This window comes from Aedes aegypti, chromosome 3, assembly GCF_002204515.2.
Source record: "Aedes aegypti strain LVP_AGWG chromosome 3, AaegL5.0 Primary Assembly, whole genome shotgun sequence".
NCBI classification, from domain to species: Eukaryota; Metazoa; Arthropoda; class Insecta; order Diptera; family Culicidae; genus Aedes; species Aedes aegypti.
Window position 1 is genome coordinate 6,279,995 of NC_035109.1, and position 288,358 is coordinate 6,568,352.

The window sequence follows — 288,358 nt, forward strand, 5'->3', positions numbered from 1 at the left end:
ACTATATACTACTTCCCGCATAATTTTGAACCAAATTAGAACGGTTCCCCGTAGTGTTCACAACCATTTGATACCATATCCGAATAATTTCGTATAACATGTAAAATAACCATAAACCACCCGTACGGTGAATGGTTTCTACAGTTCGATAAACGGTAAATGAGTAAATTACAATGTGGGGAATGGGCGGTTAAGTTATGTTACAATTTGAAAATGACGATTTTCTCGAACAAATTTTTTAGTGAACGGTTCACCTAATGGTAGCTAAACTATCCATTTTTTGCCAAGATAAATGTAATAGAAACAGTTTCGAAACAGTTAAACCATATTTATTTTCAAACAGCGAATACAGTATGTGTAATTATTCGCTTACGGTGATGCATTGTATTTTGACCGTATACTGTTCTGTTCTGTTACATTCAAACAATAAAACAAAATGTGATGAAATTAAGAAAAAATGAAGAAACAGTGAAACAAGTAGATACGTGTAAAAACCTCATTTCAATCAAAATTAAAATCTCAACTTCATTTCAATCGAAAGAAAAAAAAACATAATATTTCTGTTTTTGTTTGAAGCGAGTTTGAACGACACGTACCACTGGTTTCACTATTATTTTGAAATAACAAGTACAATTTTTATTTCCATTATTATTGTTCATCACTCAATCACTTTTTTAACACAGTTTATGCATTTTCTTCGCTTTTTTTTCTGGTGATAAACACTAATATAACACATGGGCCGATGTTTTCTGCTGATGGAACCACCCAAGCTGTTTTAAGTCGGCAGCTTCGCGACGCCTTTTGCCTTTGTCCCTTCATGGCCAGTCTGATACCAGTGGAACAAGTGAAACGAGTTACGGTTCTCTTATCTGGAATGATGACGACGAACTGCCAAGATGCAGCTTCCTGTTTGGTTCCGGTTTTCCCGTGTTCTATTCGTTTCGTTTTAGCAAAGACGGAGGCCATTTCAGCTGATTGCGAGGAAGCTTCTTGCTCCTTTGAATCGCATATCTGTTGAGACTGATAAAACACAATGCTGACTAACGGAATCACATCGGGATCAGATTACTTACCAGTTGTTCCAGACGACCGGGTGTTTTAATCAACAGCTAAGACTAGTGAAATTTTCGAACTCGCGACTTTTTTTTTATTTTTCTACTATCACCAGACAGAGCCACAACAAACACGCATAAAAAATTCAACGCGTTTAATTTGTAAATTTTATGCGATGACCATATTTTTTTGTATTTTCACATGTTCATCTAAAACAATATAGATAGTTTCAGAAATTAAGCATTACTTAACTAATTGTATTAATTTGTGAAGAAGGGCATGATATTTCTACCGCTTTGTGGATTTAAAACCACCGATACTTTCATTACAGTGTTAATTTTCTAGCGTGTTTTATATTTAAATTTTCGCCTACACATACCAATTTATTGAAATGTTTGGCGTATTGTTAGATTAAAGTAGTAAATGGTGAAAGGCACAATTCTAAATGTATTGCAAGAATAATGAGAAAAACAGTTTTACGAAAGGTGATTTTATGTTGTGACTGTAACTCGCAAGTTTGCCTTATATATTGTTAAACAATGTAAGCACAATTTAATATTCTGTCACTATTTGCAATAGGTGACTCAAAACGTTTTTAGTTGTTGAAAGTTTTGGGATATATACTGTACAACATAAACACAACTGTTTATGGTACATTAACCGTTTCAGTTAGTTGCAACTTACTGTTTCAAGAATTAAATTATCATAGGTGGCGAATTTGGTGAAAGCAGCCTGAATTGTGTCTGAAAGTGGCGTTTTATTTGTTTCTTTGTAAGTTTTTTTCAAGTATCTTTTAACGAGTCCAAATACCACTTCGATTGGGTTATAAAATGGACAATAGGCTAGCAAGAAAACGGGTAATATACCCAAGGATCGTAAATATTGAATTATGTTGGAGTCGCAGTGAATTTTGGCGCCATCCAAATTGAGTACCTTCCCGGATAAGACCGAACGTTACCGTTTGAAAGGGCCATTTTCCTGCAACATTCAAAGAATTTTTGCCGGGTGAATGTTCCATCGGTTTCAAAACACTCGACAAGCCCTTTTTGCCCTAGAAAACATAGACAAGAAACCCTTGGTTTCCGACAAAACTCCCCTCTAAAACAAGCCTTTGTCCTCTGATTCCATAACCCCGATTTCTCGTTAGCTCACGATTGGCAAACGCAACTTCATCTAAAAAAATCAGTTGATGAAGATCCCATGAAAAACTTTTCAGCTCTTCAACATATCGTTCAATGTCGGATTGACGTATCTGCATGGCCCTTCTTTCCAAAGATTTCCAGGAGAAGCCATGCGCATGGAGAATTTTACAGATGGAGGAAGCACTGATTGAAGTTCCGAAGTGGATGGCAAACTGCTGTCGGGCCTCTTCAAGGTACAAAATAGGATGCTTCAGGTACAGTTCCACTAACCAGTTCCGTTTTTCTTGATTGAATTTCCGGAAAACAACCTGCCACTTGCTGGAATTCAGGGCTCCGTCTCGCTCATAATCAATAATCCACGAACTTATCGTTGATTTGCATTTCTGATAGAGCGTTGACAACTGCGTCCGTGATAATCCGAGAAAGTAATACCCATATAAACAATGGTATTTCGTATTGCTGCTGGCTCGCCGGTGCCGAACATTTTGAATTATTGGATTTTCTTCCAAGCAGTTCATTTTGGCTATATTTTTTATAAAAAATAAACAGTTAAAAGTAGAACTTCAGAAATCGTATCGCGTTACCTTCGAAGAGGAACTTTGTTTTGAAAATATCGGAGATAAGCTGTTTGTGTGAGTCGGTCTACTTGACAGATTGAGGTGTCAAAAATGGCAAGGGCTATTCCTACGACTATTCGAAACACGACTGTTACGAACGGTCGTGTTTGATTAGGAAATCAACTTACAATAAAGGTAAAAGTGATATTTTGGGACACCCTGGTGGGTAACACTGCGGGAGGCTGTCTTTCGAACACGAAACGATCTTTTAGTTCAGTGTCAGCCCTTGACATCTGAACTGAACACTGACGGGAGCTGTCAGTAGAGGGAGCGGATTGATGTTGTGTACGTGATTCGGTGAGGTTAGTTGAAAAGTGGAAATCGCACTTTAGGAGCATTGTGAACAATGGCAAACGGAATATGTCCAACTTTGGCACGTAAGTATCGCTTTGAAGTTATATTTTACTTTGTCGATATGTAACCGACGATGTAGAATAATTTTGATATGAAAATTTGATGTAATACATCGTCAAATGATGAAAATTCTCGATTCCAAAACCGCCTCGAGTTGACGTCATTGTGTTTTTTTTTCTGCATCGGAAAACCGAATGTTTATGATTTCTCAATTCCATGTTTCTGCTTTTAGTTCGCTCCTCAACCGGAGTTGAAGTATGGAAACCGGAAGGATTCAAAGCGCCGTACGTTCCGGACTCCGGATTTGCTCGAGATGAGAGCAAACTGTGTCGTGCTATTGTTTATAGCCCTAATGGTCGATTTCTGGCGTGGGCAAACGGAACTACGGTACAAATCTGTACGGTTCCGGACTGGAAAATTGTGCACAAACTTCCGCGGCCAAAAGCATTCTACCTCAAGTTTTCGCCCGGTAGCACGTATCTGATGACGTGGGAAATCTACACGGAGAACCCGAAGGACGAGGTTAAGGAAAAGCCCAATTTGTTCCTGTATGATGTGGCCAGCGGGAAGGAAGTGTTTTCAATCATCCAGAAGCGCCATGCCGACTGGGAGATGCATTGGGCCGCTGACGAGAGCCTGGCTGCCCTGATGGTTGGCGGAGAGGTCCTCTTCTACGAGGTGAAGCCAAACGAAGCCTTCCCGTCGAAGCCAACAAAACGCCTGGGTGGGGCGAGAAATGGTGGCGTCTCGGTGTCTCCTGGCCAAAGTCCACCCTACGTAGCGTTCTATGTGCCAGGTACCAAAGGAGCTCCGTCAATGTGTCGCCTTTTCCGCTACCCGAACCTGGAGGCTAACCAACCGATTGCATCCAAGAGCTTTTTCCAGGTAAGTTTGGTTTGGAAATGGTGCAGGAAGCTACCTACATACAGTCTCCGCCAAAATAAAGTGGCTACTTGCTTGTAATAACGAAACGTGTGTCGAAACGAGGAATTCTTTCATTAAAATGTTCGTACTTTATAATTAACACAGAGGAATAGGAGGGGTAGTATGGACCACCTCAGATAGGTAGGTCTCTGACCTCGGATTTGAGCTTGAAAAACAGATGTTGACCTCGATAACCTTATGACCTCATAAAGGATGCTTCAACTAGTCAACCTTGCAAGAGTTTGATTCAATACCTTATACATTCTCTAAAATATAAAAAAATGTTAAAAGATTTGTATAATTTTTTTTTGCGTTGTGTTGAGATTTGTTTCACAGCAGTTTGGCATTTGTGCACGAAATTGTATAAATTCTAAAATACATTTTCATTCAAAACAAAACTTAAAAGGTACCGCGGGGCAAGTGGGTAAATGGGGTAAGTGAAAATAATTGATATATTATACTGAATATGTGAATTAACGTTTTAAACTCATGCGTAAACCTTTGAGGCCATTGGCCATTGAGAACATCACGATGGATAGGAGATTTCTCAGCCATTATTGCATAATAGAGTGAAATATTGTTAACCTGTCAACTATCACTTTGTAACAAGTTGGCGGCGCGCAATCTTATTTTAATATTTTCAGTGGATAAAAGTTGCGGAAAATAATTTTCTGTACCACTTCTACGTTGTTCCCTCTGACAGTTTTAAACTGCAATAAAAAAAGTTTTAGAATTAATTTGACATACCGTGATGAATCAAAATCCGGACGGTACCAATACCCGGCCACTCTGATAAAATTGATTGAATGAAGAAAAAGTTATATGTTAAAGCTAAGTATGCTGTTTCGCTCAAGAAAAGTAAAGAAATTCCTTGACTGAAAGGGTCAAGAAATTTCCTACAGAGAGCCCCCTTTGAAGTGACATTTCTTCTCAACTGCGTACTGCGATCAGAAAAAAGTGATTTTCTCGACCATTTCTTGGGAGAAATTTTCCACGCATCGTGATAGGCGATTCCTTTTCTTGTCAGTAGCAAACCGGCCTTAATATGTTAAATTTTGTGCTTTACTTTTACCTTTCGCATTGTTTATAATTTTCATGAAACTTGTGATCTAGTAATCATTGCCAAACAATTGATAAAAATAAAAACATAAAAGTTGTTCCAGTCAGACACTTTTTTTTCGCAGTGCACGTTCTTCTCGGTTAACCCTCTCTTTCCCATGGTAGCACAGGTGATCCACCGATTTTCAACGAACGCGGGGTAAACCGTATTGGTACGAGTAGCTCATAAAAAATTGGAATAAATTTATACGCTCATTTGTCTTATCAAACATCGACATAAATTACCTAAGGGTCAAACTTAGCTTAGCTTAGCTTAGACTGACTACACATATCAATGGTTGTTATTCCGTGATTGACCGAAGTCAGTGAAAATGCACAAAGAATCAACTAGAAGTTCAGCTGGGATTGGCCATAATCTTCTTCAGTGTGCATAATTCAGTGTCTCTATTTATACAAGGTCAATAACGGCGCCGGCCACGTCCTTGCAGTCAGGTGGGATTGAGGGAAGGAATGTTAGTGTGTAACCTTTGCTTTTTGGAGACCGTGTTTGCCTCTGCATCTCCACAAAGGTTACTGGGAGGGATGTTTGTTAATGGGGAGGATCGTTGGGTCAAAGGATTCACTTTGATAAGCGATTAGACCATGATAAACAATGATTTGTGAGATATATACATGCTTATACGTAAATATAATTGTTCATATAATTTCTATGTAGAGGAAAATTATGCCGACACTTGAGGTGACGAACCATTCAAAGTTTGTTGAACAAATACCTAAATGTAACATTCCTACAGCTGTCAGGACGAAAGCATGTGTTATTATATTTTACTCATTTGAAAAGAAACAAAAGACTCAATTGGTTGGGACATCATAGAACACTCTTATTCTTATGCCGTCACTTACAGTGGCGAACCATCCAAAGTTTGTTGAATAAAGTGAACCTTTCGCAAGTCTACACTTGTAGTGTCGAACCATTCAAAGTTTTTTTTAATTACAAAAATAAAGGTATATAAGGGGTGTTCTGAAAAAAAAAATGTTAAACATAAATAAATCATGAATCAGAGTTTGTGTCGATACTCACAGTGACGAACCATCCATAGTTTGTTGAAACATCATATTTACATCCCACCATTGTAACGATTAAATGTGCAGTCATACATATTTTATAGATTAGAAATAGTAGCATGAAACGAGCTCACCAATTGATCCGTTATCCTTGACTGAGAACCACAATCCACTTTCAGCTTCACTCGTTTGCTCGGCTAGCACTCAGAAAAAAAAAAAATCTCGCATAACTTCTGATCTCGCCCTAAAAGCCATTGGCAACCATGTGTGCAGCTCGTTGTTTCTGAGCAGTTGAATGGATTTTCATGTTATTTAACAACACTATGTAGAAGAAAGGATCATTATCTACCTGTCCGTGATGTTGGTTTGGATGCTTATTCTTTCATTTGCTCAGAAACAACGAGCCACACACGTGGCCACCAATGGCTTTTAGGGCGTTATCTCAGAGTATGCGAGAAATAGGCGCGCGACCCGAAAAAAAAAACACGGACGACAGCTCGGGCTTTCTTGACGCACTGCCCAGGAGCAAGCGTCAAGGTCGTCGAAAGATCAAAAAGAACGAACCGATCGCGGCACTTTTTAACTTACTCCAACCGAACTCCCCGCTCACGCCACTTTTTCACTTACGAGCGACATGTTTGATCCTGCCCTCGTCGCTCGCTCCGGCAAAAGCAAGCGTCAAGGTCGAAAGATCAAACAGAACTCTAAATTACCTAAGGGCCAAACTATTGAAAAACAATCAACTAACTATTGAAAAACAATCATAAAATTTTATTGTGGTTTTGAATAATATAGCTTATTTGGAACAACTTTTATTCAAGCACTTTTTAGAAACGCCATTTTGATAGTTAAATTGTCGAACGAAGCTGTGGGAAAGAAAGGGTTAAGCGTCGATGGAAGCTCCATCAAGTTCGGATTGATAATATTGTGATTAATTTCAATTATTTCAAGGGAGTTTTTAGTATAAGTGCAAACGGGACTATACATTAACAATACTGTGATACAAAAAATGGATAAATATGGTGAAAATACTACTTTCTATGTGTTGGAATAGACTGTCTTGGATTGAAGACCAGTGGCTCGAAATCCGGACGACATTAAGTATTCCTCAATTTGCATTTGTTAAAGGACATTTTTAAAGTAACATGAAGAGAAAACTTGAAGCTAATTTAATAAAAGTGGTATGTGATCATTCACTTCGTTTAAATTTAAAATAAAATGTGCGATTCATGTATTGCTGCAGTTTAAAGACACAAGCGTCTAACCGGATATCTATGACTTCGATTGATGTAATGAAAACACTAATTTACATACATTTCACATTTTTTAGCAACGTAGAATAAATGAGTGCATCAAAAGCGTAACAATGAAGAGTTGAATTGGATTAAGGTAAGCCAGTGGCGCAACCAAGGGGGGGTTTTGGGGGTCAAACACTCCTCCTCCTGGCGCAGTTGGTCGTACAGCGTGCGACCGCACTGAGAGCTCAACGCATACTGAATTTCGTGCCGGCAAGCATTCAGCTTATAGGTATGCGGCTGTAGAGCGTAAGAACTCAGTATCCATAAACAATTCGCTCTCACTTGCGATCGGGAGATACAAACGTGAGCGTGTTGGGGGTTTGGCATCTAAGTCCGAAAGAGACATGGATTTGCGAAAAGAGATGTGTTTATAGTTAGTACTCCGATTCAGTTTGGCTTTCTATTCCGCAGAATCATAAGGTGTTCTGTAGCTTAGTTGGTTAAAGCGCCGGTCTAGCGTACACGGAGTCGTGAGTTCGAGTCTCACTAGAACGCGTATTTTTTCGCAAATTCATGTCTCAATTTGTCAAACAAACACACTGTGTCTTCTGATTGCAAGTTTCCAAATACCAAGTTGGTCGTTTTATCAAAACAAAATGGTCGAGTTTGGAGGATTGGATCTCGGCTTCTAGTACTTGGATTGACTTAACATTTACATCCTTATTTGGAAATACATAGGTTAGCCGGAAATTCGCAGCTTTAAAAAATCAATCTTTTAGTAATAATAAATTTCCAAATTTGACAAAAACACAAAAATAAAACTGTTCCTTCCACTATTTTGCGAAATTGATCAATAATTCAAACTTGCTTTTAGAACTATATTATTTTGTAAAAATTTTGAATTCAAATAAAATCAAAGTGAAAGTTAAGACATTTTTCACACGATGAGAAACATACGATGACAAAAAAGTTTGTGTTCGAAATATCATGAATTTTCTGCAGAGTGAAATTATGTGAAGTGAGTGAAAGCTTATTTATGAATTTCAGTGCAAATTACAAAAAGCCCACTAGAAGCCAAGACCCAGGTCTCCAAGTTTGATCTTTTAATATGAAAAGCGACCCGTGGGCAATTTATTCTGTTCAGTGCTGTAAGGCTATAATATTGTTTTGCCTTTTCTGAAAACTTAACTGAAGCATTTGTGTCAGAAGTTGGTCATCCATTCAAATATATCGAGAAAAAGGTCCCATCCGCAGCATAAATAATCTTTCAATTTTCTCATTACATTGTAAACTTTTCCGACCTTCAGAGCATATGAATTTCCGGAGAATCGTTTCTTCAGTTTTAAAAAATTACGCAGAAAACGGTTGTCTCCTTCTGCATATCGAATACTGTAACATGGGACGACAACGAATGCTATGGTAAATATTCAACGAACACAGATAAGTAAATGCTGATTGAGCATTATCACGCGTTATGTATTATAATCTTGTTTAATGAGTTTAATCAAGTATGCATATTCAAAACAAAATATAATAAAACTCTACAACCCATTTTTTTTTGTTGAAATATAGGGTGCAGAACCATTAGGGCACTTCCCTGATTCATTTAGGCATGGGGGTTTTTTCTCGGTAGAATTGTCTGAAACTTTGGTGTAAGAAGCGCATCAGTACGATGCATATTGTGGCCAAATATGAGCGCTCTAACTTTTAAAAAACCCCACTGCCGAAGTGAGCCCAGAATGGGGTCTGGCTTCCTACTTTCCCAAAAATTATTACCTTCCAGATATCAAATATTACGATAATTATATGTTTACTTTGGACAGCCGATTAAAAGAAAGATGTTGATTGAAAAGTTCCAATATAAGAGGACGCACGGAAAACTTGTAGAATGTTTATGTAAAGCTAGTTCAAAACATATAAATGGGGTAGGGGCAATGGGGGCAATATAAACATACGGGGCAATATGAGCCACCCCAGTTTTGCGTTAGCGTTAGCGTTAGCGTTAGCGTTAGCGTTAGCGTAGTTACGGTAATATGAGCCACCCCAGTTTTGCCCTCAAAAACAGTGTTTTAATGTCTAGTGTCATTATAATCTGCTAAAGGATGCCTCAAATAGCCACCACAATAAAAACCGTAAGAATATTCGTTTGAACACTCAAGATATTTACAAAAATGTACAAATTTGTCCTTCGTCATGAAAAGCTTGTAATTTTGGCAGTTTTTAATTAAGCCTATAAGACAATTATATTTATAATTCTGGTAAATTTTGCCAATCCATTGAAACTTCTGATCATAATGAACAGTTCGTGAGCGAAATTAGATTTCTTCGTAAACAAAATTATTGAAAAACAATATATCATTTTTTTTGGCCTGCTGGTTTAAAAAGTCCGCCAAATTTAAATTAGCCTCATGTGATTCCGCCTTTCGCGTTTCCGCCTTTCGTGTTTCTGCCTAACGTAGGACAACCGTGGAAGTATTACTGCTCAGGTATTCAATATAAGTTTTCTGGTTCACAGTTTAGTTATTACACCAACTGAATTGTGAACCAGAAAACTTATATTGAATACCTGAGCAGTAATACCTCGACACTGTTGCATTATGAGGGCTTATCTGACTTCAACTAAAAAGTATCATACAAATCTCAGTGATGGGCCAGTCTTAGTTTCATAGACCTCATCGATTCCTCACAGAAAAGTGAATAAGTTTTCTGTTATAATGCAAAGATAGCAACGGTAAAGAAATCGATCATCGCAAGTACGCCCAGATGAAAAATCAGGCCCAAATGAAAAAAAAAACCTTCAGAAAAATGTCTCACCGGACCCTCTGAAAATCCATATGTAAACTGTTATTTCTTATTTTTTCTCTTTTTCAGGCATGAGGTCCTGAGAATTAATAACAGTACTGGTAACGAGTCACTTTTAAGTGATTTGGTTACTATTTTTGATCTGGTCACTGGAAAGTGACTTTAAAGTCATTGACGTTACTTTTTCCTTTAAAAAATGATAATGAAAGTCTTTATTTTTGACATCTGATAACAAATAATAATCTGTATTTGTCTCTTAAAATTAAACTACACTACAGTACTTTTTTGTATTAAAGATTTTTAATATTCTAGAGAGGGGGTTTCCAAGGAAACGTTTTTTTTTTTTTCATCTTTATCGTTATTCTTGCAGATATACATGTAAGGTGACTGAAGATTTTGTTCTCTTCGTCATTGGTTGTCTAAAACTTTATTTGGTTAAAAATAGATTTGCATCAATGTTTTTAGTACATAAGCACATCTTACTTGCCGAATTTCAGAAGATTTGGTCAACTCATCACGAAGAAAACAAAACAGTCGTAGATACGTACGTTAATTTCCCGTAGAAAAAAAAAACAGATTATTTGGGCGGAAATTTGCAGCTATTCTATGTACTAACAAATTCTGCAATGTATTGGATAAGTGGATGAATATAATGGATAGGAATGCTCCAGAAAATCATTCGTGGATTTATTTCTTATTATTTGTTTAAAATATTCCAGATATTATCAGGAAAACTTCTTCAAGGATTCAATTGAAAATTCTTTTAAAAATTTCGCTAGAAATGAATGCGAACAATCTTACTTAGATTTTTTTCCTCGAATACGAATACTTGCTAAAATGTGTAAAAACATTTTTAGGCGAAAAAGCTTTGAGAAACCATACACCTATGAGAGATCGTAGAGTTCTCTGCATCTTTCTTCAGTAGGTGTTGAATGAACCATTCCTTCTCATTCATCAGCATTCTCAATTGCAGAGTTGCTTAATATCAATCATATCAGCTGATGGCTGATGGTCTAAAACTATCAATATCACTTGCGAGCTATCAATATCACTTTGATTTGACAACCAACAGTAGTGATGCGACATCGCACTCTAGATCATAATCACTGCGGAATGAGTGATCACGTGTTAATTATCCATGCTGTTAATGTTTTTCAGTGACCAACAAATGGTTTCAATCTATCTGTAACACTGTCCAAAATATCGTACTGATAAATTGCCATTTTATCTGCTTAATTTAAGGCAAAACTTAACCCATCAGTGATATTTATAGTCTATCGCCATCAATGCACTAGTGATGGAGTAGACAGCATGATGTTGATGTGATATAGATTGATCCGAATTGTATCGCAGTCGGCCTGTACAAATCAGCAAATTTTAAGCGTTGATTGTGACAGCGAGCAACTCTGCTCAATTGTTGGAGTATGCGTCAATCTTGTCTATGTGTCAAGGGTTAGTCCCAAATCTTTGACTTTGGTAACGGACAGGGAGGAGGCAACCCTCATACTTCGGTTTAGAACTGTACCACCTACGAATTTGTGCGGATTGCTTCACAATTATTCCTTTCGTACTTCCACGCTTCATTAAAAAAGCTCCATATATTATGACAACAGTTTCTTTTCTAACATATTATATGTCATACCAACTAACGAAACGAAACGATACTCCTTTGTGAATCCTTCCTATTTTAGCGTTACGTAATTAATGGATGCTGTCATTCAAAACCAATTGAAAACTGTCCAAAACCACTACAGTCGAATTTCGTTCGTTGCACTATCGTTAAGTGGGCTACGTTTTAATTGGGCTCCCGTTAGTTGGGCTATAATGCACCTAAAATGAAGGCAAACGTCATTTTCTGACATAAGACGCAATTTATCCATATTGGTAGCTCTGGTTTTCTTCTGTTCTATGTTATTTGACAGCTCGAAACTCAGCCCGATTAACGTTCAACGCTCCGTCATCGTAATCATTGTCATCGTCGAAACTTCAAAAGCAGTTTTTCTGTTCAAAACTTAAAATGATTCGTTGAAAATGTGTTCATTGTGTTTCGGTTGGAGAATAGAATACAGTGAACACATTTTCCTGTAAATTTTCTTGGTTTTGAACGAAAAAACTGCTTTTGAAAATTCCGAAATCAATGACGGATCCTGCCCCCTTAAGGCCGGAGCACAATGGATCCGGTTGACAATTCGTTTTTTTTGACAGCTATTTTAAATGAACGGGATGATATGCGCCAACGCACAATGCATCCGGATTGACTTTGCGGTTTGGTACTAAACTGTACTAAACGCAAAATCAACCGCATAGTCATCCGGCAGAATATAAGATTTTCAAATCTTGCGCTTGAGTTTACGGAAAGCTTGTTTGTTTTGACCGGTTTCTACAGTGTACGGTTGCTAAGTTTAGTGATTTTTGTGCATAATTAGTTAAATTTTTACGAAATAGAATACAACCGGATCTGTGGAGCTGGTGAGATAAGCATTTTCGTTAGTGGGCAATGCACAACCTCGGCTGCAACAGAAGCGGTGTAACATGACAGTGAAATTTGACCGTGAAATTCGAAGTGAAATTTGTTGGTGATGTTGCGGATAGTTATGGTCTTCTCATCTATTTCTGTTCTATTCATCGTTGATCGATGAAGGAAACGACCATGTAGCGAAGTGCAACGAGGGTCATGCTTTGTCATTAACGATAATATTGGTTTCGTAAATCCTCCAGGAGATACTTCAGGAATTTTTCTATGATTTCCTCCTAAAATTATTTCATGAGTTTCTTCTGGGATTTTTACAGGAGGTGCTACAGGATTTTTCTAAGTTCCTCCAAGAATTGTGTGTGGAATCTTTGTTTGAGTTTTCTCTGGAAATTTTCCAGTAGATTCTTCTGAAATTCCTATAGGGATAACATTTGGATTTCCTCCAGCAGTTGCTTATGTTATTTTTTCTGAAGTGTATTCTATAACTCTACAAGGGCTTGTTTCTGGAATTCCTCTAGGAGTTCCTTTTACAATAACTCCAGAAATTGCTTCTAGATTTTCTTCTGGAGTTCCTCTAGGAGTTTTTTTTCTAGAGTTCTTTTTGTAATTACTTTCAATAAAATCTTTTTGATTTCTTTTAATAATTCCTTTTGCATTTTTTCTAGAGGTTCCTTCTGGAATGCCTCTTTATTCGAAAGCTGCTCCTGAATTTCATCAAGAAGGTGCTTCTCTCATTTCTCCAGAAGTTCCTTTTGTCGTTACAACTGAATTAATATAGAGAAGTTGACTCTGAAATTGCTAGTAAATTTCTCCAGGAGTTCCTTCTGTGATTTCTTTTGTATATTTTTCAAAAAAATGTGAATGAGTTTTCCTTCTTCTTCTTTCTAGCGTTACGTCCCCACTGGGACAGAGCCTGCTTCTCAGCTTAGTGTACTTTTGAGCACTTCCACAGTTATTAACTGAGAGCTTACTATGCCAATGACCATTTTTGCATGCGTATATCGTGTGGCAGGTACGAAGATACTCTATGCCCTGGGATGTCCAACCCGAAAAGATCCTCGACTGGTGGGATTCGAACCCACGACCCTCAGCTTGGTTTTGCTGAATAGCTGCGCGTTTACCGCTACGGCTATCTGGGCCCCATAATGGAATGAGTTTTCCTATGAGTTGTTTTAAAAATTCATCAATAAACAACTTCTGATTTTATTTCAGAAGATCCTCCAGGGTCTCCTAGAATTTCTCTTATTTGTAATAGAAATCTTCCAGAAGTTTCTACTAGAATTCTTTCTGTGGCTGCTTCAGAAAATGCTTCAAGTATTTCTTCTAAAAAGCTTCTAAGGAGTTTTTTTTTTTGAATTCAACAATGATTTTTTCTTTAAATTTTCGCCAGAATTATCTTCTGTAATTCCAGTAATTTCTCTGGCAGTTGCCTTTGAAATTTCTTGGATGCTTGTTGAATTCCTCAAAGAATTAGATCCGAAAATTTCATCAAGAAATGCTCTGAAATTATTACAAGAGTTGCTACAGAAATTCTCCAAAGAGTTAATCCTGGGTGTCCTTCATGAGAACCTCTGAAATTCTTCCACGAGTCGCTTTTAGATTATTTCAAAAATCTGCTACTGTAATTCTTGCTTCTAGAATCTCTCCTAGTATTTTCCGGAAATTACTTGCTGAAAGAGTTGCTTTTGAAATTCCTTCATTAATTTCTTCGGAAATAAATTCTTGGGTTGCTTCTGAAATACTTCCTAGTTCCTAGTGGAGTTTCTCCAAGAGTTACTTCTGGAATTCATCATAGAATTGTTTCTGGGATTTCTAAAGGAGTGGCGTCTGGGAATTCTCACATAAACGCTATCGAAATTCCTTCAAAAGTTGCTTCGGGAGATGATTTTTCAATTCCTTCCAGGGTTCAACCTGGACTCCCCTTTAACTCCCCTTTAATCACTTTAAGAAACCAACCTGGAATTTATCCGAGAGTTGCTTCTGTAATTTCTCATAGAGTTTATTCCTACTTGATTTCTGCCGAAAGTTGCTCTAAGTATTTCTTTGATTATGGATTTCCTCCGATAGTAGCGGCGGTTAGTGTTACCATGCATTTAGCCGCATTGAGTAAGGAATGTGGGTTCGATTCCCGCTTTATGCAGCCCACAGACGCTCAGACGGTTTGACCAACATTGACTCCGCCCCCAAGTTAGTAATCGTTTGACCGACTAGTAAGGAAAAGCAGAACTTTCGAAATAGAGGTACTGGAACAAATGGACACTGATGAGGAATTCCAGTTAAAATTCGCACGAAGTATTCCGGCAACACTCCAAAATTATAAGGGATCACTGTTGAGGGTTATTCTGAATAGTCATCCATATGAGAATGGCTTTGAGAATTTCTTTAAACATTTTTTTTCGTAATCTTTCAATGGTTATAGTTATTTTAGGTTGAAGTTTTTCCAGGAATCCATGGGCTATACTAGGAATTCCACCAGAAATTCTTCCTGGAAGTGTACAAGGTTTGAGGTGAGGTTTGAATACCACCGCAAAACCAAAGTTCACAATATGACCTGTTAGGAAATGTAATAATATTGAATATAAGCATTATATAAAAACTAAAAAACAAGCTCAAGTTATTCAGAATATAAAAATTAATAGGATTTGGCTAATACCTTTCATGAACAACCCAAACTTAAGCATTATAAATCCCACATATACGTGTTATTTACTGAATCAAATTGGTTCCATCTAATCTCCAACATAAATATTACTTGGTGGAGGTGCAATATTTTTTATGTCGCTCTCACACATAATTTTTATTGGTAAAATCAAATGAATCATTGAAGGTAGTTTTTGCAAGTGCCCACCGCATCAAAACAAAGGCGCCACTGTATATGGAATTTAACATTGTGACAGCATTGCTGTTCTGTCAAACACACAAGACTATGGTGGCGCTATCTATGCTTTCCATAGCGGCCGTTTTGGTTATTTTAATGATCCATTGCAAAAATCTATGTAGTTTCACACATAAAAGGAATACGGAAAATCGCTTCAGTGTAGAGGAGTTCCAGGTAAAATCCCTTAAGGAACTTCTGATGGAATACCTGGAGGAATTCCAGATGGAATCCCTGAAGAAACTCCTGTTGGAATCCCTCGAAGGACTGCTAATAACATCCCCAGAAAAACTCTTGATGGAATCCCTAGAGAAATTTACGATGGAATTCTTAGAGGAACTTCCGGTTTAATCCCTAGAGGAACTTCCAATGAAACCCCTACAGGGTCTCCTTATGAAATCCTTCGTCGAATTCATGGTAGAATTATGAGAAGTACTCCTGATGGAATTCTTGGACGAACTCGTGTTTAAATACCCACAAAATCTCCTGACCACTAAAAGAACTACTGATGGAATCTCAGTAGGTACTCCTGATAAAGTCCCAGGAGGAAATTTTAATGTAGTTCCTGATGGAATCCCGTGAAGAATTCCATGTGAACTTTCGGAAGTAATTTCTAAAAGGAATCCTTACAGGAATTCTTAATTAAATCACTGGTAACCATGATTGAACACTTGGTGGAATCACGAAGGAATTACCAATGAAATTCATAAAGAAATTTTGGTAGAATTCCTAAAGAAATTCTTGCAGTGTTACCTGGAGGAATTACTGGTGAAATACCTTGCAGGAATTCATGTTACAATCCATGGAGGAATTCCTTATTGAACTTATGATGGAATCACATGTAGAACTGCTGGGTAATTTGGTAAATAAATAAGTTAAAGATTGTGGGAAAACGCTAGTGGAATACAGTATTGGACAAAACATTTGCAACTTTTTCGATTTTCCATACAAAATGACCAACTTTGGTAAGCTATATCACAGTTATTTATGGACCGATTTGAATGAAATTTTGGCAAAACATCAGACATAACTTGAATTTTAACATATATTTTTGAATGATTTTTTCAATCACATGTTTAAAAGCAGTAACGGATTAACTAAAGTGAAATTTTTGACGATTTTTTATAAATGACATAACTAAACATATTGAAGGAATAGCTTCATGGTATCTTCAGCAAAGTTATATATTTCAACAAGATGTACAAGTTTGCTGAACACAGTTTTTGTGTAAGGCTATCAGATTTTGAGATAGATCGTTTTGAATTTTTCGTCAAAAATTACGCTTTAGTTAAACCGTTATTCAGGGCTGGTAGCAAGTCACTTTTTAGTGACTTGGTCACTTTTTTCGACCTGGTCACTAAAAAGTCACTATTTTCAATAAAAAGTCACTAAAGTCACTTTTTTCTGGAAAATGGTCACTAAAGTCACTTTTTAGTGATCTGATGATTATGAAATTAAAGGCAGGTTAGCTTTTCAAACATAAACTGACAGAAAGAAATATTTTTTATTATGAAAGCAACTGTAGTGTAAATTTGAAATCAATGTGTCAAGATTCTTGACTAAAGAAAAATAGAAATTCCCGGCTAACTTTCTGGAAGAATTCTGGTGAATATTCCGTAGACATTTCCAATGGAAAATGTAAAATTTTTCTAATGAAAAATTCTGTCCAAAATTTAGAAAGCGACTTAGGGATGAATTTTTTGTCAGAAATATTTTGATAATTTTGGCAAAAACCAGGACCATTATCTGACAGACTTGTTGGATAAATTACCAGTGATCTTTCTGCAATAATCTACGGCTATGGAAAGAATCCTGAACTTGCCTTAAGGAAGAACATCATCAAAACTCATCCGAGAATAAGCCAGAGACGGTTAGAAATAACATCCACAAAATTCAAAGAGTTTGTCAGAAATTCGTACATAACCTAAAGCGAGTACTAATTTTGCTTGAAATCATTTCAGAAATTATATTAGAAATGCCAACAAATAAACTATACATTTATCCATTAATTAACCCTCTCTTTCCCATGGTAGCACAGGTGATCCACCGATTTTCAACGAAAGCTAGCTAAACCGAATTGGTACGAGTAGCTCAATAATGATTGGAATAAATTTATACGCTCATTTGTCTTATCAAACATCGAAATAAGTGACCTAAGGGTCTGACTATTGAAAAAAACAATCAAATTTTTTTATTGTGATTTTGAATAATATATCTTACTTGCAACAGATTTTGTTCAAGCACTTTTTTAGAAACGCCATTTTGATAGTTAAATTGTCGAACAAAGCTGTGGGAAAGAAAGGGTTAATTCTTGGCACTGTTTTTTATACGACTTTGGTTAACTTTTTCTATACATAAAACATGTTTCTATAGTGAATGCATGAACATTGTAGGGAAATAATAATTGATTACAAGTGATATCAGTGGCTATTTCCTAGCATCAAATCCACCTATTCATGCAGTAATAAATAAGCGATTTCTATCGTTTACTGTTCGCTTTATAATCTAAGTATGCAAAATTAGTCATTTTCAGGACCGTAGATCAGATAAAACATGTGGATACGAGTCGCCACTGAGTGATATGATTGTTTTCAAAACCTAATTCATTTATTGAAACGATCAGTTGGAATATTTCAATTATGCATAGAATCATTTTCTAATGCTTTGTGCACGACATTCATCTAATTCGGTTAATCAGTTGTGTTTTGGAGTTATTGTTGTTTATTTACAGGGTGGCCACCGAACCGGGAAAAACGGGAAAAGCGGGAAAAAGACGGGAATTTGAATCAACCGGGAAAAAGACGGGAAAAACCGGGAATTTGAGATGGTCACCGGGAAAATCATTCTGAACGAATATCTTCAAGCTCCTAATATACAAACCACCAAAAATAAGTTGATATGGTTGATAGTATTGCCATTAGGCATCTGAAATCTTGAACAAATAGTATTTAAACATTAATGATTTGATTTCTTGTTCAAATAGTCTATTTTGCTACACTAAACTTCTTGTAAGATGTAAAAATTGGGCATATTTATATAAATTAAAATGGAATGGTGTTGGTATGTCGCTAGTTAGCTTGAGAGCAGGTAATTTTTTTTCTCAAGGGCTCCAACGTGTTTATGTGGAATAAGATATTTGAAAATCCTCCGAGAAAGTTGAGAAAATGGGTAACGGGAATAGAAGCAAAGAAGTGTATGTGGCAGAAACCTAGTTTTGAGATAATCGACTTTGAAGTTTTTTTTTTCATTTCATACTAATTGTACAAGAACCAAAAAAACAAGCCAATCTCCTATAAACTAATATTTTCAGGTAATCTTTCCTTTTTAACAGAAAAATTACCTGAAAACTCCGTCGAAAAGCTTGAATAAGAATTTTTAGTATATTCGATATAAAAACCGACCAAATTGTCCCCATTTTGCGTTTGGGCCCCTGATGAAAAACCGGGAAAATTTTGAAAATTATACCGGGAAAACCGGAAAAAAGCGGGAATTTCAAAATGGATATTTGGTGGCCACCCTGATTTAGAAAAATAGTTTTTTTTTTTCAGAAATTCTGCCACCAATTTAGCGTTTAAACTTTGAATTCATTCAGGATTTTTTTCAGAATTTTCTGAAATTCATTCACGATTGTCGTAACTTAAAATTTTCCCTCGAATTGTTCCACAGATTTGATAAGAAATGCTTCAAGTAATTCGTTTTGCATTACTATTTTAAAATTTTCAATGGACTTTTGCCAGTAAGTTTCTCATCAACATGAGTTTGTTTACCGTAATTCCATGTATTTGAAATCAGAAATTTAGAGTAATAACCTATATCAAGCTAATGTTCATCTCGTAAAAATAATCTACAATGCGCCATCTTTTTGTCTCATCCCGAACAGATAATTGTTAAGATTTGAAATTACTGCGGTTGAGCTTGAGCTTGAGCTTGAGCTTGATTGGCCGCCCGTGGATGCACTCCAGTATCGCCAGATCAGCTGCACTTACACAAGGAACCAACCGAATGACTGCTTGGGACTAACAGGCATCCTCAGTGTATAAGTGCTGGTGATCTTCTATTTTTAGGCAACAATGGCACCTGCCACGTCAGAATGCAGACCAATGAGGGGAAGGGGGAGGAATTGATGATGCATTGAACTGACTCCCATGTAGACCGTATATTCCACTGCATCCACGTCAGTTCATGCGGGAGTGTATGGATTGGGGGAAAGGCATGGCAGAGAAGTTTGCTTTTGTGGTTAGCAGACTGCCTATGTATCAGGCGTAAGAAAGGCGTGCGCGTGGAAGTAGGAAGCGTTAGGGAAACGGTTTCTTGTCCGTCTCTGGTTCTAGCGTTTGCTATGAACGAATAGTTTGAGTGTGATATATTTAGAATGGAAGATAGAAGCAAGTGAGAGATATACAACTACAAAGTACGAGGAAAGGGACGGGCCTGGGATTGAACCCATGACCTTCTGCATATGAAGCAGAAGCGGTAGCCATCAGACCACCAACCCCGTTAATTGTTAGGATTTGAAATTACTGCGGTTCTCTACATTCTAAATTTACTTAATATGTAAACTTTCGATAACTGCATGTGTGTAACATTCGACAAAAGTAGGCATTGAGTAAATGGAATACCAAGTGTGTATTTTATGGCAGTATGAAAAAAAAAACTAAAACTTCTTAAAATTACCAGAGACTCAAAAGTGCTTATTGGAGGATGAAATTTTGTGCAGCTCATACCCAATATTAGGTGAATAGTCACAAAAAAAAAATGTTGATGGGAGTTTCATTTCTACTACATTACGAGGCTCATGTATAATCTTATTGTGACTGTTATGCGGTTACTTGTAGCAATGTAACAAACTTGTTTTTTTATTTTCTAGAACAATCTTACAGATATCAGTAAGTTGATCGAAAGTGTTTATCATTTGATGACTCTCCACGGTACCAACTCTAAATTGGTTTGTTTAGGGGTATCCAGTTTCTTACATATTCTGAATCTACGTTAAAAATTGAACTAGACTCCAAAGATTCACAATTTTTCGTGGCCTGGAACTATTTTCAAAACACGTTTGAAATTAGCATGGAATATTTTGAATCACCCCTGGTGTTCGGTTTTCGCGTTTTGCTGGACAGTGCGAATCAGAAGCCCAAGCATGCAGATTTGTTTTTATTTTCGCATTAAATTTTTCATTCACGCGTTTTGCTGAACTACGTTTTGCTACGGCAACCCAAGCTATCAGGATCGTTTACACCACCCCGAGTAAAGAAAATTTGTTTTTGCGATGGTCGATTGAACGTTGAATTGAAGAGAGGTTTCAAATGCAGAATTTGGTGAGCTTGTTCCAATATGAACCAATGCCAAAATATTATTCATAGGTGCCAGAACGTCTGCCAAACGTATCCAATGGTCGTCCACATCCCATTAACATTCCACAATATCCCATAACACCTATGAGAGGTCATAGAGTTCTCTGCATCTTTCTCAAGTAGGTGTTCAATTAATCATTCCTTCCCATTCCTCAGCATTCGCAAGGACGTGGCCAGGACAGCTCTCAACTGTTGGAGGATGCGTCAATCTTGTCTAAGAGTCAAGAGTTAGTCCCAAATCTTTGACTTTGGTAACGGACGGGGAGGAGGCAACCCTCATACAACGGTTTAGGACTGTACCACCTACGAATTTGTGCGAATTGCTTATTGCTAATGCTAATGCTTAAATTCACTTTTGAATCACTCCTCGGCATATTTTACTTCGAGGCGAGCTGTCATGTAAATTGAAATGCCATTGAGTCGACGGATTGAAATCTTCTTTAATCATTTCTGATATCAACATTAAGATATTGAAAAGCAATTGAATCGTGTCATACTTAGAAAAATGTGTTCTTTCGATCAAGCTACAAAAAACTGTGAATTTTTCTTCACTAAACCAATTTAAAAAATTGTCGAATGTGTCAAATATGCAGTTATGGACAGTAGAATGGTTTATATACAAATAGAAAGTATTTTCATTTCTAGCCATTTTTATGACCAATACTTGTAGTTTTGAAGTCACTTTTAGGTCACATTTTGGTCACTATTTGGTCACTTTTTGGTCACTATTTTGATCAATTTGGTCACTAAAGTCACTATTATTTTGCTGTCTAACTGCTACCAGCCCTGCGTTATTACTCATAAACTCGTGATTGGAAAAATTATTCAAAAATATATGTTAAAATTCAAGTTATATCTGAGGTTCTGTGAAAATTTCATTCGAATCGGTCCATAAATAACTGAGATCTAGCTTACCAAAATTGGTCATTTTGTATGGAAAATCGAAAAAGTTGCAAATGTTTTGTCCAATACTGTATATAGAAACAACTCAAGAGCGCACATTTGCTAGATCACCATGGCTCGACGCTACGTAAATTCATCTGCATCGCCACTTCATGGAACGCCGAAGCTTCAATTTGACAAATAGTGGCCCAAAGTCACCCCGAGTGGGTCAATATCACCCCGAAAGATGGTATCTAACCTGTTGGCCAAGTACCTGTTTACGGATCGGCTCTAGAAATCTTTCGTCCTCCAGAATTTCGTCTATGTTTTTTTGCGCATTGTTTCAGAGATCCAAGAAATATTGAGGAGTTATCAAATAATCCCACCTAACACCTTCCAAGGCATCAATCAAAACTGTACTGTGATTTCTCTTGAACCTTGATGATGGTGTTTAATTCCCTAAAAAAATCTTAATTCGACTCGGTTCAGCATCTACTTGATGCAAATCTTTAAAATATGAAAAAAAAAAGAGATGGATCTCAACTGGTTAACTGCAACCAAACGTATTGATTGTGCGTTGATTATCCGTTTTGCCTACGTTTTCCAGTTTAGTACAAACCGGATCAAACGGATTGATAAACGCAAACTCAAACGCAAAACGCAACGTATCCATTGTGCTCCGGCCAAAAAGTCTTTCACTAAGTGGGCTACAGGTTTAGTGCAACGAACGAAAGTTGACTGTAGCTAAAATATTATGGTTTGAACAAAACATATTGATCAATTAAAAGTTAAATGTTTCTAAGTGAGAAATCGCCAAAAGGAAAGTTAATTCTGGGTACATTTGTTACATCTTTATGAAAATGCAAATTTCATTGCAAAAAAGGAACGTTTTGCTATAATCACAAAGAACATGAAGTACAAACATTTTAATTGAAAAACAAAATCCCGTTTCGACACACGGTTTCCATCAATTTGCGTAATCACAAGTAAGTAAGGTACCGTGGGGCAAGTGGGTAATGGTTTTCGCATAGTTGGGATTCTTCGAAGCCTAGAGACTTTAAATTGAAACAAATGAGGTCGTGTATATTTTTTAACTTGACTCCTACCAAATATAAGCTGTATGCTAAAATTTATTTTTATGTAAAATTCAAGAAAAAAGTACAGAAAAAGTTTTTGAAAAAACGTGTTCTTACTTTTCACTTGCCCCACAAGTGGGGTAAGTGAAAAGTTTATCGTTTTGAACAATAAATTCAAAAACTAACAGTTATATTCACGATTTCTATTACCTTTAACATTTGTTAAGGCGTTCCCATGAACAATAACATAAGTAACATGTAAACAAAGAAAATTGTATTCTTGTTACTTGAATTTTCTTCTGTTCAGTTATGTTTGTTGAAATGATTCGACAACATTATAACTGCAACATTCCCAATGTTAGTTCTTACATCATGGGACAGTAACTGCATTTCTGCTCTGTATAATTTACATCGCTCGTTATTTGTTACGAAAATCGGATAATAACTAACGGAATCCTTCAATAAAGTATTTAGAAACTTTTTTATGTGGATACACCTATACCCCATTTTTGTATGTTTTGAACTAGCTTTACATAGACATTCCACGAGATTTCCATGCGTAATCTTATATTGGAACTTTTCAATCAACGTCTTCCTTTTAATCGGCTGTCTGAAGTAAACATATTAATATCGTAATATTTGGCAACCTTTTTTTAGAGAAATTCCATGATTTGGCCATGATAATAGCATTTAATGCTTTGAGTATAGTGTTTCTTCTGATAATTCAGCACGTTCTGTTGTTCTATGATGATTGCGAACCTTGTACACTTATAGCTACCTAAAAAGAAAATACAAATTCAATCTCTAATGAGAAACTTTTCACTTGCCCCACGTGAGTAGAAAATTGACGATGTTTCAATTTAGTTATTTTTAGGTCTATGTCGAATTAATTTTAAAACATTTTTAATGCAGGTTAAAATTGTCAGAAGGGACAACTTAGAAGTGGTACAGAAAATTATTTTCCGCAACTTTTTTTCCGCTGAAAATATTAAAATAAGATTGCACACCGCCATCTTGTTACGAAGTGATAGTTGACAGGTTAACAATCTTTGGCTCTATTATGCAATAATGGTTGAAAAATCTTAGAAATCTCTTGCCTAACGTAATGTTCTCAATGGCCTCAAAGGTTTACGCAGGAGCTTAAAACGTTTATTCACATATTCAGTTAAATATACCAATTATTTTCACTTACCCCATTTACCTACTTGCCCCGCGGTACCTTAATCATTTTATTTTGGCGATGACTGTAACTTATCCGTATGTATGCGATAGACTAACGCTGGTATCTCTTTCAGGCCGACAAAGTCGAAATGCTGTGGAACAAGAAGGGAACCGGCGTGCTGCTTCTGACCAGCACAGATGTCGATCAAACCGGTCAGTCCTACTACGGAAAGCAGGCCCTTCACTTCATGACCGTGAAGGGTGACTCGTTTGCCGTTCAGCTCAACACTGAAGGATCGCTACATGCCGTTGCCTGGAGCCCACGTTCAACTGAATTCTGCGTTGTATATGGATTTATGCCGGCCAAAGCAACGTTGTACAACTTGAAGTGCGACGTTGTCTTCGAGTTCGGAACCGGAAACAGAAATTCCATCTATTACAACGAATTCGGTAATTTGCTTATCTTTGGTGGCTTCGGAAACTTGCCTGGTTATGTCGAAGTCTGGGACCTGAACCGAAAGAAGCAGATTACCGAACTTAGAGCTCCGGATACCACACTCCTTGAATGGAGCCCAGTTGGGGATGTCTTCTTGACGGCAACTACTGCCCCTAGGCTGAGAATGTCGAACGGTTTCAAAATATGGCATCACACTGGAGCCTTGTTGCACGAGACTCATTGGCCTGAAAAGCAGGAATTGCTGGAAGTTATTTGGCAAAAGTATGCCCCGGGAGTTTTGAAGGAAAATACGATAACCAATGAAAAAGTCGAAGGAATTGCATCGAAAACACCGCAAGAAAGTAAGCAAAAGTATGTTCCTCCTGGAATGAGGAACAGCATAAGCGGTGGTAGTGGAGAAACAGCCAACCATGCTGCTTCGGCTAGAGCTCCGATTCCGGGTCTTCCGCCTGGTTATCGTTCATCTGTCCAGCAGGCCAAGGACAAGAAACAAAAGAACAAAAACAAGCCCAAAGCAAGCGAAGGCCAAGGTAACCAGAACAACAAACCCACCAATGGAACGCCAAATAATCGTGCCACATCCGCTGGAGCCGGAAATTCCGCCGGAGGAAATCAGGAGAAAAAGTCCCGCCCAAAAACGGCTCCCAATCCGAATCCGTTAGCTCAGGAAGAGAACGCAACTCCACCAGCTGCACCGAAACCCACTCAAAAAGGAAGTGGCGATCCGGAGAAAGACAAAAAGATCAAAAACATTAACAAAAAACTGAAGGATATCAAGCTGCTGAAGGAGAAGAACGAGCGCGGGGAAAAACTTGAACAGACTCAAATCATCAAGATGAATTCCGAAGCAGAACTTATTAAGGAACTGAAAGCTTTGAAAACGTCGTAAATTTTAGATTTCTTTTCTTGCAATGCTAGCTCACTGCTCTTCAAAACAAAAATGATGACTCTTTTACGTTCAGTTCTTCATTAGATGTTTGAATATGCACAGACCAAGACATATTTTGACAAACATCCGCTATTTCTGTCTCAGGTTTGAATGATGGAATCCGTAACCAAACTACTTAGTTGCATTTTGTAAAAACATAAGGAAATGAGTCTCTGTTCAACCGATATTTTCGAGCATCATACTTCGAGTTGGTAATTTAGCATGAGAAGTGCTGTGTGTACTACTACCGAACAGCTACAATTGTAAACGAAAGACTTACTCAGATAAAGCGTACAGCGACAAAATTACAAAAATAGCAAAAAATATATTATGTAGTATCATCAGCAAGATAATCGGAAATTTTACCAATAAAATTATTTCAGCGCGACAAAATAGTTTTTGGATGGTCTTATGAAATTTTGAGTATGTATTTCCTTGTAGAGTCTCTTTTCCACATTCGTAGGTATGAGGATCGATATTCACATCTTTGAATTCTTGAAACACACCCCTTGTTTCTATCTACATTTGCGACCGTCAGTGGCAATCCTCATCTAATCGCACCCTCGAGCGCAGTATCGAACAGTAGGTATCTATATTAGTTAATGTCGCTTCACTAAGGCCTTATAATTCCGTTTCGACATTTGCTCCAATTTTACTTGAATTGTCGGTTGCCTCGCAAAATAGAAGGTAGGCCTGTATTTCGGATGAATGAATATCTGCTTCGTTGTAGACCTGTACGCCACCGATTTTGTATTCTCACTTATACAGGACTGGTAACGAGTCTATTTTTAGTGACTTGATGGCTACAGTCAACTCTCCATAACTCGACATTGAAGGGACCATCGAGTTAGGAAGGTATCGAGTCATAGAACACAAAACGAATGCAAATGCGATCGAAGTAACCAGCTTACAAAGCAAAGCCATGCTGAAGGTGTCTGGCTTCGATTCCCGGTCGGTCCAGGATCTTTTCGTAATGGAAATTTCCTTGACTTTCCCGTGGCATAAAGTACAGGGTGTCTACTACCTGGAAAAACCTGGAATTATCAGGGAATTTTATTCAACCTGGAAAAAACCTGGAATTCTCAGGGAATTTTGACTACACTCAGGGAAAATATTTCGAACTTATAATGCATGGTAGAATATGTCCTTTTTGTAACACAAAATCTCTTCAATCAACAACATTTTCAGCTGCGCCGCTAATACAACGCTACTTGAGTTATTCAGTTATTCAATTTTTAGTTATTTCTATTTATTTCGTATAAAACTTGCCTAAACAAGAAAGCAGGACTTCGGATTGCCAAAATGGTAAAGGCAAGTACGACTTCCAGTTCCAGCTGTGTATCTTTCATGAGCAAATGAAATAATTAATTTTGTAGAAGATTAAATATAGCAACAGGTAGGAGGTCGCAGGTCTCTTTTTAAAGGCTTGGTTACATTTTGATACATGTCTCTAAATAGTGTATATTTTTGGGTCTAGTCTCTATCGAAATTTTAATCAATATGGTCTCTAGAGTCACTTTTTGGCTTAACCCTCTCTTTCCCATGGAAGCTCCAGAACTCCATTAATATTCAACGAACTTGAAACAAACCGAACCAGATAAATACTAAATTTGATTCTATAATCATCAGATTAATTCAAAAGTCAACTAACTGTTCGAATAGTAAAGCTATTGATGAACAATCGATTTACTATTATAAAGCAACCAAAAAAAATCAATTCATTAAAACATAAATAAACTGTTTGAAACATTGTTCGTTCAATTACTTTTTATAAAAACGCTTTTTCATTTCAGTCGATCAAAGTCGTTGGAAAGAGAGGGTTAATCTGCTTGCAGTGAATTTTGGTGCAACATTCTAGAGGCTCCAGAAAAACTTTCTGAGACTATTACGTAATTTTTTCTCCAAAGATTTCTTCTGGAATACTTTCAAGAACTCCATCAGGAATGCAACCAGTGATTTTTCAATGATGCTTAGAGGAAATTCTTCAGAATTTGATCCAGAAAATTTTAGAGCACTCCTTCTTCAGAGTAAAAAATAACTAGAATAGTAATAGATTCTAGTTATTTTCACAAAGATTACTCTGAAGAAAAAATCTCAGTATTTCCTCCAGATGTTTTTCTAATGATTCTTTCACCGATTTCTCCAAGTGTTACATCTACAACAACTCTCCGGAACTACTCTAGACTTCCTTAAATCATTATACGATGAAATCTATTAAAAACTTTTCCAAGAATTCCTTGATAAACTGCAACTGAGATTCCTCATTTGATTCCTCTAGAAATTTATCCACCATTTCATCAAAATACTGTTGCTGCGGTTCAAACACTTCACTTATATTTTTTCAAATACAATTTCTAAATCTCCATGGATTCTTGAAAACTTCAAGGTTCCATACCAGTTATAACTACAGCAATTATTACAGTTATTACTGTATTCATTTCGAATTTCTTCAAAAAGCCTTGTAGGATATTATTCAGAGCTTCGATTTATTTTTCCATTATCTTAGCAATTTATCAAGAAAATCTTAGAAAAAAAAAACATCAAGAATCCAGGAGTTCTTTCAGAGACCCTCATAAGAATTCATCATTATAACTTACACAAATTTTATCAGAAATTACACTAGGATTTTCTTTAGAAATTCCTCACGGATTTTTTGAAATTTTACATAAAAAATCTGAAATTTGTTGTTGTCGTTTCCCTGAAGACTTTGAATTCTTTCCTGGGATCCAAAAAAAGGGTAGGTCCTAGGGAAATCAATGAAACAAGCAAAAATAAATTTTCGTAGAACTTGGGACTTTCTTCAATAAATCTCGAAAACTTATTTATATAGACTCAAGTCAAAATAGAATACAAACTTACTTTATCGTTCCTACGTGTTTCGCAGACGAAATTCTTCACGTTTCGCTTTGAACCAACTCGATTTTTCACTTTTAGAACGTTTAATTTTCGGATTTACAAAACGACGAAAGTAAGATTTTCAACTTTCGCAACCTAACCACTACTTTCGCCGCCCCGTTGTATGGAGAGACAAAGTGACTTAAGGCCCAAGTAAAAATGGTGCAAATGTCAAAACTGGAAAAGCAGTTTTCTCTTGTTAAATAGACAAATCGAAGAAAATAAAAACACACAGCTCTTTTATTTGCCAAATAAAAGGGCTGTGTGTTTTTATTTTCATTAATTTGTTGAATTAAAAAGAGAAAACTGCTTTTTCAGTTCTGACTTTTGTGCCATTTTTTCTTGTGCCTTAACCACGAATCAAAACAAAATACTACTTGAGTCGATTTTACACTAGTAGAAAAACGTCGCAAGTAACTGAATAAAACGGCTTGTCATTTTGTCATAAAATTCTTGTGTGAAATAATAGGTACTCTATAGTTTTTGAACGCGAGCTCATTGTATGCAAAATTTAAGCAATGTATACGAAAAATATTATAAAGGTTATTCATTTTAAAACAGTTTTAGAAGACAGGTTGTGATTCTTCTGAATTAATTTTCTCAAAACCGTATGGAAGTTACTTACGTCGATTTGAAAAAGTAATCGAGAAATGTCGGAAACAATCTTTGGAGAAATTCCTGATAGAATCATCGATGAAATTAATTGCTTCGCCATGATAAAGAACCAACCATTTTGATGATCTTTTGAGTTAAAATCATTACTCGTATAAAGAAAACTGTAGAAAACCATGCGTAGTAGATGTAGGGGTATAGTGTTTATGAAATAGCATGGTTTTCTTAGAAAAAAATCGGTTTATATTTTTTTTTTGTTATTTAAACGATTCCTCGAAGTATTACATAAAAAGTTCGTGAAAATCACAAAACAAACTCCTGAAGAGCTCGTCGGAATAATATGTGAAAGAAATTCACATTAAAACGAGTAGTAATACTTGTTATAATTTCACGTCGAAGTCTTAGAAATATTCTTGAATGTCTGTTCAAATTAGGAATCAAAATCTCATGTCGTGGTTCATGTTAGGTTTATTTTTATATTCATAATTCATAGATGCTTTATTTTTGGTTCATGTTTGTTTTATGTTTCAGGCTAGAGTTCTCTTAAGTTCTACAGTTAACTCTCCCTTACTCGATATTCCGTAACTCGATATCGAGTTAGAGAACCATAGTAAAATTTGGTTTTCATGGCTAACTCGATGGTCCCTTGGATTGCAGATGCACTGATTTTGTGTTCTGTAAGTCGATACCTCCCTAACTCGATGGTCCCTTCAATATCGAGTAAGGGAGAGATGACTGTATTTCTAAGACTATAAGTCGCTATCAGCCCTGATTTCCCCATGATCGTCTTGGAAAAATACATAACGGCCTTCAGAGAAATAGTTTGTGTGCGTCGCTGAATATTTCTAAATAGTAATCCAATTTTAAGGAAAAGGTTATTTTTTCTTCAAGATCAAATAGATTTTTCTTTCATTTCTGATTTTGATGATTAAATACACTTTCAGATCATTTTATAATCATTTTTGGTTTTCGTGGAAATTGAATAATTGCATAAACCAAATTTCTCTAAATTTTTCGTATGTTGTTTACGCATTTAAAACAAACAGATTTATAGATTATGTATTGATGTAAAAACTACTTTGAAATTTATCTTTAGTTTTTTTTTGTTTGAGTGTTTTGAAGCCAAACCACCTATTTTTGAAAACAAATTTTTAGTTATCTATATTTAATCATTCGTCAATCATTTATGTATTCTGCAGAATTTCGCACAACTGGAATTATTTTTAAAATCTGGAAAAACCTGGAAATATCAGGGATTTCAAGATTTTTCAAGAGATGATTCCTTGCTATCTTTTTGGAGCTTTTCGGTGGATATTTCGTAGCTATTTCTGAAGAAAAGTCTTATTTTTTGTCGTCTGATAGAGATTTTTTGTACAAAAATCAGACGAAGCTTAGCAAGTAAAATCGTTTTTGAATTTTCTGACCTAGAAATTTGAGTAAAGTTTGGAAAAACCACGATAAATAACTGAAGGACCTGCTGAATGAATAACTATTATTTTTTCTACAGTAATCTTCGGTTGTAGAAGAAAGCCCAACAGAACTCCTTCGGAAGATAAGCCAGAAATTCTCAGGAATCCCAAAAAGAAATTATTCAAAGAGTTCATCAGAAACTCGTCCAAGACTTACTCCTATTTTTTAGAGTTCAGTAAGATTACGTTCAGTATTTTCTCCATACCTACATAATTTCCGAAATTACTAAAAAAAAATCCAACAAATGGATCAGAGTCAGGTTTCACTTTTAATTTAGCCTTAACCCTGCCTTTCTCGTGACTTTGATCGACTAATGGCTATACTAAAAATACGTTTCTTTAACAAATATTTGAAAAACAAACTATGAACTGCTATTCAAAAGTGATATAATTTTTATATTCTATAAATCAAATATTGAAACGTTCTTTTGAAATCTAGATTTTCCAATACGCATGGAATGGTTTTCTAATGACTAATACCCAATCAGTAAACTTCATCTGATTTGGTTTGTCATGAGTTCATCACCACCAAAAATTTCTATTCTATTATTTGTAATTTTAAAGTCACTATTTGAATACTATTTTATTATTTTTTGCCACTAAACCTACTATTATTCTGCTGTCTTTTCGCTACCAGCCCAGCTTGTAGGCGTGCAAAATACAAAATATTTATTATCGCTAATAACTTTGCCTGGGCGATTGTTTTCGACAAATTATACCTGTTTTAGTATGAATTTTTTATCTGCATATTCTTCATACTGCATTGGAAAATCTAACGATAATCGAATGAATTTTGCGTAACAATCCAAAGAGACAATCGCTGAAGCGAAATTGATCTCTGCAGATATTTTCGCGCTAAGTGGTAACGCTTTTAGAATTAATTGTGCACTTCATGGGGTGTTAATGTAAATCATTGACTATGAATAATTGAAGACGGAAACATACTATATGTGAATCCGACTCAGTACGAGCCATTTAAAAAAATGATGTCCAGCACAATTGGGTTGTTTAGAGACAAAAAATTCACAGTTTATTGTAGCCTAATCGAAAGAGCACATTTTTTTTTAGCATTACACGATTTTATTGCACTTCTATATCTTATGTTGATATTATCAATGATTAAAATAGATTTCAATCCGTCGACCCAATGACGTTTCAATTTACATAATGATAGCTCGTCGCGAAGTAAAATTTGCCGAGGGGAGATTCAAAAGTGATTTCCATACTAATTTCAAACGTGTTTTAAAAATAGTTCCAGGTCACGGAAAATTGTGAAACTTTGGATTCTAGTTCAATTTTTAACGTAGGTTCAGAATATGTAAGAAACTGGGTACCCCTAAACAAGCCAATTGTGCTGCTTCGTCCCGAAAGGGTTATGACATTCAATGCTCAAGAATTATTTCATTTAAAAAAATTGAAAACACATTAACAAAAAAAAAAATGATCTAAAAAATTTTCTGTCTGTTACCATAGATTGGCTTTTTTCAGGGGTTCTTAAATGAATATGCCTAAGTATTCAGTCAGGTTCTTCGCACATATTCCTGGTGGAATCCCTGGAACATTATTTGAATGAATTCTTAGAAGTTTTCAATCCTTTATTTGTTGGGTAGGTTAAGGCGAAGTAGGCCGTCATTGAAATTTGTACTGGGAATCGATGATTGTGGCTAATTCGTCTCACGATTGCGAATTAAAGAAAGTCACTTGGGTTTACACTGACATAGCTGAAAAAGTATCAGGATACTTTATACATGTAAGCACAAGTGGTGATACTTTTCTTAATTAATATTACTTATGTTGACTGTTTATCACTTTGAAATTGCGAACTGCAAAATCAACATGGCTGCCAAAACGAATAACGGGCTACTTAGCCTTAAGGTCTGCGTTCATTGGCTTGAACTTTTGAACTCAATCCAATGGATGATTTTTTTTTTTGTTGAGACGTTAAGAGTAAAATAATCATAATCGTTTTACAGATTTTCAAAGTTTTTTTTTTGCTCAAAATTGAAGCAATGATCAAGAGAATCTATCATTGCACTTTCTATCTGAAATACGATGATACGATTTTCATAAGGATTGATTGAAATTTGAACAAAAAAACTGGTTTTCAAGTTTTAATGATTGCTGATGATTGCATGATGGATTTTTGAGCCTTAAGCTTCTCAACAAAAAAGTGATTAAACATTTCCAAGAATTCAATCAAATAATATTCTAGTGATTCCACCATTAATTTCCCCAAAGATTTCTCTATAAGCTCATCTAAGGATTTTTTCCAAAAAATCCTCTAAAAATTAAGAATTAACACAGGGATTTCTTCACTAATTCCTCAAGGGATTCCTCGATAAATTCCATCAAAAATGTCTACAGCGATTCGACCATGATTAGTTTTTGTCGTGCTTTTTTTTATTCGTTCACGTATTTGTGGAGGAATTTCATATTTTGAAAATATTCTGTTGAAGGATTTCCCGGGATACTTCAGAGATTTCCCAAGAGGTTTTTCATGAGTAACATCACTTCTTTGGGCGTTTTTGGGAATTCCTTGAGGAAATTTCTCCGGAATTTCTTAAGTATACCACTATGAATTGTAGTAATGTCTTCTAGTATTCCTTCAAACTTTCTTCAGGATTCCTGCTGGAGTTTGTTCAAAGGAAACAATCCTTTAAATATTTCTAGAATATCTCTATAAATTACTCCATATAATTCATGCAGATTTTTTTTCAAAAGCCTCTGGAGTTTCATTAATGAAACCTGCAAGAACTTATTGTTCCACGAATTTCTCCAAACATTCTTCAATGAGTTGAACCTGTCAAAAAACAGAGAGTTCTTCTTCTGTCATCGCAGGCTATTGTCTAAAATCTATACCAGCTCTGTAGCTCTTTTTTGTTCAAGCCTAGGTTGGTTACATTCACTCATAGCTCTATCACGGAGGAAAATCAAGTTAGTTATTTGAAGTAACTTATGGTTCAGTGGCTTCAAGTTAGACTGGAAATAGAAAATTACACGGTTCAAATCCAATGAGTTCTATTGACATTTCTCTGCCGTCATAAAGCTCTAAAGACAGCTCGAAAACCATTTTTACAAACTGGGACCATTTTAGTTATCTAAGTCAGAAATTCTCATATATCGTTAAACGCCTATAGGTATGCCACGCCCTATAAATGTTCCGTAATTCATTCAATTTTGTTCGATTTATACTCCATTATCAAAGTTACCCCAAAACAGAAAACCGACTTTCGATATTATGAAAAATAATATATTCATTCAGAATAAATCTTTTGTCAATCTATCAACTGCAATCGATAGCTGGGATGTCAGTACTTGTTTTAAAAATATAAATTGTAATTATTTGAAACAGCACGCATAAATATCGAAGTTTTCTTCGAAAAAAACTATTAAAAGTTACCCCGTTTTACGGTATTTGAAATCGGAAATGTGTCAAACTTACTGCCCAATAATATGATAGGTGAATGTTTTAAATCATGCAAGAGTACTGAATTTATTCTGCTTAAATGCATAGAGTCATGCCTTCAAAATTTGTACGGATAATTGGATACCCTGTACAAGCTTCATAGTTATTTCATTACTTCAAGAGATTCCTCTACAAATTCCCACAGAATTTCTTCTATCCTTTAGAATTTCACTATTACTACCTCCGGTATTTCCTTTAGATATATTTCCACTAATCCTTCAACCGAATTCTCCAGTTGATACTCTAGAAGATCTTCCAGCGGTTTCTGAAGAATATCTCCCGAGAAAATCCACAAAGGTCTAATCTAGAGTGAAAAAAAAATAGGATTCCTTCAAGAATTTATCCACGTTTCCTTCTAAAAATCCAAAATTTCTCGAGGGATTATTGGAGAAATTTTTACAGCATTTCATCCAAGTATTACTCCTGCAGTTTTTCCAAGCATTTCTTGAGAAGTTTCCAATAAATCCCATTGAATCTTCAAAGGTTATTTAGATTTTAAAACCAGTTGTTTTTTCAATAATTCCGGTAATTTCTCCAATAATTCCTCCGATCATTCCCACGCACATTCTGTTCAATGCTTTTCTAGAAATTCCTTTAGAAAATCTTGAGGAAAATTACCCCGATATTCGATTGTTCTTTTTTCTATTATCTTAGCAATTCAAATATATAGGAAATCTTCTAATACTTCCTCAAGAGTCCAGGAGTTCTTTCAGAGACTAACAAGAGTCTTAGAACTTACCCAAGTTTTATCAGAGGTTACTTTAGGATTTTCTTAGAAATATTTCACTTTTTTCAGCAATTTCTCTTATTTTACAATTTTTTTCACATTTTTCAGGAGAATGTTTGGAAAAAATCTTTGAAGACCTACTTGAGAAAATCTCATTAATTACTGGAGAAATTTCTGAAGAAATCTTAGAAGCAATTGCTGATAAGAGAAATCCGTAATTGAAATCTTATATACATTCTGAAAGACAATTTTGAAGGAAATCCCTCGAAATCACTGAAGGCATTTGTGGAGAAGTTATTAGTTAAATTTTAGAAGATGTTCTGGCCGGGAATCTTCTGGATGTCCTAGGGAAATCTATGGATAAAATCATAAAAGACTTGAAAAATTTCTGTGGGAATTTTTGGAGAAATTTTGATGAGTTCTGAAAGATTTTTTTAAGTCGAATCTACTACACGATACTGAAGACGACCTTGCAGTTGAGGTCGAAATACGCAACAGAAACTCTAGTGGAATTAAATGGTATAGTACTCAATTCGGTTATTCATTCATTTATAGGTATTCCCCTAAACAGCTCGAAAAAATAACTTTTTTTATAAATTCATTTTCTGTTATTATCTTTGGGAAAATCCAGGTTGAGTTTTAGAGGTATTTAAAACAAAATTCCTTGAGAAATTCCCTAGGAAAATTCATGGAGAAATTCCATGGGAAATAATAACTGAATGAACTCTTTGAAGTTTCTCGAACAATATCTGAATATTTGGGCAAATACCTGAATTAACTCGGTATTCATGGACCATCTACTTATACAAGGAACCAACAAAAAAAAAATCCTAAAATCAAAAGTTACACATATCTGTATTTCCAAAATTTGTATGATCACTTCTGTGAGAAAACGATATCTTTTTATTTGTAGTATTTTAAAAACTTATTTGAAAACATTTTACAAAATATCATGTTATTTTTACTGACAATACAAATGTTTGTTTTTATGTATTTCAACCTTTTATATAACTTGCAAGTACTATTTCTCCTCCAAATAAGAAGTAGTCCAAGTATCCCCGAATTAGAAAGATTTTTAGTACCGTCAAACGGGGTGACTTGCAACGGCGGGGTGACTTGCAACACATTGTAATTTACAATCAATTTGCACTATAAAATACAAATATCAAAAGAAAATTTCTTATAAATCGGTGGTACAATAAATATGACTCACAATTCAAGTAGTGCCCACAATTAAAGCAATTATTAGAAATATTTTTGCACATTAAACATAATTATTTTAAATGTCTTAAAAACTGATACTAGATGGAGGTTGAAAATCGTGGTCTGAAAACATGAGGTAGAATTAATTTACATAATTAATAATTTACATGGTGTTTCTATAACTAATTAGTGATAATACGACGCATTTTATTTAACAAAATTGTAGCAACAACTTTTCAACAAAAGTACTTTTTATAAACATGTACCTATGCGGGGTGACTTGCAACAATTGATTCTCAAGCAATTTAGAGTTAAATAAAAGTGGAAAACTTTTGTGTTAGGTCTACTTCACTATCAAAAGAGTAATAATTGATCAATCAACTGCAAACACTCGTTTAAAATGTGGTTCAGTTGAAATATTGGATCTTGATGATTTAACGCCTCATTTTCTCATACAAAAATATCTCATTTATTTTCTTACAAATAGGTAATCAAAATGCTATTGTACTGGTTCGAATGCTTTAAATACACGAGTAACAATACTCAACGAGTGCGACTAATAAAAAATATAAACATTTCGTTGACAAAAACTTAATTAGCATTGAGTGTTGCAAGTCACCCCGCACAAGGACTTTTAAAAAATTTCACATTTTTTATAATGTTTAATATGATAAAATATTTCAATACAATTTTCTGTCATCTCATTCTGTAGGAGGGTCGGGCATTAAAAGTTCAAAAAGGAATTTAGATTTTTAGATGACGTTTAAATCATGGTTTCGCCTGGTTGAAGTTGAAAAGTGTTGCAAGTCACCCCGTTTGACGGTAGATATCGAGTAATGGAGAGGAGCTTACCTCACACGTAACATCGACTTGTGTAGATATCGGCTGATGGAGAGCACGGTGTATGGAAATTTGAAGGTCTCTTCTGGGCGTTTTTTATGAATCACTTCGGGGAATTTCTCAAGCATATATGCACACACTGATGTTATTTTTAGCACTAGAAATGTCTTCTAGCATTCCTTCAAAGTTTTTTTTCAGGTTTCCTGCAGGAGTTACCCCAGAGGAAACAATCCAGTAATTAATCCTGGTGTATCTCCAGCGATTTCTCCACTGGATCAACAACCTGTTGAAACTAAAAATGCAGAAAGGCTTCTTTTTTTTCATCGCAAGCTACTGACACTAAAAATTCAGCACCTAGAAATTTTTCAATAAACTTTTGTACAAATTTCTTCTAGGGCTTCTTTTGAATTGTTATCAGAATTCCTAGCAACATTTTTAAGAGAGCTTTTTCACCTTCCAAATCCATTAGAATAATATCGTTGGTAAGAACAGCTCTGGAAGATTCGCCAAAAGCATCCTCAAGTCTTACTGCAAGAATTCTTACAATTTCTTTAGCAAAGCTGCCTGCGAAGTTTCTCAGTTGACAACTTCAATAATAATGAACCCCACCAATGACACGGCATACTATAAGATTTACAAAACTACCCAATTTCCTTTTCTTCAACAGAAAATGCAGTTTTGTTTGCAACATCAACTCAATAGCTCATCAGGCAAACATATTAATGAAATGAAAAACTGGCAGACCAACAACTGTTTAACATACATTGCTGATTTTTTATGTAATTGAGTTTAAACTTTTTGTTGGTTGCTCCCTTCTAAGGCGAGTATTTCAGTTTTCACTGGACTCAACGGATCGTATCCGTCACTACGGCTGGCTGCAGCTCCCTTTTAAGGCGAGCATTTTATTCGTTTTCGTTCGAAACTGTCGCTGCGGCAGCTCCCTTCTAAGGCGAGCATTTCAATGTTGACCGGACATCAATCCGATTGCTTGAACCATTCCAAATGAAATTTCGCTAAATGTCCTAAAACAAATTCAGATAATAGTTTTGTTGATTTTTTCATTTTATTCGTATTATAAATATAATAAAAATTATATACACAGATTAATATTTCCAACGAGTTTGTAGTTCGTTTGGTAGAAGCAAAACTCCAAACATTTTAAATTGTTTGCGGAGAATTGCACAGTTCATGTTTAGGAAGTTCACCGCAGGATATCAAACTGGAACTAGCAGATCCTTCCGTCAGTCTACTCCCATTTGGACTTTCTTTTGACAAACACCTCTTTGCCGTCTTCCTGAATTGCCGAATAGTATCCAAGTCCTTCGTATTTGGAACGCATGTACGCAATGTATCCGAAAGTTATGCCAATCGCCACCAGTCCGATTCCCATTACTATAGCATTCTGGAATCATAAGAGTATCCGGTATTATTTAAGCTTAAGTCAACAGAGAAAAGTTGTGTTTGAATGTTCGCTTCAAATGGCTCACCGGTTTGGCGTAGAGTTCGAAGTTGATGGCCCGGAAAACGTTCGTGGATCGCATCGAGCGGATACCATCGCCAGGGGCAGACGATGATACCGTTGGCTTCGGAGGAGGTTTCTGAGACGGTTCACTCATTCCGACTGACAAGATAGAGGAAGAAATATTATACATAATGGATTCTACACCAATAACATTACGAATACAATGGGATTCTACTTATAGGAAAGATTATGGCTTACATCTTAGGAATGAAACTCAAATCGGAACACCACTCTTCTCTGTTATGAAACTGTTCGATCTCTGAAACGCAGAAATTAGACATGAGGGTTGTATCGTGAAGTTGTTGGTATATGTTCTCTGAGGGCAATGTTTACCGCTTTCTTTGTAGGTGTAGCTCTACACCGATACAACTATGAGAACTCTCAGTGCAAACTGTACTCTCACTATAGAGCTTAGTGACATTTGAACACACGTAGACTAGCATACGCTCGTCATACACAGTTTGTTTTTGTTTTCCTCAAAGAAACTTGAACACGCTTTCCAGACACATCAAAATGCATATGGAAATATTACCTAATTTGCAAAAATTATACCCGGATTCTGGGTGTTTTTCGAGACAGAGTGCATATTGTTTTCCTCTACACGCAAACAAATTTTGTTGTATAATCTACCGAATCCATGGTAGAATTAAGAACTGCACCAACGATTTTCAACCGACTACAAAAATCTGTTAAGTTTACTATAATCTGGTGAAAATCACTGAGCAGTGCAGTAAATTTGACTATGTCCATAGTAGCATCCACTACAAAGCATTGTATTTCAATCCGTGACACCCACCATACAACACAGTGTGGTCAAAAGTATGATGCTAAACTTCTCAAATCAAGAATGTTTCTAGTCAAAAATACTACAACTCTGGTTAAATCAACAGAAGAAATTTTCTTTTGTATTGATGTTGACTATGTTTTGGTAGAGTTAACAGATTAATGTAGTCGGTTGAAAATCGTTGGTGCAGTTCTTAATTTTACCATGGATTCAGTAGTTTCTACAATAAAATTTATTTCAGTGTAAGGTTCACAACTACATCTACACTAGGGCACCCATACCATTGAGAGTGATAACCACTATTACAAGTTAACTTACACTCTAAAACTAGCTTAACGAGATATTTTTGCATTACAATTTGTATAAATATTGTGAAAATCGTTACTAGGTCAGTCAATGATTTTACTAACAAATTCAAATTTAAAAATTTCTACAGGAATCTATATAAGGATTAATTCATTAATATCTCCAGAAGGACTTGCAGAAATTCTAACCAAAATTTACATCTAGTATCATTTGTCCAAGAACTTTTCTAGTCCTAAGTATATTTTTAAGAAATTTCATAAGTATATGATAATTATATTTTTAATTATATTTTTAAGAAAAGTCCTAAGTATATTTTTAAGAAAATTCTGTTCTACTTATTTTTCCAAATATTTCTTCACAGCTTAAATTAATGAATATTTATCGAGGTGAACAAGCCACGGGTTGAAAGCATCGTTAATAAAGACAATAATAGTAATCAATATTTAGTGTTTCCCTTTTTTATTAAACTGCTGTATGTTTTTCGCAAGATTCATTTCTGCATAAATTTTTGATCATGGGTTGGGGAGTTTGAAATAATTTTAAGGCGAAGTAGGCCGTCATTGAAATTTGTACCCAACATTGATGATTGCAGCCGATTCACCTCACGATTACGAATTGAAGGAAATCTGTTGGTCTTGTACTGAAATAACTGAAAAAGTATCAGCATTAGACTGATGCAAATTTTGAAGTTTTTGCTCCCCTATGCTTAAATGATGCCAATTATGATGAAAATGATCCTCCCAAAATTTGAAGTGATTCGGAAGAAATTTGGTTGTGCACACGCTATTTGAAGTTTATATGGAAATTACTATGGAAAAGGCAAACCTTTTGTGTTCAGTCCCCTGACTGCTCGTCAAAATAATTTATGGAAAAGTGAACACACTCATCTCATGTGAAAACTTCCCAGCTACAACTTTGCCGAAGACCACATTTCGATGGGACGTAAGGATAATTTGTTATCATTGATAACAAAGTCTTAATCATGCTGAGATGATCATTCAATTACTTTCAGAGCAACACTGCTTTTTTGCTGTAGAACATAGTAGCCTGGATTACTTTGATCTATTCTTCCCGCCAGGAGCACCACTGTTGCCTGCCGAACAGTTGGTGGAGCATGCTACATGCAAACCATCTTTATGATGATGAATAACAATTTATCCTGAGGTCCAATCAAAAATTGGTCTTCGGCAAAGTTGTAGCTGGGAGGATTTCACATTAGAAGAATTTGTTCACTTTTCCATAAAATATTATGACGAAGAGATAGAGGGCTTAACACAAAAGATTGGCGTTTTCCATAGTAATCTCCATATAAACTTCAAATGGCGTGTGCACAGTCAAATTTCTTCCGAATCACTTCAAACTTTGGGAGGATGCTATTTACCATAATTAAAATCGTTTAAGCATAGGGGAGCAAACATTTCAAAATTTGCATCACTCTAATCAGCATACTTTCTGCATGTAGGCGTATGTAGCAATACTTTTCCGAATCAATATTTAATCAGAATGGTGGTAAAAGTTCCAAAAATTGGTTGAAAAACAACAAAGTTATGAAGACTTAACTGAAGGTCATATGTTATAATTTGAAAATCAAAAATTTAACTTCAGTCATTTTTTTTATTCAAACCGTTATTACTGTTTTTATTCGTGAATGGAAAAATCGTTCTAATGCGACTCAAAGGTAAATGGAGCTCCCTATAGTCTATATGGTCTAGTCCAAGGATGAAAGTCTAGTGATCATGACAAAATAAATGATGCATCGCGGTTGTTCTTTATCGTGCGAGCATAGCAACAACGATAAACCGAATTTAGTACAGAGCGTTAATGATTAACGGGTCGCAATGATTAATTAAATGATTAATGATTAAATTCAATTTTATCTTGATTAATGATTAAAATTTTTGATGTCATGATTAATGATTGTGATTGATGATTAAGCCAAAGTATGATTAATGAATATGATTAATGATGAAATTAAAATTTTAGAGCCCGCACTATATAACACTCGTCCAGCACGTGTGTGGTCTTTCTATACCTAATAACTAACGTGCTCTCGGCTACTAGGCATTCAACAATAGAAAGCGTTGTGTTTGGATAAGCATCTCATTTTTTCGAAAGAGGGTCACTTCGCGAAAGATGACCACGTGATTATCTAGTTGGAATCGAATTCAGGTTAATCAGTCCATGAGTCCTTTCTGTCGGAGTAATAATAGTGTCACACCCCTTACATTGTAGTACACTGAAAAAGTATTGAGGTACCCCTTGAATCAGCTTGTTGGCGCGTTTTGTTTTTGGTTGTCATTGACTACTGTAGTTGGAAATATCGCAGAATAAAGACGTTTTTTATGTTACACTTATCCGCAATACTAGTGTGTTTGATTGATCTTCTCAATACGCGAAATTCCCAATAGTAACCTGGTCGAGGTTCCAACAGGTTATGTGCCCAGTATAGAGAAGAGATAGTGTTGTTTTCAAGTGGATTCAGCTGCATATTGATAGTGAGAACGGAACATTTTGTGCTGTCGAAAATGGCTGAGACAAAGGTAACCATGGAGCGATTGAATGATGTGAATTGGGCGAGTTGGAAATTCCGGATGGAGCTGCTGCTAGTTAAGGAAGGTTTGTGGACGGTAGTGAATGAACCGGAACCGGAAAATGTCACAGCATCTTGGACAACGAAAGATGCCTCTGCTCGTGCTACAATCGGATTAGCTCTGGATGACAGCCAACTATCGCACGTCATGGGTGCTTCATCAGCAAATGATATGTGGATGAAGTTGAAGGGTCATCATGAACGTGGATCTCTGACAAACAAGATCCATGTTTTGAGAAAATTGTGTTCTGTGCGTTTGTCTGAAGGTGGCAATATGTCCAACCATTTGGCGGAGATATCCGGTTTGGTGCATAGGCTTCATGGTATGGGAGAGAAGTTGGCAGAACATTGGATCGTTGCCATTCTGCTCTCGAGTTTGCCGACTTCATATAATCCGTTGATCACGGCTTTGGAAGGTCACCCGGAAGCGGATTTAAAGACGGAGTATGTAAAGGGGAAATTGCTGGATGAATGGCGCCGCAGATGTGAGAATGAAGAGGATAACGAGGAGAGAGCGCTTAAAACGGCTATGCGGCAGACGACGATTAGCAGCAACGATGGAAGGTATGCCAAATTTGAATGTTATTACTGTCACGAGGAAGGACACTTCCGTCGGGATTGTCCGCGATTAATCAAAGTCAGGGAGATCGAGGATGTCAAACGCAGGCAGAATTCCGGACGCTGGAGGGAGGATAACGGATCGTCGAGTGGTGGAAATGTGTGCTTCGTTACCGCTACAAGGAACAAATATGGTTCGGAAGGCTGGTTGATTGATAGCGGATGTACGAAACACATGACGAACGATATCGGAAACTTGAATAATGCAATGCGTCGTAGAGAGGATATCGGTTTGGCTGATGGCCGGAAAATACTCGTGAAAGCGTCGGGTACAGGAGAGCTTATCGGATGTGGAAGGAATGGTGAAAAGATTGGCGTCGAACTGAAAAATGTTTTGTATGTACCGGATTTGAAAGCGAACGTAATCTCTGTAAATCGTATGGTGGAAGAAGGATATAATGTTTGCTTTGGACCTGATGGTTGCCAAATTTCTAAAGATCGAAAGGTAGTACTGATTGGTGAAAAATGTGGTGATCTTTTCTATTTGAGTCAGCCAGGAAAGTGAATACAGAAAGAAGTTAGATGACAGGAGGAGTTTATAAGCGTTTCAATCCAGGAGGAGTGTGGGGGAGTGGTGTAGACACTAAGGAGGAGTGTCGGAGTAATAATAGTGTCACACCCCTTACATTGTAGTACACTGAAAAAGTATTGAGGTACCCCTTGAATCAGCTTGTTGGCGCGTTTTGTTTTTGGTTGTCATTGACTACTGTAGTTGGAAATATCGCAGAATAAAGACGTTTTTTATGTTACACTTATCCGCAATACTAGTGTGTTTGATTGATCTTCTCAATACGCGAAATTCCCAATAGTAACCTGGTCGAGGTTCCAACACTTTCGTGGTGTATCTAGTGAACAGGGAGTCGTGAGTTCGATTCTCATCGAGAAGAAATGTAACTTTATTGCAAATTTCACATCAATTTTCCCATTTAATCCAATTGCGAAATATATGTAATGCTTAGTTTTACGACAGTTGTTCAAAATTATGTTTTTCAGTCGTCTTCTAACGGAATTCCGTAAATAACAGTCTTGCTGTTTGTCTTCAGAACTGCGGATATCGATTCGAAAATTACGATGGTTGCAAATTCAATTGTTTATTGTTTTATAATTGTTTTGCAGACCGAGTCTAAAGAAGAATGGTTTTCAAGAACATTGCAACGTTGCATATTTGAAGGTGTCTAGGGTATCTCATATCATTTAATTATTGTTTTTTTATTACTCTTTGATTAATCATTCATTAACTATGTGGCGAATGCATTGGCTTTGTGAAGCGTAGCTTGCGACACATCGTTTTAAACGGATGTTCCAAGCGTTATTGATAAACTTGAACATATGCCGGTATGTAAGATTTGTCGATTTCCCGGGGAAAGTATTAAAAATATTGGTAGCTAGTTGGATTTCAATATTTCATTTTATAAAAAAAGAACAGTGTAGAAATAGTAAGGCGAGCAAACCCCGGTTAACTCCAATATGTTGCTTACCTTGTGATAATATGTTTATTGTACATATAAAAGATTAATGGCATTTGCTTGCCTTTCTATTGATTTTCTGTATATTCTTTGAAACATGTTGGGCGAAATCAGTTTAAACATTTGGTAGAAATTGTCTAACGAGATATTTATAAAAAAAACTGGAAAAATATTTTTCCAAACAATGTTTTAAAGAAATTTCCGCCTTTCCTTGATTTAAATCTAGATATCAGTGAAAACGGTTTGATATAAAAAAAATGGCTGTAACGAAGCTCAAACGATTCCTATATCAGATAAATTGTTTTCTGTCATTTAATAATTGGCCTTTAAATAATTAGCCATTAATCATGATTACCCAGACAACCAGAAGTCGCATCAAAGTTCACGTAACAAATAGTTAATTCATACAAATTACATCAAACCCGTAAAACACTGTGGATAAAATCGTCAGATTGATGAGTTTCCTCGCCTAAAACGCTTTTTTCTGAGTTCATTTGTACATTTTGTTTCGTCTCGTACACTCGTACAAAATAAATCGAATCAATCCGTAGCAGCTGTCAAATCAACATTTGTTATACGTTAAGTCGCATAAGATAACAGGTTGGTTTGGTAGAAAATGTATACACTCCCATTGTATGCTATTATTAATCACATAATATATGCACGTATATCGCCTCCACTTTTGTACGTAGAAGGCCTTTTCTCGTCATCTTATAAGTGAAATTTTGCACATACAAAGCCTCCAGGTGATCTCGTTATACGTACATTTTGGTTGTCTGGGTATTAATCAAAATAATGATTAAGCGGCATCTCCCTAAGGCACCGTCCACAAATCACGTAATTCTCGAAGGAGGAGGGGGTAGCCTCATGCGGTACGATTCAAACAAAATTTTGAAAATTTTCATACACAAAGCATTACAGATAAAAGAGGGCTTTTCCCGGGGTTCAAAAATTTAAATTTCTAACGCCTAGACGTACACAACGAATGAGCAATAGACATAAAAAAGAATGGATTTATTCATTATTTAGGTTCATTATAGGTATTCTAACAAACTCCCCGCATAGAAAAATACAGTTTGCCTTGTTTTCCAAACAATAAGATTCTTCTAACCGGTAGGGTTAATGTATCGCAAACAGTTGCTTCTTTGTTAAACAATATCAGTGCTAGAGCATTGAACCATTTCAAATTATTTGTGTAACGAACAACAAACAGTGACAATCTTGGAAAGTGTCCAGAAATTGTAGAACTATACGGGAATGAAAAATTGTGGGAAACAGTAAAAATATAAAATTACCGTTTGTCGAACGGTTCATGCTTTTACTTGAACAACACACTAATACATATGAGGATTTCACCATATGTTACCTCAACCTAACAGTTCGGCAAACAGTTAAAACATTATATACACTCCTGAAAACTTCTTTCGACAGCTTTGCAAATCTTTGCAGTGATCAGTTTTATTTCTTATTTAATTTTTTCTGGTTACGTAACTTGACATAAAAAATAAAATGTTTTTGAACGATTTGTGTGAAAACAGGGATCCAAAACATAAAATTATTTTTTTATTTATGTGGAACCAAAAAAGTAGCTGTATGTTTTTTTAGCGTGTTTGTTTTCGCAATGTCTATCGAAAAAAACATAAAAGAAAAAATTCTTTGCTTGTTTTTCTTTAGTTTGAATAGAAAATCGTAAAAAATATCTAGTGCTGGTAAGTAAATAATCCAATCTAAGTATTACAAATGGATTAATTTATTTCATTTTCTTAAAAAATATAGGACAAGATGCAGATACAATCGATGTTGGACAGTGAATCCATTTCAACGGTCGTAATTCCGAGTATGGCCAGACGTTTTCTGCTGCGCAACCGATCAAATTCCCCATTATCAGCAATATGACCGGGACTAAGTTGTTTAACAAACCCAGATCAGCCAAACCAGCAGGATTATTACCGGTGGGAAAATTTTCGGGAGCTGATACTTCCGGAAGTTGCCAAACGTTACAACCTGGGAAAACATTTAATCAACGACTGCGGGCGAAAAAAGTAAAGATGTTATATAGTTGGTAAGGAAAAGTAGTGAATAATAAAACTGAAAATTGAACCTATTTTATAGAGAGAAATAATGAGACAAAATATATGCAGTCTTAATTTACTTCAAATACAAGCAATAACGACTTCTGTTTTAAAAGTACAATTTTTTTTGACTCGGCAAAGTGCTTGTAAATGTATCAATTGAAGTAAATTTTGTACTATTGTGTACTTGTTTCATTATTTCTTATTGAAAGTCTTCATCATTTCCTAGCTTATTCTTTTCCTTTACGGTATAAACACAAAATAACAATACCATATAGGGTGAAAATAAATATAAAGCACCATAAACTAACAATAACCCACACATTATTCGGTTTTTCTCAAATGTATGGTTTGAATGTTTCTCAACTGTTTCCCTTATAATGGATTTGGCAAAAAATGGATAGTATGCGTACTTTTTGGCAAATTGTGCACGAAAAATTTTGTTCGAGAAAATCTTCATTTTGATATGGTTACATAACTTAACCGCCTATTACCCACATTGTTATTTTTCCATTTACCGTTCCCCAAACTGTCAATATCGTTTGCGGTAAGGTTGGTTTATTGTTATTCTGCATATTACGACAAATTATTCAGATGTGGTTGCAAATGGTTGCAGACACTACGGGAAACAGTACTCGTACGGTTCTAATTTATGCGGGTCCGCTCCTCGAAAAATGAATCGCTCAGCATGTGTGCTAACAATCAATTGTTCGCAAACCAAAGTTATTACTTTTGGAGGATTTTTTAGCTTTTATTCCACGATCTGCCTTCTAGTATGCCATTTCTGACCCGAAAGTCAATCGGGCATGGTTTGGGCGAAAAATTATGCCGTGAAGGCCTTCTGATTCATGTTGATCGCGACATGTTACAACATCCGCCAAACGATTTGTCCCGCGACAAACATTCATTTCAATCATTTGTAAAAATCTTCTATAGACTCCCTTTACCTTAGAGTCCAATGACCGCAAAAATAATTTAAAAACAATCACGGTCGATACCTTCTCCTGTGTTCTAAATATATGTTAAAATTCATGTTACATTCATGTTTACAAATAGCTGAAATGTAAGCCTCCAAAGTTCATCAATTTGTATGGAGTTTTAATTCAAATGTTTTGTATTCCAAAAAAATCTAAGAACTCACAATGCTTTTCAGCTTCCAAATTGATGTAGTAACGTGTATTATAAAACAATGTTTCAGCAGTGAATAAAACATTTCAAAAACTTTACAATGTGGCTTTAAAAAACAAAGTGACCTAACTTGCCCCTTTTCCAGTGTCGATTGTATGTAATGAATAGCTCAAGAAACTTAGCGATTTTAAGCGTACGAAACAATAAAATCAGTACGTAGCCCTCTAGTAGCTCTACGTTTGTCATCTAATAATTGTAATTATTCATGTCACCTAAAGCGAATAAGTTACGCTTCAAAATGATAGGCCAGCATCTTGTTCCCAGACCCGTCTTGCCCATTCTTACCCTACATTCAATTTAACAGAATTCCCGAATAATTACATTCATAATTCTTTTAGAAAGTTTTGTTACAGTCAACTCTCCGTAACTCGATGTTGAAGGGACCAACGAGTGCGTTTTAAGGGATAATCATGATTCTAAAACTAGGTATCGAGATATAGAATAACGAGTCGAAGAGAATTAGCTATAGTTTGTACCGTGTTTACTACTATTACTGAACATTCTTAACAAATTAGCAAAATCTTAGGCCACCTCCAGTAGATTACAAACCATATGATGAGTTACAAAAATTATGTAACTCGCCATACAATGCGTAACTCTGCTGAAGATTCCCTGCAAATTAACATGTATATCTTTTTCAATAAATAAATAATATCAGCATGTATTTTGCTGATGGAAGTTTGCTAGAATTTTTGAAGAAAATGTCCAAACATAAAAAACGGAACGTGCACCTTCATTCATCCAAAATTACAGAATAAAATTTGATCTTTTGGAAAATTTTGCCATTTCTTTCAAGAAAATAAAGCCTGACTGCTAGTGCTAATGATTTGTAAACTAATTTAAAAAGTAGTGGATGTTTTATGCCTTTTGAGTTTAGAAGAAACTTCATGTCCAGTCTTTAAGCTGGTAAAAATAGCAAATAAAAATACAAATAAAATATATGAATTGACCAGTATATGTCTAATTGATATTATAGTGCCAGCATTGCTACAACTTGTTGGATTTGAAAGATCATGGCTTATTTCATGCATACATGTTTTAATGCTATTATTTCAAATACTTACCCATACCAGAGCAGTGGTCGTACCTTGGGCATAGTAGGCTTTGCGCAGATCGCTCTCTCACTCTTTTCTCATTGATTATATGCGTGAGAGAAAACGATCTAAATGTATCTGGGTAGCTGAGAGTCGGTATCTGCCTATCTTTATACCAAATTTTCATGAATATTTGTATTTCATATCAATGGACTTGTCAGATATACAGTATCAGACAGTAAAATGCATCAAAATCGTATCTACACACCAATTTTAGGTTGATTTGTATTGCTTCATATATAGGTCGCCTAACAATAACATGAGATGAGTATATTCGCAAAAAAATGGTGAGATTCTAGTTTGCGATTGGAGCTTGATTGATTGGTTTCACTTCAGTACATTGTCCTCAAAATTATTTCATCTTTTACGGTGTTACAGTTACAGGAAGAATTCACTTTTCTAAGTATGAAATAATTTTATTACGATTCAATATCCTAATTTTCATATGTATTATAAATGATAGAATAAGATTTCTATCTATATTAACAATAACATTTCGAGTCATACAATGTCAGCTCATTCCGAAGTAGAATTTGATTTCCATATCACCTTGAATTTTCGTTTATTTTTAAAGTAGATCCAGAATTTGCGGAAAAGTTGATTCCTGAAACAGCCCAATTCATTCAATAAAAACTTATGTTGTTTGTTTTGTATGTTATTTCACAAAATTTTTGAAATAATATCCATCCTGAACTAGATTCAAATATAGCCCACTTAAACAGTTACATATTCCATGCTGAGTACAGCTGCTTACGCACGTGGTTGTGGTGCATTTTGGTTGTTCGACACTGTAGTTCTGACATCAGATATATAAAACGATATCGTGCTAAAAATGTCGACTGGTGGAAATATTTAAAAATAGATACAATCTATGTCAACAAATAAAAAGAAGCGTTCTGAAAGGTAATTCAAAATTCCTTAGTAGATTTGCGAAATCTATCCTCGCGTTAGTGCGTCAAAATTCACGTTGCATCGAGTGGAAAACAATTTACATAATTATTTCTTTCAGATATTCCTGAAACGCAAAAATGGAGGAAGGTTATCAGCACGATCATCACGTTCACTTCGACGCGGCTGTGATAAATGACGGTCTCCACGATAACTCCATTATCTATAAGGTGGCTGCCAAAGGCAGTTCCATCATGATACATCTAGGTTTCCTACAGACCAAACATAGATATCGAATTGAATTGAAAATGCCAATGCTTCCATTACTGAATGCAGGTTTGAAAATTGGCGCTAATTCGGAATTCGTAGTGGAAGAGACCAAGTTGCCAAACCATAACTGCAAGCTGCTCGAATTTCCCACCAAAGCCGTTCCGGATGGCGAAGGCAAGGATAATCTAACGGCCACAGTGGAATTCTTTGCCCACAAGGAGAAACTTGTGAAGGAGCATTTGCATGTTTGCGGAAAGGAAGATCATAGCGTTAAACTTGATTTGGTGCTGATTGCACGTGTTTTGGGGCGAGGAAAGGGAACACCTATGTTGCGGGATGGCATCCACTTAATGGCCGTCGAGGACGAAGAAGAGTCAGAGCTATCGGATTGGCAGGGATTTCCCAAGAAGGAGTAGAGAATTCGGAATTTTGTTGAAATTAGTTTTGACGTCATATTTCTCATCTTCATCTTAAACTATAAGTTAACAATTACTGGTATGCATTACAGGTAAAACAAACTACCTCTTAATTTTCAATGTAGTGAATATAGGTCATCACATTACAATCACTGTTTCTTGCCATTTTTGGTTCTGATCAAATTTTGCTGTACCTTATATACTGATGAATTATTTAAGGATTAGATTACGACAATATATTACTTCGTGCAGTTAAGATGGTTAAAAAAGCGATAACCTAAACCAGTTGATAGATATTTCCACGCTAAAAAAGCTGCAGAGGCGTTTTCGAGACCGGAGGCTATGCTAAATTCGACCTAGTTAAGTAAGACTAGCATTTGTACCGTAAGCTTATAGAATTGTATATTTCTTAAATTGACTATCTTGATAAAAATAAAATTAGAAACACACATTTTAGAAATTTTTCATAGTCTGTTTGTACCGCTATTAGCATATTTTGAAAATGTCCGTGCCTTACTGTTATGTAGTTATTTTGTGCCTCTACGATGCTATCCAGAAGATCAAGTAGGAGATTTTCTCATATTATCTGGTATTATCCCGAAATGAATTTTCTATAACTCATTTATATGCATCAATTAGGGCTTCAAAAAATAAGATAAGGAAGATATTGAATATATGTTGGGTGGGATGAACTTAAATTACATGTTTCTCATCTCCAAGCTTCTGACCTTTCTGCTTGATCTTCCCTGCCTTTTGTTTTGCTTATCCACTTCGTCTCCATATTTGAATCTCGTTTTTATTTTTGTATCGATACCCAAAACATACATATAGCTATAGCAGAAGCAAATATAATTTTTAAAACAAATCAAATCAATTCGGCTCTGTTTTGCCTAATGCTGCATGAGCCCATTAAGTAAACGATAAAATAAACAAGCAAGAACAATCAAAATGGGACGAACTTGCATTAGGACGTGTCAAAATTCACAAAATTTATACTATGGATTAATACACGATTTCACTAATTTGGCGTTTGAGCGGAGCCGTTTTATTTATATGGCCATGGTAACGAGTGACGTTTCAGCGGTGCCGTGTTATTTATGTGACCATGGAAACTAGTGAATAGGCCAGGAGAAGTGGATGAACTTGTCATTCATTTTTCTGTCAATTCTCATACAAAATCTACTTTTTCTTTGACATAAATTCACTCTAGATGAACCACTTCCCCTGGCCTATTCGGCACCGCTCGAACGTGAAATTAGTGAACTCGTGCATTGGTTCATTAGCGTTCATTGAATCGAAAAGTAATATCACTTTCGAATAATATGACGTTCAAACATCTCTTCTTTTGGCATCCGTAAGTAAATGAATAGTTCTTATTTATATCGAAACAGTTTTTATATGAAACAACAAACAAAAAAGCGTCACCGTAGACCGTAGACACGCTAGACAGAATAGCGATGCTATCACAAGGCAACGACCGCTTATATGAAGTTATGCTGAAGTTGTCTGACTTAGATTTTTAGTGGATACAAAAACTTTTGTTAAAGAAAGTTTCTTGTCTTCCCTGTTCCCAGTGCAGTTAGCTCTATCCCAGTGGGGATGTAATGCTAAGAAGAAGAAGTAGTAGAAGATCTAGCGACTGAATCACGAGTTGTATCAAGCAATGAGTTTGATATTGTTCAGCTTACAAAACACGGTAGGCTACGTTGGGCTAGTCAGAATGCCAATAAGAAGAAGAAGTATACAGAAGTGATAGTTTAATCAAAGACAAATTAAAGATCTCCATGTCCCTTGCAGTTGCCCAAAATTTTATGGCTCATAAGGTAATCTAGAATGCCGTGAAAAGTGTACTGCGATCTGTCAAACTTGGGTACCTTTTGTACTACCGAGGGACCAAATGCAGTACTAGAAGTGGTACCCAATCTGAGCCCGAGTGGGACGGACCTGGTTTAATGCTTTTTAGTAAATTTAAGCATCAACATAAACTAACTGGACCACATCTAATTGAAACCATCAAGATATGACGACTTCAAATTCAAGGTTCCTACCTAGGTACGTGGAATCTATCTGATATGTGTATGCAGGCGTTGCAGAATTCGCTCTCATTTGAGAATGAAGCACGATCAAAGCAAGCAAAGAAAAACATCCCATCTGTTGCGGTCCACGATCGTCATTGTATCGCAAGGTGTAACAAGTCTGATAAATGGAAGCAGCGAGCGAGAGCCCCAAGGAGAGAGCGATGATAAAATCCATTTTTCTCGCTTGTTTACCGTTGGGGATAGGTGTTTTTCTTTACTGGCACGATAAACAATCCACGAACTTCCAATAACAACAGTGTCCCCCAGGCTTGGAGCATGTTTAGAGGGGTTTTATCATGCACTACTATCCCCCCAATCTGATCAAACTTGTAGCAGTATACGATAAACAGTCTCTCATAATGTGCAGCATGTTATGATAGTTACAGAGAGCGATACGTGAGAGATTCTCTCAATTTTCTCAGGATTCAATCCCTGTGTGTATGCGATCTGTTATCTCCGACATGGCTAATTAGGTTTATCATGTCCGCACGAGTCGAGTTCACGTCCATCATTGAGAAAACATTTTTTTGCATATTTTTTATTTTATTTTTGTTTATTATTTTTATTAGTATCATTCCAAACATTTCTTATATCTAGGTGTTCTGTGTTATTAGACAAAAATATTATCCTAATTTGGTAAAATAATTTTAAGATTTTATTAACATTTTGTTAACAACAAATCACATTTCATTTGCCATAACAGCTCAGATTTTTTACAGGTGAGTTGATATCACCTGCTTAAAAGAGAAAAAAAACATGTTTTCAGTTTACTTAACCTAACTTAAAATATATATTCTTTATTCTTTATTTGGAGCAGGGAAAAGCCCGTTTGAGTTGAGCACCTCAGCTCTATCTCAAATGGGCGCAAAACCTCCTCATCTTTGAGTACCAACAGAAAAACATACAATCCAAATGATACAATTTAACTTAATACTATACACTTATTTTCTTAATAGTAACATAAAAACGATTTAATTTGCTAGCCTTAAAAAGAGTTCAACGAGAATTTTTATGAGACTCTGAAATAATCTGAGAGAATTTCGTTCGGAGCGTAGTACGGGGGATATGAAAATCGAATTCATGTGAGCAACGATTGAAGGAACGACACATAGCGGAAAACGGTTCGTTATATCCGTAATTAGTACGAGCACCATGCAGAAATATGAAAGTACTAGAACGAATAGGACGATGAGGTACGTTGAAATTGAGAAGCGACAGCAAATGTGGACAATCAATTTTCAATTTTCAATCTGATACAAACAAAGATTTTGAAATTTCACGGCGGACGCTTAACAACTCCAAACCAATCAGTTTACAACGGTCTTCGTAAATGGGTAAGTTAGTTGGGTTGTTTCATGGCGCAGATGGCGCAAGGCAAAGCGTACAAATCTGCGCTGAATTGCCTCTATGCGAGAAATACTGTTTTGATAATAGGCCTATTCACATGACGTCTCAAATCAGCTGATCGGGAAGCACTATGACAGTTCTTCTATGAAAATGACAGGCCCGTGTTAGCACCGGTCCTCCACCGATGTAAACAAATGCATAGACGGATCTGTCACATGAAAAGGCCTATAGGGCGCCCAGACTACTGACGAGTATTCTAATATTGACCTCACTAGCGAAAAAAACAAAGACTTTAAACATTGAATGTTTTTAAACTGCTTTGCAACACGAAATATGAAACCGAGTGTTTTAGATGCTTTGAAGGCTACGAAAGCAATGTGTTCTTTGAAGGACAACTTAGAGTCCAATAACACACCCAGATCTTTAACCACCGATTCTCTCCTAAGGACAGTACTTCCAATCTTGTAGTCAAAATTAAACGTAGAGCGTTTGCGGGAAAATGATATTACTGAGCATTTGTCTGCATTTAGCTCCATGCGGTTCGTTTTACACCAAACTGTAAACGCGTCAAGCTGGGATTGAAGGAAACAAGCGTTGTTGACATCGTCGACGATACAATGCAGCTTAAAATCATCGGCAAATGAAAGCTTGAACGACTTAAGCAGCGAATGCACATCATTGAGGTACACTAAAAAAATCAATGGCCCTAAATGACTGCCTTGTGGCACTCCAGAGGTAACAAGAAAGTATGGCGGAGTGCAATCTCCAATTTTGATGGCCATTTTCCTACCACTCAAGTAGGATTTCAGCCAATCAATAAAAGATCCGGAGAAACCGAGACGACTAAACTTGGCAACAATTATCTGATGATTGATTTTATCAAAAGCTGCTGAGAAATCCGTATAGATGGAATCTACTTGATGACCTTTTTGAAGCTCTTTTGCAATGAATGATGTATACGCTACTAAGTTGGTATTCGTTGAACGCTTCGGCATGAAACCATGTTGTTCCGATATGAAATGAAGGCAATTGTTTTTTTTTTTTTTTTTTTTTTTTTTTTTTTTTTTTTTTTTTTTTTTTTTTTTTTTATGGTATTCAGTTGGAGCTGCCTGACAGCTTAACTTGTCAAGGCTGAACCCTCGGTCTGGCTTTTGCCAAGTTTCCCCTCTACCAGGATCAATACTCAGACGGACTAGGCAATGGCGCCCACATGAACACTGTTTTTTTATTAGTATTGTGACGTGGTAGTTTTTGAAAAGTACCCATATTCCCTTGCTTCTGAGAAAAGGAAGCATTGTGAAAATCAGCAGCTCCATCAGAATTTGTTTGAAATAGTTGTGTAGTAGTGTCATTACTAATACTGTCTAGTCGAAATGGTTTTGAATAATTTGTCATTCAAGTGCTATTCTGATTACTCCTGTCTTTTACGTAAGATTAGAGTCTTAAATGTCAATTGTCGTCAAGTTTTAACAAAATTAGGCTGTTTAGTAGTAGTTCTAGTTAATTTTATTTTTTGTTGTTAAAAGTGTTTATTGGTCATTACGTTCATATATGCTTAAAGAAAAAAGTCGCTTTTTCGAAACTAGCAAGTGTACCCTAATGATCGATCTCAGCGTCTTATTTTCCATAGTCATTTTATAGTAAATATTGAAGAGTAAAGTTATCTTAGGCTTCTATTACAGTCTCTTACATGATTCACTTTTCGGTGGCAAATGCAATGCTTCACAACGCCTACTTTCTACTTGTAAATTTTGCGAAAATGAAGCTGGAATTAGATTATTTGTACCGCTGTTACAAAAGAGGTATTTCTTATTATGGCAATGTAAAAACCATATTAAAATAAGATTGTCGCCACTTATTTCTACTCAGTGAATCTACTAGTCATTTTCCTAAGAGTTCCTATGTATTCCCTACGTCGTATATGATAACGATGTATCTAACTAGCTAATAGTAAGAGTGGCTACGGATCATTCTGGTTAGCAAAAGGCAAACTGAACGTCACCAATAGTATTAATGTCCACTTCGAATAGATTAATTATTTGAAATGGGCATCAATTCTATCAATGACGCAGAATGTCCGTTGGATCACATCCGAGATATTATTGCGTCTATGCCACATGAATTATGACGCGGCTTTAAGCAAAAAGTGCCAAAATGTGATACCACCACTACAGGTTACGCCTTTGGTTTCCATCATATGGGCTAATGGATTATGCCCTCCCATCGCGGCAAGGTCGCATAACCAAGGGGAGGGATATGAAATGAAGGCAATTGTGCAACAAAAAGTTGTGAACCACTTTTTCGAACAACTTAGACACAGCGCAAAGAGCAGATATACCGCGATAATTTTTGACATCATGTTTGTTGCCTTTTTTGAACACCGGAAAGACGAACGATTTTTTCCAACATTCCGGGAATGATCCTGCTTGTAGAGATAGGTTGAACAGTTGTGATAGGGGCACGGATAGAATGCTTGAGAAATTCTTCAAAACTATTGCAGGAATACCATCCGAACCACAGCTAGTTGACGCCTTCAAAGCAGAGCAATTCTTGTAGACAAATTCTGAATTAACGAATGGGTGATCACCAACTGGAGGATAAACGGGAACATTGTTCGCTGCTAAGAAAACCTGTTGTTCGTCCAGATACTCCGATGTAAAGACGCTCGAAAACTGATTAAGAATGATATTGCAGATGCCTTCTGTAGACGATTCCTCAACGCTGTCTTTGAACATGGCCGTTGGGAGACCAAATTCCTTCCGCTGTTCGTTGACGTGGTTCCAAAATGCCTTGGGATTATGACGCAGTTTCTGTTGAATTTTCCGTTGATGCGAAAGATACAGTTTCTCATTTAGTCGTTTGTAGCGAACATTGGCGGCATGATACTCTAGCTTACAGCTCAGGGTTTTAAACTTCGAATACTTGCGTAAGGTAGACCGTTTCAACCTTTTCAACTGCTTCAAACGGTAATAGGGTTCTAAAATGTTTATTGAAATCTCGCGTAACATTACTAAAGGACCTATCTAACATTGAGAGGCTCTCTTTGTTTACTTTCTCTTTCATTAATAACTGAGTCACAATAATCTCTTCTGTTGCTTTTTTTTGTATGAAACGCTAATCAAGGAAATTGACTTTCGATCTATAATGAAAAACTCCCCAAAATCTTTAGTATTCCACTGTTATAATCAAAAGAGAACGAGAGAGGAGAGAATCTCTCATTTGTACATAGGTCCTTTAGTAATGTTACGCGAGAAATCTTGTTTTTATTCAATAACACGAAAGAGAATGTTACTGCAACTACCTTAGCAATTTTTCCCGCTCAAATAACGGCTATATCATATTTAAACTTTTATTTAAAAATTGGATCCATAAATGAACCTTGACACTTGAGATCATGTTTGACGTTCGCTTAGTTGACCAAAACACCACAGGGCTTTTAGTTTTAACACTGGGGTTGTTCCTATCTGACATTTCGGAAGGGACACGGAAAACAAAATACACCCAAAATTTGAGTTTAAGCCAAAGGGTGTGACAAAATCTGAAATAAACATAAAAAATGTTTTTTGGACTTAAAACTACCGGAAAACATTAAAAAATTGAGTAAATTTGTGTTCTTGGCCTAAACTTAAGGTGATTATAGAACGAAGCCACATCTCAAATTTTCAAAAGCACAAGACATGAGAACCAAGCAGCGCTCTGCGTTAAAAATCTATCCCGTTGGTCACCACCAGCAAACAAGCAATTTGATTGGTTTTCAACGCAAACTGTTGTCAGAAACTCTCGTCTTGTGCATTTGAAAATTCAAAGTTTGGCTTCGTTTTATAATCACCTTAAGCGTTTGGCACTAAAATTGGGTCATGGCTTTAGGACCCTATTACTCCAAGGTGGATTTATAGGAGGTCTATGGATACGCTTAGGAACAAATTGGTCTATAGCATAAAGAACTATGTTGGAGAATGTGGCGACTGATAATTCGAGATCCTGATTAATAACATCCAGCCAGTTAATATTGGAGAAAAAGGTGTTCATACCAGAATAATCACCATGTTTAAAATCGTTGTAAAGCGATTCGACTGGTTCTACGAAAACACAGGGCGTTGCACCTATTACTTCGATCAGCAGGGACGGGTGATGGTTTAACAAGGCAAGAAGGGGCCTCGACCAATGAGAAACGCACGTCTCCATCAATGCTCCCAAAGCATAAATCCAGTATTCGGTTGTTGTGGTTTACAACGTAATTCAACTGAGAAACCCGTGCCACGTTTAAACTATCAATGAGCGTAGCATCTGATGATCTAATTGAAGAGCTAGTAACATCCGGATAGAGATAATTCGATGTGCTGAATTTCCAACGAATGCAATATAACGCATTAATCGTGGCAATAGAAGATTGTAACGATTTTAGAATTTTTTTTTTTTTGACATTTGTTCCAATTTTTCAACATTGGATATTCTGTGTAACTCATTGGTACTATGCCAGGGAGGAAGCTTCAGAATCATTTTCAAAATATTATTTTGAATTCTCTGCAGAGCTTTCTTCCTGGTATTACAAAAGCTAGTCCATATTGGTACAGCATTCAACATGGCTGGCCTGAAAATTTGTTTGAATATCAAAAGCTTGTTCTTAAGGCAAAGTTTTGATTTTCTATTAATAAGGGGATTAAGGGGACCTGCCCGCTTTCAGTTATAAACTGATGCCTCAAAACGAAATTCGAGATGAATGGCAACGATACAAGCGGAATTTCGAATACCTAGCCTTGTCAAATGGAATGACGAATAAAACACGTCTTAAGAACATAGTCCTTGCCCGTGCAGGCCCCGACGTCCAAGATGTGTTCAAAACACTTCCTGGTGCTGATGTGGAAGAGCGGATGGGCATTGATCCGTTCAAGATCAAATTGGACGAATATTTTGCTCCGAAACAACACGAAGCATACCAGCGATTTTTGTTCTGTTCGATGACCCGCAATGATGAAGATGAGCCGATGGATAAATTCATTTTGCGAGCCACAGATGCCGCAGGCAAGTGCAATTTCGGACAGAGTAAGAAAGAAGCGCAAGAAATAAGCGGTATTGATAAGATCATTCAGTTGGCACCTCCTGATCTACGGGAGAAACTTTTGCAAAGGGAAAATCTGGTTTTGGACGAGGTTATCAAATTAGTTAACTCCCATGAAGCCATCAAGTTCCAAGCAAATCAGATGACTTCTTCGAATGTTTTATTTTTGCTATTGGTGAAGCAGATGAATATTTGTGGATTGCTATTGGTGGGGTACTTGTTCAGATCTTGATCGATTCAGGAAGTCAGAAAAACATTCTCGACTATGTGACCTGGGAAAAAATGAAGGCTCAAAGAGTGAATATTGAGAACTTACGGTCAAACTCTGACCAAACGTTCAAAGCATATGGGAGAAGTGCAAAGCCTCTAGTAGTTCGACACGTGTTTGAAAGTACCATTGAAATTCTCGGAGGAAACCAGCGTATTTGTAAAGATGCAACTTTTTACGTGATAGAAGGAGGATCGCAACCACTCCTGGGAAAAGTAACAGCTTTGGAACTAGGCGTTTTGTCATTGGGTTTGCCTAGTACCCAATCTGATGAAGTTTACCGTTTGCATACTGAACGGAAAAGACCTTTTTCCTAAAATGAAAGGTATAAAACTGAATATTCCAATAGACCAATTTACTGAACAAACTTTCCTAAGGAACCGATATGTTTTGGAGCCTTTAACTATTAGAAAACAATGAAAAACTTGCGGCACGTTAGTTCACCCCTCGGTCCCCTACAATTTGTTTCACCTCGAAAAAAAGCAGACCCCTTATCCCCTATGGTTTTGCCACCACGTTGTGGTGAATTTACGATCAGCTGGCATGACCAGATGATTTTTGTTTATGTTTTTATTCATCATAATGGGCTCCGTTGCGGTTTCGCTCCCTCCTTCCTTCACGGCTCCTGAAGTCTCCGTAATCCATGGCGGAATCCGAACTGTTCATTGGCAAAAATTGAATCTTCATTCTGTTCAAAAAAACCTTTTCAAAAAGTTTACTGATGGAGGAAAGCAAACTGATTAGGCGATAGCTAGAAGCTTCTGCAGGATTTTTGTCTGGTTTTAAAATTGGTACAAACTTAGCATTTTTCCATTTGTCAGGAAAATATGCTAATTGAAAACATTTGTTAAATATATCAACTAAGAATGATAAACTACTTTCTGGAAGTTTCTTGATGAGGATATGGAAAATTCCATCATTTCAAGGAGCTTTCATATTTTTGATTTTTTTTCCAAATCAGTCTCTCAGGAATTTTCGAAAACGTTCTCTTGATTTTCTATTGGGCTAGTAAGTCCTAAACCATAAAGGCTTATAGCTAGGGTCCAATTGAGAAATTTTATTTTCAAAATTTTTGTTTCTCAATTGTGAAAAACGTTTCTTAATTTCTTTCTGCAAATCCTGCCATATAATTTTCGTAGCAGGATCGCAAGTGCGTTGGATTTGCCTTCTCCTCACGTTTTTAAGACGGATCAAGAGTTTAAGATCATCGTCTATAATCACAGATTCAAATTTTACTTCACATTTTGGAACTGCATAGCTCCTGGCTTCAACAATGGAATTTTTTCGAGAGCATTGTCAATATTAAGTTTTGTTTGTAAAGAAATATTAACATCAAGATTAGAGTCAATATATGTTTCATATATATTCCAATCGGCTCGAAAATAATTTAAAGTGGAGCTGATAGGATTGAGAATCGCTTCATGGGACATTTGAAATGTAACAGGGACATGATCTGAATCAAAATCAGCATAAGTAACTAATAGGCTACAAATTCGAAAGAGCACAGGAATTTTTGGGCTTAATAACATAAACATGAAAACAAGCTGATAACATATTGTAACATAATGTAAAACAATTATTGTTTAACGATAAGGCTTTTTGCTAAATGTTGATATTGTTCTGTACTTTTTCTATGGTGTTTGTGGAATGAAATTAAAATTAAATTTAAATTTTTCCTTTCAAAATTCTGAAGAACATTCGATTCTTCGTTCGTTTTTCTAAGCGTGCGTTACTCTGTTTTTCCAGACCGTCAGTATCGTTTCAACTCGTATCACTACACCCTCAACGTTTTCAACTCAAGAGCGTGAGTAAAATTTTCTCCAGAAATCTGTCCCTTGCGTTCTTCGACTCGATTTCAATTTAAAAAGGGATAACTTATTGGCTATAAGTTGACTCAGTTTTCATGAAAAATCAGCAGTAGAACAAAAGACAACGATTCTAAAGTGAATTCAACACATGCTCCGAATAGAAAGATTTTTGCGTTGATGCGTTACGCGTTACGTGTTTTGTAAACAAATCCACAAAATTTTATGTGTGCGTGACCAAACCGATCAGCTGTTCGCCGATTGAATCGGTGTGCGTGTGTGTTTCCGCATAAAAACTGCATCACTGGCGTAACATTACTGTAAATGTCATCCAGCATCAAGCTCTCGTCAGTCAGACGAGTCAGTGGAAGGATTGATTTTCATTCGCTTGAAGAAATACAATCGTAAAAAGTCGCGAAAACTCGTCGTTTTGAGCGTATTTTTATAGTTAATATGTAATTTATTGACCCGGAGTGCACTAAATAGCTTGTAGATGGATTAAACTTCGAAGGAATGTCGAACTAGAGTGGTTTCAAATTGGGTAAAGTTAGGAAGAGACAGTGTCAAGTTGGTCAGCCATATTTGTTTGCGTCAGTAAAAGTAGACAAAAAGGCGATAATTTTCCCTGCTGGAAATAAAGTGAATTGGTTTAATTCGTATTTAAAACTTCGTGCAAGTGTTTCATTGTGGAAAAAGTTCATATTTGTGAACGAAAGTGAAGGAAGCAACTGGATTACCTGGATGAGTTCTGAGTTCTAGCCCTTTCTTCGTCAACAGGATTCTGTGGTTGAGAACCGGCAGAATCCAACACTGGTAAGCGTTCAATTGTTTCACGAAATGAAAGGATTGTGGATATAAGGCCGGAACAAATCTTAAATTTATCTTTTGTTACTTTCCATCAGAATGTGTCGCGGGGGGACAATAGAAAATAAAATGGAAATTGGGGTAAATTGACCATTTCAGGGCTTGTAGCAGGTCTCTTTCTAGAGACTTTTGGTCTCTGTTTAAATGTAAGTCAATTCTTGGCATTACATCCTCACTAGGACAGAGCCTGCTTCTCAGCATAGTGTTCTTATGAGCACTTCCACAGTTATTAACTAAGAGCTTTCTATGCCAAAGTTGCCATTTTTGCATTCGTATATCGTGTGGCAGGTACGATGATACTATACTATATACCCAAGTCAATCGAGGAAATTTCCATTACGAAAAGATCCTGGACCGACCGGGATTCGAACCCAGACGCCTTCAGCATGGCTTCGCTTTGTAGCCGCGGATTCTAACCACTCGGCTAATGAAGGCCCTTATGGAAGGTCTCTAAAGCCTCTTTTTAACCAAAATGGTCTTCAAAGTCACTATTTCTATTTTCTTTGCATGTGTAAATTCTAATTCGAAATACCCAACCAGAAAGTACCACATCGATTACTTTGGAAATTTCTTAATATGCTTTTCAGATTTTTTCTGCTTATTTTAATTTTACACCGATTTTCCCTGTATCGTGTACACCTTTGCGCATTTGGCTAAAGAAGTAAACATTGTTTACGACTCTTGTATGTTCTTGCATATAATTAAAATCGAATGTAAAATAAATTTATCTAAGATTAATTTCTGAAGTGTGTGAATGTAGGCGTGCAAAATGTGGTGCATACTTATAAGTAATCTAACAGATCTTTCAAAGTTTTCAACAGGACGACTTCTAACAAAATCCCCAAGGGTTAGTGTGAAAAAAAGATCATTAGAAATTATCGAGCTCCTTGTACAGCTTGTGTAAATCAGAAATCTAATGAAATATTAATAAAAAAAGTTAAAGAAATTCGCAACGAACGGAATCGCTAATGATTACTTCTATGAACAACCTTATAACACTGAACTTTCCGAAGCGAGAACCGTCCGAAGGAGTGCTCAAAGTGGAAAAGCTAGCACCCCAGAGATACACTTGGAACAGACTATGAGCTTGGCTATTGAACAAAACACAGTTTGCGGCGTGTTCAGAACATGGGCAGTGAGTTGAAAAAAAAAACCCGATATCAGTGGTACCTACTTGCTGCACTCAACGAAGAATTTGAAGTACCCAGCATATATGTGGTTGAAGATGAGAATTTCTAAAAGCAAGGTTTGAGTAGATTTGATCGACTTCAATAAAACGATTCGTTTCAAAATTATAATTGTGAACAAACACAGGAAAAAAATGACAATTTCGAAATAACACTATATTACGATTTGAATAACTAGGTCGAGCTTCTTCGTAAACGAAATACTGTTTGAAAGTTGCGAAGCGATTACCACTCCCCGTTAACTTCCCATATAATATATCGATTTTTTATTTAAAAAAACGCACTTTTTGCGCACTTCTAGAGCAATTCGGAATGTCACATAAATACATGTACGTCCTTGCAAATGACAAAAGCTGTCAATCTTACCAGGAATGGTCATTCAATCCATAAGGCAGCGGCTACATGTAATATTCCTGAAAGTATCCTTTGTTTGAAGCTGACTGTAACTTGGATAATCAATAGCGCAAAGCTTGGCTTCCCAGTTGATGGATGATTCAAGTTCCAGATGTCTAGCAAAAAAGCCCGTGCAATTATGAAATATCTGGTACGTATGGCAGCAAATCCATTAAAAAATAATGAATCGCGTTAGATCGACGATACATCTTCCGAACTAATTGATGCTTTCCATGGATTCGATGTACCTTTTTTTTTTTAAAAAAAAAAAAAAAAGACACTACGCGTTAATGCTTCCAGTGGGCTGTTTGCCCTTTGAAGGAAGCACCAGTGAATAAATTGTCACCCAACACGCAGCAACAAAGACATTGTCACCTCCTATTCTTGTTGCAACAATTTTATTCCGCAACATGAGTTTGTCATCACCTGAACAGAATATGACAAAGATCGATCACCACGTGCGCGGCGATTTTCTGGGCTTCGCATTGCAATTTTTGAGAACTTTCTCCGTGTTGGTAAACATTGACACATTATCAAACAGCATCCATAAAACAAATTTGGTTTTGTGTTTAAAATTACTGATTAATCGCGAGTTAAAAAGGTTGCAACAATATTGCGCTCTGTGATTGTCATGACAATTCTGCTTTTAATTGTGTCCTTATCCGAAACAGTTGTGACAAACGGTTGTGAGCGAGCTTGCTTTGTTGTTTGTTTTTCGTCTATTTTGATGATAATTTGATTCACTGGGAAGCACCACACTAGACAACGGACTAGCATGCAACGCCCAGTGGCACAGTCGGAAAACATTCCTCTCGAAAAGTTTTTGGCCTGAAGCGGGAATCGAACCCACACTCCTTAGCACGATGTGGCTAAATGCCTCGGTGACACTAACCGCACGGCTACGCAGCCCATTGGAAAGTAAGGGTCTATCCATTAAGGGACAGCCCTAAGCAATATGCAGCTTGAAATATTAATGGACAGTACTGTTGTACCAGATAGAGTATCGGTAATAATAGCTAATTAATAAGATAAGATAATAAATCGTCCATTTCTATTATTTTCTGCTCGTCTTCTTTGCTTCTCCAAAATTGTCTGCTTTAAATTATCCGTCAGTACTCTTCAAGATTCGTTGTACGACTGAATTCAGGTGAAACATTCGATTCTTCAAAGTATCCTTGATTGATTCCTATTTTCTCAGACTTCTTTGTTTTGTATGAAGTTCAAAATAATTGTATCTTTTCATTAAGTTTATTTTATTTCTATTTTCTTTTTCATCTATATATATTAGATTTATTATTCTGAATATCTTTTTAATTAACTATTATTACCGGTACTCTATCTGGTACAACATTGCTTCCCATTTCCACTCTTACTCGAAAATGGTATATAAATGCATATCTTTAAATCTATTTGGATAGCTCGCCGGAGCTTCAGTTGAAGCACATCACTGCTAAAGCCTTGTCAAGTTCATCTGAAAATCCTCCACTTCCAGCTGACGACATGAACAGAGAAGATTTTCTTTAAAAAGCTTCCAAAATGTGCGAAATCGAATCGTTCACGATCATCAGCAGTGGATACGAGCGTCAATTTTCGATAGTTATTCAAAGAAATGGAACAAAATAAGAAAAACGAGAAACATAAACAACAAGAAAATAAAAAAGTTAAAGAATTAAAAAAAAATGTAAAGCAACGTACGAAAACAAATAAACATAAGCTACGGCTATCAACTATATTGCATAAGATTGTAATCTTTTGAATATATTATAAAAAATGAAGAACAGAGTAAATTCGTGGCCACCCTATGTTTGGGTTGGTTGACCAAATTAAATTGAAATGCACGGAAAAATTCCTGATGAAACTCATATTAGTTGTACCCTTTTTATTTATCACAAAACTAGTGAAAAAGTAAAATTTTCTAGAGCAAACGAGCATTTTAAGGCATGCGCAAAGTTCGGCACATCATGCGCAAAGTTGGGAACAATTAAAATTTTGTGCGCAATGTTAGGCACAAAATATTGCATCACCCTTTGCGTTTTTTTTTTTAATTTTTATGAATTATTTTTAATCGTTTTAAGGCATGTGTTCTACTGAAGGGTTAAAGGCCTATCGTTGGCAGAAGTTTGAATAAAAAAAATATATACATATTTTAGTCTTATTTGAAGCAAAAATAGGATGATAATTTATAAACTGCGCAAAATTTGGTGTCTACACGGTACAAAGAATTCAAAAAGTACAAAATGCTCTAAGTTTTGGAAAGTGGGTGCAAGGAGTATGCAGCAGTATCTTAGATTATTATGTTATTTGCTAATCAAACATTTTAAAATTTTACTTCCTGAAGTCCTAAAGTCTTACATCGATGCTGTAAAAATTAGCAATCTAAGATAATGTAAGCACTTTATGTGGAGCATGTTCTTCGTGACAACTTTGCGTAAAAATCAGCCAATTTTTCTTTCAAATCGAACTCTTCCACATAATAAGCCATAGGAGGTCGATGCTGATGTACTAAATTTCAATTTGAGTCTAAAATTCGTGTTATCACTATCACCATCAACACCATTGAATATTTGAATTATTGGGTACATCCCTTAGCCGGTCTATTAGAAGATCAAATTGTGATTTGAATTAACCCCTCTACCGGCAGCTTCATTTTTTACCGCAGGAAAAAAAAATCAAATCGCGATAACTTTTTTGTTTCTCGGTATTTTTGCACCATTTTTTCACAAGTTCTCAAAAAACTCTTCTAGTTTGAGTATCCGTGTCGATATTGATCATTGGTCATCTGGATCCAGATATATTCCGAAATTCCTTGGGGGACCGACGCTTAATCATAACCCACGTATATATCTTAGGCTACAGATTTTTTAACGTATTCAGATGTTCACTCTTTGGAACAATACATTAATGAGAGTATGTTGTGAAAATATGAAGCAATTTGGAGCAGCCGTCTTTGAGTAATGAGCATTTATGTTGCTGGTACCAAGCTGACCAAATAAAGATCTTGAAAACTTCAAAAAACCTCATATCGTAATTTTCAGATATCTCTAAGAATTCTCAACCAATTTGTATGATTTTTTCAGAGTAGCTCCTTATTGCATAGCATTGTATAGCCCACATTTTACTTTTTCGATAAGTTGACGTAAAACAAAATGGCCGTCTAAGATATTTTGTATGGAAAATGTCGGTCCCCCAAGGAACATTGGAATATCTTTAAAACTAGATCACCAATCATCAATATCGACACGGATCCTCAAACTAGAAGAGTTTTTTGAAAACTTGTGAAAAAATGGTGCAAAAATACCGAGAAACAAAAAAGTTATCGCGATTTGAATTTTTTTCTTGCGGTAAAAAAAGAAGCTGCCGGTAGAGGGGTTAACTATCAAATTGAAGGACTTGAACTGACTGCTGAATACATTTAGAACTAATTAAGTGTCATCGAATTATCTATTCAGCCAACATTGAATAATAAGGCTCAGAGAAATATCAGATGAAAACCAAGTAACAATACAGTGATACCTCCATGAGTCGATGTTCCATGACTCGATATCGACTCGTGGAACCATACTAAAAACAAAATTTCATGGTTACTATGATGGTCCCTAGCAGCAGCTTTCCAAAAGATTGCTATTCCATGACTCGATATTTCCATGAGTCGATGGTCCCTTCAGTATCGACTCATGGAGGTTTCACTGTATTCTGTTAGTTATTGGTCTATTCTTGGTTCGCAAAGACGCTTTGAGCAAAACGATTTTAAATTACTACAGTTTGGTCAAAAGTTTTTAAAGATGTTTTAGGAATACCTAAAGCAGATCAAGAAATATCTACCCCGTTTGTTTAGTTATTTCGCCAGCCATTTTTATATGAAATCCTTTGTGAATTCATCTACAGTTTAGTCTAGGAATTGCTCGTCTAAAGATTCCTGGAATTCTGTTAAGAACTCTTCAGGCAATTCCTCAATAAATTCGACCAGTTATTCATCATTTCACTTTTTTCCAACTCTTCATCCACCAAGTACTCCTGCAGTTCTTCCAACAGGTATGAAAAATAGTACATTTCTCAGGAAAACCCTATTTTAATGAAAATGGTCACTAAAACCTCTTTTTTGCCAGGATCTACTCTGCCGCGAATCGCAAGTCAGTCGTCCCATCTGTAAAAAGTAGGCATTGTGAATATGGTCTGTTGAGTTTACAAAATCATTTTTAAACAAAAAAAACAGGAGATTTAAGCATGTTCGAATCTTCATGAAACACTCCGATACATTTCCGTGAAAAAATTAAAGATGACCAAAATACGATTCATTTTTGAGTTACGCGGTGCGGAAATATGCATTGGCGTAAATAGGGAGGATCCAGGCGTCTGGCCACTCTGAATCATGGGCTTGCCCCCCCCCCCCCCCCTATCAGCTGATGCCGACAAGTGACCAGGCCCATCTTGATGAGTTCTGCTCATGTACCATCTTTTACAACGGTCTTGTTATTCTTGAACTGTTGAACGGCATCCTTCCCTCAAAGTGAAAGTTGGTTGATTGCTGTTGTCCAACATTCCAACGTAGTCATTTTCACCGCTGTCTTGGAACTCCGTACCTGTGCCCTCATCACCATTCAATTGTACGTCATAGTGTTGCTTCCACCTTTCAATCGCCATGTCTTCGTCCGAAGAAATGGTCCCATCTTTATACTTGCATATTTCGGCTCGGCTTTTTTTATTAATTTTTTTTTAATTTTTCTTACGCTACATTTTTTGGCGTCTTACGTAGGTTATATGGACATTACATCATTTTTTTGTCTTTGTTAACGAGATTTTTAACTCTGGGATAGTTCATCTCGAGACCAGCAGCTTTACTTCCCTTCCAAATGAAGTCGCCACTATACTTTTTTCAGTCATAAGTAACTATCTCCGGAATGGGATTCGATCCCAGGTCCTCAGCGTGTGTTCTAACCACTACACCAGGCCCGTCCTACATCAATTCGGCTCAGAAATGCTTTTTCGTTTTAAATATATATGCATTGATGTTGAATTTCTGTAATTAGAAGACGTTGCGTTATTTGTAAGAAAAATTGATAAAACTTGTTTCAAGATTAATGACGATATATCGACGATGTTTTTATTGCAAGTTTGAACAAATCGAGAAAGCATGCAATCAATTTTTTGTAAGTCACACTAACATTAGAATTTTATGCATTTAAAATCACAAAACATTCTTAATTTCTCATGGCTCAGATTCCTTATTTTACCAAGTCCAATTAAACAGCCGTTTGTTAGGCGACCTTTACCATTCAATCTATGTCAATCTACTGTATAAAAACTGATAGCTTTTCAATCATGAGCTAATATATTTTTCAGTAAATATGTTTTTCTCAGTCGTAAATTTATATTTTAAGACCAGCTGGATTTATTTTTCGATTTTTAGTAGCCCAAAATTGAACATCACTAGGGAGAGTGGGGCAAAAGTTCGCGTGGGAAAAGATTTTTATTTTTGTAAATGCCATAGTGTTCAAGTAAGAGACTTTAACTACAAATATCATAAGAATCGATTGAGATTTGGAAAAATTATAGCTCTTTGTTGTTTTTTTGACTTAAAAATTAAAATTTTTGGTCAAACTCATTGTACCCTGGGCTTGGAATTATATTTTCCAGGGAGCGATGAATTTTGATAATTGATCGCTGTTGTTAGTAGTTTTGATTAGATGTTGGGTGAATTTCGAAGCAATGGCAACCTCTTTATTACAAAATTTAGATTTTATCTTCTGACCTAAAGATTCTGGTTAAACTACTGTACTATGCAGTTGGGCTGCACTACGCTATCACTCATCAAAATTACTTTCACTTCGGGAAAATATAATTTCAAACTGGCGAGAAGATTACAGACTGAGGGTGGGTTGGGAGCACAATCAAACCCTTGAATGTGCAATGTGGGGTAGTAATTGGGAATGCCATTGACGGTTTGTAATCTTCTACGAGGTTTTCGAAAACCAACAGGGCGCGTGCACCGGGTTGCGGATAGGAGCAAAGGGAGATCAATAGCATCTACCTAAAATAATAGAGCAAAAAGCCGTTCCTTGATTAGGTAATGTTTAGCGATCTTCTATGGTGTTCTAGTACTATAAAATTCTTCACTCACTGGGAATTCTGGCCTTGACAATATCAATAGTGATAAAAGCATAAAATAATACCTAATACTTAATAAGTACAATGTAGCTTCAATGTAGTAATAAATGAAATAAAATCAATTTTCTATACTTGACAAGGTTTTGAAGACAATCAATGAGTGAAAGAACTACCTATTAGAAAAGCCACATCAGCTAAGGCTATACATATACAAATGTTGGTCATAGGGTCATGGCGAGCATTCGGTATGTATGTCTATGACTGATTCTTATCTAGTAGGGGCACTAGAAGACCACGCGGACAATTTCGAAACAAATTATTTTTATACATCGGTCTTACGATCCGAAAGGCTCAGCTATGCTGCAAAGTTTTTGTAAGCTATTCATTACTACTGTTTAATTGTTTATAATTCTAACAAAACTACATAATTAACTCATTACTAATCACTGTTCCTATATTCTCTTTTTCTCTCTTTCTTATCTGTTGCATGATTATGAGCATCACTAATAGGGGAAGGCGGGGCAGTATGGTCATACGGGGTAAAATGGGCCACCTTTTATTTGAGATTTTGATCTCAATAACCTTAAGACCTTATAAAGTATGCTTCAATTAGTCACCACCGTGAAAACTAGGCAAAAAACTGATTTGGAACTTCATATATCGATACAAATCTGTAATGTTGATGCTACTACGAAAATCTTATAAGATTTTGGATGTAAAAATAAGCTTTGCATAAAGCCTGTTTTGGAGCGTCTTGCTGGATAGTGCTTCGTGAAGCCCAAGCAGGACAGTTTTTACATTCAGAAATGGAATAGTGAAAAGTTAAAAATGAAAAAGTGATTTGTTTGATTTGTGTCCTCAGTACTGTTGGTTTTAGGCTGCCCTAAGTTCACCGAACCATCCGGAAATGACAGGCAGCACATAAATTTAGAGAATCAATCCAGTGAGTTTGTTCCAGTATGATACTTTTTCTTTTATGAGCCTTCCGGATCGTTTTTGTCCGCGTCGTGGAACTTCTGATCGTTTCTTGAACGGAAAATGTTATTTTCGGAGTTTGATAATTATGTTCAGATTGCGCATTCTGTCCGGGCGGGTGTTACGCAACTAATAATCGGTTGTGGATGATTTTTAACCGTTCGATGACCCTGGAGGGATCGATTCTGCTTTTCGTATAATTTTGAGCAGAAAAACCGACTGTGTTATCCTAGGGTGTTTAGTTCGAACGCGCTTCCTTTCGTTTTTCGATTATCTAAAAATACAGTACCACCCAGTACAGTTTTTCAATGGGCACAGTACAGTTTTTCAATAGGCGTGATTTTTTTTTTACGCATATCGTTATTTTATACAATCCGATGACCCTGGAGGGATCGGTTTTGCTTTTTACTGGTTATTGAGCAAAAATATTATTGCACAATCGACAAGCATTTCGCGAAATACTATTTATACTATAAATAAGCTATTGTTTTCTCTTTTGATTGCCGGCATTCAAAAGATTAATTTGACAACGCTTAAACAACAAATATTTATGGTCTATCGACAGCTTTCTAGGCGAATCCTGACAATATACCTTCCCCAACCTCCAACTCCGTAGCACTTATGAGGGTGTCGCTGAGTCGGTGGCCTCTCATTAAGTAAGTGCTACATCTACATTTCCTTCCTCTATCCCAAGTTACGGTAAAGATGAGCGTGGCCGGGAATAGCGATATTCATGCTTTTAGTATTCTTGTTTATGATTTGAACAAGGTATACTCCCCTGCCTTGTTCTTGAAAGTAGTCAGGATGAGATTATTAAAAAGAAACATGAATGTTGCTAGTATCCAATCTACGAAGTATACCGTAACTACGCTAACGCTAACGCTAACGCTAAAAATAAGCTTTGCATAAAGTTTTGTTTATTGACTTCAATTTTTTTCACAGCAGTTCATTCTTCCATTATTCATAGGCATTATGTGCACAAAATTGTATAGATTCTAAAATAAATTTTCAATAAAATATAATTTATATGAAACATCTAGGAACGGGGCAATATGGTCATAGCCGGTCAAAGCTATCTTATCACAAAAATAGATAACCAAAAATGGCATGTCATTTTAGCAGTTTAATTGCAATATTGTTATCGCACGTGATTTCAATTAAAACTAGAATTTTTAACTGGTTAAACTTATTTGAAAGACTATGTTTGAAAACTGAAGCTCTTAGAACCATGACTTATTGAACTGTCAGCAAAACATACCATTTCATGATTCAAATCAGACTTCAACCTAGTTTTTGTACTAAACTCTATCATACATTATTGTCTTCTTCTAAATTAAGCCTTGCAAATGGTTTTCCAATTAAAATAATAAGATTTAGTATGGTGGCTCATATTGCCCCGTAGGGGGGACCATTTCGCCCGTATAGTGTAGAGTACCACACAAAATAGTGTTTTTCAAAAATGTTCCCAAAAAAATTCTAATGTGGTATGAAAGGAGATGCTTCAAACTACAAATTAAGCTTATGGATCGATTAAATTGTATTGTTTTTCTATGCTTTTCAAGAACTTTTGCTTAGGTGGACCATACTGCCCCTATTGACCCTATAATGCATGAGCATGCACAATAAGAATAATTTCAGGATTGAAAGCAGTACATGGATACCTGGATAGAATACCTTCGAAAAGGATGCTCAAAATAGAATATTTCTGGTCAGGGAAGTATTATCATCAAGGGTATGTAAATTTTTTCCATTTCCATTCCATTCCAAATGAACTAATAATATCAAATATTTTTATATAAATCAGCATCGTGAATCAGTGCAAAAACAGATGAAGTTTGTAAAGTTATCACCATCGATTGAATTGCGCTCTTTATAGTAATGTTCAACCAGTATCAAAATCTCCTAAAGCGTCGCATCGTGCCATCAGCAGCCCTTAGCATCACTCTCATATTGTTATTTCTTTGTTGTTTATAAAATTTCTAGAAAGCGATCAGCATATTCTTTCTTACTTGTACAATGGCCGATCTATTTGGAATTTTAATAAGTCAAATCAAACTTCAAAACTCAAATTAAATTGCTTTCAGCACATTTACATTTTGCAGCATTAATCGCATTACTGTGTCAAGTCTTCTCCAATTCCCTATACCCTACCCCAACCCTTCTTATCATTTCCGATGGTGTTCAAGTGGTCCGCATAGACTATTACGGCCATTACCTATCCCTTCCCCCGGCTTTGGACTGACTTGCGCTCTCATTGCCCCACCAAACGCTGCAAAATGAAAATGAAAAATTAAAATTTTTGGTCAAACTCATTGTATGAAAATAAATAAGGATAAAATCTTTGATTTTTTATGTAAGGGCATCATAAGGATCAGTAGCGCAACCAGGATTTGGTTCTAGGGAGGGTTTTGTAAACTTTAAGGTTTATTTTTAAAAACGTAGTTATGTTTAAAAATTAATCGAGAAATTCATGTATATTACACCTTTTTAACACATATATCAAAAATAGATTGATCAATATAACAATATATTTGCATGATCCGATTCAATCGCTCTTCATCTGTGTTACTGCTTAAATATGTTTTCAAGTTTTTCTACAATGAATTTACAATAGAACTCATTGCCACGATTCTTGCAGTAGGTCAGAAGTAAATCAGCATTGGAGAACTTGACTTGTAAATCCAAAAAATTGAGTTGAGGGTCAGAAAGGTGTTTTGCTTTCATTGTAAAGATTTTATGAACAAAAATGTGTAATATTTCAAAATTTTCAGTCCGACCAACTTTGTTTTAGGATGACTCTGTAACCAGATTGAACAACTACTATAGTGGGACGCTTATTCATCCTATCTATATGAGACAAGTCGGAATCACATTTCACCAACAATTTCACTAAAAAAGACTCAATTTTCATGCATCCTTTTTCCTAAAAATTCAATGTAATTCATTATAAACACCTGCAAAATATCAAAAATGTTAGAACGCTCAATAAGGCAGAGATGCTTCCACCAGATGCTTAATGCATTCTGAGATTTTCAATCTATAAAAACCGAAGAATAGCTTCTTCGGGAATTCATATGCTCTGAAAGTCGTAATATTTGACAAAGGGTTTTGATGCGTCAATTTTCTGTTAAAAAGGTCCCCATATATCTGAATGTTTAACAAACTTCTTACATAAAGCCCTTAGTTTGTTTTCCATAAAATGCAACAAAACATCATTAATTTCGCATGTAATTTTGAAATTCTACAGGAGTCGACAAATAAAAAGAAAACACTTTAGGAGAATATAACTGTGAAAACCATTGAATTTCACAATTTTAATTCAAACCAAACTTAATTACTACTTCGTTGTTCTTAGTTGTACGATGTGTAGTGTTGAATTTCGAAAATATATTTGGTAATTATTATATTTATTTCTGGCTCTGGGGGGGATTTAACCCCCAAAACCCCCCCTTGGTTGCGCCACTGATAAGGATGTTTTGAGGTGAATTAGTTACTACGTAATTGCGTAGAATCAATTTTTGGTCCATAGTTTGGTCAAAGTTCGAATCAGCGGGGCAAATATTCGTCCCATATAAGCTCGCAGAGAAATTTACAAATTTGGGGTAAAAATTAACATATTATCTTCAAGTTTAGCGAAATTTGCCGGATCGTGCGAAAAAAAAAGTCATTAACATTTCACATTTTCACTTAGTTTTGCAAAAAACTGCTTTTTTTTGGGCTTTGGGCATTTTTTTGATGGAAAATTAGTGTGCATTTATCTGTAAACATAAGTTTATGGCTGGTATAAAGTATGTCTGTCCAAAAAGTGTCGGTATTTTGTATTTCGGCCAGCAAACTTTTGCCCCACCGGTGGAGCAAAAGTTCGTTTAAGACAATCAGTGAAATCATAGCAAATATGTTGTAGGTTCACGGTATGGTATTGTTTTTATGAAAATTTTGATTATACCACTAAGGTCGAACTTTTGCCATATCTTACTCTGCTTGGATATTAAGAAAACCATGAGGAAAATGCTGCCATCCTGCTTTCTTCAAACAACTGATATCGCACGAATTTGCTGACGACAGCTTTATTTGAATTTTTGTATCGTTCAATCCTTCAATATGATGGTAGCCAAGCAGCTTTAGGATTTAAAGTTTTAAATTAAACAAAAACGGTATTATTCAATGCTTTGTTCAATTTTTGGTTTCGAGAGGTTTGGAGACATGAATCATTCGCTACAGAAATGCTGAGCAACAATAATCCATATTTTCAAACTAGCAAGTGATTTATTTTTTTCAAAGGCTTGGGTTTTTTTACTTGTCGGCTTCAAGAGCTTTGAATTTCACATTGATCTTGAACCTAAATTGAAGTGATACATTTAAATCTTTATCTTGTTTTACAACTTTGGAAAAATTCTAGTTCAAATCGAATTGAAAAGGTAAATCTTGATTTTAGTCTGTTTTTAAATCTTTGTATTCTATCCGAGATCTATAAGATTGGTTTGAATACGTCATCTTGGCAATATAAAACGAAAAAATAGGTTTTTTAAATACGTTTCCTATTTTTCAATAAAAGTGACATTTGGTATCTAAAAATTGTTCAACTAATCGGATTTGGACGATTTTTAGGTTTTGATCTATCTCTGTATGAATGTGCACCACTATAATCGGTTCACAAATATAATCGAAACAAGCATAGTTAAGTTATCCTTTACGATTTTTATTTCTCATGAGAAGGGACCATGGCCCCCCTCAAGTCTGATAGCTATTTACGCCCATGGAAATATGTAGTGGGACTGATAGCCGATTACTTTTGATTATGGGAAAATCCAACTTCCTGAATTTACCGAACAAAATGTGTTGGCTCGTTAGTGTAGCTTGAAGACCATAGGAAGATTTGTTGAAAACTGATACCCAACTCAGCCCAATTCTGATGAAAATGCAGATGGAACTGACTTGCGATTCACGGCACTTACTTGCATTGAATCCTGGTGCAAAATTGTAGAGGCTCCAGAGAAACCTTCAGAAACTATTACGTGACTTCTTAAGGTGAAACAGCTTGGAATCAAAATTCAATAATGTACCAAAACTTTGGAAGCACAAATCTCGCGAAAGAAGCATCAAACTACACTGCCATTTCTATTTACGCTTTGTGCACTACCAGAAAGCTTAAAATAAGAAGATTGACTTTGTACGTTCATCATTTCAGCAGATTAGTGCCTTTGAAATCGTGAGTAGGGGCACAAGCCGGCCATTGTGCCTGCCATGTTTGGATTCCGAGATGTGTCACCTTAATGATGCTTGTTTCAGATCTCGGGGAATGGTTCAGGAATTCTAATGGTTTCCCCAAAGATTCATTCTGGGATGCTTTCAATCCGATAATACCTTTTATGCTTAAATCCGATAATGCCTTTTATTTCCTGCAACATTTTGATGGAAGAATACAAAACTATCTGAACATAAAAATAAAAAAAATAATAATAATGAGTTTTTCGTCATTACAGATCTATGTGGGAAAAGATGAATATGCGTCCATTGAAGAGGCCCCGTTTGGGGCCTCCCGACGTTTACCCCCAGGAGGCCAAGCAACGGGAGGACGAACTCACTTCTACCCATGTCAAACACGGATTCGCAACGGAACATAAGCTGTCGGAAGAGTTTGGTACCGCCAGGAATTGTAATGTGACTGCAAGCAAGGTCGGAGCGTATTTTAACGCAATTTTAGCTCGAAAAGAAGAGCTAATGACCCTACCAGACTCTGGCCGCAAGAAGCAACAGATTAATCCGAAGGACAATTTTTGGCCCGTGACTGCCCGGAATAAGGCCACGTTGGATACGTGGTTCAAAGATTTGGCGGGAACGAAACCGTTGAGTAGTCTGGCTAAGAAGGCACCGAGCTTCAACAAGAAAGAAGAAATATTTGCCATGCTTTGTGAGAACCAAGTCACTATGCAAAGAGCAGCTTGGTTCATTAAGCTCAGCTCCGCATATACCGTTGCTGTGTCCGAAGCAAAAATCAAGAAAAGGCAAATGCCTGATCCAGCGACAGAGTGGACTGGTACACTCATAAAGTTCATGAAAGATTTGGTTCCCAAGCTACACGAACACTATTACCAGGGCCCTGTTCCGGAAAAGACTTCCAGTGGACCTGCCCCGGGAGGAATGACGCCCAACTCCGGGTTGAACAGCAGCCTTACCATACCAGCGCCAATGTCTAGCCCTGCAGGGAGTCTCCATAGCCCAGCCAGCTCTAGCGTTGGAAGTAACGCGTCGCAAATGCAGAATCAACCTCCACCTCCTTCACCCCAAGAGGAACAAAAACTTGCCCAGAAGCAATGGAACTATTGCACACAATTGTGCAAGTATATGTACGAAGAAGGATTGCTTGATAAGGCAGAGTTCCTCAACTGGGTCTTGGATTTGCTGGACAAGATGAAATCACCGCCATCGTCTGACGATGGAATCCTTAAAATCTACGTTCCACTGGCAATGCAGTACCTTTCTGATTTTGTTCAATCGGAACGATTTTCCCGCCGATTGGCGTATGCTGTGTGCAAGAAGCTGGCCCATCTCATCAACGTCATGGCAGAAACTCACAACCTGAACATCAGTAATCCGGAAACGTTCCAGGCAAAACCGTCCCTGCTGGAGCCGAAGGATAAAACTAACGAGAAAATGTCTACCGAATCGGACATCAAAACCGAAGACGGTTCCCGTGAAAATCCATTCGATTCCATTTTCTCGGAATACATGTCATGCTGTCATCATCGTGACCTGATTCTGCAACTGTCGTCGATCGTTCAGGTCATTACCCTGGAATGCCCCACGGCCTTGGTGTGGTGTGGCATCGGGGAAACTCGATCCTCATCGGTACTCGCCGGGAGTCCCCTGGATCACCTTCCGGTCGCACCGTCCGGTCTCCCAATGCCGTCACGCTGTGAGAAATCCAACGAAGATGTACGGAAGAAGCTTCTGCAAGCGGAGGAAAGCATCAAGATACGGTCCCGGCATGCCGAGTCTCGCTGGTGCATCGACAAATGGCAAACGGCTGCCGGGAATGCCAGTTTGAAGATACTGACGGTTTTGGATGCACTGGACGGGCACTGTTTCGATCGTATGGATACGAACAATTCGCTCGATACGCTTTATCAGAAGATTTTTCCGCCGCTTCAGTTACAGAAAGAAGCCGCTAGTGGTGGTACGAGCGGTTCAGCAAACAACAAGGAAGCGAACAAGTCGTTGGACTATGTAAGTAGATGTATCATTAGTGGGTTGTTTGAAAAGTTGACCTTTATCAGAAAACTGCAAATGATAGCTAAGGGAGTTACGAAGCTGGTAGAAGTTCCTTTTTTTAAGAAACTTAGTCTCTATTTAAGTGCAAGTCTCTAAACAGTCTCTATTTTCAATGGAAGAATATTTCTCGTTTTGCCGTGAATTCTGATTTGAAATACCTAACCAGGAAAATTCTTCAAAATACTATTCTAGGATTTCTTTTAAAGATTTCACATCGCCGATTTTTTAACGTTATATTTTCTAGCAGGTCTTCCGATTCCTACAGTAAAATTCCCAAGATTTTATTCCAGGTTTATTGAAGAAATTCGTTTAAGGTTTTTTCCAGGAACTCCTTCAAGAATTCCTCACGAATACGTCAATCTTTCAATTATTTTTAAATCGGGCTATTTTCATATAACCTCTTTTGTGAAGACATATACGGTAAATCTTAGTAATTACTCCAAAATTCATCCAGCAATTATACCTGGAAATCTATTAGCAACTCTTCCATGCACAACCAGTGATCGATTCATCATTGAATCGCGCCAAAAATTTATCTAGATATTTCTATAAAATTTCTCCAAAATTTTATTCAAAGTAGTTTTTTATAGTAGAGTAGGTTTTCAAGCTAAAGTATTACAGCAATTATTCCTACCAATGTTGCTTAAATGTTTTTCAATGAATAACACCAGGAAATCCTGCAAGATTTTATCCAGGGCTTCAATTATTTACTTGATTTAGTTTTTCTTGATTTACACAGTTAAAATTTATCACAGATTTCTGTGAAATTTTGCCGAATTCTCAACAGCAGATTTTTCAGTGAACCGTTCGATGATTTTTTACTTCACCGAACGATCTGTGAATCTTGAAAAAGTACATCTGTCAAAAGCACCGAATAGTCCGGTGATTGTGTACAGATATTCTGTGGAATTGTTAGTTGTTTCAGGAGGTTTCACTGAGCTTTTCGGTGAAATTCCCCAGATTTACGGTTATTTACTTGTTATTCAATTGGCATTTCACCGATTGATTCGGTGTATTCTTACAGAAGTTTTGTGAAAAGGGAAAATGTTTCTATTCGGATTTTTCGTAATATGATATTATCCCACTCATCACGAAGCAGCGCCTACATTACTCTAACTATACATAATGAATAACGCAACCGAAGTCAGACACCTCGGTGCCGAACACCGCAAATTTAATGGTCTTGAAAACAATAAGATTGCATTTTGACCACCAAAATATCAATCACATTAAGTTTCTTTGAAAGTCCAAACTATTTTCCATTTTGAAAGACACTCTGATTTTTGCTTTATTTAGCTTTCTTCGCTTGAAAAAATCATCAATTTTGACTCATGCAGCGGTTGTTAATCTGGCAGACAAATGATTTCACAGATTTTTGGTGAAAGCAGAAACAATTTCTATCTTCACCGAAAGATATGTTCAAGCTTAACAGAATTCTGTAATTTTTCCGCATTTACAGCATGTTCGGTGAATTTTTGACAGTTCGATTGAAAACATTTGTGTTTCACAGATAAATCCGTAAAAGCATATTTCACAGTTCAGAATCTGTGGCTTATTTTACCGAATTCTGTGTTAATTTTAAGTGTATTTCTATAGAAATAATATACGGATTTTTCCTTGGATTTCTTCAATAATATCTTAAGAATAGAAAACCTGGAATTATCAGGGAATTTTATTCAACCTGGAAAATGGAATTCTCGGGGAATTTGGATCACAATCAGGGAAATAATTTTGAGGCAGTAATTGATGGTATAATATGTTTACGACAAAAGATGTTTGCGTCGAAATCCAGAGCAACCATTATTAGCAAGAAATATTGCTTCAATCGAAAAATAAAATCGACTGGCCGCTATCAAAACACTATTTGCGCTGTGCAGTGAGGATCCTTCCGAGTATGATATTTTATCGACTTACCAAAGCATGATTGACGTTTTCAATATCTCTATATTTAATCAGTAAAGGATCAACATATCTAGGACCGGTAGGATTTTTTTAGAGAATTGTTCTTTATTTTTATGCAAATCTCTAAAAAGTCTCCATTTTTGATGAAAGGTCTCTCAATTCTCTATTTTAACCAAAATCGTATCTAAAGTCTCTTTTTTCTTTATCTTGCTTGCAGATAATTATGATGCAAAAATTCATCTCATATTTCAAGAATTATCTTAGTAGTTTCTCTAGGTATCCAATCTAAAATACTATCCTATCAGGAACGAATGCAGAAAATTCTTCAAAGAAATTCATCAACCAATTCTTTCAGTAATTTTTCGAGGGATGCTTGAAGGAGTTTTTTCCAGATTTTGCCTCAGGAAATCCTTGAGCACTTCAACGTTACTACTTCTAGCAATTTTCTCAGGGATTACTTTGAACAATTTTCCAAAGACTATCCTTGGACTCTTTCCAAATATTTTTTCACTAACTTTTCAACCGAATTCTACAGTCGTTAATCTTCCAAAGATTCCCATAGATTTTTTTCCAAGAAAGCCCGCGAAGGTTAATTCCAGAGTTTTTGGTAAATTTCGTTCAAGGATTTTTTTACAAGAAACCCGACAAGAAGTTCTACGCCATTTCAATTAATCCCTAAACTCGACCCTTTCTCCAGAATTTCATCTAAGGATTACTGGATTTCTTCCAAACATTTGTAAAAAAAATACTCAAAAAATCCCCATTGAATATTCAAAAGTTCATTTAAGGTTCCACACCAGCTAACATTATAGCATTTATTTTCAAGAAATCCTCCTAACATTCCTACACATTTTTTCAGGAATTTCGTCCTATGTTTTTGCAGGATTTCCCTCACAAAATCCTGTGGGATATTATTTAGTGACTACCGAAAAACTAAACATTACATATGCTTTGCAATTAGATTAAATGGACATTACTTACTTACTTATTTGGCTTTACATCAATTATCTTGATAAAGCCTCGCCAACAATAATTCGCCAATTCACTCGGTTCATGGTTCTCTCCATCCTCGACTGTGACCCACACTCTCCAGGTCCTGGTGCACCTGGTCAATCCACCTAGCTCGCTGCGTCCCACGCCTTCTTGTTCCGACCGGATTCGTAGCGAACACCATCTTTACAGGGTTGTTTTCCAGCATTCTTGCAACATGCCTTGCCCAGCGTATCCTTCCAGCTTTAGCTACCTTCACGATACTAGGTTCGCCGTAGAGTTGAGTGAGCTCGTGGTTCATCCTTCGCCGCCACACGCCGTTCTCCTGTACGCCGCCGAAGATCGTCCTTAGCACTCGGCGTTCGAAAACCCCAAGAGCAAGTCCTCCTCGAGCATAGTCCACGTCTCATGCCCGTAGAGGACTACCGGTCTTATGAGCGTTTTGTACATCGTATATTTGGTGCGGGGGTGAATCTTTCTTGACCGCAGTTTTTTCTGGAGCCTATAGTAGGCACGACTTCCGCTGATGATGCGCCTTCGTATTTCCCGACTAACATTGTTGTCAGCCGTCAACAAAGATCCGAGGTAGACGAACTCGTCCACCACCTCGAAGGTGTCTCCGTCTATCGTAACACTGCTTCCTAGGCGGGTCCTGTCGAGCTCAGTTCCGCCAACCAGCATGTACTTTGTTTTCGACGCATTCACCATTAGCCCGACTCTTGTTGCTTCGCGTTTTAGGCGGGTGAACAAATCTACCACCGTTTCAAATTTTCTCCCAATAATATCCATGTCGTCCGCGAAGCAAACAAATTGTCCGGATCTCGTGAAAATCGTGCCTCGACTGTTAAGTCCGGCTCTCCGCATGACACCTTCAAGCGCAATATTGAACAACAGGCACGAAAGTCCGTCGCCCTGTCGTAGTCCCCGCCGAGACTCGAACGAACTGGAGTGTTCGCCCGAGATCTTCACGCAGTTTTGCACACCGTACATCGTTGCTCTGATCAAGCTTGTGAGCTTCCCGGGAAAGCTGTTCTCGTCCATGATTTGCCATAGCTCTACGCGGTCGATACTATCGTATGCCGCCTTGAAATCGATGAACAAATGGTGCGTAGGGACCTGGTAGGGGAAATCAGGGTAAAACCGACACTGTGGGTAAGATCGACACCCTTTGATTTTTCATGTTTTGAGCAGATTTTCATACAGTTTCCATTACGCTTTATCTTAACTTGTGAAATGTTGTATTTCGAATGACATTACAACTTACGCTACCAATAAACTGCCAAAATAAACAACAAAATCATATTGGATAACATAGAAGCAACAGCAGTTGCAATATTTGGCTGTTATTCTTTAACTATTTCGCATGTGAATTTTTTTAAATGTCATTATTTGTTCTGCGTCTACATCATCATTTACTATTATTACGTTGATACAACATGAAGGAGAAATTATTTTTTGGTTTTACGACAGCTGAAAACGCTATTGAAAAATAAATGTCCACTCGGGGTAAGATCGACACTTTCATTTGGGGTAAAATCGACACCTTTCTTTGCTTCATAATCTAATTTCAGGGAATCTTTCTAATCGGAGGACTATCTCTGTAGTTTATGTGAGTCTTTATTTTTGAATTCCAGTGAAGTTCATGGACGGCGAACTTGTAAACATGTAAAATATGACACTATGTAACTTGTTACAAGCTATCATTAAGTATTAAAAAAAAATATTTTTATGTTATCACGTTTCAACTTATTTGAAGAAGCATGAAGAAAAATTTCTCATTTAAAATTAAAGAATTAACAGAATTTGAAATATTTTCACATAAATTAATTTTATTATTTATTTACAAACCATGAGGTTCGACAGTTTTTATTATCTAAAAATAAATACACTTATCTGTTTTATAAAAATAAAACAGTATTTATTTTCACAACCAATTATTCGCTACAACTTTATCTACGTAAACATTACATGAACACAAATTAATAATATCCATGTGTATTCACCCCAACTTTATAATCTTAGCATGGAACATTTGAAATTTTCACATCTATTTAGTAGATCTTTGGCCTCTCCTCAATAATTTACGTAATATGTGTATGATCCTTCAGAGGAAGGGGTCATAAATGTCGAAGGTCATGTTTAAAGCATTCTTTCGAATATGAAATGTGATGGTGATGTTTACAACGTATACATTTTACTCAAAGTGCATGTGTCGGTTTTACCCCAATAGGGTGTCGATCTTACCCGCACTCTCAATTGTCTCACCTAAAAATGATGCAATATCAATTTGATTTAAATCACTATATAACCTTAATATATCATCCAGTGATTGCAAGGATTGATAGATTTATAACCAATATGTGATTCTACAACAATTTTGGGTTCGTTTAATAAGCTAAAGTACATAAATTTTATCAATAAGCTTAGGGTGTCGGTTTTACCCCGAATTCCCCTACTCACGGCATTTTTGGAGGATTTGCCGCACGGAAAAGATCTGGTCCGTTGTCGAGCAGCCGTCGATGAAACCTGCTTGATAACTTCCCACGAACTCGTTTGCTATAGGTGATAGACGACGGAAGAGAATCTGGGATAGCACTTTGTAGGCGGCGTTTAGGATGGTGATTGCACGATAATTTTCACACTCCAGTTTGTCGCCCTTTTTGTAGATAGGGCATATAACGCCTTGCTTCCACTCCTCCGGTAGTTGTTCCGTTTCCCAGATTCTGACTATCAGCCGATGCAGACAAGCGGCCAACCTGTCCGGGCCCATCTTGATGAGTTCGGCTCCGATACCATCCTTGCCAGCGGCTTTGTTGTTCTTGAGCTGTTGAATGGCATCCTTAACTTCCCCCATCGTGGGAGCTGGTTGATTTCCGCTGTCCGCTGTGCTGACGTAGCCATCGCCTTCGCTGTCCTGACCTTCTGTGCCTGTGTTCTCTGCGCCATTCAGGTGTTCATCGTAGTGCTGCTTCCACCTTTCGATCACCTCGCGTCCGTCCGTCAAGATGCTCCCATCCTTATCCCGGCACATCTCAGCTCGCGGCACGAAGCCTTTGCGGGATGTGTTGAGCTTCTGATAGAACTTCCGCGTTTCTTGAGAACGGTACAGCAACTCCATCTCTTGGCATTCCACGTCTTTCAGGCCGCGCTTTTTGTCCCGAAATTGGCGGGTTTGCTGTTTCCGCTTCAGTCTGTATCGTTCCACGTTTTGCCGCGTACCATGCTGTAGCATTGCTGCCCGCGCTGCATTCTTCTCCTCTAAAACCTCCTGGCACTCCTCGTCGAACCAATCGTTTCTTGAGCTCCGTTCCACATATCCGACAATGCTTTCGGCAGCGTCGTTAATGGCTGCTTTGACTGTCCTCCAGCAGTCTTCAAGAGGGGCCCTATCGAGCTCGCCCTCATCCGGCAACGCTGCCTCAAGATGCTGCGCGTACGCATTGGCGACAGCCGCTCGAGATTGTACCGGGGAGGGCGTCGGTACCGTACATCATTGATGACGGATAGTTTTGAGCGCAGTTTCACCATCACCAGGTAGTGGTCGGAGTCAATGTTAGCGCCACGATAGGTTCTGACGTCGGTTATGTCGGAGAAGTGCCGTCCATCGATCAAAACGTGGTCGATTTGCGATTCTGTCTGCTGAGGTGATCTCCAGGTGTACCGATACGGGAGGCTGTGCTGGAAATAGGTGCTACGAATGGCCATATTCTTGGAGGCGACAAAATCTATCAGTCGTAGGCCGTTCTCGTTCGTCAGCCGGTGGGCGCTGAACTTTCCAATCGTCGGTCTGAACTCCTCCTCCTGGCCAACCTGAGAGTATGCGAGTACTTCCAATGAAGTTGAGAGATTTGCAGTTCCACGTACCGAGTTTCCAATCGTTAGTCCTTTTTCGTCGCTGTGGTCTTTGCCGATTGTTCCGTTCCGTATTCTCTCGTTGACATTCCTGTGCTGATGTGTTTTTACGGTTGGCTTGCAGGGCCTGACACCAACCCCCTAGATTTCCGGAGGACCATTCCCCCTAAATGTTCGGAGGGCCATAGTACGCAGTTTAGCTTAGAGTCCTTCTCTGGCACTCGGACAATGATCAGCCGCCCCTGACATGGGGAACAGACGCTGTTGTGAGCCGCTCCTAACATGGAGTACAGACGCTCCAGGTTTGCAAAAGCAAAAGCAAAAGCAAACCCCCCTTCCCTGTCAGCATACGACCAAAGTTCCCACCGGGGGTTGGTTACCCAATCTTCCCCAAGGTTACTCGTATCCCGGCCAGTACCATGAGGAGGTAGGGATAGGAGTTGCTGAGCAAGAGGCTAAGGACCGCACAAAGGGGTCTATTTTATTCCTGCAGGTACGCGAGGTACCAATGGTACGCCATGCCCAGCCATTTACCGCGCCATTAAATGGACATATTGATGTGAAATTTTCGAAAACGTTACACGTCTTCTAGATGAGAATCGAACTCACGACTCCCTGTTCTCTGGATAGGGCGCGTTACCCCTACGCCATGAGAGAACTCATGCGCGCAGAAGTAAACCTGAATTCGATTTCAGCTCAATAATCACGTAGTCCTCTTTCGCAAAGCGCACTCAAACGTTGTGTTTGGATGTGCATCTAATTCTTCCGAAAGGAGGCGCGCTATATGAAAGAGGAGCACGTGATTATTGATCTGAATTCGTGATCGAGCTGAAATCGAATACACAAGTCGTTACCCGAACTGCTTCACGCACATTTTTTAAAATTATTCAAAAATAGGGATTCTAGAAAAAAAATCTGCAATTTAAACAACCTTGAATTTAAAATTTCGTAACAATTATGATTAATCCTCTCCGACTTTAATCGACTATTTCATTACGAAAAAACGTTTTTTATAAAAAATTCTCAAACAAATAGGGTTGCAAATGGGTTATTTTTTCTAAACCAGTCCAAAACTAACTTTCAATAGAAAAATGATTGTTCATCAATAGTTTTGCTATCGAAACAGTTAATTGAGTGTTGGATGTGTATAGAATCATATTTATGTTTACTATTGCATTGAATTTATCTGATTCAGTTTGTCTTAAGTTCGTTAAAAATCAATGTAACAATATATCATTTATCTCTATTAAGGTGAATATGGATCGAAGCCAAACTTCAGATTTTCAAGAGCCCAAATCTGGAGAACCGAACACCCGAACTTAATCGATTGGTCACCACCAGCTAGTGACCAATCGATAAAGTTTTCAGCTCAAACGGATCTTTGGTTCTCCAGATTTGTGATCTTGAAAATTTGAGGTTTGGCTTCGATTCATCTTCACCTTAACCTTGTAAATATGTTGATATCCAAAATGGATTCGCGATGCACTCTTAAAAATAATGAAAATCACTCCGGACGTAATTCACATTATGACTGAATGACACATGATGTAAGTGATGAAATGACGTAAAAATGGGTTCTGAAAGACGTATTGAAAGAAAAATGTAATTTTACATGATGAAGGACATGAAAAAGATACCGCTATTATTGACATTTCCCGAATCAGACTCCATCGTATTTAAAATGAGACACAAATTCAAGTCATTTGGCTCGCTTCTTTTATGTGCATCCAAAAGACGTAAAATCGCATGATTTTTTTTCCGGAGTGTGTGGCCACATCCGGTGTGACGCTCAACTAATGTCACTCGTTCATGATGCTAACTGCTAATGACAGTGCGACCAACATCATACTGTGAGAGGGATATGACTTTAATAACATTAAGCCCAATAGGTACACTCCTCACAAACCAGGGGCTTAAAAATCCGTGTTTCTGTTATTCGAAAAAAAAAATGGATCCGGGGATCCAAAAGTTGTACGAATTGTATTGTATTATTTTGACAGGAATATAAATAACTTAACAAATATGTAACAGATGACTTTCGTAACAACCATCAACACGATTCAATATAAAATAATATATATATATATATATATATATATATATATATATATATATATATATATATATATATATATATATATATATATATATATAATATATATATAAATATATATATATGATTATTTTAAAGAGTTTCCTTATTTTGCAGGTCAGAATTGTATGGTTACTTGCGAAAATATCGGTAAACTTAGTTTTTATTGTAACACAAGTTTTTTTTTGTCACAAATCCAAATAATCCAAATCCAATTTTTTTGTCCAAATCCAATTTTACTTTTATGCCCATGAAGGTGTCTTAGGTATCCAATTAAGTCATGGAAATTGATGGTGCATAATCTTTTTGGCACGACAACGCAGTACTAAAAAAACTTTCAAGATGAAGCATACTGATTAGCACTTGAAAGTTCCATTCAGTTCACGATGATAAACAGAGCTCTTACAAACGAAATAAAAGACTCCATAATTGGCAAATAAAATTCATTTGAATAAAACTTTGGTATGGTGATAACACCTTCATATTGGAATATTGGATCTTGGAATAGCTTCAGCATGCATTAAAAAACGTCTAGAAGTGTATAAATTGCTGTTAAATCAAAACCGCTTTAAAAATTTGTCATTATTTCGTTTTAACCATACAAAATTAGAGCATTTCTTGAACCTGGAATTATTTTGTGAAATTTGGAAAAAAAACTTGGAAATATTAGGGGATTCAATTTCGGTAAACGAGTAGACACCCTGTAGAAATGGGGGGAAACCTGGTTTAGTGGTTAGAACACACGCCAAGGACCTGCGATCGAATTCCATCCCCGAGTTGATCATTAAAAAAAAATAGTAACGGCTTCCTTCGGAAGGGAAGTAAAGCCGTTGGCCACGAGATGAACTAGCCAAGGGATTAAAATCTCGTTAATGAAGTTAAAAAAAATCCTGTAAAAATGATGATTCTCAGGAGACATCTCTGGAAAAACTAATGGATAAATTCGTTGAGAAGTTTCTGGGGAAATTTCTCAACAAATTTCTGCTTTCATTTTCGGGAGTAATCCAGAAATAGTGTATCATATGAGAAACTATTATTTGAAAATTTGGACAAACTGAACGGAAAAAATCCAGATTGAACTAATTTTATGGGTAATTCCTGAAGAAGGGCGATGAAATCATGAAATGCATTCTTTGGGAAAATATCTGATTTAATATATGATGAAATTCTAGGAACAAAATCTTGAAAAATACAGTAATGGACGTATTACTGTATTGTTTATTTTCAATTCCCAAAGAAATGAACGCCCATTTGAAGTACTACAAAATTTCTTATGGAAATTTCTTCAAAATTTTATTCTGAAAAATATTTAGTAAATTCACCCAAAAACAATTCAAAATGCTAATAACAATGATCTTCCTAAAACTAGCCGTTTTCAAGATATTTAGGATTCAATTATATTAATATCATAAAACTTAAGAAAATACGCCCGTTTCATAATTTACTCCAGATGCTCCACCAACAATGTTACGTTTATCTCTTTCCACATTAATATCCCATGTTTTAAGGGCAGTTTCAACATGGTGCAATTTAAAATAAAAAAGTTTTTCTAAGGGCAACTTTTGGTGTATTTCTGAAAATTCAATTTCTGATTATAGAAAAGGCGTTTTGATGCTGCAATATGATTTTTTATCCAAAAACAATTCAAAATTCTAATATCAATGATCTTCCTATAAGTAACCGCTTCAAGATATTTGGGATTGAATTATAATTATATCACAGAGAAACAGACGTAACACTTAGAACAAATTGCGATGAATATCATAGTCGCGAAAACATGTACGCCCAATGCTAAAACACTGTAGTTGGCCGATGGACCAACAGGTGGCGGTAGTGTGTAAACGTCAAACACGAACAAAAACGACGCGTGCGCTGCGGGTGGTCGATTGACCACCTACCAGATATTCGAATCGATCGTTAAAAAGTTGGTCGATGGACAGCGATGAGAGTGTGACGTCTGTTTGTCTGTGTTAATATCATAAAACTAAAGAAAATACGCCCGTTTCTTGCATTATTCCAGATGCTCCATCAACAATGTTACGTTAATCTCTTCCCACATTATTGGGTATTTCGTTCACCACTGGACTGCGCAGTCAGTTTTCATAAGTGCGAGAATGTAAATAAAAGTGCGATCCTGCATCAAATCTTGTTGGTGTCTTCAGCGCACGATTTTTAATGAATGAGTGCGCTGAAGACATCAACAAGATTGGATGCAGAATCGCACTCTTATGTTCCTTCCCTCATTTATAAAAACTAACTGCGGAGTCCAGTGGTGAATGAAATGCGCAATAATATCCCACCAACTTTATCTTTGACACTTACACAAATAAACGATTTGTTGAGAAGTAACAATAACAATATGTAACAATATTATTAGCCGCCACCAATCCCTCCAAAATGATCCTTCAAAGCTTATTGAACGAAATAACTTTTTGTGCCACATGTCCAACAGGTGGCGGTAGTGTGAAATGTCAAACACGAAGGAAAGCGACGCGCGCGCCTCTGGTTGTGAACTTGACAACTGTTGTATTTTAAACTGATCGTTAAATTCGTGGGCGATGGAAATTTATCCAGTGTTACGTCTGTTTGTCTGTGGTAATACTTATATTAATTCTCAACAATATTCCAACAATCATCCTGTATCTTTCGAACAGTTCATCTAACCGTCTAAATGTCAAAGAAAAAGTAGATGGGATATTAATGTGGGAAGAGATTAACGTACACTCAAAATAATCCAAACGTCATTGTTACGTGGAAACATACGTGGTTTTTTTCCATCGCACTTTTCACGTAGCTCTTACGGGAATCATAGGTGATGAAGAATGAACGCATGAACCAATGAACTATTTTCTTTCCATCGGAGAACTACGTAAGGGTTACGTGAATTTTTCGTAAATTCCACCAAGGGAATTGATGGAAGCTGAAGAAAGCTTCCTGTAAATGTCAATTGAAATCGGCGTTAATATAATCTGCTTGGCTTTGCTTTATTGTCTGCAATTTCATATTTTTTATGCAACGAAATATATACACAATAATTATGAAACTTTTATTAGCTGACTGGTAGATGTGAAAACTCAGTTGAAACATTTTCGTCACAGAACATTTATAGAATAAACACACATTTTGGTATCGGAATTGGTAGGTTGCTGCATACTTCCGCTTCTAGATACAAGTATGATTAGATTCTTTCACCGGGTTTTTGAATGGTACCGCTCCTGTTACAGTGAGAATGTAATAAAAGGGATTGAATAGTAAAAAATACGCAAAATTAGATGATTTACTCACGTTTAGCTGTCAGCGAGAGAAAATTATTTCGTTCAACACCGGATCACCTTAAGCCGCTTGACTCATCAAAAAAGCTATGCAATTCTGGCCTTAAGAAGTGTAATTTATACCAAAATGCTATTGCAGAAACCAAAACAGAATTTACTTTAAAATTCATGTTCGAAACAATAATAATTTTTACTCTCAAAGCTTGTCTTGGACTGATGCCATCACAACACAGAATGAATTGCAGAGTGAACACGATCAAAATGAATCAATCCGTGTACGTAATTTCCACGTAGGATTGATAGGTCAACCGCAGTGAAATTTAGCGGAGCTTCATTTTATATATACCTATGGTTCAGTGCTTGTTCCTTAGTCAGGTAAGAGTCGAAGAGAGTTCATTTTCAAGGGTCTACGTGATTTTTCACGTAACAATGACGTTTGGATTATTTTGAGTGTAACATTGTTGATGGAGCATCTGGAATAATGTAAGAAACGGGCGTATTTTCTTAAGTTTTATGATATTAATATAATTCAGAAATGCACCAAAAGTTGCTCTTAGAAAAACTTTTTTATTTTAGATTGCACCATGTTGAAACTGTGCTTAAAACATCTGGTTTTACATTGAAATTTTACAGAAAAAATTTGAAAAAAATCGCAGATACCAATTTTTTGCAATTTGTGTTTTAAGGTTCAATTTCGATTTTTTCATGAAAATAAAAGTATTTTTTTCAGTGTATATTTTTTTTACAAAGCCTATTTGATTGTCTACCATCCTTCCTCAGACACTATTTCTCTATAACAAACGGTTTCCGAGGTACAATTTTTTTAAATGGTGGTGCCAAAAATACATACGCCCTTATCAGAAGTTACTCTCGATTCTAAACGATCCCCAATTATATGAGATAATTTTCGTCTCATATACTTAATACATCTGCGCAGTTTCATCCAAATCGGAATGGTACATGTCAGATTTCAGCATTTTATGGACGATTTCGCATGGAACCGCTCTTCAATAGCATCTTTAGGATTTTATATATTTATTATTATACTTATTTCGCCAAGCTTTGTAGACTGTCACTTAGTGCATACTAAGATGTTGGTTACATGAACAGTAATTATTTTCTTTTTTTTTTCTTTTCATTGAACCCTAAACGCTCCAAGGATTCCTATGAGTCTATTCCATAGTTTGTTCAGAAAATCATTTACATATTTCTCGAGGGAAGCTTCAGGGATTCTCTAGTGATTCATTCAGAAATACACATATACACACTCCAGGAATTTACTCAGAAATTCAGGTGTCGATTTCTCAAGGGAAGCTTCGATGAATTCTTCCAGAATTTTCTACAGGAAACCTTTCATCAAGTAGCAAGCCAACGCTGATTTATCCAACAATTTCCACAGCAATAAATCCATAAATTCTTCCAAAATTACCTTCAGAGTTTTTACATATTGTTCTAGGATATCTCACAAATATTTTTTTTAACGGGAATTATTCCGGAAAAATATATAATAATTTCGTATGGTGTTGCAGATATTCGTTCAGGAGTTATTCCAGTCGCGTCTAGTAAACGATGACGACACTGAAGGAGGCCTAACAGTCGAGGTCTATCAAAGGATATCAGAGCATAGACTGACTGTGTAGTACATGTCAATGGTATTGCTCGGAGCTTTTTAGAATTGCACTTCGATCCAAATGAATAAAGGACATTCCGCTTATTCTTGAAGTGCACATTTTAGAAGATCTCATAATATTATCGGTCAATGACGGCGCCTGCCAAGTCCTTACATTCAGTGGGTATGGGGAAGGAATGTTAGTGTGTAGTGATTGTTGCTTCTAGAGATGGAGAATATCTCTGCACTTCCACAATCGTCACGGGAAGAGTGTTAATTAGTGAGGAAGAAAAAAGATCTGGGAGTCACCATTGGTCGGTGATGCGAGCCATGGATAAGGAGAAAAAATCTTACTTAAGACTAGTGTTGCATTTTTGTCTCTTGGTGAAACTATTTTGGTAGATTTATGTAATAGATTAAAAACGACCTTAATTATTTATTTATTTTATTCTACATCAATCAACTAGATAAAACCTCGCCAATTATATTTCGCCAATGCATCCGGGTCATGGCCGCCTCTCTCACAACGACATTTATATTGTCGAACTATTAGGACATTAACGTCCTCAAACGATTTATATCGATTCCGTTGCTCACCCCACAGAAGCATGTAATGAAATCAAAATATTACATACTACTCGGTCTTGCAGTTGAGGTCTTTTAAAGGATATAACTTCTGCTTGGAATCAAATGGTATTCATAGTACTAAACTAGATGTTTTAATTCAACCAGGACTTCATTGAGGGACTTTTGCATCCTGGTTGAATTTTTGAAGCAAACATTTTGGAACCAGTTTAAGGAAATCCTTGGTAAAATCACTAGACTTAAGTTGAAGATGAATCAAAGCCATGTCTCAAATTTTCAAGAGCACAAATCTAAAGAACCAGACAGCGCATGGAACTGAAAACTTAATCGATTGGTCACCTTAATGATTGATATCTCCCTAAACATACTTGAAGAGAGAAAACTTTAAAGTAGATGGAGTACCGTGTACCTTTTAATTCCGCTCCTAAATTTAGGAGCGGAATTAAAAGGTACACGGTACTCCATCTACTTTAAAGTTTCTCTATTTGAGATTCTGCTCAGAGGATTCGAACATTCATTAAAGATACTTGAAGAACTTTTGCAGGATAGTCTTGAGTAATTTCGGGAAGTTTCTTTAAATTTTTTTTCACTGTGAGTATCCTTGGAATTCGGTGGGTAATTCGTAAAAGAATCACTGGATGACTTCCAGAAAAAATGTTCTGAGAAGTATATGAAGGAAACCACTAAATCTTGAAATATTTGAAAGTCCTGGCAAAATATCAAGAATGATACCTGGCATAATATTAAAAAGAATCACTTAAGAAATTTGAGAAATCTTTTCAATTATTTGACTGACTAAGACCAGGGCTGGAAAGCGTCAATGTTAATAGAGAGAGTCGTGCGACTTTTACATAGACGCTTCCTTCACTGTCACCGGACGGCGAGACAATGAAAGAGATTGTTTTCAAATTCTCTTTCACTTCTCCGTCGCTACGGCTTGTGACGGAATCGTAAACTTGACAAATTTTAGTTCATTATATGGTATGATTGTTATTTATATCACTGGAATCATGGAAGGATATACGCTCAACTTATGCATCACATTTACTTCCCGAAATTCCTCAAAATGAGATAGAAATCTCAGTAGCATAACAATGTTAAAATTGCTCTCGCGAGAGCCACGTCATTGCGACGTGATGAAATGAGCACATGAAATATAGCTTCGTCTAGGGGATTTTTTTTATTATCGTACAAATTGGGCCGAAGGGTCTCAGATTTTCATGAAACTTTTACCACAGGCAGGGCTCATGGATATATGAATAAAAAAAAAATGAGAAAAATTCAGGGTCGCCTATTTTTCCGGAAAACTCAGGTGGAAATTTTTTGTTTTCCCTTGACACTACTTACTTTGAAAAATAATAACTCAAGAACGAAGCATGGTAGAAACAAAGTTTTTATATGAAAATTTAAGCAAATTTTCTCAAAAATCAAAAAAAAAAATATGAACTGGAAAAAGTTTTCCACAAAATTTTTCACCGTTGGGAAAATTCGTAAAGAAAAGCCGAACTCGTGGAAAATTTTTATTAAAAGATTTTTGAGAAGGAAACTTTATAAACTTCAATTCTAGTAACTTTTAGGATGTACTTTTTTTTTCGTTCCTGAGTTATGGTCAATTTTGTGAAAAATGACCATATTAGCCTTTTCTTTGAAAACCCATATTTCAATCGAAGCATCAGAAAAACAAGGTTTTTTTTATCAAAGCAATTGCAAATTTTCTAAAAGATCTGAAAGAAACGATATGGAATTGGGTATAAGTCGGATTGGATTATATTTTTCGTGAAACATTACACCGTTAAGCAAAGCTGAAAAAACTGTTTCTTTTCCATTCCAAGGGATTCTTTCTTTTCTATGGAACAAATAAGATTCTTTTTGTGAGATGAACCAGCCTAGGGCTGAAAATCTCAATAATAAAGAAAAAAAAAAAGATTCTTTTTATATTTTTCTTTAATTTTATTTATTCAATTATTCAGTACATAACTTACATTTTATCTTAAAACCATCTATTTTTTCAACCGGGAAGATTGCCTTTGGTTGCTACCACCAGAAGATTTTCGTTTCTTTGTAGTATTAAGAACAAAGCATGCTGTATTTTCTTGGTTTTCATGTGCATCTGAGAATTCACTCGCAAAAATGGAATTCCAATTCCAGGAATTGGAACAAGGTTAGAAAATCTCTCCTGAAGTAATTTTTCAGCCTCTGAATAGTCATTTTCAGTTGCATAGATGAATTCCCAATCTTTTTTAAATTGGTCTTTCACCTTTTGCGACACAGCCCAGTCAAAAAATTGTTTGGCGTTATCAATTTCCGCTGACTTTCTAATACTAGCATATCTAGCCATTCGCTTAATATTGCCACCGATACCATCACATGGACCTTTTCCATGTGAGGTTGGGAAAAAGTGCCATTCTGCTCTAATTTTAAAATCATTTTCATGGTTGCATACATTTTTGAAATTTGATTCATTTTTGTACTGCTCTCCGCAACCATCAGAAAGATAAATGATTTTTTCAAGCTCAGGAAATTTATTTTTCAATCTTGAAATTAGTTTTGTTTGAACAGCATAAACTGATGTCGTGTTATGCTTTTTTGTTCAGCAATTACAACAGAATTTAAGACTTTGATCGAAGATTTGTCTTTGTAATAAATTACAAATGGATGTATTGTTACTTGAGGTCGTACAAAGTAATGGCTTTGAATGGAATCTTGTATCACGCACGAATAATTTTCCGCGAAATCCATCTGGCACATTATTTCTTTGTTTTCAACTAGTGATTCCTTTTTAGCTCTTATAAATTTATTTTGTTTATCTACTTTGAATTGATGCGCAAGAAACTTCTCTGTGAGATTTTTCCAGTTTTCTATAAAATCATTTACATTTTCCTCTTTGTTGATAATTTCACAACGAGGAGAAATAATCCAAAAACAATACTTAACTTCTTCAACTTTGTTTTCATCTAAGCGATTGGCAACAAAGTCTAATGTCTTTAATTTACAATCCCCACAGGACCTCAAGTAACAATCATCTGTACTATCTGGACATATCATTTGACTAGTCAAAAAGGTGTTAAGTTTTTTTTTCTGTATTATGAACTTCAAAGCAATTAGTTTTTTTCAATGCATCAACCATGAATTTCATATTCTCATGTATCATGCAAACACAAACATTCATGGCCGATGAATCCTTTGTATAAACACATTGTTTTGGTTTAAGTTTCCAGAACGACAGATTCCTGTTCACTATTACAGGTTTCCAAATATTGTTTATATAAAGTATCCAAAGGGTCAAGCAAAAGGCGTTTTTGAACATTTTGGCGCACTCCATTGGGTAACTTAATAGATATGGTATCTTTCAAGCCAGGAAATGGCCGACTGATATCATCCCTTAGGTAAAAATTTGAAACTATGTCTTGGACATCTGATCCATGCGAGGGTCGTCCTACTTTTGAAAGTGGTTGAATCCATAAATTGTATTTTTTTGATTCAGTTATAACGTGTTGAGACACGACAAAATGAGCTTTAACTTTGGCATATGATCAATTCCTAGGAAGTAATTTTAGAAGTTCAATTTGCTTGTCAGGTTCGGCTTTTGTAACAGCTGAGTTCAAATTTAATAAAACGGAATTAAAATCCTCTGTAACATCGACAATATTAGGCGGAAACCAAGTCTTTGTTTTACTCAAAATTTGATTGCACATTTCGTCCATAGAAGCATTGCGATAGTTACTACTAGAAGCATCCAAACGTGAAGATTTTACTTAAAAAGAAATTTCCAAGAATTTAGCAAGCTCTTGTATATTTTGTACATTATTTATAGAACCAACTGACTCACCCGATAGTGGTGAAACTTGTTCCTCAAACGCCATTGCTTCTGGAAGATCCGTTACGAGAGCCTTCTGGTCACCGGCAATGGAGCACTTCAAGCAAATTTTCATCTTTTCCGTAATCCACCGAACTCCATTCGAATGAAGCTTACTGATGTGGCCTTGGCTGATCGATCGTAGATTTGTCCTTACTGATTTGTGGCCGTCCAGTCCGAAGGGGTTACAGCATAAAGAATTGTATTCGTAATATTAAACTTTGTCCATTTCAACAGCTTCGGGAAAACTTTTTTCACTTTCCAAAAATTAATAACGAGGAATATACAGCTGATAGACAACACTTGCACTTTCTCACTGCTCTTTCTTAGTTTTTGGTAAACTTATGATTCTCAAGCCATTTCAACGCTTTAAACTTGAATTGGTAAATGCCTATTTGTCATATTGTCTACCCATTTATTTAACTGTCAATTTTGTAGTTACCTAACAGGAAAAAATTGCCTACATTCTGATTGAAGAAAACTTTGTTTCTATGTAGTTTCGTTCTTAAGAAATTTTGTTTATGAACTTATAAATTTGTAAATATATGGTTCAAACAGCTCATCCTAGCAATATTTGATCATGTTTTAGGAACGAGAAATGAGCGTATTGAAAAATATTGTAGGATTCGATCTTATTGATCGCTCTTTTCAAATATACTTTGTTTGAAAGCTGGAATAGCTAATCGGGTTTTCATAAACAGTGAAAAATGTCCTGGGAAACTGATTCCATTTCAAAAATTTCATATTTTTGAGATAATTTGAATCCGGTTCGACAAGTCATGATGAGTCTTGAGTCATGATTTTTAAACGAAAAGGCATGTATGGCAAATCTTTGCATTTTTTTACAAAATTGACCATAGATCAGGAACTAAAGAAAAGTACATCCTAAAAGTTACCAGAATTGAAGTTTATAAAGTTTCTTTCTTAAAAATATTTTATTAAAAAATTTCCGCGAGTTCGGGCATAAATTTTCCAGCTTTTCTTTATGAATTTCCCCAACGGTGGAAAATTTTGTGGAAAACTTTTTCCAGTTCATATTTTTTTGTGGATTTCTGAGAAAATTTGCTTAAATTTTCATATAAAAACTTTGTTTCTACAATGTTTCGTTCTTGAGTTATGGTTTTTCAAAGAAAAGTCTTATATGGCACATCTGGACATTTTTCACAAAATTGGCCATAACTCGAAAACGAAAAAAATGCATTCCAAAAATTTCAGTTATTAAAGCTTATAAAATTACCTTCTCGAAAATATTTTTTTGAAAATTTTCCACGAGTTCGAGCATAGTTTTTCCGGCTTTTCTTTACGAATTTTCCCAACGGTGGAAAATTTTGTGGATAACTTTTTCCAGTTCATATTTTTTTTGGATTTTTGATAAAATTTGCTTAAATTTTCATATAAAACTTTGTTTCTACGATGCTTCGTTCTTGAGTTATGATTTTTCAATTTTCAATTTTTTTTTATTCATATATCCATGAGCCCTGCCTGTGGAAAAAGTTTCATGAAAATCTGAGACCCTTCGGCCCAAACCCGTACGGTAATAAAAAAAAATCCCCTCTTCGTCAGTGTCGCAGGTCGGTCATGAAACTTAACAGCCCTGACTAAGACCTTTAAAGTGCTTCTCGATACTTATTTGATTTCTTTTTAAGTTTCAATAGCAGAACTTACCTTACTGTCAGCCTTTCGTGTTTTTTCTAGCCATAGTTTTGTAACTCTGATAAAGTTTTCTTTGGTTATCAGGTTCTCAGACAAATTCAATTTGTAGGACATCCTAAGTTTGGTCATTTTCCTTACTTTAAAATATTTTTACTTTCCCCTTCTCAGAATGCCGACCAGGACGAATCGATCGTGAAAATCCTGTGCGAGTGGGCTGTATCGTGGCAGCGTTGGGGAGAGCACCGTGCCATGGCCGTGGCTTGGCTGTTGGATAAGCGCCAAAACGACGTCTTTACAACGTACGAGAATGAAAGTGGCAACAATGCAAATTCGTCCGACGACAAAGACTCCGTTATTTCCGGTGGTGGCCCAGGAGGTGGACTGCCCATTTTCCAGAACATCTTGATGAAATTCTTGGATAACGATGCTCCTACGCTGGACGAACATGGCACTCAGCACAACAAAAGCCAGTTCACCAATCTGGTGCACTTGTTTAGCGAGTTGATAAGGCATGATGTCTTCTCGCATGATGCTTACATGTGTACGTTGATTTCGAGAGGTGATTTGTTGACTGGATCCGGGATGTCTGTTCTCGACGTCCAATCGAATTGTCCCGGGTTGGTAACTGGGCCGATTTCGAACAAACCGAACACATCATCGCCGAATGTGAATCAAAGTATGGATGAAGATGTGATGCAGAACGACTTCAAAGCAAAACTGGAAGACCTGGACGATTCGAATGTCGATGACGATTTGGACAAGCTGTTGCAGCACATCAAGGAAGACCAGCAAAACTCGATGGATGCTCCTGATAGCCCAAAGGATCCAGAGCATACCGCACCGCATGCCAATACGGTCAGCAACAAATCCGAATCCTCCAGTCGACATTTCCTGTACACGGAGCACTTCCCACTCTGCCAGGATGATCCAATATCTCAGCATGATTGTAACCAGCGTTACATACTTCTGTACGGAGTAGGCAAAGAACGCGACGAAAAGAAGCATGCAGTGAAGAAAATGTCCAAGGAAATTTGTAAGTTATTCTCGAAGAAATTCAGCATCGATGTAGCAGAGGGTGGAAAGGTTAAAAAGCATTCCAGGAATGAGTTCAACTTTGAGTCGACGTCCAACAAGTGTCAATCGATGTCTTATTTCGACCAACACGTTGTCACCTGGCAATGCGCTGTGCAAGTCCAAGAAATGTTGAACAGTTTCGCCTTGGGCAACAGTAACTATCTGCCAGTTCAGGAGCATGTTGCATTTTTGTTTGATCTGATGGAATCGGCGTTCAACATCTACAGTTTGATTGATACGTGCATTCAAATCTTGAAGGAGCTCCCGGAAGTGGAGCTGCAACTCATGAGCAAAAATTCGGTTCTGACTAAGAACTACACCACATCGTTGGGTTTGTACGTCGTTGGAGTTCTGAGGCGATACCACTGTTGCTTATTACTCTCATCAGAGCAGACCATAGCGATCTTTGAAGGACTTTGCAGAATCGTCAAGCACGTCACCAATCCTAGCGATTGCAGTTCAGCAGAACGATGCATCCTGGCATACCTGTATGATCTCTATTCGGCATGTGCCTCGCTTAAAACTCGTCCTCAGCAAGAGCAGGCCTTCAATAATGCGTATCCCAAGATCAAACAAGCCCTTTACACACCATTGCAACCATCGCCATCGGCTCACTTGTACAACCCGCAGTTTATGGCTGATGTCATAAATTCCCCGAAGCGTGGTGGCAAAATAGAACAGTCTTGGGCTCGTCTGCTGAACGAATCACCATCGAATCGATACAGTTTCGTCTGCAATGCTGTCATCGCAGTTACAGGGGACATCGATAACGACACTCTGAACGATATCGCAGCAATGTGTGCTGAACTGACGGCTTGTTGCAATGCTCTGAGTACCGAATGGCTCGGAGTGTTGATCGCTCTGTGTGGCTCTAGCAAAGACGCAGGATATTACGTCGATGTGGTGAACCAGGTGAATATCAAAAACACGAATATTCACAACGCTCTGTCGGTTTTTACGAGCATCCTAGTAGCTAGACATTGCTTTTCGTTGGAAAATTTTGTCGCTCACGTCGCACTTCCAGCTTTGGTGCAAGCCTGCAAAGGACGCAGCGAAACAACTGCGGAAATCGAAGCAGGAGCACGCTTGTCCTGCCATCTTCTCCTCCGGCTCTTCAAAACCATTGAATGCCCCCAGCCAGGACTGTACTCGGTGAGCACTTCGCCCAATCCGATAACCATCACCGGGCACGTTCACAACATAAAACTCAGCTGTGATCGACATCTGTTGGCGGCAGCGCACAAAAACATCGGAGTTGCTCCGGTGCTAGCTGTGTTGAAAGGGATTCTGGTGGTAGGCGATGCTACGGCTCAAAAGGCACAATCGTCAATTTTTGGCAGTGAAAGGCGCAGTGGACTCAACACGCCGGTTCATCCGGGAAGTACTCCAAAGCATGCGGGAGATTTGAGCCACATTCTGGGAACGAGCGACCTCTCAGTGCTGGGCAACACGGACGAGTCGATGCTGGATCTCACGTAAGTAGTATTTTCTTTATCGTGAAGTTGTCTGATCTTTTTAGTTGTTAAGTCGATGTGACAGGAATGTAAAATTTCATTTTCACTCCAACTAAGCCTTTGGCAATGTATTTCATGGTCTTGTCATTAGGATATCTACATAAGCAACCACTTGTAGATCCTTGAATGGCTGGAAACTCAGCGTATCTTGGTCTGCTGATTTATACTTAATTCGTTAAAATCACGACCTCTCGTCTGCAACCGACTGTTGAGGAGGTATCTCAGCAAGACGCCTTGATATCTATAGTTGTAATGGCATTATAGAAATAAATTTGTTCCTTTTTAACCACTACCAAAGACAGACGTCTTTAGCTACTTTCTACAGGTTATGGGCCTGTCGCATTAGAAAATGACAAGGACTCCAACTTCAAGTTCCGGCGGATCTTCAAGCCTCCCACCAATCGAGCGATTAGCTGCACGAGAAAATTGGTCGTCATGGAAGTTCGAAGCGAAAACTTTTCTTCAGCTGGAAGGACTTTGAAGCGGTCGAAGAGAAAAAGGACCTTGCCCGATTAAAGTTGATCCTGCTCCTGGACCCGGCAATCTACGTTCACATCGAAGACGCGTAATCGGTGCGTGTGGCGTGGGTAAATTGGAAACGGCGTTCGAAGGCAAAGGACTGTCTCGGCAAATCGGCTTGCTCCACAAGCTCTTCAAGTCGCATCTGGATTCATGCGACTCGATGGAAGAGTACGTGAACCAGGTAATTTAGACTGCAAATCAGCTGAACGGCATCGGATTCAAGTTACCGGATCTATGGGTCGGAATGACCCTCCTGGCTGGTCTCCCAGACGAATATCGTTCCATGATACAGGGTGTCTACTACCTAGAAAAACCTGGAAAACCTGGAATTATCAGGGAATTTTATTCAACCTGGAAAAAAACCTGGAATTCTCAGGGAATTTCGATCACAATCAGGGAAAAACGAGTTTTGTGTCCAAATTAAGAGAGAGCAACCTTAATTTGAATTCTGAAGAAAATTATTTTCAATTGAAAAAAAATCGGCTGCGCCGCTACAAAACGTTATTTGAGCAGTTCAGTGAGAATCTTTCCGAGTATGAAATTTTTGACGTTTTCAAAATCTTAACATTTATTCAGTAAATAATTAACATATCTAGGGCCGGTAGCAGTTTTTTTTTAGAGAATTGGTCTTTATTTCTATGCAATCTTTATTTTATTTTTGATGAAGGTCTCTCAAGTCTCTATTTTAACCAAAATGGTCTCTTAAGTCTCTTTTTTCCTTATCTTGCTTGCAGATAATTATGATGCAAACAATTTTCTCATATTTCTAAAGAACAGCTTTAGGAATTATCCTAATGGTTTCTACAGGGATTTAACCTAACATACTATCAGAAACTAAAACAGGGTTCTCTCCAGAAATTCTTCAAGAAACTCCAATTCATTCAGTAATTTTTCAAAGGAAATTCTTGAGCACTTCAACGTTACTACCTCTTGTAATTTTCTCAGGGATTACTTTCAACAATTTTCCAAAGACTATCCAAAGACTAGGACATCCTCCAGATATTTTTTTTCTAAGAATTTCTCCAGCATTTCATTTAAGGACTACTGGAGTTCTTCCAATTTTTTTTAAATAAATTATTTAAACAATCCCCATGGAATATTCAAAAATCCATTTAAGCTACCACAGCAGTTAACACTACAGCATTTTTTTCATGAAATCCTTGAATCATTCCTGCACATTTTGTTTAGGGATTTGGTCCTATGTTTTTCCAGGAGTTCCTTCATAAAATCCTTCTTAATATTATACAGAGATTCAATTGTTTATTTTTTTAAATTATTTTAGCAATAATTTAGAAAATCTGGTAAAATTTCTTAAACAGTGAGTTCTTCTAGAAATCTTTACTTCTTCTAGGGAACTTACACAAGTTTTAACAGAAGTAACCCTAAGATGCAATATTAGGAATACCGTCGTTGGGGGTGAGAATGGGTCAAAAATGGATATGTACGATTGATTTATTGAATAACTATCGCAATTTAATTCCAATTAACTTCAAAATTGGTGTGTATGTACTTTGATGGTACAATAACAACTGTTCAAAAAATTAAAGAAAAATATTTATTCACAGCGGCACCACAAGTGAATGAAAAATGACCCAATCTCACCCCATAGAGGGGGTGACATTGGGTCAGTGTAATTGAAATAACTTGTTTCTGAGAATATGATTGCAAAATCATTCACAACTGATTAATATTGATGAAATACGATGCAAACAAGAAGAAAAGATATATAAGATGTTTCGCAAGTATGATAAAACCACTTGAAAGAATGATTATACTAAATAATTGAAGAGCTATGGGGGCGGAAATTCATTACGTAAGGCAATTTTTGGGATTTTTCATTGATCCAACTCATTTGTACTTCCGTGAAATGTTTCTATAATATGGAAACACTGATAAATAATTAAATTCCAAAAAACAAATCCATTTGATAAAATTTTACGATGTTGCTGCGCACGAAACACAGTTGCTGGTTTGAGAAGTTGTCAAAATGCGTTGCGATGTTATTCAATGCACGGAATCCTCAAGTAGACTTGTTTGATGTTTCATAAATGCTGTATTTTGAAAGACTAAACACATCTTAATGAAAAAAGATAACACCCGGCACCGTAAAATGTCAAAAAAGTGGACTTGCAATTTCATTTACTATCGTTCTTGCTTGACCCAATCTCACCCCCAATTTAAAAAAAATGATTTTTTTGTGGAAAAATCCAACAGATTCCGGAAAATACGTGTGAAATGTAATGAAAAGACTTGCAACGTTCCACTAATATAACGATAAAGGTTAAAGTTCATGCGTGATACTTTGCACAGGAGAAATTTAATGTTGTAAATTTTATCTAGTTTCAACACACAAGTTTATGGGGGGTCCGTAGCCTTGAGGTTACGCTTTCGCTTCATAAGCGGAAGGTCATGGATTCAATTCCCAGCCCCTCCAAAAAATAACCCGTCCAGCCACCAGAAGACGCTGCACGGAGGGCCGTGCATACACGGGAAAAAATTCTGTAGTAAAAATAACTATTTTAGCTGACTACGCCCATTCTTAAAACTATCATGGAAATTCAGACCAATTTACTATGTTTACGGTACACCCCACCGCATTACTGGTAGGGTAGAAGTACCAATTATGGCTATAGTACCAATTATGGCAATAGTGGGAACAAAAAGAGATTTTTCTTACTGTTTCACTAGACTATAATGGCTTATATTCACAGGAATGATTAAACTATTTGTTTTTGATGGTAACTAAACCTTGAAAAGAACATTCGTGCAATAAGCTTCGAAAAATGAACATTTGAAAATTTTGCCTCACATATATGTCACCTTCTTAGCAGTTGGCTAAGGGACCTCCGTTACGAAATGTATGTTTTCATCCGGATAAACTGTTTCAACCGATGAATGTATGTTACCTAGTGAGAACAAATGAATAAATTTAGCTGGTATGCAATCAATTCTTCTGTTTTAAGTTGGAAATCGTGTTATTTCCACTATGTCGATAACTGGTACAAAGAATGTATGAGAGCCCAATTATGGCAATACTCTGGAGGCGGTTTGTTTACATTTTTTGATCAGTAAAATAAAAGAATTAAAGCTATTTTACGGGTGACTTCCACGACGGGACGGTTCGGTAAGGCATTATCTTCATGTTTTGTACTCAATTACTAAGATTTTTCAATCACACGTTCGAAAACGTTCGCGAGCGGAAGATGCTAATTTCATGATAGAGAGGGGTTTTCAGCGACACTCGATTTTTGAATTTTCCCTCTTTTTTCATTAAACATTGGCACTGGAAAGGTAATGTGAGATCATTAATGCTGTTTTGTATCATAATTTGCATTTACACTACATTTTGACTTCTTTTTCGAAAAATAATTTTCTCCCGTGAACCCATTGCAAAAAATTGATTTAACATCTATTTAACCCAAATTTTTTGGAAGATTTTATGAGCGATATCTTTATTACATATTAGCGTTGCATTATCATTCGCTCTTCATGGCGTTTGAGTTCATTTCGTGCAAATATTCGATAGTCCATAATTGGTACACTTTTATGTCGAATGCTAGGAACGCTATTGCCATAATTGGTACAAAGACAACGCTTTTTAAAATCCATTTTTAGAAGTTTAAAGTCAATTTAGTACTAAAACTGTTTAAATCAACAGATTCGCAAGGTTTTAAACCAGTAATTGACACCAAAAAGTCATGCTTGCGTTTTAGAAACGCGGTTACAACTTGATTTTTATTACTACTGTTGACATATTGCATCCATAATTGGTACACTTACCCTACATTTGACAGAAATAATTTACAACAATCTGATTCCAACTACAGACATGGTAAAATCAAGCGCATTTCTGGTCTGCTGAAAATTGCCGGTGCGAGCGCTTAAGTTAACCCCCTAAAATGGTAGTTTTTACCGCACAATTTTTTTGCGTGTAGGAGAGCACATCCATCCTCCGCCAGTATCAGATGGTGACTGAGACAAACTGACCCACTTCGCAGGCAGCTAGCCTCAAACGACTCAGGAACACGGCAAAACAAACCACCGCAAGAGCAATGGACTATGGCTTATGGAAATCGATTGGACCAACAGCAGAGCACTCTCCTACCTGCTCGGTGTGAGAGCAAAAGAGCAGAAGAGAGTGAAAACAGATGTAAATATAGATTAGTTAAAAATAGAACTGTATCGGTAAAGAAGATAAGGATTGTTTAAAATGCATAGATTCGTTTGCGAGTTCGTTTTGAGCTTTCTACAATTTCGTAAATAATAGTATTTTGCATTTTATATGACTTAGTTTTAACAAACAAAAAAAAACAAGTAGGGGTAAGCCTCCATGCAATGATCTTCAAATCGCTAATCATATAGGCTACCATTATGCCATACAGTCTCTGTTGAATGACACGGAAATTTGGCAAACATAAATCCAACAATAAAGCGCATCTGCACTCACTTCCACCCCATGCCACCCATGTTCAAGTGAATTCATCGTCGATACATTATGTAATTACACCAATACTTGACACAGTTGTACTATGTTTTGAAGTGATTGATTTGTTCCATATTTGATAATGATACATTAACAATTATCAAACATTTTATTATTAAAATCCATGAATTCCCTCTATTCGCACAAATATGGAGGCCCTATGCATACATACATATTCATCATGGACAATACAACTTGAGACAAGTTGATGTGGCGCTTACTATAACTTAGTGTATGACTGTGCATGGCAGTTTATATGACTTAATTTTTACAAACAAACATGTTAAAATTAAAACAATTAGAGTTCTTATAATTAGTTAGTGATACGGTTACGGAATTTTCCTGTGTGTTTTGTATTCTAATAGATTAAACGTATGCAACTGTAATAGAACTGTAAGACTGGCGAACAAATACGGTGCGATTAGTGACCGGAGCCGCCTTCAGTGTGATGTAATTATTGAAGGCATTAAACAGAAATGTGCAAAAACGCTTGTACAAAGGGATACCATTTTGTTGCTGCAAAACTTTGATGTTAGTTAATTTTTGCATGAATATCTCTTTTTCGGTATATGCCTGGTTTTGAGATGCATCCGGCGATGAGTGATCTTCCACTATATGATTTAATTTATGCATCAGATGAACTCATATCTAATTTCATATTGAAGATCATAATAGAAACAAACAAAGTAAAATCGAAATCTTAAGGAGATGACTATTTGAAGTTACATATTTTGCCAAATGAAATTTGAGTTTGATAAGATGCAAATTCAGATCAGATCATATTGTTGACTCCATTAACAATCTCAAACAATTTCATTTTGCATCGTATCCGATTCTAACGTAAACTGCACACCTTAACAATTTGAAATTAACATCTTTATATGATCTCTGGTTTGCTGGGATATGAATTATAAATTTTAGTAATATCAGCGTTATTAGCTACCGGAACTGCTTCATGCACAATTTTAAATTTTTTTTTGAAAATATGTGATTAAAAAAAAGATTGTGGATAAGTAATTTAGGATTTAAATAACATACAAAGGTATCGACCGTGATATTTATATTTAATTTGTTTATTGGTGATGGGAATATACCTTATCAAATATGTTGCAGATGATTGAAATTGCTATGAAATCGAAAACACTCGAAAATTTGTCATTATTTTGTTTTAGCCATACAAAATTAGAGTATTTCTCAAACCTGGAAAAACCTGGAAATATTAGGGAATTTCATTTCGGTAAACGAATAGACACCCTAATGGCGTTAGAAAATTCTGGTGTTGCCATAACGGGGGACTTCTTGAAAACCAAACTTCCCCAAGAGCGACCATTAACCATTAACCAGCATTAACAGTCAAACGTTCGCAACCAACAAACGGAAGGAAAATATAAAAAAAACAGCAGCCTATGTCATCTAAGGGCCCGCAATGCAGGACATGTGGCCTGCTCAGACACATTGCAAGGGTCTGCAAGGATTCCAGGAAGGGTACACAGTTTTGCACGGTACTTTGTACGTATGGCAAAGGTGACGCGAATTTTCGACTCGGCGACGTATGCGTACATGACGAGCTACATGCAGCTTTTGAACAGCATCGAAAAGGCAAGCGGTAGGGTGATGTGCTAGTATCCATCGTATTAAGCATTGATCAGTGAGAGCTGCAATTTTCCCAGTATTGCAGTGAATGATGCTGATACAAACCGATGCCAAACAATTCTTTCTCAAAACGGTCTTAGCATTGTACAATAACATTTTGATAAATCTTTATCTGTTTTTGGAAATAACGCAAAGAAAATGCATCTTATCGTATTCTCAATCCGTCGTATCGTTTTCAACTCCGTCGCAATCAGTTTCCAGATTCGTCCCACAACTTACGGCTCACTGTGATGTATTGAGTGGTTAAAACACAATATATCAACGCTATAATAAAATGTTTTACTAGAATATATAGATCTACGGGCATCTCCCTCCATTCCTTCAGTATGATGGAATATACTAATTTCCTTTAAAATTCATTGTTCGTCATCAAAATTCAGCCCAAACATATGAACACAATTCCTTTTGACCGTACAATTATGGCATTTGCTCACAGTACAGCGAAAACAACACAATCAAAGGAATCGTATTTTTACGTCGAGCGTCGCGCACACATTGATCCGCACAAGCTTTCTTTCTCAGTACGACGGATTGAACTTTGTTTACATTCTCAATTATACGCGGTGGTTGAGGAAATTTCGTAAAGTTTGGTGATTAATTGAAGTTTTACGGCGTGTGATTGGAATGAAATCCTTCAGTGAAGAAGTACAAAGGTTTTCCGTAGTGAAAATAAGTGCCCGGCGAAGTAAGTCACCCACGGGGGCGGGAAGAAACTTGTGTTCGAAAGTGGTGTGACTGATGTCGATCGCTAAGCATTTCTCTCAAATCGTGTTCGTCCATGCGATTTAGGTGAAAAAGTGAAAAGTGGATAATTGAACCGAAGTTATTTATCGAAATACAGTAGTTTCATTGCATTTTTGGTGTTCAGGTGGACGAATCATAAAAGCTTTCACAAAATTACATTCGGGAAATGGATCTATGTTGCAGGTAAGTTGGAAAACCCGCCGTAGTGGAACATTTTAAGTTTGATACGACGAATAGAAGCTCTTACGACGAAGTAGAACGAAACCCTAAGGTAATTGCAGCGAACGGAGGTACGATGGACAGCGTTGCCTATGACTATGCAAACCTTCAACCGAAGAGCAAAGGTGGTCAAGTCAGCGGTACCGCGAGCGGCGTGCAGCTGATTTCGGGATTGACAGCAAACCATCTATCGGGCAGCAGAATCGTGCAGAAGGGGTATTCCGTTCAATTCAACAACGATGGCTGCAAAGTGCACAATGCCTATAGCGAGCTATTGGTGACTAGTAGCCACTCCAACCATCAATTCAAGCTGGACCAGGTGGTGAGTAAATCAAATGAAGTTTTCTCGTGTAATGCTGTAGGAAGTTTCGAGCTCCGGCACAAACGGATGGGTCATCTCGGAGCCGGAAATCTGAAGAAGCTTGCTGGTGGTTCGACAACCGGCATTGTGCTGAACAAAGACGTCAGTCCAGATTCTCGGATCTGCTCAATGGGAAAGCAGTCGAAGCTACCATTTCCGAAGACGGATCCCGTGCAAGGACGTTTTGCAGCTAGTCCATTCGGATATCAGCGGTCCGATGGAAACGAACTCGATTGGCGGTAATCGGTTCTACATCACGTGCATCGATGACAAGACGAGGCGTATGTTCGTGTACTTCCTGAAGAGACTAAAAACCATACGTCGAAGATGAAAATGGATGAAGATGGATGGTGTGTAAGCTGAACAAGGCGTTGTTTGGCTTGAAGCAGTCGAGTCGAGTTTGGATCCACGAACTAGATGCGGCGCTGCGACGTTTTGGACTGACACCAACGCAATACGACCCGTGTCTCTACATCGGCTTTCGAGGAGGCAAGATTCTGATCGTTCCCATATACGTCGACGACCTGATGATATTCAGTAACGACCGGATATGGACGAAGAAGTTGAAGGAACTGCTATCCAGCTGCTTCCGTATGAAGGATCTAGGACATGCGCAACACTGCCTGGGAATCCGGATCGAAATGAAAAGCAAATCCATCGCAGAGGCCTACGTAGAGTCGGTTCTGAAGCGGTTTAACATGGATCAATGCAAACCCGCCAAAGTACCGATTAACTACAGCGAGAAGCTTACAAAGGAAGCAACCCCGAAGGACGACGATGAATCCGCTCTGATGAAGGACGTTCCGTATCAGGAAGTTGTCGGGTTCCTCATGTATTTGGCGCAGAGCACGCGGCCGGACATACTTTTTGCGGTGAACATGCTCAGCAGATTCAACAACAATCCGGGACTCAAGCACTGGAACGCGGTGAAGCATGTTTTGCGCTACCTCCGTGGTACTTCCGGATTCAAGCTGGTTTATAAGAAGGGCGCAGATTCCAGCATTGTTGGCTACTGCGACGCCGATTTGGATCCGATCCAGACGAGTGAAAGTCAACCAGCGACAACGTGTTTCTGACCCAAGGCGGCGCCATTTCATGGATGTGCAAGAAGCAACCAACGGTGGCACTATCTACCTGTGGGGCAGAGTACATGTCTGAGCCGCTGTGCAGGTAGCTGCGAGCTGGCGTGGACTTTCGGCACTACTAGACACTAACGACGATCCAATAGAAATTCTATGCGACAACCAGAGCTGTATTGCAATTGCGATACCGATACGCCACCACTTGTCGCATACTCTGAGATAACGCCATAAAAGCCATTGGTAACCATGTGTGTAGCTCGTTGTTTCTGAGCAAGTGTAGGAATAAACATCCAAACTAATATCACTGGTAGGTAGATAATGATCCTTTCTTCATCGTAGAGTTGTCAAACAACGTGTAAATCCATTCAAATGCTCAGAAACAATGAGCTACACACATGGTTACCAATGGCTTTTAGGGCGAGATCATAAGTTATGCGAGACTTCATCAAGAGCGCACTGAGCCGTGGTGTGGTACAACTAGCGTACGTTGGCACGGAGAAGCAAGCTGCCGATGGCCTTACCAAACCACTGCAGCGGACGAAATTTGAAGAGTGCCGTAAGATGATGGGAATCTCTGCGGCATGAGGAGGAGTGTTGAAGAGATATCTCAACAAGCCTTGATATCTATGGTTGTAAGGACATAATAGAAATAAACTAGTTGGTTTTCAACCTCTACCAAAAACAGACGTCTTTATATACTCTCTATTCTATCGACAACTCATAAACGCCGACGAATGCGAGATAACAAGATCATTTTTTCTTGTTGAGCATGAACATGATTGACCGCCCGCAGTTGCCACTCCGTTATTGCAAGAACAACTATACTTGCACAACAAACAACGGATACTTTCTTAGATTGTTTGCACCCTCCGTGTGCAATTATTAGATTTTTTTATCTTTATTAACGAGATTTTCAACCCTGTTCTAGTTCATCTCGAGACCAACGGCTTTACTTCCTTTCACTAAAACTTTTTTTCTCATAAGTGACTATCTCGGGGATGGGATTCGATCCCAGGTCCGTCCGCTAAAAATATTGGAGTTCCTTTTCTTTGTACTGAGCAATACCGGCGCCGGCTGCATCTAAATGCAGTTCAATTTGGGATAGGGAGGCGATGTTGACATATTATTCCCTTTAAGGAAGCCGTTGAGTCCTCAGCACTTCCACGAGAAACACTAGGAGTTGGGAACATAGGAAAGGGTTGAATAATAGGATTCGTCTAGGTAAACGATACGTAAACCTCATTTCAATGTCCACCTCAGTACATGAAAGTCTACTATAGGCATATGGCCAGTACTGTATGGCTATTATTTCACTTATGGTATATCTATTTCTAGCTCTTCTAGCTACTACCAATCGCCGCAACTACAATCAGGTTTTCTTCATAATTTCAACAGGCAAAACAACACTAACCAGGAAACTACCACCAGTTTGTCCGATTTCGCGCAGCACGTACTGCGTCAAATATGCTCCCAGGAGTGGGTATTAGAGCGGTGTCTCCAGAATGCCGAAGAGCTCTGCCAACCTGGAATGTTGATCGACAATATGTTGACCGCCAAGCAAGCCCAAAGGCTGCTGCACATGATCTGCTATCCGGAGAATGAATCGAATCTGATTGCCGAAATGGACCAGAAGGCAATCATTGTGAGGATCCTGGAAAACCTCGAACAATGGTCGTTGAGAATCTCGTGGCTGGATCTACAGCTGATGTTCAAACAAACCAACTGTAGCTCTCCGGAGCTATCCAACTGGCTAGATTTGGTGGCCAGAGCGGCCATCGATGTGTTCCAAGTGTACGAGTGTAACCTGATCGGATCACAAACGCAAAACACAGCCAGTTCGAAAACTAAGCCCTCGATTTGGCTGGTAGCTCCGTTGGTCGCCAAGCTTCCCAGTGCCGTGCAGGGAAGGATTTTGAAGGTGGCAGGTCAGGTGCTGGAGAGCACTAACATGTTTAGTAAATCGAAAGAAAGTGGATCCGGGAACAATAGTGGTCTGAATAATCAGGATGGGAACAGCAACAGCTCCATCAGCTCCAACGGAAGCGTCATAGCTGCGAAGCAAAGCTTACAGCTGAATCATCAACCATTTTTGGGACTGGTTCTAACGTGTCTGAAGGGGCAAGATGAACAGAAGGAAGGACTATTGCAAAGTCTGTACACTCAGTTGTCGCAGTTTGTGCAAAATCGTGAGGTAGATATTCCTTGTGAATTTGTTGTAAAATGAGAATTATTGCTATATATTTCTAGATTGAGTTGGTTGGAGGAATCGAGGATCCCTATGGTTTTGAAAAGATGTTGGATGCTTTACAATTGCGATATTCGCTAGTTGGAGGTTTGTTCGATTCAATTCAGAAGAATTCAACATCTACCAGTGACTGGGCAATACTCTTTTCTCAACTAATTAGCCAGGGTGTAATCGACTTGAGTAACAATTCGTAAGTAAAACTAAATATTCAGCGTTACATCAGAAGCACTAATGATGAATATTTGCAGAGAACTATTCACCACAACCTTAGACATGCTGGCCACCCTTATCCATTCCACGCTGATGTCCGACAGCCAATCCGAACGAGATGAAACCAAGAAGCAGTATACCAATTTGATGAAAAAATTACGCAAAGAATTGGGCGACAAGAATAATCCATCCATCAAATACGTTCGGCAGTTGCTTCCCATTGCCAAGCAAACGTGCGAAGTGATTGCCTGCGAGCCAGCTGGAAGCTCGATTGACGCGAAGGGGAATAAGATTAGCATCGACAGTATTGAAAAGAAACATGTAAGTATTGACTATTGATTCTTAGTGAAATCAAGCCAATTGGTATAAGGTCGTTTGCCCATTAAGGCATATTTGTCATACACTGAGGCAAAAATACTTAGGTTTTCCATACATCAAGACTTATGAACCAGCCAAATTATGGTTTCATTGCACGCTTAAACCTTTCGAAAATGGGATCATAAGTTTCATAAGTGAGAGCTTTGAATTCTTTAACAACAATTACTTGAAATAATTATCATAGCAATCACTAGAAGAACTAGGGAAAGTGTACCAGTTATGGCCATAGTGGTTCCCTATTTGGCCATATGCAAAATATGGATAACTTTTACATTTTCAATCTTTCTGAATGTTTTGACATCAACTTTTATCCTTTATCTTACTGCTAAAACACAAAAGATTTTTCAAAATGTGAAGACATTCAAGATATCACGTATGGCGAAATAGGGAACCACTATGGCCATAACTGGTACACCTACCCTACTCCGCTTTCGATGTTGGCTACAAGTTGATCGATAGTAGATCACATGTTATCAAAACATGTCAATTATTGAGCACGCCTGAGATAAAAGGCGAAAAATATTAGCGATTGATAATTTGAATTAAAATATTATCATTGCGCTTATTACCGAATTTCATTGATTGACTTATGAAATTTATTACTGAAATTCTTCACCAAAATCATAAGTAAAACTAAAAAATTTCAACAATAATCGTTGTGGCGCCAAATCATAATTATTTCTTAAGAAAATGTTAAGTTTTTTTGCCTCAATGTAAGATTCGTTGGCATATTTTTGGCAATTTTGGAGGTACCTATGGCGCAAAAAACGCAAAATTGAATTCTATCAATTTAAGCAATTTTCCCAGTTTGGCATACTGGACCAAATTACCCCCTTTTTATTTATTCATTGACTCTTCTTAATGCAAGGCATTGTCTTTGAAATTGGTACAATGTGAAAAACAATTCTAGATTTTACACAGATTTTACACAATTCTTAATATAACTGAACTTCCAATGGTCTCTTTACAAAATTAACTACAAATGTACTGCAAATATTAGTGTGAGATCACACTTCGTATCGATTAGACGTATTTTGAAGTGTGCTTTTCAATAAATTGTAACATTAAGTGGGGTGATAGCTCTTTATTCATGCGAAAAAAAATTTAAAGTCAACATTATCGAATCTACGGCGACGTCCAAGCTGTGAAGAAATTCAAAGCTTCATCAACCAAACACTCGGAATAGTGCCAAGCCAATTGAAGCGTTTCAGGTATCAGGTATCAGAAGGCCGGCTCCAGAGGCACGTTCCCCGCCATTTGGGAGATTTGTGCCATCGCCATATTTGAGCCTATTTCATCATCTACCCGATGGGAGAGGAAAGGGAAGGGAAAGATGGGAGGAAATAGGAGTGGGGTCCCTTGAAGAGGGAAGATCGCATAAGCGAATTGAGAGCATGTAGCTCCATACCACAATGGGTTCGAACAGCGCCCTAAAAAGGACACTGCAAAACGCATGAGCGTAAAGAGAGCCTTTAGCTCATTACCACAGCGGGTTAAAAACAACAGAATGTCCTGAAGATTCAGGTTTCTGAAATCAGTTTCACTTAATAAGTGTTAACCAAGTAATTGGAATCGCAATTACGCGAAGATTGGATAGTTACATATCAGGTGAGAAGAAGTTCCATAATCGGAATCACAACTATCACACACAAATGTATCAACACACTGAATATTTGCCATGTGATAGTTGAGTCGGCAGTGACCAGTCAAGGTTGTTACCAAGAGACTGCAATTCTGCTTTGACAGATTTGTTAAATACTTAGCCACCTTTGGGATGGCTCAGTAATGTACATTTTTTTTTTTTTTTTTGACGACATGACTCAAAATTATTCCAATATTGCTGGTGCTGAGTTGCCGCCCAAGAATTTCTGAAGCTTCACCCAGCACTTCGAAATTGGAATAGCTGCCTGAGGGCCAATGAAGTCATGCGATGCTCCATTGCGAGCTAATTCATAAACCAATTCATTCCCAGCAATGGAAGAATAGCAAGGACCCATATAAGTTTTACAGAGTTCACTGAATTCAGTTCCTCAAATTGAGTTCGACGTGCGATAACAAGCTTAGACCTTGAGTTGGCCTAAGCAAGAGCTTTTAAAAAGCAGCCTGACTATCTGACATATTCCTTTACCAATAGCCAGACGACAACTCGTCCCGCGAAGGGAGTTGTGAGGAACAAAGTAACAAGCAATTGTGGAATTCACTCGAAGCAAGGACAATTGTGTCCCAATTCACCGGAAGTGGAAACATTCAAATCACTAGGATTTCCAATGGACGGAGAGAATTCATAGAATTTGGTCACAACCAATTCCCAGTTTGTGCAACGAAAGACGTATTTCCTATTGAGGTCACCAACAGAAATATCAATTGTGACAGCACATACATCTCTGATTGTTAACTCAGAACTGAGTGTAGCAACGATAGCGCTATTTAGCACGCGAGTTAGCCATTTCATGTTTATGAAAGTAACAAAAACTGGGTCCACAAGGTTACCTAGATAAAAGTACACAAAAGTATGGGTTTTGCGCCATTTAACTCTACCATTCGCATGAGTCTACATAGATTGATCGTTGCTTATATTTTATGCTGAAGATTGGTCTAACTAAGCTATCCTAACCGTAGCCACTACCCAAACTAGGCAGGATTAAGCTTTTCGCAATCTCAGACCGAAAAAGACCAGCAGCGAAAAAAACAGATCGGTATCTCTTAAAAGTCGCCAAAGGCGAAAAGCACAGACTACACTGTGTAATACGCATAATGCGAAACCATCGAGGTGAAAATTTAAACTAAATAACAACGTATTAATAATCCCACCCTTATTTAGCCTCAGGCTTGAGGCTGAAGAAGGGCAGCCGATTATCTCGGAGAAACACAAGGTCACCTACACCATTGCACCGGGTAGCACAGGAAGGACATAATACTGTAGAGGGCGCCCAGGTACTCCACAGGCTCCGTTTGCGGTTAGGTTTTATTTAGACCCCCCTAACCTTTCATTCTTAGGCACGGTAAGCTTAAAGCCGCATGAATTAGGGGTCACCTGTTAGGTGGATTTTTACCACCGGAACAGGCAGTCCGTAGTGTTAATTTTTAGCCAATTGAAACAACCGCTACCGACACTACACGGCTATCTAGGCTGATCGGGAAAAGGAAGCTAACATTGATGATTAACTCCTGACGTGCCCAAACAGCCCCTAATGGTGAAGAAATTCAAAGCTTCATCAATCAAACACTCGGAATAGTGCCAAGCCAATTGAAGCGTTTACAATTCAATCATTCACAGAAATACGTACATGTTAAATGTGTGGATTTAGCGAAAGCCGAAAATGTGAATTAAAAACACGATGGGCGATATGATTTGGAGGTAGAAGATTGTAAATACAAAATTCGGCAGGGATATACAGAGGTCAATGTACATGAGCTCTCCGAAAGCATCACCAACGAAGACATTGCGAGGTTCCCACATCAATACAGTAACGTACATGATGTGAAAGAAGCGGGGCTTAAATTTCGCTTAGCATCACATCTCATCAGGCGTGCGAGTTACTTGCGACGCTACATACACACATTTGTTCGTTTGTAACAGCCAATAATGCCTTATCACTTACTGCAATTAGCCTTTCTCATGTAGGCATTGTGCACAACCACAACATCCCGGCAGTAAAAGTGCACAAATCAAGAAGGAACCCAAGCTCATGTCTAATACGCTGATCACCAACAGACCGACAACGCACGATGACAAACAATCAGTCAACCTACCAAAAAGAGCATGATCTCACCGAAAAGGCCGTTCGCGAAGTTGGAGTGAAGTAAACCGCACTATCCTCAGACCAAAATTAATCATCTCTCCGACATAACCGACATCAGGACCTATCGTGGCGCTAACATTGACTTCGACCATTACCTGGTGATGGTGAAAATGTGTAGGGATAAGTATGGGAGCATCTTGACGGACGAACGCGAGTTGATCGAAAGGTGGAAGCAGCACTAAGATGAACACCTGAATGACGCTGAGAGCACAGGCAATGAAGGTCGAGTACTGCGGACGATGGAAACCAATCAGCCCCCACTATGAGGGAGGTTAAGAGTGCCATCCACCAGCTTAAGAACAATAAGTATGGTATCGAAGCTGAACTCATAAAGATAGGCTCGGAAACACTGGCCATTTGTCTGCACCGGCACAATCTGGGAAACAGAACATCTACCGGAGGAGTGCAAGGAAGGGGTAATATGCCCTATCTACAAGAAAGACAACAAGTAGGTTGTGAGAACTTTCGAGCGATTACCATTCTAAATGCGGCCTACAAAGTATTATCCCAGATCATCTTCCGTCGTCTGTCACCTGTAGTAAACGAGTTCGTAGGAAGTTATCAAGCCGGCTTCGTCGATCTGGCCGATCGACAACGATCCCCTAAAAATGTCGTGAACACCAGGTCCCAACGCATCACAATATATGGTAGCATCGATTTCATGGCGGCATACGATAGTATCGACCGCGTAGAGTTATGCAAAATCATGAACAAGAACAGCTTTCCCGGGAGCGACGATGGAAGATGTGCAAAATTGTATGAAGGTTTCAGCCGAACATTCCAGATCGTTTGTATCCAGCCGGGGACTACGGCAAGGTGTTGAACTTTCGTGCCTGTTTGTCAATATTGCGCTAGAAGGTGTTATGCGGAGAGCCGGCCTCAACAGCCGAGGAACGATTTTTACGAGATCCAGTCAACTTGTTTGCTTCGCGGATGATATGGACATTGTCGGCCGAACATATGAAAAGGTGGCAGACCTGTACACCCACTTGAAACGCGAGGCAACGAAGTTGGACCAGTGGTGAATGCGACCAAGACAAAGTACATGCTAGAAGGGGGAGCTGATCGCGACAGGGCTCGCCTAGGTAGCAGTGTTACGATAGCGGGAATACGTTCGAGGTGGTCGATGAGTTCGTCTTCTTTGGATTCTTGCTGACAGCTGACAATAACGTTAGCCGTGAAACATGGAGGCACATCATCAGTGGAAGTCGGGCCTACTATGCCCTCCACAAGAAGCTGCGGTCAAGAAATTCATACCCGCACCAAGTGTACCCTGTACAAAACGCTCATAGTCCCCTACGGGCATGGAACGTGGATGATGCTCGAGGAGGACCTGCAAGCACTTGGAGTCTTCGAACTCCGGGTGCTTAGGACGATCTTTGGCGGTGTGCAGGAAAACGCTGTGTGGCGGCGAATGATGAACCACGAGCTCGCCCAACCCTATGGCGAACCTAGTATCCAGAAATTGGCCAAATCTGGAAGGATACGATATGCAGGGCATGTTGCAAGAATGGACAACATCCCTGTAAATATGGTGTTCGGTCGGAACAAGAAGCCGTGGGCGTGGGGCGCAGCATGCCAGGTGGTTTGACCAGGTGTACCAAGACCTGGAGAGCGTGGGTCGAAGTCGAGGATGGAGAGAGGCGGCAATGAACAGAGTGAATTGGCGATATATTGTTGGCGAGGTTTTATCAAGTTAAATGGCGTAGAACCAAATAAATGCATAAATAACGAGAATTGAAGTGATAATGGACCAGTTACTTGAAAGTTCTTGAAAATGCACTGGGCAATCGCTGTGAATCTTGAAAGCCTCTAAAAATGCGTCGTAGTTACTTCGAATCCTGGTGGGGTCTTCTGCGTGTTTATTTCTGATTGTACAAGGAATGATGGCGTAGAAGACACCAACACGATTTGAAGTAACTGCGACGATCTATAAACGTTTTAAGATCATCGGCGCAATTTATTTTTCTCTGGTCGAAAAATATAAGGTTGCAGAACCATGATGTCAACCAATTGCTAATGCAAAGGCATCCGGGAAAAATCCAGATTTGGGAAAACTGATTTTCAATGGACACCCTGTAAGATTTTTGGAGATTGCACAAACACTTTCACCTGAGTTGCTAATTTCGAGTTTCCGATAATAGAATAACAAATTAACCCGCAGTTCTTATGGGAAGACTGCCGAAGAAAATAAGGTTGCCCGACAATAGTCGCATTGGCATGATATACATTGAATTTTTATGATATGACCCTCGTTTTCCGCATAATTTGAAGTTATGACAAATGGCCTTCATAGATCATGATATTATGGAAAATAACCCACTCAGTTACTTTTCAATTTGAAATTCATTATTCTTTCTCGTTTCAGGGACTGAGATTAGCCGATAAGCAGCGAGTGAGTGTTTGGGATTTACTGGAAGGTCATAAAAACCCGGCTCCGCTATCTTGGGCTTGGTTTGGCGCTGTTAAAATCGAACGAAAACCTCTGGCGTACGAAGAGACCCACAGACTGTTGAAGTACCACACCCACAGCCTTGTGAAGCCAAGCAGTTATTTCTACGAGCCATTGCCGCTACCACCGGAGGAGCTGGAACCCTTACCGGACAAAATCAAGGATGATATGAAGGCGGACACACCAACCTCCGACCAATCTCCAAATCCTTCCGGCAAGAAGGGAAAATCTCAAACCCGAAAGCGAAAGCAAAAGGGAGCAACTACGCCACAAAATCAAACGCAACCTGGGCAAGGCCAAGTCCTGCCCGGTCAACCACAGATTGGGCATCAAACAGGAATGGCTCCCGGCCAGCAACAACCAGGGCATGGACCTCCGCAACAGCAACAGCAGCAGCAACAACAAATTGGAATGACTCCCCAGCAAACAATGCAACAGCTCCAGAATGCAAATATCAATCAAATGCAAATGGGCAACATGAACATGAACCAGATGAATCCTCAGCACATGCAACAACAATATCAGCAGCCCACGCAGAACCAGATGATGGTCCAGCAGATGGCTCAGCAGCAAGGCGTAGGACCGGGAGGAGTTCATACCGGTGCAATGGGTGGAATGATGGGACAGCAACAGCAATCGGTTTCCAATCAAATGGGATTCGTTGGTACCGGTACTGGAGGTGTAAACCCAATGGCAAACCAAATTGGAAACCAAAACGTCGCAGGCAGCAATCAACCATGGGCAGGTTACTCTTCCATGCAGCAACAAACACCTCAACAACAGCAGCAGCAAATGTTCTACAACCAGAACCTAGGCCAACCGACGATGAACAGGTTTGACCGACCTCAACTCAATACCAATCCCAAACAGATGTTATCGAACATGTTACGAGCACGAGGAGTGAGCCCAGGAGCTGCTGGTTTCATGCAACAGGCTCAGCGTAATCCTCAACAGCCTTTTATGCGTGGGCCAATCCGTCCTGGAATGCCAAATCAAATGGTCGGCTCTGGAATCAACGCTGCAGCTGGTGGAACAATGATGGGATCTGGCGGAAGCATGATCCAGACGAATCTCATAGCTCAACAAGGATCGGGAATGGTCAATCAAGGATTGGGTAATACTGGAATGAGTGGAAACGCATTGATTGGCCAAGCCGCTGGTAACTCGAACGCTAGTGGAATGGGAAATGCTGGAATCATGGGAATGCAAAACATCCAGCAGTCCAACAACATCAATGCCGGTATGGTGAATCAAGGGATGAACCCTGGCATGGGAAACCCTGGAATGCTAGGACAAGGACAAGGCGCTACAAACACCGGTTCACTAAACAACCCGAATATGATGGGAATGCAGAACATGCCCCAGGGAGGAATGCAGAGTGGAATGTTCCAAGGTCAAGGCGGTCCTTACCAAAACATGAATCAAAACTATCCCAACTACGGAAATCAGGGTCTTGCACAGCAAGGTGCCCAAACGATGATGAACAGTTTTAATCAAATGGGCCAACAAAGGACCTCTCAGCAGGAATATATGGCACAACAGAGGGCTCTGGCAGCGCGGGGTGGCCAATATGGACAGCATGCACCTAATGTCACCATGAACAATATGGTCAATCAGGGAACGGTTCCGCCATATCCACGGCCCGGCAATACCGGCACAGCTGCAGCACAGAACCAGCAACTTCAACAACAGCAGCAACGGTTCCGACAGCAGATGTTGATTCAACAGCAACAAGGTAACCCAAACACTGTTCATAAAAATTACAATGATTTTTATACAACTATTTTACAGGTTTGGCCCAGCAAGGGAACAATCAAGGAATGGTACAAAATCAAGGCCAAGGTATGAACCAACAGCAGACGCCCAACTTGGTCGCTCAGCTGCAACGTCAAATGCCCAACCAGGGCAATATGATGGGCCAGCAGTATCCACACCAGCAGCCGCCTCCATACTAGATCTACGAATCCGTACATCAAATTGATCAAGGGCAAATTATACACTATATTTAATCGAGAAAAATGAAATGAAAATATATCTATTATCGTATATGAAACGAGTTTGATTTAAAAGAAAAATATGCCTTAGGAACATTTATTTTAGTTGTGCGGAAAGTCGATGTACTTCCAAAGCGAACAACAGGAATTTCTAGGTCTCTAGATGTCTAATGACGATTTGAAACTATTCCATTTTTATTAAATTCAGTTAGTGTTGTTCAGACTCATTTCCCCGAAAATAACATTTTCCGAACTACGAAGCCACGAACTACTACAACCATGCTCTATCCTCCTAAGATAGAAAAGCAGATGGTTAAGTTTGAGTACTGAACACAAAATCAATCAATTTTGATCCCAGAGAGCCACAATTCAAGTTTCGGTGAAATGAAATGAGTGAGTGAGTGAGTGCGAATCATTTCACCGAAACTTGAATCAGTGCTGGAAAAGTTCGCATCACGAAGCAGCTCACGAGTGTATACCAACGCATAACAAACATCACAGACTCGGGATCTGGCTAGGTGTGAGTAAGCCCGCACCCGTCTGCTCGGGAGAACATGTCAAAAAAAGTAGCAACAAGCTCGCGAGCGTTTACTCGCGAGTAACCGAGCAAGGTGTGATTTATTATGGTTTTGACAGACAAATTAATTGTATAACCATCATATCGACAGTAAACTACTAGTTTGTAATCAAAAGCCCTTGAAAACCATAAATCTCGGAGGGTAAGCAGCTTTTTTCCCAAAAGCACAGTAAGCCAGTCTCTGACGCTCGGGAGCGTTTGGTTTTGTTTTTGTTCCAGTTCAGATGAAGCGTTCGCCACTTTCCATCACTGACTTGAATTGCGGCCCACCGAGATCGAAACTGTCGGATCCCATGTGCAACACTCAAGCCCAACCACCTCCCCCTCCATCTCAGGAATACAACGCACAGTTATAACACACATGGCTTCACAATTTGAATTTCGGGGAAATGAGTCTGGTCAACACTGAATTCAGTAAAAAAAATCAAGAGATCCTATTTTAGGGTGAAATTGATCACTTGTCAAAACGATTAATGTTAAGTTTGAAAACAACTTTATTTTATTGATTTGGGCTCTGTGAATCCATATATGCTTGCAAAATTCTTAACAATGCAAGATATACGGAAATAATAAACAATTAAATTTCAAGAATACCACAGAAAACGCCTAAATGAAGGCAATTTCCGAAGGAACCTTCTGATATTTATCAAAAATTTAATGATTTCAACAAAATGAGAAAATTGGTACTAGTTTCAATGATAAAATCTGTATTGGGTATACATTTCAAATATCCTCACAAACTTTCAGGTTGACACCATGTCCTAATCCTTGTTTAAAACTAGAAGTTTATTGATGTCTATTGAATTACCGAACACGATAATGGAATTTACCATTAATTTCATAAAAATAAACATTGTTTAACACAAAAAAAAACCTTCACGACATACAATTTGACAGTAGTTAAGACAAAGAAGTTCATTTACTATATGTTGAATTGTCTGTCGTGCTCTATAAGTAAGAAATAAAATCGTGTGACATGTTCATCAATTTCAATTATAGTTATTTTTACAAATATAACGCACCTTATTATGCAAAGGACATTTGTGTGATTATCGTCTTAATCTTCTATATTATAATAATAAATCTTCGAGCTGTTTAGTAGAATACCTATAAGTAGATGAAAAACCCGAATTTAGTACTATACCATTTAATTCCACTAGAGTTTGTATCCTTTGACATATACGCGTACCGTCGGACGGGCTACTTTTGATTCCAGGGGCTACTTTGGACACCCACCTTTTGTATTTATTACCAGCGTAAATATTAATCTGAGCAATTTTGTGTCTTCAGCACTTTTATTAACCAATATATGCTCTACCACTAGGCATGATTTTTTCTTGGAACAACATCCACAATAACAGGATAAACAAGAAAGCATTTCAAAAAAGCCCGAACAAATATTCACAAGGTATAAAACATTGGCTATACAAACATTGTTTGAATTTTACCCATGTCGTGGAAACTTATTGGGAGCATCACAAAACTATCGAATCGTCATGTTTCATGAAAATCTTGTGATTTGTTTTGCTTAAAATTGTTGTTTTATTAAAATAATTGATCAAAGGTCTTATTTTTGCGACTCTTATTTTAATATAATGTTTTGGTTTGTGTATTTTATAACATAATAAAAATAAATGTTTGTAAAAGTGAATAGACATAAAACACACATATTTCAATACGTACCAGGGTTGTTAACGTTAATCAACGGCTAACGCCGTTTGCGTTAATATTTTTGATAATCAACGTTAACGGCGTTGCGTTGATTTTTGTAGCTCTTAACGTTAACGTCAACGTGTTGCGTTGAATCAACGTCAACGAACACCGCTAATCTAATCGTTGATTACTAAGCAATCTGTGGGAGCAACAGCAACTGCACGTAATTTTTCGTTTTTTTGGATGTGTTTCCATGCAGATGCCGTATCCATGGATAACGAAAAACTCAGTACTAGCTTAGCTTAGCTTAGCTTAGACTGACTACACATATCAATGGTTGCTATTCCGTGATTGACCGAAGTCAGTGAAAATGCACAAAGAATCAACTAGGAGTTCAGCTGGGATTGGCAATAATCTTCTTCAGTGTGCATAATTCAGTGCCTCTATTTATACAGGGTCAATAACGGCGCCGGCCACGTCCTTGCAGTCAGGTGGGATTGGGGGAAGGAATGTTAGTGTGTAACCTTTGCTTTTTGGAGACCGTGTTTGCCTCTGCATCTCCACAAAGGTTACTGGGAGGGATGTTTGTTAATGGGGAGGATCGTTGGGTCATAGGATTCACTTTGATAAGCGATTAGACCATGATAAATTATTTGACGCGAGCTAAGGATCGAACACTACCAACCTGCTTCGCGATCCGCGCCACTAATAGATCATGCCACGCGAGCGACGTGCGACACGATTGATCCTGCTCACATCACCTGCCCCCGCAGGAGCAAGTGACGCGAGCAAAGGATCAAACACTACTAACCTGCTTCGCGATCCGCGCCACTAATAGATCATGCCACGCGAGCGACGCGCGACACGATTGATCCTGCTCACATTACCCGCCCCCGCAGGAGCAAGCGACGCGAGCAAAGGATCAAACACAACTCTGGATAACGAAAAACTCAGTACTAGGATATAAAAGGGTGTTGATCAAGAAAACTTGTCACAATTCACCATCAGTTTTCGTGAAGCGGTTCTATTGAAGAAGAAAAATGAATACGGATGGAGCAGCGAAAATGCCGTGGGACGGCTTCAATAAATATTTCGAGTACGTTCAACAGCAGGATTGGAAGAACTTTGAAGCTCGTTGCAGAATTTGTCTTCCGGAAGTGTGTGTGGTTAAGTGTGCTCTAACATCGTCTTCAAACTTGAAAAGCCATCTAAAGGTAAGTTAGCTGTTGTATTTGAAATGTGTAAAGTGTTAACTTTTACTATTTTATTAGCGCAAACACAAGTTTTCGGAAGAACAAATAAAGCAAAAGTTCATAAGCGGAAAAAAGAAGTCGCGATATACGCAAGAGGAATTTGAACCGCCTGTTACTCAAGATGATCTCAATAAGGCCGTAGATGAGTTCATTATCAATGAGCGACTGGCTTTCCGCATTATTGAGTCACCGTTCTTCCGAAAAGTTGCCTTACTGGGTTTGCCGAAAGAAATCACTGTTGGCTGCCGCCAATCTTTTGTAAAACGTCTGGATGCCCGGTTTGAGACTATGTTAGATGCTCTAAAATCGAAGTTTGCATCTGTTACCAACGTGGCAACGACGGCCGATTGCTGGACAAAATTCAGACGAAGCTACCTTGGGATGACAGTGCACTGGATCGATGAATCAACGATGCAAAGACACTCAGCCGCTATTGCTCTCAGAAGGATTTTCGGAGGGTGGTAAATGACTGGACAATGCGTACCATTGGTACTTCGCGTACCTGCAGGTATAAAATAGACCCCATTTGTGGTCCTTAGCCTCTTGTCCAGTAACTCCTATCCCTACCTCCCCGTGGTGCCGCCTGGGATACGAGTAACCGTAGGGAAGATCGCGTAACCAACCCTGGTGGAACCTTGGTCGTATGCTGACAGGGAAGGGGGGCTCCTCTCCTCTCTTCTGAGGGTGTAGCTTATCAGAGCGTCTGTTCTCCATGTTAGGGGCGGCTCAAAACAGCGTCTGTTCTCCATGTTAGGAGCGGCTGATCATCGTCCTAGTGCCAGCGTGGGACTCTAAACAGTGCTGTGCACGATGATCCTCCGGCGAGACAGGGGGTTGGTGCAGGCCTTACAAGCCAGCCGTAAAAATCATCAGTACAGGAAGCATACAATGTAAATTCGGACCGGAACAATCGGCATAGACCCAGGCATCGAAAACGGACTAACGATTGGAAACTCGGATCATGGAACTGTAAGTCTCTCAATTTCTTGGGAAGTACCCGCATTCTTTCCGAATTATTGAGGGTCCGCAAGTTCGACATCGTAGCGCTGCAGGAGGTTTGCTGGAAAGGGTCGACGGTACATACGTATAGAAATGGTTATATCATCTACCAGAGCTGCGCCAATAGACATGAGCTGGGCACAGCTTTTATCGTGATGGGCGAAATGCAGAGGCACGTGATTGGGTGGTGGCCAATCGACAACAGAATGTGCAAGTTGAGGATCAAAGGCCGTTTCTTCAATATCAGCATAATCAACGTGCACAGCCCTCACCTAGCAAGTGACGATGACGATAAGGACGCTTTCTACGCGCAGCTGGAACGTGAATACGACGGCTGCCCAAGCCATGATGTCAAAATCGTTATCGGAGATCTCAACGCTCAGGTTGGCCAGGAGGAGGAATTTAGACCGATTATAGGGAAGTTCAGGGCACACCAGCTTACGAACGAAAACGGCCTTAGACTGATTGATTTCGCCGCCTCCAAAAACATGGCCATACGTAGTACCTACTTCCAGCACAGCCTTCCGTATCGGTACACCTGGAGATCACCCCAACAAACTGAATCGCAAATCGACCACGTTTTGATTGATGGAAGACACTTCTCGGACATTATCGACGTCAGAACTTATCGCGGCGCAAACATCGATTCGGACCACTACCTAGTGACGGTTAAAGTGCGCCAACGACTCTCCGTTGTGAACAACATTCGGTACCGACGCCCGCCACGGTACAATCTGAAACGACTCAAGCTACCCGAAGTCGCAACTGATTACGCGCAAAGCCTTGAAGCAGCGTTGCCGGAAGAGGGAGAGCTCACCGAAGCCCCTCTTGAGGACTGCTGGAGTAGTCTAAAAGCAGCCATAAATAACGCAGCGGAAGGTGCCATTGGGTTCGTGGAAGCAAATCGACGGAACGGTTGGTTCGACGAGGAGTGTCAGACGGTTTTGGACGAGAAGAATGCAGCGCGGGCGATGATGCTGCAGCAAGGCACCCGTCAAAACGTGGAACGATACAAACAGAAGCGAAGACAGCAGACCCATCTATTCCGGGATAAAAAGCGCCGCCTGGAAGAGTTGGAGTGCGAAGAGATGGAGCAGCTGTATCGTTCTCAAGAAATACGTAAGTTCTACAAGAAACTGAATGCATCCCGCACAGGCTTTGTTCCGCGAGCCGAAATGTGCCGGGATAAGGATGGAGGTATCTTGACGGACGAACGTGAGGTGATTGAAAGGTGGAAGCAGCACTACGATGAACACCTAAACGGCGCAGAGCAGGAAGATCAAGACAGCAGGAGGAATGGCTTCATCAGTACGGCGGATGAGGGAGACGTGCCAACTCCCACAATAGGCGAAGTTAAGGATGCTATCTGTTACGTACGCGCCGGCGGGGTGGTCGTGTGCATATTTACACATAAACTAGACGCGAACGTACAAAACAAACATGCTAAAACTTTATTAAAACGACTAAAAGTACATACATGTATCGCGGGAAGCGCGCGGACTATTACAATGGCTGAACAGTTGTTGTTGTTTACTATTCGCGCATCTACGGGTAGCAGTCTAGCTGCTACCAGTGAGCATAGTAGTGATAGTGGTGGTAGCGATCGGTTGATCGCTATGTTGGTCCAGTGGTTCCCAACATCTCCCCTCTTAATACAGCTGGTACGGATCGAACCTTATCGGCGGTCTTCGTTAGCGAGAAGAGCGTCGAGGTAACGGACCAGCTGTTTCGACTTCGTTGGCTGACATGAACTCTGCTGACGTTGATGGAACAGAGCTTGTTGCTGAGGACGATGGGAATCGGGTTGTTGACGATACAGAAGAAGACGGTTCAGGAGGTTCCGTCACTGTTGGAGACACCCAGACCAGGTTTGGTTTAGCTTGCAATGGTGTCGAATGTTCTGGCGGTGCTGCGAGCGACGATGGCGGTTGTGCCACCGGAACGGATGGTGCTGGTGTTGGTAGCGGAGAAGGACGTGACGATTGAGGCTGACTTGGCTGATGCAGGTTGCAGGCTTGAAGCAGAATGTCCAAAGGCAACTGATGGTTGACTGCCTTGGACGAAGTCGTACCGGAAGTTTGTGTACTACCGGCTACGGTTCGGTTTCGCAGCTGGTTGATGTGCGACCGAAGCATACGCCTGTCTTCTACCCACACGTTGTACATCACGTTTCCGATTTGCTCCAAAACTACTGCCGGTGCCCATCTCCAGGAATTGCTCGAGTGCACCTTGGCGTACACTAGATCACCTTTCCTGAATGACCGTGCACCTTGATGATCGCTCGACGGTTGAACAGTTGGAGGGCGAAGCAGATCCAAACTGGTCCGTATTCGGCGCCCGAACATGACTTCGGACGGAGATTTGCCTTCTGGGGCTGACGGATTTGGTGTCGAACGATAGGTTATCAGGAAAGTGTCCAGTGCTTCTTGGATGGCTCCTCTCCCTTCTCGGATTTTCTTGATCGCTCGCTTGAATGTGTCCACGAAACGCTCTGCCTGACCGTTGGACTGTGGATGGAACGGTGCGGTGGTAACGTGATTGATACCGTTCTCCAGGCAGAACTGCGCAAACTCGTTACTGGTGAACTGCGTGCCGTTGTCACTTACTAACGTTTCTGGCATGCCGAGACGAGCGAACAGACTCCGTAGGATTCCGATGGTAGCTGAGGCAGTGATCGATTTGGTTCGGACGATTTCAACCCACTTGGAAAGCGAATCGATGCTGAGCAAAAAGTACTCTCCTTCAATGGGCCCAGCGTAATCGATGTGAACCCGTTGCCATGGATGCGTTGATTTGGGCCACGACAATGGTGCTGATTTGGGCGGACTCTTGGCTGCGGCTGCGCAACTACTGCAACCCTTGACGTGCGCAGTGATGTCCGAATCGATCGACGGCCAGTACACGTAACTGCGCGCAATCGCCTTCATGCGCTGGATTCCCGGATGACCCCGGTGAAGATGGTGCAAACAACGCGCTCGGAAACTGCTCGGAATCACAAGGCGTTCAGCAAACATCACGCACCCTTGAACCGTTGATAACGAGTCGCTACGGTCGAAGAACCGCTGAACATCACGATCCGGAATGGCTGATTTTGATTGTGGCCAGCCTTGCTGAATGTAGCGATAGACCTTGCTGAGAACAGGGTCGGAACGGGTGGTATGCTGAATCGCCCTGAAATTGAGAGGAAGTGCGTCAACTGCATCTAATGCTACAGATCTTACATCGTTCTCGGTGATGATGCTGGCTACGACGAAGTCTTCTTCCGGCTTGACGTGCTGATTGATTAGCCGGGACAGAATGTCGGCGTTCCCGAACTTTTCGGTATTCACGTAGACGATGTCGAAATCGTAGAGCAGCAGTTGAAAAGCCCAACGCTGTAGCCGATTCGCCGTGTAGACTGGAATGCCTTGTGGCCGATGGTCGCTCCGACGCCTACCGATGAAGCATCCGCGGAAACCACTATTCCAAGCTGCGGATTGTAATGCGTCAAAAGCAAGTCTGACTGGAGGATCTGCTTGAAGGTGGTGAAGGACTTTTCGCACTCCGCTGTCCAGGCGAACTTCTTATCTGCTTTGAGAAGCTCATCGAGTGGATAGCGAAGCTTGCGCATACTCGGAACGAACTTTCCGTAGTAGTTTATCGCTCCCAGGAAAGAGCGGACTTCTGATACGTTGGTAGGAGCGGGCATGTTGCAGATGGCTTCAACTTTAGCTGGATCCGGACGCAGACCTTGCTCGTCGATGAGATGTCCGACGTACTTGATCTGCTGCTGGCCGAACGAGCACTTTTCGGCCTTGATGGTGAATCCGAATTCCTGAATACGACGAAGAACTGCTTCGAGATTGCGCTGATGATCTTCTTCGTTTACGCCACCGACTAGAACGTCATCGAGATACCCCGACGTACATTCAAGCCCAGCGAGCATCGTGTCTACGAGCTGCTGGAATACTCCAGGTGCCGCCTTTACTCCTGGTGGGAGCCGATTGTATCGATAGAGACCTCTGTGCGTGTTGATGGTGAGCATCTCCCGGCAGCTTTCGTCTACTTCCACCTGCAAGAACGCATCTGACAGGTCGATCTGGCTGAACACCTTGCAGTTCGCTAGCTTAGCGAAAATATCCTCCGGCAGCGGAAGCGGGTACTGATGTGGTTGAAGGGCATTATTGAGGCCAGTGGAGTAGTCTCCACAGATGCGAACTGCGCCGCTTGCCTTGCGAACGACGACAATGGGAGCTGCCCACTCTGAGAAGTCGACTGGAGTGATGATGTTCGCCTTCTCAAGCCGATCCAATTCGGCGTCGACGATACTGCACATTGCATACGCTACCGGTCGCTTTGGCCGGAAAACTGGTGTTTTTGCTTCCTTCAGCGTGAACTTCAATTTCGCCTTCGTACACAGTCCCGGTGCGTCGTTGAAAACCTCCGGAAAAGCTGCTTTGAGGGAGTTGATGGACGTGGAAGAACTGCGAACCTGGTTGCAGAACTGGTCCATTGGCACCGACCCGAGATTGAACGCGTCGATGAGGTCTAGTCCAAGCAAGTTGAGCTGTTGCTTGACTACGAAGAATCGACCTATACGCTTCTCCCCATTGAGGCTTACTTCGCAGCTACACTGGAACTTCAGCTTCAGCGGTTTGCCAGACGCTGTTGCGGCTTGCACTGTTGCAGGACTTGATGCAGGTTGCCCGATTTTCTGCCATGTCTGCTCGGAAATGATGCTGATATCCGACGCAGTATCGAGCTGCAGACTGATTTGCCTGCCGTTGATGTCCGCTTTGACAAACCTTCGTCGCTTCCGGATGTTCTTCACCTGCACGCTTCTCGTCGTTGCTTGCTTCGCTGTTCTGCTGTACCGCTTGCTTGGAGATTTTATCTTCCTGGCACTGGAGCAATACCCGTCCTTGTGACCCGTTTCACCACAGTCCCTGCACCGATTCTTCTGGAATGGACAATCCTTCGAATAGTGCATGGCACCGCAGTTCCAACACGGAGTTGCTGGACTGGCACCCTTCTGACTGCTGGATCTTGACTCTGGCGAACCTCTTCCGGAACGGAAACTCTTCTTGCTGTGCTGCTTCTTCACTGCTTGCACTGCTGCCGACGAAGACGCTGTCTCTATCATCGCCGTGTCATGCTTGATGTTGAGAAGCCGCTGACATTCGTCCGAAATTTGCTCCAGCGTTACGTCGTCCCGCTCTTCAATGCGACTGAGCAACCTCGTTCTGATTTCCGCATCGCTTTCCGCCTTCAGCCCACAGACGAACATGAGGCACTTGAACTGATCTTCCGACAGTTTCCCTAGCTCGAACTCGACACACAACTTGTTCACTCGACAGGCGAACGTCTTGTAGTCCTCGGTGGCCTGCTTCTTGACTTGCAAGCACCGATACCGTCTGCTGATCACAGACTCTGGCATGCCGAACAAGCTTTTGAGCTTACTCACCGTGTCGTCGAACTTGATTTCGTTGGGACTCTTCGGAAGGATGTAACTGGTGTACCTCTCGTGTTCCGACGGGCCTAACTTCCGCAGCAGCAGTCTCACCTTGGCTTCATCGTCGAGTCGAACGGCGTCCTTGGCGAACAGATCCTCGTAACGGACGTACCATCCACCAAAGGTAACGTTTTGGTCCGGTTCGTACCGGAATTCTCGGATGTTACTCGCCAGTGAATCGAGAATTTGCTCCGGATTTGTCGGAACGTTGATGTTGATCGCCGACAATGCCGACCGGAACATGTCCACCTGCTGATTGAGGAGCGCTTGCTGCTGCTGAAATTGCAGATTTATTTGCTGTTGCATCTGCTGGAAGAAGTGCAGCATCATCGGATCGACCGACGAATAATTTTGCTGCGACTGCTGTTGCTGTCCCTGTGGTACGTGGGAGGCAGCTTGTACACCACTGGGCTGTAGAAGTGGAGGATTTATATTCGGGATCGACGGCGGCTGCTGCTGTTGATAATTCACTCCCGGGTGGTGATTTGGAGCTGCTGGATTCTGCTGCAGTCCATTTGCCGGTGGCACTGATCCTGGCCGTTCACTCCCGGGTGGCGAAAACATCCCGTCGTCCGAAATTCTCCTCCTCTTCCGTGAACGAAACACTTTCACTCACTCGCGCGAAAATGTTCTCAAATTCACCTTTTTCCTCGTCGCCACTGTTACGTACGCGCCGGCGGGGTGGTCGTGTGCATATTTACACATAAACTAGACGCGAACGTACAAAACAAACATGCTAAAACTTTATTAAAACGACTAAAAGTACATACATGTATCGCGGGAAGCGCGCGGACTATTACAATGGCTGAACAGTTGTTGTTGTTTACTATTCGCGCATCTACGGGTAGCAGTCTAGCTGCTACCAGTGAGCATAGTAGTGATAGTGGTGGTAGCGATCGGTTGATCGCTATGTTGGTCCAGTGGTTCCCAACACTATCAAACAGCTCAAGAACAACAAAGCAGCTGGAAAGGATGGTATTGGAGCGGAACTTATTAAAATGGGCCCGGACAGGTTGGCCACTTGTCTGCACCGATTGATAGCCAGGATCTGGGATACAGAACAGCTACCGGAGGAGTGGAAGGAGGGAATAATATACCCAATATACAAAAAGGGTGACAAGTTAGAATGTGAGAACTATCGAGCGATCACCATTCTTAATGCAGCCTATAAAGTGCTTTCCCAGATCATCTTCCGCCGTCTATCGCCACTGGCAAGCAGATTTGTGGGAAGTTATCAAGCCGGATTTGTGGACGGGCGATCAACGACAGACCTAATCTTTATGTTGCGGCAGATCCTCCAAAAGTGTCGCGAATATCAAGTACCTACGCACCACCTATTCATCGATTTCAAAGCGGCCTATGATACCATCGACCGCGAAGAGCTATGGAAGATTATGGACGAGAATGGTTTTCCCGGGAAACTGACTAGACTGATCAAAGCAACGATGGATAGTGTACAGTGCTGTGTGAAGATATCGGGTGCATTATCGGACCCGTTTGAAACACGCAAAGGACTTCGACAAGGTGATGGTCTTTCCTGCCTCCTGTTCAATATTGCGCTAGAAGGTGTTATGAAACGGGCGGGCTTCAACATGCGGGGCACGATCTTCAATAAATCCAGCCAGTTCATCTGTTTCGCTGACGACGTGGACATTGTCGGAAGAACGTTCCAGGTGGTTGCTGAACAGTATACCAGGCTGAAACGTGAAGCAAATCGGGTTGGATTGAAGGTAAATACGTCGAAGACGAAATATCTGCTGGCTGGAGGAACCGAGCGCGATAAAGCTCGCATAGGCAGACGCGTGACGATCGACGGGGATGAGTTCGAGGTGGTAGACGAATTCGTCTACCTCGGATCATTGATAACGTCGGATAACAACTGCAGCAGAGAAATTCGAAGACGTATCATCGCCGGAAGTCGTGCTTACTATGGACTCCACAAGACCTTGCGGTCTGGTAAACTTCACTTCCGTACTAAGTGTACCATGTACAAGACGCTTATAAGACCGGTAGTCCTCTACGGGCATGAGACGTGGACAATGCTCGAAGAGGACCTGCAAGCGCTAGGAGTTTTTGAACGACGTGTGCTTAGGACGATCTTCGGCGGAGTATGTGAGAACGGCGTATGGAGGAGAAGAATGAACCACGAGCTTGCTCAACTCTACGGTGAACCCAGTATCACGAAAGTCGCCAAAGCTGGAAGGGTACGATGGGCGGGACACGTTGTGAGAATGCCGGACAACAATCCCGCAAAAATGGTGTTCAACTCAAATCCGGCCGGTACAAGACGAAGGGGAGCGCAACGAGCTAGGTGGTTTGACCAAGTGGAGCAGGATCTTGGAAGTGTGGGGCGATCAAGGAATTGGAGGTTAGCAGCCATGGACCGAGTTAGTTGGCGTAACATTGTGACGCAGGTCATGTCTTGAAGGACGTAGAGCCAGCAAAAGTAAAAGTAAGTAAGGATTTTCGGAAGGCACACTGCCGAAGCTCTAGCGGAGGCCATCGATAAAGTGCAACGAGACTTCAACATAACCGAGAAAGTAAGACGATGTACCACAGACAGCGCTGCCAATCTGAAGAAAGCTTTCGAAGCTTCGACTTTGCGAAGAATCCAATAAACGGTAATTTTTTGCTTGTAGATTTCTGCTCTATTATAGCCTGTGACTGAACTAAGCTTGTATCACCTTTATGAACTTTTGAACCTTTTCTGAATTGACTGCAGATGTCAACTTACAATTTTTGCATTCCTTTTTAACGTATTTTGTCAGACGAATTCGATGAAGATGGACCGGAATATGATGAAGATGGAAGCTTGCATGAAGACTTGTCAGTTCTAGATGTTGACAATTTACTGTCAGACCTGGAGGTGTTCGAAAATGACGCAGCGCTTCCACCTCATCAAAGATGTGCAAGTCTCATTTTGAATTTGGTGACTGCTCACGATGGTTCCAAAATGATAGGCGAGAAAAACAGCACCATTTCGAAAATGGAGACAAATGTAGCAAAGCAATTGAAAACCTGGTGGCGTCCGCAGAATAAATCGTCGGCTGTTGCAGAAATTATCAAGTCAGGGTTTGGCGTTTACCTAGATACACCCTGTAAAACAAGATGGAATTCTGAACATGATGCTAGACAACAGGTAATATCATTGAACTAATAAAATTGAATCATTCTCAATTTTTAGAGTTTTTATCATGTTCAGTTAGATATGAAAAATTTCATTTTGTTTTCCAGATATGCGAGCTATACGACGCTAATGCAGACACATTTGCGGCAGTAATTAAGCGAGCAGGGCTTCCAAGACTGCTTCCAACCGAGTTAACATATTTACGGGAATCCCTGTGGGTAACTCACCCAGTTGCATATGCTTTGAATATACTTCAAAAAGAAAAGTATATGTTCTTGGGATATTTGCTACCCACCGTGTATAGCCTGATCCGTCAGCTGGAATCCCGTAGGAAAATAATGGCAAACCACTCAAGTACTGTCTTCCATTGCTGAACGAATTGATTCGTTCAATCAATTCCGAGCAAAGGTTTGGATGTATGATGACCGATCAAGACCTAATTGTAGCCACATCGTTCATCCCCTGTTTTAAATTAGACTGGGAAGGATTGAATCAACATTCAGAGAAAGATGAAATCAAAGAGCGTATTTTGAAGCAAATGGAAGCAATAGACAGTGGAACTCATCCATGTGTTCGTAATTTACCCGTTTCAAATTTCCCTCAAAACGGCGAACTTTCGCACACTATAGATGTGACACACTCCGAATCTGAAGATCCGGATGAAGAATCGTTGTTTTTCGGATTGAACCACACAACCAGTTCCAGAAACTCCACAATTTCGTCCACTGAAGAATCGGCCGAAGAAGAACTTGTACGCTTCCTCGCTTCATCAGAACAAAATATTGAAGATTGCTATGGGGATCAGAATGAAAGACCATACAGAAGATTGAAACAGCTGTTCCTGTATTACAACACAGCTCTTCCCTCAAGCGCCAGTGTTGAAAGATTGTTTTCACTTGTCGGGGGTGTTTTTCAGGCTGATCGAGGCAAGTTGTCGGATGCGAGCTTAGAAAAACAATCGCTGATGTGCGCTAATATTAATATCATTCCATAATAAAACTTACTTTTTGCTTGTTACATGAACTATTATGTTTTTATTGCTCGCGCCCAGTCAGATTTTGTCTTGGTTTTTAAAGAAATCAATTTTGGTTTTGCTGAACAAATATAACTGAAAATAAATTAACGTATTAAAGAACGCTGCCGTTGACGTTAAATTAACGCTCAGCGTTATCGTTATCGTTGACTAACCGCATGAAACGATTAACGAAAGATTCGTTAATCGTTACCAATTAACGTCAACGATTTAACGTAACGCCGTTGATCGTTGATTAACGTTAACAAGCCTGATACGTACCAATGCCAAATTCACAACATAATCTCTAAAAAAAGTTTTTCGTCATATTTTACATGAATTTGTAGTACAGAACAGTTGCATCCTTCAAATGCTTAAATTAAACCAGTGTTGCCACATTTTTTCCAACTTTCATCTGTGTTTTTGGCTGAAAAAATCTTTTTTATCTTAAGTCAAACTTCAAAAATCTTGATAAAAATCTGTGTTGCAAAAAATTCAAATTTGCAATGTTTTTAGATCAAAAAGAACCTTTGCAAACGTATATCGGCTGTTCTTGGCATGTTAACAATTTTTAATTTGAACCTATTCGTCTAGATGTATAATTGTTTTCAAAAACTTGAAATACTTATGTTTTTAGGAAAACTAGTAATAGCATTTCTGATTTAAATCTTCCAAAACCGTGTCCTAAACTCGTGAAATATCCTTATATTCTAAAAATCTTTTTTATCTCAAAAATTTGTGATCTGTGATCACAGATATCTGTAGGCAAGAACAGGAAAAAATCTGTGTAATTACAGATAAATCTGTGTATGTGGCATCACTGAATTAAACTACTCTTAAGTCAGCTCTAAACTGCTAAGAAGCTAAGGGCATATTACAAAAGCAAACTTACTTCTTTACGATCTTGCTAAACTTTGCTTCTTAGATTGCGTTTTTAATGGAAATTACTTACTGGTATTAAATTAGTTACCGGTATTAATGTGATCCTTCAACATATCGTTCATATAACAGTAAGAATAAAAATAAAAAGATTTTTTGTACATAACTCATTTATCATCGCAGTACCTAGTAGTTACGTCGTTCGTTTATGTCAACTTGAAAATCGAGCATTCGTAACTGATAGTTCCATTTAAGAGGAAGTTGAAAATTTTAGTTTCATACTGCAAACTGAGAATAGTGAATGGCATTTTGCGTTGAAATTTGTTATATATGTGTAATTGATTCTAGCTTTGCAATTTTCTACATTAAGTTTATCAATGAAAAACGTTCAATAACATCACAGTGGACGACAATCTATTGCATCAGTTTGAAAGTTATAAGGAAAAATCATTTCATTAGCAAATTGTGAAAATGTCCAAAGTAGCCCCTTTTTTGTCTTGAAGGATACACTTATTTCGCTATTCAAGCACTTTTGTTATTTCTTGATGGATTTGCCTTATATTTTGCACATTTGTTACGCACATATACAACTTAAATATAGGCAAAAATTATTAACATCTATCCATAATTCTAAGAGTTACAAATCCTGAAAATTAAAGAATGTGGAAATAATGTCAAAAGAAGCCCCGTTTGACGGTATTTCGACCTCAACTGTAAGACACTGAAGACGGCCTTACAGTTGAGGTCGAAATACGCGTATCTGTCAAAGGATACAAACTCTAGTTTATATGAAGAAAATGTGTGTTATCCCGACAAAACTGCAATTTTCTTTTCATATTTGTACTTTTTTTTGTCTAAGAAAATTATTCCGTTTTTGTCAACTGAAAACTGCCGATCGTGTTGATAAAAACGGAACATACCTATAGTACTCTATTTGAAAGAAATAAAATCATGTGATGCAATTATCAATTTCCCCCTTTTTCAATCAAATTCACCCGATTGTAAATCACCTAAATCACGTATTGTACAAAGAATTTTTAAAACAAATAATTTCCATTCATCTTAATTTTCTCAATTTAATTTGTAAGAAAATTCACAAACATTGAATTAAATTATCTACATATTAAATACTAGAAACATCCTAGATATATATTCCATTTTGAGTAAAACCAAACAAGCGTACATTCCCTCTTTGTCAAAATTCTTACTTGAATTGGAAACGAATCATGCACACAACAGTAACTACAGTGCTGGGCAATACATTTGTATTTTTTTTTTTTCATTTATTAGGCGAAACTGTCGTCTTAAGGCTTAAACGATATGACATTTATAGGCCTATTTGAGTGAAATGTTCGCAGCAGTTCAAACATAACATGAATTTGAACATTTTTTTTCTTGTCGAGTACAAAAGTATTGACTGTTAAGTAAATTATAAACAATTTAAATCTGAACAATAATACAAAAAGTATTTTTTTAAATCAAAATCTAGAACTACCTCAATGAAGATAGCTTAATGGTTTCTCTCTTTTATTTCATTTCTTGATATTTTTAGGTATGTCGAGTATGAAAAGTTTGTCAAAATATTCTCATTTGAGTGAACTTTCCAAGTGAACATGGTACTCATGATGCAAATTATGAATATTAACGGTGTATATAAAGCAAGTATTACAGTATAAGTACAATTAAAATTGATTTAGTGTGGGAAAGGGTCCTACGAATGTCGAGTTAATGTTTAAGTTAAATTATAACTTCAATATGGTTCTAGTGGGAAAGGAAGTGGGTCCTCAATCAACATTAATTGTACAGAAATATTAGCTTCCCGGGTAGAAGTGAATTACTGAAGAACAAAATTTGTTGTTGTTTATTAGAAATAAGAGTTAATATAAATAAAAATAATAACTCAAATTTGCGCATGGACTAACATGATATTTGCAAATTAATTTCTTTGAATGGCAAACCAATAACTTGGAGAAAGTAAAAAAAAAACTATCCCGGGAGTCAATTTTAGTTATTATATTCAATTATTTCAACTTTTATTTCAAACAAGATTATGACAAGTTCAGTTATTACGAATATAATTTGTCATTACTTAGTAATTCACATCTACCCGAGTTTATATACACCTTTTATATGTATAAATTGCAGCTTTAGCATCATGATAACTTGCGTTGTTTTAAGGTTAAAGCTTGGGTTTGTCTGGAAAGTTGGAAACATTTAATTAAACTCTATGAAAAAAAAATCCGATCCAAACGTTCAAAATGAGCCGTTTTGTATGGAAAATCGAAAAAATTGCAAACGTATTGTCCAATACTGTACCTTGCTGGCTGTGCTCGCTCTGCTCGCTGGCTTGCATTGTAGTGCCATAGAGCGCTGCATATGACGAGCCTAACCTCACTTATTTGACAGCTGCTGGTCCTGTTGTTTACGTTTCGGACTTAGTCGTTTTTTCCATCATTTTTTCATCTTCGCATTTCTATCACCAGCATGCTGATGGTGACGATTTTCCACGGTAGGAAGATAGAATAATACGATCCGTGGGTATCTGCAGTGGATTTGACCTCTCCTCGCAGCAAACTTTCACGAAATTAAGAATGATTCGAAAAAAGTACTAAGTCCAAACTGTAAACAACAGGACCAGTACCTGTCAAAATTGATGCGTGACGTCACAGTGCAGTGGAGTATTAGTGCACATCGAAACGAAAACAAAAACAATCTTTTTTTTTTTCTATCGAGTGTATGTTGGAACCCGCTTGAATATGAATTCTAAACTCGTAAATATAGTGCCTGGTGAAGCTTCCGAAACGGATGACGATGGTGAAGAAATTTGTGGAAAGGTAGGTACTTTGCTAGTTGGTAAATCTAGTTAATAGTTCCATGTAAATACATATTATAATAATTCAATAAATTATCCAAACCAATACGCTTGGTACCAATACCTATTGATAAAAAAAAAGAAGAATAAGGTACTGTGGACGTCTCAGCTGTGGACCAAGTGGGTTATGGAAAAAGTATAGTCGAGGTTCTTCAAATCCTGACGTTGAATTGAAGTCTTAAATATAACTAGATTTTTTAAGACACTAGTGTGTAGTAGTGTGACAAGTATTTTCTCAATGCTATTGTTCGAAGTCTGTCACAAACCAGGAAGTAGGAATCCTATTTGCAAGATTGTCGCTTTAAAATACATCATAAATCTCGTCAGGAATATACCATCAGAATCCTTTAAGAATTTACCGAGGGTCTCTAAACATTCATTTATGTGCACCAATCTTGCCAGCAATTTACCGATGATCTTTGTTTCTGATCAAGATCTCGATAGAAAATTACCCAGGATGTCAGAAAACAGCCTAAGATTGTCAAAAGTATATTTCAAAGAATCTAAAAAAATCGAAATCCATTTAAATTATTTTTGGAGATTTATTGAAGATCATGCAAGAAAACATCGTTTGATTCATTGAAGCGCGAGCTATTTAACCGAAAGCGGCGGGCTCGATCGGCTGAGGAACATCAAGAGCGCCACATCCAAGGAACGGTGAAGCAAGGAGGAGGAAATGTGATGGTTTGGGGGTGTTTTTCATGGGGTGGAGTAGGAAGCCTCGTGAAAATCGACGGGATAATGACGGCAGATTCCTACATCAACATTTTGCGGGAAAATCGGGAGGTTTCGCTAATCCAGACGGGCCTTGAATTGAAATTCATATGTCAGCAGGACAACGACCCGAAGCATACTGCCAAGAAGACCAAGTCTTTCTTCCGGTCTTGTCGGATTAAACCGCTGGAATGGCCTCCACAAAGCCCAGGCTTCAACCCCATCGAGAATTTGTGGGCGATTCTCGATACCATGGTTGAAAAAACTGGTGTTACCAACAAAAATAATTATTCTGAAACCTTGGAGCGTGCCTGAAAAGAACTAGTTTCACAGCACCTACAAAACCTGGTGAAAAGCATGCCGAAGCGCCTTCAGCAAGTCCTTAAGGCCAAAGGAGGACACATTAACTAGGGGAAGTGGAAGTGGGCACTTTTTTGTCACTATTTGTTTTTCAATACAAATTAATTTTCCTTTTCTTTGAGTAAAACACTTTTTTTTTATCAAAATTTCGTAAGTGCAACTTTAAAAGAATATCAAAAAAGACTTAAGTGTGTTAACTTTGATTTGAACCAAATCAATGAGCGAAATTCGAAAACTGGTAAGGTTGGCACTTTATTTTGCCTATCAGTGTAAATATTAGGTAATAATACGCCCAACACTGGGAAAAACCTCATTGATATTGCAAATTGTGCTTTTTGAGAACATCTTCAATGATGACAGTTATCATACCAGGCAGGAAAAAGCAGGACAAAACTTGAAATATCAAAAATAATTCGGAGTTAACTTAATTCAATCGATAACATTATAATTAACCCATCATTAATATTAGTTCTTGCATCAATATCATATCTATTTTGTAGAATTTCTACCGCTTGAAATTTGTTTTTGAGAAAGTCGGATAAATTCTCGAGAGAAATCATTTCTAGGAACCGATTCCTTGAGTTTTTTTTTCAATCTGCAGCATCTATTGATTCGACACCTTTTTTTAATTCAAGTTTAAATTATCAGAGAAGACAACTTAGAAATGGTACAGAAAATTATTTTGTGCGACAAAATTTCACTAAAAAAATAAAATAAAATAAGATTTCTCGCCATACATTTGGTACGGAATAATAGTTGTCATGCTAACAATTTTCCACTCAATTATGTAACAATGGTTGAAAGCCCTCAGGAATCTCTTACCCAGAGTGGATTTAAAATGTTTACAGGCACTCTACTCTTACCTATTGTAATGTTCTGAATGACCTCAATGGTTTCCGCATGAGTTTAAAACGATAATTTACATACTCAGTAAAATATACAAGTTATTTTCACTTACCTACTCGATTTCCCCGTGGAACCTTAAGTTAGATTGTGAGTAGATATCTCAGAAAATTTAATTGTTATGAGGAACTTTCAAATCGTTGTTGTTGTTGAATAAGTTATAGGTATTTCGGCGCTCATTCAAAATCCACATTCAGCGGCGGCGGTAACGCGCAGATAATATGCACGCAATAGGGTCCTAAAGCCCTGTCCCGATTTTAGTGCCAAACGCTTAAGTTTAAGCCAAAAACACATGTTTACTCAATTTTTTAATGTTTTCCGTTGGTTTAAGTCGAAAAAACATTTTTTTTTAGATTTTGTCACACCCCTTGGCTTAAACTCAAATTTTGGGTGTATTTTGTTTTCCGTGTCCCTTCCGAAATGTCAGATAGGAACAACCCCAGTGTTGAAACTAAACCCCTGTGGTGTTTTTGTCGACTAAGCGAACGTCAAACATGATCTCAAGTGTCAAGGTTCATTTATAGACCCAATTATTAAATTAAAGTTTACATATGATATAGCCGTTATTCGAGCGGGAAAAAATGCTAAAGTAGTTGAAGTGACATGCTCTTTCGGGTTGTTAAATAAAAACAAGATTTTATTAAAAATTTTAGGACCCTATTGAAACGCAATGTCAAAATTCAAGTAGGCTTGGATTTATTTGTTCTTCAAGGACGCGAATGCCGAAAATTTGCTAAATATGAAACATTTGATGATTTTCATTGTCACTGCGATTACTATTATCTGAAAATATCTATATACCGTCATAGATATTTTCAGATAATCGCACTTAATGGATTTTGCTTGCGGAGCAAAATATCTCTGACATTTTGCAAACATGAAGACCCTTATCATTCCACGAAAAAATACTAATGATAAAAGTTGGAGTAATGTTTGATGCAAAGGGATGCAAGTGACAAAAACCTAGCTTTGGAAAAACAGACTTTAATGTTTATTTTTTAGCTTTTTTACTTTAATACAAATTGCATGGAAGCTAAAAAACAAGGAAATCATCTATATGAATGTGTTATCCTTTTTTGGATGGAAAAATCACCTAAAATTCCGTTGGAGAGCTTGAAAACAGATATCGGTATATTCAAATAAAAACCGATCAAAACGCAAAGGACATTTGTGCCCCTCAATTATAATTACATCTAAAATTAAAAAAAAATAATAATTATACCGGGGAAAGCGGGAATAAATTTCAAAATCAAAATTTGGTCATCACTCTGTAATATGTTATATTTTCAGAAATTGGCACATCTGGGGTAGAAGAGGACAATGACAAGTTTTACCGTTAGTACAAACTTTTTTGAGCAGAAATTGAAATTTTTGATTACACCCAAATTTTTTTTTACCTAACATATATTGAAAACCCCTAATTTTTGGACCCGTCTGCCTGTAACTTAAAATTCAAAGCGATGACATATGTTTTTTTCGACATGAAAATGATTGTTAAAGTCTAGTGAACATGTTTGAGTAAAAAAATGAATTTCCGATATCAAAATTGAAGGCTATGACATGTAGTTTTTTTCGACGCGAATTTACTTGCAGAGGTCTATAGGCATTACAAAATCAGATACACTCTACAAAAAAATATAAAAAATATGAATGTGCAGTAATGTACCCAATCCAGCTTTTTACACTAGCATGCCATAAATTTTGAATCACCCCCTTCTGACATTTCTTGCGTACGCTTTAATTCTTATAGCTAGAACAAAGCAAGCTTGGCGGAGAGGAAAAAAATAGTTATGTTGACATAGAGAAGTCAAATCTGATGCATTCTGGAGTTTTTGGAAACGAAAATCGATCTCATTTGAAATCTTACAATTTATTCTAATCGATTTCGTATTTTAGGTTGACAGACAACGGTTTACCAAAAAAGTGCTTATGGCTGTGATACTAACCGATTTCTAAGAAGTTATACACGTGGCTTTCAACTAAGCTGTAATCAGATTTCTCCAAGGAACTGACAACTTAAAATACGTGGGCTTCTACTGCGAGCACCCTTTAAATGATTTATAAAAAGTGTTGGAAACCCATTTTTAGAAGATAGTTCCGCTGACTAGTCCAGAGACCGTTGAGTTCATGATTGTGTGTAATGACGACTTTATTTCGAAGTCCTTTCGTGAGACGAAACATATTTGTACCTATAAATAATTCGCCAGAGGTCAATAGGCGACCTCTGGCGATTTTTCTTTGCAAAAGTAAGTTTTCCCATAGTAAATCCCATACAAACTTTGAGGGTCTAGCGCTAAAATATAGTTTCTCCGATTGAGCTGAAATTTTGCACAGTTGTTATGAGACCTAAATGCAATCCAAAAAGTGGACAGGAGCGAGAATCTATTTTTTTTTCATATAACCGTGTCCCAGGCTAATGAACATATACTGGGGGTAAAAAACTTAAGTACATACAAAATTATAGTACATTGGACGTACTTTGTTTTTTTTTTCACTTTTCCAGGTTTTGGTAGTTCTAGATTGCGTAGTCGAAATAGTTCCTTAGTCTAAGAATTAATGGTGGTGCTATGTTTTGCATGGATTTATAACATTACCTTAAAAAAAAACCTGTTCATTTTATACACAGTTCCCCTATAAAAGCAGGTTTTCTCATATAAAATGCCATACAAACATCCATCAGGATACACGCACTCAAGACGAAACCGATCGCGCCCAAATTCTGCACTGTTGTTGGAGGATCCAAATGGAATGGAATAAATCTTGATTTGAAAAAATGGTCACGAAACCCATGTAGGACGGTACTTAATTGGTACCGCGTACATGGAAACCGTAGTAGAAGGGCTTTCCCTAGCCGAGTGGTTAGAATCCGCGGCTACAAAGCAAAGGCATGCTGAAGGTGTCTGGGTTCGATTCCCGGTCGGTCCAGGATCTTTTCCTAATGGAAATTTCCTTAACTTCTCTGGGCATAAAGTATAATACACGGTATACGAATGCAAAAATGTCAACTTTGGCAATGAAAGCTTGTAACCTGTTCCTTTTTCTTGATTGCTGTGGTGAGTTATCATTGCTCGCGCACACTGGGTCCCTTTGAGTGCCCATAGCCATGCCAACCCGACTAGAGGCTTGTAACAAAAATATAATAAAATGTTATCTGAATATGATATGCATATCATATTATGATATCATTTTGTTAGGCTCCGTTATACACAGAACATATTAAAACAAAAATATAACATATTGTGTTTTATTTTCTTTTAAGATATTTTTTTGTTCAATTTTAACAACTTTGTAACAAAATTAAATAGATACTTATGCATTTCAATAATATACAATATTATCGTATATCGAACAGTATTATAGTTTTGATACTTTGTATCAAACATTATAACAAGGTTTGATATTTTTTGATATAATTAAAACACATTTTGTTATGTTTATGTTACTATTCATACACTTTTTGTTATAATTTTAGTTATTTTAACAACATCCTGCATCAAGTTTATAACAACCTTTGTTCGAAAAAACCTTCTAACATAATAACATGTGTTGATATAATTTTGTTATGTACCTTTAGTCGGGATTGCTTTAATATTACAACCAAATCGACCATCACATCATCACCTGAACACAGCTTACCATACCACCCGATTCTGCAGAGGCAGGTTGCCATAAAGACTAGGCTCCGGTATTAGGAACTCTAGTATCATTGCACTCATTCTCTGATAAGGGATCAATATCATTCTCTTGAGTATCTTCACGGCCGATCGAAGATGAGCTCCACACGATTGCCCACTGCTAAGCACGTAGGGTTGAAACCAGTGAATTATTATTATTATTATTTATCTTTATTAGGGAGATTTTTAGCCCTTGGCTGGTTCATCTCCGTTCCAGTGAATCTAATTGTCATTAAAACAGATAAAAAACAAACAACAAAGCAAGCTCGCTCACAACCGTTTGTTTCAACTGTTGCGGCTAAGGATACAATCAAAGGCAAAATTGTCATGACAACCACAGAGCTCAACATGGTTGCAACCTTTTCAATTCGCGATTAATCAGATATTTTAAACACAAAACCAAATCTGTTATACTAATGCTGTTCGATACTGTGTCAATGCTTACCAACATGGAGAAAGTTCTCGAAAATTGCAATGCAAAGCCCAGAAAAACGCTGTGCCCGTGGTGATCGATCATTGTCATATTCTGTTCAACTGGTGATAAACTGATGTTGCGGAATGCAATTGTTGCAACAAGAATAGGAGATGACAATGTCTTTGTTGTTGCGTGTTGGATGACAATTGATTCACTGGTTGAAACCAATAAACCCAACACGATAGTCTAGATAGCCATCAGTTGTCGGTTTCTCGTCAAACAGACCAGTGCGTTAGTAATACGGTAGTAGACTAAATAGTGCAGTGCTATAGTTCGGTTATAGAGTCTGACCGACGTAAGTGAAAACACTATTGTGGATGAATAGGCTATTAATTGATGTGTTGCAATTATTCTTATAGAGCTTATATTTTGCGATGGCTAAGTGGATGCGCTCGATGGCTTGCCGCGAGTAAGCGCAACAATCCTTAAAATCGGTAAGATGTTGCAAAAACTATTTTTCTAACGTGATCCCAAAAAAAAAAATGTGTTCTTCGCAAATCTAATGGCTCTTCTGTATGCCTATATTAGGCTTTTCTTGGATCCAGCAAAATCAATGGTAGTGTGTCGTGGTGTGTTTGCGCTAATGGCGTGCAGAGCAGCGGGGTTGCCGGCATGGCGCCGGTGGTTTCCCTCCTCATCTGTCCGGACAGGATCGTCGCTTCGCTGTCGCCGTGGGATACACCGGCACACGATCACCACACCCAACACAACATTAGGTTAAGAACATAGGATAAGTAGCAGCAATAAATGTAAGTACACTGAATTTGATCACCCCATTTTTCTTGTTAGACTGTAATTCTCATCTTGGTTTGGGATGGCTCGAGTCAGTCAGCGTTTTTGGTTCCGCTTTTAACGAACTAGATTTCTGCTACGGTTTGAGTATGCGGGTCGGGGGACCAATGCTCATTGCTACCCTTCTATGCTACCAAATTTTGTCTCCAGGTCTCATGCGCCCTCTGCGGAGTGGTGACAAGCTCTCAGTTAATAACTGTGGAAGTGCTCATTGAACACTAAGCAGGCTCTGTCCCAGTTAGGGCGTAATGCCAAGAAGAAGAAGATGGAAACGGCGTCGATAGAGATTTGTAGCTTGTAGAATGATATATGTACCCTCCAGCGCTTACGCTTAATGAAAAATATGCGGACGCATGGTAGCTCACATTTACCAGAAGGATTTAATTAGCTCAAATCCCGTAAGGCACGGATTACTTTATCAACGCGATTTTTGTCGTACACGGAAATCAGTGGGTCTTGCCTGGAATTTCCCGGGTCTAGAAAATCCCAAATTTCGGGATTTTTTTATTAATAATCACAGGAGTTCCCGAAAATTTAATGTAAGTATCAGTCGAATTGAGTGAATTACCCAATTTTTTGGCAATACAGTGGTTACACTATTATAGGTTGAACACTATTACGAATAATTCGTATTTGAATTACATGTGTCATAAAGTAACTAATAATCGTAACTAGGTGATTCATAATAGTTTGAGCAATGTACAGTCTCACAAGATTGTTTATAGACTGTCCTTTACTACCATACTCGCATAACAGTCCCATTTATAGAAGGAAATCACATATAATATGAGACTGTTATGCGAGTATGGACAGTTTATAATGTCAATAAAAAGAGAAATGTTTAGTTATTTCAAAGTATCACTTCAATAAGGAATCCTTGACCGTAGGAATTTTTCTCTGGAGTTTTATTTTGAAAATTGATATCAATAATTATTTCTTTCATTCAATTTTTTTCTACGTGAGTAGGTATCTTTAAAATTAAGTTTATTTTGGAATTTGGTAAGAGATTTTCCTGCAGTTTGCTAGACATAGCTTTAACAGAGTGCTCCGTAGAATCTATTGAGCACTTCCTTGCAGAATTTTGGAGGACGTTTCCGAATATCTAAAGTTCCTCCAAATGTGTATCCAAAGATTCCTCTGGGGAATTCTAGGATCGCTGTTTATGGTGTTCTCATATTATTTCGCATTAAATTTTATTTCAGGTATTCGTCAAAGAATTCTTTCAAACTCAATCAACATCAGCGGCATGAAACCAATGAAATGAATGGAATGGAATGGAAAAAATTACCGCGAAATGAAAAAAAAACATCACTCTTATTTAAAAAATTTCTAAACTGAAAATTAGAATAAATAAAAAAAAAATCACCAACACCAAGAAAAAGCCTTGTTCCAATGAACAGTTCTCAAAACCCTTTTATGAAATACATTTTGTTTTTGATTTATTTACATACTCTTGGCAAAGAAAAGCTCTCAATTAATAACTGTCGAACACTCAGCCAGGTGGCAGACTATGTCCCGCTTGCGACCATAAATAAGAAGAAGACATATATCAATGCACGTATCGAATTTTCACGTAGCCTTTCACACCTAGTAAAAATCAAGCATAAATTTGAACAATCTCATAGCATGCCGATTAATTTAAAAGAGAATGATTCTAATTAATCTAATTAAAATCAATTTCAGGTTTTTAAAATCGGCAGCGGCCCAGACGCCCCACCCCTTATTAGTATCGACACGGACAACTCTCCACAACGTCAGCTGTCGATTACATACGGCGAAGAAGCTTTCGATGTGTCGGCTGTTTCCGATGAGTATCTTGAACGCTGGCGACTGCGTCGAATAATCAGTAAGTGCTCAATTAGTGGTTACCACGTTAGCCACACGCTTTGACCGCATCATATGAATCACATTCCATACATTATTATCTCATCCATCGCTCGCGGAGAAATTTTTCGGCAAACGCGCGCTGCCCATGGGGTGGTGTTTCTTTCTTTTTGCAGCAGTAGGGTAATTGATCGTTTCTTGGACCGCAACACCTTTTTCGATGGTAGCTGATGCGGATTATGATTTATGTTTTATGAAGAAATTTAAAAAGAGATTGCTACAGACCATCTTGCTCAAAATTCTGTAGGAATCCTTCCCAAAATCTAGTAATATAGTCCAGAATTCTTATTAAAATTTAGCCCTGAATGTTCTGAGATTTCTGTCGGAAATGACTTTGTCAGAATTCTATTTCGTGATAGTCCTGTCGAGAGATGCTGTCCTTAGAATTCCGACAAAATCGCTCATAAAATTCTCATATACTGGAAACTGTAAGAATGCCGTCCAACACTTCATAAGAACTCCCATAAGAATTCTGTTGAAAATCCATCTATGATTATGCGAAACCAGAATTTTGTGAGCATTATAACCCAGATTAGATAATAATCTTGGCTAGAATTCTGTGGAATCGTGCTAAACATTCAAAGAAAAATTTGCCCAAGTATTGCGTAAAAATTATGTTCATGATTTTATGAGAGCTTTTCACGATATTTTGTGATATATTTGGTTCAAATCCCTCCCTAGATTATGTAAAATCCATGCTCAATATACTGTGAATCCCAGCATATTATTCAGCGATACTGTGGTTGATAAAGACGTTTAATAAAAGCTGTTCTTGCTATTCTAATAAAATTAATCTAAGCATTGCTATAACTTAGTTTGTACCGTACTTCGATAAGAACAGTTCTATCGGATATTTAAAGTAGAGACCCCAAGCCGAGTGAAGAATATTGCATTAGGGCCTGGTGTTCACGACATTTTTGCAGGATTTGCCGAATTGTCGAAGCCGAATTAATCATTTATAAGGTGTCCCAGAATGTATGGGCAGGACTTTACCATACTGCCTTTTGGAAACTAATGAGATAGAAATCTAATTTTCACGCATTTTGTTATTTTACTTATCAAGAGTAGATTTTCCATTTTCAACGATTTTTTTTTCTACCTGTTTGTTTATGGTGTTACATTTCTGGAAGCTCTTCTTATCAGTTGTGCACAAATCGCGTTTTTTCAGAGCAACTTTGTTGTACGAAATTTGGGCCAGGTCAATAAACATCTGAAAAAAACTGAATAAAATATATTTATCATTGCCGATACGATAAATGGTAAGACTATCACTAATTATATTTGAAATTATAAACTTTAGTATATTAAATGTGAATAGAAACAAAAAAAAATCCGATTTCAGCTGTTGTCGATTTTTAAAGGATTAAAACCAAATCCATGTATATCCAATAAAACATGTAAAAGTGTAAAATATGTGTTGCCTGTCCTAAAGTTGTTACGTCCTAAGGTATAGATACTTGACATTAGTAAATTTGAACTCAAGTAATTTTATTCATATTGAAAATACCTGAAAAGCTATGATTTCGTGAAGTTATCGTATGAGGAGAGAAAAACCTGCGATTTTTCAGAATTATATCATTTTGTCAAATGTTTTCTAGTAAAGCCAAAGGAAATTTTAAACAAAAAATCTTGTGGAATATTTTAGATACAATGTACTTGAACTCATCACTTCGAAGGATTTTGAAAAAAATCATTCTTTACTAGTTAAGTTCCAATAAAACACAAAAGTAGAGTATGTGCTGGCTAGATTAGAATTGATTTTCCAAAATAAAAAATTACAGTGTAAAAAATTATTTATTCAAACAAAATTTTTACAGGCAGTATTTAAAACACCCCGAGAAAAAATACAAAAATATAAAAAAAATATTTATTTGTTTGAAAAATATTGTGATTCTCGTTATCGAAGTCGTGCCTATACACTCTGGGACATCCTATGTATAGTATATATACGTATATATACGAAATTTCGAATGGTGATCGCTCGGAAGTACGCACAATCCAATTTGTCGCTTTTCTTGAAGATGTGGTTTATTACCCCTTCCTTTCACTCCTCCGGTAGCTGTTCTGTATCCCAGATTACACCTATCAGCCGGTCCTGACAAATGTCCAGCCTCTCCGGGTCCATATTTATGGGTTCAGCTCCGGTACCATGGCTACCATCAGCTTGTTTGTTTTTGAACCTGTTAATGACGTCGTTAATCCTCCTTAATGTATTGGGATAAGGTTATCTCCTATTTTGACGCATGAACGTAAGATGGTTGAAACGTGAAAGCAGCACTACGATGAACACTTGAATGACGTTGAGGCAGGACAAGATCGCAGGAGACATAGTTATATCAGTTAAGGCAGCGGATGAGGATGATGTACTGACTTCCAGAACAATAAGAGAACTGAAAAAGATTATATTGGCGCAGAACATATTTAGATTGACTCCGAGAAGTTGGCTATTAATTTGCACCTATTTATAGTCAGAATTTGGGATTCTGACGGCTTGCAAACCGTTCTCTAAAATTATGTCTCACCGTTGATAACGGTTAGATGGAATTTCAAAATCTTCAGTTTAAGTTAACACACAACTGCATACCAAAGGCGGTCCAAAGCAGGTCGATTACCCTACTATCAGCAAAGGCAGTACATAGCAGAAGACTGAAAACATGAAATTGTAATTGCAGATGAGCGTTGCGTTTCTCTTTTGAACGAGTTCATCCACACGACGGCTGTTTCCGTTTCGAAGCAACTGGCTGAAACCGACAATTTGTTGATGAAATCTCAGGTAAGTAACAGGCGCGTCAAACATTGCGCACATATATCACACTTGGCGAAGATTAGCACGGAATAGAAAAAGATGTCCTATAATTGACAATCAATAAATTGCATAGAACATTGAGTAGGGTCGTCCATTAACCACGAGTTCATTTATGGGAGAGGGGGTAGGTCTATCCAAAGACAAAGGTATAAACTATTTTTAAATTTTGTGTATGAACGACAGACCACGAGAGAGGTTGGGAGAAAAAGTCTGGTAAATGGACAACCCCATATAATTATACGATATTAACATGTGTTAATATAACAGATGCCACAGATAAATTTGCAAAAATAATGCTGAGAATTGTAGAAACTATTCATACAATGTAATATTATTAGTTTGAATAAAGAATCTCTCATCCAGTTAAGATTCTCAGACAAAAGCTAACATTTCTTTAATTAAAAAAACCTTACTCGTATAGATTACTCAATTTTGATATTTAGTATACAGACAAACAGACGTCACACTCTCATCATTCTCCATCGACCACCTTTTTAACAATCGATTCAAAAAATATGGTAGGTGGCCTACCGCAGCGCTCGCAGCGTTTTTGTTCGTGTTTCACGTTTACACACTACCGCCATCTGTTGGCCCGTCGGTCAAACACACCGATTTTAGCATTGTGCGGACATGTCCTCGTAACTATGATTTTGATTGATATGTGTTCTAAGTGCTACGTCAGTTTGTCTGTGATATACCTAATACCCAGCAAACCGAATATCCGAAGTGATTCTTCATGAGAGAGCGAATTCAACAAAGTTTTGCATAATGTGCACATTTGTCTGAGAGCCTTATTTGGTACGAAATTCATTATTATAAGTTCAATTTTTAATTTCCAGGTGGTTCTACAAAATACAACGAGTTCAATGAAGAAAGTCAACGAATCCACAGAACAAATTAAAACCAAACTGCAAAGTATTCTTGCTGTAAACTTTATACCAAAAATCAATATCTAAGAAAAAAACAAATTATTGAAATATATGTGCATAAATTGATTATTAATTTCTGTAAAGATGACATTCTAAACTATATTACCAATAGAGTGTGAGTAATGCGGGTGGAAGTTAATCAGTAAGTAATAATAGTTTATGCTCTTGATAATCTTATATTTTTGTTCGAAATAAGATTTATAATATAAAAACCAATAATATAAGGCGACCTCCCCCAGTATCGGACATCACTTAATATCGGACACCGTCGAAATGGAAGCTATTATGGAGAAAAATGTCTGCATAGAAAACAGATGCTTAAAATATGCACGCTTTGAAAAAAGATCTTGAATATGGAACATTAATTTGAATCTCGCAAGCATAATGGAAAACCATCATAATTGAAAGCTGTATTAATGTATTTTGAACCATCAGGTATCAGGTATCAGAAGGCCGGCTCCAGAGGCACGTTCCCCGCCATTTGGGAGATTTGTGCCATCGCCATATTTGAGCCTATTTCATCATCTACCCGATGGGAGAGGAAAGGGAAGGGAACGATGGGAGGAAATAGGAGTGGGGTCCCTTGAAGAGGGAAGATCGCATAAGCGAATTGAGAGCATGTAGCTCCATACCACAATGGGTTCGAGCAGCGCCCTAAAAAGGGCACTGCAAAACGCAAGAGCGTAAAGAGAGCCTATAGCTCATTACCACAGCGGGTTAAGTATAACAGAATGTCCTGAAGATTCAGGCTTCTGAATTCAGTTTCACTTAATAAGTGTTTACCAAGTAATTGGAATCGCATTTGCGCAAAAACTGGACAGTTGCATATCAGGTGATACGAAGTTCCATAATCGGAGTCACAACTATCACACAAAAATGAGTCAACACGCTGAATATTTGTCATGTGATAGTTGAGTCGGCAGTGGCCTGTCAACGCTCTGACCAAGAGACTGCAATTCTGCTTTGACAGATTTGTTAAATACTTCGCCATCCTTGGAGATGGCTCAGTAATGTACAATTTTGTTTGACGACACGACTCCAAACTATTCCAATATTGCTTGTGCTGAGTTGCCGCCCAAGAATTAATCTGAAGCTTCACCCAGCACTTCGAAGTTGGAATAGGCGGCTCAGGGCCAATGGAGTCATGCGATGCTCCATCGCGAGCTAGCTCATCAGCCAATTAATTTCCAACGATGGAAGAATGGCCAGGTACCCATACAAGGTTTACAGAGTTGACTGAATTCAGTTCCTCAATTTGAGTTCGACATGCGATAACAAGCTTGTGAGATCACTCGAATCAAGGACAATTGTGTCCCAACTCACCGGAAGTGGAAACATCCGAATCACTAGGATTTTCAATGGACGGAGAGAATCCATGGAATTTGGTCACAACCAATTACATGTCACGCGAGTTTGCCATTTCATGTTTCCGAAAGTAGCAAAAACTGGGTCCACAAGGTTACCTAGGTATTTTGAACCATATGTAAACTTAATAAAGATAAACTACAATTTTGGTCATAGCCCCTCCTGTCCTCCAGTTTCGGACAGCTTGATTTGTTACATGACATCTTTAAAATTTTTGCACCAATGTCTCAAAATATATTAATTTTTCATGGATTTTATCAATCATGATATCGGAGATGCAATAAAAATAAGAAGAATTAAATTTCAGAAAAACACGCAAAATCTGTAATTTTTCACCATATATGAAATGAAATACTATTCCTGGAGTAGAAACATTCAATGACGTACGAATTTACAGAATCCGAGGCATTTCCAGATCGTATCTGGTATTGGGGGCCGTGTTATAAGATTGATCAATTTCATCATTATCGTCATCAAAATTCAAATTTATATTTTCAACTTTATTTTTGTACTATTTTTGTTATGGCTATAGCGGTAATGCGACTCAATGGTAAAGGGAGTCTATAGAAGATTTTTACAAATGATTGAAAATGAATAGGTGGATAGGCGTCGCAAGGGAGTGACAAGATTGAAATTTTATTAGGTGGTGAAAATTGAGCAAGCCATTTTAAAGTCAGTAAGCATCGAAGCGTCCTGTATTCTACCTACACAGTAAAAATAATGAATAATACACGTCATGTAAACTTCATTTATGCGATGTAAACACAACGTCATGTAAATCTAAGTTTGATACCATGTAAATATATGTTATATATGGATCCTGCTGGATTTCATGACATATAATTGAAGTTTACATGATATATAATGTAAATATGCATGATATTCCACGCTCCAATTATGTGCATTATATGTCTCAGAAATTTACGCGTTTCGTTCGAACTGTGTAGCTTATCTACTGGAGAAGGGTTGGCTCGAAGTTTTGAGCTTTGCTACCAACACAGGCGAAATGCAGGAGACTTCAATGTGCTCTTATACTGACGGCAATCAACCGAACGGTTCTATCGATCGATGACTGATATTGGGAATTAACACGCAGTCAAATGGGAAGAGCACACATGATAGAGACAAATTCACTGATTCTATTAATTTTCAATCATTTGTAAAATTCTCCTATAGACTCCCTTTACCTTTGAGTCACATGACCGCTATAGCCATAACAAAACTAATTTAAAACAATCACGGTCGATACCTTCTCCTAAATTTGGCTAATAATCTCAAATCAATAGTTTTCAAAATAATGAATTTAGCGGCATAGGTGTCCGGTATTGGGGGATCTCCCCCTAAATAGCCCCTAAATAGATTAGCCAACAGCTTACACTAGTTTGGGTAATTTGCCTCCGTCTGAAAAAGAGGCGAAATGGTGACACCGGTTGAATGCGTTATTTCAAGGTTTATTGGTGAGCTTGTTCCACTATCGCTTTACTTCTAATGCAATCTGATTTGCTTCAAACTAAAAGGAATGATATTTTATTTGACATGAGTATTTTAAAAACTCTGCCGCGTAATTTCGAAGTTTTCATTGACATGAGTGAATCCTGGCTTATTGTAAGAACTGTTGTACAGAGCTGTTGAATTTTTTACAGTACTGTCATCCATCATGCATTTAAAAAATTCTGCATTTAAAAATATGTACATTTTTTCCTAACAAACAAGAGCGAATTAAAATACCACTACGATGTAGAAGGAAAGGGTGTTTTTTCTTTGCCTTTTACATATACTGTGGTAGCAATAAGGACAGCATCGAGACTTGTGGATGCAGAAATCGTGAGTTCGAACCCAAGCGGTGGCGGGTATTCTAATTGTGTAATGTTTGGGAACATTAAAGTCAGATACTTATGAGTTGAGTTCCGGAAGATGTGTGAAACAGCTTGAAAGTAATATTTAAACGATAACACAGTGAATCTGTATAAAAATCATTTAAAAGCTACGGAATGGTTGAAAAAAACTTCCTAAGATGTTATATAGCTACTTGTCCCATAACAGTCGAGACAAAGCAATGATCGGTACAGGTCCGTCACACTCGGGCTCAAATTGGGATTTGGTCCCTCGGTAGTGCAAAAGGTACCCAAGTTTGACAGATCACAGTACACTTTTCACACTAGATAACCTTATGAGCCATAAAATTTTGGCCAACTGCAAGGGACAAGGGGGTCTTTAATTTGTCTTTGATCGGTATGCATAAGAGTACCAACACAGTTTAAAAATTGCATGAGTAGATTTGCCAGATTTGTAGGTAAAAGGATCGCATATTTAAAAGCTTTCGTTCGAACGTACAGCGCATTTACTCAGCATAAAGCCGTATGAGGAAAGCTCCGAGAATGTTTACATCTGCAATAAATGTTAGTTGGGAAGTTGACTATATACATTTTCTGTATAGGGCTGTCATATTTTGCGATAAGTAGTTTAAAATGAATAGCCAAAAATTTAATTTTAGTCAAATCATTATTACTATCGAGCTCTATATTGATGAAACTACTTAAGGATAGAGTAAGGTGGAGCAAAAGTTCGACCTTAGTGGTATAATCAAAGTTTCCAGAAAAACAATGGCAGTTGAAACAAAATAAATACCGTAAAACGGGGTAACTTTGATAATGCGGGTAACTTTGATAGTGCGAGACCCACAACATACTAAACGAAATAACGAAGTTTCTGTTCATTAGTTAAGCAAAACGAATGCAAAACTAAAGAATATTAGTATGACACTTCATGTCAAAGCTATTTTCGTTGGAATCAATTACATTTCTCGCATAACTTCTGATCTCGCCCTAAAAGCCATTGGTAACCATGTGTGTAGCTCGTTGTTTCTGAGCATCTGAATGAATTTTCATTTTATTTAATAACGCTATGGGGAAGAAAGGATCAACATCTACCAGCCCGTGATGTTGGTTTGGATGCTATTTCTTTCATTTGCTCAGAAACAACGAGCTACGCTCGTGGTTACCAATGGCTTTTAGGGCGTTATCTCAGAGTATGCGAGATTTGAGGATTTTTATGCAAATATTTAAAAAATGTAAGATTTTAGCATTTTCGAAACACTCACAAACAATCTGTTCTACGATCACTATTTGATGAAGTCATAATGAGTTCGTCAATTATTCTTGACAGCCTAGTTGTAGAAGAACTTGAATTCGGTCTCAAATCTCTTAGCGAAAACCATTTTTACAAACTGGGACCATTTTTGTAATCTAAGTAAGAAATTTCCATAGAGCGTTAAACGCCTAGAGGTATGCAACGCCCTATAAATGTTCCGTAATTTATTCAATTTTGTTCGATTTGTACTCCATTATCAAAGTTACCCCATAACAGAAAACAGACTTTCGATTATATGACAAATTATATATCCATTCAGAATAAATCTTTTGGCAATCTATCAACTGAAATCGATAGTTAGGATGCCACTACTTGTTTTGAAAATATAAATTATAATTATTTGAAACAGCAAGCATAAATATTCAAGTTTTCTTCGAAAAAACTATCAAAGTTACCCTGTTTTACGGTACCATACAGTGAACATTCCACATATTGGCTATAATTTTGGTGAACAAACTTGTGTCAAAATATTTACCCATTTTTAGTTATAACAGTTTCAAAATTGATTGTCTTTAACGAACTTTTGCCCCACCGGTGGAGCAAGGGTTCGAATCTAGTGTGGGGCAAAAGTTCGCAGGCTAAAACACAAAATATTGATACTTTTATGACAGGCATACCTTATACAAGCCGTAAACTTATGTTTTCATCAAAAAATTGCCCAAAACAGGGTTAATTGTAATATACCGTAAAATAGCAGTTTTTCGCAAAACTAAGTGAAAATGTAAAATTTTGGTGAAATTTTTCGCACGGTCAGGCAAATTACGCTTAATTTGAAGATAATATGTCGATTTTAGGCAGTTTGCAAATTTTTCCGTGAGTTCATACATGGGTCGAAGTTTTGCCCCGCTGATTCGAACTTTTGCCCCACTATGGGCCAAAAGTTGTTTCCAAGCATGTATGCAAACACTAATACATCTCAAATCATCCTCATGATAGGCCTAGAAACGCCCTTACATAAAATATTGAAAAACATTTTATCTTTATTTGCTTCCATGCAACGAAAGTTTGTCCAAAAATAACAATATTCACGTCGAAAAACAACAAATAGTCATAACTTTTCCAAATCTCAATCGATGCTATGATATTTGTAGTGAAAGTCTCTTACTTGAATAGCATTCGAACCAGTATGACATTTATAAATTTTGTTTTGAATTGAGCTAGAAATCTGGAAAATAAACTCTTGCCCCACTTTACTCTATATGTTAAAGTCCAATATATGTCTGACAGGGTTGCTGGTCTAATGGCTACCGCTTCTGCTTCATATGCAGAAGGTCATGGGTTCAATTCCAAGCCCGTCCCTTTCCTCGTACTTTGTAGTTATATGTTATCACACATCTTTCCTATAATTTTTTTATAGAGCGTGTGTTATTAAACAAAGTTGATTTTTCGTCATACATAATTTTGTAAAATTATTTGAATCGTATAAGTTTATTCCAAAACACTCTACTCTCAAAATTTTACTTTGATTTAACACCATAAAATTCCAAAAGCACCCAATACCGGACAAAGTCGAAAAATTGAGAAATCATGGTCCAATCAAGATGGTTTATTAGTTGAAAAGAAAGCTATTATGGAGACTAATGTTTGCGTAGAATAACACATCCTTGAAATATGCATGCCTTTTTAAAAAAGTAGAAATATTTGAACATCTTAAAAATAAAATCGTATCGCCCTAATTTTAAGCCTATTTTGAAATTATTTTGAACATGACAAAATACGTTGGATCACGCAAGCATTATCAAATATAATCCTTATTTGAAAGTATGAATGTATTTTGTACCATAATTGAACTAAAGAGTTCGGTTTTGCGTCGTCCGATAGGGGCTGTCCATTAATTACGTAAGGGTTTGTGGGGGGAGAAGGGGTCTGAGATTTATAACCCGCCATACATTTTTTTTAAAATTTTCATACAAACAATCTTACCATGGGGGGAGGGGGGTTGAAAAACCCCGAAGATTGCCTTACGTAATTAATGGACCGCCCCATAGATATGACTCACGGTTTCGCGCGTGTTTTCGTCGCTGGAGATTTTTTTTCCTATTTTGGAGCGTCTTGCTGAGTAGTGCTTCGTGAAGCTCAAGCAGGACGGTTCGGTTTTGCGTCGTCGGATAGATTTTGCTCACGGTTTCGCGCGTGTTTTCGTCTCCGAAGAATTTTTTTTTCTGTTTTGGAGCGTCTTGCTGGTAGACCTGTGCGCCGAAATAGTTTCATTTGGCGGCGGCGTGAGGGCATTTTTGTACCGGCGGCGGCGGCGTCATCGGCGTCACGCCGTTAACAAGCTTCGGCGGCGGCGTACAACGGCGTGGAGAAAATTGGACATCAAAATGTTTTAATTTATGTTCTTTTTTCCGGCATTACGTTCCTAATGGGATAGAGCCTACTTCTTAGCTTGTTTTTCTTCAAGCCCTCCGGAATACTCTATGCCCTGAAATGTCGAGAAAATTTAAAATAAATATCTAGCGTTGAGATTCGAATTCACAACCCAACACCTAAGATCATACCGAAAATTTGAAATCGCGTTTAGCGCTAGATAAATTTGGGAACATGAATACAAACTACAATGAAAACTATGTAACAGTTTATGCACCATCACAATAATTCATATAATACAGCGATTGAAATTGATATCCCATATTCGCTTCTCTCGAATCTTTAAAAATCTCTGAAGAAATATTTGCAACAGACCCTAAAAAAACTTTATGATGAAAATAATGTTGAAATCCTTTAAAAAAAAATTATGGTGAAATCCTTTCAAGAAAACTTATGAAAATAGTCTTGGTAGAAAATTCCTGAAACATTCCATGATGGGATATTAACCAAATAGACTTTAAAAAAATCATTGATATTTATCTTCGGACAAAATCTAAAAATATTTCGTAGATGAATCCTTGAGAAAATAATTAAGAACCAGGAAAAATATTCGAAGAATTAGAAAGAATCTCGGAAGAATATTTAGAGAAATTACCACAGAAAAATGTATATGATTTATTGGAAAACTTGTATAAGAAGAATGTTTGGAAATTTTTTGCTAGACTTTTGGGAGAACTCTTCGAAAAGTTCTTACACGAATGTTTGAAGAATTCTCAAAGTAATCATGTAAGAAAATCAAATTTAGGAGGAGCCTCTTCAGAGATACAAGAAAAAAATCTTATGAGCATCATTGTAAGTGCTACCGAAAGAGTTTTGAGATGAATCCTTAGTCCATATGTTGAAGAAAATCGTCGCAGAATCCCTAGAGATGTTTTGGACGAACCCCTGAAGAAACGTATTGAGCATTTGCTGGTTATCCGGAATTTTCTAGAGATATTGGTGTAAATCAAATCCATGTGCGGGAAATTTCAGACGCTCTAATGAATTTGGACGCTTCAAAAGGTCCCGGCCCTGACACGATTCCACCAATATTTATGAAAAATTTAGCAAAAGAACTTACAGCGCCATTGTTTTGGCTTTTTAATAAATCCCTTGAATCCGGAATCTTCCCAAAAATATGGAAAAGCTCATTTTTAGTGCCTATCTTTAAATCTGGCCGAAAATCTGACATACGTAATTATCGTGGTATTGCCATTATCTCTTGTATTCCAAAACTTTTCGAGTCAATTGTCAACGAAAAACTATTTCTTCAAATCAAAAATAGAATTACTGACACACAACATGGCTTCTTTAAAGGCCGCTCGACCTCAACAAATTTACTTCAATTTGTTGACTATTCGTTGAATGCAATGGACAATGGAAACCACGTAGAAGCTCTTTATACGGACTTTAGCAAGGCATTTGATCGCATAGACATACCAATGCTACTTTTCAAACTAAAAAAAATTGGAATCGAGCCAAGACTGCTGAAATGGCTTGAATCGTATTTAACTGACCGCCAAAAAATAATAAAATTCGAAGGAAACAAATCAAAACCAATTCAAGTCACTTCGGGTGTCCCTCAAGGCTCTCATTTGGGACCTCTTCTTTTTATTATGTATGTAAACGACATTTCCTTCATTTTCAATAAACTCAAAGTGTTAATTTATGCCGATGACATGAAGCTCTACCTGGAAATAAGAAATGAAGAAGACATCAATGTATTCCGCAATGAAATAGAAAAATTCTACATATGGTGCAAAAAAGCCTATTAGAACTGAATGTAAAAAAATGCAACCTAATATCATTTAGCAGAAAAAGAACGACACCACGCATTTCAATTTCATTAGGAAATCAAAATGTGGAAAAATGTGAAAGAGTAAGGGACTTAGGAGTAATCTTAGACTCTAAGCTTGCTTTCGTAGACCACTACAATACAATAATTCACAGGGCTAATAACATGCTAGGGTTCATAAAACGCTTCTGCTACAACTTTCATGACCCATACACAATTAAAACTCTATATATTGCATATGTAAGATCAATCATGGAATACTGCAGCATTGTATGGTCTCCTTTCTCAATGACACACGAAGAAAGATTAGAATCTGTACAAAAACAATTTCTACTATATGCTCTTCGTAAATTAGATTGGACATCATTTCCACTTCCACCCTACAAAGCACGCTGCATGCTTATTGACATACAAACGTTGAAAGAGCGGCGTGAAATCGCAAGAGTTTCATTTGTAAATGATATCGTTTCGCAACGTATTGATTCTACAGAAATTTTATCAAAATTAAATTTCTACGCTCCTTCTAGGCAACTACGAAATCGTAACTTATTCTTGACAAATCATCATCGAACAAATTATGCCAAAAACGGGCCCCTAAATCAAATGATGGCCATTTACAATCAACATTGCGAAACTATTGACTTTACCATGTCTCGGCAAAATCTAAAAACATACTTCAAATCCATTAGAAATCGCAACACATAACATAAAACAAAATGAAATGAACATTACTTACACTACACTTTCTTTTTCAATATTTTTTTATAAATTTCATAATTTTAGTATTAAGAAATAAAACAAAAATATGTATATGTAAAATGTACTAGTCTACGTCGGTTGACGAAAATAAATAAATAAATAAAAGATCTTCAGGAGTATTACCTAAAGAAGTATAATTAAGTATCCATCCATGGTTTGAGTAGTTCTTGGAGTGGCTGTTAAATGAATATTTGGTTTAGTTAAAAAAAATGCAAACAAGATTTTTTATTAACCCTCTAATACCCAAATTTTTATTTTCGATTTAAGTATTATTTTTCGTTATCTAAAATCGTTCTAAACACGTTTTGGGCATTTATTTATTTTTATTCGCAAATTTTTTAATTTTGGTTTTTGATTTTTATAATTTTTATTTTTGAGCATCCCTAGCTTTTTTCATTTTTTCTTGAAGCCTTTTCTAGTTGTTGATTTTTGGCAATAATAAAAATTTTAATTGTTACGGTATTTTGAAAAATATTAAATTTTTAATTTTTTTTCGGAGCGTATTTTATTTTCCGTGTAACTAACGGAAAAACAGGTTTGAAATAATTTTTAATACCACCAGGCTCTTCGTTTGTGATCGTAGAAAAATATAAAAGGTACGATTTTTTATATTACACGTTAAATGAAGCCCAGGCATTTGTAGGTTATATAAGAATGAAATTTTTCAAACAATTTCTGAAAATACAAAAAAGTTTCAAAAGTCATAAAAAACTTTTCTTATATGCGTTTTATGAGTCAAGGTATAAGCCAAAAATAAAATCATTTTGATTTCCGAGCTACGAAAAAATACACAAAATTCCAAAGTGTACCCCGTCTAAAGGCGGGGTTAGGTATTAGAGGGTTAAATTTCCTGTTGAAAAAAAAACTTGAAGAATACTTGGAAAAACTATTAGAGAAAGTATTTTTAGAAGATTCACTTTTTTTGAAGGATTAATGTGGAGAAATTTATGAACTAGTGCATTATGATTATTTTTGAACAGATTTACATAGGCGATATTTGGCTTATGCACGTAAAAGATGAAGAAATTTGTGAATTAGCTGGAAACAATTCTGAAAAAAAAAGATTTTTGATTTGATATTTTGATATTACAGTATACAGGAGAATTTACTAGATAATCCTGGAACAACCTTTAAAGTATTTTCCTTGTAAAAAAAAATTAGATGAGCATTTGACGGATAAAGTCGAAGAAGTATTTTCGGTGGTATTCCAGGAGAAGTCGATGGAGAAGAAACATGTGAAAATTTATGGAGAAACTTGGATTTGATTTATGGAGATTCGATTGAGAATGTTCTGAATAAATTTCAAGAGTAATCCCTAACGGATTACATATTCGTTAATGCGATGAAGAAACGTAGGTAGCATATATCCATGTAATCCTTTGAGAAATTGCAGTTCGCTTCTAGAATTCTTGAAGAAATCCTTGCAATAATTTCTCGATGAATCTCTATGACAACGTTCGAAGTAATTACTAACGAAATTTCTGACGTGTTACTTATATAGATAATTGGAGGAATGAGTGCAGAAACATATGTAGAACTTCCGGAAGGGTTCTTTTTGTAGGTTTATAGAAGAATTCCTGCAAGATTTTGTTTAGGAGATTATCTTTTATAACACGATTGTTTTCAAAAAAAGACGAGGGTAAATCTCTAAAGTAATTTATGAGAGAATATTTTAAAGAATTCTCACAGATCCTCGAAAAACAATCCGAGAAGGAATGGAGAAACAATCTCTAAACCGTTCTTCAAGAAACGACAGAGGAATCTTAGAAATATTAATAATTTTTTTTAGGAAAAACTCACTGGAGGATTCCCTAAACAAACATTTGAGAGAAAATTTTGAAAAACTTGTTTGCAATAATTTCTGGGTATATACCTGCTTCAATTATTTGAGGAATATTTGAAAGACCTCCTATAAAGATTCCTTGGTAGTGTCTTAGAGGAACTCTTGGAAAAAATTCAACTGATGTTTATCGAGGATTCTTTTGAGATCCATTGAGTGGTTACTGACGCATTCTTAGAGTAATTGCTGGTCTTATAAACATTCTAAAGTAAAATTTAAAAGAATTCGAACAACAAACTCTGAAAGAGTTCAAGGAGAAATCAGTGTATGTATTCCAGGATAAATCCCTAAAGAATCTCTGAAAGGTTTCCAGATGGAGTTGATGAATTCCTGAAGTCCCTAGAGAAATACATAGAGGAATTGTTGGATAAATTCTCTGATGAATTTCTTTAAGAATCCCTATAGGAATTCCTTAAGCAACATTGAATTATTTTGTAGAGCATTTTTTAATTAAATTATCAAATTTTACAAGCCGAATTATTTATCGGCGTGAAAAAACAAAATCGGCGGCGAAGTGCTGATCGGCGTATGGCGCGCCGCCGATGCCTCATTCGGCGTCGGCGTAACGTAAAATGGATCGGCGGCGGCGGCGTGGCGTGGCGGCGCACAGGTCTACTTGCTGGGTAGGTATTTGGGAAGGCACAAGCAAGACGGTTTGTCGTCGGGACGCCAAGAAGTTTTGCTGTCAGTGTCAATTTTGTGTTCAGTCGAGGATGGATTACCAACTGGTGAGTTCGTTTCATGCTTGTGATAACACATATTTTCTTGAAAGCGTAACTTTTAAGTAATATTAAAACAAACTTTGTATGGTTCGTCACTATAAGTGTCGGCATTATGCTTTTTTCTTATACAACTCAATATACATATATTTTTCTCTATTTGACATTATCAAAAAATATCTTTTGAATTGTTCGACATTGTGAATGTTGACGTATTTTTTAAAACTTCTACCATATCGAGACAAAATGCACAGTCATACTCATATGTAATTTTCAAACAAACTATGTATAGTTCGTCACTACAAGTGTCGGCATTATTCCTGTTTCATATAATTTAAAACATATACATGTAATTTTCAGTTTTCGTCATTAATAAAAACATCTTTTGAATTGTTCGACATTATAGATGTTGACGTATTTTTTAAAGCTTCTACCAAAAACTTCTCAAGACAAAAATACAAAACTAGCTTTAAATATAAGTCGTATATTTCCCCCTTGTCCATGGATCGCATCATCGACCAGAGGTGACTCCCAGATCTTTTCCTCCCTCACTAATAAACACCCTTCCCGTGGTGATTGTGGAGATGCAGAGGTATTCTCGGTCTCTAGAAGCAACAATCATTACACCCTAACATTCCTTCCCCATCCCAACTGACTGTAAGGACTTGGCCGGCCCCGTTATTGATCAATAATATTAGAGCTGCTAAAATTGCACTTCGAGAGTAAGCGGAAACTCCCATCCCTTATTCATTTGGATCGTAGTGCAATTCTTACCAGTTCCGATCAATCACGGAGTAGCAACCATTGACATGTACAGTCAGTCTATGCTATGCTATGTACCATAATTGAACTAAATGTGGACAAATTAAAAATTTGATTATGAACCTCCTGTCTCCCAGTTTCGGACAGCTCGATTTGTTATATGATATCTTTGTAATTATTGCACCACTGTCTCAAAATACATTCAGTTTTAATGGATTCAGTCGATCATGGTATCAAACATGCAATAATATTAAGAAAAATTAACATTCAGAACAACATCGTAAAATGTGCTGTTTTTCATCATATATGAAAGAGATTTTTGATGGACATCTTGCAAACTAAGAAAACTCAAACTGTTCTTGTAAATGTTGCAAATGCATTCAATTGGAAATTATCTATCTTTCCTATAGTAAAAACATTAAATGATGTTCAAATTTACGGAATTCGAGGCATTTCCAGATCGTGTCCGGTATTGGGTGCCACCTTTCAAGATCTATCAATTTGGTACTAAAACACATCATAAAAATGCAATGTCAAAATTCATATTTATATTTTCAAGTTTATTTTTTTAAAGTATAAAAATGATGATATTTACCATAAATGGGTAACAGGAGCACATAAAACAAATATTTTTCGAATTATGAATTAAGAGGCTTAAGTGTCCGGTACTGAAGGATCTCCCCCTATATGATGATGCAAATTGGGTTATCAACTTGAACTCAGTGATAACACAATTTGCTATTGCTATGTTATTCGAAGAACAAATTTGAGTTCTCAATTTTGTTATGTTGGCTGTTAATTTAGCCAAGGTGATAACAAAATCAGTTATCAAATGATGATAACCAGGTAACAAGACTTGTTATCATTTTGCTATTCCACTTTGCTCGGGCAATCGTTCATGAAACGGTCTACTTTCCTGCACTGAAGTATGCAGTGCGGGAATAGTCATTACCTAACTGAAACCAGTGCCGTAACGATTCATTACGCAACGCTTTCTCATTACGCAACTGTTTTGAGTTGCGTAATTAATCATAACACAACCATTTTTCAAAAATTGTAAAATAATGGTTAATGCATTCCTATATAATTTCTGATACCCTCTACGAAATTGCAAAAAATGTTGTACGTAACTCGTTGCAGAACTCGATTTTTACAGCACTCGTCGTAATTATCCTACTCGGCAAGCCTTTACGGCTCGTGCTGTGAAAATCATCATTCTGCAACTTGTTCCGTAAGTGTCACCGTCAGTGGCGTACAGCAGTGACAAATTGTGAATACATCCTATTTTCCCGGATACACCAGTTCTTACCATGAATCACTGACCAGTGAACTGTGATTCACAGTTGAAGGCATCGAAATACGTTGAGCTTCTTCAAGCCGGATACCTTTCCAATCAAAGTGGGACCAAGTGCAACGTCTAAGTTCAATCTCATTGCCGTTGCATGTTCGACGCTACACTGGCTTTCCTGGCACCTGTTCGATTGTTTGATTGTGATGATTATATTCGATTATTGAAAGTTTTGGACGGACTTTGTATAGATGCCAATTTCGTTTGCCAGTACAAAAAGAAGATTACCATGAGCGTCCGCGTTGTGATTGAACTTTGACCGAGGATTGGACTTTCGAGTGAAGTCTGACACTGACCAATTGAACCATAATAGAAAGTATCGCAAAACCATTCAGCCGGTAGCAACTGGCTGATTGGAGCATGCAAGGCATTTACTTTTTTGTTACCTATTTTGCGGCCAGTCAATGAAAAGCGGTCATTTTCTTCATCTTCTTCTTTTTGGCATAATGCCCTCACTGGAACAGAGCAATGTCCAATGAGCAGTTCCCCAGTTATAAACTGAGAGCTTGCTTTGCCAAAGTTCAAGAAGTCAAGAAAAGATCCTGGACTGACCGGGAATCGAACCCAGACACCTTCAGCTTGGCTTTGCTTTGTAATCGCAAACTTCACTCACTCGACTAAGAAAAAGGGTTTATATATACCGTTTTGACTCACATTCCGAACACTTAATGCCAAAGGTATGCTGTTCCGCTCAAGAAAAGTAAAAATTTCTGCTGAAGAAATGGTCAAGTAATTTTCTACAGTGAGCTCCTTTTGAATTGACATTTATTTTCAACAGCGTTTTGCGATCAAACAAAAATGACTTCTATCGACTTTTCTTTCTTGGCCATACTGCTCCATTTTCCCCTATTCCAATGAATTGGTCAGATGTATTTCAGAATCTGGCATTGGCGTAGGAACAGGGGGAGCCAGGGGGGCCTGGTCCCCTCCAGAATCATCCAGGACCCCCCCCCCAGAATTTTTGAAGATATTAAAAATAAAATTTAAAAGACAATAAATTTAACATGAAGCAACATGTTTCTAATCAATGTACATGACTCTTGTTATTGACAAAAATCTCTTCAGTAGTTACGTTATTTTATGTTGTACAACTACAGTGAGAAAACCTCGCTTGTCTTACACAACATCGGCGTGGCGGTTCTGACTTCCGTGAATTGCGTGACAACCGAAAGCTCAACCGTCAGCTGTCCATCGATCGATTACTGTTAGAACTAGCTTCTGATTTTATACGATATGCGCGATTTTCGACATCTCCGTAGCAAAAAATACCATGGAATAAAAAAGCGTCAATATAATGGAAGTATAATTCCCAAAATTAGTTTTTCTTTTCTAAAATCCAATAAGTTCTGCATAAAGCATACTTTACTTACTTTTGCTGGCGCTACGTCCTTCAAGACATGACCTGCGCCACAATGTTACGCCAACTAACTCGGTCCATGGCTGCTAACCTCCAATTCCTCGATCGCCCACACTTCCAAGATCCTGCTCCAGTTGGTCAAACCACCTAGCTCGTTGCGCTCCCCTTCGTCTTGTACCGGCCGGATTTGAGTTGAACACCATTTTTGCGGGATTGTTGTCCAGCATTCTCACAACGTGTCCCGCCCATCGTACCCTTCCAGCTTTGGCGACTTTCGTGATACTGGGTTCACCGTAGAGTTGCGCAAGCTCGTGGTTCATTCTTCTCCTCCATACGCCGTTCTCACATACTCCGCCGAAGATCGTCCTAAGCACACGTCGTTCAAAAACTCCTAGCGCTTGCAGGTCCTCTTCAAGCATTGTCCACGTCTCATGCCCGTAGAGGACTACCGGTCTTATTAGCGTCTTGTACATGGTACACTTAGTACGGAAGTGAAGTTTACCAGACCGCAAGGTCTTGTGGAGTCCATAGTAAGCACGACTTCCGGCGATGATACGTCTTCGAATTTCTCTGCTGCATAAAGCATAAAGCAGCATATTCACTGCATACTGATTCCTCATGTTTTTTGGAGGAATGAGAATCATCTAAAGAATTCTATGTATCAACTTCAACTCCTATAATGTCAGTAAAAATAATTTAAAAAATAGAATTCTAAAGGAACTTCAGAAAATATAAAGCGTGGATTTTTGTCCAAAAATAAGGCTTAACTTGCAAGGAATTTCGGCATTTTTTTCAGATGAAGAAATTAAAACTTGTGTGAAAAAATGTAACAAAATCGACCATAGTGTTTTATTCCTACAATAAATTTTATCTTTGATTCAGTTTTCCCGCAATTCCTGAAAGAAAAACATTGATTCTGTCATATCTTATGCTGAGATATTTCGCTGAATTTCTTCTGTTAATTTTTTTAAATAGTTTTCCCAAAAAAGAGAGAAATTTGTTATATAAATTCTTTTGCTAAGTTCATCAAGTCATTAATAAATATTCCCAAAGTACTTCACAAATTTCGTCAAAAAATCTTCTATATTTAGGATTATTCAACAATTGGAAAGAAAATTGTTTTTGAAATGTCTCTTGCCTTCGAGTTTTTAGAGGTAAATTGTCGAATACACCAGGAAAACTTTTGCTTCCGAAATCAGCGTAGCGGTAAAGGAATCTGTAGAGAAACATGCATCAAGTAAATGGGAAGGGGGAAAAATGTATTAAGCTATTCATAAAGAAATTTGTATTGATCGTCCTTAAAACACTTATTTAGAAATAATTTTGCCAATCATTGGCAGAATCTATATTCCAAGTTTAAATATTTGAATGATAAGAGGGCGAAATTTAAAAGTCAAGGAAGGATTGATTTCAAGGATAATTTCTAACAAAGATACTGATGGACCTTGTTGAGAAATTGGTTTTATTTGTAAATTCATTGGATAGGTTTTAACTATCCTGTAATTTACCTCTACATAAAAGATTATAAATTATCTTTAATTGTACCATTGCCCATCCATTATTCTACCTGCTTTAACATTTTGTTGTTTCTCCTTCCTTCGCATGACGCTTTGAGGAACTTTGTACAAAAATCTTTCGATACTCCAAAAAGCAACATTATAAAAAAGTTCAATTATAGGAATTGCAAAATTCTTATACGTATGGTTCCTGATTCCTGAAAGTCCATCAGGGATTCCTTAACAAACTTTCAAAGTAATGCAAAAGTTTCTCCTAAGATATAAATTCATTAAAATCTCACATTACTAATTTTTCCACAATACATCTTCGGCCATGTTCTTAAAAGATACCGGCAATATTTTTGCGTTAAACTTATACAATACTACAAAATAACCCTTCAAAAAAGTTTGGGTGGAATTTCTACAGGTAGGAAAAAATGAGTTCTGCATAAATATGTTCACCACAGTATCATCATACTTCGGAGTTCATACAATATATTATCTTAGATTTTAGTTAGAGGAATTCGGGGCATAATGGACATATCAAGCAAATGCTTTTTTAAGACCATACAATGACATTTTTCCCAATTAAAACCCGGCTAGTTTTCAAGTTTGATATTAGTACGACGTGCTACATTCATTCATGGTAATAAAAATCATATCATATGTCTGAAAAGTGAGATAGAAAATTAGGTCCAAATCAAGGCTGGTAAAAAGGTATCGGGGCAAAATGAACACTTGCATGAAATTTAATGATTCCAAAATATTTAATGTCTGTCAGTTGTTCCGATGTGTAAAAGGGCTCTCCCTCTATCATAAAAACTAAAAAGAACCTTTCTGGGCTTTTCTTTGCTCAAAAATTAGATTATCCCACCGCCTTGCTTATATGACAATTTGCAACAGAGAAAAACTTAAAGTCAAAATTCAAAGGGCAATTGAAGCAAAGCATTAACGTTTTTACCGTCAAACATTTCAAATGCATTACAGATTTCATGCAGTGTATGAACTTTTGATAAAGTATACATATTCTCAGAGATTGAGGGGCTGTTAATTTCGCCCCGTGTGGTCATTATGCCCCTAATCCCCCTGCAAATACTTTCAGTGAAAGTTCCATCCATTTTAACACCAATCATTTTATATTGTAGAAGAGGAAGAAAAAAGAACATGATTTTTTGTAGTAAATCCTTAGTATAGGACCACTTAATCTTTTCTGTGAGATACATTGCCAACAACGACATGATTTTTTTTAGTATTTTTTCCGATTTTTTTTAATGACACCTATACGTTAATGCTTCCAGTGGACGATTTGCCGTTTGAAGGAAGCACCACACTAGACAACGGACTAGCAGGCAACGCCCAGTGACACAGTTGAAATACTTTCCTGACGAAAAGTTCTCCGGACTGAAGAGGGAATCGAACTCACACTTCTTGACACGATACGGCTAAATGCTAGGTAACACTAACCGTATGGCCACGAAGCCCACCAATTTAAGCTGCAATTATTCTAAATATTACAAACAAAGTTCTTTTAAACCTTCTTTTGTATGTGTTTCTTTAGCAATCTGATATGAAGTGATTCGTAAAGGAATTTGTAAAGCAATGCCTAAAAAATATTGAGATATTCCTGGAGTAGTTTATGTACGGCTAAAATATTAACGTCCCATAAAAAAATATAAAATTTCCATAAAAAATGCAAAATTTGCCAGTAAAGAAACAAGGGTAAAATCGACAGAAAATTTAAAAATTTCCATAAAAAAATAAAGAAGTGCATAGAAAAAACAAAATTTTCCATAAATAAAAAAATTTTGAGCAATAAATAGATTCAAAAGTGCAGTAGAATCGACAATAATCTCACTAAAAAATATCGAATTTTACATTTAAAAACCTCAAAATGTCCCTATTTTCTTCACAAAAAGCAAGAAATAATTATAAATTTTCCACAAAAAAAGCCAAAATTTGCAATAAATAAATAATAATTCGCCCACAATAAATCAAAAATTTCCATTCCAAAAATCAAAAAGAGCAATAGCAGTAAATGCAAAGTTTCAATAAACAAACCCAACTGAGCAATTCAAAATGACAATCAATACATGAAAATGTTGTAGAAAATTCCAATATTTAAGTAAAACTTTCCATAAAAATAACGTAATTTTTCAATAATGAGTAATAATGTGTGTTTTTTTTTGTATGATAGGTTTCTCTACTGAGCTAGTGGCGAGTGATTTTAAACATAATACGGACTGATAAAACGGAAATTCACTTTCATCTTTGGTGTAACTGCCCACAGCTCCAATACGACGATTAATTAGCTCCAATTGTGAAAACAATGCTTCAGTTTGACTGAAAATTTATGAAATCCATTACACACATTATTACTCATTATTGGAAAATTACGTTATTTTTATGGAAAGTTTTACTTAAATATTGGAATTTTCTACAACATTTTCATGTATTGATTGTCATTTTGAATTGCTCAGTTGGGTTTATTTATTGCAATTTTGCATTTACTGCTATTGCTCTTTTTGATTTTTTGAATGGAAATTTTAGATTTATTGTGGGCGAATTATTATTTATTTATTGTAAATTTTGGATTGTTTTGTGGAAAATTTAGAATTATTTCTTGCATTTTGTGAAGAAAATAGGTACATTTTGAGGTTTTTAAATGTAAAATTAGATATTTTTTAGTGAGATTATTGTCGATTCTACTGCGCTTTTGAATCTATTTATTGCTCAAAATTATTTTATATATGGAAAATTTTGTTTTTTCTATGCACTTCTTAATTTTTTAATGGAAATTTTTAACTTTTCTGTTGATTTTACCCTTGTTTCTTTACTGGCAAATTTTGCATTTTTTATGGAAATTTTTTTTTTTTTATGGAACGATTAATTGTCTGCCGTTTTTGTACCAAAAATGGAGAGTGAATCAAATTTTAAATTTTATTTGTGGAAGAATCCTGAGATTACCATGCCCCAAAAATTTGGAGTTATTTTCAGAAATACTTGATACTTGATCGAACTTCTGGAGATTTTTTTGAGAAGTTCAGGAATCATTTGCCAAATCTTTGTAAATCTGGTGAAAAATTTCTTCAAAAAATTCCCAAGTGAATCGTTAATGCGATTTAAAGAAAAAAAATCTCTCGAGAATACTTAGATAAATCTCTGGTAAATTTTTCGGAAGAATCTTAGGGAAGCAATAATATAATTGTTTTAGAAATCCCTGAACAAATTTCTTGGGAAATTTGTATTTTTGCGGAAGAGTTTTTGAAAGAATGTATTCCGCTAGGAGCTTCATAGGAATGTTAAATTTTTTTGGATAGGCATTTTCGAAAATAAAAAAAATATATATTTTCAAGAGAGTTTCGAAGGAAGGGGAAGTGTTGCTCCTTGATTTATGAGAAATATAACAAATGATATTAGTAAAAAAATACAGATAGATCTGCGAAGGACTTCTCTGAAAAATCATGAATAACATTTTCTCAATTGAGTTTTTTTTAAATTGCTCATGAAATTCTTGTTATTACGAGGAATCTTTACAGTAACATCTTCAATCATTTTTTTTTAGAGGTCTGGATAATTTTTGCTGCGATTTTTTCTAACAATCTTTAGTAACTTCAAAAGCAAAGTTGAAAAAACTGTTGGCGAACTATCTGAAGAAATGATTCCTTACTTGGTGATCTTGTAGACTTTTTTGATGAAACCCCTAGAATTTTTTGAACAATTTTTTTGTAGAAATCCTTAGTAATTCCTGAAAATCTTCAATAAATTATTAATGAACACAGGAGGGTACATTGAATTTAAAATAGGAATTTGTATGTAATAAGTTCATGGAGGACCTTCAAGCAGAAATGATTAAAAGAATTTCTAATGCATTTTCTGGCGGACTCAAGAATTTGTTTAAGCAGTTCGATAGAGATTCATCGAGAAATTGTCTGGTGAGTTCAGAAAGTCTGGGAATGATTTTCCGTGAGAATTCCAGGACGAACTCAGTGAAAATTGGTAAAGGAGTTCTTGGAAAAAACACTGAAAAGTACGAAAATAATTCATGAATAAATTCCTGTACGAATCTCTGTAAAGCACATTGTTGAATACCTGAAAAGTTTATGGAAAAATCACAATGGACATTCCTTGTGAGTTTTTTGCTAGAACCCTTGTAGGATTTTGATTGGATTACAAAAAAATGAATGTTTTTCGAGGCGAAAATTGAAATTTACAAATATTCCTGATGTGTTGCCAGATGAGACAAAATAACCAATGAATAAAATCAACACAAATCTGTTAAAACTACGAAATTTGTGGAAATCGTGAAAATTGCGACCGACATTACTTCTGTAAAACAAGTATTTGCTAGTCCCCCCCTAGGCCCCCTCCAGAAAAAAATCCTAGCTACGCCAATGGAATCTGGGACTCATGCCAGATGGAATTTAACCTTTTCAAATCAAATTGAGGTATTTAAGCCAAATGTAATTATTATAACTTTTTGTACCCACACAACAAGCTTTTGATCAACATATTATGTGTTGTACCAATATGGAGTAGTTGTTGTAATACTAGGAAGAAGGCTCTATAGAGGGTTTGGAATAATATTGCTGTGCTGTGTGCCGATAGAGACGAATGCCCGTTCTGGGTAAAGTCTCTCTAAACAAAAAAAAAAAAAACAAAAAATTGCTGTGTGCATTTGAAACGCAAATATCAAATGCGGAAACACCAAACGCGGTAAGATTTTTTACAAGAAATGCGGTGTCAAAGATAACTTTTCATTGCTAGGTTGCTGGTGATATCGATGATTGTTGCTAGTCAAGATTTGCATCTCAAATGCAAAAAGCAATATTTTGAGCACGAATCTGCCGCCCTTGTATAGGTAATATGTAGTAATAAATTTCAATAATAATTGAAGAAAACATCGGAAAAAATATCAATAATTCTAGGCATAAATCTTTGCAGTATATGTGCTTCATATGTTTAGACTACGTTAGTTTAAGCTTATTAATATTTTTTTATCAATAATATTTAATTAATTAATATTTTTTTATTATTTTTTTATTTTTAGCAGATGAATTCTAATGAAAATGAAAATGAAAAACATATAACATTATGTGCAAAATGTTAATAACAGCTCAATTTTGTTGTATCAAATATAGTTGATAGTAATATCTTGCACAAAATACCTAGATATGATAAATAAATATAATGTGTGGAATAATATAAATGAAGAAATTGATTTGTTGAGACAAAACGTTTTTCTATCACAGACGTCAATATTTTGGTGGCAAATACTTACAGCGATACAAATATTTGATATTGCTACCTTTTCCAAAAATAATATCGATCCGTAATCTTTGAACGATCCATTACAAATATTTTCGAATATGTGTATTGCGGACATTCCACCCATCTTTCGCATGGAAATGTTATAGCTTTCGATCGCTCATGACACAGATACTGCTTATATTACCAACGGAAACGTCAAGCGAAAGTGGTGATACCCTTTTGCATTGATAATCATTAAATCAATCCACGACCAGCTGCCAAACAACCAACCATTCATATTCTGCGAAGCTCGTGCGTGTGGCTGCGTCCAGTGCTATTTACGTAATGGACATTCTTAATGGTATTATTTTTACTTTTCATTTTCTCTGGACAAGACTCTTCATCATGTTTTTTTTTTTCCTTCCAAAATACTCTAATCCACATGCTGCCACATGTTAGTTATGTAACACTGAATCAACACTCCACGAGACTGCGCCGACCGTTGAATATAAAAAGCTCTTTACACATAGATAGTTCCGGCTTCGAAAAAGTATTCCTCCTTTGCTTTCGATTAGTCTTCCATGTCACAGTTTGGCAGTGACCAATGGCCGCCCGATGTCTACTGTCATCATCATCACCATCATTGCCATCATCGTAAATGCTTTGTCGTAGCCTGATGGAATGGAAATTTCACTTTCTTTAACCATTGACGCGTCCGCCGATGAATATATTCGTTTCGCAAAGCATGAAAAGTTGACCATACTGTCTGATTTTTTTTTCTGTTATTTTTTTTTTGCTTTGTCTGCGTCTCACCGAATAAACTGCGGAGTTTTTGTTGAATTGTTGAATAATGAGATAAGCAACTTGGATCGTTTAGTGAAGTATTTTTTTATAAATAATGTTAATATTTACTTTAAAATTTGCTTATATCGGCCTTTGGGGACCACTTTCGCAATATAATATGCTCGTTTGTAAGAATCAATTTTGAAATTCACATTTGCGTACATTATTTTGAACTTGAAATGGTAAATCAAGGAATAATCGCCCATGAGCCATGACCGATATCGGATAAGAAATTTCTCTGCTTCAGAAAACCCCAACGGCCTCGGGTTCATTTGGAATCACCGATGCCGTCATTTGGTGAATTTCCATTAAGGTTTAAGGGTCTCAAACGTTCCCCTTTTTATCTAAATGAGTGTGTGGAAAGTAGCGCATAGGACACGGTGGTGTGAAAAATAGGTTCGCGTTCTACTTGTTTTCTTTTCGGGGCTGGACTTCGGTCAACGCATCAACAATGCAAAAGTTTAGCTTTTTTGGTGAAATTAGGTATTGTGGAGGAATTCCCATATTGAAATATCTAGGGCAAATGTACCAATGTTGGAGCATCTGTGGTGTCAATGATAATATGCTAATAGAATGAAAAATGTAATTTTAACGTTGATCCCTTTATCATTCAAGTATAACGATTAATTTAAAATTTCACTGAAAAAATCCTTGCATCAATATTGAAAACACTGTTCCTGTAGCAGATATATGTTTTCAGTCTTGTTTCTATGAAGGCGTAATTCATTGAATACTTTTGCGACCCTCCACTATGGATACTAATGCACCACTATAGGTGTAAGGAGCAATTTTTTTTTAAAGAAAAATCATTGTTTCCAATAGTTTTACAATCAAGTCCTGAGCATAATGTTACCTATGTGTTAGGTCACAATCTATTAATAGCTTTTTTTTTCTTTTCCTTTTGTTAGAATTTATTTGCTTCAACACTAGTTCAAACGTAACCATGTTAATATGAAAATAGTATTAATATATTCCCTATCCTAAGATACCAGTCACCCTTAACATAAGAACCCGAGGAGGAAAGAATAACTCGCCAATAACTTATGCATACCATATTTTGGTATCATACCACAATTAGGTATTGTTCAGTTATCAATACCTCATTTTGGTATTATAATGGTATTTGAAACAAATGTTTAAAACAATTAAAAATACCTAATTTTGGTATTCGACAGCTATTGAGGACTGCTGGAGGTATTGAACTAGTATTGAAAAATTTCACTTTTATATAAATATCCATCAAGTATTATTTAGGTATTACAATACCTGATCTAATTATCAGCTTGGTATTTGTAGAATATGCAGAAGGTATTATTTGAGGTATTTTACCTCTTATGCAGGGCTCATTCATACCTCGTTCAGGTTGTAAGTATTGGAAATTATCTGGTATGGAATACCTCAATTTGGTATTCAGTAGTTATTTCATTCTGCTCGGGAAGTTATTTATATAAAAGTAAAATTAATTTGTAAATATAAACAATTTTAGTTTAAATTTGAAATCCTTCCAACTATTTTGCCTAGTTGGTTAGTTTTTGAATTTTGAATTGAGTTTTTTAGTTTTCACTTAGTATTAGTTTTTTCTTCTATTTTCCTTTTAAATTTCTTGAATTATGTAATGGAATAGTAACAATGGAGCTTGCCAAACGATATGAAAATTCGAATAATGGCAACTTTGGCAATAAAAAAAACTCAGTTAATAACTGTGGAAGAGCTTTAAGAACAATAAGCTGAGAAAAAGGTTATGTTCCAGTGTGGATGCAATGCCAAGATTAAGAAGAAGACGGTCAAACTCTACATATATTTCGAGTACTTGTATCATTTGAGTATCATATAAAAAATGACTAATGAATAGTCATTAGTGCGGAACGTGTCAAAAGATACTACGTTCGTTAAGGGAGCGTTACCCTATGTCAAAAATTAACGAAAGGTGCCGCCAGTGTTTGTTACGCAAAGCTGGTTCATTTGATATGCGTAATGAAGCATTACATAACGATTTACAGACATTCGAAAAAGTGTGGTACCGTAAAACGGGGTAACTTTGATAATGCGGGTAACTTTGATAGTGCGAGACCCTCAACATATTAAACGAAATAACGAAGTTTCTGTAAATCAGTTAAGCAAAACAAATGCAAAAGTAAAGAGTATTAGTATGACACTTCATGTCAAAGCTGTTTTCATTGGAATCAAGTGCATTTGAGGCTTTTTATACGAATATTGAAAATTGACACAATTTTAGCATTTTCGAAACGCTTACAAACAATCTGTTCTACGATCACTATTTGATGTAGTTTTGAATAGTTGGCCACTTATCTTTGACAGCCTAGTTATCATAGAACTTGAATACGGTCTCAAATCTCTTAGCGAATAGCATTTTCACAAACTGGGACCATTTTTGTAATCTAAGTCAGAAATTTCCATATAACGTTAAACGCCTAGAGGTATGCAATGCCCTACAAATGTTCGTTATTCATTCAATTTTGTTCGATTCATACTCCTTTATCAAAGTTACCCCAAAACAGAAAACCAACTTTCGATTATATGAAAAATTATATATCCATTCATAATAAATCTTTTGGAAATCTATCAACTGCAATCGATAGCTAGGATGCCAGTACTTGTTTTAAAAATATAAATTATTATTCTTTGAAACAGCATGCATAAATATTCAAGTTTTCTTCGAAAAAACTATCAAAGTTACCCCGTTTTACGGTACCGTAATCCGGGGTAACATTGATCAGCGGGATAACATTGATCGGAATGTCTCTCCTAGTAAGAAGCTCGAGTCAACATTTATTAAAGAAATATGGAAGAAAGTTCTGCAGAGGATTCAAAATAATATTTTGAAAATGATTCAGAAGCTTCCTTCCTGATAATACTATAATGAGTTACATAGAATATCCAATGTTCAAACATTGGAACAAATGTCAAATAAAATAATTTATAATTTTAGACAGAAATCGTTGCACTTTTCTATTGCCACGATTAATGCGCTACATTTTTAGGTTAAGTTAGGTTAAGATAATTGAAAGCGTTTTTTTTTTCTCTTATAAGCAGGTGAAACCAACTCATTTGTAAAAATTCCTAACTGCTACGGCAAATGGAATGTAATTTGTTGTTAAAAAAATGTTAATAAAAGCTTAATTTTGTTATACCAAATTAGGATGCGTGAATTTGTCAACTTTTTAAATCAATGATGATGGTAGTGGATGACAATACCAAAAATTCATGTCCCACGTGAGCTCTGAAAATTAAATAAGCATAGAAATGTGGTTTATACTAAAATAGACACCGAAAGTGTTTCTGTTGTCAAAATTTTCATAAGTATTTTCAGTTCAACAAAATTGACGAATTACTAAGAAGAATGCAGAATTTTCAGTGAAAATTGCCTACTGGCGTGCAAGGTGTTATAATTAAATTAAATGGCTTGTAAACGTTGGTACACTTCCCCCAAATCAGACACTCACGTATTGAAAATTCGACACAAATTTACGTCATAAGGCATGCTTCTTTTATGTGCATCCAAAAGACGAAAAATCACAAAATTTTTTGGGAGAGAATGTTACTCCACATGAGCTATATAACAGAATCGTATAGATTTTTGAACATGCTTAAACCTTTCAAAATACAAGACAGTATTAGGGTGGTTGCTCCACACCGCTCATTCGATTCTAGAGCAAATTCTGAGTATCCTCCCAAAATTTGAGCTCATTTGGATGAAAATTGAGACTTGCAATTGAGACTGCAAGGGCTTGCAAGTTAATATAGCAATTACTATGGGAAAATCAAGCGATTTATTCAATCGGTTATAATGTTAGCACATGTGCTCCTGACGGTTAGTGTTACACTGATACTGTTAGATACATTTGTCAGCTACAGTCGCCTCTCCACATCTCGATAACGAAGGGACCATCGAGATAGGGAGAGATCGAGACAAAGAACAAATTTTTAAAGAATACTAGATTGAAAAACACTCCGTTGCCAAGAAAGTAATACACAAACAAACGTCAGTTTGCGCTCCTAATTTGTTTGAATCCTAAAACTTTGGTCTAGTAACCTTCGATATTGGTCATATCGACATACGGAGGAAAAATTGAGAACGAAAAATCAACAGAAGCACATCGAGATATGGAGGATATCGAGATATGGAGAGTGAAAATGTATGCAGACAGAAGGGACTTATGAAATCATCGACATAGGGAGAGATATCGAGATGTAGAACATCGAGATGTGGAGAGTCGACTGTACAACTTTGCTGAAGTTGATTTTTGTATTGCTGTTTGCTTTTGAGGTGCAAATCTTCACTGAATGTCCTTCAAATGCGGTAAGACAAAACAATCAAAGGACACCTAGCAACAATTGCTCACATCACCGCCAACCTAGCATAGAAAAGCTTACTTTGACATCGGATTGCCTGTGGAAAATCTTACCGCGTTTGGTGTTCCCGCATTTGATATTTGCATTTCAAACGCACACAGCAATATAAGTTGAAAATCTTTGGCTACCTATAATATTGTTCTGCGGGCATTTCTGGATATATGCAGTAAAACATAGTAGCCATGATTTATGTGTGCTATCTTTCACGCCAGGTGCAGCAACGTTGCCTGTTTGGAAGATAAATGTGCACTGTTGAAGAATTTAGAATTGTAAATATAAAAATCAATAATTAATTACTGAGACGTCCGATTTGAAAACGGTCTTCGGCAGTAGCTGATAAACGTATCTAACAGCATCAATGTAACACAGCTCTAACTCTCAAAAGCACATGGGCAAATACTATGACCTGTTGACGGAATTGCTTCTTTTTTCCAAAGTAATTTCCATACAAACTATGAAAGGCTTGTGCTATTTCAATTTTTATCCAAATGAGCTCAAATTTTGAAACGACGCTTGGTCTGGAATCGAATGAACGGTGTGAAGCAAAAACGACTTTTTGGACCAGTATATTATCACGAGCGATGGGTGTCAGTACTTTATTAAAAAATTTAAAACCATGCATTTTGAAATGAAATTTCCAGGAAATATTAAAAAAACTGATTATTGTTACGATTTCTGATATCATTGAAGTTTCTCAGTTCCTAACAAAAAAAATCAAATTAAGACTTAGGGTCGTTTTTAGCCGAAAATTTGAAAAGATTTCAAAAATCTGTGTGCTGACCGATTTTAGTTCTACCTATCGAATTTAAGTGAAAGGCACACATGTCCAGTTTCAGAAACCTTTCAGTAGATCCGGATTTGGCCATCTAAAAAAAGTCCCTTCGAAGATTCCATAATCAATCATATAATCTAATCAAACAATTTTAAATCGGACCGGAACAATCGTCATAGACCCATAGGCATCGAAAACGGACAAACGGTTGGAAACTCGTATCACGGAACTGTACCTAGACAACCAAAATGTACGTATAACGAAATTACCTGGAGGCTTTGTATGTGCAAAATTTCACTTATAAGATGTCGCAAAAAGGCCTTCTACGTACAAAAGTGGAGGCGATATGCGTGCATATATTATGTGATGAATAATAACATACAATGCGAGTGCATAAATATTCTACCGAACAAACCTGTGATCTTATGCGACTTAACTTATGATAACATATATTGATTTGACAGCTGCTACGGATTGATTCGACTTCCTTTGTACGAGTGTACAGGACGAAACAAAATGTACAAATGAACTCAGAAAAGAATTGTTTTATGCGAGAAAATTCATCAATCTGACGAGATTATCCACATTCTTTTGCGGGTTTGATGCAATTAGTATGATTAAACGAGTTGTAACATGAACTTTCATGCGATTTCTGGTTGTCTGGGTATGTCTCACAATTCGTTGTGAAGTACCCGCACACTTCCCGATTTGTTGCGAGTCCACAAGTTTTCCCAAATACCTGAAGCCAGTGGCGCAGCGGAGGAGGGGGGTTTGGGTTTGGTGTTTGAGGGGTCAAATATCCCTTCAGAACCGGAAAAAATATAAAGGTTATCAAGTCTATTTTTTTAATTCAACAATACACATCCTACAACTACGGCCTAGTAACTAAGTTTGGTTTGTATTAAAACTTTTTCAGAGTTTTAAAAATTATTTTCTCCTAAGGTGTATTTTTTAATTTGTTGACCCCTGAAAAAAAAAAATAAAAATAACATGCGAATTTAATGAAATATTCTTGCCTTTTCTGGCAAACACACTAAATTCTTTGTGTGAAAAGTTTGTCAAACATTCAGATCAGGAACATTTTAACAGCAAATTAATGCAGTATTAGAAGCTCCAAAAATATTTCAGTTAGCTCAGCATTACGTAAAATTTTACAACCTATCGAGCATAAGAATTCCAGAAAAAGCCTTTTCTTTGGTTTTTTAAGATCAATAACCGCTGAATGCTATCGAAGCATTCAGCAGCCGGTGAAAACATCTTTGACCCATTGAGTATTTTAACTACTTCAAGATTTTGTAGGTACCGTAATCCGGGGGCAAATTGATCACTATTTTAAAACTTTTTGTTGTGTTGTCCTTCGGAATTCAAATATTGTCAAATAAATTTCGCCAAAATCAGTACTCCATTGATCTTTATCAGTTTACGTAATCGAATATTCATGAAATAATATTTAACATATCATAAAAATAGTTTTAATATCAAAAAAATTAAATATCACTTCGGGGCGAATTTGATCACCATACAAAAAAGCAGGTTTAAAAATAAGAAAAATCCCTCTCTACTAAATTTGGGTCTCCTGAATCTGAAAATGATGTCAAAATTATTACAAGTCGAGTATTTGATCATTTTTTTTGCAAAATTAAACTTTGAAAATCAGCCTAAAACGCCTGAATATAGGCAATTTTCCTTGAAATGAGCACATTATTTGAGAATAAAAGGTTTTATGAGCTAAAAAACTATACTTGCTTTGCTGTATGATATCAAAAATGAGTTCAGTAGTTCATACTTAAGCTTACACAACATTTTAAACACCTAAAGTTGACATGTAGGCATAGCACCAGTGGATTGTTTAGCACCGACATTTCCAACTGTGTTGCTTACACCATCAAAAAGTGTGAATATTTCTATGCAAAACTCACCCTACTAAAAATGAAATAGTTGAAAACCATCATTAGACATCTATAAACTAGAAAACATGGATTGTATGTGGTTCCAACGAAACCTTTAGCATCCTTGGGAGGAATTGTGTTTTTGTACCGACCTGATCAAAATCGCCCCAGTGATCAATTTGTCCCCGGTTTACGGTATCGATAATTGTACGAACTAAAGACAACATGGGGGAGGAAAAATCTAAAATTCATAAAAAATTACTACGTGCTAAGGCACGCTATATCTGACCCAGCAGATTGTTAAAAAAAAAACGAATGTATATCGGATGTTTATCTCATCATTGATCAGTACTAAAGTTATAGCTTCTTATTCAAAAGGTTCTAAAATATTCTATCGGTGTAATTAAAAAAAATCAGGTTTTTTGATATTTTTCCTACATTAGAATTTTTTATCCATGAAAATCCTGCTTTTCGGTGTAATTCATCAGATACAAAATGTATAGGAAAATTTCACCTATAGAATATTTTAAAACCTTCCGATTATGAAAATAAAGTCCAAATATTTATCTCTGTTAGAAAAAAAAATCCAATGTTAGATTTTTATAATCTACTGGTTCAGAAGTAGCGTGCGTGGCTCATGGACAGCCCTTTCTAAAAACACAGTACATTCAAAGTTTACAAAACCCCCAAGTACCAAGTCCTGGCTGCGCTACCTAAATGTTAAAAAAACTGATTTTCGCCTGTAGCGGTCAAACTTGTACAATATAAAACGAGCACCATAAGTGAGCATGTGGCACACTAACAAATATTAGAATTGAGCGCTATTTTGCTGCACGGTGAATTAAATCCGACTTTTCGTATGTTTGCTGTGGTTATAATATCTACCAGAGCTGTGGCAAGAGACACCAGCTGGATACAGGTTTTAGAGTGATGGGGGAAATGGAATAAAGCAGAAACCTCTATTAAGGGGACAGGATTTGTCATTGATTTTGGAATTTTCAAAAGCATTTTTTTTCGTTCAAAATCATGAAAATTTACATAAAAATGTGTTCACTGTATTCTATTCTCCAACTGAAATACAGTGAACACATTTTCATCGATATTAATAGCGATAATTAATAGCATTGATCATTGATATCATATTTCAAAATAGTATTAATCCTCCAAAAAGTGTGATATTCTATGCCACCTTAAAATTACCAATTTTAAAAGGCGTTATTTTCCAGCTTTCTGCATTTTGTTTAATGCTCTTCGATCTTTTTTTATAGAAAAAAAAAACGTTTTTATTAAAAGTGCTTCAACAAACAATATTGCAATTGGGCGAAACCAGTTAAAAGCCAGTTCGGGCGGGGTTGCGGCTCTTTCCAAGGGAAGTTGTATTGATGTTCTCCGATTAGGCTGAAATTCCAAAATTTTTCCAAATAAGAGTTTAGTCGTAATAAAAATACTATAAAAATTGTAGACTGGAATTCGGTTGTACTTTCAGATTGTCTTTACCAATGTAAGTTTAAAAATAAACATTGTTGAAGTGAAACGCAGTCACCATCTCTGCAACTCAGTTGACTATATATACATTTTTGATATTTTTTCTCCTTGAAAATATTGAGCGTAGAGGATAACATCGAACGGTTTTTTCGATGCATTTCATGGCTAGAACGAACGTCAAACAGCTAATCTGTATTCATCTAGGTATTATTTATTACTTCTTCTTAAAGTTTTTCGCTTTTATTCAATAAACTAATATAAGAAGAACGGCCCAATGTCACCCCGCACGGCAGTATTTATTCCCTGTCTTCTGATTTTTTTTAACGATGTAAAACGTCATGTTTTGTATTGAACTCAAGTGGTTTCTATCAAATTTAATGTCCTTCTCGGGAATTCCGGGCACTATCACTAATATAAGTTCACCACGGAGAATAGAAGTTCGTTTGGAGTAACTTTTTATTTTTGTTAATTTTTTATCAATGGTATCTATTTTCTATGGTAAAACCATCAATCATGTTTATAACAAGGAAATAATTAAAACAAACATCTGAACCTTCAATTTAGCATTTTATTGGTAAATATTATCAGTGTGACCGAATATTGGTACCGTCCGAATTTTGATTCACCACGGTACACCGCGAATGAAAGCTCTTGAGTTGCCCAACAATACTTCATATTTAGTTTTTTGACCTAGTTCGGTTGACAGAAAATAAGTCGATTTGAAAAAACTACCAATTTCATTAAAAAAAATAATACAAATTCGTGCATTTTTACTGTAGCTATAGCAGTTAAATTGATTTTGTATTTTTTATATTAATTTATAAGTGGTAATTTTGTACCACTTCCCCCTAATATGAAAATCATCTGAAATTTTGCAAAATATCTTCTCTTATATAGGAAAACAATTCCAGTAAATTTCAGCTCGATCGGAGAACATCTGTAGAACCTCTAAAAGCAAGGGGGTTCAGTACTCGCAAAATGGCTCAAGTTCAAACACCAGACTGAAAAAAAAATTTTTTTTTTCGAAAATTTTTGAAATGGCATATCTGGAATACATCTCAAATGAAAGCCCATGTGTTGCCCTACAAAACTTCATATTTAGTTTTTTGTCCTAGTTCGGTTGGCAAGAGAAAATTCGATTTGAAAATCACTAATTTCATTATGAAAAACTTGTTTTTCTCGATTCGAAGTACTTTCAAAATCCATATACCATGTTTATCTTAAAGTTTATATAACGTAGAGTAATCATGCCAAATTTCAACATAACCCGTGCAATTTTACTATAGTTGTATCAGTTTTTGTGATTTTGCATGTTCAGTGACATGAAATCATTGGGGGCATTTTGTGCCACTTCACCCTAATATAAAAATCTAAAATTTTGCAAAACATCTTCATTTATATAGAAGAACAATACCTGAAAATTTCAGCCGGATCGGAGAACAACGATACAAGATGGGGTTGCGGCTCTCGCGAACTGGCTCTTAGAAGACATCCTAAGTTTACCCGCACTGACTGTAAAGTAAAGTGAGGAAAAAGTTCTAGTGGGGCAAGAGTTTCTTTTTAAGAATTCTAGCTCAATTCAAAACAGAACTTATGAATGCCTTGGTGGTTGGAAAGCTATTTAAGTAAGAGACTTTCACTACAAATATCATAAGAATCGATTGAGAATTGAAAAAAGGCTATTTGTTGTTTTTTGACGAAACATTGTAATTTTTGATCAAACTTTCATTGCATGAAACCAAATAGAGATAGAATGCTATTCTATTTTTTATGTAAGGGCGTTTCTGGGTCTATCAAAAGATGCTTTGAGGTGTATTAGTTTTCAAATAAATTTTCTTCTTCTTTGCATTACGTCCTCACTGGAACAGAGCCTGCTTCTCAGCTTAGTGTTCTTATGAGCACTTCCAAAGTTATTAACTGAGAGCTTTCTTTTCCAAAGTTGCCATTTTCACATTCGTATATCGTGTGGTAGGCACGATAATACTCTATGTCCAGGAAGGTCAAGAAAATTTTCATAACGAAAAGATCCTGGCCTGACCGGGAATCGAACACCTCCAGCATGGCTTTGGTTTGAAGCCGCGGACTCTAACCACTCGGCTAAGGAAGCCCAATAGCCCATCGGTGGCGGTGACATCACTGCGAGTGGAGCGGCGGTTCGAGCGCACCGTAATCTAGCTCAAGAGGGGCATGCATCTCTAATTTGTTATATATTTCTAGAGACCGAGAATACCTCTGCATCTCCACACTCCCCAAAGATCTGGGAGTGACCTTTAGTCGATGATGTGATCCATGGATAAAGAGAAAAAAAAGTACGACTCTTACTGAAAACTTGTTTTGCATTTTTGTCTCGCGGTAAAAATATATTGGTAGAAGATTTTGAAAGTACGTCGACATTCATAATGTTGAACTATTTCAAAGTTATTTTTAGTAATGTTGAAAACAGAATATCGCATTTTAAACCTTGTCAAAAGTGAAAAGTCTCGGTTTTCCATTTGCTGAGAATGATCTAGAGATAAGGCAAAATGAAGTCGAATTCAATAATTTGTTTTCAAATCTTTTATTCATTTAGCTCTCTAGTTTGAAAAAAGTAACTACAAGGATTCTGATGAATGGAGAATATCGGTTGTCATTTTTTGACTTTATCAAGGGATCCGATTTTTACTGATACAGGGGCGCGCCTGTGGAGGGTGTACTCACAACGTTATTCAAAGGGTATTAACAACGGAACTTTTCAATTAGAATATTTTTTTGTGATCAAGTTAGGAATGACAGCTGTAAAAAAACGAATATTTTATCACTTCTGGATAGTGACAAAGTAACACTTCATGCTTTACACAAAGGACTCGGGATATACTACAATAGATAAAATATGAATCTCATTGGTTTATGTTCCGAACAGAAAAAAAGTTCTTGTCGCAATTGTAGTGCCGAACCATTCAAAGTTTGTTTGAAAACTACGTAAACTTAACGTTGCAACGATAAAAAATGTGTTATAATAAGCATGAAACCGCGATAATCGATTGGTAATCCATCGTCGACTGAACACGAACAGCGTTTCTAACTCGAAAAAAGCAAATCGAACACGATTAATCTCAACTCAATCGCTCGCCCCACAGGAACATGCAACGGAATCACAAGACTGCACACTACAGACGATTATTTTTTCGCACTCGAACAACGCGAACCGTTGTATTCACGTGGAATATGGACTATCAATAGGGATACTTACAATGAAATGACCACCGAAAAACCCGTGTCGGGATTCAGCGTAGAATTTAAAATTGTGAATGAGTCGTAATGCAAGAGCCTACCCCCTTCAAGCTTTACGTAATTTGTGGGCGGCGCCTTAATAGACGGCCCCCAGATTCACTTATTAACTAAACCATGGGGACGCAAGGTTGCTATTATTCGTTCTCGTGGAAGGAAAAGCTTCATCGGCTACTTTCGAAACATTCTGTTCGGTTCCTTAATTCATTTTCATAAATTGACGCTTATATTGAGCTGTTCGGTAATCCAATCCGCATGATTATTAAATTAATTAATTCATTACGCGTGGTAAAGATGGACAAATTATGGGTGAAATTATGAAAAAAAATCCACATGCTCGGCTGGGATTCGAACCCAGGACTCTTGTATGCTAGACGAGTTTTTAACAATTAGAATTGGATTTAAACTCCGAAATCGCATCGTTTTAATTTGGACGGAGCTCTAAAATAACGTTCACTGATAATAATTATCAGTGAGCGAAAATTATTTTCGCTTTTCTAACCGTATGGGTTCGTCGCTTATTGTTTTCCTCACCGTTGAGGTCTTCGACACAAAATGCAATAAACTTTTCATGTATGCGTATGCTGAATACCATACCGCACAAACTTAGTTGCATTTAATCTATACAGATTTGCTTTATATACCACTTATCAGCAAAAAGGTGACTTTGGGGAACTGTGTGCTTTATGGCTGTAGTGAAAAGCCAAATTGCCGGTGGGGTTCAAGAAACGCCTTCCAAAACCGATGCACAAGGAGTTAACAATTTTGACTTCGACGAGGTAAAGACTATTGACAAAAAATAGTAAGTATGAGATAAAAAAATTGAATTTTGTACGTGATACGAAAACCGAATGCAAATTTTAGCTACCTTTATAAACCTCTATTTCTGTTGAAGAAAAAGAGTTCAATGGTGATGTTAGTTTACAGTGGTTTACACTTCCTTCACAATGACATAATATTTATTTCACCGACTGTTTCGAAACTTAAATAACATGGTCTTCTTGTCTGATTTTTTGTGGGTTTCCCTTCACGAAGACGTTATATTCAACATTCCTTTGAGTCACACGAAAGTGTTTTGAAGAAGACTATAAAATTACTGCCTATAAGATGATCTCAATACATAATAATCGTCTCATGCTCGAATCATAATGACGTAAGAAAATGTAATAATCACTCCGAATGATTGACCGTGGAATCCAATGAGCCAAATCGTCATATATGGCTAAATGTATGTATATATGCACTCATTGCAAACCGTATTGTATCATAGTAAAAGGATTGACTTATCGGTATTCGCTTAGCTGCTTTCTCCGTGGATAAGCAAACATGCGTGTTGTGGTAAATAGGCATTGGTTGTGAAACGTACTTGAATACATATAACTAAGTGACTCTCCCTCTCTCCGTGGGGAGACGAGAGAAAGGTATGAAATTATGGACACAAGACAAAAATTGAAAAAGAAAACTCTTTTGCCGACAAAAAGAGCAAAGACCGACTTGCATGTATCCCTGACTTGGAACAAGAGAGGTGAAGGCATACGATCTAACATCCGCTCAAAACCTTACCAACTTGCCTAGCTGGTGAGAGATATTGTGAAGGAAATAAGAAAAGAACGGAATAGTCGATATTTGTAACACATTTTTTCTGAAGACGTTGAACGAGTAACATCATTTCGGCACCTTAAACATCACCAACAGTAGAAACAATATCCAGAGGGAGTGAATGAGACGGCGAAGCTCAGTGAGATCACCGTGAGGTGTGGTACAGATTCAACGGACGGAGCTGCAGAGCGGGGGAAAGAAAGTGGCCGAACAACAAAAATCACTTCCATCATACAAAGTTTTCATTAAGAGTCGAAGAAGTGGAAAAAGTTCAGTCAGTCGCGCAGAGTGATCGGACGAAGAAAGTCGTGTTTTTGTCTGCTGGAAAGGAACGTGCGTGTAGAACAATTAGTTCATCGGTAGATTAAGTAAAGTGAGTTTAATCCGAGTTAATATTGGGGAATAACCTGATCTTCCTAATGGTTGGGTGAAGGATATTCAAGGACATTTACCAAGGATCAATAGTGCTTCGCCTACATCAATGGATTACGGCTTATAATGAACTGTTTAAAACACAATACTCTCAGACTGCCAACAAAAGTTAAACAGGGGATTACAACCTGTTAGTGGATTATCATCTTCGAATTGGTTGATGTCGAAACTATCAAGAAAAAGTGTGATCAAATATGGAAATTAGAGAAATCGAATAGAAACTGCGATGTTGGTTGGAATGTATTCATTTTGTCGGTTATTGAATCATAAATCATTGCGTGGCCATCAAGTGATTTTTGTTGAGTTTTTGGGAAACGTCGCTCAAGCTTGGTGATGATTGTATTGGATTGCAATCAACAATTGTAAGGCATATCTTACAATCAGTTACTGTTTCAATAAAATAATAATTTGTTATACATAAATAAATGTTAGTGAAATGAAAGCTGAGAAACATATGAAATTTTCAGGACATATCTTCTTCTATCACATAATACATAAACGTTTCTGCCCCATTGACGTTTCCGCTTGAACAGATGAATATAAGTGCAGTTAATTCACTTTACTTATCGAGGCCGTCAATCAACTAAATCTTTGCACGGTGCTTCCAATTATCATTAGAAACCTGTTTCTTCGGTTGTTTAATGATTTAAACGCCAATCGGCAACCTATAACTGCAACTTAGTACAGTTATGTATTATTTTTTTCTATCCCCAGCCCCAATAGTTTGATTAAATGCAAAAAATAAAGCCACTTTCATCAATTTGATCGCGAACCTCAACTACGGTGATGGAAAGTGAGCATCCGGTTCATATATACATGGTGCAGTGATTTTCTTCATGGGATTAGGTGGAACTTTCTCCTTTCGATCATCCACTCTCCACGCCTTTTCCAAATCAATTTCATAATGAGACGACACATGGATCCAAGGGGTGTGAAGTGAATGAACCTCTCGAATATTGAAACATTGTTTCTTTTTTTGTAAAATTGCAGTGAATGGACATGGAAACAGAAACTCAAATGTAATCGCCTGCAGTGCAAATGAAAACATTTTGGAATAGTAATGGTGGAAATATGTACTGATGTTTAATTTCAAATCAATCAATTTCCAATCAATTAGTTGGGTTTTATTGTTGCTACCCACATGTTCGATAAAAATATCTGTCAGTTATAGTATTTTCGTAATGATTACTTACCATTAACAGTATGACATTGGCCTTTAAATTAGGCTGGATTAAAACATTGACCATTATTTATTACATTACTTGTCATATCCATATCATCAAATAATTTCATTAACTATTTTCAACATTCGACTTTGAGTCATGTCCTATAAATTATGTTGCATTATCTTGAAAATTGTACTCGACGACATTAGGTGCCATCCGAATTCGATTCAAACTCCGTTTCGACAGACTTGTTGTCTGGAAGCCTTGCAACGTGTCCTGCCTAACATACACACTTATTTTTTCCTTCGCCTAGTGTAACCTTTAAACTTAGCTACTTTCACGACTTGTGCAAAACAGATGGCAAATCAATTTATCCACAAAACCATATATGGTATTCGTATACGAAACAGTGACCGTAATAGCTTGTAAAATCATGAAAGCTCCCTAAAATATTGATTGGACCCTTATGATCAGTTTACCTATTTCATAACGCTGGAAGAGATGTTTTTTTTTTATTTTTATTTCATTTACTTGATGTTACATCAATTAATTTGATTAAACCTCATAAACGATGTTACGCCAATTTACCCGGTCCATGGCTGTGTCTCACCAACTTCGATTTCAGCCCATGCTCTCCAGATCCTGTTGACACCTCGCTCGCTGCGTTCTATGCTTTCTAGTAACCGGATTCGACGCAAACAACAATTTTGCAGGGTTGTTGTCCGGTAGTCATGCAACAGCACACCTTTTTGGCTTTCACCAGCCTCTGGATACTGGATTGAACGAAGAGTTGGGCGAGCTCGTAGTTCATCCTTCGCTGACACACATCGTTCTCCAGTACTCCGCCGAAGATCGTCCTAGGCACCCGGCATTCGTAAGCTTGCAGGTCCTTCTCGAGCATAGTCCATGTTTCATGCCCGCTGTGAACTACCGGTCTTATATGCGTTTTGTACATGGTACATTTGGTAGGAGCGTGTTTTTTCATGGCCGCAGTTTCTTCTCGAATCCATAGTATACTCGTCTGCTACTGATGATGCGCCTCTGTATCTCATTCCTAACATTGTAGTCAACTATTAACAAGGATTCTAGGTAGACGAACTCATCAGGCACCTCTAAAGCCGTTCCCGTCTATCACAACAATGCTTCCTAAGCGAGTCCTGGCGCGCTTGGTTCTGTCTATCAGCATGTACTTTGGGTTTGACATATTCACCACCAATCGCTTCACGTTTCCGGCGGTTATACAGATCTGCTACCGTTTCTACCAATAATATCCGTACTATACGCGAAGCAAACAAATTGGCTGGATCTTGTGAAAATCGTACCTTGGTTATTAAACCCGGCTTTTCGCATGGCACCTTCTAGTGTTCATCACCCTGTCGAAGTTTCCAGCAGGATTCTAACGAACTGGAATATACGCTCGAAACCTTTACGTATCGTTGAGCTTGTGAGCTTTCTGGGCAAACTGTACTCATCCGGTTATTGCTATCGTACGACACTTTAAAATCGACGAAGAGCTGATGCATTGAGCCCTGGTATTCACGGCACTTCTGAAGAATTTGCCGTATTATGAAGATTTGGTCCGTCTTCGTGTGGCCGATTATAGAATCAATTTGATAGCTTCCCACAAACTCGCTTGCTCGCTTGGTGATGCACGACGTAAGATAATCTGGAATAACCCTTTGTAGGCGGCATTTAGGATAGTGATCGCACGATAGTTTTCACATTACAGGTTGTCGCCCTTTTTGTAGACGGAGCATATGGCCCCTTGCTTCGACTCCTTCAGTAACTGTTCGGTCTCCTAGATTCTGACAATCAGCCGGAGCAGACTACCGGCAATTTCTCCGGGCCATTTTGATGAGTTCAGCTCCTATATCATCCTTGCCAGCCACCTTGTTTTTCTTAAGCTGGATGGCATCTTAACTTCCCTCAAAGTAAGAGCAGGTTGGTTACCTTCATCTGCCGTGCTTTCGTTACCCTCACGAGTTCACTATCTGACGTTTGAGCGGTGCCGTGTTATTTACGTAACCATGGCAACGAGTGAATTCGGCACCGCTCAAACGTCAAATTAGTAAACTCGTGCATGCACCAAAGAACACAATGGGCCAGCAATGAGAATATATACCAAGGTGTGGAAGAAGAAGCAATGGATATGTATTAGAAAGGAAAAAAAAAACGTAAACAAAAATAACTACGTCACTAATTTACACGGCTTCTTATGGGAGTTGAGTCGCTTGTAGTTGTGAAACATTTTGGCACCGTACACGGATGTCACGCACAATAAATGTCTTTTCCACACCTCGGTATATATTCTCATTGATGGACCAGTGCACGAGTTCACTAATTTGATGTTTGAGCGGTGCCGAATTCACTCGTTGGCATGGTCACGTAAATAACACGGCACCGCTCAAACGTCAAATAATGAACTCTTGCATCGGTCCATTGTGTTCTTTGTGACAGATGCAGCTGCTTCATTGCTTGACATTTCACTCCTTCCATCCGGCACTTTTTGTCCCGGTTTGTTGCTTTCGCTTTCTTTGCTCCACACAGTACCAAAAAATAATGTGATTTACGTCTTTTGGGATGCACATAAAAGAAGCGAGCCGAATGACCTAAATTTGTGTCGAGTTTCAAATACGTTAGTGCCTGATTCGGCAAATGTCGATCACAGTTCCATCGTTTTCGTGTCCTTTAACATTTAAAATTACATTTTTAGTTCAATACATCTTCAAGGGCACGTTTTTGTGTCGTTTCATCACTTACATCATGTGTCATTCAGTCATAACCAGAATTACGTCCAGAGTAATTTTCATTATTTTTAAGAGTGCATATATATTATGCGAGGCGCGGAAAATTCTTGCGCCGACGATCTTAAAATACGCTTGTAGGTCGTCGCAGTTACTTCAAATCATTTTCGTGTCTTCTGCGCGATCATGCCTTCCCGATCAACCAGTGTAACAATTTCTTTATAGATCTTTGTCCAGCGATGGCGATCGCCAACGATTCAAATCGAATCGATATCGATCGCTATCGACAAACACTGACTGGTTGACCGGGTTGGACAATCAGGAATAATCGCGCAGAGGACATCCAAACGATTTGAAGTAGCTACAACGATCTACATCATAGTTTCCCAAACTGTGGGTCGCGACCCCCAGGGGGGTCGTGAGATGCTCTCTGGTGGGTCGCGAAAAAAATCTTAATACATATAAATTTTCTTAGATTTTTTTTCTATTTTCAAATGTCTCCTCGAATTGAAGCAAGCGGTTTTAAATTGAAATTTGAAATCTCATTTAATAATTTCTCGCTTAATTTATGATCTCGTCTTAAAAGCCATTGGTAACCAAGTGTATAGCTTGTAGTTACTGAGTAAACGAATAATTAAAAACGTTTTTTTAACAATGTTGCAATGGAGAAATGATCGTTCTCTATCTTCCAGTGGTGATAATTTTTATATTGGTCAATTTATTAGCTTAAAAACAACTAGTTACACACTCGCTTATCAATGAATTTTATAAGATCATAAGTTATGCGAGATTTTAGCATTTTTTTAGACTGCCTGACAATCATTAGATATTAATGGTGAAGACACTTGATGTGGCTTCAAAATTTTCTTGGAAAGATGTTAGTAAATTGAAACTGTCATCGACAGAACAGAACAGCTGCCAAACTATTTTATTAAAAACAAACCTTTTACTCATAAAGGAAATGTTTGCGTTAAAACGGAGAACTTTTTAGCATTTATGCTACTGTACAAAGAGTTTTGACAGATGTCGAGATTTACATACTACATGTAAAACTTATGAAACATACACCTAATTAGCAAAAACTGAAATGTGAAGTATTTGTTAAAATATTTTTATTACAGACACTGAAAGTGCAGTGATAAACAGCACACTCAACGCTAAAGTTTTCAGCTCAGCAAAAATTTGTTTAATATTGCTGTTAACTACCGAAAAAAATCACAAACATGATAAAGTTGAGAAGTTTTAAAACTTTTTCTCTTGGTTAAACTAGTTTTTTTTTTAACATTTTCCACCTGGTGGGTCGCGAAGAATGTGCCGGACGGCTAGGTGGGTCGCGGACTCGAAAAGTTTGGGAACCTATGATCTACATTTTAAGAAATTTTCAAGATCGCCGTCGTGATAAATAATCACGCAATGCACAGTACTGCTTCGCGACTAAAAATGGGTTTTTGATTTTTGACCAACTTTGCCGCGTCGCAACTCGCTTCTCAATAGTGCGCATAATGCACACGGCGGAGGACATAGATGCGCACTATAGCGAAGTGACTCGCGACGCGGCGAAGTTGGTGAAAAATCAAACTTCGCACGTTGGTTCACCCAGTTTTAGTCGCGAAGCAGTATAATTATTCATAAAAATGTAGTTTATTCGTAGAAATGCACGTTGCAACTCATTTGAACTTTTTTTTGGTAAACATGGTATCATTTAAACCACAACACCATACAAAACTCGTGCATGGGTCATAAAAATATTACACAACGAAACCAAATTTTACAATTCTCGCATAACTTCTGATCTCGCCCTAAAAGCCATTGGTAACCATGTGTGTAGCTCGTTGTTTCTGAGCATTTGAATGAATTTTCATGTTATTTAACAACGCTATGGGGAAGAAAGGATCATTATCTACCTGCCCGTGATGTTGGTTTGGATGCTTATTCTTTCATTTGCTCAGAAACAAAGAGCTACACACGTGGCTACCAATGGCTTTTAGGGCGTTATCTCAGAGTATGCGAAAATTCTTTGTTGTGAATACGGGGGATACAAATGAACAGTCTTGCGTCTCCATGGATTTGTTCAAAGCTAAAAGAGGAGACCATGCTTTTATCCTTCAGCTATCAGTACACGATTTATCAAACGTACATATATTTGACTATCAGTTGTCAACCAACATGTAGCAACAAATAAATTGTCCTTTCCTTATTGAATAATCTTATTCCGCAACAAAAATTTATCAAAACCGGAACTTTTTCCGTGTTGTCAAGCATTGTAACTTTATCGAATAACAACAATTGTTTTCATTAATGAAAAACTTTCAACTGAGACCAAATATTTGCGATGCCAAACATTTGTTTGGCTCTGTATCAGTACAAACCAATGTTATCCTCCGTGTAATAGAAAGTTTTTTTTTTTTTTTTACGAAGTTATGCTTGAATAGTCGGAAAATAGTTCAGCCATCGTGTCCGTGTCGGTCTATGCTTTTCTCGCGTAGTTTCATTTCTCTCAACATAAAATATAATCGATGTATGTACGAATGCACAAACAGAGTTCTTGACAAAAAAAAACCTCTCAGTCAATAACTGTAAATGTGATCTTTAAGCTTAAAGCTAAGTACAGTCAGACCTCCCACAACAAAGTTATCTGCAATCATAATGAAAGCCGCTTGTAAAACTATCAGCTAGCATGAATTCCATGAAATCTATTCTTTTATCAGTAGACGGATAGTGGTGCGGTGTACTAACAAACAAATCTCTACGATTATTTGAATGATATTGTTCGTTTAGTTGAGGAATAGATTCTATTGCCCATTTTCAACGTGGAAAAATAATTACTCACACGTCAGTTTATATGGCACTTCCATAAAAGCACGCACCTTGCATTCAATGTACAATCCAACATAATGCATTACATGTGCGTTACTTGTTGGTTTTGTTAGCTACGACGCCATCCAATATATGGCAAACATGGTGGGAGAATATTTTGGTGTGACAAAATTATTTGGGTGTGAGTCTATTACAGGGCAAAATCCTCAATAAAAAGTAAGGTTTAATGCAGTATAGACACGAACTGTAAATGTAAAGTTTAGATTATGGCGTTATCTTTGACCAAACCCACAATTAAGCGAAAGCCCAATAGTTATAAAATACATTTTCACATATACTGAAGTTTTTTTACGCGCAACCGATAAAAAAAAAATCGCGTTATTTAAAAAAATAGACGTGAAAAAAATCTGAGTCAGAAAATGTTTTCCATACAAAACGATGTACTACATTATGATTCTATTGCCCTGAAACGTCGAAAAACATGATTTTTTAACGTCCTTTTGTTGGAATAATGCTTTTTTTTCGGGAGACAAAACAAAAACTTGAGTGTTCCATTAACACTTCAGCATTAAAAGTCGTCCATAAATTACGTCACGCTCTAATTCGGAGAGGGGGGAATAGAGGATGTCTAGGCAAATGTGACGCTCCATACCTAATTTTTAAAGTCTTCACACGAAAAAGGGACGGAGGAGGGAGTTTGAAGTGACCAAGTTTGGCGAAACGTAATTTATGGACGATCTCTTATTTTTTTGTATAGACCTCATAGGGGTCTTCAAGGGGGAAGAAAGACTGTAGCCAAAAATTACGATAATCATGAGAGACAGTTATCCCAGTGGCTTTCAAATTACTTTAAACGAGCTTGAAGTTTGTATGGACAAAATCGATCGAATATATGTGAATTACATTTTCGACCATAGATGGCACTTCATTAGATGAATTTCATTCACGATTGATTTCGAAACTCTCCTATCAATATAGAAGTGACAACAACAAACCGGAAGTATTTTCACGAAGGAAAAACAGTTTTACCTAAAGATACTAGGGGTTTCCTTCGGGGTCGAATGGACAGAAAAAAAACTTCCGTTTTTTTGCAGTCTATTCTATATTAATCAAACAATCTTCATGAACTTCATGGAAATAGAAATGGACTACAGTGCCATTTATGTTAGAACATGTAATTGGAATTGTCAGTAAATTAAAACACCTACCCCCATTGGTAATAAGCGAGAAAAATGGGTTTTATCATCGCTCTCTCTTTTGGGCACTCCTTCCCTGCTGTTGTTAATAAGCTTGCAAGCTTATTACAACTTGACTTGCTTTGATCGTGCTTCGAATTCAATTAAGAACTAATTCTGCAATGCCTGACGTTCAATATTCTGCATTAAAATGTACGTTTCTCATCGTAATAGGCTGTTTTCCATCACGTCAATCTGTCATGAAACGGCCTACTTTCCTGCACTGAAGTATGCAGTGCAGGAATAGTCATTACGCAACTGAAACCAGTGCTGTAATGATTCATTACGCAACGCTTTCTCATTACGCAACTGTTTTGAATTGCGTAATGAATTATTACACAACCATTTTTCAGAAACTATAAAATAGTTGCGAATATATTCCGATATAATTTCTGATACCCTCAAGTGGTCTTCTACGAAATTTCAAAAAATGTTGTACGTAACTCGTTGAAGAACTCGATTTTTACAGCACTCGTCGTGAATTTACGACTCATGCTGTAAAAATCATCATTCTGCAACTTGTTGCGTAAACTACTGTTATCCTATACCTACTCGCACTTTTATATCCTATTATATGCGCTTGTATGTTTACAGCGAATATTTAGTAAACTAATTAATGAAATTAGGAAATTTCATTATACTTCCCTATGAACACTTTTGAGTGAAAGTCGGACGCCCGATTGTGAATTGAAAGCAGATTCTTTAGCAAAAGACAAGATGGTAAAATATCAATATGGTTTGGACTTACTTCGCTATATATTGAACATATATTTGCCAGCCTTAGGCTGGCTTCTTCTTTTCGTTTTTTTCCATAAGAACGTGGCCAGCACCGTTATCAATTCTGAGAAAATTTGTACTAATGTGGTTGTACATTGAAAGTGATTAACAAATTCCAAACTATTTTTAACATAAAAAGGAAATAAAAATATTTTTAAGCGTTAACAAAAGTTTAAACATTTTGATAACATGTTCTTAAATTAATATTTCAAGGGCTTTAATTAGAATTATATCGTAAAGCTAAGTATGCTGTTCCGCTCAAGAAAAGTAAAAATTTCTGCCCAAGAAATGGTCAAGAAATTTCCTACAGTGAGTTCCATTTGAATTGACATTTCTTTTCAATTGCGTACTGCGATCAAAGAAAAATGCTTTTCTTGAGCATTTCTTGCAAGAAATTTTCCACGCATCGAGATAGGCGACTACTTTTCTGTTGAAGTGCATACTTCACTTAAAACTTAACCCGTTTGACAGTTTTTATAAGAAAATCTAAAGATTTTGACCCACCTTTTTAGAGTTTTTCATCCATATTATTAAAGCAAGTACTTGTATGTCAGCCATCATTTGCAGGGGAAAAATTGACCATGGAGAAATTCTTAGGTGACCTGTTTTTTCATGTCATTGAAAGTCAGTTCTCGGTTTTGAGATAATTTTGATAACGTATAGGCCGATTCACATTTAGATTATTGTTTGACATGTTCACAGCTTTAACAGTATTGAAAAAGTTCATTAAATTTTTTGCATTATTTTATAAGAAAATTCTTAAACTAAAGTATTTTTGTTGTAAAATAAAACTTGAACTCAAGTAACTATTGATGTTGGAATGTAAATCATTTGATTCGTATGTGTTTACGTTGATATCAATTTTATCAAGTTTTGTAGAAGTGGCTGGCCTCATTTCTGTTACAATATGCCTTGTGTACTGAAGTAAAGCTTGATGATTCGACCTTGGAACCCCCCTGTGCTAAAGTAAATCATGTAAATTCATGAAGATGCCCATGTAGTTCTTCACCTTCTTTCGAACAAGTTGTTTGATATGTATGAATTTATAAGATAGTTTCATGGATGGGCTTCATACTATCGCATTATCATAGATATCCCGTTTTACGGGACTTGTTTTAGACCCAAATTTTTGAAATTATTGTCTAAAACTTGAAAAAATAACTTACATATTAAGTAATCATTACATACTGCATCTATCTTTACGCATTTTTCTAAGAAAGTCAACATCATACTAAAATACTTTATACATTTAAATGTTGAAGCTTCAATATTTTCCAGATTTTTTCAAAAGTGTGATTCTAGCAGAATTTTTCTATGGCTGCTGAGATTGCAACGAATCATGCCTTTGTAGCTTAGAAACCAATTTGAACAGCAAAAGCCAACTGTAAACATTAACCAAATGCACAAGTTTAACCCATTGTATTCATGTGGGATCAAATTAGTTCCCCACAAAGTCACAAAACTAGCCTACTAAACAGTACAAATTGGAGATAAAGCTGATAAACGTGTAGATCAGACTAACGCCAGGGTGCAATGAACCGTACCGAAGGCGTCGGACGAAACCAGTTTGAACTTTCCATTTTCTTGTGTCTAATCATCGTGTGCTTCAGATTCATTCCACCCTAAACTCACCTGCAGCCTCGTCGAAAGGCCTTGAAACTGGTCGCTTCGTGTAACACTTTCTATTTTATTTGTGCCTTGGTAATCAAGCTGTTTCCATTATCTCATGAATATGCATTATGGATGAAGTTAATCGGTGTACACCAGATGCTTCATTTCCCATAATCTGTCTATAATTTTTACTAAATTAAATTGAAAAAAGGAAAAAATGTGTAGTTTTTGGGGCCGACGTTGTCATAAAAAATGCAAAAACGCCCCGCGGGGAACAGGTTTGGCTGGTTTTCACGATAACGGAATTCCGTGTGCCGGTCAAAAAGAAAGTTCACTTTCCATCCAGCACACAAATATGTTTTTTGCTGTTTGGATAAGTAGGCGGCTTTCTCGCATATTTTTTTGCTCTGTTTGTCCGAATGCACGTGTATGTGCATCAAAGCAAAACACGACGAATAATTATTGTTTTCCGTTTCAAAGCCCAATTAACTCTTCGGCTGATAGTTTAATTAGTGCACGGTGAGTGCGCGGGTATTTTTCTTTCTACGATAGAGAAAGAAGAGACTTTCAAGACGCTACAACATTGAACGTTTTGAGAGTTTGTCATGCATTATCCTAGTTTAATTTTTGTTGGCACTATTACTATTTTTAATTCTATTGTATCACATTCCAGTAGGCATAGGCACTGGCCTCCCCTTACTAACGACATTCTCTAACTCAACGTGCTCCTTAAGGTGAAGATGAATCGAAAACATAGCTTTATTAGCACAAACCTAGAAAATCAGATAGCAGTTTGAGTTAACTAATCAAGTTATCAGCTCGAACAGATGTCTGGTTCTCTAGATTTATTAAATATTTTAAAGATGCATTTTCATCTTATACCTCGATACCAATTGTGCTTGCTATGATCGATTTTTCTAGACTAATTTTTGAATTTCTCCTCCATAACTAATCAATATGGATGTATATAAAGACACATACTGATAACATTCTTTTCTTTTTCTTCACCAGAAAATTAAAAATGAAAGTCACATTTTTGCTTGAACTTTTATTGATTCTCATTATAATCGCTTTTGCTGCCTCAGCACCAGTAGAAGGTAGGTCTGCATATGATTGACCTGAAATCAACATTTCGTTAATTTTTAATCTTTGTTTCTCGCAGAGGGACGAAATGCGCGGAAGGGTGCCTTAGTTCACCGACAAGCCGCTGATGATGTGGCGGAAGTTGCAGCAGTAGAGGTGGCCCCAGTTCCAGTTGTCCCAATTTCTGGTGGCGATGATGACGACGACGACGATGATGATTCAGACGAATTCGATCTAGGCGACGATGATTCGGCTGAAGACGATGATGCCGATGATGACGACGACGATGATGATGATGATCTGATTGGTAACCGCCAATTGGTGGTTAAGACATTATAGAGTGATCAAACGTTATATATACTTCCAGGATCAGTTGAAGATGAAATCGACGATGATGATGATGACGATGACGATGATGAGGATGAAGCAGCCTCAGCAGCCGTTGCTCCAGCAGGCCCAGTAGTTCTTGATCAGCAGAAACAGTCGGCTGTTAGTCAACCCGCTCAGCCAGTTGCTGCCGTAGATGAAGATGAAGACGATGAGGAAGATGATGACGATGAGGATGACGATGATGATGCATTGTCTTTTTTCGGTGAAGATCTTCTAGGAGCCTTCGATGACGACGACGATGACGATGATGATGATGATGACGACGATGATGAGGATGTCGCTGTTGCCCCAGCTGCTCCATCTGATGCTCCCGGACCAGTTGCCCCATCCAAAAAGAAGAAGAAGAAGCCAGTCCCAGTCAAGGAACCAGTTGCCGCCAACACCCAAGCTCTCCTCGACCTTGCCGACGCTGCCTCTGCCCAAAACGAAATCGACGCTCCACCAAAGCAGAAACCAGAGGGAATCGATGTGAACAATGAAGTGAACAAAATCGTGGAATCTCTTGCTGCTCAAAAGGCTGACCAGAACGCTCAACCAGCAACGGAAGCAGCTACTGAAGAGGAAGACGAAGCAGAATACGACGAGGGCTCCCCAGAAAAGGTACAATCATTATCCTCTGATAATAACAAAGTTGACGTTGTTGCCGCTCCTGCAGCTGTGACTGCGACGAAACCGACCAGTGACGACGACGACATCTTTGAAGGTATCACCTCTCTAGTGGACGATGACGACGATGACGATGATAGCGATGAAGTGACCGCACAGAAAGTTGATCAATCTGCCGCAAACAGTGACACTGAGACGCAACCTGAGGACGCCGAAGACGATGACGACGATGATGACGATGAGGACAGCGATGAATTGATCGACGAAAGTGCTGTAGAAGAAATCGCTGAATCTGATGTGTGATCAGACTGAGAAGAGACAAACAACTCAATATCCTGTTTCATTTTCCACTCTCAATCTACAGATCAGAACTTTTCAGGAGAAGTATAAAACTTACTTGCTTTGAAACTCCTGAGCAGCTCTACTAGAATGAAAGTTTTGCGTTTTCAAAGTTAGTTAGAAATTGAAGACATTTCAGAGTCAAACGCCAATCTTCTATGGTTAGTTTCAATCATTCTAAGTAATACTGACTATTGCTAATGCCAACACAAAAGAAATCTGAGATGGAAATTGATAACCGTTATTGAATTGTTCAACTTTTCAAGCAGGTGGTATACATCAAAAACTCTAGGGATAATCAGAAAGCAAAATTAGCGAGAGCACATGAGAGAAATAAGACTCTTATATCAAGGGCTCGCGAACAGACAAACACGCGCGAAGTCAAATTCCCACCCACTAACAGCTGCAAGTCTTCGATTTACGAAGATTTTATTACATGTAAAATCAGTATATTTCTCAATGAACGGTAAAGCAAAAGCCATCAACAATTAAGACCATGTAAAAGACAAGTACTCGACACCAGGACTGTTGTCTTAGCGGACGTTTAGTGTTAGGGTAATTTATTTATGTATTTATTTATTTATTTATTTATTTAATTTATTGAAATGTAAAAAGACGATTGACTTACTACATTGAGAAATAAAATACATGAAAATGTCCCGACGCAAATGAAATTATGAAAGGAAGCGATGAATAAACCAGATCGAATGAAAATCATTTATTGAAACTTATATCACTCTCCCTGTTAGTAACATTGTAAATTCAGAATCGTAATACGTATCTTAATCCTCGAACAGCTATTGGGACCTATATGGACCATCTCTGAGCAACAAATTCAGGTTTGTTCAACCATTCCACGAAGCCACCCTTCGCGATGGCGTAATTATATACATTTGGGCGTATTCCGGAAACGTGGCGACTCCAGCGTGTATCAAATGCACATTTTAAAACTTATTTGCTATTGGTGTGGTTTTTAAATGTAAATGTTGCACGTTTTATATTTTCAAAAGAAGTACTGTATACTGTACTTTGTTTACTTAAAGTTCTAAGCATGTATAAATAATGTTTTTGGCGATTTTTTTATTTATCTGATTTGGGCTAACATTGAGCACGTATGTGAACAATGTTCGATTATTTTTAAAATAACTTCAACAAGTCATTTACTATTTTTTTAATTTTGAACACCTTGAACCGCAGAATTTGCCTAAAGGTAGGCAATTCTCTGAGGAAATACTACACTATTTGTAGTGATTCAAGGGTTTTCAGACTTTTCGATTCAAGATGCACGTTTTGAAATGTAATTATTACGCGGAGCATCTGTTCGTTATCGCGACTCTATTTGAAATCCGGAACGTTTGACACACGCTATCCGTTCTATAATTCCAACGAAAATCGTAGAGTAGATTTTATTGTGGTTACATTTTTATTGACTTCAATATTAATTTAAAACTATTGATTCTTATTTGAGAAGATATGTTTCTTTAATTTGAACCTATTGTAATAATTTGTATTCAAATGGAATTGAATATAGGTTTCTCAAAATATTTCAAAGATAACTTCAAACGTTTTGTTTATAAATAAATAAATAAAAAACTTAACTCAGCACTATTTCATTCAATTTCACTAAAGTTTGTATCCTTTGACAGATACGCGTATTGCGACCACAACTGTAAGGCCGTCTTCAGTTTCGTGTACTATACTCGACTCGGACTTACCGTAAAGGTAAAGGTTTCTGTCAAAGTATAGTACTGAATTCGGGTTTACATTAATTTATAGGTATTCCACTTAACAGCTCAAAGATTTATCACAGACAAACAGACGTAACACTTAGAACAAATTTCGATCAAAGTCATAGTCTCGAGGACATGTACGCCCAATGCTAAAATTAGTGTGTTTGGCCGACGGGCCAACAGATGGCGATAGTGTGTAAACGTCAAACTCGAACAAAAACGATGCGAGCGCTGCGGGTGGTGGATTGGCCACCTACCATATTTTTGAATTGACCGTTAAAAAGGTGGTCGATGGACAATGATGAGAGTGTGGCGTCTGTTTGTCTGTGGATTTATTATCGTTTTGTCACAGACAAACAGCCTTAACACTTAGAACAAATCGCGATCAATATCATAGTAGAAAGAACATGTGCGCTCAATGCTAAAATTGCAGTGTTTGGCCAATAAGCAATAAGTCTTGGGTCGTATGAATAAAAACCGTTGAACTTTACTACATGTAGCATCTACTCAAAAACAAAATCCACAAAGTTTACTACACTTTTGATATGAATAAAAAACTTTTCGAACATGTAGTACTTTTACTTTCGAACATGAGCGTGACTGAAGCTGCACGTTAAGAAATTTCCATTCAGAGTGCAGAGTGATTCTGCACGTAAAGAACAATCTATTCAGAGTGACGCTTAAAATTAATACAATCATGCATATGAAGAAAATGCATGGAATCTAATCGATTACGCGACAATTTGCACAAATCATGAAGGTGCTGTTATTTGACAAGATTTGTAATGTAATTTTGCGAATAGTCTGGTATTCTCTTTATGTCTATGATTTTATGATGATGGTACATCAAAGAATTTTCTGGGTGGTTTTCGGCATTCGCCAACGCCAGTGATTGATGATTTTTAAAATACTAGCTTAACATCAATGAAGAGATCTTGAGATTACAGCTATCAAATTTGGAACCACATATTTTCTAGCACCAGTAGAGATTCTGGTGAAATTGCGGTAGAATTTTGATGCTCCCCGTGTGTTTTCTTAACAGCATGTTGAATTCCGGAAGTTCTAAGTATTTCTGTGATATTCTTGTTATTTTGGTGGGGTTTCTGATAGTATCCTTGGAATGTTCAGAACTTAGAATGTCGAGATTTTTATGGGAATTGTAGTGATTCCATTGGTAGTCTTTAGAATTCAATGAGGATCTCCCCTAAAACACCAGGGTTCCCTTTGAAATTATTAAAATTCTTATCGATTTCACAAAAAAAAAACATTGAAATCTATAAAATATTCACCGACATTCAAAACGTTTATATTAAAGCTTTGCTTTGAAATTCCAACGGAACTGGAGATCAACTGAATCTTAAAAGTGTTTACAATAATTACAAAGATTGAATTTCAGAATATTTGTATTCACATAATAATTCGCAGGAATCCCACCGCAATCTCATAGATTTTTACAGAAATACCGTCTCAAAGACACCCACAGAATTCCAAGAGATTAATATTCGGAATCCCATTCTCACCCCAATTCTAGAGTTTTTATCAGATTCCTAATATTTCCGCAATATTCCTAGAATGGTATTTAAACTTCCAGAATTATCATAAAAAATCCGGCATCCCTATAGGAATCTCAAAGTTCCTACAGGAATTCCGGAATTCAAAAGGAAATCTGAGATGTCAGAATTTACACGTAAAATTCAGAATTACATTATAAATATCTGAATTCCCACCGACATCCTAAAATTCCTAGAAAATAACATAATTATCGTAATGCCAGAATTCACACGGTTATTACAAATTGCTACTGCCGGTAATCTTACCGGAATCTCAGCATTGGCGGGGCGAATGTTTTCGTAACCTCAGAATTCCTAAGCAAAACTAAAATACCATCCGAAATATCAAAACTCATATCATTTTCCCATGATTTTTACTCAAAAGTAAATTATTCCATTCAATTCCGCAATCTCAAAGCATGTGTAGCAACCTCTGAAGCTAACTACCAGTAGCTTTGTAGTAAATGCTACCTTTATTCATAGCAATGCGTTGTTTGTAGTATGTTCGAAAGGTGTAGAAAGGAAAATGACACAAACATGTTCCACTCGTGTTCCACATATAGCGTTTACTACCGAGAATGTAGTAAACTCAACTTTACTACATTTTATTCATACGGCCCAATGTCAACGGACATTCTTCCTCTTGAAATTACGTCCTCACTGGGACAATTTTTTTTCGATTTATCTATTTATCAAAATTTTAGATGTGAATATGTATCAACATAATAGTATCAAAATTGAAACACCATATCCTCTAGTCAATGATGGTTGATACATATGAACTAAAATAACTAAAAAACTACGTTGTAATGATTTTTTTTAAACAGATAAGCAATTAAAAAATATTATAATAAATATAGATTTCAAAGCAGCGTACGATTCAGTGAAGAGAAACAAGTTGTGGCAAATTATGTATGAACATGGCTTTCCGGCGAAGCTGATTAGACTGATTCGTGCAACGCTTGATGGATCGAAATCAAGTGTGCGGGTGGTGGACGAGATTTCGTCATCGTTCGTAACCTTAGATGGATTGAAACAGGGTGACGCTCTTTCCAACTTGCTGTTTAACATAGCGCTCAAATGTGCTATCAGGAGAGCCGGTGTGCAGAGAAGCGGTACCATTATCACACGTTCTCGTATGCTCCTTGGCTTAGCGGACGATATCGGGATTGACCGTCGGGCAGTGGAAGAGGCGTTCGTGCCTTTCAAGAGGGAGACAGCGAGGATCGGGCTCACGATCAACACCACAAAAACGAAGTAAGCTGGTGGTCATCGTGGGTCCGGACGTTTTAGTGGTAGCGAAATGGTGCTAGGTGGGGGAAATTTTGAAGTGACATGCGATAATGATGTTACCCGCGAGCTGAAAAGACGTATTGCAGCTGCGAGTCGGGCTTTCTACGGGCTCCGTAACCAGCTGAATTCCCGTAGCCTGCAAACGAAAACAAAACTCGCGTTATACAAGACACTGATCCTTCCGGTTGCCCTATATGGCCATGAATCATGGACATTGAAGGAAGTTGACCGGAGAGCTTTCGGGGTGTTTGAACGTAAAGTGCCGGAAGAACGACAAGTAAAGATAATATTCAACAGAGAACCCGGACGAGGCCGCCGACTTCGTGGTAGGCCGCGCACACGATGGCCTTTTGCGGTTGAGGAGGACTTAAGGGCACTTAACGTTCAGGACGACTGGATGCGATTGGCCCAGTACCGAGCCCAGTGGAGAAGACTCATCCATTCGGCGCAGATTCATCGTAGCGAATTGTAGCCCATCAAGTATCAAGTAAGTAAGTATATACAGTGCTGTTCTGAATAATAGCAGCGCATGTCGATTTTCATACAAAACGCTCAACTTTGACATGCTGTAGTTTTGTTCCCTTTCAAGCAATCGAGTTGGAATTTTCTCCACAGAACTACAAATATGCCCAATTTTGTAAACACAAAATTTCAAAATTTTCTAAGCCCCTGCCGGAAAGTAAGATACTAGGTGAAATTGTTCGAAAAAGTAGCAGTTTTAAAAATTTGAATTTTGGCTTGACATTATAGTTTTATATTATATATCACTTACCATTGGAACAATCTCCTCCTACTTATCAAACCTACACCTAAACCGAAAATGTTTAAAATATTTGTAGAAGAAAAATTTTAAAATGAAAAACTGCTATTTTTCGAAAAATTTCACCTAGTGTCTCATTTTTCGGCAGGGACTCAGAAAAAACTGAAATTTTGTAGTTACAAAATTGATCATATTTGTAGTTCTGTGAAGAAAATTTCAGCTCGATTGCTTGAAAGGGAACAAAACTACAGCATGTCAAACTTGAGCGTTTTGTATGAAAATCGACATGCGCTGCTATTATTCAGAACAGCACTGTATATAAATATAATCTCAGCTCCAATATAAACAAAGCACTTTATGGAATAATAACCATTTTCCATTAACCAGCCATCGATATTTTAGCACTTTAGATAGCCGTCATTGTTTTACAAATTTTCAATATCAGTTTTTCACTTAAAATCGAAGCAATGAAAAACAATCGCTGCAATGCACTTGCTATTGGGAATAGCGTGTAATAATGTTCATAAAGATTCAATTGAATTTGTAGAAAAAAAAAAACTGGTTATTGGTGTTTGATGATTGCTGATGATTGAATGATGGATTCTTAAGACCCAATAAATTTGAACTGTAGGTTATGTATAGTACTAAATTCGGGTTTTAATCTACTTATGCTTTTACATTAAAGTAAAAACAGTAGGAACCTTACCGATAATATCAGTTATTCTTAGTATGGTGTGATTGGCCCTCAAACTACTGAAGTATTATTTCAATCATAAGGTATGTATGAATTCAATCATAAGGTATGTATGAATGCAATATTATCTTTTTGGAAGTGAATTTGTGACACTGGTTTACTTTTAAGTCTACGCAGAAACCGTCTGTCTGATATAATATTCCGGCAATGTCAAAAATGTAAACTCTTACTTTTCAAATGAGGAAATATTGTACAAGAAAATGCACAAACATGCATTCAGAATAAACATTTTAGTAATTTTTACCTACTTTTTTTGTTACAACAAACTAATATTTTTGTTGATTTAGGCTAATAGGGTATTTTATTTATATTGGACAGAGCGTTACACGTATATAATGTGGCCACCTCCATTTGATTTTTCCGTATATGGCCAAATTATATACGCGTAACGGTCTATCCAAATTACGGTTTCATTCATTCATCATCAAAAATTGTTGTTTTCAGCCTCTTGGAGTGGTTGAAACAGACAATTATTTTGGTTGATTGTTTTTCGGTAAAACATTTAAATTCAACAAAAGTGTATTTGAAACAACCAAAACAATTGGTTGTTTATTTTCACGTTTGTGAAAACAATTAATGCTCTAGTTTGTTTTAAACCAGGATAATCAGTTTGAAATAGCCAATTTCATTGTTTGAAATTAACAAACCGTTGGTTGTTGCTAGGTTCATTAATGATTTTATATATTTAATTTCGATTAATTAATACTAATGGTGGTATTAATATGATTTACTTATCATACAACAAAAAGATTTCATTATTTTTTAAATTAGGCTTCAGATGCTGCTATTCGTTTTCAATCGAGTTGGCTCCAGAAAGGAATCAGCGTTGCGTTTGTTTTAAATCTAATGATGGATGTTTATCTGCAAAAGTAAAAAAAAATTAACATCGTGATCTGGTATGATATTATACTATGTACCTAATGCTTATTATTATACCTTGTGCCATTTCCAGTACAATGCAAGATTGATTTGGTAGATTTTGAAGGTATATTTCGAAATCCCAAAATGGTAGTGAGCAGAATCCTTTCCAATCCACTATTCTTGAAATTTAAATCTTGAACAGGGCAGTTTAAAAACATCTACCACTGAATGGTAATCAAAATCGGAAGAATTTGATCAACTTACCTTAAATTAATATAATTTCCCGTTCACAAACAATAATCATATGTAAAGCTCATTTCAAACTATTATTTTGTTTGTTTGTTTTTGATGCTAACAAAATCTTAGCCTGTTTTAAATTTGAATTTGGTTCCTTCAATTTAGTATTTTAGTTTGAAAAACAGCTCAACGAATGAAAATAAAACAACAAGTTTTATGGTAATAATAAACCAAGTATTAGTCTAAATCAAAATAAAATATTAGTTTGTTGTAACAAAAATGCAGATACAAATTACTAAAATGTTTAGGTTCAAATAACTTATTACACAAGTTTGTTTTAAACAAAACATTTTGTTTGTTACTACAAATGTATATGTTAAACAACAAAAATCTCATTTTGATTTTCAACAAACGATTTGGTTGTTTCAAACTAGGTTGTGTTTCCTCCGTGTTGGGTTTTTTTTTGTTTGTTTCAATCACTCCATTTCACCATTCTTTTTTCTCCGAGTTCTATTCTATTCTATGTGGTTGTCGCCATACAGCAAAATAGAGCTAGTAATTTTAGCATTGTTGTTTCTTGGTAGCTGTTTCATAGGGTAAAAGTCAAAATCCCATAAGAAGTCAAAACATCTCAAATCCCGGAACCGAAAATCATGCGCGTGAAAATGGCAGCACGGTTCGATTTCGAACCTCTGTTTTCGCTGCATTTCGAAGCAATTTCGTGCGCGACGAGAGAGCGGTGTTTGGCGCGAAAACAAAACAGATGTCACCGAAAGCAGACCGATTGCAAGCGAAGTCCGGATTCAGTGGATATTTTTAAATAATTTCGGGATATTTCCTGCAAAATTCATGTGGTTTTTAGTTTAGAAGTGATCAGTGGATATTGCCCAACATGTGTGACTCACCAAGTAAGTTGATAACATGAATTCCAGGGAGATAATCACTTTAAACTAAATGCGTCTTCTGCAGGTTCGGAACAACGAAGCAAACGGCGGAGGATTGATAAACATGGTCGGTTCGCGGCGCTCGAAAAGCTGAGAAACGTAAAAGCGGCCGGCGGCAAGCACAAGTACGAAGTGGACGAAGTCAAAAATGTGTACGACGAAGTGGACGAGAGCGAGTACGCGAAGATTGTGAACGAAAGAGCCCGGGAGGATTTCGTGGATGACGATGGTAAGGGGGTTTGTTTCGGATCGTTGGGGGGGAACTGCAGGGTTGTTACAACAGTCGCGGATTTGTTCCGCCAATCGTGAAAATCACGAATGCATGAAATACTGTCGCAAAAATCGCAGATTTATTCAATCATAACGCGAAGACTGCATACAAATTGTAATTGTAATTGTAATTTATTAAACGTACGATATCCTGTTAGTTATACAACTATTAATCGGGACAAGGAAAGCAAACAAAGACAGTATTTACATTGGAAAGCTAATCTAATTACAAACAATGTAATTTGTTAATGAACTGATTATCGTTGAATCTAGTCCTGGATTCTTAGCGCTTGTTTGAATGTCGCTAATGTAGGTCTGGTCTTAATTCCGATGGGTAATCTGTTCCAGTGTGAGATTCCGTATATCAGCAGGCTCTTCTTTTTACTCGTTGTGTGCGCCGGCAACTGGAAGGTCCTCGCACGTTCCATTAACCCTCGCTGGAGATGCTGCTGGATGTACTGTGGAAGTTTAGTTATTGCTGTGTGCGTTTGAAATGCAAATATCAAATGCGGGAACAGCAAACGCGGTAAGATTTTTCACAAGAAACGCGATGTTTAAGATAGATTTTTCGTGCTAGGGTGGCGGCGATTTATGTAGGTAATCGTTGCTAGGTGTCCTTTGATTATTTTGTGTTGCCGCATTTGGAAGACGTCTCAACATTTGCATCTCAAATGCAAACAGCAATACAAACTCCATTCATAGAATTACTTAATTGGCTTGGTTAGGGGTATCCAGATTTTTACATATTCTGATTCTACGTCAGAATCCAAAATTTCATAATGTTCCGTGACCTGAAACTATATTTAAAACACTTTTGAAGTTAGTATGAAAATCAGTTTTGAGTCACCCCTCGGCAAATTTTACTACGAGACGAGCTGTCATTATGTAAATTGAAATGTCATTGAGTCTACAGATTAAATCTTCAATAATCATTTCTAATGTCAAAATTAAGACATTGGAGTGCAATAAAATTGTGTTATACTTAGAAAAATGCGCTCTTTCAATCAAGCTACGGAAACTTGTAACTTTTTCATCGCTAAACATCCCAATTATCATTTAATGTAATAGAAGAGTTACGCTTCTTATCATTTACTTATTTTTGGATGTGCAGAGATCTAGTTCCTGTAGTAGTAGTTTAATTTTGAACATTCCCTCTTTAAGTAGGGTCGGTGTTCCCTTAGTGGACGGTCCCCTATAGTAGCACTAGTGGCTTTTTACGGCCGTTTCGCTGGTAATCGTAGCAAAATAATTTTTAACATGAACATCAGTAGCTATTTATCTAAGTACCATTGACACACAGCTCGATTTGTTCAAAAAATGATCGAAATAAATAGTTTTGTTTAAAATTTTAGCTCCCTTGCACCTATAGTTAACCTATTGTTCCTATAGTTCCTATAGCACTACTGAGAGAAACTTTTTTGTTATTAAACAAAATAGTTGATAAATTAGGAACTTTTTTACATCAATCGAAAGCTTTTGATCCACACTTCAAAGGAAAAATATAAAAGTTTTGTAAAAATACAGTTTTGATTTGTGTTTTGCCTATTCCGTGAGGCTAGTGTTACTATAGGAACAGAAATTAGGATTAGTGCTACTATAGGCACATGTGTTCCTATAGTGGCACAAGCGATAATAAATACAAAAACATGAGTTTTCTTAAATTTCATAATTTCTCCACAAAGTCAAAATAAAAAGCTTTCAGATGATCTAAAAATAATTCCGCAGGCTTTATTTTTCGATTTTATACGAATATTTGTTCTTAGCTATGCGGCTATTGGTACATCGACCCTAGGTATAGTTTTTTATGTAAATAATTTCTTATAATTTGAAAGACATAAATTATGGAATCCTAGTTCGTTTGGCTTCCTAGATGTACTAGAAAATCGTGGATGTGTCAAATAAAAATAAAATATTCAAATTGGATTTTGGAATATTATAAACCGATTGTTAAAAACGTTTCTAATTTATTTAGGGGTAAGCGGGGCTTAGTGAGCATTAGGAGGAATCGCAAGGAAACTAAATTAAAAGTTTTTTTTTTTTCAAATATGCTCAAAAAGTTGGCAAAACTGTTTTTAAATAGTATACAATTGTTACCGTTGTAATAATTAGAAATACAGTCGACTCTCTACATCTCGATATCTGTCCCTATGCCGATATTTTTTTCGTTCCCTTCATTCTTCGTACATTTTCTATCTTTTTTTTCACATCTCTCTATCTCGATGTGATTTTCCTTTCGGATTTTCTCTCCCTATGTCGATATGCCCATTATCAAACGTTACTAGACTAGATTTTAGGGATTCAAAACAATTTGTGAAGACGAAATGACGTCTGTTTTTAATATTATTGGTAACGGAGTGATTTTCTATCTAGTATTCATTAAAATTTGTTCTATGTCTCGATTAGAGTTACTGTGCACGTGCTGTAGACTTAGGTGCAGGAGCCTCATTCATTGCATGCGCACGTACACGTACATTGCGAGACCATGAGCCTATGCATGCTATAGAACGTTTGACTTTACTGTGCGCCCTGTTTTCAAGTTGCCCGAAAGAGAGAGCGAGGCAGCACCAACACACTGTGCGCCTCATTTTTCTTGAGATGTTTCTCAATGCGGTCTCATGCGCTCCGTCTCCATCACATGTGCTTTTTAAAATTCAGCGCAATGATTTAAGTGATAACAAAATTTTTCAACGAGGATAGAAATTATAACTCTCAGATCGCGAGTGTTTGATCGTATCATGTAGAGTGTAGACCATCTGGACACCTGCATAATAAGGCGAAAATAGTTGTAGAGACTCTTCGTTACTAAGCAGCTGTTTCACAACTTGGATTCCGATGGCGAGTCGTAGCACCGAGCAGCGCATGAGACGAGTCTCCCCAGGAACACATCACACTACGATTCTGATGAGCTGAGAGACGGTTTGGTTGGAGACTTGTCAGTATATTTATGTGCTCCTGAGAAATATGTAACTCTAGTCTCGATCTCTACTTATCTTTGATGTCGAGATGTGAAGAGTCAACTGTATTTACAAACGACTTAATATACCAAACTGGTTTTAGTATGTTTTTAACATGGTTTTCGGTCATGAATGTTGTTTTCTATGTTTAACGGAATGAGAAGTAAAACATACTTATTTAAAATAATTGTTAGTGTTCTTATGTTGAACATTGTAATATGAGAGTTAATATAACTGAAACAGAAAGTATGTGATAACTGTTAAAATCAATTGCAGTACTTTACAATTCGTTTGTTGTAAATGTGGGATGATTTGGTTGCTCTGGTACGCTCACGTTAATCAGACATGTATACTTTCCACGTGGCAGTACTAAATGACCAGCTCACTGAAGTATGCCGTATTTAATTCGCCAAATAATCTTCGCCCCTGTCATTAGAGAACCATCGGAAGGATCAGCTTCTTATACAGGGCAAACCGACATTATATTTTAATTTGATCATAGATTTCACATTATTATTTAAAACTGATTTACTTTTCGAAACACTTTTTAGTGTATCTTGCATCGTAAGCTAAACATTGGAAAAGTGTTCATTTAAAAAAAAGAATCTATGAAAAAAAATCGGTGAAATCGGATAAGCCTTTATTGAGCAACAGTTTAGAAATCTCGTTTTTTTTTAGCAAATTGCGGGTTCCTCATCTTATTACGCAATCCGTAGAAAGTCCCATTCGCGAAAGAACTCGTATTTTTACTAAATGGGAAACATCATTGTCAAACGTCACAAGTGTTCAAAGCCTCTTTAATTATTTTTTATCAAGGACTGTCTCAGCTCAAATACCTCTAAACCTGCATCTTTCTCTACATGCAACCATATACATTTGGGTAGATCGATTCCAATGAGGAGAAAATGTAACAGAATGCAACGAAACGGAAACGCATCTCCTTTTTGACACCTTGAATGTAATTTTTACACTTCAGTGTTTATCAACTAAATCAGTTTTTCCGGTTCATGTTAAGATACTACCTGCCACGATAATTGTAACGTTACATTATAAGGATAATATTCGAAAATAAATACGAAAAACTTAAATAATAATCAGCCTCTACAGACGCTTGGTCGGCGCGCTATAGGCGATGCAATTCTCACAACAATGAAACGGGGGCAATCGAACAAGACATGCTCGGCTGTTTCCTCCACACTAGCACAATAGGGGCACGCAGGAGATTCTGAGTGCCCGAACCTATGTAGGTACTGTCTATAGGAACCATGTCCTGACAGAAACTTCGTCAGGTGGAAGTCACTACCCCATGGTTTCTTTTATACCAATCTGATACATTTGGTATTAGCCGATGGGTCCATCTACCTTTAGTGGAGTTATCCCATTCGTACTGCCAACCTCTAAGCGTTGTCTTTTTACACGCATTGAACATCTTCTTGATGATGAGCGATGAGCCCAATGGCTGTCATCCCGGCTATGATGCACACGATTGAACCTTGAGGTCAGGGGCGCGTCCACGTTCGAAACCATGGGTAAGACAAACGTTGGCAAATATTTTGTGTACAGTGAAGTTAAGAAAATATGTAACCCTGGACTGGAAATTGAAAGTTACTATATATGAGGGGCTCAAACGTAAAGGGGTGTAAGTGAAAATTAGGTTGGTTTTGAGTTGGGTTGAAGAAATTCTACTATTCTGTTCTAACGATATTATCAGTTGATTTTTCTGCTTAACAGAAAAAATAACATATTTATTAGAAAACTGACTTGTTCTTTTATTTCCCAAACAATTTGTATAGAATGAAAAATTGCTGACTAGGTTTTGTCACTTGTAACCCTTTGCTTCCCTTTTCTTGCCAGTCGTTAATACAAAACTAAGAAAACTTTTCGTCTTTACAAGGCTGGTAGCGACTGAGTGCCTGGAAAATATGAAATTAGGAACCTCTTGCCTAGAAAGAATCCTTAACTTAAAAAAAAACCAAACCTAGCAGGACCCAGGATATAAGAGTTCGATTCTGCATAGCATTAGAGCAGATATCAGATTCCTTGGAACGTTACGACAAGTATTACTGTATGTGTTTTTCGTGGTTTTCTCTAGGAGTTCTTGAGAACGTTATTCAGGTATTTGCCTAAATGTTCAGATATTACTCTGGAAATTTCTAAAGGAGTCCATTCAGTGATTTTTTCTTAAAGGTCATTTTCCAAGAACTTCTTGAGGAAGCAGATTTGCTAATTAATTTGCTAAGAAAAAACGCAAAAAAAATGGTATCTCGGGAAAGCATTTCGTAGGATTTTCTGAACATATTTTTCTCTAAACACATAAACTATATTTCGAAAAACATTGGGAATGATCGTTGAAATTATTGAAAAAAAAACTTGTGAAAAATACTTTTGTAGATTGCATGGGATTTTTTTTTTGAGAAACTTTAAAAAAATGTTTGGTAAAACTGCAGGAGTAATACTTGGATGTAATGCCGGAAAAATTCCTAAAAAAATAGATTTGTTCGAAGAACCCCTCAGGGAACTTTGGATTTCTGGGAGGAAACGTGGATGAATTCTTGGAGAAATCCATATGAACAGACGGAGAATTATCGCAGTGTTTCTTAAAAAACATTAAGCTATTTTTTAAACACTGTGGAATGAACCTATGAGGGTTTTCTTGAAAGAAATTCTGTAAAAATCTTTGGAAGATCTCCTAGAGTAAAAACTGCCGAATTTGGTTGAAGGGTTAGTGAAAAAAATATCTGGAGGAAATTCTAGGATAGTTGTATTTCCCTACCAATCATAGTAATACCTAAAGAAATTACTGGAGGTGGTAACTTTAGAGTTCTCAAGGATTTCCTGGAGCAAATTCCGAAGATATTCTTCTCAGCGTCCTTTGAAAATCCCTGGAAACATTTTAGCGAGAAATGTTAGAGAAATCTCTAGAAAAAATTCTGGAGAGATCTCTGTACATGACTCTGAAAATATTCTAAATAAAATAACTATGATAAATTCTGAAGCTTTTCCTCCGGGAATCTGAAACGAAATTGTTGACAAGCCTATTGATCCTGTTAATTTCTCTAAAAGTTTCTTGGAGCCTGTACAGTTTTCATCAGGATTCAAGGCATGCACCATTTTGGTTAAAATAGATGCTTCAGAGGCTTTCCATTAACCTTCCAGTCGTCGCGCGGTTCGCTACCATCAAAACCACCACGCTGCTGTTGTTTATTTGTTATTATTTGTCATTATTTGTTTATTATTGTAACTTATCGGACTTATTGGTCTAAATGATAATAAAAGGAGCAATTAATATAACAAACAATACATTATCATCAACATTCAAAAAGTGAGAATCACACTAGTCGTAATCGCATAATACAATTGACAAAACGTTTAGCAGGTTCACCGAATTCATATTCCTCTTCCACAATTGAAAAGGTCCTTAAAATTGCAGAAAAAGGCTCGTTGTAACCGAAAGTGGTGCGATGAAATCGATGTTGGATCACAGCTGTGTTGCGAGTCCATCTGGAGGCGCGAAAATCGATTCGGGATAGCAATCCTGGAGTGTTCAGTTCGTTACTGATAATTTTAGCTGCAGTGGAAATCTGTGCAATATTACGCCGACGTTCCAACGTGTCCAGATTGAGTAATTGGCACCTATCTGGATAGGGAGGTAGGTTTACAGGGTCACGCCATGGTAAACTTCTCAGCGCAAACCGTATGAACCGTTTTTGAACCCTCTCAATTCTCAAGTTCCAAGTGAGTTGGTGAGGAGTCCAAACACCGAGGCAGTCTCTAAAATTGGGCGGACAAGGGTACAATACAATGACTTAAGACAGTAGGGATCCGTGAAGTTTTGCGCAATTTTAGAAATAAACCCAAGCTGGCGATTTGCCTTGGCAATGATTTCCGTCATGTGGGGTATGAAGGTCAGCTTAGTGTCCAATTGAACACCAAGGTCGCATACTTGATCTACTCTGTTCAGAGGGCGTTCAATTCGATGGAAAGTCATTGCAGAGCATTTTGTGATGCTTATCGTCAATCGATTTCTTCGGCACCAATTTACAAATCGATCTAAGAGGGCTTGCAAGTGATGACAGTCCTCAATGGACCAATGCACGAGTTCACAATTTGACGTCTTAGCGGTGCCGTGTTATTTACGTGACCATGGCAACGAGTGAATTTGGCACCGCTCAAACGTCAAATGAGTGAACTCGTGCATTGATCCATTGTTCGAACTGAGACGTAGATTTTTGCATCATCCGCAAATATGGATTTACAATTTGGTCCAAGTAGCAACGCAGCATCATTGATATACAGAAAGAATAGTAAAGGACCTAGATTACTTCCCTGTGGCAAACCCGACATGTTAGTAAACGTATTTGAAAGCTCATTACCAAACTGCACACGCAGCGTTCTTCCAACCAGATACGAGCGCAGCCAACAAACTAGCCTTTCGGAGGCACCTAATTTCAGGAGTTTGCGAAGAAGTATCTCATTGTCAATTTGATCGAATGCGGCTTCCAGATCTGTACACTGAACCAAGTAATCATGCCCGATTTATCTGAAAACACATATAGTTTTTTTCCATATAGCTTTTCACATAACACTCATCAATTGATCACATAAACTTATGCGATTTCGTTTTAATTAGATTCATCTGATAAAACACATACATCTCATGCATATTGAAGATATGAAACATTGGATGTTGCCAATGAATGGTATGTCAAATTCAGATGATAAATACTAGTATTGTCAGTGATTTCTATATGATATTATAATATATTTGCTATGCTTGGATTTCAGATTTTAGTAGAATTTACAATATAATTATAGTTGAAACACCGTTTATTTAATAACCTAATAATTACATTGGATAGCCGATCGAATTAATTGGTGTAATAATAACTAAAAACAACACATCCCATACGATTCTGGACATTTCTGTTTGTTCTGAGCATTCTGTTCCTTTCGTCCTTGTTCCACCATCTCCAGCAAGTGATGTTTCCTGTAAATTCAACTCCAAAATTTATTTACATTTAATTTATGTTATGTATATTTTACTTACCCTTTCACCTTTCTTTGACGTTATAATTCCAATTTAAGTCGCTTATAATTTAAAGCAATTCAAATCCATCACAATGAAATTATGAAACTCGTTAGCACGAAAGTACGAATAAAATAAGGAAACAATAAGAACGAGTTTTCACATCGGCAAATCACATAACATTTATCGGATGACATAGATGACTTTTGTTCATATACAATTCACAGTTTTGGTAAGTGAATGGTATTGAATATCATAATGAGTGTTATGTGTTCTTTAAATAAATATCATTGGATGCACATAAAATGAATCGGATTTCAATTATCGCAAGGGTATGTGAGGTTTTTAATATTTTCTATGATATTTCTTAGTTCAGTGTAACATCAACTTGTGCCTTGCTCTCCATTTGGTTCGCACAGATGGTTGTGAACTCAAGTAGATTAGTCGTTACCGATCTCCCGGGCATGAAACCGTGCTGATCAGTTGAAATGTAGTTCATCGTTTGGTTAATCAGGAAATTTCCAACAATAATCTCGAACAGTTTGGACCCTGCAGACAAGCTCGTAATTCCTCGATAATTCCTTACGTCGTGACGATCACCTTTCTTGTGTACTGGAAACATAAAAGATTGTTTTCAAATTCCTGGGAACACTCGCTGATCAAATGACTTGTTGAAAATCCGGCACAGTGGCTGGGCAATGGCATCGCAGCATCGTAAGTAGACCGGAATTTTGTCCGGTCCAGGAGTAAACGAGTTTTTCAGCTTTTTAGTTGCAGAGATTACCATCTCTGGAGTAACCCTGAATGAATCCAGGTCGACGATGTTCATTGGAACAGCAGAAATTGAAGCGCCAACCTCATCTTCCGTTGAAGGACAATCAGCAAAAACGGATGAAAAGTGTGTGGCAAACAACTCACAAGCAGAGGCGTTCGTATTTGCGTTGGAGTGGTCAAGATACACCTTGGAGGGTATGCTAGGATTTTTCCTTTTCGAATTAACGAACTTCCAGAACTCTCTTGGATTGCTTCGTAAACTGAACTGGATGCGTTGCACATATGAGCGATAAAGAGTCGGGTTAAGCTTGCGATAGGCTTGGCTAGCGATATTGAAATTTCGTTTGTTGGCATAGTTGCGATTGCAACGCAGTTTCCGTTGACATGAGTTCTTTTTACGACGTAAATCGCGCAGTAACGGAGTGCTCCACGCAGGTGAGACAGGCTTGCGTTTTGAGGGAACATTCGTATCTAACCATTCAGTTATGACGTTGCAAAAAACAGTTGTCATTTCGTCGATTTCCAAATTATTCAGCCGAGAATCCCAGTCAAATCCTTCGAGAAATGATTGTAAGGCATCGAAATCAATCCTACGATAGTTCAGCATATGAGAACGGTGGTTAGAGGTACTGTTTCGTAGTGGAGTGCATTCAGCAGTAGGAATTGAAATAACAAGCGGTGGGTGGTGATTGTCAACACGGAGTAAGGGTGTGACCGATTCATCAACTGTGAGGCGAAGATTATCAGACCCAAAAACAAGATCCAGAGTACGACCGAGCTGATTCGTAATCGAGTTGTACTGATGCATATTTAAGAAATTCATTCCATCAATCAGTGCGGAGCTAGAGGGAGTAATCTGGGATTCAGAAACAACGGTTTCTTCTTCCTTTCGTAGCCATTTTAATCGGGGTTGGTTGTAGTCTCCGCACACAAGAACAGCACCATCGTCTTGTTGTAAATCGCATAGTTCCCGAATAGATGCAACGTGTGTTTCCATTACGTCAACCAATCTGCTTTGGCGCAAATGAATAGTTGCATTCCTTGCACAGTGCATGCTACGCAAATTTGCTCAAGATATCGACCATGGGAGATTTCGGCCAGTGCACTAGTATAACGCTTCGAAATAGCTATCAAAACTCCACCAAAACACGTCTTGACACTGTTGAGATCACTTCTATCGCAGCGATAGACATTGTACGAGGTACCGAATAACTGAATAGAGTTGATTCGATCATTCAGACCTGTTTCAGTCAAGACTATTATGTCAAAGTTGCTATCACGAGCCGCAAGGAAGAAGGCGTCAATTTTGCTTTTTTTTTTTTTTTTTTTAACTGTTTATTTGGCAGGCTCAAGCGCACTAAGGCATAACAGAGCCGAGTTCAAATTGTTATTTTTACAGGAAATATAACATAATATGTAAAATATAATAATACACGTGAAAACTATTGTTTGCGAATACTCTTCTTTGGTGGCGATCGCGCTTGCTCCTTCTCCGATTGAGCTTGGCGCTGTCGAGAAAGGTCTCGTTTGTACTTCTCTTGGCGGCTTTTCCTTTCTGCTTCACATTTTTCCCAGTGATCCCTCTGCTCTCGCTCTCTTGCCTCTAAACTTTCCTTGTAACGTCGCTGCATAGATTTTTCGTTTTTCCTGTATTCCTCCTGACGACGTCGTTTTTCCTCCTCGAACTTCGCCCAATTTTCTGCTAGGTTCCTTTCGTATTCACTGCGATACACAGGCTCCGCTACCTCCGATGTTTCTTGACTTCCAACTGGTACAATGTCCACAGCTTCATTATCGACCTCTTCGATAACCTCTTCCTCCAAAATCTCAACTGATTCCTGCTCCTCAGTACCGGTTACAGCTTCAATAACCACTCCAGCATAGGTTCTGGGTAAGTTAACCTCTCTTTTCTCATTCTCCCGCTGGGTCCGGACAGCTCGTTGTGGGCAATTACTCCTTTGATGTCCAACCGATTGGCATAAAAAGCACTTGTTCCGTAATTCCTCGTAAAAGATTTTTCCTTTCCAATGAAGTATTTCAACAGTTGGAGGAATCTCTTTCTCCACCTCCATGTATAATCCCCTCACACCGGTAAACATATGGTCAAGTCCCAAATCAGATGGAAATTTTTCCCGTATCATCCTTTCAATTTTGCCGTATTTCCCGAGTGCCAACGACAGGTCTTCGTCAGAAATTTCCGGCGGGACGTCGAAAACTCTCACGTAGCGAATATTTCCGCCAGCGGGTAACATACGGACATCAATTGACTTTCCATTGGAATACTGGAATTTAACGATGTCAACGTTCCTTTGTAAAGCCTGCTTCATTGCGTCCGTCGACATGTATTTAATACAGAGACTCCTGTCGTCTCCCATCTTGTAGACGGTTTCCATGTGCATTACATTCGGTTCCAACTTCTTCAGGAATGCTGCAATTTCAACCCAGGTCGGGCGCGGGGCCGACACAGGGAAACGAAATTTCACCGTATTCTCAATTATTCCTCCACTCATCATGGTAGTTGATCGCTACTTCTGTTTTATTTGCACAGAAGAAATCAAGCAAATGAGCAAACCGATACAACACACAACTGCTTGTAGGTATACTTTAATCAAAAAGCAACAAAAGATACCGCATGCTATTGATTCCGAAGAACAGCTGCTACTACCGTCAATTTTGCTTCGCAAGCCACGAACGTTCTGGTAATATACCTACCCAGATTTTCCTACTATCGATTGCATGAGAATCCACAGAAACGCTGGAAATTGATGAAATTTCAGGCAGGTTTACGTTACAACCAGACGCGTACTTGCCTGACAGAGGTTGTCGGGAGATCCTGTCACCAACCACGACCGAAGGCCCAGGACGACTACGTTGGCAGGAACTGACACCATGCACGACTTGGTCGGGTGGCTCGAGGAATCCCTTAGGGCTGATGGCAGTGCGTCCTAGGCGTCCTAGGTGTACACGGCAACATCTAGCGGTAACGAAAGAATCGTCGGTTTGACCTGTATGTGCTACAGAACGTCCTGATTCGGAATGAAGGCTTGTGGAATAACAGGGATGTACAGTGAAGCGGTGGCTAACGATTAATTGGTCGCTACAGCAGGTGACAGTGCTATTGGTGATGGAATCGGAGTTGACGTGGAAGGCTTCCGAAATTTTGGAGCGGCAAGATCCTCGAACTGCCGGAATATCCCTGGGCTTGGGATTATATTTTCCAGGGAGCGATGAATTTTGATAATTGATCGCTGTTGTTAGTAGTTTTGATTAGATGTTAGGTAAATTTCAAAGCAATGGCAACCTTTTTATTACAAAATTTAGATTTCATCTTCTGACCTAAAGATTCTGGTTAAACTACTGTACTATGCAGTTGGGCTGCACTACGCTATCACTCATCAAAATTACTTTCACTTCGGGAAAATATAATTTCAAACTGGCGAGAAGATTACAGACTGAGGGTGGGTTAGGAGCACAATCAGACCCTTGAATGTGCAATGTGGGGTAGTAATTGGGAATGCCATTGACGGTTTGTAATCTTCTACGAGGTTTTCGAAAACCAACAGGGCGCGTGCACCGGGTTGCGGATAGGAGCAAAGGGAGATCAATAGCATCTACCTAAAATAATAGAGCAAAAAGCCGTTCCATGATTAGGTAATGTTTAGCGATCTTCTATGGTGTTCTAGTACTATAAAATTCTTCACTCACTGGGAATTCTGGCCTTGATAATATCAATAGTGATAAAAACATAAAATAATACCTAATACTTAATAAGTACAATGTAGCTTCAATGTAGTAATAAATGAAATAAAATTAATTTTCTATACTTGACAAGGTTTTGAAGACAATCAATGAGTGAAAGAACTACCTATTCGAAAAGCCACATCAGCTAAGTCTATACATATACAAATGTTGGTCATAGGGTCATGGCGAGCATTCGGTATGTATGTCTATGACTGATTCTTATCTAATAGGGGCACTAGAAGACCACGCGGACAATTTCGAAACAAATTATTTTTATACATCGGTCTTATGTTCCGAAAGGCTCAGCTACGCTGCAAAGTAATTTTATAAGCTATTCATTACTGCTGTTTAATTGTTTATAATTCTAACAAAACTACATAATTAACTCATTACTAATCACTGTTCCTATATTCTCTTTTTCTCTCCTTCTTATCTGTTGCATGATTATGAGCATCACTGATATAATGCATGAGCATGCACAATAAGAATAATTTCAGGATTGAAAGCAGTACATGGATACCTGGAAAGAATAGCTTCGAAAAGGGCGCTCAAAATATAATATTTCTGGTCAGGGAAGTATTTTATCAAGGGTATGTAAATTTTTTCCATTATTAACACCTAGATAACACAAACAAATGAACTAATATCAAATATTTTTAAAATATTTTTATATAAATCAGCATCGTCAATCAGTGTAAAAACAGATAAAGTTTGTAAAGTTATTACCATCGATTAATTTGCGCTCTGTATAGTAATGTTCAATCAGTATCAAAATCTCCTAAAGCGTCGCATTGTGCCATCAGCAGCCCTTAGCATCACTCTCATATTGTTATTATTTTGTTGTTTATAAAATTTCTAGAAAGCGATCAGCATATTCTTTCTTACTTGTAAAATGGCCGATCTATTTAGAATTTTAATAAGTCAAATCAAACTTCAAAACTCAAATTAAATTGCTTTCAGCACATTTACATTTTGCAGCATTAATCGCATTACTGTGCCAAGTCTTCTCCATTCCCTATACCCTACCCCAACCCTTCTTATCCTTTCCGATGGTGTTCAAGTGGTCCGCATAGACTATTACGGCCATTACCTATCCCTTACCCCGGCTTTGGACTGACTTGCGCTCTCATTGCCCCACCAAACGCTGCAAAATGAAAAAATGAAAATGAAAGATCCTCGAACTGCCGGAATAAGACGCCTTCGGGCCATGTTGAAGGATCGAGAGCCTGAACGAGAAGCGAAGTTTTTTCAATAGTGTTGTACAAAGTACTACAGCGCGACGACTGCAGTGTTAAAAATAAAGGATAATTGCGTTACAATAGAGACCAAGCCTATAAAAAGAAAGCTACTACCCTTCTTGTATTTAGGATCATTCATTGGATCACCTTTTGTTATCATTCATATTAAATACTATGAATAACCTGTTTATGTATATCTTTTTTGAATCAATTTTATTGATCAAATTTGACAAAAATAGAGCAAACAACATGCCTTTACAACCTGTGAGGTTGTTCTAATTTGCTCATCTATTTCTAGATAACAAACGACTGAATCGTGGGAAGGACAATCCTTTGACTGTCCTACCTTAGTGTTTTTGTGCATTGTACATGTCCTATTTCTTTGTCGCAGATTGTGGCTCTGTAGCGTATATGTTTAAGCGCACATCACTGTAAAATATAAACATTCAATGTCAATGCCACTAAAGGCAATATCTTATGCAACACACAGCTGGTTGCAATTGAATGAGACCCTTTCCATGCTCGCACTCTCGCTTCTCGCCTACCCACTATGTGTGGTCTAAGCTGAAGCATGAGTGCAGGCAAAGTGTCAAGTGACACATGCCGGGCACTGGGCGCGTTCAACTTACAAACAGCTGAGGGTGCATCTTTACCAAATTCTGTCGTTCCAATTGTATTCAATCAATAGCTATCCTGTTCTACTGTCCCACTTCAACCAATAATGTAAATGCACGTTTTGTTTGTAGAGTCTAAAGGTTGGAGACTTTTCGGACTTTTTAAGATATAAAAGCAACCGGGAAATAAAGCAAAGCAGAGTATGACTATAACATTCAATCTGGACTCACTCTTTTGCGATCCCTAGTGGACACCGAGAAAGAAAGTCCTTATGCGATCCCAAAAGGGACACCGCTCCAAAACGCTAGTTCCGCACTAAGGTGAATACGTCGCGAGCACTATAGCTCCAGTCGCGAACCGAACTTTAGAATATACGCGATTTTCGGGTATAAGATTTTGAAGTTTTTTTTAACAGTCATGGAACTGGTTTGATTGGATTAAATTTTCTTTTTTCTTTTTCAGATGGATGCGGGTACGGATACGTGGAAAACGGCCGTGAAGTGTTCGATGAGGACGAGCTTGAAGACGAGGGCCCCAGCAGGAGTAAGAAGAAGGATAAAGGCCAAAAGGGGAAGAAACGCACCAGAGAGGAAGTGACTCCGGCCACTGGGCGGAAGAGTCTGAAGAATTTCTTCAACAAGGAACGAGAGGCAAAGGTCAAAATTGCGGATGATGATGCGCTGGCAGATATTTTGGGTGAGATTAACTCTGAGAAGGACGGAGGACAAAATGAGAGCACTTCCAAACAGTCCAAAGAAATTCGTCCCATGAAAATGCCTACGAAGCCCAAACCCGTTGACAAAGACGAAGAAATGCGGAAGTATATGGAAAACTTCAGTAAGAACATCAAAAAGTCCGAGAAAGTCGAAGAAGCGGACAGCGACGAAGAGATGTTGGACCGGGTAATGAAGCAGAGTTCTTCTGGTCATAAACAGCAAGCTAAGCCGAAGGCGCCGGTTTTACCAGTGTTTATAGAACCCGCCAAGGTAGTTAGGGAAATATCTCCAGCAGAGCCTGTTAAGAAAGATGAGGTAAAACGTGAGCCGATAGCTGAGGAGGACACGGGGTTATCAAACTTCGGTAATGACTTTCTCGACGATGATTTTGATTTAACGGGGGTGCAGGAGACTCAAGTGACACAGAAATGTCCAATGAGTCAGGTGAAGCACGAAGTGAAAGAGGATGTCAAAGTCGATTCAGAAAAACTGCTCAGCGGTTGGGGAAACATTTGCGTATCGGAACTGGAGGAAGATATGATGACCGACATGGACGCATCCACCTCAGAAGGCCCCAGTTCTGCGGATGGAGATGAAACGGTGAGATTCTGGTTCTGGGATGCCTGGTCCGATCCATCCAAGCGTCAAGGAGAAATCTACATTTTTGGAAAAATGGCCACAGGGAATAAAGCAAACGAATTCCAGTCGGTCTGTATCCACGTGCAGAATGTCGACCGGTGTATGTACATGTTGGCACGTGAGAAAGAATACAATCCTTCCAGTAAAACGACAACGGACAAGGATGTCAGCATGCTGGATGTGTTCAACGAGTTCTGTAACGACATAAGCACTAGCCTCAAAGTGACCAAGTACAGAACAAGGGTCGTTACGAAGAACTTTGCCTACACCAGCGGAATGGCCAATTTACAGATCCCGGCTCAAAGCGAGTACCTGGAAGTGCGTTACAGTGCCAAGCTTCCTCCGCCAGATACGGAGCGAAAGTATCGAACCATTTCACACATTTTCGGAACCAACACGAATGTTGTGGAGCAATTTCTCCTGGAGCGCAAAGTCAAGGGTCCCTGCTGGATGACAATGAAGAACTTCAAAAAGAGCAACAGCCCTGCAAGTTACTGCAAAGTGGAATACGAAGTTCCGGAAATCAACTGCATAAGTGTGGCACAGGATGCGGCCACAATTCCTCCTCCGCCCCTCGTAATCTGTGCCATCAACGTACGAAGCATACTGAACAAAAGTACAAATGAAATTTCCATGATATCCGTGTTGGTTCATGATCGATTCCCGCTGAACAAGCCTCCACCGAATCCGCCATTCAATAAGCATTTTTGTGGGGCGGCACGTCCCGCCGGAACCAACTGGCCACACGACTTCAATGCGCAAGACCCGAAGTTGAACACCAAAGTGACCAAATGCGAAAACGAACGAACTCTGCTGAACTGGTTCCTCTCGTTGTATGGTACGTTTGATCCGGATCTTGTCGTCACCCACGACGTCTATGGATTCCAGCTAGAACTGCTCTGTCAACGCATGATGGCCTTGAAAATTCCCCAGTGGTCTCGTATCTGTCGATTAAAGATGAAACTTCCTTCGAGCAAGCGGGTGGATGATTTTCTAGTGGGTCGAATGATTTGCGATGTAAAGACCAGTGCCGAAGAGTTGATCAAATCGAGAAGCTACGATCTGAACACCCTCTGCATGGAGGTACTCAAAATTCAGGATGGCGAACGGAAGGACGTGCTGCTGGATGACATACCCGGAATGTACGAAAACACAGCGGACCTGAAGCAACTGATCGGACTGACCATGCAGGATAACTTCTACACGATGAGGTTGATGTGCGAACTGAATGTACTGCCGTTGGCGCTGCAGATTACCCAGATTGCGGGCAACCTGATGAATCGAACCCTGCACGGTGGTCGTGCGGAGCGGAATGAGTATCTTTTACTTCACGCTTTCACCGAGAAGGACTTCATAGTGCCGGATAAGGCGCCAAGGGCTGGGCCAGGTAGGTGGTTTCGGAACTTATAACATTTGAAACATATTAACATTAAATATTACGTGCATCATTTAGGGGAGGGGGTGGTTCTACGGAATGAAGTGAGACAGTGTATGTATTAGGGATTGGAAAAAGAGTGACAGAGGAGGGTGATGACAATGTTCAAATTTAAAATTTTCATAGAATATCAATTTTTTGAATACATATAACCAGAGTCCGTAAATATAATAAAAACGAAATTTTTGATTCAAAGCAAAATTTCAGCAATCCTAGCGAAATCCCGAACTTGTGCGGATTTTGAGAATTTCTAGCAGAATCTTGAGTATTTTACTGCAATCCTGGGGATTTCTCACGGATTCTTTTAAAATTCTATCCAAATATTGAGTATTTTCAGCGAGTTCTGAATCTGGGGATTCGATCGATTGGTCACTCGCTGGTGGCGACCAATCGATAGAGTTTTCAGCTGGTCTGAGTTTGCTGTCTGGTTCTCTAGATTTGTGCTTTTGGCTTTGTTTCATTTTCGCTAGAAAAATCGTTTTTTTGTTTGCGTCGTGGCCGAAGTTTTTTTTTTCTCGTTTTAGTTTGCACGCGTGCTGAGCATGCTGATTAAAGTAGCTTACAGCTGCTCAATCAAGGATGGATGATCATTTTGGTGAGCTCGGTCCATTTTAAATGTACAATATATTATGAAACGTATTTTTATCAAGACAACGGTTGGAATGTTACTTAAATGATTCAACAAAATATCAATAGTTCGTCACTGTAAGTGTCGACATAGACTCTGTTGAACCGAACGGTTTGACTGGCAACATCTGAAAGAAAGCCAATCTGGCAACATTGCTACTTACATGAACAGTAACCGAACGTGAATAAATTCATTCTTGTCTAAAGCGTACTGGCGTCCACACGTGTTTATTCTTTCTACTGAGCCCCCGTTTCCCTCGTTTTCCGCTTAACCTCAACAGGTTATGTGCTCAGCATTGGGGCCAGTAATAGTTAAGAAGTACGCGACGCGATTCGGAAAAGTGTTTTTCGGTGTGAAAAAAGGAAGACTTTGTTCAAGAAAGTACGCGGAGTGGCGGCGAAATAGTTTTTTTTTTTGCGGTATCGAAAGTGTTTCGTTCGGAAAACATTCGTGTGAGCAAAAGATGGATTTTTCGAAGGTGGGCGTAATTCGGCTGAATAACCGAAACTATCGGTCATGGGCTTTCAAGGTTCAGATGCTGATGATGAGGGAAGGTACGTGGAGATACGTTGACCCGGGTGTCGCGCCGGCACCGGTAACTCCGGAGTGGACGGAGGGTGATTCAAAAGCGCGAGCCACCATCGCTTTGTTGGTGGAAGATAACCAACATAACCTCATCATGTCGAAAAGCACGGCAAAAGGCACATGGGATGCGCTCAAATCTCATCACCATAAAGCTACTCTCACTGGAAAAGTTTCGTTGCTCAAAGAGATTTGCAGTACGAACTACCGCGAAGGTGAGAATATGGAAGAATTTCTGTACGGTATGGAGGAGCTTTATTCTCGGTTGGAGAATTCTGGCGAAAAGCTTTCCGCGAAGCCGGCTGGTGCCTGTTTCTTCTGCGGCAAATTCGGGCATAAAAAGCGTGAATGCAAGGAGTTCCTGAGTCGCAAGTGCACCGGAGACAGCAACGATAAAAATAAGAAGAAGAATAAGCAAGAGCAAGAAGAAAAAGTGAAGCAAGTGCGCGAAAACGATCAGAGATCGTTCACGTTCATGGTTTGTCGGCATGACAGTCGTGTTTCTCGTTCGTGGCTAGTGGACTCGGGTGCCACTTCGCATATGTGTAATGACAGAGATGCGTTTACGACGATTGAAAACGTTTCGCGATCGAGTGTCACCGTCGCGGATGGCAACGAAAATCGGGTAGAAGGCGTCGGTGATTGTCTTATCAAGTGCGTTAATGACAGTGGAGAGACAATCGAACTTACACTACGGGGTGTACTGTATGTGCCCACACGGAGAAAACGAAGTACTCAAAAATGAGTTTTTTTTAACTCAAAATTAAGTTAAGACAGTGGAACTCAAGGAATGGGTGATTTCCATTCTGTCAAATACGTACATTTAACCCAACTTTTGAGTAGTTCGACTAAAACCCAAATTTGAGTAAAAAAATACTTGTTCATTTTATTGCATTTATACCATACAAGTTTAATACTTGAACTTGCGTACTTTCTGGCAAAACTAGTTACGGAATCACTCGAAATGTCACTTAACGTATTTATAATTGCTACGAAAACGCAGTATATATAGACTGGATATTCATTTAATCACATAAAATAAGTTAATCGATCATTGAATTTGTCAAACACTCAGAAAACAAATAGTTGAGTAAAAACAACTCAACGTGAGACATTCAAGCTGCGAACTACCCGTTGAGTAGTTTAAACTCAGTTTTGGATGAAAAAATGCGACAGCCATATTGAAAAGTCAACATTGCTCATTCCAGATTAGCCGACATCGGCGTAAGACGTGATCGTAATTGTTATTGTTTTTTAATTATAAAAATCAATAAATTACGATAGATGTTTATTTAATACATTTTTGATAGCTAATCCTGAAGTGGTTTACCGGAATGCTGATTTACTAGAGGTAAATATCCTTAATTTATTTCCCACCGAGGAGTTCGGTTTGCTGAAAAGTATAATGTAAAATTATCTCTTTCTTGTTTCAGGAATTCAGTTATCGTTTAACTGTTTTTGGTGCACGATTTCCGATGTCCAGAAGTGACTTAATGCCTTGCTCTCGATGGCTATAATCCTCTCCGAACTGTTGTTTGCCGTTACCTTCACCCACCGTTCACGATTCCCGGAACCGTTTCCGACGAACTATTGCTGAAAGTGAGAGGCTGGTTGCTGAACATAATGCGTGTCATTCGTTGCCTGCTTGCTGTACCTGCCATTCCTAGCCACCATGTGCCACCGTCGGAGTCGAGCTTTCCATTGGCGTTCTCAGTACATTGCTGCCGGTCGATAAGTTTTATGCTGCAGGTGTACTCACCCGATCCAAATTGTTTCCTGTGCTGATGTCGTCATTCCTGCCCTGCCACCCACGCGGTTGGGTTTTCAAGCAATTTTTTACTATTTTATTTTTTATGAATTGAAATAAAACAAAATAAATGTTTGTATCATTCAAGTTGAGTTCAGTTTATTTTGATTAATCACATAAACATAGCTTATGCGAATTGAATTTTTGACTACTTTTTTAGGTTGCATTTTAATCCGATGAAAATACCTATTTTTGAGTTTTTGCATCCAAGGTAACATTGGGTAAAAATCACCCACTGAGATAATTTTATGCGATAACTCAAATTTGAGTACTTGGCTATTTACTCAAATTTGGGGTAACGCACAAAGGTGCCAAGTTGGGTTGAAGAAACTCAAATTTGAGTACTTCGTTCTCTCCGTGCACGCTAGAAGGCAGTATGATTTCGATCGGCAAACTCGCGTCAAAAGGTGTCCGTGCGGTATTTGACAACACCAGTTGCAAACTCGTTTACGAAAACACGGTAGTTGCGGTCGTCGATAAAGTGAATGATATGTACTGGTTGCAAGTGGCAGAGGATCGAGTGATGAAATCGGAATCTAAGAAGCATACGAAAAAATGTCAACACATTTGGCACCGCCGTCTTGGGCACAGAAACCCAGAAGTCCTCGGCGAAATTCAGCGAAAAGATTTGGTGACAGGACTGAATGTCGTCGACTGTGGCATCCGCTGGACCTGCGAGTGCTGCATCGAAGGGAAAATGGCTCGGCCGTCATTTCCACAAGTTGCTGAAAAGACTTCGACTCAAGTGTTGGATATAATCCACAGTGACGTGTGCGGGCCCATGGAGGAAACAACGCCAGGAGGGTGCCGCTATTACTTGACTTTGATTGACGATCATAGTCGTTATACCTTCGTCTATTTCCTAAAAAAGAAATCGGAGGTTGAGGACAAAATTCGCGAGTACGTGAGATTGGTCGAGAACCAGTTCGGCCGCAAACCGCGAGTAATTCGAACCGATCAGGGCGGAGAGTTTTCCAGCAAGACGCTGCGTCAATTCTATGCGAACGAAGGGATAAAAGCGGAATTTACTGCGGCATATTCACCCCAGCAGAACGGGGAAGAACCGGTCCTTAAGTGAGATGGGCGGAGCGGAAGAACCGGTCCTTAAGTGAGATGGGCCGGTGTATTCTTTTGGACGCAGGCATGCACATGCGGTTTTGGGCGGAGGCGGTTAACATCGCTTGCTATTTGCAAAACCGTTTGCCTTCGGCAGCAGTAGATCGTACGCCTTACGAAATTTGGTTCGGCGGAAAACCAGATCTGAACTACCTGCGGCTGTTTGGATGCGTTGGATACGTGATGATCCCATCGGTGAAGCGAAAGAAATTGGACGTGAAGGCGTTGAAAATGAGATTCGTTGGCTACTCCGCCGAGCATAAGGCCTATAGGATGCTAAACACGAAAACGGGAGAAATTCAAATTAGCCGGGATGTCCGTTTTCTTGAACTGGATGACGGATCCAAGAATGAACTTCCTGGTTATTGCAAGCTGGAAGACAATTTGGAAGTTGGCGAAGAAGTCGAGTGGTCTCTCGATAGCACTGCGAAGCAAGCAAACGGGCCACAGGAGCTACAGGTAGCGGATGACACACTTTCTGAAGGTGATTTCTATGGCTGGGACGACGAAGATGACGATTGGCCGCGAGGTTTTTGGCACGATAATGACAATGACTGGCTTCGCGGACTGTGGAACGATGATGACGATGGAGAACCGGAAGCCGTGAACGAGGAACCAACCCCACGTCGTTCGCAACGTGCAACAGCTGGTGTTCCACCGGTTAGATATTCAGGAGGAGTGAATGTGGTCAAGCAAGCTTTTGTTGAACCAAGGTCATATAAAGAAGCTGTGTCCTGTCCGCAGAGTGTGGAATGGAAATTGGCGATGGCCGAAGAATTACAATCTCATCGTGAAAACGCAACCTGGGAAATCGTCGAGCTACCTGCACATCGGAAAGCTATTGGTTCGAAATGGATCTATAAGTGCAAGGCAGACGAGAATGGTGATCTCGTCCGATTCAAGGCGCGCCTTGTGGCGCAGGGCTTCTGCCAAAAATATGGGACAGATTACGATCTGGTTTTTGCTCCCGTAGTAAAGCAGATTACATTTCGGACGATGCTGGTTATAGCAAGCAAGCGGAAGATGCTGACGAAACACGTGTACATCAAAACTGCGTATCTCCACGGTAAGCTGCAGGAGGAGATCTTCATGCGTCAACCCCCGGGCTATGAGAGCGGTAATCCCAATGAAGTGTGCCGTTTAAGACGCAGTATTTACGGGCTAGAACAGGCAGCCCGTGTATGGAATATGAAGATCGACGAAGTTCTGAAACGCATGGGATTTTACCAATCGAAGGCGGATCCGTGTCTTTATATTCGCCAGAAGTCGGGTAAGTCCATATTCGTGCTTATCTATGTTGACGACGTGATTGTTATCTGTTACACGGAAGAGGAGTTTGCGGAAATCGTCCAAGTACTCAAACAAAACTTCACGATCAGCGTCATGGGAAATCTACGATTTTTTCTTGGCATTCGCATTCGCTACGATGATGGGCGGTACTGCATTGACCAGCAAGCGTATTTAGAACGAGTTTTGGATCGGTTTGGCATGCAGGATGCAAAACCATCCAAATACCCGATGGATCCCGGCTTCTTAAAACAAAAGGAGGAGAGTAGCCGGCAGTTGAGCTCGCCGACAGCGTATCAAAGTCTGATTGGGGCTTTGTTATACGTCGCCGTGACCACCAGGCCCGATATTTCAATCGCTACGTCTATTTTGGGAAGAAGAGTCAAGGCGCCATCCGAGGCCGATTGGGATGAGGCCAAGCGGGTTCTACGGTACCTCAAAGGTACACTCGACAAGGTACTGTGCCTAGGATGCGATGCACAGAAACTTGAGTGTTTCGTAGACGCCGATTGGGCTGGAGACACCAGCGACCGCAAGTCAAACTCTGGCTTCGTGTTTAAGTTTGGCAACGGTCTCATCGGATGGGGATAAATAAACAGAAGTGCGTCGCCTTATCAAGTACCGAGGCTGAATATGTAGCCCTTGCTGAGTGCCTGCAGGAGATAAAGTGGATTCAGAAATTAATGACGGACATCGGTGAGCAGCTGGTTTTCCCGATCCCAGTCCACGAAGACAACCAAAGCTGCATTGCGTTGACCCGAGGAGACCGAGCAGAACGCAAACCAAAACATATTGACACGAAATATAATTTCATCAAAGATATGGTTCGAGATGGAATCGTACAATTGATTTATTGTCCAACCGAGCAAATGGAGGCGGATCTACTAACGAAACCGTTGCAAGCTGTAAAACTGCGGCAGCTTCGTGAGGCGATCGGCATCAAATCATTCAACGTTGAGGAGGAGTGTTGAACCGAACGGTTCGACTGGCAACATCTGAAAGAAAGCCAATCTGGCAACATTGCTACTTACATGAACAGTAACCGAACGTGAATAAATTCATTCTTGTCTAAAGCGTAATGGCGTCCACACGTGTTTATTCTTTCTACTGAGCCCCCGTTTCCCTCGTTTTCCGCTTAACCTCAACAGACTCTTCTAATCTAAGTGCTTGCACAGCCAATATTGAAAAGCATCCTGGAAATACTGAAATTTCTTCCAGTATTTTCTTGTCAGCATTAATATTTGCATTTGCATTTGGGGTTTGAAGGTAATTCAAAAATTTTCGGCGATCAGATTATTCACGAATAAATAACATGATAGACAGAAAATTTTGGAATATTGCGAGGGGAGAAACGGGGATAACCGTACCAACCGTTCCATTTAGGAAGATAGGCAAAAGCGTTTGAAGTGGCGCACAGTGCGTTGAATGTATGGAGATGCGGGACAAAAATCAAAACTGGAAGATCAAGCCATTTAAGCACCTTGGTATGTAAGGAAAAGTTTTTTCTGGTGAAAAGAGCTGCAATTTGCATAAATGACATATAGTATACGCATAATCGCAAAACTGTCCTAATCGCCAATTCCATTATTTTCAAAAAAAAAACCTTGTAATTTGTACTATTCTTGCCTATAATGATGTAAGAAGTTATTTGCAAATATGTCTCTTCACACTCGTAGCTGCAAAAGTGACTTACACGCCATTATGCAAAAAATGCGCATATTTTTTTAAATTTTCTGGTTTTTAACATAAAATTTGAATAAAATCTTGGAAACTTCATTTAAAATATATTATTTTAAACTAAACTTACTCTGGTGTAATGTCTGGTTCAGCTTTGACAACATAGCGTTGCGAAATTTTCGGGTTTTTTATCACAATCAACTCATTTTCATACTTGTGCTGGTTAAGGAGTATACCGAAAAATAGTTGAAAATCTCGAAGAGTTGCAGGGAGTTGCAGCTGTATCTTTCAGACCTCTTAGAGGACACTCTGAGAAACATGTCTGTGAGTGATTTAGGGTGGAACTCGGTGGAACTTTTTTTGAATCGATAACCAAAGTTACATGTTAGTATTTCATAAGTTTGATTTCATAGCCAACTCATCGTGCCTATTTCTCATATTCAAAGTTAAAATTTGTGTGCTTATCCCATCAAATATACTTTTTTAACCTTCAAACATGTTCTTTTTCAAATTTTGATTGAATGGATTGGTTTCAACACCCTCCGTACTAGTTGAAAGTAATGTTGAAAACATGCGACAAAATTAAGTTTTTCTGCTACTCCGACATCTGTCACTTTCGACGCTTGTTGTAGTCGTTTTAGTGCTTTATAAATCTTATGAATACTCGTTTCAATAGCCGATGTTATCTATAAACACTTGTGGATACTTATTATCGCCGAATAAAATAACTTGATATTTGATTTTTGTCTATGGAGCAACGCACTGTGTGGCGTTGCTAAAAAAGTTAATGCGCACTCCATTGTTATTTATCCTTTTCTTAGGATGGGACACATGTATTTCTCCCGTATGTCCTGGCTCTAAAGCCTGGGCTTAAGCGCCCTTACTCGCTCCCTGAAACGAAAAGAAAAGTTACTCTGATCCCCATCCCGGTAAACGGTAAACAGCAATTTATGTATGTAAATTGAAAGTGAATCACACACGCAAAAACGCCACAAATCCTCAAAGTGGTATTTTGAACCGTTTGGCAATGGATTTGGACAAACGGCAAACGAAGGTTAATGAAAGAAACACAATTTTAAGAAAAGCAGTTTTTCATTCAAAATTCTTATAGGTTTTCCAGAGCATGTGACAACAGTGAACACATGAGATGGATTGAAGCTATGTTCTAATAAAATATTGTTTAAAAATCCGAAGCTGCAATAACATATTTGCTTATTGTTGAGGCCAACCCTATCGCGGTGTACTATGCAGTACTTCGCACGCCGCCGGGCTCGAACTAGGCAGCATAACTGTCAATGTGTGATGCTGGAGAAGCGCATCAATGAATGGAATGAATGCTTTTATTGTGGTTGTCATCGTATTGTATCTGTGTAGTTCAGTTAGTTTGTTTACGTTTACGTTTGTTTACGTTTGGCAAATGAACTCACTTAGTTTGTTTCCCAGATTCCGGTAAATTTTCACTGGAATCTCATCAGCTGAACGCTTTGGTAGGCAAAATTACCGTATCGTCGTAAAATTTAAGATTCCGATTATTTCCTTCATTTGAAACACTCAAAAGACCCGACGTGATTATAAATTACGCGGCAGAGGATTCGTACGTTAGCACAAACCCCATGAAGAAGAAGTCCTCATTTGTCCCGTTTTACGGAAAGCACAATATAATTGTTCACTTTAACTTCTCTTTTGAACAAAAACAGCCATCATAGAGAGGTAAACATCACAATTCAATTTAGCTGTATTCCAGTTCTTTATTTCTTTATACATGACAAAGTTAGTCAAAAGAATAATACTAACAACAAATTACTTAGGATAGGTGTACCAATAGTGGAGGTACTAAACACGATTGAACTTCATTTAACTGCCTTAATTCAAGAAGCGCAATTAATGCACATGTTGATGTTGTAACGGAAAGTAACGACCATTGACTTAATGAGAAAAATGATTTCATCGTAATAATCAACGGCATGTCAGTGAAAAATAATACCTCCACTATTGGTACACTGTTCCTTTAGTTGCGGTATATATTTAATTTCTGTTTCTATAGTTGCGGTATCCTTTGTATTCTTGTGGGATCCTCCACTATGGGAACACTTTACCGCAACTATTGGTACAAGCAAGAACAGTTTTAGCAAATTTAGTGATTTTTCATACAGTATTGGACAAAACATTTGCAACTTTTTCGATTTTCCATACAAAATGACCAACTTTGGTAAGCTAGATCTCAGTTATTTATGAACCGATTTGAATGAAATTTTCACAGAACATCAGATATATATTGAATTTTAACATATATTTTTGTATAATTTTTCCAATCACGAGTTTATAAGTTATAACGGATTAACTAAAGTGTAATTTTCGACGAAAAATTCAAAACAATTTATCTCAAAATCTGATAGCTCCACACAAAAATTGTCTTCAACAAACTTGTTCATCTCGTTAACAGGTATAACTTTGCTGAAGATGCCATGAAGCTATTCCTTCAAAATGTTTAATTGTGTCATTTATAAAAAATCGTCAAAAAATTCACTTTATTCAAACCGTTACTGCTTTTGACCTTGTGATTGTAAAAATCACTCAAAAATATATGTTAAAATTCAAGTTATGTCTGATGTTCTGCCAAAATTTCATTCAAATCGGTCCATAAATAGCTGAGATATAGCTTACCAAAGTTCGTCATTATGTATGGAAAATCGAAAAAGTTGCAAATGTTTTGTCCAATACTGTAAGTTTTAAAGCAATTTGAACGCTCTTTTCAACTATTCCGTGTATCAACAAGCCAATACGTCGATTGGCAGTATCGGTTCTGTGGCTAATGCAATAAAATTAGTAAAAACGGCACTACCGCAACTATAGGAACACGATTCTATAACATTTCCCAGAAAACCATTCCCCCGAAAACCATTCCCCAGAATTCCGTTCCCCAGAACGAACAATTCCCCAGAATGCACCATTCCCCAGAAAGCTATATGAATATCCATTTTTTTCGTTTTTTAATTTTTGCTTTGCACGAGTCACTTATGTGACAGGCAAAGGTCTGATGTGACAAAACAAATATGTAGGTAGGGGGTTAGGGGCATAATGAACACACGGGGCGAAATGGACATCCCCTTATTCTCTGGGAATATGCATATTTCAGCAAAACTTTATAAACTGTACGAAATCTGTTATGTATATGAACTTGTTGAAGGTATAAAATTTTATGCTTTGCTTCATTTGTCCTCTGAAATTCTACTATATTTTTTTCTCAGCTTCAAATTAGTTTATAAACAAAGCGGTGGAAGAATTTAATTTTAGAGCAAAGTAACTAACCTAGAGAAGTTTCTTCTTGCTAATGTGATAGGGGCGAAGTACTTTTACATATCAATACGTTTTGACACCCACTAATTACGAACTTGGACACCAGCCGAGAATAACTGAAACATATTTCCATTCTATGTAAAATAAGCATTTGCCTAATATGTCCATTATGCCCCTAATCCCCCTATTCATGATTATTTTGCATATTATAATAATACACCCTTCTTTCAGTAAATTCCCATAAAATACACAAGTTATATGTTTATTTTTGCCGATATAGTGATGCACCCTTCTTTCAGTATTATCTAATTAATGATTTAGACAAAATATATATATGGTCTTTGGACAAATGACCATTATGTTAAGGTGAAACAGTTTGGAATCAACTTCTAAGTTTGCACTAAAACTTCAAAGGCACAAATCTCGAGAAGAAAGCATCCCACAACAATGCACTTTTTATTTTGGCTTTGTACACTAGCAGAAAGCTTAAAATAAGAAGATCATGAACGTTTGCCAACTACTTCTCTAGTTTTGTGCCTTTGAAAACGTGAGTAGGGGGAGAGGTCAGCCATTGTGCCGGCCATCTTTGGATTCCGAGATGTTTCACCTTAAATGATCCTTGATCATTTAATTAATCATGCCAAATGCCTTCTTGCCAACATTCTTGGAACATTTTGTCTTTATCGTCAACAGGATAAGACTGAAAGAAGGGTGTATCACTATTTTGTACAAAATTAAACAAGTCATTTGTAATTTAGACTTGACGTAAAGAAGGGCGTATCATTTTAATGAGCATAATAGTACGTTTTTATTTTGCCGAATTTACGTTATAATTATATCGGAAACGTATAATATGAATCTACGAACGTCTTTATGCCATTCGGGGTAACCCCAAAAGGTAAGTGTGAAATTATACTTTTGGAAACTACTGTACCGAAAGAAGGGTGTAGCTCTATTTTGTGCAGAATAGTGATGAGTTGTATATAGACCTGTGCGCCGAAATATTTTTGGTCGGCGGCGGCGTCAGAGCATTTTTGTACCGGCGGCGGCGGCGTCACGCCGTTGACTATTTTCGGCGGCGGCGGCGGCGGCGTACATCGGCGTGGACAAAAATTGAACATAAAAAAAATCGAACATATTACTTATGAAACCGTATGCGTTCAAATGCAATCGAAACCGAACTTGAAATTCCATTTCCCATATCTGTCTTACAATCTTATGATTGAAATAGAGTGCAGGAATGCTTTCAGTCATTTTGGTAAGAATTCAAAGTTTGGAAGTTTATATAAAAAATCCTAGTTTCAACACTAGTAAAACTATCATATAATATATTATATCCCCGTTGTTGCTACTAAGATATATTATCTGACCTGATTATTCGAACTTTTTATTTAAGAAAATTGAAGAAAAGTAATTTATTTTGTGCAAAATTTTGTTTGTATTTTGTAGAAGTTTACTGGACTTTTCGCGTTACTTACTTACTTACTTATTTGGCTTTACATCAATTATCTTGATAAAGCCTCGCCAACAATATTTCGCCAATTCCCTCGGTTCATGGCCGCTTCTCTCCATCCTCGACTGTGACCCACGCTCTCCAGGTCCTGGTGTACCTGGTCAATCCACCTAGCTCGCTGCGCCCCACGCCTTCTTGTTCCGACCGGATTCGTGGCGAACACCATCTTTACAGGGTTGTTGTCCGGCATTCTTGCAACATGCCCTGCCCAGCGTATCCTTCCAGCTTTAGCTACCTTCACGATACTGGGTTCGCCGTAGAGTTGAGCGAGCTCGTGGTTCATCCTTCGCCGCCACACGCCGTTCTCCTGCACGCCGCCGAAGATCGTCCTTAGCACTCGGCGTTCGAAAACCCCAAGAGCTTGCAAGTCTTCCTCGAGCATAGTCCACGCCTCATGCCCATAGAGGACTACCGGTCTTATAAGCGTTTTGTACATCGTGCATTTGGTGCGGGGGTGAATCTTTCTTGACCGCAGTTTCTTCTGGAGCCCATAGTAGGCACGACTTCCGCTGATGATGCGCCTTCGTATTTCCCGACTAACATTGTTGTCAGCCGTCAACAAGGATCCGAGGTAGACGAACTCGTCCACCACCTCGAAGGTATCCCCGTCTATCGTAACACTGCTTCCTAGGCGGGTCCTGTCGCGCTCAGTTCCGCCAACCAGCATGTACTTTGTTTTCGACGCATTCACCATTAGCCCGACTTTTGTTGCTTCGCGTTTCAGGCGGGTGAACAAATCTGCCACCGTTTCAAATTTTCTCCCAATAATATCCATGTCGTCCGCGAAGCAAACAAATTGTCCGGATCTCGTGAAAATCGTGCCTCGACTGTTAAGTCCGGCTCTCCGCATGACACCTTCAAGCGCAATATTGAACAACAGGCACGAAAGTCCGTCGCCCTGTCGTAGTCCCCGCCGAGACTCGAACGAACTGGAGTGTTCGCCCGAGATCTTCACGCAGTTTTGCACACCGTCCATCGTTGCTCTGATCAATCTTGTGAGCTTCCCGGGAAAGCTGTTCTCGTCCATGATTTTCCATAGCTCTATGCGGTCGATACTATCGTATGCCGCCTTGAAATCGATGAACAAATGGTGCGTAGGGACCTGGTACTCACGGCATTTCTGGAGGATTTGCCGCACGGAAAAGATCTGGTCCGTTGTCGAGCGGCCGTCGATGAAACCTGCTTGATAACTTTCCACGAACTCGTTTGCTATAGGTGATAGACGACGGAAGAGAATCTGTGATAGTACTTTATAGGCGGCGTTTAGGATGGTGATTGCACGATAATTTTCACACTCCAGTTTGTCGCCCTTTTTGTAGATAGGGCATATAACGCCTTGCTTCCACTCCTCCGGTAGCTGTTCCGTTTCCCAGATTCTGACTATCAGCCGATGCAGACAAGCGGCCAACCTGTCCGGGCTCATCTTGATGAGTTCGGCTCCGATACCATCCTTGCCAGCGGCTTTGTTGTTCTTGAGCTGTTGAATGGCATCCTTAACTTCCCCCATCGTGGGAGCTGGTTGATTTCCGCTGTCCGCTGTGCTGACGTAGCCATCGCCTTCGCTGTCCTGACCTTCTGTGCCTGTGTTCTCTGCGCCATTCAGGTGTTCATCGTAGTGCTGCTTCCACCTTTCGATCACCTCGCGTCCGTCCGTCAAGATGCTCCCATCCTTATCCCGGCACATCTCAGCTCGCGGCACGAAGCCTTTGCGGGATGTGTTGAGCTTCTGATAGAACTTCCGCGTTTCTCGAGAACGGTACAGCAACTCCATCTCTTGGCATTCCACCTCTTCCAGGCGGCGCTTTTTGTCCTGGAATAGGCGGGTTTGCTGTTTCCGCTTCAGTCTGTATCGTTCCACGTTTTGCCGCGTACCATGCTGCAGCATTGCAGCCCGCGCTGCATTCTTCTCCTCTAAAACCTCTTGGCACTCCTCGTCGAACCAATCGTTTCTTGAGCTCCGTTCCACATATCCGACAACGCTTTCGGCAGCGTCGTTAATGGCTGCTTTGACTGTCCTCCAGCAGTCCTCAAGAGGGGCCCTATCGAGCTCGCCCTCATCCGGCAACGCTGCCTCAAGATGCTGCGCGTACGCATTGGCGACATCCGGTTGTTTCAGCCGCTCGAGATTGTACCGGGGCGGGCGTCGGTACCGTACATTGTTGATGACGGATAGTTTTGGGCGCAGTTTCACCATCACCAGGTAGTGGTCGGAGTCAATGTTGGCGCCACGATAGGTTCTGACGTCGGTTATGTCGGAGAAGTGCCGTCCATCGATCAAAACGTGGTCGATTTGCGATTCTGTCTGCTGAGGTGATCTCCAGGTGTACCGATACGGGAGGCTGTGCTGGAAATAGGTGCTACGAATGGCCATGTTCTTGGAGGCGGCAAAATCTATCAGTCGTAGGCCGTTCTCGTTCGTCAGCCGGTGGGCGCTGAACTTTCCAATCGTCGGTCTGAACTCCTCCTCCTGGCCAACCTGAGCGTTCAAATCTCCTATGATGATCTTGACGTCGTGGCTTGGGCAGCGGTCGTACTCGCGTTCGAGCTGCGCGTAAAATGCGTCCTTGTCATCATCAGTGCTTCCGGAGTGTGGGCTATGCACGTTAATTATGCTGAAGTTAAAGAATCGGCCTTTGATTCTTAACTTGCACATTCGTTCATTGATCGGCCACCACCCGATCACGCGCCTTTGCATATCACCCATCACTATAAAAGCTGTTCCCAGCTCGCGTGTGTTGCCGCAGCTCTGGTAGATGGTATGATTACCCCTAAACGTTCGCACCAATGCTCCTGTCCAGCACACCTCCTGCAGCGCTACGATGTCGAAACCGCGGGTCTTCAGTACATCGGAGAGTATGCGAGTACTTCCAATGAAGTTGAGAGATTTGCAGTTCCACGTACCGAGTTTCCAATCGCTAGTCCATTTTCGTCGCTGTGGTCTTTGCCGATTGTTCCGGTCCGTATTCTCTCGTTGACGTTCCTGTGCTGATGTGTTTTTACGGCTGGCTCGCAGGGCCTGACACCAACCCCCTAAATTTCCGGAGGACCATTCCCCCTAAATGTTCGGAGGGCCATAGTGCGCAGTTTAGCTTAGAGTCCTTCTCTGGCACTCGGACGATGATCAGCCGCCCCTGACATGGGGAACAGACGCTGTTGTGAGCCGCTCCTAACGTGGAGTACAGACGCTCAAGGTTTGCAGAAGCAAAGCAAAAGCAAACCCCCCCTTCCCTGTCAGCATACGACCAAAGTTCCCACCGGGGGTTGGTTACCCGATCTTCCCCAAGGTTACTCGTACCCCGGCCAGTACCACGAGGAGGTAGGGATAGGAGTTGCTGGGCAAGAGGCTAAGGACCGCACAAAGGGGTCTATTTTATTCCTGCAGGTACGCGAGGTACCAATGGTACGCCATGCCCAGCCATTTACCGCGCCTTTTCGCGTTACTTTTTGAATTAACTTATCTGATATCCATATCTATAGAATCTTTCATAATATTCCACAATAAATAATCACAGCTTTGGATATTCTCGGTATTTTATTTTCTCGGAACAGAAAAAATGTACAAATTTCTATCATAGTTTCTTGCGTGCTGTTTAGATTACTCGAGCAAAGTTCAACGTCATGAAGAAAGCATGTTCAAAACATATCTTGTTTTCAGCAGTAAGATGATATCTTTGTTTGGTATCAATTTATTATTATCTTAAGTTCGATATCATATTTTGTTCTTCTACCATTTGTTATTATTGTAACAATTTTACATAACTATAACTCAAAAGTGCTACATACTAATAAAAAATAAAGTCTTTATTTTGATGACTTCATTTCAATGCCAGTCATAAATATGTGTAACCTCAATGAGTTCTCAATGTCCTTAATGCGGAAAAAGTTTTCAAATTTTTAAACTGCTTTCACTGAGAGCTGTTAAATGTCGAAATTTCGGAAACATTGAAGTGCTTATAGCGTTTTTCTAAGCCAATATATTGCCAACTGCAAGTAGTTCAGATATGATCACCAGAGAAAAACATTTTCCAATGACTTTTTCCGCGGGGATGGAAGATATTCGCATTATTCAATTGTCAATATTCTATATTTGCCTTGTTATGAATATTAATAGTAGCTTTAACATAACTAAAAAATACTTGGTTGAAATTCATTAATCAAACAGTGAGAACAACAAGATTTCTGAAAAAGGGACTAACAAAATCGGGTTAGTACTGTATTCCACAATTATATGATGAATAATTCTGTACTTCATCAAACATTGATCCAAAGCGGCGGGACGATCGTACTCAAGCGTCTGAAATTGTTATCCCGTATTTGTTCCTGTCATACTAACGGAAGATACCAAAGACACTTATTCGAAGAAAAATCCATGTCCATTAGGCCGTCCCTTATTTTTCGAAAATGCGAAATGTTATAAGTTCGTCGTTTTGGTAAGAAAAAATTAAGGTAAAAAATTGAAGTCCGTACGTGGACGCCAAGTGGTCCCCCAACGGCCCTGAATTCATTAGGTGTAGATGACCCCTTGAGCGTAATCGTGCTCGCTGCTCTAGTGCACGCAGCATGAGTGCGAAATACCACCAGTAACAAATTGTTCTGCGCGCGTTGATAATCAGCATAGAAGTTTGTTTTCTTTGGGATGATTTAAATACTACGTAACGCAAAATTTGTCAATTTTAGACCCCCTCCCTCTACCACATAACAACTTTTGTATGAAAAAAAAATGTAAGGACCGTAACACTACCCCTGTTGCGTTACGTAATATTTGAACGATCCCTTTGTAGTTTTGAATTTTATGTCAGCGTGCAGTGTTATGAAGATATCCACAATATAAAATATTATTTTACTTAAAAGTCCATGCTGATTATCAATTTGTTACTAGTAGCTTTTCGTACTCATGTTGCGTACACTAGAGCAGCGAGCTCGATTTGTCGCACAGGGTTCATCTCTACCTAATACCTTAATACCTTTAGGGTCATTGGGGGACCACTTAGCGTCCACGTATGCACTTCAAATTTTTACCTGAATTTTTTCTTACCAAAACGAGCACTTTACAATGACGAACTTTTAACATTTTGCATTTTCGAAAAATAAGGGACGGCCTAATGTCCATCCATTTTTTCAAGGTTTCCAATGAGAATGACAGAATTAATTACCGTCAAGCTACAATTCACCGTGCATTAAAAAAATATATGCATTTCTATAAATTATGTATTTTTACAAATCATTATAAGCGAACTCGAATACCACTACGAAGCGTGCAATACGGTCCTAAAGCCCTGTCCCAATTTTAGTGCCAAACGCTTAAGTTTTGGCCAAAAACACATGTTTACTCAACTTTTTATTGTTTTTCGTTTGTTTAAGTTCAAAAAACATTTTTTTATGTTTTTTAAGGTTTTGTCCCACCCCTTGGCTTAAACTCAAATTTTGGGTGTATTTTGTTTTGCGTGTCCCTTCCGAAATGTCAGATAGGAACAATCCCAGTGTTAAAACTATATGCCCTGTGGTGTTTTTGTCGATTGAGCAAATGTCAAACATGATCAAAAGTGTCAAGGTTCATTCATGAACACATTTTTGAAATTAAAGTTTTAATATGATATAGCCGTTATTTGAGCGGGAAAAATTGCTGAAGTAGTTGCAGTCACATGCTCTTTTGCATTATTAAATAAAAACAAGATTAAATTAAACATTTTAGGACCCTATATCTACAAATTTTATTAGAGGAATTCTTGCAAACTTTCTTTATAAAACTCTGAACATGCTCAAGAAATAGTTCCCGTAAAAGACTCTGGAGAAATATTTCAAGGATCTATTCAATTTTTAAATGTTTTTCGTTTGTTTAAGTCCAAAAAACATTTGTTATGTTTTTTTAGACTTTGTCACATCTCTTGGATTAAACTCAAATTTTGGGTGTATTTTGTTTTCCGTGTCCATTCCGAAATGTCAGATAGGAACAACCCCAGTGTTAAAACTACAGCCCCTGTGGTGTGTTTATCGATAAAGCGAACGTCAAGATTCATTTATGGACCTAATTTATAAATTAAAATTTAAATATGATATAGCCGTTATTTGAGCTCGAAAAAATGCTAAAGAAGTTGCAGTAACATGCTATTCCTTGTTATTAGCTTAGCTTAGCTTAGATTGACTACACATATCAATGGTTGCTATTCCGTGATTGACCGAAGTCAGTGAAAATGCACAAAGAATCAACTAGAAGTTCGGCTGGGATTGGCCATAATCTTCTTCAGTGTGCATAATTCAGTGCCTCTATTTATACAGGGTCAATAACGGCGCCGGCCACGTCCTTGCAGTCAGGTGGGATTGGGGGAAGGAATGTTAGTGTGTAACCTTTGCTATTTGGAGACCGTGTTTGCCTCTGCATCTCCACAAAGGTTACTGGGAAGGATGTTTGTTAATGGGGAGGATCGTTGGGTCAAAGGATTCACTTTGATAAGTGATTAGACCATGATAAATAGCTTTTTGTCAAATATAAATATGCTTTTATGAAAATATAATATTTTCATTTGATATGAACAATTTCTATGTAAAGGAAAATTATGCCGACACTTGAGGTGACGAACCATTCAAAGTTTGTTGAACAAATATCTAAATGTAACATTCCTACAGCTGTCAGGACGAAAACATGTGTTATTATATTTTACTTATTTGAAAAGAAACAAAAACTCGATTGGCTGGAACATCATAGAACACTCTTATTCGTATGCCGACACTTACAGTGGCGAACCATCCAAAGTTTGTTGAATAAAGTGAACCTTTCGCAAGTCTACACTTGTAGTGTCGAACCATTCAAAGTTTTTTTTTTATAATTACAAAAATAAAGATAAAAAGAAAGGGGTGTTTTGAAAACAAAAAATGTTAAACATAAATAATTCATGAATTAGAGTTTATGTCGACACTCACAGTGACGAACCATTCATAGTTTGTTGAAAAATCATATTTACGTCCTACCGTTGTATCGATTAAATGTGCAGTCATACATATTTTATAGATTAGAAATAGTAGCATGAAACGAGCTCACCAATTGATCCGTCATCCTTGACTGAGCAGCAACAATCCACATTCAGCTTAACTCGTTTGCTCGGCTATATAAAAGCACTCAGAGAAAATAGGCGCACGACCCGAGAGGGAAAACAACTGACGACTGCTCGGGCTTTCTTGACGCACTGCCAAGGAGCAATCGTCAAGGTCGAAAGATCAAACAGAACTAACCGATCGCGGCACTTTTTCACTTCACTTGATTGATCCTGCCCTCGTCACCCGCTCCCGCAGAAGCAATCGTCAAGGTCGAAGATCAAACAGAACTCAGTAACATGCTATTCCATGTTATTGAATAAAAACAAGATTTCATTAAACATTTAAGGACCCTATTCATCGGAGAAATCCCAGAAGAAACTCCAGGAATAATAAAGAAACATATTGAATAATTCCTGAGAAAATGCAATGAGGAATTACTGTTGGCATTCTTGAAGTGACTATTGTACGATTTATTAGAAAAACTCCAAAAATAATCAATGGTAGGATTCCTTAAAAAACAACTTGGAGGAATAGTTGAACAAATTTTAAAGAAATTTCTAGAGGAAATCTCACAGGACTTTTTGACAGAATAAATGTGCCGTAAGTTATTTATTCTCCTAGTTCATTGTAGTTTTTTTAAGGCGATATTTTTCTCACACACTGGTAAGGTGATTGAGATTTTTGAATAAATTTATGCCGCATCGTTAGAACAGTTTTGAAGAAGTGCTAGAAACAACTCCTACAATAATTAGTTTTGCAATTTTTAGAAAAACTCCAGAAGACATTTCTTCAAAAAAAATCCCAAAGAAAATACTATGAGAATTTCAAGAACTAGGTGTCTCAGCGACTCTTTTCGAAAAAAATAATAGAGAAATCCATTCAAAAATTCTGGACAATCCTTGAACGATTTTACATGAATAAGGCTGAATTCATGATAAAAATTGAGGTGGAAATCTATCGATGTATGAGCTCTAGGAAAGTAAGGAATTTTTGGAGAACAATTTTTTGAAGGAAACGCCGAAGAAAATCTTGGTAAAATCACTAGAATAATTTAAATAAAATTTCACGAAAGATTTAATCTTAAAAAATAAAATCCTGGTGGAAACTCAAGAATTATTCACTTCCAGAAGGTATTCTTAAAAGAATCTTTGAAAAGATTATCCATGGGATTCGTAGAAAAAATTCTGAAAGATCCACTGGGCGATTTTCGGGACAACTTTTTGAAAAAAAATCCCTTGAAACATTGATGTACGATTTTCTTATCCTTAGACGATACCTAAATACCCTGGGTTATTTTTTTATTATTACAAATTATTTGAGTTAATGTATTTATCGGCGTGAAAACGCAAAATCGGCGGCGAGACGTTGATCGGCGTATGGCGCGCCGCCGATGTATCAATCGGCGTCGGCGTGACGTGAAATGGGTCGGCGGCGGCGGCGTGGCGCGGCGGCGCACAGGTCTAGTTGTATATTCTTTTAAATAAATATTGGATATTGTGTTTCCCCTAGACTGATCTATAAGTCTTCATAAGTGCCAATAAAAGTGAAACTACTGTGATAGTTCATTTGCAAATGAAATTTAAATTATGCGTAAAGTGTTCACAATAGCAGCACCAATGCATATCTTCTCATGTACTTGTACACAACTTTGTATGGAGTTTCATTTTCAAGTATTTTTAACTAGAATATTTCAAAACTTTAAAATAGGTATACAATTTTCTGGGGAATGATCCATTCTGGGGATTGGTTTTCTGGGGAATGGTTCATTCTGGGGAGTGAAATTCTGGGGAATGGTACATTCAGGGGAATGAGATTCTGGGGAATGGAATTTTGGGGAATGGGTTTCGGGTGAATGGTTTTCTGGGGAATGTTATAGAATCTAGAAACACCCACAACTAAGGGAACACTTACCCTAATTGGATAATTTTCATCAGCAAATTGATTTGCATAGCAAAGAGTTGTCAAGATAATCTCTGGATGTATATGATTAAAAGATGGAATCCTTCCAATGCGCTCTTCTATTGAAGATAATATCTTTCCTCCATATCAAGATGATCTCTTCGATCAGATGAGATTGTAATGCCTGGTTTGCACTAATGTAGTTTTCACACTGTTTTTTATTTCATCAAATTTTACTACACAAAGCTTTGTTTCGGAAAGAATTGTTTCAAAGCACAAGCTGAAATTCGAAAAATTCTATAACGCGGAATCGAGGTAAACGTGACAGCTAAGTGTCGACATAGACTCTGGTACATTAACCCCATACTTTTTCTTTTGAACATTGCAGTACATTAGAAACCTCATACCTTTCCTTTTACCAGGTTTTATCATTATACAAAATAATCTTTGATTGGTTCGCTAAAAGTGTCGACTTATCGTATGTTCACTAGTGTGGGACAAAATTTAGATTCTCGCTCCAGGCCACTTTTTGGATTGCATTTAGATCGCATAACAAATGTGCCAAATTTCAGCTCGACCGGTGAAACTATATTTTAGCGCCAGCCGTTCTAAGTTTGTATGGGATGTACTATGGGAAAACTTACTTTTGCAAAGAAAAATCGCCAAAGGTCGCCCATTGACCTCTATACAAATTCTGAACACAGTCCTCGATAGGTATTTTTAGGATGAAGAATATTGTCGAACACCGCGAAACAATCCAACGCTTGGGAAAAATTGATTAGCACGTAAAGAAATAACCATAATAACAAAATCGGGCAAAATTGCCGAATAGTCTATGCTTAATATCTTTTTTCTCAAGCATCGGATTGCTTTGCGGTCTTCGGCAATGTTGTTCATCGTAGAAATACCTATCGAGATCTGTGTTCAGATTTTTTATAGAGGACAATGGACGACCTCTGGCGATTTTTCTTTGCAAAAGTAAGTTTTCCCATAGTAAATCCCATACAAATTTTGAAGGGCTGGCGCTACAATATAGTTTCACCGATCGAGCTGAAAATTTGCACAGTTGTTATGAGACCTATATGCAATCCAAAAAGTTGACTGGAGCGAGAATCTATTTTTTTCACATAACCCAGGCTAATGTTCATGTTGTCTGCAAAGTACTGGCAGGTGATTTTTTGTACTGAGGTTGCATGAATCGCATCACTTGTCAAGGGCCTGAACATGCAGCTATGATCCCACCTCAATAATAAAACTCCTTCCCGTGACAACCACGGAGATGCAGAGGTGATCTCGGTCTCTAGTAGCAATGGATGTCACACTAACATTCCTTCCCCGATGACGGTGAGCACGTGGCCGACGCCGTTTTTGACTTTCTAATGTTTGAAATTCATTGAAGATTGAAAGCTACTGCCAAGCTACATCTCTTGATTCCTTGTGCAACTTCGATTATTCCGGTCAATCACAGAGTAGCAACTACGAATTGAACAGATCACAGGCCTGTTGACATCTCTAGAAACGTTGATTTTTCCCGATTGCTCGTCTAGCTGCTGGCGGTACTGTGCAGCTACTTACCATATTCCATCCGTTATTATTTTCGAAATTCCTGATGATGTTCATGACAACGTCTCATGGCGGCTTCGAAAAATGAAAAGGAATTGATAGCCGAAAATATATCGCAATCTCAAATCCTCAAGATTTGCGGAAATCGAAACATTTCGTTTAATTCAACAACATCTCTCCCAACAGGTTTCACTCAGGACGGACCAGAATTAGCCACCGAGCGCCGTAAGCCGAAGAGCAAGGCGGCCTATTCCGGAGGTTTGGTTTTGGATCCAATAAAAGGCTTCTACGATAAATTCATCTTGCTGATGGATTTCAACTCTCTCTACCCGAGCATCATCCAAGAGTACAACATCTGCTTCACAACGGTTCTTCCACCGCCGCCTTCAGAAGGTGGGGACGATAGCGAAGATGCCAATCCCGTGATCCTCGAAACCGACGAAATGGGAATTTTGCCGCGTCAGATCCGAAAACTGGTCGAAAGTCGCCGAGCGGTCAAACAACTGATGAAGGCATCCGGGTTGGAACCGGAACTTAAGATGCAGTACAACATCCGACAGATGGCTCTGAAATTGACTGCCAATTCCCTGTACGGATGTTTGGGTTACACCAGGTCCAGATTCTACGCCCAGCACATGGCCGCTTTGATTACGCAGAAGGGTCGAGAGATTCTGATGAACACCAAAAGCATTGTGGAGAAGATGAACTACCAGGTAATCAGGGGCAAGGGATTTCCTTACCGTCAATCGTTTGAACGTGTTTGTTTCTTCCAATAGGTTATCTACGGTGATACGGACAGTATCATGATTAACACCAACAGCATCGACTACGACGAGGTGTTCAAGATCGGTGCGAACATCAAGCAGATCGTCAATAAGACATACAAATGTCTGGAGCTAGACGTGGACGGAATCTACAAGTATCTGCTGTTGCTGAAGAAGAAAAAGTACGCAGCCGTTTCGATCGCGAAGGTTGGTGACGAGATCAAGTGCACCCAGGAGTTGAAGGGTTTGGATATCGTTCGACGTGATTGGTCCAAACTGGCGGTAATTGCCGGTAACTTTGTCCTCAGCGAGATCCTGTCGGACAAACCGATGGACGAACGTATCGAGAATATCCACACCAAACTGGAGAAGGTTCGGGATGATCTGTTGAACGGGGTGACGTACCCTTCGCTGCTGGAGATCACCAAGCAACTTACACGATCGTTGAATGAGTACTCGGACACAGCTCAGCTGCCACACGTGACCGTGGCCATGCGAATGAACAAACAACGCAACCGTAACTTCAAACGGGGAGATGTCGTCGGTTACATAATCTGCGATGATGGGACATCTGCTGCTGCCATGAAACGAGCCTACCACATCGATGAACTAAAAGATCCAGCCAACAAGGACAAATTGAAACCGGATGTCGAATATTACCTATCTCAGCAAGTTTTCCCAGTGGTGTTCCGTATCTGTGAACCTCTGGAAGGAACGGACGCCTGTCGGTTGGCAATGTGCTTGGGATTGGATCCCAAAAAGTTCCAGAGCCTGGGTATGGCTCTGAAGGATAACGAACGGAATTACGTTGACGGTGAAGCGGTTCAGCAAACCATTACCCAGAAATATCGACACTGCCATTGGTTCGAGTTCACGTGCGTGGTGTGCAAAACGAAAAATCCGGTAGCTAGCGGATTTAAGCCAGACGGAGGGCGGTACAAGTCCGTGTTCGAGAAATGTCGCAACGAGAGCTGCAAAGTGTTGCCTCAGCAGTACCGTCCAGCAATCGTCAACCAACTGATAGCAGCTATTCGCGGCGATATAAAGCGGTTTTATCGGCGCTGGATGGTTTGCGACAATCCAATTTGCAGTCAGAACACCAGGCTCTACTCTCAGGTACGTCCACTAACGACCCCTTCCCAGATTTCAAATGACCAAGATGTTTCTTACAGGTCGCCGCCAAGAACAATCCATACTGTCTGCACTGCCAGATGGGTCTTCTGGTGCAGCAGTACTCGGAATCGGATCTGTATAAGCAGCTCAACTACTACAGCTACATGTTCGACTTGAGTCATCACGATGGCCGGGGTAAGTTGGTTAGTAAGGTTCAGGGCTGGTAGCAAGTGTCTTTTTGACCTTGATCACTTTTTATTATTGCAAGTCTTTATTGTCAATGGAAGGTCTCTAATGTCTCTATTTCAAAATGGCATCTGAAGCCTCTTTTTCTCTTGTTCTGCTTGCATAGAATCGTAGTAAAAATTCTAGAAGATCCAGAAAAACCTTTAGAGACTTATTGCGCGACTATTCCACAGATTCTTCAGAATTTTGTTCTAGTGGTGGTTCTACCGAAATAATTTAAGGTGAAACAGTTTGGAATCAACTTCTAAGATTGCACTAAAACTTCAAAGGCACAAATCTCGCGAAGAAAGCATCACACAACAGTGCACTTTTTATTTTGGCTTTGTGCACTAGCAGAAAGCTTAAAATAAGAAGATCAGGAACATTTGCCTTTTAGAGACGAACCAGCCAAGGGCTAAAAGTCTCTCTAATAAAGAAAATTCAATTCAACATTTGCCAACTATTCCTCCAGTTTTGTGCTTTTGAAAACGTGAGTAGGTGGAGAAGTCGGCCATTGTGCCGGCCATCTTTGCATTCCGAGATGTTTCACCTTAAGAAACATTTTAAGGGCTCCCTCGAAAACTTCCTCTATCAAGGAGCTTTACCACAAAAAAAAAACAGGGGTTTAAATAAAGTTCTGAGTTAAAAATTCTAAAAAATATTTTGCATAACCAATGGACAGTCCTAAGATGATCTTCCATTGGGTCCATAAACCATTAACAACCTCTCTCGTATCCTCTCCTTCCAGTTACGAAGCAGCTATCGGTCGAGCTGCGAAACATTTACACAGCGCTCAGTGCAACCGTTGAGCGGTTCCTATCGCGCTCCAAGTACGCCAACATCAAACTATCCGACCTGTATCTCAACTACGTCATGAATCCCAGTTCGCGGCAACCTAAGATCTACCCCGTCAAAGAGTTGACCGAAACGATGGCCAACGTGAAGAAAGCACCGCCGGCCAAGGGCACCGAACTGGTTCGGTGGCAGCAGTACCTTAATTACCAATGAGGAGTAAGTAATGTTTGCCGATGTATTTTATATTCTACGATTTAAGGGATGAACTATTAAAATGTAATTTACGACAACACACGCGTTGATTTAAACCAGATGACAAACCATTTTTCTCGGTTAACAAACAAACTCGGTCGACAGCTGCTCGCCTCCAGTTTCTCGATCATCTCACACTTCCAAGATCCTGCTCCACTTGGCCTCTTTTACAAGCCGGAGTCAATTTGAGTATCATTTTTTGCGAAATCTTCCGGCATTCCCACAACGTGCCCCTTCCAGCTTTGGTAACTTTCTGAATACTGGTATCACCGTAGAGTTGTGCAAGCTGGAGATTCATTATTCTCTTCCGTACGCCGTTTTCATATACCGTAAAGTGCCCTAATTCAGCGCATTGCCTAATTCCGCGCAATTCATACAAAATTATTTATATATGGAAATACAGATTAATATTGCAGCAACTTTTCATGCCATTTGATGTTTATTTCATTTAGACTAAGTTTGAATCACAAATAAAAGCAAACAAGACACTTTTTCGCGGCGTAAAAAAATAATCAGTGGAGGCCCGTCTATGTAGACGCCATTTTTCTAATTTCCTTAGCGTCCGTGCTAAGACTGTAGGACAAAAACAAAAGCGATTTCTATATTGAAAATGTTTTATTTTTTATGCAATATTCCATGGAACTACCTGCTAAAGATATGTTTCATAGTGCTTCTATAAAATCTTATCAAATATTAGCATAATTATTGAGTTTTGTCCAAAAAAGTATTGCGCGGAATTAGGTCACGGCTTTTTTCCATAATGCCCTAATTCCGCGCACTGTTCTTTGTTGAACAACAAACGAGTTAAACATGCTATCTTCGTCTTCACATCTGACTGTTTCTCTGAAAAAGTATTTTCATGCATAAATGAGTTCGTTTCATGTACATAGCGGAATATCTAGAAAGCCCACTTACAGGAAATTAGAAGCGGCCGTTCAGAAACCACGTGGTCATTTTATTGGGAGAAAAAGTGTGTCCAATGACCAAAGCGCATAAAATTTAAACATTTGCACGATTTGCATCATACTGAGGGGTGAACCCAAACTTTTGCACGATGACTTGACTGACAGTTTCATTGATTTTGAATACTTTCCAGATTTTTCCCCCAATATTTCGTGGGGTATCTTCAAAGAATATAAGACTACGATTCTAATGACACTTTGATTAAAAAAATTTGGTCGATCCAATGCTGAGGAAATTAGATATGATTTTTCAGGGGTCTACCCCGTTTGGCATAATGCCATTTGGCATAATGCCGTTTGGCATACAGTCGTTTGGCATAAAGTCGTTTGACATAATAGTCGTTTGGCATAACAGTCGTTTGGCATAATGGTCGTTTGGCATAATTTGAAAAAGGAAGATACTGCAGTGGTACAGTAATATGCCGTACCATAAGATACGTCATAAAATTCCATGTTCCTTTTTTTTCAAATGTAATGGAATAACTTAGGCGTTGGATATATTTTTGTTTAAAATGCGCCATAATATCCCGGACTTAATGACCCCGGAAGTCATGTATGATGCAATTCCAAAAGAGCTTTATTGGATATTGGTTTCCTTGAAAAATGATGATTAGAAGTATGCCCTATCACTAACTGACAACGGAATGGACGATCGTGAGCAGTTTATGCACACCTCTTTGCTTAATGGAAGGAATTTGATCAAATTCAATGTTTTTCACAATTATGCCAAACGGCTATTATGCCAAATGGCGATTATGCCAAACGACCGTTATGTCAAATGGCATTATGCCAAACGGCATTATGCCATGCGGCATTATGCCAAACGGCATTATGCCATGCGGCATTATGCCAAACGGGGTAGACCCATTTTTCAGTGTGTTTTTTGAAAAATGTCACAACTTTAAGTAAAAATTTAGTATACAAAGTTCAAAGAATGTGTTTGGAAGAATACATACGAAGTAAGAATAACTCTTTGCCTTTCGAATGCGGCTTCGAGAGTTTTAATTGGACGTTTAATCACAGAGATATGGACTGAACACTTTTGCATGTTTTTGAGGGGGTGAACCCAAACTTATGCACGGGAGTGTACATCTCACACAAAATTAACTTAACATTGTGAACCACATATAACATTGCCAAACAACATTGGCATTGCAACTTTTTTTTATATTGTACAAATCATATAATCTTATTGAGAAAACAAAAAATAAGGGTCTTCTATAAATTACGACGCGCTCTCGGGGAGTGATTCATGGAAACGTGATAATGCGAATAAAATTCCTTGTATTGTATGAACAGTGTAGAATACAAATATAGGAGTAGTCGGGGTGATTTCACCAATGAGATGGGATGACCACCACTTGAAAACTGCATAAATTCTTGAAATTTCATCTGAAATATCAACCCATGTTATAAGTCAGTGCTTTGAACTCAATGAAAAAGGAATAAATGATGTTCGAAAAAACTGCGCATATTGCCCCGAATGGTTCTTACAAATTCCATTATTCTACACGCAGAGAAAACAATTTTAAATATAAATGAATTCTGTATGATTTCAATAAAAAATATGTATTGTTTGCCGGCCTATAATTGGTTTTTATTGTTTCAACAACACTGCGAATTTGGTTCAACAATTTTTTTTGACAACCGCGTACAAAACAGTTTGAAAAATATTTTTTTGTTTCAAAACATATAATTTTTGTTTTAACAAATATAACTTTTGTTTTAAAAAAAGTGTGATTTTTGTTTTAAAAAATATGTTTTTATAACAACAAATTTATCTATTTGAAATAAAAATTTTGTTTTTGAAACAACGTGTTCCGTCTCCCGACGGAAGCGCAAATCATGCACCACCCTATTCCCATGCATACCCATCACCACCCTATTGCCAATCAGTGAGCGCACGCGTTCGTCAGCGTGGTCGACACCGAAACGTATGTCGGTTACATTTTCTCACCACTTTCTGCTCAAGCCAACCGCAGTCCCAACGGCTGCATCAGTCAATTTTCACCCGACGCCGAGTACGCATCGTTTGCGCACCAGAAGTGAAATTATTAAACGCAAATGTAAAGTAGAGAATAAAGTTAATAGTTGTTAGCGTAGCCGTCCGCGTTCAATTCATTCGCACCCGAAGAAAAGTTGGCCCTTGCCAATCCTCCCGCGGAAGTGATCCTTTCGCCGCGAAGTGTTTTGTTCCGCCGTGTTCCCCCCATAGTGTATTACAGTCCGCTGCCTTTCGACCCACCCTGCTGGGCTCGAACATCTGGTCCGTTCCGAACCGGATCACTGGTGCCGTAGTGAATTTGTTGTGAAAATCCCTCCTGCATTGTGCCGCCGCCCGAGTGGCGCAAGCGAAGAAAAAGTGTTGTGACGATCCAGCCGGATCGAGCCGTCGACCGCCCGCGTCGTCGGCGTGCGAAAGTGAAAAAGTTTGCACACGCTGTGCATGTCCAAACGTGTTTGTGCGAGACGAGCTACGCGAAATTGGAACAAAGTGGAAAGTGAACCAAAACAAGTTTGCTCCCTCTGCTGTGAGTGCCCGAGCAAAAACTTTGAACTGAAAAAGTGCGTCGCAAGTTTCGACCGAAAAGTTTTCGCGCGTTCGAGAAAAAGTGTGCACAAATTGGTGCGCTGCGTAAAAGTGTTTTCGCGACGAGTTAAATTTCGAAACGCGTCCGAAAGTGTTTGAACTGTGCGTGATCCTGAATAAGAAGAGCGCGAAGAAAAACAGTGCTAAATGCCGCCTGTGACGCGGTCGAAGCAAGCCGAAGAAAAGAACGCTAATCAGCAGCAGCAGAGCCAAGATTCGGTATCCGTTGCCGATACTTCCGGATCGTTTTACGGATTCGCTGAGTGGGAAGCAGAAATGGATCCAGAAACCAAGAAGGAGTTCGAGAAGGCCGTAAGGCAGCGCAACCAAGTGAGGATGAAGCTGGTAAGAATTAACCGGACGCTGGCCAGCAATCAAGAAATTGGATTGGCACAACTGAATGTGCTTTCCAAAGGACTTTCTGCCACCTACGCCGAGTTCAGTCAACTCCATACCAACATTGTGGGGCTGGTACCGGACGAAGCGATGGAGGAGCAAGAACAGGAATACGCGGATTACGAGGAGATGCACTATGCCGCGTCCAACGTCGTCGAAGCGCTGATTTTGGCAGCAAAGCCAGCTGCTATCCCTCCAGCCAGTGCAACAGCACCTCAAGTGGTCATCCAGCAGCAACCATTGAAGGCACCGATTCCGACGTTCGATGGGGGCTATGCCGCCTGGCCTAAGTTCAAGGCCATCTTCCAAGACTTGATGGAGAACTCGGGGGATAGTGACGCAATTAAACTCTATCACCTCGACAAGGCACTCATCGGCGAGGCAGCAGGTGTCCTGGATACGAAGGTCCTCAGTGAAGGAGATTACGATCATGCCTGGGAAATTCTGACGGACCGCTTCGAGAATGAACGCGTGATTGTGGAAACTCACATCCGTGGGTTGTTGTCCCTCAAGAAGATGACCTCGGAGACCCACAAAGAGCTTCGAGCGCTCCTGAAGGAAGCCACCCGTCATGTCGAGAGCCTCCGCTACCTCGAGCAGGAAATGACCGGAGTATCGGAACACATCATCGTGTATCTGATCATCTCAGCGCTGGACAAGTCAACCCGGAAGGCCTGGGAAAGTACCCAGAAGAAAGGACAGCTTCCCAAGTACTCGCAGACCATCGATTTCCTGAAGTCCAGGTGTCAGATCCTGGAAAACTGCGATGCAGCGTTTCCAACGACGAACCCCACAGTGAAGTCCTAAAATTTTTAATGAAATCATGTTTTTATTTAATAACACGAAAGAGCATGTTACTCTAACTACTTTTGCAATTTTTCCCGCTCAAATAATGGCTATATCATGTTTAAACTTTAATTTAAAAATTTGGTCCATTAATCAACCTTGACACTTTTGATCATGTTTGACGTTCGCTTAGTCGACAAAAACACCACAGGGGTCTTAGTTTGACCACTGGGGTTGTTCCTATCTGACATTTCGTAAGGGACACGGAAAACAAAATACACCCAAAATTTGAGTTTAAGCCAAAGAATGTGACAAAATCTAAAAAAAATGTTTTTTGGGTTTAAACCAACGGAAAACATTAGAAAATTGAGTAAACATGTGTTTTTGGCCTAAACTTAAGCGTTTGGCACTAAAATTGGGACAGGGCTTTAGGACCCTATTCCAGCAACTTTCGAAGCAATCCCAGAAGAGCCATGCAGTTTCCACTACTATTTCGCAAGCGTGCGAGATTTGTGGTGGTGATCATCGGAACATCCAGTGCACCGCATTGGACAAGCTGAGTGCCTCCCAGAAGCAAGAGAAGGTTCGAGCTGCAGGAGTTTGCTTCAACTGCCTGCGTAAAGGGCACCGCTCCCGAGAGTGTCCATCCGATAAGTCGTGCCGCAAGTGCCAACGCCGGCACCACACGCTGCTCCATGATGATGGGGCATCCATCCAAGTGACGAAGTCGAGCGTTTCCCTTCCCGCGGAGTCCGTGGTAAACCTACCACCGGTTCCGGCTGCTCCGGTTCAACCGAAGTCGGGGCAGATGAATCCTCCTGTGGACCAGCCTGTGTCCACTACCTGTTCGTCGAACTTCGCCCAGTCGTCCAAGACGGTACTGCTGCTTACCGCAGTGGTGCAGGTGTTTGACAAGCGAAATCAGCCATTCCCATGTCGTGTCCTGCTGGACAGCGGCTCTCAGGTAAATTTTGTGACCGAAGAATTAGCAAATCGACTAGGTTTACCGAAGAAGCCAGCTAACGTCCCGATTACTGGTATCAACGCCTTGCGCACCCTTGCCCGCGACAAGGTAACCCTGAGAATTCGATCCCGAGTATCCAGCTTTCAAGCCAGCCTGGAGTGCCTAGTGACACCGAAAGTGACGGGCACGATTCCATCGTCCAAGATCAACATCAACCACTGGGACATTCCTGACGGAGTGGTTCTGGCCGATCCTGAGTTCCACACACCCGACAAGGTGGATCTACTAATCGGCGCGGAACTATTCTTCGACATATTGAAACCGAGTCAGCTGAATCTAGCGGACAACCTTCCGATGTTGCGAGACACTCACTTTGGGTGGATCGTTTGCGGCGTCATCGTCGAGCCTCAAGTCACCAACGTTTCCGTCCAGCAATCTAACCACGCTACCGTTGAAGAGGTCGAGCGAATGATGCAGCAGTTCTGGCAAATCGAGGAAGTGCCAGACGTTCCCAAGCTTTCGTCCGAGGAGTTGGCCTGTGAAGCCCACTTCTTGTCTACCTATCAGCGAGATGAAGATGGACGATTCATCGTGAAGCTACCGTTCAAGCAGAACATCAACCAGCTAGACGACTGCCGCGCTCTAGCACTCAAGAGGTTCCTGATGCTGGAGAAAAGACTTGTTCGCAACCCTGAACTGCAGGCGCAGTACGTGGAGTTCCTCCGGGAGTACGAAGCTCTTGGACACTGCCACGAAGTCCGTGAAACCGATGACCCTCCAAATCAGCTAGCGTACTACATGCCACATCACGCGGTGTTACGACCTTCCAGCTCGAGCACGAAATGTCGTGTCGTGTTCGACGCCAGCGCCAAGTCATCAGCATCCGAGCTGTCCCTGAACGAAGTGCTGCAGGTAGGACCTGTAGTACAGAATGATCTGCATTTCATCGTCCTGCGCTTCCGGAAGTTCAAGATAGCGTTCACCGGAGACGTATCCAAAATGTACCGCCAGGTACAGCATGCGAAGCAAGACCATCGTTTTCTGCGAATCTTTTGGAGACCCCACCCGTTGCAACCGCTGCGGGTCCTGGAGTTGTCTACCGTTACCTACGGTACCGCATCGGCACCATTCCTAGCTACTAGGTGCTTGGTGCAGCTGGTGGAAGAAGACGGCGATGCCTTCCCAATCGCCTCTCGAATCGTGAAGGAAGAAATTTATATGGACGATGTGCTCTCCGGCGCAGACTCGGTGGAAGAGGCCATCGAGGCCCAACGACAACTGAAGCAACTCCTGGAGCTAGGAGGATTCCCCATCCACAAGTGGTGCTCGAACTCCGAAGAATTTCTCGAGCACATCCCCGAAGAAGATCGCGAGCAGAAGAAGCCATTGGAAGAACGAGGAGTGAACGAAGCCATCAAGGTGCTCGGTTTGCTCTGGGACCCGAGTGCTGATACCTTGTTCATCGCCAACCATCCGAAGGCCACGACAGCAGCCGACCAGCAACGCGTGACGAAGAGAATGATGTATTCGGATATCGCCAAGTTCTTCGACCCTTTGGGTTTGGTGTCGCCGGTCATAGTATTGGCGAAGCTCCTGGCACAGCGACTGTGGCAGCTCAAGATCGGCTGGGACGATCCGGTCGACGAAGCAACAGCGCAAGAGTGGCAAGAATTGCAAACATCGTTGTCACATTTGCACCAAATCGATATCCCGAGATGCGTAACCTTCAATGAAGTGATTGCGTATGAGCTGCACGGGTTCTCCGATGCCTCCACCGTGGCGTACGGGGCCTGTGTCTATCTGCGAAGCTTGTTTGCCGACGGTTCGGCGAAACTACGACTCCTCACCAGTAAGTCCAAGTTGGCTCCTCTGCATGACCTTTCCATTCCTCGGAAAGAGTTGTGCGCCGCTCTACTGCTCACCCGGTTGGTGCAAAAGGTGTTACCAGCCCTGGACATGACGTTCCGGGAAATTGTGCTGTGGTGCGATAGTACGATTGTCCTGGCCTGGATACGAAAGCCGCTCAACCAACTACAGCTGTTCGTACGAAATCGTATCGCTGTAATCCAAGAGAATACCGGAGACTACAGATGGGAGTACGTCCGATCCCTGCAAAACCCCGCTGACATCGTTTCCCGAGGCCAATTACCCGAAGCACTGAAGAACAATCAGCTTTGGTGGAATGGCCCTGACTTTCTCCAAAGGGTGGACTACGACGTCGACTTGCCCCAGTTCGTTCCAGACGATCAGTTGCCCGAACTCAAAGGAGTGATAGCCAGTCCGGCTGTAAGTATCGAACTGTTTCCATTTTTCTCCAGGTTCAGTAGCTTCCGAACTATTCAACGTATCATGGGGTACGTGCTGCGATTCGTCAACAACTGCCGAAACCCTCGCAATCAGCGCGTATCAAGCCGACATCTGACCGTTGGTGAACTTCGTCGGTCAACTGAAGCCATCCTCCACGTAATCCAACTCGTTCATTTGGCGGACGAGATTAAGCGAGTGAATGCCAACGAACCTTGTAAGAGACTCGCCAACCTTCGTCCGATTTACTCTGATGGCCTATTGAGAGTGGGCGGCCGTTTGGATCGCTCGCTGCTACCCTTCGAAAATCGTCATCCCATCATCTTGCCGGATAAGGATCCGGTTGTACGCCTGTTGGTGCAACAGATGCACATCGAATTGCTTCACGTCGGGCAGACCGGCCTGATGAACGCCCTGCGCCAACGTTATTGGCTCCTGAATGCTCGTTCTACCATTCGTTCAATCACCCGTACATGCGTGAGATGCTTCCGAGTCAACCCAAGCAACACCAGCCAGCTAATGGGCAACTTGCCGGCTGCCAGAGTTGTACCATCACCTCCGTTCGCCGTCACCGGCGTGGATTACGCCGGCCCGTTCATCATCAAGCAAGGAGCGCGCCGTCCAGCGTTGATCAAGGCATACGTCTCCGTCTACGTGTGCATGACTACCAAGGCCGTCCACCTGGAAGCAGTGTCGGACTTGAGCACCGATGCTTTCCTGGCGTCCCTTAAGCGTTTTATCGGACGACGAGGCATGGTTCAACAGCTCCACTCGGATAACGCCACCAATTTCCGAGGAGCCCATCACGAGTTGAACGAGCTCCACCGACAGTTTCAAGACCAACAGTCTGTGACGACCATCGAAGACTTCTGTCGCTCCCGTGAGATTGAGTGGCATTTCATCCCGCCGGATGCACCGGAGTTCGGCGGCCTCTGGGAGGCCGCAGTAAAATCTGCGAAGACCCATCTCAAGCGCATCGTCGGCAACGTCAAGCTAACGTTTGAGGAGCTAACCACCGTCTTGGTTGAGATCGAGGCGGTACTCAACTCTCGACCACTGTTCACCATCTCTAACGACCCTGCGGACCCGCTGGTGATTACACCGGCCCACTATCTTATCGGCCGTCCGCTCACCGCCATGGCCGAGCCTTCCCTAGAGAATGTCAACGCAACCCGCTTGACTCGATGGCAGCATCTCCAGCTCATGCGAGAACATTTCTGGCGCGCCTGGAGCCGGGAATACCTCAACACGCTGCAGCCAAGGAAGAAGAATCTCCGAACTGTGCCCAACATCAGGAAGGGCATGGTAGTTCTACTCCACGATCGAAATCAACCTCCGCTCTACTGGAAGATGGGCCGTGTTACAGCGGTCTACCCTGGTGACGATGGCTTAGTCCGAGCTGTCGACGTCTACAGCGGTGGTTCCACCTTCCGCCGCCCAATCAACAAGCTGTCAGTGCTACCTATCGAGGACAACCAGCCTGGTTCCGACCAACCGATACGTAAGGATTGTTGAGTACCCTCAACGGGGGGTGTATGTTCCGTCTCCCGACGGAAGCGCAAATCATGCACCACCCTATTCCCATGCATACCCATCACCACCCTATTGCCAATCAGTGAGCGCACGCGTTCGTCAGCGTGGTCGACACCGAAACGTATGTCGGTTACATTTTCTCACCACTTTCTGCTCAAGCCAACCGCAGTCCCAACGGTTGCATCAGTCAATTTTCACCCGACGCCGAGTACGCATCGTTTGCGCACCAGAAGTGAAATTATTAAACGCAAATGTAAAGTAGAGAATAAAGTTAATAGTTGTTAGCGTAGCCGTCCGCGTTCAATTCATTCGCACCCGAAGAAAAGTTGGCCCTTGCCAATCCTCCCGCGGAAGTGATCCTTTCGCCGCGAAGTGTTTTGTTCCGCCGTGTTCCCCCCATAGTGTATTACAGTCCGCTGCCTTTCGACCCACCCTGCTGGGCTCGAACACAACGCAATGTTATTTTTTGAATCAAAGATTATTTTATCCGTTTAAAAAATAAATCCATTTGCATTATTTGACATTTCTATTTGTTTGAAGCTTCGAAAATTTTTATTATTTTTCTAAAAAAACATTTCAAAGAAAAAAGCGTTATTCAATCACATATTTCTGCATGTCTAACATTTCAAAGTGATTAGCTTCAATTGGTTTATTTAGCGTTCAGATTTTGTTGATGACTACACCTGAAACAAATATGTGTTTCATTATTTATATGGCTTAATGGAATATTAATAGACGGAATTACCTTCGCAATCCTTCAAACTTCAGTTCTGCAAATTTGTTTCCATTCACAATGTTTGTGGGTGGACTATAACTAAGAAAGATTTTTATAAAAAATGGAGAAACAAAGAAAAAACTTACTTGTATACACCCGGTATGTTAGGCTATTTCAGTTTCAGTTATTTAACACGTTTTCACTTCACAAAAGAAAAAAAAAACATGGCGTTTCACATGTTCAATATTTGACATTAAGCAAAACTAAGCATTAGGAACAACAAGAATTATCATTGACATGAATGCATGTTACATTAAAAGTGATGTAGATTATTGTTGATTCAACAATAATTAAAATTATTTCAACTCAGTACATCCAATTGTATTGAATTGCGTATCTTTTTTGAAACAACAAACAATATTATTATTTTGAATAGCTGATAATTCTTTGCGTGTAGAATGTTGATGTTTGACTGTTACCATATTCTTTACAATTTAATATTTCTGTACAGATTGTTTATAAATACTAATAACTTTCCTGTTTAGTGAACAAAATAATTGAATTTTTAGACTCTTTGAGATAATTTCTTAACCTAAAATAGGGCGTTCATATCACCCCATCGATAGAAAATCGACACGAAAAATGACAATTTTTTAAAAAAATGTTCATTTGGTAAAGTTTACGACCGGATCTAGTGTATTGATCTAAAAGTTGTTGAAAATCATAAAAAGATTCGAAAAGTCCAATTTATTTTCTGCGCTTCTATCGACTTTTCCTTAAGGTGGTCAAGCTGCTCCACTTTCGCCTAAACGAAATTCACACGTACCAATGCCGCGGTATTGAAAAGACCATAACAAATGATTATCTTTATTTCATGTGATAGTCAAAAATATATGAAAAATAAAACGTAGACTGAAGCGTTACGGCTCATACAAAACTTTACTTTTTTCACACAAAAAGCTATAAAGAGGGGGTAGGGGGTTGAAAATGTTCAATTTCAGCGTTACGTAATAAATGGATGCTGCCTGACATAAAAATTTATATTAATTTGATTGCTTCGCCAGTGCGCGGAATAAGGCATTCTGCGCGGAATATAGAAAAGCCCTTTAAAAATGCGCGGAATTAGGCAATTTCGACAAGTTAACTTTTTCAATGAAATCACATTTGTAAATTATCAATACAGTCTAGTTTATATTTTTCCCATAATCTACAACAGATTTTCAAGCGATCCACTTATAAAGCTTTTTTGTTGATGCAATACTCATTTTTAATTAACCATTTGAAACGTTTTATACCTTAATCGCGCTGAATTACGGCACTTTACGGTACCTACTCCATCAACAACGCACTAGGAAAACATTGTTCAAAAACTCCTAGCGCTTGCAGGTTCCCTTTGAGCATTGTCCACGTCCAAGAGATTCCTAAAGAATTGTTGGAACAATTCATGGATTAACCCAAGACCGGTAGCATCATGTATACATCTTAACCAAAGCTCGTTTGTTCTTAGCTGATGGTCGTAAACTTCTCCGAAGTATTCCTTGATTAACCCTCTAATACCCAACCCCGCCTTTAGACGGGGTACACTTTGGAATTTTGTGTATTTTTTCGTAGCTCGGAAATTAAAATGATTTTATTTTTGGCCTAAACCTTGACTCAAACCACGCATATAAGAAAAGTTTTTTTATGATTTTTGAAACTTTTTTGTATCATTGAAAATTGTTTGAAAAATTGTGTTCTTATATAACCTACAAATGCCTGGGATTCATTTAACGTGTAATATAACAAATCGTACCTTTTATATTTTTCTACGATCAACCTATCACAGAATGGTATTGAAATGATTTCAAATCTGTTTTTCCGTTAGTTACACGGAAAATAAAAACCGTTCCAGAAAAAAATTAAAAAATTCATATTTTCAAAAGTATAGTAAAAACTCAAATTTTTATTATTGTCAAAAATCAGTAACCAGAAGAGGCTTCAAGAAAGAATTGAAAAGGATAGGGATGTTCAAAAATAAAAATAATAAAAATCATAAACCAAAATTCATAAATTTGCGAAGAAAAATAAATCATTGCCCAAACCGTGTTTAGAATGATTTTAGATAACGAAAAATAATATTTAGATCGAAAACAAAAATTTGGGTATTAGAGGGTTAATTCCTAGATTGCTATAATTAGAGTGACTGTATAGGAGAGTGAAGTCAATGTCAAAATTGGAACGGCGCTGATCTGTCAGTGTCATTCCAAACGAACAAACGACCTGTCAAAACCACCAAAAGAAGAACAAGCAAAAACAAGTATTGGATTCGTTGTATCCCAAAACCAGCTGTTTGTGAAAACATATTTCTTTTATTATTCAGAGTAAGTAATTTAATTATGATGAGCACACCATACTAGTATATCATTATCTTCAGTGTTTCGTAGGAGAACGGATAATTAATCGACCCTGCTGCAGCATACGTAATGAAAATCTACATTCTTTAGCTACTACTGCGACCTCGGATACCGTTATGATTTTCACCGTATGGAACAAGGAAATCATTAAACCAGTTCCTTTGATTAGAAGTCACAGGATTTACAATTGCCATTATTTGGATGCCCAAAGACAGCAAATCAGAGAACTCACTGCCATTCGTGCAAATCATCCACTCGTGATTAAGAAAGGCGAGCCCAAATGGAAGTTTTAGTGCATGCAGTTTGAAGCAAACGTAAACAAAGTGTTTCCCTTTCGTGATAATTTCACGTCGTTAATCTCGGACATTTTTGGGACGTCGACTTAACACATTAATGGAAATTCTTCAACAAGCAGCAACCAGAGAATTATGGAAAAATCATCATCATTCTGTGAACAAGTAGGTTTTGTGCTAATCTGCGAGTGTAATAATGATACTAATTTTCAAACATTATTTCCACAGGTACGGTGCAGAGTCAAGTGCTTTTTGAACCGGAAAAGTACATGCAGATGAAATGAGTTACAATGTGTTGCATAAGTTAGCTGAGAGTAAACAACAGTCCACAGTAATCCTGGCTGTCAAATCGTGACATCCAGGTCACACTTCTAGACCCAGACATCCAGATCTCCCAGGGAAAGATTTGATTTTTTACCAATCATGAGGCATAATGACTCTTGAAACATTGAATGCAAGTGGGGGCTAAAACGCAAAGGGGTGTAAGTGACATTTTAGTCAATTATGAGTTGAGACAAAAATCTATAATTTACAAGCTTTCCAACGGTATTCTTAGTTTATTTATACGTCTAACAGAAAGAAAAAAACACATAATTCGTAGATTGGCTTGTTTGGGCTTTTGCACAATTTCTATGGAATGAAAAATTGCTGGAAAAAACTTTAAACTCAATTTTCTCAAAACTAGGTCTTGTCATTTACACCACTTTGCTGCTTACCTTCTCAAGTGTACAAGTGCAAGCTTCCTAGTTCTAATCAGATGGAGTGTGAAAATTAATTGCTTAACAGTTTAAGGTAGAATTGAATAAAACAACAGGTGTCTGTGATGCAACTAGTTAATGAGTATTTTTTTAATTGTAATTAATGTTTATACAACGGAAAATAAACTGTTATTTACTGTTTAACGGGTTGTTATTAAACGGCCATGGACCTACTGTCGAATTTATTCTTATGCACCTTTTTTGGCTGATGAATTTTCAAACGGAAGAACAAAAATCTTCTCAACAGTTTTCTTTTCAAATCATGGCATGGTATCAAATGTGCAGCTGGAATATGTATGAGTTGCGATTCAATAGTATCAAATACGTTTTCGTTATTCAAATTTTCCAACTCACTTCTGAATACTATTTCTAATTTCAAGAAATAAATAAAGGTTTCTTCATTCACGTAAACTAATGCTTGACCTGTGAAATCTTTAGTAATTGTCAGTTTACTGTAGTCGGAAATATATGGCTCAGTCGCTAAGCATTTTTCAATGCACTGATGACATACCGCACCATGCTTTGCCACTTTATGAACTATCATACCAGCTAAGTGATAAACTACGTTCTTCTCTGAAGCGTTCATTCTACCTAATGCTGCCTGCTTTCCTAATTTAGTTAGCTCGTTGATAACAGGTTTCGACTTCTGCATCTGAACAGATTTGTTTTCTTTGAGTTGTTTCACATTTGTTGTAAAATCTATGAGCCAATCCCTCTCATCTGCATCGTATGAAGATCCAGGAACCTCTGTCAAATATTGCGAAACTGTTACAGACTTCAAGAAACCTTTGAACTGCAATGCAGTGGGCTTTTTCTGCCGGATCCTAATCTGAGAAAACAGATTTTCGACACAATCTTGTGTGAAACGTGATGTCAGAAGAAAACTATATCCCTTAACATTCAAAAACAAATCCTGCAACCTTAACAAAGAGTTGGTAGCAAGGATTATTGCTGCCTGCCACGGTTTCCAGTGCCGCTTATCACCAACTTCCAAAGCGAAAATCATGTTTTTGAAAAATTCGAGGAACTGCAACGTCTCTTGATAAACGAGGTAGTTTGCTGTGAAGTAGAGAATATGATATAATTGTTTTAGGATATGTTATAGCATTTCGAGTGTAACTGTTTTATAGGATTTTAATAAAGTAGGGAAAAACACTAGTTTTCGACCGTTGCTAATTTTCGCATTAAAAAAAATCGTATTAATGGGTCGAAAATAAGTGCTCTTCCCCTATATTAATAATTCAATAATATATTCTATCACAGACAAACAGACTAAGCATGCACACTCAATGCTCAAACCATTGTATTTGGCCAACGGACAACTAAGTGGCGGAAGTGAACAAATATTAAACGCAGGGCTGGTAGCTACTGAGTTAACAGGACTTTAGAGATTTCAAGCTTTAAAAAAGAAACTAAACAGGAAACAAATAATTACCATAAAAATCTCTGGTGGAATTCTTAAGGATAATAGTGGCTTAAGAGACCATTTGGATCGAAACAGAGACTTTTCGTTAACAATGTGAACTTGCGTCGAAATTGAGACCAAATCTTTAAAAAGAGACCTGCTACCAGCCCTGCAAACGTGAACAAAAACTGTAAGCGGTCGCATGTGGAATGACTATCTACCTATAATTTGATTCAACCGTTAAAATATGGTATGTACAAGCACTAGAGTGTGACTTATGTTTGTCTATGGTTCTGCTATATTATAATTTTGTAAAGGAATAAGTTATAAGGTCACAATTTATACTTACATTTGCTCAAAGCCATTTGCCTCGATCTGTTTTTGGAAACCTGAAACCATTTAGACAGGGTTTCGATGAAATATGCCGTTGGTAGAACATCAGGCCGGTTCGTAGCATGGCTGTAGAATCGAAGAGCGGCCGATACATTCCGGTTCACAAATTTTTCCGAATTGATAACCTTCATCGCATCAAAATTATTTCTTTTTTTTTTTCAAATTCAACGTCTTCTGGCTTTAGGTTATGGGCAACTTTTAACATATTGTCTTGTTCGTATTTCACAAGATCTGTGAGGTGTTGAACATTAACTTCGCCGGAACGGAACCCGTTAGTTTGCACCACGTCTTGTGGAAGCCATAGTACCTTGTTTTTTAACCAGCCTTGCACAGTTGATTTAAAAACGTGTACCACGTCTGGAATGATTTCCAGTTTTCTCGTCGAATCTGTTGGATGTACAACAGGGGCACTATTCAAAACATCATTTTTGTGGAATTTCAAATTCAATTTGTTCCAGAGTTTCTTGTTATTTGGCCCGCAGTCTGATGTTAGAAAGTGAACCCTGCAACCAAACGATTCCACTTCCTGGATAATTTTGAACGCAATATCCTTTAAATCGTTTTCAGGAATACTGCTTCCCGTGAAATGGTACCCTACGGTTTGTTTCCAGCGGCCCCTGATTCCTACACTGAAATAAATCAGTAAGGCTATTTTATCGGAAATTTCATATAGTATTAATCTGTCGATCGACATGTTTGTTTCAAGTTGTATCCCATACGCTCCATATGCTAAACAGGTTGAGTGTAACTGCAACCTTATGTATTTTACAAAGATTCGTATACGAAGAATTTATATGCAAGTCAAATGTACAGTATAGGAAGAGATACAAGGATTGCATATAACCTTCACTATATTGTCCAGGTTGCACATCACATATGCGCGAGTGTCATGTAGGTAGTACCATTTTCATGTCAAAGCGGTAGAGCAAAAAGTGCTTAGTACGAATCCACACGTTTTCAGGACAGAATTTTGATTTTTTGGTAAGTATGCCAGTTTTCACAATGTTTTTCTCTCTAACAATATTTCTTTTCCATAGAATTTGTAATCCAACCGGAAATGACCAGATCCAAAGGTGACCGACACTGTTTTCAAACTAAATCGGTATCCGATTCTCAAAGATGTTCTATGTCGGCATTTCATTTCGTAAGTAAACAAATTTTAATTTTAGCTCTTGTAATCACATAATAATTTAAACAATTTTGTCGTAGAAACTGCAACCACAATGAAATTGACAAGATGCCAAGATGCGCTGGAGAAACTTTCAACTCTTAAGTTAAGGAGTGGCGGATCGATTTACTGCAACTAATTATATAGTTCTTAAATTTGTATGTACATTTAATCTGAAGCATGAAAATATGAGCAAATTGAAATTTAATAAGTTTAATAATTTCAAAAAAATATGGTCTGGGTATGTTCTTATCGTATTCATAGAATCCTAATTTAAATTACATGTGAAGCAAAATCAAACGAATTAGAACTTCATATAAAAAGAACTATTTTTGATTACTAATATTTATGACGAAAGCATATATATTCTCTATCCCACATCCACTAGTTGAAATTATATTCATCGCATATAATCATAACATGCTTAACCAAACAACATGTTATATGCATTGCATATAATTCTAAGTCGACGGTTTTCTTGTACGATAAGACCTATATGAAATTCCAATAGTGCAAGATTATATGCCTACCATATAACATCTACGATAAAGGTTGGCTCAGTGTACTAAGACAAACACTAGAGCATGACTTGCAAGACCCACTTGTCCAGGGAGGGTGATATCTCCATAGAATTTGCTGTCCGAAATGCAAAAACTTCTTGCCTCTTCGATGGACATCTCATCAAAAATTAGGCCGCAGTCAAGATCTTCGGGCAACATGGTGTTCACTTTGAGTTTGAGGAGCTCTAGTACGTCGTACAGAATACCTGGCTTGAATTCCAAGTCCTCTACTCTTCTTTGAAGTGTGCGCTCTGATGGGAGGGGATATTTAGTTCTCTGGTGCTCGTATCCTTTCGATCCGCAAACAAATTTTGTTTGCAGACTTTCAGTGACTGTTTTGTCACTCCACTGCTTTGGACGCTTTTTCTCGTACAACAGCATGTCCACTTGGTCGGAGTTAAATGTTCTGTTGAGTGCATTGAGAGCTAGATCTGGTGTCTTTTGTTGTTTTTGCATGACGTGCTCCTGTTGCTTCACTACGTTCTCAAGGTGATGACAACGTTTTTTCAAATCTCTCACTTCCTGGTTCAGGTTATCTACGTAGCTGAAAGTAATTTGATTTCATGTGTAAAAAATAGAAGCCTCAGTTTTGATAAATAGATACCCATCGTATTTCCTTTTTGTGCTTGCGCATACAGCTTTATGTTCATCATATGGGGAGCAAAAAACTGGAACCACATTTTGGGAGGATGCATTTGAATTCAGTGTTGTGCCAGATGTTTCGAGGGTAGAGTTCAAATCCGGTATATCATCGTTCTCGAGAGCGAAGTCGGCAATCTGCGGAACAAATTCGTACACTGGAATTGCCATTCGCCGCTTCATGATTTTCCCCTTGCTAGAAGCAAAGTAAACATCCTCCGGAGCGAAATGAAACTGTGGACAATTTTAATCGAGATATTAACTCATACTTCCCGAGCTGTAATTATTGGTTTGTACTTACACTACACACTCTGCTACATGCTGTGATTTCGAAATTATCTGAAACGCCACAGAACTTTTTCCAAACAGATTGTAGGTCCTCATCCCCAGGGAACCGGAAAAATCCGATGTTCTTGAACCCTGGTGTTGTTTTGTTTGTACAAAACTTCGCGAAACACTTCATTTTCGAATATATTTTTTCGATTCCTTAGATGAAAATTGCAGTCCACGACAAAGTAGTAAACATTTACAGTCAACAAAACAGAGCTAACAACTACACTGCGCAACGAAAGAACAACAAGCTTTCAATTTTGACAAGTCACTTTAGGGCTTCAACATAACCATTGATGCCAGATGGAATTTTTGTTGTTGCCAACCAAATTTGTTTTGACTGTGATCACAAGACGCCACTCTCCTATACAGTCACTCTAGCTAGAGTGACTGTATAGGAGAGTGGCGTCTTGTGATCACAGTCAAAACAAATTTGGTTGGCAACAACAAAAATTCCATCTGGCATCAATGGTTATGTTGAAGCCCTAAAGTGACTTGTCAAAATTGAAAGCTTGTTGTTCTTTCGTTGCGCAGTGTAGTTGTTAGCTCTGTTTTGTTGACTGTAAATGTTTACTACTTTGTCGTGGACTGCAATTTTCATCTAAGGAATCGAAAAAATATATTCGAAAATGAAGTGTTTCGCGAAGTTTTGTACAAACAAAACAACACCAGGGTTCAAGAACATCGGATTTTTCCGGTTCCCTGGGGATGAGGACCTACAATCTGTTTGGAAAAAGTTCTGTGGCGTTTCAGATAATTTCGAAATCACAGCATGTAGCAGAGTGTGTAGTGTAAGTACAAACCAATAATTACAGCTCGGGAAGTATGAGTTAATATCTCGATTAAAATTGTCCACAGTTTCATTTCGCTCCGGAGGATGTTTACTTTGCTTCTAGCAAGGGGAAAATCATGAAGCGGCGAATGGCAATTCCAGTGTACGAATTTGTTCCGCAGATTGCCGACTTCGCTCTCGAGAACGATGATATACCGGATTTGAACTCTACCCTCGAAACATCTGGCACAACACTGAATTCAAATGCATCCTCCCAAAATGTGGTTCCAGTTTTTTGCTCCCCATATGATGAACATAAAGCTGTATGCGCAAGCACAAAAAGGAAATACGATGGGTATCTATTTATCAAAACTGAGGCTTCTATTTTTTACACATGAAATCAAATTACTTTCAGCTACGTAGATAACCTGAACCAGGAAGTGAGAGATTTGAAAAAACGTTGTCATCACCTTGAGAACGTAGTGAAGCAACAGGAGCACGTCATGCAAAAACAACAAAAGACACCAGATCTAGCTCTCAATGCACTCAACAGAACATTTAACTCCGACCAAGTGGACATGCTGTTGTACGAGAAAAAGCGTCCAAAGCAGTGGAGTGACAAAACAGTCACTGAAAGTCTGCAAACAAAATTTGTTTGCGGATCGAAAGGATACGAGCACCAGAGAACTAAATATCCCCTCCCATCAGAGCGCACACTTCAAAGAAGAGTAGAGGACTTGGAATTCAAGCCAGGTATTCTGTACGACGTACTAGAGCTCCTCAAACTCAAAGTGAACACCATGTTGCCCGAAGATCTTGACTGCGGCCTAATTTTTGATGAGATGTCCATCGAAGAGGCAAGAAGTTTTTGCATTTCGGACAGCAAATTCTATGGAGATATCACCCTCCCTGGACAAGTGGGTCTTGCAAGTCATGCTCTAGTGTTTGTCTTAGTAGGAATCAGGGGCCGCTGGAAACAAACCGTAGGGTACCATTTCACGGGAAGCAGTATTCCTGAAAACGATTTAAAGGATATTGCGTTCAAAATTATCCAGGAAGTGGAATCGTTTGGTTGCAGGGTTCACTTTCTAACATCAGACTGCGGGCCAAATAACAAGAAACTCTGGAACAAATTGAATTTGAAATTCCACAAAAATGATGTTTTGAATAGTGCCCCTGTTGTACATCCAACAGATTCGACGAGAAAACTGGAAATCATTCCAGACGTGGTACACGTTTTTAAATCAACTGTGCAAGGCTGGTTAAAAAACAAGGTACTATGGCTTCCACAAGACGTGGTGCAAACTAACGGGTTCCGTTCCGGCGAAGTTAATGTTCAACACCTCACAGATCTTGTGAAATACGAACAAGACAATATGTTAAAAGTTGCCCATAACCTAAAGCCAGAAGACGTTGAATTTGAAAAAAAAAAGAAATAATTTTGATGCGATGAAGGTTATCAATTCGGAAAAATTTGTGAACCGGAATGTATCGGCCGCTCTTCGATTCTACAGCCATGCTACGAACCGGCCTGATGTTCTACCAACGGCATATTTCATCGAAACCCTGTCTAAATGGTTTCAGGTTTCCAAAAACAGATCGAGGCAAATGGCTTTGAGCAAATGTAAGTATAAATTGTGACCTTATAACTTATTCCTTTACAAAATTATAATATAGCAGAACCATAGACAAACATAAGTCACACTCTAGTGCTTGTACATACCATATTTTAACGGTTGAATCAAATTATAGGTAGATAGTCATTCCACATGCGACCGCTTACAGTTTTTGTTCACGTTTGCAGGGCTGGTAGCAGGTCTCTTTTTAAAGATTTGGTCTCAATTTCGACGCAAGTTCACATTGTTAACGAAAAGTCTCTGTTTCGATCCAAATGGTCTCTTAAGCCACTATTATCCTTAAGAATTCCACCAGAGATTTTTATGGTAATTATTTGTTTCCTGTTTAGTTTCTTTTTTAAAGCTTGAAATCTCTAAAGTCCTGTTAACTCAGTAGCTACCAGCCCTGCGTTTAATATTTGTTCACTTCCGCCACTTAGTTGTCCGTTGGCCAAATACAATGGTTTGAGCATTGAGTGTGCATGCTTAGTCTGTTTGTCTGTGATAGAATATATTATTGAATTATTAATATAGGGGAAGAGCACTTATTTTCGACCCATTAATACGATTTTTTTTAATGCGAAAATTAGCAACGGTCGAAAACTAGTGTTTTTCCCTACTTTATTAAAATCCTATAAAACAGTTACACTCGAAATGCTATAACATATCCTAAAACAATTATATCATATTCTCTACTTCACAGCAAACTACCTCGTTTATCAAGAGACGTTGCAGTTCCTCGAATTTTTCAAAAACATGATTTTCGCTTTGGAAGTTGGTGATAAGCGGCACTGGAAACCGTGGCAGGCAGCAATAATCCTTGCTACCAACTCTTTGTTAAGGTTGCAGGATTTGTTTTTGAATGTTAAGGGATATAGTTTTCTTCTGACATCACGTTTCACACAAGATTGTGTCGAAAATCTGTTTTCTCAGATTAGGATCCGGCAGAAAAAGCCCACTGCATTGCAGTTCAAAGGTTTCTTGAAGTCTGTAACAGTTTCGCAATATTTGACAGAGGTTCCTGGATCTTCATACGATGCAGATGAGAGGGATTGGCTCATAGATTTTGTTACGACCTGTTCCGGACTTTTAACGAGAAAATATAACCGAATTCAATCAACTTAGCAAATCATACGTTCTTTATTTCTCTACAGTCCGTTCGACAATCCTCTTCCTCCTTTTCAGTCCGTGTTACACTCTCAAAGTATTTTAATCAAAACACAACAATCTCTTCTTCTTCTGGGTTGCTACTTTACTGTCCGTCTATGCCTTCGAGATCCATTTCGTAGTCATCGTATCTCAGAGGGCGTCTGGTATGACGCGTTGGCCGTCCCAATGTTGATTGTGCGGTTGTCGGTTGTGTCGAAGGCGACTGAGTAGCTGTTCTTGGCGTAGCCCATGCTCCTTCCATTTCCTCGTCAAGGTCTGCTTCATCTTCCACTTCGTGACTGGTCATAACGGAATTACTTGGGACTCTTTTGATGTGTGATGAGTTACGACGATATTGAACTCCCTCTGGTGTCTCGACTATGATGCTGTTTCCTTCCTGTTTGATTACTCTAGCAGGCTCCGGTAGGAATGTAGGAGAAAGCTTATTCTGCTTTGCTAGGTTCTTCATTAAGACGAGATCTCCTTCCGTTAAAGTTGATTCACGTGCATTTTGCGCTCTGTCGTGTTGTTCCTTAGCTGATGTACGATATGCATGATCGCGATCTCGGATGGGCTCATCTTCGATGAAATGTTTGGTGGTAATTTGAGGAATCCAATCTTTAAACTTCCTGCCAAATGCAAGTTCAGCTGGTGATCGTCCTGTTGCTGGGTGTGGCGTTAAAGAGTACACGTAGTTGAACTCTTCGAGGTCGTTCTTCCAGTCCGATTTCTTGAGCGCAGCAATCCGTAGAATTTTCAAAATGCTTCTGTTTTGCCGCTCGACCTCACCGTTGGCCTGAGGCCAGTACGGGGTCGTATGTCTGAGCTGGATACCATATCGAAGACAAAACTCCTTCATTTCGCTACTGGAAAAGTTCGCCGCGTTGTCTGTCAGCAGCACATCCGGGAAGCCCAGCCGAATCAGTATGGGCTTCAGCTTTTTCAAAATGTCTGCGGTAGATGTTTGGCGCAACACTTCCACAAAACGGTACCGACTGTACAGGTCGATTACGACTAGCAAAGAGTCTCCAGACGGCAGCGGTCCCAAAATATCCATGCTTAAGCAGCTCCAAGGAGCCGGAGGAAGTTCACGAACTTTCAGTGGTTCTGGTGGTCCAGGCTGGCTCACTAGCTGGCAGTCCATACAGGAACGAACGAGCTTCTCTGCCTCCCTATCCATGGTCGGCCACCACACTTTGGATCGAAGACGTTGTTTAGTGCGCTCGATGCCTGGATGTCCAATGTGCGACAGCTTGAGTAAACCCTTACGGAGGGACGAAGGAATGACCAATCTTTCACCTCTCAGCACCAAATCGTTCACTACCAACACCTCATCTTTGAAGGGAATATATTTTCTGACTGCTTCCGTCCACTGTCCAGTCGATATTGCTGTCTTCACGGCGTTCAACTCGATGTCCTTCATTGTTGCCACGGTAACATCCTCCAGTGTCATTGCTTCCGGTTTGTTCACCTCGACGATCGCCATAAGCATGGACTCACCATACTCATCATACGTAGTACACTCCTTGAAGTCCGGCAACCGAGAAAGCGGGTCGGCGATGTTTGCTTTACCTGCGATGTGAATGATCTTGAAGCGGAACGACTGGAGTCGTAGTGCCCATCGTTCTATGCGCTTACATGGGCGTTGCTTGGGTCCGAACAAAACCTTCAACGGTTGATGATCGGTAACTAGGAGGAATTCCAAACCTCGGAGATACATTTCCAGTCTCTCGACGGACCACACAAGAGCGAGAGCCTCCTTCTCATTCTGCGCGTACGCCTGCTCGGTTTCCGAAAGGCCCTTGCTGATGTAGCAGATTACACGCTTGCGATCATTCCTCTCCTGGATGAGCACCGCCCCCAGTCCTGTAGGGCTAGCATCGGCGATGACGATGGTCTTATCCAGTGGTGAATAGTATCCTAGGTTCTTGGGGTTGGAGAGAACTTCCTTAATTCTGGCGAATGCGATTTTCTGTTCTTTGCCCCAGGAAAACCGAGAAGTTTTCTTTAACAGTTGCCGAAGAGGAGATGTTAGCGTGGCCAGGTTCGGAATGAACTTCCCAAGGTAATTAACTAACCCCAGGAAGCTGCGGAGTTCTTCTACAGTTTTCGGATCCCGAAATCTCCTGATCGTGTCGACTTTATCTTCTTTAGGGGAGATGCCTTCTCCTGACAGCCGATGGCCCATGAAATCCACTTCGGTTTTGCCGAATTCGCACTTCTGTTTGTTGATTGTTGCTCCACACGACTCAAGCCTGTCCAGTACCGCCTTTAAGATGACATCGTGCTCTTCCTTGCTTGCAGCGAACACTAACACGTCGTCGATGAACGGCTTCACACCTGGCAGTCCGGTTAGAATGCGCTCCATGATGCATTGAAATACCTCTGAAGCGCAATTCAGTCCGAACATTAATCGCTTGTAGCGATAGTATCCGTTGTGTGCCGCAAATGTGGTGATTACACGAGACTCCTGCTCCAACTCCACCTGATGGAAGGCTTTGTTCAGGTCAATTTTGGAGAACCACTTACAGTTGTTCAAGTGTGGAATGATGCTGTCGAATGTCGGCAACGGGTAGTGCTGTGGGATGATTGCTTTATTAGCATCCCGCATGTCGACACACAGCCTAACAGCGGATGCATCTCCGGCTTTGGGACGCACAACCAGCCTGGAAATCCATGGTGAATCCCTTGGTGCTTCCTCAATGACGTCCTGCTCCAATAGCCTCTGTATCTCCTTTTCTGTTTTCTCGCGCAAGGGAATCGGGATATGACATTGCGTCTGCTGCACTGGTTTTACCGTCGGATCTATCTGGATTTGTGCTAGTGCTCCGACAATTTTCCCAATTCGATCGTTTTCTCCGTTGTGTAAGGCCCACACCGCTGTGTTGATGTTCAGGATGCCAAGCGCTTTAGCCGTCTTCCGCCCCAGTAGGCAACAACTTCCTTCTTCAACCACGTAAATGTCCGCTTCGGTCGCACTCTTCTTCGTGGCCACGCTGGCTGAAAACATGCCTGCAACCCGGATCGGGTGCCCTCCATATGCTTTCAAGGGTTTCTTCACGTCAGCCGATTGGTAACTCACACGCACTTTTTGGTTCTTCAGGTAGTTCCAGGTTTGCCGGTTAATAACGTTCACCCCGGCGCCAGAGTCTACTACCCATTCAATTTTCACTCCCCCAACTGCACACACGACTTTTTCCCCACAGTCCGGACCGGTTGCAAACACGTACTGCACTTCTTCCTCTTCTTCTGATTCTTCACTAGCGTTGTCTGTGTCATCGGAGTCGTCCGAATCAGCAAGCCGCAAATCAGCAACTACTTGTCGCAGCTTTTTATCGTCTCGACTCTTCTTCTTCCGCGGATTCGTATTACAGCGCTTCTTGAAGTGCCCTACCAGTCCACAACGTTCGCACTTCCGATCCTTGGCTGGACAGCATTCGTCGTTGGCATAATGCCCAGCTCTGCCGCACCGATAACATTCTCCTTTCTGATTGGTCTTCGCTTTGCTGGAGTATCTTGATACTTTGTTCACCTCCACCGGCTTCGAGTTGAGCTTCAAATTCTTCCTGTGCTTGCCGATCGTTTCCAAGGAGCGGCCGGCTTCTAAGGTTTCTGCCAACGTCATCTGCGGCTTGGAGAGAATTTTCGCTCGAAGATCATCGGAGTTACCTTTCTCAAACAGTTGTTCCTTTATTTCGTCCTCCAGATGATCATCATATTCGCACAGGTTGCCCTGTTCTCTCAGCCTGAGCACAAACTTCTCAATTGACTCGTCGGCCGCTTGCTCCAAATTCCTGAACTTGTGTCGTTCGAGTGGTAGACACTTCATTGGCAGAAAGTACGCATCCAACAATTTTACTGCCTCTTCGTACACGTCGGAGCCGTTAGGTACAACTGGTTCTTCATCTCCTTGCAGGCCAAAATATATATCTTGCACCTGCGATCCTACGAAATGTAGGAGATACGATTTCTTCCGCGCAGCGATGTTGACATTGTTGACATCCAGAAAAATTTGGAATGCTCGCTTCCACTTTTTCCATCGCGCGGAGACAGTGGACGTGTCCCCCGGATCAAATGCCGGAAGATGGGACTGATTCATCGGATCGAACATTTTGTCCTATTTTTCTTCGAATTGAATCACTGTTCGTCGCGAACGCGGAACCGAATGTTTTCGTTTTTGTCCAACTTGGAGCACCGGATGCTCCCTTCTATTTCACGTCAAATCCGAACCTATTCGAGCAAAACTTTTAGCAAAATCACTTCCACGGATTCGTTCCGCCTCGTCGCCAAATGTTACGACCTGTTCCGGACTTTTAACGAGAAAATATAACCGAATTCAATCAACTTAGCAAATCATACGTTCTTTATTTCTCTACAGTCCGTTCGACAATCCTCTTCCTCCTTTTCAGTCCGTGTTACACTCTCAAAGTATTTTAATCAAAACACAACAGATTTTACAACAAATGTGAAACAACTCAAAGAAAACAAATCTGTTCAGATGCAGAAGTCGAAACCTGTTATCAACGAGCTAACTAAATTAGGAAAGCAGGCAGCATTAGGTAGAATGAACGCTTCAGAGAAGAACGTAGTTTATCACTTAGCTGGTATGATAGTTCATAAAGTGGCAAAGCATGGTGCGGTATGTCATCAGTGCATTGAAAAATGCTTAGCGACTGAGCCATATATTTCCGACTACAGTAAACTGACAATTACTAAAGATTTCACAGGTCAAGCATTAGTTTACGTGAATGAAGAAACCTTTATTTATTTCTTGAAATTAGAAATAGTATTCAGAAGTGAGTTGGAAAATTTGAATAACGAAAACGTATTTGATACTATTGAATCGCAACTCATACATATTCCAGCTGCACATTTGATACCATGCCATGATTTGAAAAGAAAACTGTTGAGAAGATTTTTGTTCTTCCGTTTGAAAATTCATCAGCCAAAAAAGGTGCATAAGAATAAATTCGACAGTAGGTCCATGGCCGTTTAATAACAACCCGTTAAACAGTAAATAACAGTTTATTTTCCGTTGTATAAACATTAATTACAATTAAAAAAATACTCATTAACTAGTTGCATCACAGACACCTGTTGTTTTATTCAATTCTACCTTAAACTGTTAAGCAATTAATTTTCACACTCCATCTGATTAGAACTAGGAAGCTTGCACTTGTACACTTGAGAAGGTAAGCAGCAAAGTGGTGTAAATGACAAGACCTAGTTTTGAGAAAATTGAGTTTAAAGTTTTTTCCAGCAATTTTTCATTCCATAGAAATTGTGCAAAAGCCCAAACAAGCCAATCTACGAATTATGTGTTTTTTTCTTTCTGTTAGACGTATAAATAAACTAAGAATACCGTTGGAAAGCTTGTAAATTATAGATTTTTGTCTCAACTCATAATTGACTAAAATGTCACTTACACCCCTTTGCGTTTTAGCCCCCACTTGCATTCAATGTTTCAAGAGTCATTATGCCTCATGATTGGTAAAAAATCAAATCTTTCCCTGGGAGATCTGGATGTCTGGGTCTAGAAGTGTGACCTGGATGTCACGATTTGACAGCCAGGATTACTGTGGACTGTTGTTTACTCTCAGCTAACTTATGCAACACATTGTAACTCATTTCATCTGCATGTACTTTTCCGGTTCAAAAAGCACTTGACTCTGCACCGTACCTGTGGAAATAATGTTTGAAAATTAGTATCATTATTAAACTCGCAGATTAGCACAAAACCTACTTGTTCACAGAATGATGATGATTTTTCCATAATTCTCTGGTTGCTGCTTGTTGAAGAATTTCCATTAATGTGTTAAGTCGACGTCCCAAAAATGTCCGAGATTAACGACGTGAAATTATCACGAAAGGGAAACACTTTGTTTACGTTTGCTTCAAACTGCATGCACTAAAACTTCCATTTGGGCTCGCCTTTCTTAATCACGAGTGGATGATTTGCACGAATGGCAGTGAGTTCTCTGATTTGCTGTCTTTGGGCATCCAAATAATGGCAATTGTAAATCCTGTGACTTCTAATCAAAGGAACTGGTTTAATGATTTCCTTGTTCCATACGGTGAAAATCATAACGGTATCCGAGGTCGCAGTAGTAGCTAAAGAATGTAGATTTTCATTACGTATGCTGCAGCAGGGTCGATTAATTATCCGTTCTCCTACGAAACACTGAAGATAATGATATACTAGTATGGTGTGCTCATCATAATTAAATTACTTACTCTGAATAATAAAAGAAATATGTTTTCACAAACAGCTGGTTTTGGGATACAACGAATCCAATACTTGTTTTTGCTTGTTCTTCTTTTGGTGGTTTTGACAGGTCGTTTGTTCGTTTGGAATGACACTGACAGATCAGCGCCGTTCCAATTTTGACATTGACTTCACTCTCCTATACAGTCACTCTAACTCTAGCTATAATAATTCTCACGATTCAGAAAGCTTTTAGTACTTTGCCAATTAATCATTTTAGTAAAATTCTGATGGAGTTCCTGATAACCCTGTCCTTTGGTTCAGAAAGGGGTATGGGCGCGTTCTGCCAACTCGGTCGAGGCAGATTTCTTGTGTGAACAAGTTACAACATGGACGTTCTAAAGTGCTAGAATGAAGTGTTGTGCTTGTGGGGAGCACTTGAAGATGGGATGGAAGGTCATTACTTCGCGTTCGTGCTTTACTCCTGCTCCTCCTAAGTTTAACTATCTAAATTAACAGTTGCAAATACAATAATCATTCTGAGCTCACTAACATGTCGTCGTGTTAATTTTATCATAATGATCTTTTATCTACATCCGTCGAACCATTCTGAATGGCCGTTGTGAGAATATCATCAAGAACTTCTCACATGCAATAAAGCTGAATTGTCCTACATTGAAACATTGAGGTTTTCGCTCTTTTGGATTCATTTTTTGTTGTTCGTCATCAGTATTGTTGAGATGTCTTGAATGCCGCACATGGCGTACAGTGATCATTACCATGGAGTTTCTCGTAAGCTGCATGGGGATTGCTATCATGGGAATCCAAAGAGCGAATTTTGTATGATTTCATTGTAGGCCAATACAGCAATAAAGCATGTAACAATCACTAACATTTCTTCTCTCTTTATCCTTGTTTTCATATCTAACCCGCCATTACAACGAGGAAAAATCCATCGGAGAGGAAAGACATGCAGCATATTGGCCGAGAAAAGATAAGTATCATGTTTTTATAAATATTCTTATTACTGATTGCAAGGTGAATCAGATTAATTAAATTCTTAACTAATAACAAACTTGTTCCACAGAGTTATGTACAAAACACCACCCAAAATCCCTCCTTTCCCATATCCTTAGGCAAAACACTTCACTACCGCTATATGTATGACTGATTCATGTTCTTTTGACCTTGCATCATTCATACGTGTATTGGAAGTCAAGAGTAGAAGCAAAACTTAAAGAACCTTCTGGTCAAAGATGTTGCGTTGCCTACTTCCCAAACTCCAAAATTCCCTCGGTGTATTATGGACGGTGTGAGTTTTCAAACTTATGCTGGAGACTTGGCCCCTGACCCCCTTGTACATCAATAAAATAAAATAAAATAAAAAAAAAAATTCTGATGGAGTTCCTGATATTATTGGTGGAATATATGTGGTTTTCACTGAAAAGTTTGGCAAACGACCACGGTTCACACATTTTTTTTAATTTTTGTGTGGACAAAATACCACAAGGGGGTGGAGGTTCTGAAAATCAAAAAAATATAAACACGTGGCTTCTGGACAGTCCCTATAATATTCTTAAACATGTACTGATCTTGAACAATTATTTGATGAAATATAAGTGGAGTTACGGAAAGAATATCTGGAATATATAGTGTCCTTAGAGAAATTTTTGAAGGAAGCTTCAGAAGAATTCCTGAAAAAAACTCATTGAGAATATCTGCAGGAATCATTGAAGGAATTTTCTGGAGAAACTGTGAAATTACCGGAGGAATCCATGGCGAATCCACTGGTGAAACTCTGGGAGATATCCGAGGGTTAATTCTCAGAGGAGTCTCCGGAGGTATTCCTGCAGAAATTTATGGAAAATATCTGAATTTCTTTTTTGGCGAAATACTGGAATGCATGTAGAAATTCTCGAATATATCTTTAATTCCTTGCTGAAATGATCTTAGAGAAATTTCATTACAAATACCTTAAGTAGCTCATGTAGAATTACCTGAGGCAATCCAGAGAATTATCGGAGGAACCCCTGGAAGAGTCTCTGAAGGAATCCTTGAAGAAAATTACGGAAAATGTGAAGGTGAAACCTATCGAGGAATTACCGAAATCCCTGCAGCAGTTTTCGAAGAAAAAATCTCAATTATTTAGCAGTGATGCTAGAACCCTGGGGAATCCCTGGAGAATTTCTGGAAAAGTCTCAGGTGTACCCTTTTCGGAAATACCTGAAACATTTCATGATGAAATTTTTGAAGGATTTACTGCATTATCTGGACGAGTTTTCGAAAAAAAATCGAATCATTTTCTGTTGAAATGTTCCTAAAATAATTCGCTGAGAACTCCCTGACAAGGACAAATTCCTAAAAGAATTCCTGGAAAAGTTGCAGAAAGAATTCTTGGAACAATCCCTTGTGGAAATCTGAAGGAATCCCATGGAGAATTCTCTGGGGAATTTTTCGAGGGTTCCTTGAAGAAATTTCTGGTAAAATCTTCGAAGGAATTACTGAAATGCCTGAACTAGTTTGAGAAATCCCTGTAGGAGTATCTGAAGGAAATCTGTAGAGGAATCCCTTTGAGAAATCTTATAAAAAAATCTTTGGAAGAATAGCAGTAGGCTGCTCTAGAGAAAATATCTGAGATAATTCTTGAAGAAATATTTTGAGGAAATCCTTGCAAAAAATACTGTAATCCTTGGAGAAGTTTTCGAAAATATCTCTGAATGATTACCTGGGGAAATATTATTGCAAAAATACGTTTAGGAATCTCTGAAGGAGCTCTTGGAGGAATCCCTGAGGGAATGATTGTATTGCTTGAAATTGCAGATGAGATTCTTGAAGGAATCCTTGGAGGAACTCTGTAGAAATTCTTGGAGAAATTTCTCTGGAAGAATCCGTTGAAAAAATTTATGGAAATGCCTGAACTATGTCTAGGTGAAATCTTTGATAGAATTACTGAAATCTTTGAAGGGGTTACGAAACATTATTTCGTGGTTGAATTTCCCAAGAGAAATTCCTTTAAAAATCCCTGAAGGATTTTTTTAGGGATACTGTGGTGAATTCCCTGGAGACATTTACATGAGGAATCCCGGGTGAAAGCCTCGGAGAAAGGAATCTCCGTGGGAATTTTCGGAAGAATCGCTGGATGAATCTTTGATAGAATTTGTGGGCTTCGTGGCCGTGCGGTTAGTGTCGTCAGGCAATAAGCGCATTGTGTCATGGGGTGTGGGTTCGATTCCCGATGCAGCCATTGAAACTTTTCGTTAGGAATTTTTCTCGGCTGTACCATTGGAGCATGCTTGTCCGTTGTCTAGTTTTAATTTACAGTCTGTGCAGCTAAATGGCTGAAGACGGTGTCTGTGTCTTTTTTTTTAATTTCTGGAGTATTCTTTGGAGCAATTCCGGGTGGGTTATATCTAAATTATTTCTTGGTTAATTCTTAAAAAAAGCCTTGAAGTAATTACTGGAATACCAACAAAAGTTTTCGAAAATATCTTTTGTTTCCTGTCAAAATGATCTTAGAAAAATTCGTCGAGATATCTTTGAAAAGGATTTTGAAGAAATCCCTGGAAGATCCTCTTTAGGAATTCCTGGACAAATTGAAGGACTAAATCTTGGAAGAATTTTTGTAGGAATCCGTGGAAAAACTTTGGAAGAACCCCAGGGAAAATTATTTGAAAGAATTACTGAAATCCTTGGAGGAGTTTTCGAAAGAATCTCTGATTTATTTGGCGGCGCAATTCTCCTAGAGAAATTCCTTGGGGAGTCCCTGAAGGATTTTCTAGAGGAATTCCTCGTGGAATCCTTGGTAGAACTCTAGAAGGATCTTTGGTAGAACCCTGGTGGAATCCCTGTGGGAATTCTCGGAAGAATTCCTGTTTGAGTCTGTGGAGAAATTTCTGGAGAAGTTTCTGCATGTATCCTTAGCGGAATTAGTGGAAAATATCTCAAAGTACTCGAAAATATCTCTAAATCATTTCCTGACAATATGTCCCTAGATAAAATACCTCAGAAATTTCTGAGGCAATTTTCTGGAGAAATTCCTGAGGGAGCAAGTCCTGAGGACCAATTCTTTAAAAAATCTCATCTGGATTATCATAAGGAATCCCTAGTGGAGTTCATTATAGAAGGTATTCCTGGAGAAATCCCTGGTGGAACTCTGGAGGAATTGCAGGTAAAATTCTCGGAGAGATTTCTGAAGGAATCCGTAGAGTAATTTCTGGAAAATGTCTGAACTATGTCTAGGTGAAATCTTTGAAAAAAATACTGAAAGGTGTTTAATAAAAATCTGAATTTTTTCGTGGTGGAATTTTCCAACACAAATTCCTTGAGAAATATCCATAAAGGAATCCTTGCAAGTTTCTGGAAAAAAATGAGGCATTCTTTGGAGAAACAGTAGGAGCACCATAGGAGTGTCTTCGAGAATTCTCATTAGAATCTCTCGAGGAATCTGTAGAAGAATTAGTAGATGAGTCTCTGGAGGTGTCATTGGAAGAATTTCTGAAAAAATCTGACATGTTTTATGTAAAAAAATTTCTAGTAGTCATTGGGGTAGTTACTGCATTCTTTAGGCGAGTTTTCCAAAAAAAAATCTCAGAACTATTGCCTGCATAATGTCTCTTGAGAAATTTCTTGACAAAAACTTGGAGAAATGCGTTTTTACTCTGATATGGTGTATATCTACTCTGCACAGTTATTGTTGATATTTTAGAAAAACAAAGTGTGCCAATTAAGTACATTTTTTCAATGTCTACACTGTTAAAACATCATGGAGATTACACGTGACGTTACCTTCATTCGTACGATGTAAACATGTGGTGATGTAAATTTAAATCTGAAATAATGCAAGACACATTGTCACGTGACATAGATCATGGTTCTTCAGAATACACAATATGATAATAAATCTTCGAGCTGTTTAGTAGAAAGTAGATGAAAAAACCAACCTCAACTGTAAGGCCGTCTTCAGTGTCGTGTACTAGACTCGACTACACGACATGTTCTGTGATAATTTCATTCAAATCGGTCCATAACTATATAGCTTACCAAAGTAGATCATTTTGTGTGGAAAATCGAAATAGTTGCGAAACCTGTATTTAATTTACAATAGAAAATTTAGTAAAAACGTTATTATCTTTAAACTTGTGATTAAAAAATTTATTCAAAAAATTTTTTTAAATATGTTTTGTCTGATAATTGTTTTCTTATCGGTTAAAAAATAACAGATCAAGCTTACCAAAGTTGATCATATTGTAAGAAAATTCTAAAAAGTTTAAAATGTATTGTCCAGTACTGAAGATTCTTCTAAGATTTTCGACGAAAATATGTAATGATCGCCGGCTGAGGTGAAGTTACACACATTACTGTTACTTCATTGATCCGTATTTTGCGCGCTTTCATTCCTCTTTCGCTCTCTTCGGGGGAAATTTTTCTTTCAAAATGCTTAACTTCAGCATCGACATCCAGGTGGCGCGACGTGCTCGAGCGCCCTCTTGAATGGGATTTTTTTATTCCCTCCGTTAGCATCGGGCAACCCTCCGTGGAGGTACATCAAAGCGGTTTCGTGCAGTTTTGACTCACCAATACAACTGCACATAATGTATGGCAATGGCGCACAGTGCGTAAAATTTGTTTATGTAGGCCAAAATTCGGGGGGCTTCGTGGCCGAGTGGTTAGTGTCGCCAGACAATAATCGCTTCGTGTCATGGGGTGTGGGTTCGATTCCCGCTTCAGCCGTCGAAACTGTTCGTCAGGAATATTTCTCGGCTGTGCCACTGGAGCATGCTTGTCCGTTGTCTACACGGGAACAAATTCTGTAGTAAAAATAACTATTGTAGCTGACTACGCCCATTCTTACAACTACCATGGAAATTCAGACGAATTTACTATGTTTACGGTACACCCCACCGCATTACTGGTACATTTGAGAGAAATAATTTACAACAATCTGATTCCAACTACAGACATGGTAAAATCAAGCGCATTTCTGGTCTGCTCAAAATTGCCGGTGCGAGCGCTTAAGTTAACCCCCTAAAATGGTAGTTTTTACCGCACAATTTTTTTGCGTGTAGTGTTAAGTTACAGTCTGTGCAGCTAAATGGCTGAAGACGGTGTCCGTGTCTTTGTAAAATTCACGAGTTTATTGAGAGGAGGAATTGAGCTCAATTCTAGATCAATCTAGATAGCATTTCTACACGCAAACAAATTTTATTGTATAATCTACCGATTCCATGGTAGAATTAAGAACTGCACCAATGATTTTTAACCGACTACAAAAATCTGTTAAGTTTAGTATAATCTGGTACAAATCACTAAGCAGTGCAGTAAATGTGACCATGTCCATAGTAGCATCCACTACAAAGCATGACCCACCGTACAACACAGTGTGGTCAAAAGTACAATGCGAAACTTGTCAAATCAAGCATATTTCTAGTCATAAATACTGCAACTGTGGTTAAATAAACCGAATATATTTTTTTGTGTAGTAATGTTGACTATGTTTTGGTAGAGTTGACTGAATAATGTAGTCAGTTGAAAATCGTTGGTTCAGTTCTTAATTTTACCATTGGATTCAGTAATTTCAACAATAAAATTCGTTTCAGGGTAGCCTAATCCCTTAATCTTCCATACTGAGAAAAATCTACACGTTAATGTCGTGTTTTTTACTTATAGATTTGTGCAATGAGGAAAACCACATGACTTGAGTGTGGTAGCCATATGGATTGACTTTAGGGTATAATTGTGGGCAGGCTTACCCACGGAGACCCACCATGTACACAGTGGTACCGACAAAACCACCGGGGGAATTTCGGTACGCGATACGGGGAAGAGCACGGAAGGCACACAAAGTACTTTTGCTCGTCGCGGCGGTCGATTTATTACTATTAATCAAAACATAACATAAACAACAAACAACATACAATTCACAGGGCCGGTGCAAGGCAGTGATGATAAACATCGCAAACATACATTAGGCTGGCCCAAATTCCAACAATAATAACATCTGTGTATCAACATTAGGTTGTCATGTGAAACAAACATGAATGTCTAAAAATACTGCTTCGCGACTAAAAATGGGTGAACCACCGTGCGAAGTTTGATTTTTTACCAACTTCGCCGCGTCGCAACTCGATTCTCAATAGTGCGCATAATGCACACTGCGGAGGGCATAGATGCGCACTATAGCGAAGCGACTCGCGACGCGGCGAAGTTGGTCAAAAATCAAACTTCGCACGGTGGTTCACCCATTTTTAGTCGCGAAGCAGTATATATTAAATCATGAAAACCAACTGATTTGCTTATTGAATTCGAAATGTAGTTGCATTAGATAGTCATGTGTGATAGAACATGAATGTCCTGAGACTGAAAGAAGAAATTTGATAGAACTCTTGCTCCTCAAAACATGGATTCGAGGCTCCTCTGCTTGTCGCAAGCTCACTTGAATGTTTTTTTTTTTTCAAACAAGTGAGTCAGCAACAAGCGGGGCGCCGCAAATCCATAACTTGGGAAGCCCGGGATTAGCATATTTCATTTTATTCGAAGCTGAAAGCTAGGAAAATCTGTAAGTGGAATCCGATTTTTCTCTAACAAAATATGACGAAGAGATCGGTAATCCATTACCGAAAATCTCGGCACACCATTACCGGAATTCGGCAAAGGATTATTGTTTTTTTTTTTTGTGGAATGAAGAATAAGAAGAATAAATACACATAAATTTTAATGGGAAAACAAATTTATTATCTATTGAAAAGATATCACTCCTATACAAATGCATGAAGTACAACACTGTGAACATCCTGGGTTGGAATAGTAAATTGGGTCCTAATACTTTTATGGTGGTAAGCTCCATCGAAGTTAATACGCCAATCGAGTATTATCCTCGATTTTACTATACTTACCACCATTATGAAATCTTGTTTTTATTCAACAACACGAAAGAGCATGTTACTGCAACTACCGGGTACCCCCGTTGGTTTGACCATATTTAATCTGAACACTTTTTAATCTGTACCCCGCTAATTTGCACATCGTTCAGATTAAAGATGGTTCAAACGTCATTTAGCTCATGGAACGGAGTAAAGTGAAATGGAACGCTGTGGAACGGAACGCAGAATCAAAACAAAACAGTGAAAGAGGTAACCAGAAACACGTTTCTAGGGTGACTAGATGTTCAAATTAAAAATGAACCCCGATGGTTTGCATGAGGTTCCGTTCAAATTAGCGCGGGTGCACGGTATACTTTGTCGAGTGTATGCAACGCAGCATGCCATCGACAATCGAAGCAACCCTTGAAATTTGAATTTTCAATTTGAATTCTTAGTTTGAATTATACTACCAACCAATAAAGACGTATTTTAATTGTAGTCAAGTTTATCTTTTCAAGTCCAGTCCGATTGACTCCCACATTCCGCCAATAGGTTATGGACCTTTGGGACCGGAATCGGATCTGGTGAAGAAAAAGTTTTTTCGTCCACCGAGATGGGGGACAGACTGGTGTCGTTTCCGAAGCTGAATGGCTCCAACTACGATAATTGGAGTTTCAGGATGAAGCTGTTGCTGACCAAGGAAGGGAACTGGTCCGTTGTTGCGGATGTGAAACCGGAACCTGTCACGGATGCCTGGAGAACAAAGGACGAGCAAGCGCTGGCAACGATCGGATTGGCCGTGGAGGACAACCAATTAATCCACATAAGGAAGGCTAAATCGGCTGCGGATGCGTGGAATGCTCTGGAAAATTTCCACGTGAAGAAAACGTTGACGACGAAGGTTTCGGTGATGCGGAAAATTTGCAGTTTACGCCTGGAGAAGCATGGAGATATGGAAGCGCACGTATCGAAGCTGGCGGAGTTGTTCGAGAAGCTCAACAATTTGCAGCCTGAAAAAATCCTGGACGACCAGTGGCTGGTTGCCATTCTGTTCAGCAGTCTGCCGGAGGAATATGAGACGTTGGTGACCGCTCTCGAAGCCCGACCGGAACAAGATTTGACCCTGGACATGGTGAAAGGCAAGCTCATAGACGAGTGGCAGAAAAAGAAGCAGCGCAACGGTGATGATGACGGGTCCGAGAACGTTCTGTATGCGGATTCGAGAACCGAGAAAGATCGGTGTTTTTTCTGCAAGAAATTGGGGCACCAGAAGGCAAGCTGTGAAAAATTCCGAGCATGGAAGGCAGCGAAAGCGAACGGTGCGGTATCCAAGCAACCGAAGGTGGTAACCAAGCAACACAAAGCTAACCACGTGTCACAACGCAACGACGACGATGACGACGATCACTACGCGTTTCTCACTGGATGCGCAAACGGGACGGAAAAGCAGTGGATTTTGGATTCTGGTGCGACTTGCCACATAGCAAACTACCGGAACTTCTTCGAGAATCTGGACAATGCAGCTATTGAGGACGTTTGGGTCGCAAACGGAACGAAATCTTGCTCGAAAGGTCGTGGTTCAGGACGGATTACCGTGATAGATGGTGCTGGTCAGCGGCGTGAAGTGCCAATAGAGTGCGCGCTGTATGTTCCAGAGATGAAATCGAATTTGCTGTCCGTG

General features: G+C 38.4%; 10 protein-coding genes and 4 long non-coding RNA genes across 18 annotated transcripts; 10 read left to right on the plus strand and 4 right to left on the minus strand.

The window, feature by feature from the left end:
* Positions 1 to 3,026: 3,026 nt before the first annotated feature.
* LOC5570313 (eukaryotic translation initiation factor 2A) lies at positions 3,027 to 25,855 on the plus strand. Its single transcript, XM_001653085.2, has 3 exons — positions 3,027 to 3,189; positions 3,399 to 4,051; positions 24,210 to 25,855. The coding sequence occupies exons 1-3, from the start codon at positions 3,159 to 3,161 to the stop codon at positions 25,419 to 25,421; spliced, it is 1,896 nt and encodes a 631-aa protein (XP_001653135.2). The 5' UTR covers positions 3,027 to 3,158; the 3' UTR covers positions 25,422 to 25,855.
* Positions 25,856 to 37,713: 11,858 nt separating this feature from the next.
* On the minus strand, positions 37,714 to 38,525 carry LOC5570312 (small integral membrane protein 8). Its single transcript, XM_001653086.2, has 3 exons — positions 38,393 to 38,525; positions 38,160 to 38,293; positions 37,714 to 38,074 (listed from the first exon to the last, which is right to left on the minus strand). Exons 2-3 carry the CDS (start codon positions 38,286 to 38,288, stop codon positions 37,919 to 37,921), a joined length of 285 nt encoding a protein of 94 aa, XP_001653136.2. The 5' UTR covers positions 38,289 to 38,293; positions 38,393 to 38,525; the 3' UTR covers positions 37,714 to 37,918.
* Positions 38,526 to 48,605: 10,080 nt separating this feature from the next.
* LOC5570314 (UPF0687 protein C20orf27 homolog) lies at positions 48,606 to 50,346 on the plus strand. Of its 4 annotated transcripts, none has more exons than XM_021851346.1 (3): positions 48,606 to 48,715; positions 49,010 to 49,262; positions 49,322 to 50,346. In XM_021851346.1, exon 3 carries the CDS (start codon positions 49,341 to 49,343, stop codon positions 49,884 to 49,886), a length of 546 nt encoding a protein of 181 aa, XP_021707038.1. In that variant the 5' UTR covers positions 48,606 to 48,715; positions 49,010 to 49,262; positions 49,322 to 49,340; the 3' UTR covers positions 49,887 to 50,346. The 4 variants fall into 4 exon arrangements, with proteins under 4 accessions (XP_021707038.1, XP_021707041.1, XP_001653140.2 ...); XM_001653090.2 differs by having other exon boundaries at positions 48,607 to 48,715; positions 49,010 to 49,215; XM_021851349.1 differs by lacking the exon at positions 49,010 to 49,262.
* A 10,419-nt stretch (positions 50,347 to 60,765) lies between these two features.
* Positions 60,766 to 119,838, plus strand: LOC5570315 (mediator of RNA polymerase II transcription subunit 12). Its single transcript, XM_021852945.1, has 8 exons — positions 60,766 to 61,256; positions 75,451 to 77,194; positions 97,219 to 99,599; positions 110,098 to 110,893; positions 110,950 to 111,137; positions 111,196 to 111,478; positions 117,707 to 119,525; positions 119,582 to 119,838. Exons 2-8 carry the CDS (start codon positions 75,455 to 75,457, stop codon positions 119,743 to 119,745), a joined length of 7,371 nt encoding a protein of 2,456 aa, XP_021708637.1. The 5' UTR covers positions 60,766 to 61,256; positions 75,451 to 75,454; the 3' UTR covers positions 119,746 to 119,838.
* Positions 119,839 to 137,453: 17,615 nt separating this feature from the next.
* On the plus strand, positions 137,454 to 150,236 carry LOC5570316. The gene is made up of 4 exons (XM_021852625.1): positions 137,454 to 137,609; positions 146,249 to 146,411; positions 149,122 to 149,222; positions 150,095 to 150,236. The coding sequence occupies exons 1-4, from the start codon at positions 137,532 to 137,534 to the stop codon at positions 150,209 to 150,211; spliced, it is 459 nt and encodes a 152-aa protein (XP_021708317.1). The 5' UTR covers positions 137,454 to 137,531; the 3' UTR covers positions 150,212 to 150,236.
* A 36,272-nt stretch (positions 150,237 to 186,508) lies between these two features.
* On the plus strand, positions 186,509 to 200,514 carry LOC110678413 (nucleolin-like). 2 transcript variants are annotated; one of them, XM_021851262.1, is made up of 5 exons: positions 186,509 to 186,973; positions 198,394 to 198,479; positions 198,545 to 198,772; positions 198,833 to 199,455; positions 199,511 to 200,514. In XM_021851262.1, exons 2-5 carry the CDS (start codon positions 198,404 to 198,406, stop codon positions 199,514 to 199,516), a joined length of 933 nt encoding a protein of 310 aa, XP_021706954.1. In that variant the 5' UTR covers positions 186,509 to 186,973; positions 198,394 to 198,403; the 3' UTR covers positions 199,517 to 200,514. The 2 variants fall into 2 exon arrangements, with proteins under 2 accessions (XP_021706954.1, XP_021706953.1); XM_021851261.1 differs by having other exon boundaries at positions 198,833 to 200,514.
* A 7,204-nt stretch (positions 200,515 to 207,718) lies between these two features.
* On the plus strand, positions 207,719 to 250,927 carry LOC5570317 (DNA polymerase alpha catalytic subunit). Its single transcript, XM_001653093.2, has 7 exons — positions 207,719 to 207,893; positions 207,955 to 208,158; positions 223,010 to 225,289; positions 247,925 to 248,451; positions 248,515 to 249,618; positions 249,675 to 249,810; positions 250,589 to 250,927. The coding sequence occupies exons 1-7, from the start codon at positions 207,878 to 207,880 to the stop codon at positions 250,846 to 250,848; spliced, it is 4,527 nt and encodes a 1,508-aa protein (XP_001653143.2). The 5' UTR covers positions 207,719 to 207,877; the 3' UTR covers positions 250,849 to 250,927.
* Positions 227,114 to 228,438, plus strand: LOC110677830. The gene is made up of 2 exons (XR_002501221.1): positions 227,114 to 227,898; positions 227,981 to 228,438. It is a non-coding gene; the product is annotated as an uncharacterized LOC110677830 (long non-coding RNA).
* A 12,400-nt stretch (positions 250,928 to 263,327) lies between the features above and the next one.
* On the plus strand, positions 263,328 to 264,372 carry LOC110678691. The gene is made up of 3 exons (XR_002501846.1): positions 263,328 to 263,497; positions 263,551 to 263,988; positions 264,052 to 264,372. It is a non-coding gene; the product is annotated as an uncharacterized LOC110678691 (long non-coding RNA).
* A 110-nt stretch (positions 264,373 to 264,482) lies between these two features.
* LOC110678689 lies at positions 264,483 to 266,479 on the minus strand. Its single transcript, XM_021851905.1, has 2 exons — positions 266,336 to 266,479; positions 264,483 to 265,640 (listed from the first exon to the last, which is right to left on the minus strand). The coding sequence occupies exons 1-2, from the start codon at positions 266,349 to 266,351 to the stop codon at positions 264,736 to 264,738; spliced, it is 921 nt and encodes a 306-aa protein (XP_021707597.1). The 5' UTR covers positions 266,352 to 266,479; the 3' UTR covers positions 264,483 to 264,735.
* Positions 266,480 to 267,020: 541 nt separating this feature from the next.
* LOC110678690 lies at positions 267,021 to 267,873 on the plus strand. Its single transcript, XR_002501845.1, has 3 exons — positions 267,021 to 267,360; positions 267,417 to 267,523; positions 267,589 to 267,873. It is a non-coding gene; the product is annotated as an uncharacterized LOC110678690 (long non-coding RNA).
* A 231-nt stretch (positions 267,874 to 268,104) lies between these two features.
* Positions 268,105 to 269,446, minus strand: LOC5575069. The gene is made up of 3 exons (XM_021855280.1): positions 269,048 to 269,446; positions 268,712 to 268,942; positions 268,105 to 268,651 (listed from the first exon to the last, which is right to left on the minus strand). The coding sequence occupies exons 1-3, from the start codon at positions 269,128 to 269,130 to the stop codon at positions 268,105 to 268,107; spliced, it is 861 nt and encodes a 286-aa protein (XP_021710972.1). The 5' UTR covers positions 269,131 to 269,446.
* Positions 269,447 to 269,468: 22 nt separating this feature from the next.
* On the plus strand, positions 269,469 to 271,383 carry LOC110679700. Its single transcript, XM_021855286.1, has 4 exons — positions 269,469 to 269,867; positions 269,973 to 270,203; positions 270,264 to 271,176; positions 271,363 to 271,383. Exons 1-4 carry the CDS (start codon positions 269,785 to 269,787, stop codon positions 271,381 to 271,383), a joined length of 1,248 nt encoding a protein of 415 aa, XP_021710978.1. The 5' UTR covers positions 269,469 to 269,784.
* A 6,589-nt stretch (positions 271,384 to 277,972) lies between these two features.
* Positions 277,973 to 279,019, minus strand: LOC110678692. Its single transcript, XR_002501847.1, has 3 exons — positions 278,848 to 279,019; positions 278,357 to 278,794; positions 277,973 to 278,293 (listed from the first exon to the last, which is right to left on the minus strand). It is a non-coding gene; the product is annotated as an uncharacterized LOC110678692 (long non-coding RNA).
* Positions 279,020 to 288,358: the final 9,339 nt, after the last annotated feature.

What these genes read in the sequence shown, in the direction of transcription:
- LOC5570313 (XM_001653085.2), top strand. Translation starts at nt 3,159, where the DNA reads ATGGCAAACGGAATATGTCCAACTTTGGCAC. An exon ending in AATATGTCCAACTTTGGCAC is followed by an intron (nt 3,190 to 3,398) that starts GTAAGTATCGCT and finishes TTCTGCTTTTAG; the next exon opens with TTCGCTCCTCAACCGGAGTT. An exon ending in CATCCAAGAGCTTTTTCCAG is followed by an intron (nt 4,052 to 24,209) that starts GTAAGTTTGGTT and finishes TATCTCTTTCAG; the next exon opens with GCCGACAAAGTCGAAATGCT.
- LOC5570312 (XM_001653086.2), bottom strand. Translation starts at nt 38,288, where the DNA reads ATGAGTGAACCGTCTCAGAAACCTCCTCCGAAGCCAACGGTATCATCG. An exon ending in TCGAACTCTACGCCAAACCG is followed by an intron (nt 38,075 to 38,159) that starts GTGAGCCATTTG and finishes TTATGATTCCAG; the next exon opens with AATGCTATAGTAATGGGAAT.
- LOC5570314 (XM_021851346.1), top strand. Translation starts at nt 49,341, where the DNA reads ATGGAGGAAGGTTATCAGCACGATCATCACGTTCACTTCGACGCGGCT.
- LOC5570315 (XM_021852945.1), top strand. Translation starts at nt 75,455, where the DNA reads ATGTGGGAAAAGATGAATATGCGTCCATTGAAGAGGCCCCGTTTGGGG. An exon ending in GAGTCGATGCTGGATCTCAC is followed by an intron (nt 99,600 to 110,097) that starts GTAAGTAGTATT and finishes TAATTTCAACAG; the next exon opens with GCAAAACAACACTAACCAGG. An exon ending in GTTGATTCAACAGCAACAAG is followed by an intron (nt 119,526 to 119,581) that starts GTAACCCAAACA and finishes ACTATTTTACAG; the next exon opens with GTTTGGCCCAGCAAGGGAAC.
- LOC5570316 (XM_021852625.1), top strand. Translation starts at nt 137,532, where the DNA reads ATGAATTCTAAACTCGTAAATATAGTGCCTGGTGAAGCTTCCGAAACG. An exon ending in GTGAAGAAATTTGTGGAAAG is followed by an intron (nt 137,610 to 146,248) that starts GTAGGTACTTTG and finishes AATCAATTTCAG; the next exon opens with GTTTTTAAAATCGGCAGCGG. An exon ending in ATTTGTTGATGAAATCTCAG is followed by an intron (nt 149,223 to 150,094) that starts GTAAGTAACAGG and finishes TTTAATTTCCAG; the next exon opens with GTGGTTCTACAAAATACAAC.
- LOC110678413 (XM_021851261.1), top strand. Translation starts at nt 198,404, where the DNA reads ATGAAAGTCACATTTTTGCTTGAACTTTTATTGATTCTCATTATAATC. An exon ending in TGCCTCAGCACCAGTAGAAG is followed by an intron (nt 198,480 to 198,544) that starts GTAGGTCTGCAT and finishes TGTTTCTCGCAG; the next exon opens with AGGGACGAAATGCGCGGAAG. An exon ending in TGATGATGATGATCTGATTG is followed by an intron (nt 198,773 to 198,832) that starts GTAACCGCCAAT and finishes ATATACTTCCAG; the next exon opens with GATCAGTTGAAGATGAAATC.
- LOC5570317 (XM_001653093.2), top strand. An exon ending in TGGAGAAGATGAACTACCAG is followed by an intron (nt 248,452 to 248,514) that starts GTAATCAGGGGC and finishes TTCTTCCAATAG; the next exon opens with GTTATCTACGGTGATACGGA. An exon ending in GAGTCATCACGATGGCCGGG is followed by an intron (nt 249,811 to 250,588) that starts GTAAGTTGGTTA and finishes CTCTCCTTCCAG; the next exon opens with TTACGAAGCAGCTATCGGTC.
- LOC5575069 (XM_021855280.1), bottom strand. Translation starts at nt 269,130, where the DNA reads ATGAGGACCTACAATCTGTTTGGAAAAAGTTCTGTGGCGTTTCAGATA. An exon ending in CATGTAGCAGAGTGTGTAGT is followed by an intron (nt 268,943 to 269,047) that starts GTAAGTACAAAC and finishes CTTTGCTTCTAG; the next exon opens with CAAGGGGAAAATCATGAAGC. An exon ending in ACAAAAAGGAAATACGATGG is followed by an intron (nt 268,652 to 268,711) that starts GTATCTATTTAT and finishes AATTACTTTCAG; the next exon opens with CTACGTAGATAACCTGAACC.
- LOC110679700 (XM_021855286.1), top strand. Translation starts at nt 269,785, where the DNA reads ATGAGGACCTACAATCTGTTTGGAAAAAGTTCTGTGGCGTTTCAGATA. An exon ending in CATGTAGCAGAGTGTGTAGT is followed by an intron (nt 269,868 to 269,972) that starts GTAAGTACAAAC and finishes CTTTGCTTCTAG; the next exon opens with CAAGGGGAAAATCATGAAGC. An exon ending in ACGGGTTCCGTTCCGGCGAA is followed by an intron (nt 271,177 to 271,362) that starts GTTAATGTTCAA and finishes TCGATTCTACAG; the next exon opens with CCATGCTACGAACCGGCCTG.